This window comes from Dromiciops gliroides, chromosome 3 (assembly GCF_019393635.1).
Source record: "Dromiciops gliroides isolate mDroGli1 chromosome 3, mDroGli1.pri, whole genome shotgun sequence".
Classification (NCBI taxonomy): Eukaryota; Metazoa; Chordata; class Mammalia; order Microbiotheria; family Microbiotheriidae; genus Dromiciops; species Dromiciops gliroides.
In genome coordinates this window covers 254,605,402-254,878,636 of record NC_057863.1, presented here as the reverse complement: position 1 = coordinate 254,878,636, position 273,235 = coordinate 254,605,402, and the positions used below count along the sequence as shown (strand labels likewise).

The following is a 273,235-nucleotide window of genomic DNA, read 5'->3' as shown; positions in this document are numbered from 1 at the left end:
AGTACTTGAATAATCAGGCATCATGGACTTTCTACTACTGTATAAGATAATACACCCTTTTGATTATGTGTATCACCATGGCAAATGTAGAGGCATAGGGGAGCTATGTGTACTGAATCAAGATGTTATTTTTGTTGAATATCCATTCTATGTCCTTTCTAATGTGTCCTTTTAACAATTATCATTTCCCTACATAATTATTGATTGTTTTAATGATATATTCTGTGATAATCTCATTATTTAGGATTTCATTAAGTCTCCATTTGGGTTTGTGTCCTTTTTTGTTTTTGGTAGTTTCTGAAACAATGATTATTTTTATTGTTTTATGGTCAAAAAAGATTTATTTACTACTTCTAGCTTTTTCATGCTTATTTAAAATGTCTCTGTGCCCTAATACATGGTCAATTTTTGAGAAAAGTTCAATATAGTGCTGAGAAATATATTCTTTTGAAGTATCATTTAGAAGACAGTCTTTTAGCTATAGTTTCTATATTAACTTGTTTAGTTTTAAATTTTACCTTTTCAAAATCACTCTTAGATTAATCCACATTTTAAATAATAATTTATTTTTCATTTTTAATATTTTATCTTTTCAAATTAGGTGTAAAAACAATTTTTAACATTTAAACAAATTCTGAGTTTCAAATTCTCTTCCTCCCTCTCTCCCTTCTCTCCTCATTGATAAAGCAAGAAATTTGACTTAGACTCTAAAGGTGGGTCATGCAGAATATATTTCCTATTAGTCATATTGTAAAAGAAAAAAAAAACAGAACACAAACAAACAAAAAATGAAAATAAAAGAAAGTTTGCTTCAATCTATACTCAGACCCCATCAATACTTTCTCTGGAGATGGCCAGTATTTTTTTCATAAGTTCTTCATAATTGTTTTGGATCATTGAGAATAACTAAATCATTGACAGTTGAACATTGTATAATAATGCTGTTACTATGTATATTGTTTTGGTTCTTCTCACATTACTTTGCATCAGTTCATATAAACCATCCTGTTGTGCATCAGTTCATATAAACTATACTGCTCATCATTTCTGATAGCATAATAGTATTCACCACAATTATATTCTGCAACTTGTTCAGCCATTCGTTAATTTATGGGCATCCTCTTAATTTCTAATTCTTTGCCACCACTAAAAGAGCTGTTATAAATATTTATTTACATATAGATCCTTTTCTATTTTTGATCTCTTCGGGATACACATCTAGTAGTAGTATTCTTGGGTCAGAGAGTATGCATGGTTTTATAGCACTTTGAACATAATTACAAATTGTTCTCCAGAATTGTTGGATCAGTTCACAATTACATCAACAGTGCATTAGTGTCTCAATTTTCCCATATCCCCTCCAACATTTCTAATTGTCCTTTTCTGTCACATTAGTGAATATGATAGGTCTGAGGTGGTACATTGCATTTCTCTGATCTACAGTGATTTAGAGCATTTTTTTCATAGAACAATAGGTAGCTTTAATTTTTTCATCTGAAAATTGCCTATTTATAACTTTTCACCATTTATCAATTTGGGAATAGCTTCTATTTTTATAAATTCAACTCAGTTTTCTATATATTTGAGATATAAGGTTTTTATCAGAGAAACTTGTAAGATTTTTCAGTCATCATTACTCTATATTTCTCTCCATCTTATTCCCTTGTTTATCCTTCTTTCTCTCCTTTCACCCTCTCCCTTCTCTTTTTAAATTTTTTTTTGGCAGGACAATGAGGGTTAAGTGACTTGCCCAAGGTCACACAGCTAGTAAGTATCAAGTATCTGAGGCTGGATTTGAACTCAGGTTCTCCTGAATCCAGGGCTGGTGCTCTATCCACTGTGCCACCTAGCTGCCCCTTTATAATTTCTTAAAAGATGATGTCTAAACTCTTTTTTTGATCATGGCCTCCAAGTAGTCCAAGAATTCTTAAATTATTTCTCCTCTGCTGATTTTAACACTAACTGGGAAAAAATAACTAATGGAAATTAGTACAGTTGATTGAAATAAATGTGCTTTTGAAAAAAAAATCTCCTCAATCTATTTTCCAGTTGTTTTTCCAATGTTATCTCACACATTTTCTTCATTTTTTTATTTTTTGGATTTGTTTTAATGTTGGTTAATGTCTCATGGAGTTATTTGCTCCCACTTGCCCAATTCTACTTTTTAGGGAACTCTTTTCTTTTTTTTTTTTTGTCAATCTTAATAGTATTTTATTTTTTCTAGTTACATGTAAAGATAGTTTTCAACATTTGTCTTTATAAGATTTTGAGTTCCAAATTTTTTCTACTTCCCTCCCTTCCGTCCCCCCTTTCTAAACTAGAAAGCACTCTGATATAGGTAATATGTATAAACACAATCTCATTAAACATAATGGTGCATTAGTCATGTTGTGAAAGAAAAGTCAAAACAGCTCTGCAAATATTGACATAATCCTATGATTTGGTTAGTTTTGTTATTGATGTGGTTGATTATGTTGATAGTTTTCCTAATGTTGAATCAGCCCTGAATTCCTGGTATAAATCCCACCTGGTTATCATGAATTATCCTGGTGATAAATTACTATACTCTTCTTGTTAATATTTTATTTAAATTTTTTGCATCAATATTAATTAGGGAAATTGGTCTATAATATTTTTCTCTGTTTTGGCTCTGCCTGGTTTAGGTATCAATACCATATTTATGTCATAAAAGCAATTTTCTTTGTTGTTGTTGTTGTTTGGTGAGACAATTGGGATTAAGTAACTTGCCTAGGGTCACACAGCTAGTAAGTGTCAAGTGTCTGAGGCTGGATTTGAACTCAGGTCCTCCTGAATCTAGGGCTGGTGCTCTATCCACTGCACTACCTAGCTGCCCCTCATAAAAACAATTTAGTATAACACCTTTTCCACCTATTTTTCCAAATAATTTGTATAGTATTGGATTGTTTTTTAAATGTTTGGTAGAATTCACTTGTAAACCCATCTGGCTCTGGCAATTTTTTAAGGGAGTTAATTGATTGTTTGCTCGATTTATTTTTCAAAAATGGAGCTGTTTAAGCTTTTTATGTCCTTTTCTGTTAATCTGGGCAGTTTATATTCTTGTAAATATTCATCCATTTCCTTTAGATTGTCAAATTTATTGGCATATAGTTGGGCAAAATAGCTCCTAACTATTGCTTTAATTTCCACTTCATTGGTGGTAATATAACTTCATGGTGTATGGTACCTTTTAGCAAGATGTAGTTTCCTTCCTTATCTCTTTAAATTAGATCTATTTTTTCTTTTGTTTTGTCAGAGATGAGGATTGCTACCCCTCCTTTTTTCTTCAGTTGAAGCATAATATATTCTGCTCTAACCTTTTACCTACCTTCATTCTGTGTATATCTTTCTGCTTCAAATGTGTTTCTTGTAAACAACTTATTATATAATTCTGGTTTTTGATCCACTCCGCTATATGCTTCTGTTTTATGGGAGAGTTTGTTGCATTTACTTTCACAGTTTTGATTACTGTGTATTTCCCTCCATCCTACTTTCCCTTTTGTTTATACTTTTTTATCTTCTTTCAACCTTTTTCTCCTCACCAGCATTTTGCTTCTGACCTCTGCCTCCCTCAATCTGCCCTCCCTTTTATCATCCACTCTCCCTTTTCTTTCCTCTTTCCCCCCTCTTTTTGCCTTTCATTCTATCAGTGCCCCCCTTTCCCCCTTACCCTTCTGCTTCCCTAAAGGGTAAGTTAATTTCTCTATCCAAATGAGTGTATATGTTATACCCTCTTTGAGCCAAATCTGATGAGAGTAAGGTTGAAGCAATGCTCATCCCTCCCTTCTTTCTTTCTATTGTAATAGGTTTTTTGCACCTCTTCAGATGATGTAATTTATTTCATTCCACCTCCCTTTCTTCTCCCCATATATTCCTTTTTTCACCCCTTAAATTTTTTATATCATCACATCAAAGTCATATTATACCTATACCCTCTCTGTATACGCCTTCTGTCTGCCCAAATAGAGATACATTTCTTAAGATTTATACATATTATCTTCTCATGAAGGGATGTAAACAGCTTAACCTTATTTAATAATGTTTTTCCTATTTACCTTTTTATACTTCTCTTGAGTCTTGTATTTGAAGATCAAATCTTCTGTTCAGTTTTGGTCTTTTAATCAGGAAAGCTTGAAAGTCCCATATTTCATTGAATGTCCATCTTTTGCCCTGAAAGATAATGATCAATTTTGCTGGGTAGTTGGTTCTTGGAGCTTGAAATTCAAGCTCCTTTGCCTTACAGAATATCATATTGCAACCCCTCCAGTCCTTTAATGTTGAAGCTGCCAGATCCTGTGTAATTCTGTCTGTGGTTCCATGATTTTTAAATTGTTTCTTTTTTGCTGCTTGCAGTATTTTCTTCTTCACCTGATAATTCTAGAATTTGACTACCATATTCCTTGGAATTTTCATTTTGGGGCTTCTTTCAGGAAGTGATAAGGGAATTTTTTCAATGACTATTTTATCCTCTGATTCTATGATATCAAGACAATTCTCCTTGATAATTTCCTGGAATATGGTGTCTAGACTTTTTTTTTTTTTTGGTATCATGGCTTTCAGGTAGTCCACCATTTCTTTTTTCTTTCTTTCTTTCTTTCTTTCTTTCTTTCTTTCTTTCTTTCTTTCTTTCTTTCTTTCTTTCTTTCTTTCTTTCTTTTTTGCAGGGCAATGAGGGTTAAGTGACTTGCCTAGGGTCACACAGCTAGTACATGTCAAGTGTCTGAGGCCGGATTTGAACTCAGGTCCTCCTGAATCCAGGGCAGGTGCTTTACGTACTGCGCCACCTAGCTGTCCCTAGTCTACCATTTCTTAAATTACACCTTCTGGATCTATTTTCCAGGTCAGTTGTCTTTTCAATGAGGTATTTCACATTTTCTTCTATTTTTTTCATTCTTTTGATTTTGCTTGATTACTGGTGTCTCATGGAGTCATTAGCTTCCATCTGCCCAATTCTATTTTAAGGCATTATTTTCTTCAGTAAGCTTTTGCACCTCCTTTTCCATTTGACTATTTTCCCCCCATTTGGCCAATTGTATTTTTTAAGAAATTGTTTTCTTCAGTCAATTTTTGTGCCTTTCCCCCCTAAGTTGCTGATTCTTATTTTTTTCATCATTTTCTTGTGTAACTCTCATTTCTTTTCCCATTTTTCTTCTACCTCTCTTATTTGATTTTTAAAATCCTTTTTGAGAAGGCTTTTTGGTCTTGAGACCAATTCATCCTCCCCCTTGAGGCTTCACATGTAGGCATTTTGACAGTTTTGTCCTCATTTGAGTTTGTGTTTTTGTCTTCCCTGTTGTCATAGAAGCTTTAAATGGTAAGGGTCCTTTTCTGTTTCTTACTCATATTGTAGACCATTTTTTGACTTTTAAAGTTGAGGTCTGCTCCTGCCCCTGTTGCAAGTTTCTTTTACTGAGGAATTGGGGCCTGGTCAATGGCTTTCAGCTCTGAGGTCTCTGAGGCTTGTGGATTCCTCACCACTCTGGGCTTGCTCCCTACACTGGGGTGACTTGGCCTAGTCATGCCTGTCCTGTGGGTGGTTCTCTAGCTGGCAGTTTGCCCTCCCATCCAGGGCTGGGGTGGGGTGGGTTTCACAACTGTCTGCTGTGCCACCAGCTTGCTGAGCCATGACAAAGAGGCCTCAGCTACTCATCTGTGCTGTGGCCAAGAGCATCCTGGTGGCTTGCCCAGACCCTCTCCATGCTGCATGGAGCTATGCTGCCTTCTCCTTTCGCCCAAGTGAGAAAGAACTTTCCTTAAGTCTTTTAAATTATCTCAAGTTGGAAGATTGTGTTTCTCTGTCTTTTTGTAGGTTCTGTAGCTCCATAATCCATTCAGAGGCTTGATTTAATGTTGTTTCTGAGAGAAACTTGGGAGAGCTCAGGGAACTTCCTGGCTACTCTCCACCATCTTGACTTCACCAGGAATTATTTTCTTAGTGAACTTTTGTACCTCCTTTTCTGTTTAGCAACTTCTGCTTTTTTTTGTTTGTTTGTTTTTTGTTTTTTTGTGGGGCAACAATGGTTAAGTGACTTGCCCAGGATCACACAGCTAGTAAGTGTCAAGTGTCTGATGCCGGAGTTGAACTCAGGTCCTCCTGAGTCCAGGACTGGTGCTTTATCAACTGCACAACCTAGAATTCTGCCACTTCTGTTTTTTAAAGGAGTTCCTCAGTGAATTTTTGCTTCTCTTTTTCCATTTAGACAATTCTGCTTTTTAAGGCATTCTCTTCAGTGATTTTTTAAACTCTTTTTATCAGTTGGTCTATTCTGTTTTTTAATATGATTTTTTTCTTTAGAATTTTTTGTTGGTGTTCATCCTTTATTCTTGAAGAAGGGCAATGACATCATAAGTGTGATGCCTTGACTTTTGTTTGAATTGGATTTAAGTGAGGCAGAGTTGAGCAAAGGCATCGGCCTTGTTCTCTCCACCAGACTCCTTGGAGTCTTATGTACTAGGGTATATTATCACTCTTCTCACTGTTGCTGTGTTTGTCTTTTTGAAATATTTTTTAAATTAATAAACATTTATATTCCCTTCCTCCTAATTTTCCATTTTAGAAGAAAAAATTAAAAAATAATTTTAACAAATATGCATAGCCAAGCAAATCATACTCCTACATTGTCCATGTTCAAAAATATATAACTCATTCTAGATGAGATATATTTCTGTCAGATGATGTTCCCCAGGCATATAATGTGAATTTAAAAAATACTGTTTGTGCAGTATCATTTCAGTAAATGCTTCTTCTTTGAGGTAATTGTCTTGTTGTTGTTTTTTGATGTAATTTTGTCAATTGACTAACAGAGAAAAATACATTGATGGGGTTTATGAGTGATAATTTCAGGATTGTAAACACATAGAATGTTTTGAATTTGGTATAATCATTCCCCCTGGACCTCCAATTTGTAAGTGTAAGTTTGTGCAGGGTATCCAAGAGGTAGTTATACACTTTTTTTTCTAGTTACATGCAGAGATAGTTTTAATATTTGTTTTTATAAGATTTCTAGTTTCAAATTTTTCTCCCTCCCTCCCCTCTCTACCCCCTCCCCAAGACAACAAGAAATCTGATATAGGCTATATATGTACAATCACACTAAACATATCTCTGCATTAGCCATGCTGTGAAAGAAGAATCAGAGTAAAAGGGAAAAACCTCAGAAAAGGAAAACAAAAAAAAAGTAGAAATAGTTTGGTTCAATCTGCATTTACATTCCACAGTTTTGTTATTGTTTTTTTGATTTGGAGAGCATTTTCAATCATCAGTCCTTTGGAACTATCTTGGACCACTGTATTGCTGAGAAGAGTTAAGTCTATCACAGTTGATTAGCACACAATGTTGTTGATACTATGTACAATGTTCTACTGGTTCTGATCATCTCTCTCAGCATTAGTTCATGTGAGTCCTTCCAGATTTCTCTGAAATCCGCTTGCTTATCATTTCTTCACATTGATTTTTAAAAAAACTTTGTGTTCTAAGTTTTCTTCCTCCCTCCCTCCTCAACCCTCCCTATGGAATCAAGCAATTCAATATAAGTCATACATGTGCAGTTATGCCAAGCATCTTCACAGTAGTCAAGTTATGAAAGAAAATAGTATAAATTTAGAAAGAGGAACTAACAAAGAATATTATACTTCAATCTGTATTCAAATACCATCAGTTCTTCCTGATGGTTTGCATTTTTCATATGTCCTTCTGATATCATCCTGCTCATCATTTCTTTCAGTTACTATTGCTAACTGTATTACCCTCCATCCTATTCCCTCCCTTTGACATTTACTCCATTTTCTATATTCTTTCACCCTATCCCTCCTCAAAAGTGTTTTGCTTTTTACTGCCCCCCTGCCTTGATCTGCCCTCCCTTCCTTCACCTCTCCCCCCCCCATTTTTCCCTTCCCTTCCCACGTTCCCTCAGGGCAAAATATATTACTATACCCACTTGAGTGTTTATGTTACTCCTTCTTTGAACCAATTCTGATGAAAATAAGGCTCACTTACTCCCCCAGTCCTTCTCCATTTCCCCCTCCACTCCATAAGCTTTTTCTTGTTTCTTTTATATGGGCTTTTTTATACTCTTCCATCTCTCCCTTTCCCTTTCTTCCCGTGCATTTCTATTACCCCTTAACTTTATTTTAAAGATGTCTTCATGGGTCTTCTAGGTGATACAATGGACAAAGCATCAGCCCTGGATCCAGGAGGACCCGAACCCAAATCCAGCCCCAGACAGAAGCCACCCCATCCTACCTGTCCCACAGAAAACATGGACAAATGCTTTACAGATATCATCCTTTCATATTCAATTCACACCTGTGCCCTCCGTCTATATCTCTTCCTTTCAGTTGCCCTAATTCTGAGAGCATTCTTATGAGTTGGAAGTATTATCTTCTCAAGTAAGTATATAAACAGTTTTACTTTTTAATGTCCCTCATGATTTATTTTTACTGTTTACCTTTTTATGCTTCTCTAGGGTCTTGTATTTGTTTTGTATTACAATCATTACATCATATTACAATGTATTACAATCCTTTTTCCCCCTTAATGCAACCTCAGTGATGTAGTCTGCTGGCCTCTTTCCAATTTTCTAGATCTGAGGAACTTTGAGTACCTCCATCTCCCTCTCATTGTTCCTCATCATAGCTTTGAATTCCTTTGTGCTCTTTCTCATCAAGGATTCTTTTGGCACTTACACCTAAGTGCATGTGGTTGCCTGTAAAGATTAAATACACAGCAGGATTATAGTTTGGGATAAATTGGAGTGAACTTTAGAGGTTATCAAGTCCAATCTTCTCATTTTGCAGATGAATAGACCTTCAAATCTATATGACTCTTATCCTCTGTCTTTCAGAGTCTCTTCATCTACCTGTTTTGTGTATCCATGTCTGTGTCTCCTCTGTACTGATTCTACCTCTGCCACCTGGTGAATCTATATTTCTTTTTAAAAACCTAGTCTGAGGCCAGTTCTAGAGTGTGAACTCATTATTCCTCAAGAGTCTGTTGCATGATCCTTCCTTACTGTTGCACAACTGTGAAGCTAGGAACTTGAGTCCCTTGAGTCAAGGGAAACAAAGGCCCCATTTTTGGATCCTGATATGAGAAATTCATTCCTTATTTTGGGTATCTAGGAAAAGAGGCTTGTCAAACTACTCTTATTATGTGCATGGATATGTTTCTTTTTTAGTAAATTAGAGTCAAGGTTAAAATAGGGATTAATTAAAAATTTGCAAAATTATGATTTTAGGTTATTGGACTTTTAATGGAAGACAAAATTTCTTTGAAGTCATGTTCCCTCCTGAAAAGAATGCTATCATAATTTGATGGGTATTTAATTTGTTATTCTTAAATAAAATTCGCATCCTATAAAGAGTAATTGATGAAGCATATTCCAGAATGTTTCCTTAATTTGTTTTAGAAATATCTGGAAAATACTCACTAGAATTTCATTTATGACTTTTAATAGTCAGAACATTGTATAAATACTGCTGAGAGATGTAAGTTGTCTAGTAAATTAATGGTTTCTGGTGGCCTTAATGTTAACATAACATTTGGAGGGATGGCTCACCAGGGGTGCAATATTGTGGTTCACAAGATACATGAGAGAAAGACACTTAATGAGTTTTGGCTTCACTGGACATATTGTGTATAATTCTGTTCAAACTGTTACAGGCTTCTTGCCAAATGATGTAAAAGAAATTGCTTAAAAGATTAGGAGTAAAGATGGTTCAGTCTCCTTCTGCATACCCTTGTGATTAGTTTGTCAACAGTAGGAGAAGTTTTGAGTAAAAACAGTAAATAATTATTTTGTGTTAGTTCATTGCAGTAGTGGACTCCTAACAAGATTCATGAAGAAAAAAATGATTAGTGAGTAAATGGCTCCTCTTTGATCATTATAGATGGTTTTTAATAGGTAAAGACTACTCTTGATATTCATTATTTATGCTCTTTCATGTTTTAATAAAGCCAGTAGGAATGTCATTTAGTATATTTCTAAAAATGAGATGAACAGATAACTTACAGATTCAAGTTATCATCCATTTTTTACATATGACATTTAAAAATTATCCACAATGTCATTGAAATGTTTAATATTAATTAATGAGAATTAATTATTACTCAGAAAATGAGAAATGGCAAAAGCAAATATCCTAGTATGGTCTAGCTGTGAAAGCTCATACACTATGGGGTATTTGTGTCATTGCCAAAATTTTGGAGAATATGACTTTTGTGAATAGAGATGGTAAATATTTATAAATTCTGTGCAAAATGAGCAGATATCTCATTCTGTGGAAATTAAGAAAACAACTTATTTATACTTTGCTGATATAGAGCCCATTCTGCCTCTCATTGTAATATTATCTTTTTGTGACCACTACTACATTAAACTCAATTTGTTATTATTCATTTAACACTTAGGATTATAGATATAAAGCTAGAAGGGATTTTATAAATTAACCATACTTTTTTTTTTTACAAATAGAAAAATTGAGTCTTAGAGGGGTAAAATGATGTGCTTATAGTCAAACAAGTAGTTAAGTAAAAAAGGTAGGATTTGATCCCAAATTCTCAGACTCCAAGTATTCTCTCTACTTGACCATATTGACTAGTTTAAACTAATTACAGAGAATAATTGGGGAGACTACAGTTTGAATTCTACAATAATCCAAATAAATGAAGTTTTATTACTTTAAAGAAGTATGGGGGGAGTCAAGATGGCAGAGCAATGACAGTGGCTTGCCTGAGCTCTCCCCAAGACCCCTCCAAATATCTTCAAATAATGCCATAAGACAATTCCTGGAGCAGCAGCACCCACAAAAGGACAGGGGGAAATCATCGTCCGGCCAAAGACAACTTAGAAGGTCCTCAGGATAGGTTTATTTCACTGGGGTGAGAATGGAGTGCAGTCCAGCACAGGCCAAGCCAGTGCAGACCCAGCCTCAGTAAACCAAGAACAGGTCTTGGGAGCCAGCAACAACAACTGCTTCTGGAATTCAGCTCACAAAGGGTAACAATTGGCCAGAAGAATAATACAAGGGCATTTTTGCTAGCACTGAGTCAGGACTTTTGTTTTGCCTATACTCAGATCCAGGTCACAGTTTTGAGTGGTGGTCCCAGGCTGGGGAGGAGCACTAGCACACCAGAGCTTGCAGCTGCAGTGGAACTAGATGCTCCTCATAGTTCCAGGGCAGAAAAGCAGGCTTCTGGTTGCATTTATACCAGAGCACAAGCCAGGAGAATAGTAAATATACCTCTCCTTAAATCATACCACCTTGGAAAGAAATATAGTAACTTTTTGTACTAACTTTTGGTATTTTATGAGGTCTCAATTGCCGTTTCTAATGTCAGACTACTATAGTATAGTGGAAAGAAAAATGAACACAAACCAAAGAAGCCCTGACTTTGAATCCTGCTTCAGATAGTTATTAATTTGCCTCTCTTTCAATTTATTTGTCTGTAAAATGGGCATCGATCTCACAGATGATTAAATAAGATATGTTTAACAATAGCTACTATTACAGCTGGGGACTTGTTCTCTCCACTAAAGGGCCCCTTTCAGCACTGCATCTACCTATATAGATGATAAGGTTCTTTTTCTGGGAATCTTAAAATTACTTAAATATTAGATTAGAATTTTCCCAAAAGTAGGGAATAGGAAGGTATTCAATGTAAAATGTAAATCTGGCATAGGAGAGTTATTAATTTTCTCTAAACAAAAGATACACACACAAGAGACACATGGATTTGCATTAACAAAGACTTAAATAAGCAGCAGTAATAATTTATAACAACATTTGTACTCTCAGGAAGTTGTAGCTTAAAATATCTAACAAAAACATTTTGCTGGTTCAGAATTTCATCTATGATTCGATTCCGCACTGTCTCTTTCAGGCACATATTACTGACAAGACAATCCTAGAGGCTTGGCTCTTGCTGGTGGGTCATTCTTTCTGATGAAAAAAAAAAAAACACCTCTTCCTCTTGGTCATCATCTCTGACTTAGAAACTTAGGGACTTTTGACCTTTTGTACCCATAGACCAACCTCCAAGAGCATACATGTTCATATTAAGATTGGTATTCAGTCACCTCTGCTCAGGGAGGGAAACACAAAGTAGATAAAGCAGTAAGGAGCACATGTTCCTTGGGCTGAACTGACTGTCATGGGAAAGCAATATGCCATTTTTGCTAGGGCAGCGAAAGTATGCCAGCCCCTTTCCCACTTTTACAAATGAAGGAGTCAGAGTCCTGACACAATTGGCAGACACAAAGAGAGAGCCAAAGGGTAATCAATTCCTTTAAATTCAATTGAATTGGCCATTCTCTCTTAGTTGCAGCTTGTACACAGATTCTCACCTTCCTGATCCCATCAGCCACCAAAGGTGGGAGACCAAGGGAGTACCGAGAGTTTGACCCCAAGTGACAAACACTTCATCTTTGAGCCATATGTCCTTTTCTTTTTTCATTCTTTTATTAATCTCTTTGGGAAATAGACCTAGTAGTGTTATTGCTGAGTCAAATAGTTTTTATGGCCTTTTGACCATGGTTGCTAATTACTCTCCAAACAGGTTGAATCAGTTCACAACTCCACCAGCAATACGTTAGTGTCTCAATTTCCACACATCCACTCCAAAATTTGCCATTTTTCTTTTCTGTAATAATAGCCAATCTTGCAGGTAAGGAGTGGCACCTCAGAGGGTTTTTTTTTTTTTGTAAATTTTGCATTTCTTTGACAAGCAAGATGACTTCAGAAAGTCCTGCAAAGACATGTATGAAATGATGTATAGTGAAGGGAGCAGAACCAAGAGAACATTGTCCACAGAGACAGCAATATTGTTTGATGAAGAACTGTGAATGACTTGACTATTCTCAACAACACAATGATCCAAGACAATCCCAAAGGACTATTGATGAAACATACTATCCACCTCCAAAGAAAGAACTGATGTTGATGAAACAGACTGAAGCATGCTATTTTCCACTTTCTTTCATTTTTTCTTTTAATCAAGTTGTGCAAAATGACAACTATGGTTTACATTATAATGTTTTACATTATCACACATGTATAACCCATATCTGATTGCTTGCTGCCTCAGGGAGGGGGGGTAAGGGAGGGAGTGAAGGAGGGATAAAAATTGGAACCCCAAACTATAACTAAAAGTGTTTATTACATTTTTTTTTAAAAAGGGAAGATAAGCATGTGGATTTCAGAAAAACCTGGAAAGACTTACATGAATTGATGCTGAGTGAAATGAGCAAAACCAAGAGAACATATATAGTATCAACAGTGTTGTGTGATAATCAGCTGTGATAGACATAGCTCCTTTCAACAATACAATTATTCAAGACAATGCTAAAACACTCATGATGGAAACTGCATTCCATATCCAGAAAAACAACTATGGTGTAGGAATACAGATTAAAGCATAATATTTTCACTTTTGTTGTTCTTTGTTTTTTTAAAATTTTTTCTTTTTTGTTCTGATTCTTCTCTCACAACATGACCAATGTAGAATTATCTTTAACATGATTGTAGTGTATAAATGTAAGAATCAGATTGATTGCTGGCTTCAGGAGAGGGCAAGGGGATGGAGAAAGATTTGGAACTCAATTTTACAAAAATGAATCTTGAAAACTCTCTTTATATGTAATGGGAAAAAATTTTTAAATACTATTAAAAAAAGAAATTTGTTTTTCTTTTTTTCTACAATTGGTTGTGGGATGGAAAGGGAAGAAAACAAAAAACTGTTATTTTTTAAAAGAGAAATATTACCATTTCAGATTGTTAAGGGCTAAAATTCTAGCTAAACTGTCTAAAATATCTAATGAGTGGTCGCCAATAAATTATAAGCTTTAGCAAGAGTTAGACTTTTAAGCATTTATTAAGGAGAATAAGAATTTGGTAAAGAGAGAGAAAAAGGCCTAGATTTCTATCTATTAAAGGGAGAGCACATTTCTAGCTCCCTTCTCCACCAGAGTCCAGAGGAAAAAAAAACTGAGCGCCAGTCTCTTCCTTCCTCCTCCCACTAGCCCGCGTCACTTCCTGACTCCTGGTCTTGCCCTCAAAGACCTTCCCTTCATGGGCAGAACTCCTCTACAGTAAGTATCCAGCAGGTGGCGTTATTCCAATCGTTACAAGATGAAGTACTTAACCATTCTACTTTGATACAAGAGATCTTCCATGAAGTAGGAGTTATATGTAAATATTTGTAATCTAAAAACTAAATAAAATAAAACTTTTTAAAAGGAAGATTTGAAGAGAAGACTGAAAAGATGCAAGGGAGAGTAAGGTAGAAGGGATACATTTCTCTAAAAAAGAGAACTTTAGTAAATTATGATCATGATTATGATATTGGTCAAATGCACTCTAATTTTCAAACAGTTTCACTGTAGGATACTGGATGAGCATCAAAAGATGTAGCAAAACATCTGCTTATAAAAATACCCAAAATAGAAACAAATTAATAACCAACTTCATCAGAGTTGGTTATTCTCAATTAGAGAATAGTTAAACAAATTATGTGCTTTAATATAATGGAATACCATAATACAATTAAAATCAACATACATGAAAAATATTAAGAAATCTGGAAAGACATTTAGGAAATAATGTGAAGTAAAAAATATTGATCCAATACACACTAACTATAACCATGTTGATGTAAAAGTGAGCAGAAATAAAGGGACAAAGATTCCTGTAAGAGACTTAGCTGGGATGACTAAATGTTGTTATGACATTTTGCATGCTGAAATTTATTTAAATGTGAATAGTTTAAAAGTAGGTATTATTGGTTTAATTGATGTTTCATATTATTTTATGATAAATAATTATAAAAATAAATAATGATACAAGTTAGCATATGCTTAATGCCAAATGAAAGGTACAGGTATATTGTGGGTTTGGTTCTAGACCACTACAACAAAACATATAGCAATAAAGTGAGTTAGATGATTTTTTTGGTTTATCAGTCATGTATATACTGTACTGTAGTATGTTAAGTGTGTAATAGTACTGTGTCTTAAAATATGTGTATGTATGTGTCTGTATATATGTGTATAAATATATAAATATATATATGTATATACATATATACAAACACACACCTATCTTAATTAGAAAATGCTCACCATCATCTGAGTCTTCAATGAGTTGTAATATTTTTGCTGGTGCAGTGTCTTGCCTGAAGGTTGATGGCCACTGACTGAAAAAGGTGGTGGTTGCTGAAGGTTGGGACAGCAATGGCAATTTCTTAAAATAAGAGATCAATGAAGTTGGTTTCATCAGTTGACTCTTCCTTTCATTTAATACTTAGAGTCCGTTGTAATTTTATTAATTGACCTGATTTCAATATTGTTGTGTCTCTGGGAATAGAGATACCTGAGGAGAGGGAGAGAGATGAAGGAGAGCTGCTCAGTAGAGCAGTCAGAACACACACACAATGTTTAAGTTCATGGTCTTATATGGGTGCAGTTCCTGGCATCCCAAAATAATTACAATAGAAACATCAAAGATCATTGACCGCAGATCACCATAACAGGTACCACAACATTTGGACATCATAGGAAAGAATATGAACCAGAAAAAGTTGCAGAAAGTTATCATTTTTATTAAGCCAGTTTAGAGAGAAAACTTGTTCTAGTTATAGAGCCAATAAAAGGAGGTTCGACCCAACCATAGTAGGGTAAGAAGAATGCTTCAATATTAGGAAATATGGACATGCCCAGGCAAGCCCCTTTTGACACCTCCTTTAGACATACTTTATGAATTGGTGAATATGTTAAATTTTCTTGTATTATAGTCATCAATAATGACTTATTACATAGCACTCTTTTCAGACATCCTTATCTCTTGCTACGCTCAGCAATTTAATAGATCAGAAAGAATAGAGATATATTTTGTATTTGATTGTGAAAACTCAGATCATATAATGTATTAACAATAATATTCAAATAGATTTATTTTCAACTTTCTGTTATATAGGATTTACTCTGAAAATTACACTTTTTTCCTTCTTGTGCTTTATGACCTTGACTTTTGAACATTAAATCCAAATATTCTATCATTATCATATAGATTTGTGCTCCTGATATGTAACTAGTAATTAATGTATTATCTACAGCAGAGATGTCACATTCAGGCTCTCTAGCCCTAAGCTGAGGCAGAACTCCCAAGTGTAACAAAATTAATAGAAAATTATATATATATGTATATATATATGTGTGTGTGTGTATATATACATATATACATATATGCACACACACACACACACACACATGCACATATATATTCTTTGCTTTCTAAGTCAATATGGACCTGAAGCCATCTATTTCTTTTTGAGTTTAACACCACTAATCCACTTTATTGTACTTTAGATTTAAAAGAATAGAATCCTTCCTAATTAACCTGCCTTTTTAAATAAGATTATGCTGCAGATTGATATTGACAGTTCATTTTATTTTCTTTATTTGGAGTTTAAGGAAGCCCTTAATCACTTAATGTAAGTTGTCAAAGCATGTTATTCTAGAAAGCCAAAATGCAGACCATAATTACAACCTTTAAAAAAATTCAAGATACTAAATTAGAAAAAATCTAAATGATTACATATTCTATTTAGTAGCTATTGTAAAGTCTAAAATTCTAGCTGTGATGTCTAAAATCTAATGAGTGGTCACCTTAAATTAGAAGCTTTAGCAAGAGTTTAGACTTTTAAGTATTTATTAAAGTACATTAGAAGTTAGTGAAGGGGGCGGCTAGGTGGCACAGTGGATAGAGCACCAGCCCTGGAGTCAGGAGTACCTGAGTTCAAATCCGGCTTCAGACACTTAACACTTACTAGCTGTGTGACCCTGGGCAAGTCACTTAACTCCAATTGCCTCACTTAAAAAAAAAAAAAGAAGTTAGTGAAGAGAGGGGGGGAGAGAGAGGGGGGGGAGGTAAAACAGCCTTCTCCTAAGTATCTCTAAGAGCCAGCCTCTGACCTCCCACCAAGCCAAAGTCCGGTACCGAAAAAGCCCTTCTCCTGCACTGCTCCTCCCAGAAGCCTCCTGTGAAACAGGAAACAGAGCTGTCCACACACAGCTCCAAGTTAATTGGCTGTTAACACTGATTGACAAAACCCATGGTTGTCAGACATCAATTCTGGATGCCAAAGTCACATGGTTTCTTTTCAGGCCAGAGCTCACAATGTCCCTCCCAGCAGACAGTGTCATTCCAATTCTCACACTATTAATTCCATTCAAGAAAAGTAGACAAAATTACTTTTTTTCATGTTATTTGGCATACCTTTATTAATGAAAGAGGGGAAGTTTTCCAATGACAGAATTTGTTATCAAAGAAGAAATATTATAGAAAAATATTATAGGAAAGTATCTTTGGCCATAAGAGAAGAAAGCTTATAGGAATGATAATATTGCCATTTTAAATGATAATTATACTATGAATAAAGGGGTGAAGATGTCCCTGATTAGGAGACTACCAAACTATAGTTGCTACTTTCCATTTAATAATCCTTTAATGTAAGTATTAAAATATTATCACCTTTCTTTGTATCTACTATCACCTCTGAGATGCAACATAATATCCAATAATAGTAAAGCCTAGTCTCAGGTTTATATTATGTCTAATCAAATACTATGTGGTTGTTAACATCCTCTACAAAGTCCTCATTATGGCATGGAGGTTACTCAGTTATCCAAGTAATGTCATTGGCATACACGAAAAGTCCACAATAATACACGGTAAATACCAAAGATGATACAGGCATCTTTACATATAATCATTTTTCTATCTTTCTTTCTTTTTTTTTTTCAGTGGGGCAGTGAGGGTTAAGTGACTTGCCCAAGGTCACACAGCTAGTAAGTGTCAAGTGTCTGAGAGCGAATTTGAACTCAGGTTCTCCTGAATCCAGGGCTGGCACTTTATCCACTGCACCACCTAGATGCCCCCCACCTCCCCACATAATCATTTCTTTGCTTGTTTGCTTTTGCATTTTTGTTAGGTGTTTCTCCTTGTGAAGATATTAAACATCTCTTATTTCAATATATTACTTCTGATTGTCACTCTATAGTCACTCTTGATTATAGAAGAAGAAATATGGTAGTTTAAGGGCTTTAGAAATGAATTTTCCATAGTGATGAAGACTGGAAAATGAGTTTTGTAAAGCTTGTTAGTAGGTGGGTGTGAGAGGGAGAGGGAGAGTTTAGGGGAGATCATCTCCTCTGCTTTTCAGCTACTTGCTTCAATGATGGAAAGTAAGGATTAGATTATAGAGATAATCAAGTAATAACATATTACTTATAATGTAATAATAAATGTAAGGGTTTTTCTAGGCTTTTCATCTGTTTCTGAAGTGTGAAGGAGTTCAGTGATTGAAATGGAAAGGTATCTGGCCATGGTCTGATTGAAGATTGTGTGAGAAAATAATTATTAATAATAGGTTTTTGGGGAGACCCAGTGACCCTTCACCCACTCAGGAACTCTGGCTAGTTTCTCAGAGCCAGTCCCAAAGGTGCATTTGAGATCAGACTAAATCAGTAGAGATTAAAACCACACGTTTTCAAGAGTGCCTTTGTCCTCATAGGGTCTGTCTTTCACTCCATCCTGAGCTCAGTCCAGTACTGCTCATTTTATTACAGATCACCCATAGGTCTTTTCAACTAATGGAACTGAATGATGCTGGTCAATTAGCTTGGAAAGGTGTGTAAGGGCCAACTCTGGTCTGGTCTACAAGAGGCTGACGTTCTTCTGCCTGGGAACCATAGGGAACCATACACGTGTTCCTCTTTCTCTCTCTATCTAGGTAATGTAGGGCTTCTGAATTCTACTTGGGAGCCATGTGTTCACTCTCTACCTGTGGTTCTGGGGGTTTGTAAGCTTATGTTAAATGCGGTCAAGTCTTTACTAACATTTAATATGATTTAATAATAAATGCTTGTCTCCAAAAACTGGTGCAATAGCCTCTAATTTATAAGTATCAATACATTAGAAACTCCAGCTAAATTCTCCAATAACTTAGAACAGAGACGGGCTCCCCACCCCCGATATTTCAAAAGACACAACTGGCAATATTGCTATTTTCTTTGTTGTTCATCCTTCATTCTGGAAGAGGACCAATGGCATCAGGAGGGTGATGTCCTGACTTGCAAGTGAATTGGATTCAGGTGAGGCAGAGTTGTGTGAAGTCATCAGACTCACAGACTCAGAGTCATCAGAGTCCAGTGACAAGACTTAAATCAAAATGACTAGAAATGACCCTCCCTCCTCTCCATATTCCTGTAAGTCTTTAGACGACACTCTGTTAAACCCTAAAGATAGATGAGTATTTTGAGAGTTTGATGCACTTGAGACAAGAAACATTTTCCATACAGACACCAATCAAAAACAGAACATTCAATCCAGAAAGTAGTCTCAGTTTGCTGCTTGAAATAGAGAATAGAGTTGCCTGGATTTAAGAGAGAAATACACTTGTTTTTTTGAAAATTGAGCAGTGGAGAGGAACAGACTCAGGAATTTGAAGTGAATGGCTTGCCCAGTAAAGATGATACTCAGGGAAAGAAGTATGAGGACTCTATGAGTAGCTAATTGTGTATACTGGATGACTAGACTACTAAATCTCCACTTTCCATCTACAGTTCTGTTTGACTTAAACTCTAAGCAACTCGATGCCCCTCCCAGGATAAGCTGTTCACCTAAAAATCTAATCATTATGCCACTAACTCATCTTTGGATACTCAACACCTTCCCCATTCCCTCAGCCTCTTTTCCTCTCTTATTAAAGGGCTGGAGGATAGAGTACTAAACTCCTCCCAAAGCTTTCCTTTATAGAAGTCTAGATCTGAACTGTCCAGTTAATTCTCCATTTTCCATTTGCAGTTCTTGGTTTGAACTCCAGGGAACATGAATCATTTTATGAAGTATGGTGGGGGTAGAGAGAGTAAATATTTATATTGTGCCAACTATGTGCCAGGTACTCCTCTAAATGCTTTATTTTTACAAATAATGTTTCATTTGATCCTCACAACAACTCTTCAATTATTGCTATGCTATTACTATTACAATTTATCATCCCTATCTATTATATAGTTAAGGAAACTAAGGATAATAGAAGAGTTAAGTCATTTAAGCAAGGTCATAAAGCTATTGTCTTAGGCTATATTTAAACTGTGGTCTTTTCAAGCTTTTCTAAAGTCATCAGACATATATGAAATGATGTATTGGGAAGTGAACAGAACTAAAAGAACACTGTACACAGGGAGAACAATATTCTCTGATGAAGAACTGTGAATGTCTTGACTATTCTCAGCAATACAATGATCCAAGGCAATCCCAAGACTATTGATGAAACATACTAGCCACCTCCAAACAAAGAACTGATATTGATGCAACAGACTGAAACATGCTATTTTCACATTCTTACATTTTTTACATTTTTATGACTTAATTTGCTTGTAAAAAGTGGCAAATATGGTGATGTTTTGCATGGTCATACATATATAACCCATATCAGATTGTTTGCCATCTCATGGATGGGAGATGGAGGGAGGAAAGAAGGGATAGAAATCGAAACCAAAAATTATAAATAAAATAAAAAAAACAAAAAGCTTGAAAGCCCCCCCCCAAAAAAAATAAACTGTGGTCTTCCTGATTCCAGATCTAGAGCTCTGTACATTGTGCCACCACCTGTCTGTGTGTACACCTTTCTTGAGGCATCTGGTAGAGCAGTAGATAGAGTATGGGGACTGGTGTCTGGAACTTTTGAGGCAGAGTTAAATTGGAAGTTCATTGCAGTAGTCCAGGAGAGAGGACCTAGGGCTGTATGTCCCATAGGCATCTCAAACTCAATATGCCCCAAACAGAATTTATTGTCTTCTCTCCCACTTATGTTCTTTGCCCCCAAATTCCTTATTGTCATCGAAACTACTACCATCTTTCCTCTCACAACCTTGGTGACATCCTTGACTCCTTAATCTCACATTTCCAATCTACTGCCAAGTTTTGTGGTTTCTACCTTTATAACAGCCCTCTTGTATTATTTTTACACACACAGCTACCAAACTGCTGTGTGAGTAGAAAGACTATAGGAGGAATATTGTAAAAGTTGAAGTACAAGATTTACCAAAGTGGGGAGAAGCTTGTGGAAGGGAGAATATATCATTTAACTTCTGAACTAATGCAACAGCTTCCTTTTGAGCTCCCTGTCTCAAGTCTCTCCTGACTCTTACAAATCCTATACTTAACTGACAAATTAATCTTCCTAAAGCATAGGTCTAACCATGTAATGCCCTCATTACCCTGTTCCCACCTTCCCCCAACAACTCCAATTGCTCCCTGTTACTTCAGAATCAAATATAAAATTTTATATTGGGCTTTTAAAACCCTTCACACTTTTTGTTATTTTATACTTTATATACTTTCCACACACCCTATTCTACAGAAACACTTCTTTTCCTCTTAAATGACATTGCATTTTCTGATATGGTGACTTTTAACTGGCTGTCTTCTATACCTAGACTTCTCTCCTTCTTCCCTTCTACTTCCTTGATGTTCTTCAAAACTCAGCTCAAATCTTTCCTTTTGCAGGATACTTTGAATAGTTCACTTGATAGTTCCTTAGTGCCTCTGAAATTTCTTCTCATTTCTGTATTTCTGGTAGATATACACAATTGCTTGTATATTGTCTCTTCTATTCAATTGTGAAAGCAAGAACCTTATTTTTGCTTTTATTTGTATTATCAGTGCCTAGCATAGTGCCTTGAATATATTTAGCATTTAATAAATACTTTTTTCATTTACTGATTAAATAATAAGTGAGGGCAGTGGGATGGCAAAGGGGAGAAGAAGCCTAGAAAGAGGTTATCTGATTGTCAGTATTTCACAAGTTCCAATGCTGGTAAGCATATATACTTCTAGTGAGACAGCCACTAGTACTATTACAATGTGGAAACAATATATAAAACAAAGTTGTCTGCCATAAGGTAGTCAGATTATTTGAACTTTATCTTAAATTACCTAGTTCATTCAAGATCAGAAGATATGTCTCTGTTGACTGTATATAATTGGTGGACAGGGCCATAGTCATACCATTGGCAAGGCTGATTAAATCTGTGGATCTAATGGATCTGTGTTTTTGGTGTTCTTGTTCCATCTCTGATAAATATCTCTGCAAAATTCCCAAGGATTAGATTTGTAACGATTGGAATAACGCCACCTGCTGGATACTTACTGTAGAAGAGTTCTGCGCATGAAGGGAAGGTCTTTGAGGGCAAGACCAGGAGTCAGGAAGTGACACGGACTAGTGGGAGGAGGAAGGGAGAGACTGGCGCTCAGTCTCGCGCTCTTTCCTGGGGACACTGGCGGAGAAGGGAGCTAAAAATGTGCTCTCCCTTTAATAGATAGAAATCTAGGCCTTTCTCTCTCTCTTTACCAAATTCTTGTTTTCCTTAATAAATGCTTAAAAGCCTAACTCTTGCTAAAGCTTATAATTTATTGGCGACCACTCATTAGATATTTTAGACAGACTAGCTAGAATTTTAACCCTCAACAGATGGCTGACCACGAAGAGGAAAGCTGAACCTCACTTCTGATCTTCTGGTTGGGTAAGAAATTTCCCCTACCCTTTAAACTGCTAAGTACTGGCCTACTGGCGTACTGGCTGTGTTTTCCCTTTAAATTTTTTCGAATGGACCTTTTAAACTCCCTAATTACCCTATTTTTGATTTTAGTCTGTTTAACCAGACAAATGGGAGATAAGATCATGTTAATGCTTTGTTTTTGTGGATTTTCTATTTTTCTTTTTATTTTTGTTAAAAGAGCCAGCAACTTACTCACACAAGGAAATATCTCTCCCTCTCCCAACCATGCTTTTTCAGAGAAACCTGAAGAGATTCCCGCAGCTTTTCCCAGTTCTAACACTAATTGTTGCTCTAATTTTGCATGCCTGGAGGCAATGACCCACCCTCTAGAAGCTTTTAATCCCCTAGCACCTGGAGGCAAAGTGGGGGAAGAGGAATCCAGGCCTGAGTTCAAAATCAAGTCTGATTCAAATTGCTCTGGTCCCTCCCCTCCTCTCCAGACCCCACCCTCTACTCCTCCTATGGCCAAGCCCATTGCTTCCCCTGCCTGGGAAGTCCAGAGATCTGATGCGCATGCTCAACTTTTTCTACCTGCATTTGCAGCTTCAGGCTCAGCCCTTCCCCGGCCTGGCTGTGCTTTTGAGACAATCTTAGTGTGGTAAAATATGAAAGTTTTTAACAGTCGGTTAGGATAACTGAAAGACGCCAGTTTTTCAAGGACCACCCTTTTGGGGAGGAGATGAACAGTCCGCCTGCTGCGCATGTCAGACTGCCTGCCGGGTACAGTCCGCCTGCTGCGCATGTCAGACTGCCTGCCGGGTACAGTCCGCCTGCTGCGCATGTCAGACTGCCTGCCGGGTTTTTTGACTTCCGGGGTGGAGAGAACGGGAGTAGCCTTTTTTGCCGGCTTGGCGGGACTCCGGGCGGCGCGGCACAGACGGTCTGACTCACTCCAAAGGTGGCCTAAATCGGTTTGGTGAGTTTTTATAAGGAATATAGACTAAGCCTAGATTTAAGACGATTTGTACTGTATTTCTGTTTTCCTATCCTTCTAATCAACAACACCTTATATACAATAAAGGCTCTATCTAGAAAACCAGAAGCTTCTTCCATTTACTAGTCTGGGAGATGAATTAAGGGAAGGGTTAAGTAGGGGAGATTTATGATCTAATATCCAATTTTAAATCTCACAGTTTGGCGACCCCGAAGGGACCTTAAGGACCCTCCCACCCTCCCTAGTTTGGCCATAAGCCGGCTAATTCGGTGGATTTTCCAAATACCCCCCCCCCCCCCCCCCCCGCGGACTTTCCCTTTGTCTAGTCTCCCTTAAAGACTTTAAGCCTCTAAAAGTCTTGCTTTAAACAGAAAAGCCAGCCCAGTTTAAAGGGCAAGATGCTCGAATATTCTACCATCCCTTTGATTTTTCTCATCGGAATGTATTGGGACAGCATAACATCCCGACTTAGAGGAATAGTTTACTCAATGGTCCTTCATAACATTATTGGTTTTTTTCCTCATTCAGGCAGCAAAAAGTTTTTTGTATAATAGTATACGTGAGAATCTTTGGGAAAATACGTTTAATATAAGTAGAAATTTTATGCCTGCAATTGAAATACCTTTTAATACCACATCCATAGTTCATACGACTAAGGATTTTATTTTTTTTTGTTGTTTTTTTTTTGTTTTTGTTATTATCATTGTTTTTGTTATTATCATTGTTATGATGTGGGGGAAACTCTCACATATGGAGAGAGACCTCAAAATGGCTGTTTCTACTAGAGATGATCCAAATTCAGAATCAGATCAGCAGAAACTACTCCCTCTGCAGGAAGCTATAGAACATAGTAAGAAGGGAGTGCCAATTCAAGTCAGAAAATATAGCCCCTTTAGACCAAGTGACTTGAGCGCATGGAAATCAATCATCCCTAGTTTTGAGAAAAATCCAAACACTGTAATTTCACAGTTAAGGACTATATTTAATGCATATCAACCCAGTTGGGCTGATGTTACTTGCCTTTTGGAAACTTTACTGTCCCCAACTGAGATTACAGATATTATCTCAGCAGGAAATGCCCTTGTTGCGAAAGGTAAGGCCGATGTGGAATGGCCTCTAAAGGATCCAGAGTGGAATTATAATGATGATAGGGATTTCCAAAGATTAAAAGATGCTAGAGAAACACTTCTGAAGGGAATGGAATCTTGCTCTAGAAAACCGGAAAACTGGCAGAAATTTTTAAGCCTACCTCAGGAGGCTAATGAAAGACCAAACAGATTTTATGATAGACTTTGTGAGGCCGCTAGACAGTACACCAGATTGGATCCAGTAGATTTAAGAGATTCCTGTATCATTCTCAACACATTTGTTTATAATTCACTGCCAGAAATACGCAGATACTTTCTGAAACAATGTCCAGACTGGAGAAATCTCTCAGTAGATAGAATTAAGGAACTTGCAAATTATGTCTTTGACTCACGTGAGGAAGATCCAGATCACCCTAAACAGAGCATTCTGGCACCAGCGATTCCTAGTCAGCCATGTGGACACCGGAACAAGGACACTAAGGTGTGTTGTTACTGTCGTAAGGAGGGGCATGAATTGAGAGAATGTAGGACTTGGAGAAGAAATTCTAATTCTAATTACAGGCGAAATCAAAATAGAAATAGATCTTTTTGGAGGAATACAGAAAGGCAGTACCAGAATAATGGTAACCAAGACCCCCCTCAGAAGAGGACACAGGAATGATGGTGTCTTGGGGAGGAATGGAACATAGATAATGAAAGCCATATATTCCCAGATCCAGATTTTTTGAATGCACTTGTGCCAGTCCATTCACCTCCCCAGAGTAATGAACCACATGTCACCTTAAAAGTGGGGGAGACTTATTATGATTGTCTGCTAGACACAGGAGCCTCTAAATCAGTATTAGTAAGCAAACCAGATGCTGGGTGTAGACCTGTAGGATTTTTGAATGTAGTGGGAGTCTCAGGAAAGAGCCAGAGAGTGGCAAAATTGAATCCTCGCATGGTATCTATGGGGCCCTTAACAGTGGAACATTCATTTTTACTCATGCCTGATGCCCCTGTAAATTTATTAGGTCGTGATCTCCTTTGCAAGCTTAGAGCAACCATATCTTGTGCTCCAGATGGGGCTGTCTCCTTACAATTGCCAGAGGATACTGTTCATTTATTACCAATTTTACTTACAGAAGCTCAAGGAACAGCAGGGGAGGTATCCAAAATCCCCTCTGACATTCCTGAGTCTTTATGGGCCTCATCCCCTAATGAGGTGGGGCTCCTTAAGTCTGCCATGCCTGTTACCTTTAAAGTTAAGGGGGGACCACCCCCCTCCATTCCACAGTATCCATTGTCTAGGGAAGCAATAGAAGGGATCACCCCTATAATTGAGGCTTTGAAAAGCCAGGGTATTATTATTCCATGTCATCACTCTCCATGCAATACTCCCATTTTGCCAGTTAAAAAACCCAAGCCTGGGCCAGATGGTAAACCTGTTTATCGTTTTGTGCAAGACCTTAGAGCGATTAATAATTATGTTATTCCTAGACATTCCATAGTTCCAAACCCGGCTACGATAATTTCATCGATTCCCTATGAATCTACATGTTTCACAGTGGTAGACCTTTGCTCTGCCTTTTTCTCCATACCAGTACATGAGGACTTCCAATATTTATTTGCTTTTACCTGGAAAAATAGACAGTGGACCTGGACTAGACTCCCACAGGGATTTGTAGACAGTCCCACATTATTTTCCCAAATTTTACAGCAGGATCTGGCCTCTATTACCTTTAAGGGCTCCATACTAGTACAATATGTTGATGACTTACTTTTGGCCTCTCCTAATGCTGAAATTTGTCAGGAAGATAGCCGTCACTTACTGCTGGAGCTGCACAAGAGAGGACACAAGGTTTCCAAGACAAAGGTACAATGGTGTTTGCCCCAGGTAGAATATTTAGGATTTATTTTGGCTGCTGGAACTCGCTCTGTCTCTTCTAAGAGAGTCCAGGCCATTCAACAACTCTCTGCCCCCACTACTAAGAGGCAGTTGAGAGCCATTCTGGGAGCAGCTGGGTACTGTAGACAATGGATACCCTCTTTTGGTGAAATTACTAAACCCCTCATAGCTCTTACAAAAAGTTCTGTTCCAGACAGTTTACAGTTGGATCCCCAGCATCTCTCAGCCATAAAAGAATTAAAACGGGCCTTGTTATCAGCACCTGCCCTAGGACTGCCAGATTATAGTAAGCCTTTCACTCTCTTTGTGCATGAACAAAGGGGGGTGGCTTCTGGAGTCCTGACTCAGTCACTGGGGCCTAACCAACGTCCTATAGCCTACTATTCAATTCAGCTGGACCCTGTAGCGGCTGGAGCGCCACCTTGCCTTAGAGCAGTGGCGGCCACAGCGCTTTTGGTAGAAAAAGCCTCTGATTTGGTCCTAGGTAACCCTCTAACTGTGCAATGCCCTCACGAAGTGGAGGCTCTCTTACTACGTCACAGGACACAAGCCTTTTCAGATCAAAGGCTGGCTAAGTATGAAATAACCCTGTTAGGTAATGAGAATATCACTTTAAAACGCTGCACAGTTCTTAATCCAGCAACACTACTCCCTAACTTACCATTCTCGGGGGAACCGTTGCATGACTGTGCTTCTTTAGTTGATATGGCTGAAAAACCCCGTGATGATCTTTTTGATACACCTTTAGAAAATCCTGATCTTGTCCTCTATACAGATGGTTCCTCATTTATGAGAGAGGGAACCCGTTTTACTGGAGCTGCTGTAGTTTCTGATTATGACACCCTCTGGGCAGCTTCTCTGCCTTCCCATTTTAGTGCACAGGCTGCTGAACTTGTGGCTCTTACACAGGCCTGTAATATAGCTAAAGATAAGAGTGCCACCATTTTTACTGACTCGAAATATGGCTTTGGCATATGCCACTTTATTGGTATGATTTGGCGTCAACGAGGCTTTCTAACATCCTCGGGCAAGGCTATTGCCAATGGGGACCTTATCAAGGACCTCTTAGATGCCCTAAAACTGCCTTCTTCCCTAGCCGTTGTACATTGCCCTGCCCACACAGGGAATAGTGATCCTGTTTCAAAGGGAAATGCACGAGCCGATTCTGCAGCCAAGCTTGCTGCATTAGAAGCTCCTGAACATGTATTTAACCTTTCACCTTCTGAGGATATTCCTTCCAACCTAACCTATGACGATTCTGAAGTAGAAAAGTGGAAAAAGAAATTTAAGGCGAAACAGATCAATGGCATCTGGGTGTCTCCGGAAGGTAAGCCATTTCTTCCCCGGAAATTCTACCACCAGGTATGCCTCTCTGTTCACAGAAAAGGCCATTTTGGTACACAAGGCATTGTAGACTCTATTAAGAGAACCTGGATAGCACCAGGTGTGACTAATACAGCATCTCGAATCTGCTCGGGCTGCTCCACATGTCAGTCTTATAATCAGTATGCTTTTAAGGTCAAAGCTTATGGAGGGCGTCCTCTAGCATATACACCTTTTGAGCACTTACAAATTGATTATATTACTATGCCAAAAGCAGGACATTATAAATTTTGCCTTGTTATAGTTGATCAGCTCACTCGGTGGGTGGAGGCCTTTCCCAGCCCCCGAGCCACAGCTGCCTTTGTTGCCAAAATTCTTCTTAAAGAGATAGTACCTCGTTTTGACCCACCAGCCCGCATCAATTCTGACAAAGGCACACATTTCACTGATTCGATTTTATCCCAAATCTACTCTTTCTTGGGAGTGACTCCAAAATTCCACACGCCCTACCATCCACAAAGTTCAGGCCAAGTCGAACGTATGAATAAAGAGCTTAAGAGTATGATTGGCAAATTATGTACTGAAACCCATTTGAAATGGCCTGATGTTCTACCATTGGCATTATTCTATCTACGAAGTAGACCAAGAGGAGAACTTCATATATCTCCTTATGAAATGCTTTTTGGTCACCCTCCTATCCAAGCTAAAACTTTTTCCCCAGTTTATACATCACTGGTGGGAGGTGATACTTCTGTTGCTTCCTATATACAGGAATTACAGACCAGGCTACGTGAACTCCATGAGGCAGGAGCTGTGGTCCAGGCAGGACCATTAGACTTTTCATTGCATAACTTCAACCCAGGAGATAAAATATATGTAAAGAATTTTCAGAAAACCAGTGGAACTCAACCTGCCTGGGAAGGACCTTTTCAGGTATTATTGACAACTCCTACTGCCATTAAAATTGGTGAAAAAGACTCATGGATTCATTGCTCTCATATAAAGCCTGCACCATTCATAGGTGAAGAGATTTCAGATAGACCTGAGGTAGACGCTAAAGAGGTAAAAACCCTAAAGATAGCAACTGTTAAAGAGCAAAGAGAGTTCAGAGGAAAAAGGCAGTTCCCATTTAATAATCCCACTGATCAGTTAAATGCTTTGGGACTCAGTCTTCGTAAAGTATCAGGAGACGGAAATTGCCTTTTTAGGGCTTTAGCAGACCAGCTAGGAGGTCACTGTAGAAATCATCTCAGACACAGACAAGAAGCTGCTTCTTATATGATTAACCATAGACAAGAGTTTGAGTCTTTTATAGTAAATGACTCCCCTTTTGAAGAATATGTTGATGAATTAAAGAAATTTGGAAAGTGGGGAGGAAATGATACAATTGTAGCATTTGCTAAGCAGCATCAGCTGAATGTTGTGGTTCATCAATTAAATCAGCCTTTATTGAAAATCAGTGGCACAGACAAAACTGATGCTAGAGAACTCCACATTTTCTACCATAAAGAACATTATGACAGCATTAGGAAGATCAATGACAATTCAGAAACCCCTGCCACTTTGGCATGCAGAGAATTGGGGAACCAGTTAAAACAATGTGGCATACCCCAAACTCTAGCAGCTTAAATACCTTAAAATTTAACAAGCATTTCCTTCCACAGGCAAAAGCACTGAAGCACATGGCCTAGTTTTCTGGCCCACCTCAATTTCTCCCACCCTTTTCCCTACCCTATACCTATTTTTTTTTTTATCCTTTTTGCTTTTTGTTTTGTTTTGACTTTTGAAAGGCACTGAAAAGACCTGGAATTCACCACACCTTTAAATTCTTTAAGAGCACAAAAGGGTGCTTAGCGAATCTTTTGCCTTTTATTTTTGGTTTTTGGTTTTGCTTTTTTTTTTTTTTTTTTTTTACTTTTGTTTCTTTTGCTTTTCTTTAAAAACCCGATTTTGTAAACTAAGTGACTTTTCAAAGGCATTTTAAGTATATGCTATTGAATATTGAATCTTGCTTATTGAAGTCTTATTTCTTTTTGATGAATTAATCACCACTTTAAGTATCTGCTACTGTTATACTAGAGAATTCATGTATAAGATGATGTGGTCTAATTGCTAAAAGAAGATTATGTAATAATGTCTAAAAGAAGATTATGTAACAATGTCTAATATAATCAGCTATTTACATTCGTTTATTATTTATATGTCATTATACTCTGGGTATGGTTTGGAATTATTGTATATATCACTAATATATTCTCAGTTATGCAGCATAGCACACATTTTTACCATCATATTGTCTTTGGTGAAATTAATGAGATTTCAGAAATATGGAAACTTATCATTTCAGAGACTAACTTGCTGTGAACTCTGATGCAGGCCCTGGAGAGAATATATGTGCAACAAAAGGAGAGACAGGTATACATAAGTCCATGGTTTGCTTATGATGGTGACTATGTAGAGCACAATTACTAGGCACAGTCCAGTATTCATCCTCTCTCCCTCCTAATTTAACCTAATTTAACTGAACTTACTTATCTTTTTATCTCACTCAGTTGAATTCACCTGTGGCCTAGCACAATCACTGGCTGTCTCGGAACCATGAGATATGGTATGATAACCTTTCCATAACATTTTCAGGTGTCATGAACACATACTAAATTTGACTTTGATCCAGACACATGGTGGTAAAAAGTGTTACTGATTGCAAAATGCTATGCTAAGGTTTAGTAAAAAAAAAAAAAATACAGCAATTCAAACAGTTAAAGAAGAAATCCAGCTTTCCAGACCAGAGTCCAGAATCCAGAATCCAGACCAGAGTCCAGAATCCAGTTTTCCAGACCAGAATCCAGTTTCCTCCTGATGATATCTTACCACTTCAAGAAGACAAGAGAACTCAGAGACTTTATATGAACTGTTTTGCTTTATTAGCTTTTACTATCTCCTTTCTGTTATATACTATCTGTAACATGTACTCTCTGCAGAGGCTCTCCCTTTGCAAGACTAATGTCAAAGCGTCGGTTCATGAGGAAAGAAAAAAAATCGCCCCTCTGGACAAAACTTTCCTCTCTTCCTTTTCTGTATTGTTGTTCGCATATTATTAGTCAGCAGAAGTTATTATATTCTTTTTACTGTTCCATCAAGGAAACATTCCATTTCTTGAGGAAGCAAAGGGGGGAAATGTGGTAAAATATGAAAGTTTTTAACAGTCGGTTAGGATAACTGAAAGACGCCAGTTTTTCAAGGACCACCCTTTTGGGGAGGAGATGAACAGTCCGCCTGCTGCGCATGTCAGACTGCCTGCCGGGTACAGTCCGCCTGCTGCGCATGTCAGACTGCCTGCCGGGTACAGTCCGCCTGCTGCGCATGTCAGACTGCCTGCCGGGTTTTTTGACTTCCGGGGTGGAGAGAACGGGAGTAGCCTTTTTTGCCGGCTTGGCGGGACTCCGGGCGGCGCGGCACAGACGGTCTGACTCACTCCAAAGGTGGCCTAAATCGGTTTGGTGAGTTTTTATAAGGAATATAGACTAAGCCTAGATTTAAGACGATTTGTACTGTATTTCTGTTTTCCTATCCTTCTAATCAACAACACCTTATATACAATAAAGGCTCTATCTAGAAAACCAGAAGCTTCTTCCATTTACTAGTCTGGGAGATGAATTAAGGGAAGGGTTAAGTAGGGGAGATTTATGATCTAATATCCAATTTTAAATCTCACATTAGAAAACTCTTTAAATTCCAGATATGCTCGTTTTGTTCATAATTTTGCTAACCTGCTTTTGTCTTTAATTAGTAATCTTATAAAGCATTTGTATGGTGAAAAGACTGACAGACAATATAGAGGGGTTAAAGAAGAAAAACTTAAGCTGAATAAGAATGACAATCAACATAGTTCAAGACTCTGCCTCTTTTGCCATGGAAGGGTATATATTTTACGGAAATGTAGAAGTAAGCAGGAAGGTATTGATATGAGTATTGGGGATTTTAGATATCGGAATCAAAGGTGTTCTGAATTCACTCAGAGTATTAATATCAGTTCAGAGGTTACATAGGATTTCTATGCTATTACATATACATTTTGAAATTAATGGTATGGGTTTATTTTCATAGAGATTTTCATGCTTTTGAGATTGTGTTTTATATTTAGTTTTTAAAACAAGGAGAATATTTGTAAAAGCTTTTTATAGTCATGTGATCAAGTTTATATTTTATAATACTCTTATTAATATTAAGTTCACATTCATTTAGACTTCCTTAGTTTGAATTTCACTGTATTTTATTGTTCCATGTGTATTTTCTTCTATTCATTTGTCTATCTAATTTTGAAACATTGCAAGATGGTTTTGATTTTATTATACAATGTTAATTCTAGGAGTATTGTGCTCCCATATTCTGAGTTATTTGTTTTTGTTATTTTTTCTCAACTGATTATTTGATCAAATTCTTTAAAGCATTTCCCTGGCAAATTGGTTGCCATGGCAAGTGTAAATTGATTCCAGAAGTATTATTTTTGATAAGCATATTCCAAAAAAAAAAAAAAAGAGGGGAACATTTGTAAAAGTTGTCTTTGAGATTGTGTTGTGCTTTAACTTGTATTTAAATATGTTCAGATTTTTCAAAAAAGTAATTGTATACTAAGTTAAAAAAAGGGGTATTATTTGAAATTGTTGCATAATTATATATTGTGTTCTGAGTCAAGATGTATTCGCATTTTTTGCAATCATTTATTATCCTCAATTTTTAAATCCATATGAGACTTGGATTATGGGAACTTATCATTTAAGACATTAATTGCCTTTATTCTGAGTTATCAGATGCCAGTTGGCCAAGATGCCATCCAATCACAAGAGGAATACATGCAAGAGCAGACACTGAACTGTCACATGAGGGGAGACATGCATGAAGTCAAGGTATGGCCGAGGGAACGGCTTTTGACTAATGTTGAGGTTGGATTCTCTTGGTTTAATATTTTATTTTATTTTTCCCCACAATATTGTACAGATGGCTGGAAGTATTGATCCCACCCATCTCACTTCTACACCTGGCTTCTATGCTCCCTCCTATATGCCTGATGCCATGGACATCTCAATCCCATGCATCTGATTAAGTTTGACTCAGTTTCCTCCAATATGTTCGGTGGCATGGACATATATTCCATCCATCTATTTTAAGCCTGGCATACTGTATGGGCAGTACATATTGCTCAAGTGTGGGAATGCTCATATCCCATCATTTCTCTGTTCTTTTATGGTAACCCCCATAATTATCTCAGGTGTCATGATAAATAACAGTGTTGAATTTGGCCTTGACATCTGTTACTAATTATATTAGATTTTAAAATTTCTCATAATGGCATGAGGATAATTAGGCAGATGATGCAAAAAGTGATGAAACAAAGATAAAAATTACTTTTAATAATTAATATTGCAGCAATTGTCTTCTCAATTACCCTCCATAAGGGGGGACTATAGTAATACTATAATTTTAAAGAATGTTTCAATTTTTGTTTTATTATATGTTTCATGTGTAACAACTAAGATTCTGAATTCCCTTAGACATGTTTTTGAGAACTTTCATTGTTTGATTTGATTATTGACAAAGCTATTTTAAAGTTGTGTTAAGCTCAATTTTGTAGGAAATTTTCCTGGCTGATTACCAGCATCCACACATCAACCCCTGAAAAGACTTCCATTCCAGGACTACACCTAGAGGACATCTGAGAAAAGACTTTCAGAGACTTTAAATGAACAGTTTTGATTTGTTGTTTTTGTTGTTTTTTTTTCTCTTTCTGTTATAATATACACCATCTGTAACATGTATTCTCTGCAGAGGCCCTCCCTTTGCAAGACTAATGTCAAAGCGTCGGTTCATGAGGAAAAAAAAAAATCGCCCCTCTGGACAAAACTTTCCTCTCTTCCTTTTCTATATTGTTGTTCACATATTATTAGTTAGCAATAGTTATTATATTCTTTTTACTGTTCCGTCAAGGAAACATTTTGTTTCTTGAGGAACAACAGGGGGGACTGTAATGATTGGAATAACGCCACCTGCTGGATACTTACTGTAGAAGAGTTCTGCGCATGAAGGGAAGGTCTTTGAGGGCAAGACCAGGAGTCAGGAAGTGACGCGGACTAGTGGGAGGAGGAAGGGAGAGACTGGCGCTCAGTCTCGCGCTCTTTCCTGGGGACGCTGGCGGAGAAGGGAGCTAAAAATGTGCTCTCCCTTTAATAGATAGAAATCTAGGCCTTTCTCTCTCTCTTTACCAAATTCTTGTTTTCCTTAATAAATGCTTAAAAGCCTAACTCTTGCTAAAGCTTATAATTTATTGGCGACCACTCATTAGATATTTTAGACAGACTAGCTAGAATTTTAACCCTTAACAGATTATAGAATAGCTTAAGGTATTTCTTATCAGTCCTCAAATTTACTAATGAGGAAGGGGTTATTTAAACTCTGACAATGTTTCCTAATCTAAACTGTGCTACACATGGGGGTGGGGGGAATGCCTAAATTCTTTACCATGGACCATTCAGTCCTTTGTAGCTTCATCATCATAGGATTCAATTGTTTAGGGTTAAGGAGAAAAAAAAAAAGAAGAAGCTGAGGAATGTAAGAAGAAGCACACAGGAATAAAATGGAGGAGGATGAACTGGTCTTTTAGGCTTATACGTTTTAAATAGGGATCACTGATAGTAAAAGTTTTACAAACCAGAAAAAAATATCTTATGGACTAGCAGTTAGTGGATCAATTATCCTAGAACCTCAATTAGGTAATGGGAAAACTTGAGAGGGCTTAAAATCCTAGATTTAGAGCTGGAAGGATCTTTGATATCAGAGACCAACACTTTAATTTTACTGATAAGGAAATTGAGGAAACTCTAGGTTAAGTGACTTGTTTAGAATTACAGAGCTAATAAGTGAATGAGGTAGAATTCAAATACAAGTTTCCTGAATCCAGATCCAGAACTCTATCCAACACTCCTTTCTGCCTCATTAGGACTTTCATAATTAACCATGTTGATCTATACTTGTCTTTGGATTTGGCTTAGTTAAAGTTAATTTCTTAGGTTCCTGTGATCAGCTTCAAGTCAGGTAGTTCCAGAATTTTTCTTGCATTGTAAGTATATTTTAGCATGACTGAAATCAAAGACTTCAGAAGAAGATCATAAATCAGTTTATGATCACAAACCTTAGATTGGACTTAATTAAATAGTATTATCTTTCAGTGATCAAGTTATGGGTTCATTAAACAAGAAATAACATTTCATCTGTGACCTATTCTAAGTATGAACTCTTTTTTCATAGATGAAAGAAAGACTAGTTGACTAACTTCCTCAAATTCCCTGGAATTTCAGAACATATGTTAATCACAAGTGACAGGAATTATATAGGAAACCTGGTAATTCTTAATAGAAATTGTTTGGATGATATCTTATGCTTATTGAAAATTTATGTCATAATATTAGCTCTTGGCATATTTATTTTCTGCAAATAACATATACTTTTAAAATAAAGACCCGTAGGAAAGGTTAAAAATTACGTAGAAGGGGATTAATTCTAATTAGTCTCCTAGATACTATGGATCATAAAATACAACTCAGCCTAACACAAAGATTTAGGATTAAGGGAAAGCATAGTGTTTATTTACTTTGCATTGGAAAACAAGGATATTTTGGCTTTTTCTTCTTAAAAGGAACAAAAGAAAGATGTTTTTTAAATGACAGCCATATTTTACAAAGAATGTATTATTTTAATAGAGAGAACCATTGATCATGTATTTGTGTAACAGTTGGCTCATTACACTTTTAAAATTGGCATGCATTGGAGCACTTAAAATTTATATCTTCATTTGCTTCATTCATTTAGTAGGTCAAATCATCATTACATTTCATTGGCATGGTGGGTTTTAATTTATTTAACATTTTAATCTTTCATCACTTTTTCATGTGAGAGGATTTAGAGTATATTCAGGATTTGTATAAATCTTTGTGCAATAAATTTATTCTTTTAACACTTTTATTCTTTAATCAGAAATTCATTTAAATGGATTCCACTATATATTACATTCACTTCCCATGAAACTTTAAGTCAGGCTATAATTGATGCAAAAGCAATGAAGTATGAAAAGAGATAGGAAATATCTGAAATTGGAAAGAATTCAAAAAGTATGGTATTGTGAGGTCATTACACTCCTCAGATAAGGATTGGGAAGGTAAAATAATAAACCATTTTAATCCAAATCCTTGAATGTTTTAATTCTTTAATTTTTTTACTTAATAATATTATATTTTTTCCAATTATATGTAAAGATAATTTTAAATATTCATTTTTATAAGATCTTGAGTTCCAAATTTTTCTCCTTCTCTTCCTCCTTCCCCTCTCCCCTCCATAAGACAGCAAGAATTCTGATATAGATTATACATGTACAATCATGTTAAACAAATTTCCACATTAGTCATATTGTGGAAGAAAAAGAACAAAAAGGGGAAAACCATAAGAAAGAACCGCCCCCCCACCCCGCCAAATTAAAAAGTGAAAATAGTATGCTTTGATCTGAATTCACACTCCATAGTTCTTTGTCTGGATACAGATGGAATGCTTTAATTCTTGACAAAATCAGAAACATCTGACCACATATATGTCTTTTTAACAAAATTAATTGTGCCAGTGCCTCAATACAGTCCTTACCATAGCTGTATGAAGATACATTCCTTGTCCTTTCCATATATTTTAATTAATAACAGAGACTTCTACCTTCATCAGAGAAATTGATTAAATACCATCCAAGTGATACACTTTAAAATGATACATATAGTAGTAAAAAGAAAAAAAGGACATGGTATGTTATGTCATATTTTCATGGGGCAGATTAAAATCCATGGAAGTACATTAGAGTTGGTGAGAGAAAACAATGAGAGCTTCTTTACTCAGTAAAAAGAGGCAGAGATGCCTGTTTCTTTTGTGTACATTTCTGAAGTAGTATATAACCTTAAGAAAATTCCCTTTCTGTGAAAAGGAACTGATGTTTTTTCAATCCCTGCCACACAAGAGAGTTGGGGAACTCCAAAGATATTTCTAAGATATTTGTAGATTTGTGGGGAAAAAAGTCTTTTTTTTTAAAAAGAGAAACAAAGTGAAAAATGTGTAGGCTAATAATGTCTACTCTTAAAAGTTTGAATAGAATAGGATAACAATTTTAACATACTACTTGCATTCTATTATTTCACATTTATAGAGAATCAGAGGCAAAGAAATGAAGATATTTATTTTGTATGATCAGGAAAAGAAGCAATGTCTGAATTAAGAAGTGCTATTGACATGCATGTTGGGCCATCTAGCTATCGGGACAGACATACCTAAGAAGTAAGGGAATTAAGCCCATTAGGCATGGCTACTGCCTGATCTGCACCAGGGAACAGAGATAACTCCCAAAGTCATGACTACCACTTCACTCAAGCTTTCCCCACCCCTAAAGGGAATTTTCCATAGACAGGTGGTCACCTCATTTGTTGTCCCACCATCCATCCTATATAAAAGCTTTTGCCTTTCTTCTATTTGAGGAGAAATGTGTCTCAGAGAATCATGTCTCTGTGCCATTTTCTCCCCTTGAGGGAAGTCTTTGACTTCCTTCTTGGTCCCTTTTTCTAGCACCTAAATAAAAGAATATTTTATTCTAATTGAATTGTGTGCAAGAGGATGTAATTCTTTAACAAGGAATATTTAAGGACCCCCCCAACACCTATTTCCCTCGTGACACTACTGTGTTCATATAATCTTAAGTAATTCTTTCCCTTTACTACATATGATTAGGGTGAAAACTGACTCCTAGGTTCAGTCATACTTATTTTAATTGTTGACAAGGCATGACAGCCTAGACAATTACCCTGCGCTACCTAAAATAAATGCATTTGTCTAGTGAAGATACATCTCAATTTTTCACTAGATATGAACGGGGACAGAAGACCTCCCTACTTGCAAAAGAAAATCTGTTCAGATTGGCTGAGGCCCTTGGCCATGACCTCTGAGCCCATGTGGAACCACTGAGTAAGCTAGAATCAGAGATGTAAGCCACTGGCAACAGAGAGGAGAGAAAAAGCCACTTCTGAGAAAGAATCCCTGGGAGAAGAGGAGAGTACTTTGGATTTGTCAAAAATCTCTTCCCTGGTCCCTTGATAAGAGGGGATCTTTTGAGCTTCAAAGGATCAGGAAGACTTTGGATTTCCCATCTTCACATCAATTTCCTAATAAAATCACTGGAAGAGAAGTGGCTTGTGACAGTATCTGCAATGGGAATGAAAGACAGACTAGATGAATTGAGTAAAGAATATCCTACATTCTCAAACTGTGGGTTATGACCCCATGGGGTTGCATAACTGAATGTAGGGATTGTGAAAAATTTGGAAACAGTAAAAGGTTATGTATACCTGTTTTACATACCTATACATGGGGTCATGTAAAAATTTCTTGGGCAAAAAGGGGTCACAAGTGGAAAAAGTTTAAGAAGCTTTGCTCTATAAAATGCCTAGCAGGAAAGCTACATTATACTAAAGGGGAACTTGAGGACACCACCAAAAAGACTTCCAGGAGAAGTAAGTTCCCCCCTTTGCCAAAAATGTTGTAAGATTGAGCCCGTTTTCAAAATAGGGTAGAACACACAGAGAGAGTTTGTTGTAGAAAAATAGTTATTTTAATAAGGATACAGATAGAAATAGGAAGAGGAGAAAGGGAATATAAGAGAGGGGCAAGGTCAGGGAGGATTAATTATAAGAAAAATACACTTTAAGCTTGATGAGGTTATAGTAAAGAAAATGTTGGCTGTATTTAGCATGTTATCTGAGAATAGTAGTAGCTGCCCTCTGGGGCACCAGCTTACCAACTTGAACAGAAGTTGGGGAATGCAGCTATTTCTTCTGGTTCTTGTTCTTCATTTATTTTTTTTTCCACAAAGCTAGGCCAATTTACTTTTTGTTCTGTGCAGTTTTCATTTTTGATTTGTTGAAATATAGCTCTGAAAAGATATACTTTAAAAGAAGTCATTGCTTTTTTAAATGGAGCTACTTGATTATGTCTTTAAACCTAAATCACTCTGGCTTTCATTGAATGACCAAAAATAGCCCCAACCCAAACCTCTGTGACTCTTTATTTAGTTTTTGAAGCCTGCTCCAGTCAGAAACTCTAAGGGTCTTCTCTCAGATTGTTATCTTTGTAATAGTAAATTGGGCCATCTTTATTTATACTCTTACCTAACCCTTTGTCATTTACAAACTGAGACCAGGGAAAGACCTTAATTTAGAAAGGCCAAGGTCACCTACAACATCCTGGCTTATCACGAGTCATCTTGACCTTCTTGCTACTAGAATTTGATGACTCTTGAGGAGACAGTGAGGCTGATGACTTTGTGCAGCTCTGCCTTACTTAATTCCAATTTATGCTCAATCAAAACCTTCATGACATTGGAGGTCCTCTTTTCAAGAATGAAGGATAAACAACAGCAACAACAACAAGGAAAAAAAGGAGGGGAAATAACTTGGAATAAATAGGGAGAGTGTACATAGGAAAAAATTATAGAGGGAAATAATTAACTATCATAACTATGAATATGAATGGGTTGAACTCATCTTTCCACTCCCAAAAGGAAGAGGTTAGCAGAATGAATTAGAAAGCAAAATTCAACAATATATTGTTTATAAGAAATACATTTGAAACACCAAAAACTCACAGAGTTAAAATGGTAAAGGAAAATCTATCATACATCTGCTAAATTAAAAAATAAAATCATGGATTCAGCTCACCTCTAATTATCAACTCTATATTTGAGATATATTATAGAAAAAATTATAACTAACAATGCATTTTAAAATATTTTATTTGTATCTGTTGTTTTTTATTCCCTAGATTTTCCCCTTTATTCCTCTCCTTACTTCTCTAAGAGACTCATCTCTTATAACAGAATTTTAAAAAGAAGAAAAAGAGCATGAAGAGAAATAAATTCAGCAAAATCAATGTACCCTCCCACCCCCAAATGAGTATTATATATGGTGTTTAATCCAGACTTCTGTGAAGGAGTTGGGAAAGGTATTTTCTCTTCTCTCTTATTTGAGGACAAAGATTGGTCTTTATAGGCAGTAGTGTGGCCCAGTAGATACAGTGATTGGCCAGGAGGCTGGAAGACTTGATTTCACATCCAGCTCAGACACTTACTATCTGTGGGATTTTAGACACTAAACCTTAGTTTACCTCAGTTTCTTTCTCTGTAAAATGGGGATAATTATAGCACCTACCTTCTAGGGTTGTTGTGAGGACCGAATGAGATAAAAATTATAAAGTGCTTAGAATAGTGACTGGCACATAGTAAATGTTATTATTAATTTCACAATATTCACTTTTGATTATTTTGTGGTTACTTTTCTTTCCTTGTTGTGGCCAGTGTATATTTCCCTCGCAAACTCCTCCCCACCCTTTCATGTGTGTCAAGGTAATGGAATGTGGTAGATGAGGGGATTTAGCAGATACTCAGGGACCCACCTGGAGACTGGTCTAAACTGATTGAATTGTGTGAGAGTGACTGACTGCTGACTGGCTTACTTCCAGTTAACTAGATTGTAAGCACATCTGGCTGGTCCTTAAGAGGGTATTGTTCTCAGAAGCTGAAAAACTTTAAACTTTACGTGGAGACCACCTTCGGGTCCAGTGAACCAATGAATTTGAATGATGCTAACCAATCATCTTGAAGAACCTTCCATTTCTGGGAGGAGGACATGAAGGAGGAAGTGAACGCTGAAGGGGAACTTCTTACTCTTTGGCTGGAGAGATCGGTATGATGGCAAGACTTCACATGGGAGTTTAGGAAGACTAGGATTTCCATGCTATAAGAAATCTGTTCTCAATCTTTCTTTACTATCTTATATCTTTTAATAAACCCTTAAAAGCCTTAACTCTTGGTGAATTTATCAGTGATTTTAGCCAGTTACCTCCCAAAACTGGGGGGGGGAACAGATTAGAACCCACATTTAGACTTTTAAACAACACATGTCTCTTCTGATTACTTTACTTTGCTTCATTTCAGTTCATGTAAGTCTTTCTATGTTTCTCTGTATTTATCATCTTTATAATTTTTCTTATAACAAATATTCCATTACATTCATGTACCATATTTGTTCAGCTATTCCTAGATCTCAAAACAAAGATTTTCATTTCTTTGCTACCAGAAAAAGTAATGCTATAAATATTTTTGATGCATATCAATCCTTTCTTTTCAGTCAATTACTTTCTTGTGGTAAATGGCAAGCAGTGGAATTGCTGGTCACTTTATTTTTATAAATCAAAATTGCTTTCTAGAATGATTGTCCCAATAGACAACTCCAAGAAAAAATACATATTATTGTGCCTCTTTGATTTCACTTTTTTAACATTTAAATTTAAAGTTTTGAGCTCCAAATTCTTCCTGCCTCTCCTTTCCCTTCCCTGTGACATTAAGCAATCAGATAGAGTTTATACTCATACAATTATGTAAAACATTTCCTTATTAGCCATTTTGTACAAGAAGACTCAAATAAAAGAAAAAAAGGAGAAAAGGAAAATGAAAAATAGCAAGCTTCAATATGTATTCAATCAATATCCTTTCTTTCTCTGGTGGGGGAGGGCAGATAGTAAGCATCATCATTAGTCCTTTGGGGTTATCTTGGATAATTTTATTGTTGAGAATAGCTGTCATTCACAGTTGATCACCTTACAATATTGTTGGTACTATATACAACATTCTCCATATTTTGATCACTTCACTATGCATCAGTTCATGTAAAATTTTCCAGGTTTTTCTGAAATCATCCTGTTTATCATTTCTTATAGCACAATAATATTCCATTACACTCATATAGGACAGCTTGTTTAGCCATTCCCTGATTGATGGGCATCTCTTTGATTTCCAAATCTTTTTTTATGAGGCAATTGGCTTTAAGTGACTTGCCCAGGTCACATAGCTAGTAAGTGTCAAGTATCTGAGGCCAGATCTGAACTCGGGTCCTCCTGAATCCAGGGCCAGTGTTCTATCCACTGCACCACCTAGCTGCCCCCTTCTATACTTTTTTTTGTTTTGTTGTTTTTGTGGGGCAATGAGGGTTAAGTGACTTGCCCAGGGTCACACAGCTAATAAATGTCAAGTGTCTGAAGCTGGATTTGAACTCAGATCCTCCTGAACCTAGGGCTGGTGTGTTGTCCACTGTACCACCTAGCTGCCCCTTGATTTCCAATTCTTAGCCACCACAACAATAATTTATATATATATTTACAAATATGTCCTTTCCCCTTTTTTTAGATATCTTTGGGATATTGACCTAGAAGTAGTATTGATGGATCAAAGGGTATGTAGAGTTTTATAACTTTTTGCATATAGTTCCAAATTGTTCTCCACAATGTTTGGACCAGTTTACACCACCACCAACAGTTCAGTAAAATAAGCTTGATCTTTGCTTATAATATACTAGGTTAGTATGGTCATTTACTATAATGTAATTTGTACCTAAGCTATTCCACTGAACAATCACTCTATGTCTTATTTAGTATCAAACTGTTTTTGATAATTACTGCTTTATAATATAGTTTGAGATCTGGTTTTGCTAGGCCACCTTCTTTTACACTTTTTTCATTTATTCCCTTGATATCCCTGAGCTTTTGTTCTTCAGATAAATTTTGTTATTATTTTTTTCTAGCTCTATAAGATAACTTTTTGATAATTTGATTGGTATGGCACCAAATAAATAGATTAATTTAGATAGAATTGTCATTTTTATTATATTACCTTAGTCTACCCATGAGCATTTGGTACTTGCCCAATTGTTTAGATTTTACTTTATTTGCATAAATAGTGTTTTATAATTGTGTTCTTATAGTTCCTGGGTTTGTTTTAGCAGGTAGACTCACAAGTGTTTTATATTGTTTATAGTTATTTTACATGAAATTTCTCTCTCTTGCTACTGGACTTTATTAGTAAAATGATAATTTATGTGGCTTTATGTAATATCCTGTAACTTTGCTAAAGTTGTTAATTATTTCAAGTAGTTTTTTTAGTATTCTCTCTCTCTCTCTCTCTCTCTCAGTGAAATGAGGGTTAAATAACTTGCCCAGGGTCACACAGTTAGTAAGTGTTAAGTGTCTGAGGCTGGATTTGAACTCAGGTCCTCCTGAATCCAGGGCTTACACTAGGCTTCAGAACTTTGCTTGCTTTTGCTTTTGCTTTTTTTTTTTTTTTTTTTTGGTAGGATAGGCTTTCCTTCTGGCTTGTACTGGGTGGGGGGAGGGTGGAGCACTCCCTGTTGGCTTCCCATGGGTGTGGAGTTTTGTTGCTAGCCTGCTTCATGAATGTGGCCTTGCTGCTGGGTTGGTATGAAAATTGGGTCTCTTTTTTGGTAGGTCCCAGGGACAGAGTTTTACTGTTTCAGCTCCAGGATGTGACTTCACTAGTGGTCAGTAAAGGGGTCAAAGCCTTGATGGTGGCTTGTGTTGGGTGTGTGGTCTCTGGTGTGGGGCCTTGCTGTGCTGCACAGACTGCTCACTTGGCAGGAGGTTGCTGTTTTGTCAGAGGGTGGGTATTAGTGATTGATTTCCCCAGGCTTGAAGGCTTACTGCAGCCTTTCTACTATGAGTCTGGCTGCTGCTCTTGCACCTTACTCCTCTCCCACTCCACTGAGAGAGCCCTTTCTTGCCTAGCTGGTAAGCTGTTTTTATGCTCCTAGATCAGTTCTCAGATGGTTTTCTAGTAGTTTGGTGGTAAATTTGGGAGGAATTCAGAAGGTTCATTCCTCATGCCACCATCTTGGTACCAGAAGTTATTGTTCTTCTTTTTCTATAATCCCTTCAACATTGTCTCTTCTTATCTTTGTCATTTTGCTAATTTTCTAAGTGTGAAATATAACTTCAGGGTTGTTTTGATTTGCATCTCTTATCAATGATTTGGAGCATTCTTTCATGTGGTTGTTAATAATTTGTAATTCTTTTTCTAAGAAATTGTGTATATTTAAATAATTTTTGGTTGAGGAATGACTTTTGGTCTTATGTTTCTGTTGGTTTGTATATCTTAGGTAGAATAGCTTTATCAGAAATATTTGATACAATGATTTTTTTCCCATTTGATCACTTACATTCTTATGTTACATTCATCAATTTTCTTACAGCTTTCCAGTGTCATGTATTCAAAATTATCTACTGTATCTTTTGTAATTACCTCTTCCTGTTGGCTTAACAATTCATTTCCTACCCATTATAGTGAAAATATGTCATCTTGTCTTCTGACTTTTTTGTGGTATGATCTTTGACTTAAAGGTGACACATTTTATTGTAAAATGTCATTTGAGATGTTTGTCTAAGCCTAATTTCTATCAGATTGCTTTTCAACTTCCTTAGAAGTACTGATAATATATCTTCACTTTGCATCAGCGGCTCTGTCTGGTTTCAGCTACAAGAACATGATGCTCCTTCCCAGATTAAGCTGACCACTTCTAATCTCATCACCATTCTGGTAGCCCAAGCCTTGACATCAGCTCTGATCTCCTCCCAAAGCACCAATCTCCTCCTAAAGCCTTCCTTTAAAGAGAACAGAAAATGAACTTTCAGCTCACTCCATTTTGCATCTGATTCTACGCCAGGTTTCAGTTCCACAGAACAAGATACCCACTGGAGTTCCTCTGTCCTCTCCAGATCCTCCTGCCTTGTTCTTGCATCTTTTTGAGTGTTGTTTTCCCCCATCAGAAAGTAAGGTCCTTGGGGGAAGAAACTATTTTTATTTTTCTTATTTGCAGCTCCAGTGTTTCATACAGTGCCTGGCACACAGTAATATTTAATGAGTGTTTATTAAATAAAATTTAAATTTATGCTTACATTGATTATTCACACAAATCAGAATAAAGAAAGGTTGTTAATTCACAGATGACATTATACCCTACATATGTATATGTGTATACATGTTTATATGTGTGTGTGTGTGTATAACTTTGGAATTCTTTGCATCATGTTCTGCAGTAGAATCAGGAGGTGAGAAGATATCTTCCCTTACAATACACCTATGCTAAATTGTATAAGAGTACAATGTAGGGGTGGCTAGGTGACGAAGTGGATAAAGCACTGGCCCTGGATTCAGGAGTACCTGAGTTCAAATCCAGCCTCAGACACTTGACACTTACTAGCTGTGTGACCCTGGGCAAGTCACTTAACCCCCATTGCCCCGCCAAAAAAAAAAAAGAGTACAATGTAAAAAGGCAAATTTTGCCATGCAGACATTAGCATGGATGTTCTAAGTGAGGTAATGAAAGGATGGATCCAGAAGTCTCTACCATGTAGACTGAATTAGTTTCTCCCTAAAAGACAGAATTATTCACTTGAACTCAAATCATTAATGAAGCTTCCTGGTTAACCTAGGTCATAAAAATCCATTTCTAAAGGATGGATTGTATCACTTCAGACTTGACAAATATATCACTGTTGTGCCAGTTAATGTATACTCCTCTGGGGGGCGGAGCCAAGATGGCAGAGAGTAGCCAGCAAATGGTGTGAGCTCTCCTTCTATTCCCTCAAAAAGAACATTAAATCAAGCCTCTAAATGAATTCTGAAACTACAAAACTTGCAAAGAGACAGACACAGTCTTCCAACTAGAAATAATTTAGAAGACTTTAGGAAAGGTCGGTCTCACTCGGGCAAAAGGGAGGCTCAGCTCACTGCAGTGCAGTGTGCGGGAGAGGGTGGGCCAAGTCAGCAGGAAGCTGTGGGACACAGCCAAGCAACTGAGGCCCTTGGATCCTGGCACAACAAGCCGGTGGTGCAGCAGAACAGTGGCAAAACCTACCTGCACCAGCTGAGAAGGCAGGTTGCCAGCTGGAGGGATACCCACAGGATAGGTGCCAGAAGACCTACTGATCCCAGTGCGCTCCGACAGGAAGCCCAGGGCCATGTCTACTGATCCCAGCGAGCTCTGACAGGAAGTCCAGGGTGGTGAAAAATCTACAAGCCATAGAGGCCTCAGTGTAGACAGCCAGTGACACAGTTCTTATATCCCAGCACAAGAAGCTTAAAACAGGGACCTTGGTGCCCCAGAGGAGACCTCAACTCTAATAAAAAATAAAATAAGCTGCATTATGAGTAAAAAACAAAAAAGAACTCTCACCATTGAGAGCTTCTGTGTTGACAGGGAAGAGGCAAACACAAATTCAGATGAGGACAATACTCCCAAATTGCCTATATGTGAAGCCTCAAGAGGGAAGATGAATTGATCTCAAGAACAAAAAGCGTTCTGGGAGGAGCTCAAAAAGGATTTTAAAAATCAATTGAGAGAAATGAAAGCAACACAAGAAAATTATGAAAAAAGAATCAGCAGCTTGGAAAAGTAAGCACAAAGATTGACTGAAGAAAACAATTACTTAAAAAATTCATCTGGCCAAATGGAAAAAAAAAAGGTGCATAATCTCATTGAAGAAAACAATGCCTTAAAAATTAAAATTGGACAGTTGGAAGATAAGAAATCCATGAGACACAAGGAATCAGTCAAGCAGAATCGAAAGAATGAAAAAATAGGGGCAGCTAGGTGGCACAGTGCATAAAGCACCGGCCTTGGATTCAGGAGTACCTGAGTTCAAATCCAGCCTCAGACACTTGACACTTGCTAGCTGTGTGACCCTGGGCAAGTCACTTAAAAAAGGAGAAAAAAAAAGAAAAAAAGAATGAAAAAATAGAAGAAAATGTGAAATACCTCATTGGAATGACAACTGATCTGGGAAACAGATCCAGGAGAGACAATTTGAGAATCATTGGGCTGCCTGAAAGCCATGATCAGAAAAAGAGTCTAGACACCATATTCCAGGTAATTATTAAGGAGAACTGCCTTGATATTATAGAATCAGAGGATAAAATCATCATTGAAAGAATCCACCAATCACCTATGAAAGAGACTCCAAAAAAGAAAATCCCAAGGAATATTGTAGCCAAATTCCAGAATTATCAGGTGAAGGAGAAATACTCCAAGCAGCCAGAAAGAAGCAATTTAAGTATCATGGAGCCACAGTCAGGATTGCTCAGGACCTAGCAGCATCAACATTAAAGGATCACAAGGCTTGGAATATGATATTCTGGAAGGTAAAGGAGCTTGGACTGCAGCCAAGAATCTATTACTCAGTAAAACTGAGCATTCTCTTTCAGGGTAAAAGATGGACATTCAATGACACTGGGGACTTTCAAGGTTTCCTGAGGAAAAGATCAGAACTGAATAGAAAATTCGATCTTAACATACAAGACTCAAGATAAGTTTAAAAAGGTTAATAGGGAAAAAAAAAGGTTACTCAATTAGGTTAAACTGTTTACATCCCTACACGGGAAGATGATACTTATAACTCTTGAGATTTGTAAATGTATTTGGGCAGACAGAGGGATTCTACACAGAGGGTATAAATATAAATTGTCTTTGATGTGATGACATAAAGGAAATTAAGAGGTTAAAAAGGGAGCTGATAGGGGCAGCTAGGTGGTGCAGGGGATAGAGCACCAGCCCTGGATTCAGGAGGACCTGAGTTCAAATCTGGCCTCAGACACTTAACACTTACTAGCTGTGTGACCCTGGGCAAGTCACTTAACCCCAATTGCCTCATTAAAAAAAAGGGAGCTTATAGGGAGAAGAGGAAAGGGGAGGTGGAATGGGGTGAATTACATCATATGAAGAGGTGAAAAAACCCCACCTATTACAATAGAGGGAAAGAAGGGAGAGGTGAACATTGTTTCAACCCTACTCTAATTAGATTTGATTCAAAGAGGGAATAATATATACATTCATTTGGATAAAGAAACTTAGCTTATTCTTTAGGGAAATAAAAGGGGAAGGTGAAGTGGGGGCTGATAGAAGGGAAAGGAAAATAATAAATGTTGGAGAAGCTGTGGGAAAATTGGAACACTAATGCATTGTTGGTGGAGCTGTGAACTGATCCAGCCATTCTGGAGAGCAATCTGGAATTATGTCCAAAGGGCTATAAACCTGTGCATACCCTTTGATCCAGCAATACCACTTTTGGGTCCCACATGTACAAAAATAGTTATAGCTGCTCTTTTTGTGGTGGCAAGGAATTAGAAGTTGAGGGGATGCCCATCAATTGAGGAGTGGCTGAACAAGTTGTGGTATATGAATGTGATGGAATTCTATTGTGCTGTAAGAAACAATGAGCAGGAGGAGTTCAGAGAAACCTGGAAGGACTTGCATGAACTGATGATGAGTGAGATGAGCAGAACCAGAAGAACATTGTACACAGTATCATCAACATTGTGTGTTGATCTACTGTGATGGACTAGATTCTTCTCACCAATGCAATGGTACAGAAGAATTCCAGGGGACCCATGATGGAAGGGGATTTCCAAATCCAGAAAAAAAAGAACTGTGGAGTAGATATGTTGATTGAACCATACTATTTCTTTTGCTTTTGGTGCTGTTGTTTTTTTGTTTTGAGGTTTTTCCTCATTGCTCTGATTCTTCTCTTATAACATGACTAATGCAGAAATATATGATGTTATTTTATATATATATATATATATATATATATATATAACCTTTATCAGATTACCTGCTGTCTAGGGGAGGGAGAAGGGAGGGGAGGGAGGGAGAAAAATCTGAAATTGGAAAGCTTGTATAAACAAATGTTGAGACTTTTTTACATGTAACTGGAAAAAATAAAATACTTTTATCAGAAAAAAATGTATACTCTTCTGACCAGTTGTGTTTCTATATGAAGATGAGAGGGTTTCTGAATCTATCTGAACAAGTATTGTATTCTTGCTGCATATTTTTCCTATGTTACATAAACTGGTCACATGGTTAAAAAAAAACTTCCATTCTGTTAAATGCTAGTTGATTTACAAGTATGTCATTTTGTTCAAATTCCAAGTCTGAACAATCAGACTAGCCTGAATTAGGTCTGATCTAGAATATTTATTGTTGATTGTCAGGGTTAGATAGTAATGACCTCATGGCTGACCTTATGTTTGAGGTTGGGGAAGGGCATTACAGAGAATGCAGAGACACAAGTGATAGAATGGCTGTATACCATAGTCTGGCACCCTATGGTCACCCTGGTTGTATATAACACTAAATTATCTTAAGGAGAGAGAGTGGGACACCCCACTGAACTAATGGGATTAGCCCAAAGGGATGCTTAGGTAGTTTGATATGGAACATTATCTCAAGGGGAAGAATGTTCTGGCTATTTTTAACCATTTATAAAAGCTAGATTGTAGAATAAGAAAACTGAAATTAAACTGCTTCTATACATTCAGTAACTAGAGACAAAATTTTTGGTTTCAAGCTTTCGTGATCTTGAAGGAAGATTTATTAATAGACTGAGCAATAGCATAAGTGAAAGAGATGACGCTGTTAGGGGTAAAGACTGACAGACCAAAATAAGGAACTATGTTCTTCTACCTAGAGGTCTTGATGGGAAATAATAAATCTCACTAAGATCAAGAGTATAAGAGAAAAAAATATGAGTGTGAATGGGAATAAAAACTTGGAACTCACCATGACCATTAAAGAGCTTTGAATTTACACTATTACCCCCTACCTCAGAAGATGAATTAATTCATTGTAGAGAGGGAAAGGGAGTGAACTTTTTCCAGTAAGAAACTTGGAAGGCTGCAGAAATCTAAACAAGAAACTGATGAGACACTGGCACAGTAGTTGCTGAGGGTGTTGTCCAACCAGGCAAATGCAATTTTCCTTCGACTTTGGAGCTTCACTAAACCATACAAATCATTATAAATATTACTTTTACAAAGTCAATTAAATCATTTAGAAGCCCCTAGTCCTTAGTCCCTTTTGACGACGCAGATATAGAGAGTTCTGTCCCATTGGCCACACAAAGATGATTTTCCTTTAGCAAGTGATTCCCTTTTTGGGTTGGTAAGGGATTCTCTCTCTCTTTCTCTCCCTCTCTTTCTCTATCTTTCTATCTGTCTATGTATATACACATATATACATATGTAGGCACATATATGCTAAATTAGAGGTAATTTCAGAGGGAAGTCATTAGTATTAAGTGTAACTAGAACAGATATCTTGAAGAAGATGGGTTTTACCTAGGAATAGAAGGAAACCAGAAAGAGGTGGAGAAAATGCGAGAGGAACATAAGGGAGAATAGCACCACTGTATCACAGAATACTTGAATGGAGTTAGGGGTGGGAGGGGAAAACTGGAAAGAAAGAGAGGAGTAATAAAGGGAGTGAAAAAACCAAACAGCAGATTTTGTTTTATTCTTCAGTTAATAGGGATACAGTAGAGTTTATTGCATTGGAGTAACATGGTTAGACCTGCATTTTAAGAACATCACTGGCAGCTAAATGAAGGATACACTAGAATGAGTAGATGGAAGACTATAAGATGAAATAGAATAATATCATAATCATCAAGGCCTGAGATGATGAGCGCCTGTACCAAGGTGGTGTCACTATTAAAGGAGAGGAATCCTGTACCAGAGTTGCAAAATTAGAATTGATAGGATTTGGCAATAAATTGGATATGGAGGGTGAGGGGAGCTTAGGATGAAACCAAGATCTGTTTGGTCCATTTTGAGTTCAACACGAATATGGTACATTCCATTTGAGATATCTAAGAGGCAGTTGAAGATGCAAGGTCAGGAGAGAAGTTAAGGCTTCATAAAAAGATTTGAGAACCATTGGCATAGATGAAATAATTGAATCCAAAGACATTTATGAGATGACCAAGGGCACACTATAGAGGAAGAAAAGAAGACCCAGGACAGATTGCTGGGGTACATTCATCATTAGCAGATGTGACCTTGTTGAAGAGCTGTGAAAGAGGACTTGAGAAATAGTTAGGTAGGAGAAGAGCTAGCACTTTGGGAACTACCTGCTAAAAGAAAATCATCTTTATGTGATCAGTGGAGCAGAACTTTCTGGAAACTTCCATAAAATGTCATTCTCTATTCCTATGGCTGAGACTAGTGTGCAGCAGTTCATTCCTTGGAAGGAGTCCAGCATGCCTTCATCATCGTTACCCAGAGCTACCTGATCTCTCCTTCATGATTCCATAGATTAGTAGACATATCTCAAAGTGGTAACATTTTCTGAGTGCAGTGATGCCCACCAATATATAAATGATGAAATTTTGATGACACTAAACAAGAACATGGTGACAGTGACCCTAGATTTTACAGTGGCATGTATGAGAGTTGCAAGGTGGAAAATAAACCTTTAAAAATATAGAGTAATTATTTTGGGCTAAGCCAAGAAGGCAGAGAGATAGAAACTGATTCAAAGAGCTCTTCTCCATGAATATTTCCTAACAGATCTAGTAAATGTACAATATTGAATCCTCATGGGAAAACACAGAAAAAGTCACAGTGAATTCTTTGTCCAAAATAGATTGGCATAGGGAGATAGACAGAGAAGTTTGTAAACAATGAGGACTGAGTCAGGTCAAGAGTATGCACAGCACAATGGGGTTACTGGGTAGAAAGACCCTGGGTAGTTTATCAAGAAGAAAAAAAAACGAATTTCAAAAGCCATCAGCAGTGGTTAGCTCAGATCTCAAGAGCAAAGCAGAATTTCACTTCCATCATCTATCAGGGTAGGAATTCCTGACTGAAGGGTAGCCTTATAATTCCACCACTCTGAGCTAACAAAGCTTTCTGGTTGGCTGATAGAGGAGTTCAGCAGCTATCTGGTTTTGTTCAGACTTGAATGTGCAGGGCTCAGATCAAGGGGCAAGAATTAAACTTTGCCCTGAATCAAACCACTCTGGTAGCACTGAAAGCTTGCAAGACCTCAGGATATCCCTGACATCTTAGAATAATACTTCCCTCAATATCTCAAGAAAGCAGCAAGACCAGCCCAGATCATCCCTCCAAAAGTGCTGTAGAGCCCAGCCTTAATATCATGTCTGAAGTTAAGAAGTTGGCTGGAATAATCAGCAAGCAACATCAAAATACAACTCTACCATAATAAACTCTTATAGTTAGAGGATTACTGAAGACACAATCACAGGAAAAAATGACTCTAAAACATTATAAGCACTTACTCAGAGAAAACACAACTAGAGCACAAACTAAACTAGCAGTCCTGGAAGAGATGAAGCAGGAGTTAAAAATAGTTTAAAATGTTTTTTATAAACATTAGAGTATAGCTCTAAATGGAGCTTACCTTAAAATGATAAGTAATATTTATCTAAAACCATCAGTGAGCATTATCTATAAAGGGGATAAGGTAGAAGACTTCTCAATACAATCATGGGTGAAGCAAGTATGCCCATTATAACCTCTATTATTTATATTATACTAGAAATGGTACCTATAGCAATAAGAGAAGAAAAATAGAATAGGTAATGAGGAAATAAAACTATGACTCTTTGCAGATGATCTAATACTTACAGAATCCTAGAGAATCAAGTAAAAACTACTTGAGCTTATTAAGAACTTTATCAAATTTTCAGGATAAATAAATAAACCTATATAAGTCATCAGCATTTCTATATATTACCAACAATGTCCAGCAACAACAGATAGAAAGAGAAATTCCATTTAAAATAACTGTAGGGGCGGCTAGGTGGCGCTGTGGATAAAGCACCGGCCCTGGATTCAGAAGTACCTGAATTTAAATCCAGCCTCAGACACTTGACACTTACTAGCTGTGTGACCCTGGGCAAGTCACTTAACCCCCATTGCCCCGCCAAAAAAAAACCCCAAACAAACCAAAAAACAATAAAATAACTGTAGACAAAGTAAAATATGTGGGAGTCTACCTGCCAAGACAAACCCAGGAGCTATATGACCAAAGGGCTATAAAACTGTGCATAGCCTTTGATCTAGCAATACCATAGAAATGAGAGCTGTGGAAGAAAGAAATAGCTTGGCAAAAAAAGCTGCAAACCTTGTCCAAGCAACAAACTCCTTGAAAATTTGAATAGACCAAGTAGAATAGGCACAAAAATATACATTAAAACGGAGTCAAAAGACTGAAAAAATAGAAGAAAATGTAAGGTATCTCACAAAAAACACAACTGTGGAAATCAGAGGTGGAAAAAAAATTAGAATCTTTTGACTATCTGAATGCCATGACCAAAAAAGAGAATGTATACAACATATTTCAAGAAATCTTGGAAGAAAACCTCCCTGATCTCTTACAACCAGAGGGCAAAGTGGAAATGGGAAGAATCTATATGTCACCTCTTGAAAGAAATTTCAAAATAAAAACTCCCAGGAATATCTGAGCCAAAATCTAGAACTTCTAGGTCAAAGAAAAAATATTATAAGCAACCAGAAAGAATTCACTTACTGAGGACCCACAATCAGGATCATACATGATTTAGTCTACATCACTATAAAGAAGTGAGGAAATTGGAATATGGTATTCCAGAACATGAAAGATATAGGCCTACAACCAAGAATAATTTGTTCTGTAAAATTGAATATAATGCTACAGAGGAAAAAAATGGATCTTCAATGAAATAGAAGACTTCCAAACATTCCTGAAAAAAAAATCAAATATGTGTGTGTGTATGTATACATGTACATACACACATACATATTCCCTCTAAGTCCTACCATCATCAGGATTCAGAGGGAGACCAATTAGATAGGTTCTGAGAGTGGTTTTGTTATGTCTTGACGATCCTTAAAAAATGAATGGAAAGAGAGGAGAAGGGGAATACACTGGGGGAAGAGGGAGAAGAGAAAAGGAAATTTAGGGAAAATTATTTCACATAATTAGGGTGCATACATTTATAATTATACAAAAAGGAAAGGGAGTAAGGATTGCCACTGACACTTGAACCTCACTCTCATCTGACCTGGTCAAAAGAAGGAAGAAAAGACATATACACACAAAGTTGGGTACAGTAATACATTTCACTCAAAATTGAAAAAAGGGAGAAAGGGGAAGAGGAAATTAGAGGGAGGCCAGATTAAAGGAGGGATTAGTACCAAGCAAAACAAATTCTAAGGATATGCAAAAATCTTTATATCTCTTTATAAGGTAGTAAAGAATGAGAATAAGAGGTAGTACCCATTGGGTAATTGATAAAGAAGTTGCTGTATATAAACATGATGAAATACCCTTGTGCTGAACTCTTATTAGTATAATGCTCAACCAGGATGCCAGAGGAAAAAATGATAAGACATTCAACCCACCTCCTGGTAGAGAAGTGAAAGACTCAGAATGCACAATGAAACAAATATATTTTTTGGACATGGCAAACTTAGACATTTATTTTGATTCCTTATAAATATGTGTAATGGGGGATGCTGGTGGGTGAGAGTTGAAAAAGTAGATTTTAGCAGATTAAAACAAAATACACATGTGACTTCCCCTTTGAGATCAAGATCAGTGGACAAACTTCCTTCTCCCTGTGTACAGTTGTTTCTGGGTGATATTACATACTTTCTGCTGGGGATTGAGTATACCACCAATTCAGTCATTCAATCCATTAATTAATAAACATTTATTGTTTATTATATGCTATGCACATATGGGACAGCTAGGGGGTGCAGTGGATAGGCCTGGAGTCAGGAAGACTCATAGTTTGTCATTCAATGCCCTTTTTCCTATAAGTCAGTAGTGTCAAACTCAAAGAGAAATAGGGCCACTAAATTATAAATAAGGATAGCAGCAGTCCACATATTGATTTAGAGAACCACATATTTACACAATCTATATTTTATTGCATTTTATTTACTTTGTTAAATATTCCCCAATTACATTTTAATCTGGTTTGGGCTGCTCTTGGGAGTATTACAGGCCATCATGTTGTATTCTGGCTGCTTGACACCCTGCTGTGATAAGGAGTCATCATATTTTTTTTTAATTGGAGGGTGACACAGTTAGACCTGCACTTTAGGAAGCTCATTTTGGCAGCTGAGTGGGGGATGGACTGGCGTGGGGAAAGACATGTGATATGCAGATCAAGCAGCAGACTATTGCAATAGTTTAGGTCTGAATAAGACCTGCAGAAGGATGGTAACAGAATTAGAGGAAAGGGGCATATATGAGAAATGTTATGGAGTCACAATCAAGAGGCCTTGGCAACAGTTTAGAAATGTGAGGGGCAGGGAGAGTGAAGAGTTGAAGATGTCAAACAGCTGAAGCCCACCCCTCAAAATGCAGAGGAGTTCAAGGTGGGTTAAAAGCAGAAAAGTTTTATTAGGAGGAAAATCAGTCACTAGTGCTTAGGTCCCTAGTACAAGGTACAAAGGGGCCCATAGTCCAGGAGAGTTAGAGGAGATTTATGCTTGAGAACCACAAAGGGGAAGTTCAGTGGGATTGGGAAAAAGGATAGACTATCTTTCCCAGTAACAGGTGGCCAGAGAGGCAGGATATTTTGTAGGAATTGTTGATTGTAAAGCTGGTTTGGGCCAGTTCAGGGTTGGGCACAACTCTACAAAATCAGGCAGTGAATACCATCAAAGAAGTCTGGGAGTAAGGCTTTGGTTCACTGCAGGCTCCTGATTGGCTCCTTTCAGCAGTCTTACTCTGTGTCTAGTTGCATCTGCCTGGTAAGGTAACTCATAGAAAACAGACACATTACTCTCAGGAGGTATATCCACAAAGATAATATCTAGGATGGAAATCAGGGGGACTAAGAGGGTGATAGTACCTTCAACAGTAATAGAAAAGTTTGTAAGGGGAAGGGTGTTGAGTGGAAAGATATGATAAGCTCAGTTTTGGCCAGTTTGTTTAAGATGTCTATAGGACATACAGTTCAAGATTACAAAAGACAGTTGGAAATTTTAGCGTTGGAAATTAGGACAGAGGTTAGGGCTGGATAAATAGAATTGAGAATCATCGGAATAGAACTAAATAATATAATTTTACCAAATCAATTAGTATAAAATCATAAGAGAAGAGAGCCCAGGTCAGAATCCTATGAGACACCCATAGTTAATGAGCATGGCCTGGATAAATATCCGGGAAAGGAGATTGTGAAGGAACTTTTCCATCTGTAGGAGAACCAGGAGAGAGACGTGTCACAAAAATATAGGAAAAGAGAGTATTATGGAGGAAAGGGTGATTGACACCATCAAAAACTATAAAGAGGTCAAGAAGAATGAGAATTGATAAAGGGGCATTAAATTTGGCAACTGAGAGATTATCAGGGACTTTGAAGAAAGCAGTGTCAGTTGAATGATGGGGTTAGGAGTCAGACTGTAAGAGAATTAAGAAGAGAGGGAGAAGGGGCAGCTAGGTGGTGCAGTGAATAGAGCACCAGCCCTGGAGTCAGGAGGACCTGAGTTCAAATCTGGCCTCAGACATTTGACACTTACTAGCTGTGTGACCCTGGGCAAGTCACAACCCCAATTGCCTCACCAAAAAAAAGAGGGAGAGGATAAGAGGTGCCCATTGTAGAGTTTAGGTATAAAATGCAATAGAGATAGAGAATGATAGCCCAGATAGATGGATCTAGTGAGAGGTTTTTGAGAATGTGGGATATGGAGACTCATGCCATGTTGAAGTTTACATAGGATGATAGAGTGCAGTTATGCAAAACATTTTCTCATTAGTCAGGTTGTGAAAGAAAATAAACAAAATAACTTTAGAAAGAGGAGCTAACATAAAATTATACTACAATTTGTATTCATATACCATCAGTGAGTATGAAGTAATTACTTTGCCCAAACAAGGATTCCCCCCTTTTTTGTCAGGGCAATGAGGGTTAAGTGACTTGCCCAGGGTCACACAGCTAGTAAGTGTCAAGTGTCTGAGGTTGGATTTGAACTCAGGTCCTCTTGAATCCAGGGCCAGGCTTTATCCACTGCGCCACCTAGGTACCCCCACCCACCCAAATGAGGATTCCCTTAAATAGTGTAGTAGCAATTCTGAGTCTCTGGATAAAGTTGAGAAATAGTTCTTACCAAATTCAAAAAGAAGATGTAGCAGCCCCTCATCAGAGACTGCTAAAAGGGCCAACGTTTTTGTACCACTTCCTCCAACCACCTCTCCTTCCCCAAGGGACTTGCAAGGATACAGAGATCTTACTTAGATGGTGGGTTGGCATACATTGATTGGTAGTACAGGAAGTTTCTGTATCAACCCTAGAGCAAGGGAAGGCCATATAAAAAAGAAAAATAACATCTTAGTTGTCTTACTACACTTGACCCTGATCCATGATGTTTAGTGATTGTGTTGAAAATGTCATCATCTGTGCTCTATGCCTGATATTCCTTGTGTTGTTCCAGTTCATTGTCACCACATTCTATCAGGAAATCCGCTGTGAACTGCCTCTAATATCACCTACCATATGGGACTTAGTCATTCTAAAGTGGGGTTTTAGTTCTCCCGATTACCCTGATACTTCATTAGAGGACTGTAACATTCCTCATCTCCAACCCCTATCCCACCTCTTCCCTTTTGCTGTCTTTCCATTTATGTTTTTCTTTTACCTGCATTAAGCTTCTCCTCCAATGCTCCTTTTAGTCAATAGTCAAAAAGGTATTTATTAAGTACCTAGTACATTGCCAGGCCCTATGCTAAGCATGGGAAATACAAAGAAAGTAAAAAAAAAAGTCTTCTCTCAAGGAGCTCACAGTCGAATAGAATAGACAACACAGAAATAACTGCATAGATAAGACATATACAAGAAAATGGGAGATAATCTTCAGAAGGAAAACTCTAAGATTAAGGAGAATTAGGAAAGTTTTCTTGTAAAAGGTGACACTTTAGCTGAAACTTAAAGTAAGTCAGAGAATTTAGGAAGTGGAGATAAAAAAAAAAGTTCTAGATATGAGGGCAGTCAGTGAAAATACCCAGAGTTGGGAGAGGAACATATGTTCTTGAAGTCATAGTTGTCTATTATTAGCACTAAGGTCATTTTGGTGGGTATAATAATATATTGTGCCCTGAGGGAAAGTGGGAAGGAGAGGAGATGGGGGAGGGGAGAGGCAAAAGAAGGAAGGGCAGATTGGGGGAGGGGGCAGTAAAAAGCAAAATACTTTCAAGGAGGGATGGGGGAAGGAAAATAGAGTAAATATAAAGGGGAGGGAATAAGATGGAAGGTAATACAGTTAGGAATAGTAACTGTGGAAAAAAAAGGTAAGCAGGATGATATCAGAAGGACATATGAAAAATGCAAACCATTAACAGAAGAAGAACTGATCGTATCTGAATACAAATTGAAGTATAATTTTATGTTAGCTCCTCTTTCTAAAGTTATTTTGTTTATTTTCTTTCACAGCCTGACTAATGAGAACATGTTTTGCATAACTGCATGTGTATGACTTATATCGAATTGCATGATTTCATAGGGAGGGTTGAGGAGGGATGAAGGAAGAAAATTTAGAACACAAAGTTTTAAAAAATCAATGTGAAGAGTAATGATGAGCAGGAGGAGTTCAGAGAAATCTGGAAGAACTTACATGAAGTGATGCTGATTGAGTGGAGTAGAACCAGGAGAACATTTTTCAAAGAAACAGCAACATTTCGTGATGAACAATGGTGATAGACTTGTGTGTTGTTTAAAATATAAATTGTGGGTTCTAATCTGCTCCCCCCCTCTTTGGGGGGAAGTTGGCTAAAATCACTGATAAATTCAACAAGAATTTAGGCTTTCAAAGATTTATTAAAATATATATTATAAGTTAATGAAGAGAGAGATTGAGAACAGATTCCTTATAGCATGGAAATCTTAGCTCAGATCTAATTCAGTATAGCCAGAGAGAAAGAAAGCAATTTTCTTTCTAGCAGCCTACGTGAAATCTCTCACCACCACCAAGCCGGTGTCTGAACAACTAAGAGGGTCCTGCCCCGCCCCCCCCCATTCTCTATCTGCTGCCACGCTCATTTCCTGGATGAAAAGAGGCTAATCCTCAACAGCTTCTCCCAGAAGCCTTCTGTGAAACAGGAAGCAGGGCTGTCCACACACACAGCTCGAAGCTAATTGGCTGATAGCTTTGATTGACAGGACTACAGGCAATTCTATAGATGTAACTTCCAGATGCCAAGTCACATGCTTTCTCCTCAGGGTGGAGCTCTGATTCTCACACTTGGCTCTTTTTTAGCAATGCAATGGTCCAAAACAATTTCACAGAACTTCATGAAAGAAAATGTTCTCAACATCCAGAAAAAAAAAAAAGAACTGTGGTTTATGATTTCAAATTGAACCATACTGTTTATACTTTTGGGCTGTTTTTTTTCTTTTCTCCCTTCTTTTTTGACGTTTTTCCCTTGTGCTCTGGTTCTTCTTTCACAATATGACTAATGCAGGAATATGTTTAATGTGATTGCACATATATAGCCTATATCAGATTGCTTTCTGTCTTGGGGAGGAGGGATGGAAGGTGGGGTGGGAAAAATTTGAAACTAAAAATCCTCTGAATGAAAATGTTGAAAACTATCCTTATATGTAACTGGAAAATAATAAAAATACTTTTACAAAAATAAAAACAAAACAACAAAATTATGAGCTATGCCATGCAGGATTACTCAAGATGGATGTCATAGTGGAGAGATCTGACAATAGGTGATCCACTAGAGTAGAAATGTCAAACCACACCAGTACCTTTGCCAAGAAAACACTATGGACAATATTAAAATGGTAAAAGATATGAGACCAGAAGATGAGCCCCTCAGATAGGAAGGTGTCCAACATGCTACTGTGGAAGAGCAGAGGACAACTACAAATAGCTCAAGTACTAATGAATCAGCTGGGTCAAAGGCAAAAGGAAATTCATTTGTGAATGTATCTGGTGATGGAAGGAAAGTCCAGTGTAAAGATAAATATTGCCTAGAAACCTGTAATGTAAAATCTATAAACCAACATCAGCTTGATGAGGTCAAAGAGGAGACAGAAAGATTAAACATTAACATCTGGTTTATCAGTACACTTAAATGAATGTGAATGGGTTAATTTAATTCAGGTGATCATTACATCTACTACTCTGTGTAAGAGTACTTTAGAAGAAATGGATTATCCCCCATAGTTAACAGAACAGTGAAAAAAGCAGTGCTGGGGTACAATATCAAAAATGATTGAATGATATCTTTTTGAATACAAGGCAAACCATTCAACTTCAAAACAATACAAATCTTTGCTCCAACCACTGATGCTAATGAGGCCAAAATTCGTCAGTTCTATGAAGAACTACAACATCTTCTAGAAATAGCACCCCCAAAAGATGTCATATTCATCATATAGGATGGAACTCTGAAGTAGGAAATTAAAAGATAATTGGAATAACAGTTTGGCCTTGGAGTATGAAATGAAGCAGGGTAGACACTAATAGAATTTTGTCAATATAACTTACTGGTCATAACAAACACTCTTTTTTCAATAACTCAAAAGGCATCTCTACACGTGGACATCACCAGATAGTCTATATAGAAATCAGATTGATTATGTACTTTGCTGCCAAAGGTAGAGAAGCTCTATGCAGTCAGTTAGAACAAAACCTATAGCTGACTGTAGCTGTGATCATGAGCTTCTTTTTGCAAAATTACAACTTAACTTAAAAAAAGTAGAGACAACTATCAGACTACATAAGCATGACCTAAATGATATTCCTTATGAATATTAAGTTACAAATAAATTTAAGGAATTGGATCTGGCAGATACAGTGCCTGAAGAACTATGGATAAAAGTTCACAATATTGTACAGAAAGTAGCAACTAAAAAATTCCAAAGAAAACAAGAGTAAGAAAGAAAAATGACTGCTTTTTGAGGTTTTACTAATACCTCAGGAAAGAAGGAAAGTGAAAGATAAAGGAGAAAGGGAAATACACACTCCACTGAATACAGAATTCCAGAAAAATCAAGGAAAGATAAGGTTTTCTTAAATGAACAATGCAAAGCAATAGAAGAAAACAATAGAATGGGATAGACAGAAAATCTCTTCAGAAAAATTGGGAATATCAAGGGAATATTTCATGCAAAATTGGGTATAAAGACAAAATGGTAGAGATTTAACAGAAGTAAAAGAGATTAAGAGGTTCCAAGAATATACAGAGGAAAAAACTACACAAGAAAGATGTTAACATCACTAATAACCAGGATGATATGGTTACTGATCTAAAGCCTGACATCCTGAAGAATGAAGTCAAGGAAGACTCACTAACAATAAGGCTAGTAGACGTTACAGAATTCCAAGTAAACTATTTAAAATTCTAAAAGATGGTACTGTTAAAGTGCTGCATTCAGTATGTTAGCAAATTTGAAAAACTCAAAAAGTGGCCATTGGATTGGAAAAGATCAGTTTATGTCCTAATCCTGAAAAAGGTAATGCCAAAGAATGTTCAAAATGTTCAAATTACTAAACAATTGCACCCATTTCACACACCAGCAAGGTTATGCTTAAGATTCTGCAAGCTAGGCTTCAGTAATATGTAGACTGAGAATCACCAGAAGAGCAGGCAAGTTTTTGAAGAGACAGGGGAACTAGAGACCAAATTTCCAACATTAGCTGTATTATGGAGAATGTAGATGTGTTTCAGAAAAAAATCTACTTCTGATTCATTGACTACACTAAAGCTTTTGGCTATATGAATCACAATAAAATGTGGCAAGTCCTCAAAGAGAGGACAGTACTAGATCATTTACTTGTCTCCTGAGGAACAGCGGTCAAGAAGCAATAGATAGAACCAACCATGGAACAACTTATTGGTTTATGATTGGAAAAGGAGTATGACAAAGCTGTATATTGTCATCTTGTTTATTTAACTAATAATATGCAGAGTATATCATGTGAAATTCTAGGCTGGATGAATCAAAAGCCAAAATTAAGGGGAAAATATCAACAATGTCAGATATGCAGACCATATCACTCTGATGGCAAAAAATAAAGAATTGAGAAACCTTTTGCATAAAAAACAAACAGGGAAAAGAAACCATAAGGGATATTAAAATCTTAAACTGTTTATATTCCTACATGGTGTGATGTTTAAAATCTAAATTGTGGTTGCCTTAAATTAGAAGCTTTAGCACCAGTCCTTGGGCATTAAACATTTATTAAAGCATACAGATATTCCCATGGAGTTCAGAAAGTTAAGAAAAAAGCCTCTTTAGCCTAGAGTTCCAGCCTGGTCTGGCTCTTCCTCAAGTCCTCTGCCACAAGCCTGCTTCAACCACGAACTCTCTCCAGCAAACTGATTGTGGAAGCTTTTTATAGGTCTGGAACAGAGGTGGTCCTTACACACTGCTTCAAGCTGATTGGTTGGCATCATCCAAATCCATTGGTTCTGAAGGTGTTCTCAAGGTGTGATTACAATCCAGTTAACTTGAAGTAGGCTAATCAGCAGTTAATCACTCTCACTTGATTCAATCAGTCTAGATTAATCTCCAGGTGGGTCTTTGAGTATCTGCTAAATCTCATTATTTCATCACAATGGGAAGATGACACTTGTAATTCATAAGAACTTTCTCATTATTAGGGCAGGTGGATAGAGTATATTTAGACAGAGGGCACAGATGTGAGTTGAATATGAAGAGATAATATCTTTAAAAAATAAATTTAAGGGGTGAGAGAGAGGAATGCACTCAGAGAAAGAGAAAGGGAGAGGTGGAATGGGGTAAATTATCTCACGTAAAAGAAACAAAAAAAGTTTATATAGTGGAGGGGAAGATGGGGTAGGTGCTAGGGAGTGAGTGAACCTTACTCTCATCAGAGCTGGCCCAAAAAGGGAATAACATACACACTCAATTGGGTATAGTAATCTATCTTACCCTGCAGTAAAGTAGGAGGGGAAGGGGACAAAGGGGAGGAGCTGATAGAAGGGAGGCAGATTGGGGGAGGGAATAGTCAGAAGCAAAACACATTTGAGGAAGGAAAGGCTGAAAGGAGATAGATAATAGAGTAAATGACATGGGGAGAGAGTAGGATGGAGGTAAATTCAGTTAGCAATAGTAACTGTGAAATGATGAGCAGAATGCTCTCAGAAAAAGTTAGAAAGTCTTACATGAACTGATGCAAAGTGAAATGTGCTATATACAAAGTAATAGCAATATTATAAGATGATAAGCTGTGAATGTCTTGGCTATTCTCAGCAATGAAATGATCCAAGACAACTCTGAAGGACTTATAAAATGTGATCCATCTCCAGAAAAAGAACTGATGGTATCTGAATACAGATTGAAACCTTTTGATGACAGTGAAATAGGAGAGAGTAAGAACTGCTTTGAAGCTTAACATAAACATAAAACCCTATGATCTTGGCAATTGGTCCCATTACATCCTGGCAAATAGAGGGAGAAAAAAATGGACTCAGTGTTAGAGTTTATGTTTTGGGGCTAAAAGTTTAATGTAGATGAGAACTTCAGCCATTAAATTAAGACACTTGCTCCTTGGAGGGAAAACTATGGCAAATCTGAAGAGCACACTGAAAAAACAGGGACATTATCTTGCCAACAAAGGTCCTCATAGTCAAAGCTATGGTTTTTCCAGTAGTAATGTATAGCTGTGAGAATTGGACTATATGGAAAGCTTAGTGCTACATAATTTATGCATTTGAATTGTGGTGGTGGAGAAGACATTTGAGAGTCCCTTGGCCAGCAAGGAGATGAAATCAGTCAAATATTAAATTAATTCACACTATTTATTGGAAAGCCAAATAATGAAGCTAAAGCTTTGGACACATAATGAGAAAATGGGACTCATTGGAAAAGAACATGATTCTGAGAAAGTTTGAGAGCAAAAGGAAAAGGGGATGGAAGAGAATAAGATGGATATGTAGTGTTATGGAAGCAATGAACATAATTGTGGACAGACTTCAGGAGATAATGGAGGATAGAAGGACCTGGCATTATATGGTCCATGGAATCATGATTAGTCAGACATCACTTAATGACTCAACAAGAACAAACTTCAAATTTCCTTTCCTTTATATTTGAAGTTCTTTCTTTTGAAGGATTTATTGTTTCTTAGTAAAATTGTTCAATTTAACCACTATATTTCTTGGAGTTTGAAGCCTCAGAATTTTTTTTTTCTGGAGATGATCTTTGTATTCTCCCCCCCCCCATATACATTTAATTGATTTTTTTTCTGTATTAAAAAGTTTGAGTGTTTTTTTTTTATTATTTCTTGCATTGTGTTTAGGTTTGATGACTATTCTTTTTTGAGATATGTAATCCTTATCTTTATGTATCTTGTCAAGGAGATTATGTTTTGTTTTTATGGAGAGTATGGTTTCTTTTAATTCTATTGAGGTTTTTTTTCCCTTCTTTTCTTCCAGATTACCCTTCACTTTTAAGTATTTTCCTCTCTAATTGGTTACATATCATTTTTGTTTTTTCACTGGTGAGACTTACCACTACATACCCATAGAGCACTGCCACACTTTATCACAATCTGAATAAATTTTTGCTTTTTGGAGTCTGGGTCTCTCATAGTACTGGGAGAAGGGAAAGGTATCAGGTTTTAGAGTTTAGCTCTATTACATACCCAGATGCTCCTTCCCAATTTCCTCCACTAGTGTTGTGCTCTATTGCAATACAGAATAAATTACTCCAAAAACAGCCATAAGACAACCCCTGAAGCAGCAGAACCCACAAAAAAATGAACTGAAATTATTTTCCAGCAAAAGACAGCTTAGAAGCTCAACAAGAGGGAGCCCATGTGCTGGGCTGAAGTGGAATCCAACCATGCAATAGCACTGACACAGATCCAGTCCCAGGCAGGCTACATGAGAGAAACTTACCCCCAAGCCTCTGAATCAGCTGCAGTGCTGGTGCCTTCTGGAACTAAGCTTATGGTCAGGTGAGGGGGCTGAATGGCTGGCCAGGGGGGAAAATACAGGGGTGTCTCTGGGACCTAATGAGGAATTCAGTAGTCCTACCCCAGCGTGGAGCCAGGAAGAAATCTTGAGTGGCAGGAGGCCCAGGTGGAGGAGGGGTGCAGACTTGCCAGAGCTAATAACCACAGTACACAAAGTTTTGCTGCCTGTTTATTTAGCAAGTTGGCCTGAGGTTATCTTCCTATCAGAGAACAGGCTAGGTGAGAAAAACCTTCCCTTCCTTAAACTGAAATACCTGGGGCCCTCTCAAGTTTGGGACAGTGTAGCTTGGAAGTAGGGCCACACTATAAAAGGAAGTAAAAAGTCAAGAAAAAGACAGGCAAGATGAGCAGGCAGAGAAAGTTGGGAACCATAGACATTTTCTTTGATGACGAGGAAGATTGAGGTGCACCATCAGAAGAGGATAGCAACAAAAGCTTCCAAGAAAAATATGAATTGCTCTCAGGCCATAGAGGTGCTCAAAAAGGTCTTTGAAGACAAAGTAAGAGAGGTAGAGGAAAAAATGGAAAGAGAAAGGGGAGTGATGCAGGAAAGTGATGAGAAAAAAGTCAGCAGCTTGAAAAGTCAAATGGAAAAGGAGATACAAAAGCTCTCTGAAGAAAATAATTGCCTAAGAATTAGGATTGAACAAATAGAAGCTAGTGACTTTGTGAGAAACCAAGATACAATAAAGCAAATCCAAATGAATAAAAAAATAGAGGGCAATGTGAAATATCTCCTTGGAAAAACAGCTGACCTGGAAAATAGATCCAGGAAAGATAATTTGAAAATTATTGGACTACCTGAAAACCATGATCATAATAAGAGCTTAGACATCATATTCCAAGAGATTGTTGGAAAATTGCCCTTATATTCTAGAAGCAGGAATCTTCCCATTAGCCCAAACTTAGAACTTCTTTTACTCTTTGATTAGATATTGTCCTGGGTAAATATTTGAAAAAACATTTCCCACACTGGTTGATTTCTAGATGAGGAAGTAGAAAAGGTGGAAACCTTGTTTTTATTCAATAACCCTCATTGCCCCATGGGGAAGAATCATTGGACTATCAGAAAACTATGACTCAAAAAACAAAGAACCTAAAAATTATATTTCAAGAAATTAAAAATAAAATGTCCGTATATCTTTTTTTTGTATCTGTCTATATATCTTAGACATAGAAACTAAAATGAAAATAGAAAAAATTCTTTGGTAGAATCCTGAAAGCTCCAAAATGATAACTCATAGTAATATTATAGCCAAAATTCAGAATTTCCATGTAAAAAAAAAATCAGAAAACTCCAAGTATCCAGAAACAAAGAATTCATGTACAAAGAAACCATAGTAAGTCTCACTAAGATTTAGCTGACACCATCATAAAGAAGTAGAAGCTGAGAAGTTCCAGAAGGCAAAAGATATGGGTTTACAACCAAGAATCACCTACTGCACCAAAACTGGGTCATTTTGTTGATTATACTTCTATAGCAGGAAAAGAAAGAGATCGAGGTTGATAGAGATAGAGATAGCGATAGTGATAGAGCTAGATAGAGATAGAGATGATATATAGATATATAGATATGATGGAGATACAGATGAAATAGACATAGATTATAGAGAGATATGAATCTCTAATGAAATAGAGAACTTCCAAGAATTCCTAGTGAAAAAACAAGACCTATGTGATGATCCAGAAATTCCATCAGAAACTCTATTTGTATCCATGGTTATAAAGTGAGATTAGTAGAGGACCTAAGATTGGTTCTTCCATGTTTTCTTGATTATAAATAAGGAAAAGGGAGGGTATGAGAAATAAGGATGGAAAAAAATTACTGAAATAAAGATTCAATGTTCTTTTTAAAAAAGTAAATACTTCCTCAAATCTACTTATTAACTTCCCTTTACTATGTCTAGAATTTAGTACTCTCTAAAGATTAAGCCTAAATATCTTGCTAGCTGACCACTATTTTTCCAATTCAAATTCAGCAGCTTTTAATCTATTTCAGAACTCATGGTTTCTTATTTCCTGAAGTCACCTAGACAATACTCTGCAGACCCTGAGATACTAAGATGTCGAACATACAGATATTAAGGAAATTACTTCCTTGGAGTAACAACTCCATTCTGCCTCACATTAGAAAGAGAGGGTTTAGAATACAAGGTTTAGAATTTAGAAATATTGTACTAGGCCAAAGTCTGTGCCTCAGGACTGATTTTTTTCTCTTTTGTCTTGAAGTCAGAAATTTTTATATTTATTTACCTTTGGAAATAGAGATAGGTTGGGATATAATGTCCACATCCACCTACATATAAACAAAAATAATTCACTTGAATCACAAGTACTATTTTATCTTTGTACTGGAAAAATAAAATGGTAGCAAGTATTTTAATATTCAGTTTCATTTAAATGCTCATTGCTTATCAAAGCAATTAGGTAAGCTCCTCCTACTTCATTTTGTTGTTTAAAAGTGTCAAGAACATTTTGGTTTTTAATACATAACAGCAAAGGATGGTTAATTAGTTGTACATCCTGGTGAACAAACAGACTTTGTCATGAAAATGTTGGCAACATTTTTCCTTTAAGCAAAGTCATAAAAATACAAGAAAATTGCTCATGCTGGCAGTTTACTATCCTATCTTCATGTCCTTCTGGAAAATAAAGATATGAAAATGAAATAAATGAAGAAAAAAGTTTCAAAATAACTTTTAAAATTTCATAAAAGTTTCAATTTTACCATTGGATAAATAGTTTATGAGTTTCTCCATGTTTTTCTTTTTCTAGATATGATCAGACAATGTAGGTTAGGATGGTTTTTTCCTTGAAAGATTAATAAGTTACCTCTTGAACATGATTGGCTCAGGGGTGTTGCAACTTCCTGGTAGCCTCTGGCCATATTGGTCATCTAAGGGCATTAAAGACCTACCCACATAAAGTCCTTTAAACTTGGCTAATAGCCTAAGACCCTGAATCAATATATCCTGTTGGCCAGACACATTTCCCCATGGAGGCAAGAGAGATTACATTTATCTAAGCTAAGTGCTTCAGTATCCTTATTGAACATTTTTTCCCCTTAGGCTTATTTAAGAAAACCTCTATTTGTTAATTGTCTATGAGTGCTTCAATTCATTCTAACAGCATACCTAAACTATAAGAGGACCAGCTTGAATTAGGACTTCCCATAATACAGACCTACTTGCTTTTTTGTGCACACTGTTCCATCTCCTGCCTTTTTTATATGTCCTTCTTTTATGTGGAATATTCTCTCTTCTTACCTGTACAATCTGACCCCTTTCAAAGCTCAGCTCTGGTACTATTTCCTACTCTAATCCTTTTCTGATTATCCCAACACAAAGTCCTTGAGGACAGACAAGATTTTGTTTTAATCTTTGAATCACAAATTTCTAGCACAGTCTTGTACACAGTAGGGTAGCAATAAATGTCTGTTGAATTTAATTAAATTGAACGTGATTTTCCCATTCCTCAGAGTAGCATTTTTCCATGCTTTTACTATTAATCTTTTTTAATTAGAGCATATTACTTTTCCACACATTTAAACAAGATTATTACTTTCTCCCCTTATATTTGGTTCTGTTAAAGTTGGGCTTCTCAGACTGAATGGAAACAAAAGTTTGAATGATTAGATTCTGCTTGATAATCAATCTTAAGATAAAATGCACTTTTACAAATTGGCACATTTGCAAAATTATGAATGTAAAATAAACTGGCATTGGGGTAGCTAGGTGGCACAGTGGACAAAGCACCGGCCAAGGATTCAGGAGGACCTGAGTTCAAACCTGGCCTCAGACACTTGACACTTACTAGCTGTGTGACCCTGGGCAAGTCACTTAACCCCCATTACCTCTTAGGCAAAAACAAAACTAAAACTAAAACTAAACCTAAACTGGCATGTTGTAAATTACCTAGTACCAAGGTCTAAACCTTTAATGCTTTGATATCTTGCAGCTCTTAGCTGGGTCATTCAAAAGAAAAAGGAAGGAAGGGATGAGAGAAAGAGACAAAAGAAGAAAGAAAGGAAGGAAGCACTTTCATTTGTATAAAAGTTTTTGAACATTTCAACAAAGTTCCTAAAGGTTGTTTGTTCTCTGCTGAGTAAGTGCAGCCAAGGGGCACATTTCCATTTTTCCACCTACATAGCCTTTCTAGTTACTTTTCTTTAATTGCTTTTGTAACCCAGGGCTTTTTTCCCCAATCACTACATCCAGCATGCTTTGCCCCATACCTAAATTCTTCACTCCAATTACTTGGCAAGCTTACACTTATTGAATGTTTTTCCAATATTCACTTTTGCTTGTGTGTGTATATGTGCATGGATGTGTGTGGTTCTCTGCATTTATATTGTTGCAGTCATTGTGTACATTATTTTCTTGGTCTGCCTACATCTTCATGTATCAGTTTATTTACATCTTTTCATGGTTCTCTGTTCCTCACATTCATTATTCTTACAATACAGTAATATTCCCTTACATTCATTTACCACAAGTTGTTTAAGTATTTCCCAATCAATGGGCATGTACCTTATTTCTAATAATTTGTTCTCATAAAAAGGCCTTTGTAAATATTTTTCTGTATATGAGAAATTCTTCTTATCAAGGAGCTCCTTAGAGGGAATGTAATCTGAGACAAAGGGTATTGACATTTTAGTCACTTTATTTGCATAATTTCAAATTGTTTTACAAAATGGTTGTAATGATTCACAGCTCTATCAACTATTCATCAATGTGCTTATTTTTTTGGAATCATTCCAAAGTTTATTCCCATCTATTCCCCTCTTTGCCATTTTTCAATGTGTGCAGTAAAAACCACAAGATTGTTCTGATTAGCATTTCTCTTTTTGTCAGTGATTTGGAAATTCATTTATTTAGTTGTTAATAGTTTGCAATTTCTCTTTTTAAGAATGTTTTATTCACATCCTCTGTCCACTTGTTATTATGTGTTTGTAGGGATATAAGTTCCCCCAAAGAATACTTTAACTATATCCCAAAATTTTAGTATGTTCTTTCCTCATTATCATTTTCTTTCACATAAATTATTCTTTGACCCATTCATTATTTAGGATTTCATTTTAAAATCTACATTTTGGTCTGCATCTTTTGAATATGTTCCTGAACTTATTACTATCTCTTTTGGGTTATAATTTGTAAGGGATGTGTTCCTATTGCTGTCTTTTAAGTTTGTTGCCCTATTATATAGTTGATTTTTTTTTAATTTTTTTTTTTTAGTGAGACAATTGGGGTTAAGTGACTTGCCCAGGGTCACACAGCCAGCAAGTGTTAAGTGTCTGAGGCCAGATCTGAACTCAGGTACTCCTGACTCCAGGGCCTGTGCTCCATCCACTGTGCCACCTAGCTGCCCCTATATAGTTGATTTTTGTAAAAGGTGGAGTATTCCACAGTACAAGGAAAGTTCCCCTCCCTGTCTGGCTCAACAAGCATATTTCTTTGATTTAGTGAGAGAAGCTATACTCAGAAAATTGCTCCTTTATTTCCTGTAACTAATAATATAAATTTGTCCAACTAGTTGCTATTCTTTTTTGTATAACCACCTGGATTTAATGAATAACCATCCTTCTTTTCTTTGTTTCACACAATGATACACTGAATAATGTTCAGCTGATGAATGATGCTGTAAACATTTGTATATAAGGAAGCTCATACCAGTTGGTGGGGCCCTATATAGAGTGCAGGTCCTGGAGTCAGGAAGACTCATCTTCCAGAGTTCAAATACATTCTCAGGTATTTCCTAGTTGTATGACCCTGGACAAGTCACTTAACCCTGTTTTCCTCAGTTCCTTATATGTAAAAATGAGCTGGAGAAGAAAATGGCAAACCACTCCAGTATTTTTGCCAGGAAATATTCAGAAGGGGTCACAAAGAGTCAGAAATGATTGAAATGACTGACCAACAACAATTTATGCCATCTGGGTTCTTTGTAGATGTTAACCTTGATGCCTGGAATTAATTGCTTTTTGTTTTACTCTTATTTGATTTCTTACTGTTATTATGTGACTACAACTTCAGGAGCCCTGAGCGGTGACTATTGACCTTCTTGGATTCTCCCCAAATTCTTTCTAACACAGAATATGAGTATATGAGTTTTTCATAATTAATTTTATTTCTTCAGGTTTTTTTTTTGTAATTTTACTTTGCTATTTTGTTGATTTGATATTGTCTTCTACTTTTAAGTCAAGTTCATAAATGTGTGTTAGGAACAGCCTTTCCCTGGCTTTGTTCCCTTCACAGCATGATAAGACTTTTCTTGAAAGACAAAGCTGCCTGGATACCTTATACTTGACTTCCCTGAAACAGGTTTCTGTTCATATAGGGACTTAAAAAAATCCCAGCTTCAGGTATTCTGTGCCTCTCAGACTTGGTGGGTGCCTGAACCCATGGAAGTTGCCATGCCATGACCTACTGACCAGTTGCATGTCTAAATGGATATGGGGGAGGGGCTGTCTCCAGAGGATCTAAGTGCTATACTGTATCCTTGTTTTTACTAGTAGAGCAAAGTAAACGTCCTCCTTTATTAAATGTTTAATGACTTGAGTGGCTCATTTTATCCCAATATCAAACCTGAACTAAGAGGATGCTGGCATTAGAACTTTACCTACAACATTTGGCATAATCTTGACAGGTTAGGATGAGATGACTTGCATGTTGTCTCACATCATGGTTGAGTTGAGAGACCAACTGCATATGCAGAGGAGGGTGGCCTGATCAGATTGTAGGACACTGCCTGCCTCTTTGTAGTCAGAGCCTTTCTGATCACATATGGGGAATCCTCTTTGTGGTACCTGCAACAGTTTCCCACTCAGGCAAATGGATTAGTTTGATGGGTGCTAAAAGAGGTTGTCCAGGATAGTAAAGAAAGAGCCAAAGCTAATATCTCCTGGTTGTCATTGACTATTTTGCAGAAATTGAACTGCAAGCATAATTTAGTATCTGGAGGCAGACAACTCAATTTTCAGGGACTGGGCAATGAAAGCAGAGAGGGGAATTAACATTGTTGGTGACTGAATAAATGAAGAGATCTTTCTTGATGGGGATAGAAATCAAAAGGCTCAAACTAGGAGTCCATTCTATGGTCTTTCACTCAGAGATTCTGGTTCTTTCTGGGATAGGAGCCATGAAACTGGAGTACAGCAGACTTGGGGCAGATACTGGAGAACTACTAAGATGTGAGAAAGCCCCAGGCTTATTCTATCACTGCTTCCAAAAGGAGGACAGCGACTCTCTGATTTAAGGGATCAGGCTTGGGGCAACTCTCTCCATCAAAGAGCTAGGGTAGTTGTAGAAGTTCAAAGAGAAATCTGAGTGGCTTCTTAAAAGGCATTTTGAAGATGGCTCCTGAAACAATTGAATAAGAAAGCAATTCATGGCCAGGTCTTTGGGGTGCTAGTAAGATTATATAAGGAGAAGTTACTGGGGCAGAACCAAGATGGTGGAGGAAAGACAGTAACCTCTCAGAACTCCCCACACGATTATGCCACAAACCTCTAAATAATGCCATAAGATAATTCCTGGAGCAGCAGAACCCACAAAAGGATGGGGTGAGATAATTTTCCAGCCAAGGATGGCTTAGAAAATCAGCAGGTTAGGCCTGTTGTACCAGGGTGGGAGTGGGGCTCAGTCCCACAGCCCTGCTGACACAGATCCAGCCCCAGGTAGACCACACCAGAGAAAGAGACACCCAGAGCTTCTGAATCAGCTGCAGTGGAAGCATCTTCTAGAACTCAGCTCATAGTCTGGTGAGAGGGCTGAGAAGTTGGCCGGGGTGGGGGTGAATACAATGATCTCTGTTGGTCCTGAGATGGCACTCAGTTGTTTTGCCCATGCAGGGAAACATGAAGCAGTCTTGGCTGGTGGTAGCACAGGTAGGGGAGGGGTGCAGGCTTGCTGGAGCTATCAGCCACAGTGAAACAGAATTTTGTTTCCAGGTTAAAGAGCAAGTGGGCCTGGGGTTATTTACAGACCAGAGCATAGGCTAGGAGAGTGGAGAACCTACCTCTTCTTAAATTGTACCACCTTGGACCTCTGAAGTTTGTGATAATTCATCCTGGAAGCAGTACCCTACTTTAAGAAGGACTTAAAAGTCAAGAAATAGGCTAGGAACATGAACAGACAGAAAAAAATGCAGACCATAGAAAGTTTCTGTGGTGACAAGAAAGGTCAAAATACACCCTCTGAAGAAAATAACAAGGTCAAATCTCCTAGATCCAAAGCTTCCAAGAAAAATATGAATTAGTCTCAGTACATAGGAGTGCTCCAAAAGGACTTTTAAGATAAAGTAAGAGAGATAGGGGAAAACATGGAAAGAGAAAAATTATATAAGGAAATGAAGAACCTGTACAGTAGGGGTCCTTTAGCCCCACCCAAGCCTGAGGTATCTTCTAAAGACTATTCCATTTAGATCATCCAGAGGAGGTTACAGAGGGCAGTGCATAGAGGGAAGGGATGCTACAGGATCAGGATCTGTAAGGCCCCTAATATACCTGGAGTCATGTAAAACTTTCTTAGCTGAAAAGGAGTCATAATTGGAAAAAGTTTAAGAACCCTGCCATACACAAAGAAGTCTTATAAATACTAAACATATATTCACCAAATAGTATAGTTATCTAATTTTTGAAGAAGATAAATGGGTCACAGGAGGAAATAGATAATAAAACTACTAATAGGGTACATTAACTTTCCCCTGGGGGAAGGGAGAGAGGGAGAGATACAATTTAGAACCCAAAACTTTAAAATGTTTATTTAAAAAACAAAAACAACTAATTGGAGATTAAGCAACTCAATCTTAAAAATGCCACTGGTTAAAGAACAAATCATAGAAACAATTAATGATTTTGTTAAGGAGAATGATGATATTGAGACAACATTTCAAAGCCTATAGGATACAACAAAGCAGTGATTAGAGGAAAATTTGTATTTCTAAATGTTTACATCAATAAAGTAGAGAAATAGCAGACCAATGAAGTGGATATGCAATTAGAAAAGCTACAGACCAATTTCATCAATGAATAGGGATGCAAAAATTATAAACAAAATACTAGCTAAAAGATCGCCAACAATTAATTACAAAGATTATACATTAATATCAAGTAGAATTTATACCAGGAATGCAGGTATGGTTTAATGTAAGGAAAATATAATTGATTACATCAATAATAAAAGTTTTAAAAACCATATGATTATATCAGTATGGCAGAAAAAACTTTTGATAAAGTTCAACATGCATTTCTTTAAAAAAACCATTGTAAAGCATTGGTATAAATGGATTTTTCCTTAAATTGATAAAAAGCATTTATCTAAAACTATCAGCAAGTATTATTTGTAATGAGGATAAACTAGAAGCCTTCCTAGTAAGATGAGGTGTGAAACAAGAATGCCCAGTATCACCAATATTATTCAATGTTGTGTTGGAAATCCTAGCAATAATAACAAGAAAAAGAAATAAATAAAATGATTGCTTTTTTGCAAATAATATGATAATATTCTTAAAAAATCTCAGAATCAATGAAAAAGTTAGTTGAAACAATTAATTGTGTTATCAAAGTAGCAGGGTATAAATAAAAACTACATAAATCATTAGCATCCCTTTAAGTCACAAACACAACTCTGCAAGAAGAGATAGTAAAAAAAAAATACCTCATTAAAAATAACTCTAGACAAAAAGAAATAACCTGAGAGTACACCTGCCAAAACAAACCTAGGAACTATATAAACAAAATTATAAAAAGCCTTTTTATACAAATAAAATCAGATTTAAATAATTGGAGAGATGTTAATTGTTCATTGGTAGGCAAGGCCAATATAATTAAAATGACAATTTTACCCAAACTAATTTATATATTCAAAGCTATCCCAATTAAATTACCCAAAATTATTTTACTGAATTAGAAAAAAACAATAACACATGAAGTATGCCAATACCCTTTAGGCACATCATATGTTTAACAATAAGGTTGCAGCTGCTACGAGAACAGCAGAATTTGCAGAGTGGGATTTGTATGGTATCACTACCATGCTGTTCTGGCACAAGACCATATAATTCCCCTCACTAAGGTAAAGGCAGTTATTCCTGACCCAGGTGGCCCTGGCTGTCCCCCACTTGCATAATGAAATTTTCCAATATCAGAAAAAGACATTTGTTTCTACTGATAAAAAAAAAACTGCATCAGTATTCATCTAATGTCCTGTCAAGTATCAAACATTCTGGAAGCCACACCTGTGACACATAACTACTACCCCGGAAAGTGAAGAGTTCTCTTGTTTAGTGATTTTTTTGGATCTTGTCTCCAGGAAGATTTACCTTAAGAATTCTTAAACAACAAAGTGGAACACTTTTGGTGATCCCTGTTTATAGCTAAAGTGAAGCGAAGGAGAAGTTTGTGAAAGTTGAGCAGGTTGAAGAACTGGTAAAGTAGGGTATTTGAGGAAAAAAAAATCTCCATTTTTGTTGTAGTTCCTTAGAAGGAGTTGGGGAATAAACATCTGTGATCCAGACACTAAATTTAGGGAAAAAAGTAGGTTTAGCTGACCCTTGTTGGTTCTACTAGTTCAGCAGAGCTTTGCTGTCATAACTTTTTCCAGTTCACATCTGTAATGGCTTCTTCTTATGCTTTTTTCCCCTACAGAAACTCATTCCACCTCATAATCAGGGGCAAGACCTCAGCAAATTGGGAAGTGCTGAATAAAGTGGCTAGATTGAAGGTAGCTCTCCTCCCTCCCAGGCTTCTAAAGGCAATGTCCCTATGGATGCACCAAATGCTACATATGTAACTGTAACATAAAGGAAGAAAATATAATCAAGACATTCCCCCAAATTATGAAGGGATTTGTTCCTAAAGTTGACTCATAAGTTAGTTGTTTATAACTCAAAATATAATTGGGTTCCAAGGTCAGCCTACAAAAACCTGTTCGATCTGTAATGTTACTGAATTATAATACTGTATAAACTAATCACCATTTTTACCTGGTTGGGGATGGGGAAAAGACTATTTCAGTTTAAAGTATGGGTGCCAGGAAAACATCTTTCTCTCCCCATGCCCATCCTGCATCAGCAGCCGTGGACATCAGCTTCATCAGGGTAAGGAAAGGGATAATCCTGAGCTTGTCCTATAAAAGCTCTTTCTCATTTGATAATGAGCTCTGAATCCATTGGATTATTACAGGGATTTTATTTTACAGTAATCTCCCAAGAAAAGTGAACAAACAACTGGGAAGGCAAGAGAAAGCTACACAAAGCAATTTGTCTTCTTTAAAGAATAAATTTGAGAGAATCCAGGCACATCAATATGAATCTCTTCTGTTTTTCACTGGTAAGTTTTCTCATTTATACTATTCATGTGTTTTAGTTTTTTCCAGTGTTAATGATGGGGAACATAGAAGTTCTTATCTGGTGAAATTATAGACATTAAAGATGCCTAAGGAAATTAATGATCAGAAAGGGAATTTTGGTAAAGGGCTAAAACAAAATCTACTTCCATATAAATAATAACTTGTGTAAGTTATGTACATTCAACTATAATATTTACCAAATTGTCACAGTGGAAATATTTTGGGAGGCAGTGTGATGCACTGAAAAGAGAACTCAATTTGGAGTCAGATCACCGGTGTTATAATACTTACTGGCTCTGCTACTTACCATTCTATAACCTTAAGCAAACAACTTAACTTTTCTGTACCTCAATTTCTGCAGTTGTAAAATGAGGAATAAGATTAATAACTCCTAAAGATACCTTTGAGTTCTAGATAGTAACATTGTGACAATATACCTACATATTTTATGATAAAATTATGTATATATAGAAATATATTTATGACTACATATATTTATTATATTTACATTCACATACATTATATATAGTTATGTATTTATTAGTGTGACCAACATGCATTTGCAAAATGTTCTGTTATTTACCTTATTTGTTTAGTCATTTACTCTTGACAAACCAATCATTCCAGGGACAAGAAGCATCCTGGCCCAGTGAAAAGACCACTTGATTTGGCATCAGAGTTTGGATTCAAATCCTAACTCTGCCACTTATTGCCTGTGTGAAATGAGGCATGTTGCTTAACTTCTCTGGATCCCAGTTTCTTTATCTCTAAAGTTAAGGAGTTGATCTAGATGACCTCTAAAGTCCTGTACAGCTTCAAATCTATGATCCAAAATGTTTCTTCAATGTCTATGTTATTGATTTCTTTAAATGTCAGTAAAGGCAATATTAAACTTCTATGGAGGTGGCTCTCCAACTTAGACTACACTGTAAATGGAAAATAAAATGGAATAGTCTTAAATATATGCTCACTCAAGGCTTAAAACTACTTCTCTAAATTATTTTTCTTTCTTGGATTTTCTCCTTTAGACCAGGGGAGGAGCATCAGTGAAAGTTAATAGGCAGATATAGATGTATAAATACATTGCAACTGAAATCAGCATTTGTGCCCATCTGCTACTGTTATTGATTTCAGAATTAAATTTCAGAAATGATCCTTTGTACATATAAAGATTGATGTAGATACCACATCAATATTTATGCTTATTTATTGCTTTTTCAAGATATTAAAAGATGTCAGTCATTTTGGATGAGAAACAAAATGGTTTGTACAATATTAGAAACAGTTTGCTTGTTCTATGTTCAATTCCAAATAATACTAACATCAGTCAGAGGTAGCTTACTCAAGATGTAATACAGTCAGAGGAAAGCAATTTCAAGCCAAGATAAAGGATTTAATTTCATAGCACCTTTAAAAATAAGACAAATCTGTGCATTTTGAGGGGCTGAAATATCCGATGAGACTTTCTAAATAGGCCTAATTTATTGAATTAAATTCAGTTCAGTTTGACAATCTGTTTAATATGTCTGTCTTGCACAAGGAACTATACTCTATGTTGGGGATGCAAAGTGAACAAAACAGTTTATGCCCTCAAGTAGTTTATATTCTACTGGATTGCCAGCTCTCCTATTTATATGATTTAAAACTAAATTGTTTACATTTCATTATTAAAGTTTTTGAGTTTAGATGAATATAAAAGTAGTTCTTAAGTGTTAATATAAACATATGATAAGAACTATAAAATATTTATTTCTTTGAATTATTTTGCATGAGTATTAGGGTCCATACAAAAGTGTTTCTATAATATTTCAAGTTTTGGTAGAGCATATTGTTAATTTGTGATCCAGTGACAAAGAACACACTATGATGATAATTTAGTGAAAATAACTACTCTGCTCCACAAATAAGGAAGGGAACTTGAGAAAACACTGATTCCAAATTGTACATATATTTGCTAACTTTTCCTATTAGGGCTGAGTGACCATCATGTATCAAAGAAGCCTTACCTTGTATATTTGACATAAATAAAAATATTACTTCTCATTTAAGGTTTTGCCAAAGAAGTTTTTCTAAGAAAATGAGATCTCACACTTTTCTTTCAGAATCGTATGTTATTTTTGGTTGTGTTCAATTGTTCATGTTGCTTCATAATGAATTAATTAGTGCTTTAAAGTTCTGTGATTTCACTGATTTGGGAATCTATTTTATCAATACAGATGACAAATCCCTTATCATAGTCTTGATAAGTCACTCTGTCATAAAAACTCATGACCTTATAGGCAACTTTCTCTAAATTCAGTTTGAATGGTCACAGGACAGCAGATTTACAAACTGTTGCCAAAACTACACTGGAAGTTTTTCCTTTTGGCTGAATTTTCCAGAGTTTGTGCTAAATATGATTAACCATTGAGAACTGAGGGTTAATTCATCTCAAGAAAAATATAATGATTACATTGAAATTAATTAATTGCAATAAATAATTAATTACTTTAATAAGAAAATTTGGAGAGGAAAGTATTTTTTAAATGATGTCTTTTTTCTTGAAGAGCTCAGTAGAATTCTTTCCTGAAAGGGAAATGATCTAGCTTTGAAAAGAGGAATGTTATTATTTTATTTTGACCTTTGAAGCTCTAGAATTTTGTTGATTTCTAAATAGTATGCATCACTACTTAGGCAAAACAGCAAAAGGATTAAACATTGCTTTTAGAGACCTGCTGACAGCTGTCTCAAATCCAGTCATTGGAATGATGTAAATGGCTGACTTGACACAGGCTAGGAATAAAAAACATTTCCCTGAGTTTCAAACAAAGCATAAAGCTATATGTTGCTAGTCTTAATTTTCATTCTGGTCATGTTGAGAACCAACCTCCCCTTGTCTCCCTATCCCCCATAGAAATGTACTTAAAATGATGGTTGGTTCATCCTTCCTAAGGTTAGACTCAGGTCTGAGGAGAACAAGGGATCCCCTTCATTGGATTGCTTTTAGCCCCACTATTGAATGTGGCTTCCATCCAGAGATTGCTTTGACATCTGTCTGAACCCTGTTCTTTGTCGTCACCATGACCTCCAGTCGTTCAGACCCCCAGTTACTTTCCAGGCCATCAACCCTGCACTGACTACACTCTTTTCCTTTCCTTATCTTGATCTCTTGGTGAAAACTATACTACCCACTCCTCTTGTCCCTTGCCCCCTTATCATATTGTTGACTTTAGTATTCGAGCCTCATCTCTGTATTGCTCCAACCAGCTTCTGCTTTACCTTTTACTAACATGCTGCTGAATGAAACTGAAGAAAATCACAAAACTGGGTTGACTGGGTTCCCTGCAAATTCCTGTTACATAATCTCAACCAGACTCTCACTGTGGCAAAGTCATCTTTGTATACTGATTCAGTATCACATTCACCTCAGGGGCATTTCCAAACCTTTTGCTTCCTCTTTAATCATTTGATGCCCCCACCCTCTCAGATAAGAAAAGATGGAGGCCATTTGATGAGATCTCCCTCTTCTCACCCTCTCCTCTGGCCCTATCTCTCCTTCCACCACTATATCCTTCTTCACTTGTCTCACATGAAATAGTCCTCCTTGTCAAGACAAACCCCTTTATATGTACATGCAATGTCATTTCATCCTATCTTCTGTAGCAGTGCCTGAAACATAGTAGGTTCTTAATAAATTTTTATTGATTGATTATTTATTGATTGAGGACAGCTAGGTGGCACAGTAGATAGAATGTCAAGCCTGGAGTCAGGAAAAATCATCTTCCTGAGTTCAAATCTGGCCTCAGACACTTGCTAGCTATGTGACCTTGGGCAAGTCACTTAACCCTGTTTGCCTCAGTTTCCTTACTTGTAAAATGAGCTGGAGAAGGAAATGGTAAACCACTCCATTGTCTTTTCCAAGAAAACCCCAAATGGAGCCATGAAGGGTCAGACATGACTGAAACAACTGGACATTTATTGAGATTGTCCTTCCTATCATACCCATGTTGTCACTGATCTTCAATCTTTCGCGGCCAAATGTTTGCTTCCCTATTGCCTACAAACATAACCATGTCTCTCCCAACCTCAAAATATCTGTACTTGATCTGTCCATACTCATTAGCTATTGACACCTATCTCTCCTCCCTTTTGTGGCCAAACTCATTGAAAAGACTTTCCATAATGATTCCTTTTCTGTATCTGCTGATGAAATTATATGATTTTTGTTACTGACATAATTAACTATAATAGTTTCCTCATATCGAACCAGCCCTGTATTCTTAGTCTAAATACCACCTGGTCACAGTGAATAATCTTTATGTGTATTATTGTAGTTTCCCAGCTAATATATTATTAGGAATTTTTCATCAATATTCATTAATGAAATTGGTCTATAATTTTCTTTCTCTGTTTTTGCCCTTTTTGCTTTAGCTATCAGCACCATAGTCTATTATTCCAAATAATTTATTTAATATTGGAATTAGTTAATCTTTAAAAATTTGGTAGAATTCATTTGTTAATCCTTCTGGACCTGCTGCCTTCTTTTTTTGTTGTTGTTTTAGCAAACTTATTTATGGCTTGTTTAATTAATTTTCCTAAAATAGGTTTATTTAGATATTCTATTTCTCTTCTATTAATCTCTGCAATTTATAATTTTGTAAGTATTCTTCCATTTCACTTACATTGTTAAATTAATTAGTCTGTAATTGGTCAAAATAACTTCTAATAATGCTTCATATGTGGTGCATTCAATCTTTTCATTTTTGATCCTAGTGATTTGGTTTTCTTCTCTCTTTTAAAAAATGATATTAACCAATGGTTTGTCTATTTTGCTTTTTAAATATAAAACCAACTCCTAGTTTTATTTATTAATTTGATGTTTTTCTTATATTCAATTTTATTAATCTCACATTTAATTTTTAGGATTTCCAACTTGGTATTTAATTTGTTCTTTTTCAGTTTTTTTAAAAAATTGCATATATAATTCATTTGTCTGCTCTTTATTTTATTTTGTTTTTTAATTTCATTACTCTTTATTTAGTTTTTTCCCCAAGTTACATGGATAAAGAAATTTTCACATCAATTTTTAAATGTTGTGTTCCAAATTTTCTTCCTCCCTCCCTCCTCACCCCCTTAAGAACTCAAGCAATTCAATACAAGTTATATATGTGAAGTCATACAAAACATTTCCACATTAGTCAAGTTGTGAAAGAAAACAGACAAAAATACTTTAGAAAGGGAACTAACAAAAAAAAATTTCAATCTGTATTCAGCTACCATCAGTTCTTTCTCTGTAGATGGATTGCATTTTTTATAAGTCCTTCTGATAGCATCCTCGTCATCATTTCTTCTAGCACAATAGTGTTCCATCCTAATCTCATCCCCCAATTTGTTCAGTCTTTCCCCAAGTGATGGGAATCACCCCAATTTTGCATTCAACTTTTTAAAAAATCTCTTTTAGGGTACCAAACATAGTGGTGTTGCTAGGTCAAGGAGTATGCAAGGAGTATAGCCCCTTGACCATAGTTCCAAATTGACCTATGAATGTTTGAATCAGTTTACAACTTTAGCAAGAGTCTATTAATGCCTCATTTTCCCCATATCCCCCACATTTGTCATTTTCCTCTGCTGTCCTATCATCCAATCCAATAGGTATGAGGTAGTACCAAGAATCTCTCCAATCAAAAGTTAATTATAACATTTTTATGTGGCTATAGGTGGCTTTGATTATTTCATTTGAAAACTTCATGTCTTTTGGTCATCTATCAGTTGGGGAATGGCTATAATTTTAACAAATTTGACTCAGTTCTCCATGTATTTAAGAACTGAGGCCTATCAGACAAACTTGCTTCAAGTTTTTTTTTCCACAATTACTGTTCCTAACTTTATTTCCCTGCCTCCTATCCCCTCCCTTTGATATTAATTCTATTTTCTATCTTCTTTCACCCTATTTCTCCTCAAAAATGTTTTGCTTCTGAATACTCCCTCCCCTTATCTGCCCTCCCTTCCTTCACCCCTCCCCCCTTTTCCCCTTCCTCTCCCACTTTCCCACAGGTCAAGATATATTACTATACCCAATTGAGTGTGTATGTTATTCCCACTTTGAGCCAATTCTGATGAGAGTAAGGCTCACTCACTCTCCGGCATCTTCCCCATCTTCCCTTCTACTCCTGCTTTTTCTTGCTTCTTTTATTTGAAATACTTTACTCCATTCCAGTTTTCCCTTTTGATTTCTCTCAGTGCATTCCTTTCCCTGCTTAATTTTATTTTTAAAATATATCAACATGGGGCAGTTAGGTAGCACAGTGGACAAAGCACCAGCCCTGGACCCAGAAGGAGCTGAGCCCAATCTGGCCTCAGACACTTGACACTCACCAGCTACATGACCTTAGGTGAGCCACCCAACCCTGACTGCCCCACAAAAGAAATTTAAAAGTGCTTTAAAGATATCATCCCTTCATATTCAACTCATACCTCTGCCCTCTGTCTAAGTATACTTCATTCAGCTGTATTAATAATGAGAAAGTTCCTATGAGTTACAAGTATCATCTTCCCATGTAGGGATGTAAACAGTTTAACCTTTTAATATCCTGCAGGATTTCTTTTTCCTGTTTACTTTTTTATACTTCTCTAGGGTCTTATATTTGAAAGTCAAATTTTCTATTCAGTTCAGGTCTTTTCATCCCAAATGCTTTAAATCCTCTTTTTTCACTTAATCCCCATATTCTTCTGAAAGATTACACTCAGTTTTTCTGCGTAGGTGATTCTAGGTTGTAATCTCAGTTCCTTTGCCTTCTGGAATATCATATTCCATGCCCTCTGATCCATTAATATAGAAGCTGCTAGATCTTGTTTTATCCTGACTGTGGCTCCACAGTACTTGAATTTTCTGGCTGCTTCCAATATTTTCTCTTTGATCTGGGAGCTCTGGAATTTGGCTATAACATTCCTGGACGTTTTCATTTTGGGATCTTTTTTTCAGGAGATTATGGGTGGATTCTTTAAATTTCTATTTTACCTTCTGTTTCTAGAATGTCAGGGCAATTTTCTCTGACAATTTCTTGGAAAATGATGTTTAAGCTCTTTTTTTGATCATGTTTCTCAGGTAGTCCAATTATATTCAGGTTATCTCTGCTGGATCTATTTTCCAGGTCAACCATTTTTCCAAGGAGATATTCCACATTACCTTCTATTCTTTATTCATTTGGATTTGCTTTGTTATGTCTTGATTTCTCATAAAGTCATTAGCTTCCATTTGTTCAATCCTAATTCTTAAGTATTTATTTTCTTCAGAGAGATTTTGTATCTCCTTTTCCATTTGGCTTTTCAAGTTGTTGACTTTTTTCATTACTTTCCTGTATCACTCTCATTTCTCTTTCCATTTTTTCCTCTACCTATTTTACCTTATCTTCAAAGTTCTTTTTTGAGTGCTTCTATGGCATGAGACCAATCCATATTTTTCTTGGAAGTTTTGGATGTAGGAGCTTTGACTCTGTTATCTTCTTCTGAGAGTGTATTTTGATCTTCCTTGTCACCAAAGAAACTTTCTAGGGTCAGCATCTTTTTCTTTTTGCTCATTTTGCCAGCCTATTTCTTGACTTTTAACTCTTCTTAAAGTGGGGAAACTGCTTCCAGTGTGCACCGCCCCAAGCTCCAGGGGGTCCCACTTGGTATGATTTAAGGAGAAGCATGTTCTTCACTTCCCTGGCCTGTGCTCTGGTCTGTAAGTAACCACAGGTCTGCTTGCTCTTTAACCTGGGAAGAGATTTCTGTTTCACTGTGATTGCAAGCTCAGGAGTGCCTGCACACCTCTCCTACCTGGGCTGCCACTCGAGACTGCTTCCTGGTTCTCAGCACAGGCAACACAACAGAGTTCTGCCTCAGTGCCACAAGAGAGCCCTGCAATCTCCCTCCTGCCTATTGCTCAACCCCCTCACCAGACTGTGAGCTGAGTTCCAGAAGTGGCAGCCACTGAAGCCAATTTAGAGGCTCCCTCTGGTGTGGCCTGCCTGTAGGTGGATCTGCACAGTGCAGCCTGGTGCTGCATCTCTGTCGGCATGGCCTGGGTCTGGGCTCCACTCCCACCCTGGGACAATAGACCTTTCCTGCCCTTCTATGTCATTTTTGGCTGGAAAATGATCTTATCCCATCATTTTGTCAGTTCTGCTGTTCCAGGAATTGTCTTATGGCATTATTTGGAGCTATTTTGACAAATAGTGGGGAGAGGACTGGAAAGTTATTGTTTTTTCTCTGCCACCTTGGTTCCATCCCTCTTTATTTTATTGATGCAAGCATTTAGAGATGTGCATTTTTCTCTGATTACATCTTTTGCTACATCCCATAAGTTATGGTATGCTATCTTAATATTATCATTCTCCTTAATAAAATTATTTATTGTTTTTATGACTTGTACTTTAACCCACTCACTCTTTAAGTTTAGGCTCTTTAGTCTCTAGTTTTTAATCTGTGTTTCCATTGTTCTTTATTAAATGTGATGTTTATTGCATTAATATTTGGATGGGGCAACTAGGTGTTGCAGTGGATAGAGCACTGGCCCTGGAGTCAGGAGTACCTGAGTTCAAATCTGGCCTCAGACACTTAACACTTAGTAGCTTTGTGACTCTGGGCAAGTCACTTAACCTCATTTGCCTCACTAAAAAGAAGATTTGGAAAAGATGGTTTAATATTTACACTTTTCTGCATTTAACTATAGAGTTTTTAGGCCCTAATATATGGTCAATTTTTGTAAAAGTTCCATGTACCACTGCGAAAAAGGTATATTTCTTCTCCTCCCATTCAGTTCTCTTCAAATGTCTATCATATATAGCTTATCTAAGATTCCATTCATCTTTTTTAATTGCAATTCTGATAGGGAAAGTTTGAAGTCCTCCACTATTATAACTTTGTTATCTAGTTCCACCTGTAATTCTTTGACCTTTTCCTTGGTGCTACAGAATTTGGTGCATATGTTTAGCATTCATTTTACTACATTATCTATGGAAACTTTTAACTTAATATAATTCCCCTGTCTCTCTTTTAATTTAATCTATTCTAGCTTTAACTTTGAGATAATGATTGCTACCCTTGCCTTTTTGTTGTTGTTACGTTGCTGAAAAATTATAAATTCTGCTCTAGTACATTATTTTTACTCTATGTGTGCCTCTCACTTTCAAATGTTTCTTATAAACAACATATGGTCATGTTCTGATTTTTTAAATCCATTTTTCTTTCCATTTCCATTTTTTTTATTTTCTTCTTCTTCTTCTTCTTCTTCTTCTTCTTCTTCTTCTTCTTCTTCTTCTTCTTCTTCTTTTTGGTGGGGGCAATGAGGGTCAAGTGACTTGCCCAAGGTCACACAGCTAGTAAGTGTCAAGTGTCTGAGGTCAGACCTGAACTCAGGACCTCCTGAATCCAGGGCCAATGCTTCATCCACTTCACCACCCAGCTTCCCCCCCATTGACATTTTATGGGTAAATCATTCCATTCACATTCAATGCTATAATTACTAGTTGTATATTTCCCTCCATCCTATTTTCCTGCGTTTATCCTTCTCTTCCTCTTTTTATCCTATTCTTCCTTAGAACTATAATTTAGTTCTGACCACTTACTCCCTAATCTGCACATCCTTCTAAGAGTCCTTTCCTTATCCAATACCCTTATCCTCCTATTAGTCTGTAAATTAAGATGACTTTTATACCCTACTAAATGTATATTTTATGGAACCTAGTCCCAATGGGAATAAGTTTCCCACACTACCCATGCTCCACCAATTCCTCTCCTCCACTCTAACAGTTTTTCCATCCACATCTCTTTTGTATGAGATTATTTGCTCTATTTTACCTCTCCCTACCTAATTTTATTTTTAAAGATCTTCTCATTATAAGCAACTAAATCCCAAGCCTTCTATCTATGTATACTCTTTCAAACTACCCTGGTAATAATAACTTTGACTCATAGATAACAATTTATCATAAAAGAAGTAATTAGTTTAATCTTATTAAATCCTTCTTGTGTTTCTCCTCACCCTTCTAGGTTAAATTATCTGTTCAGTTTTGGTCTTATTCTCAAGAATACTTGAAAGTCCTTTAGTCAATTTTTTTTCCCTTGCAAGATGACACTCAGCTTTTCTGAGTGGGTTTTTCTTGGTTACAAATCCAGCTCCTTTCCTCTTTGGAATATCATATCACATACCCCTTGATCTTTTAATATAGAAGCTGCTAAATCTTGTCAAGCTGACTGTAGCTCCACAATGTTTCTACCCGATTGCAACCTTTTATACTCAACCTGGGAATTTTGAAACTTAGCTATGATGTTCTTGTGAGTTTTCATTTTAGGATCTCTTTCAGGTGGTGATTGGTGGATTTTTTTTCAATTTTCAATTTTATCCTCTGGTTCTAAAACTTCAGGGCAATTTTCCTTAATTATTTCTTGAAATACAGTGTCCTATACTCTTTTTAAAATCATAACTCTCAGGTGGCCAGCAATTTTTGTTATTTCTCCTTGATCTGTTTTTCAGGTCAGTTGTTTTATAATGAGATATTCTATATTCTCTTCTATTTTTTTCAATTTTCAATTGTTTTTATTATTTTTTCATGTCTTTTTAAATAGAAATTTATTTTCCAAAATATATGTAAAAACAAAATTTTAACATCAATTTTTAAAAAAACTTTGTGTTCCAACTTCTATTCTCCCCTCCATTCCCACCCCCCATCCACAAGAACTCAAGCAATTCCAAATAAGTTATACATGAGTAGTCATGGAAAAATTCCCATATTAGCTAGTTGTGAGAGAAAAAACTTCAATTAAGAAATTGTCAAAGAGGAAAAGAAAAAAAATTTAAAAATATGTTTCCATCTGTTTTCAGATACCATCAGTTCTTTCTCTGCAGATGGGCTGCAATCTTCATAAGTCCTTCAGGGTTATATTGGATCATTGCCTTGCTGAAAATAACCACAGGCTTCCCAGCAGATCATGCCCCACTATTGCTGTTATTTTGTATACAGTACATTTCACTCTGCTTCAGTTCATGTAGGTCTTTCCAGGTTTTTCTGATAGTATTCTGTTCATCACAACCTGTATATAGTACCTTAAGCTTGACAGATAATTTTCTTCACAAAAGCCCAGCAAAGTAGGTATCATACATTTTGCCATTATAATCAACCATCATAACTATTTCCCTCCATCCCACTCCCTTCCCATGACATTTACTCTATCTTCTTTTTACCTATTCCTACTCAAAAGTGTTTTACTTCTGACTATCCTCTCCCTCACTCTGCACTCCCTTTTTTCACCCTTCCTTCCTTGTCCTCTTCCCCTCCTACTTTCCTTCAGGGTTAAATAGATTACTCCTCCCAACTGGGTATGAAAGCTATTCCCTTCATGAGCCCACTCCAATGAGATCAAGGTCCCTGAGCTAATTCTGTGTTCTAAATTTTTCTTCCTCCTTCCCTCCTCAACCCTCCCTATGAGATCAAACAATTTATTATGTCATACTTGTGCAGTAATGCAGAACATCTTCATCCACCTTGAAAGTGTTTTACATTTTACTGCTCTCTCCCCCAATCTGCCCTTTCCTCCTTCCTTTCTTCCCCCATCCCCTTATCTCCCTCCCATCCCTCAGGGCAAACATATATTACTATACCTACTTGAGTATGTATGTTAGTCCTTCTTTGAGCCAATTCTGATAATATTAAGGTTCACTCACTCCCCAACTCTTTCCCCCTCTTCTACTCTCCTCCATAGCTCTTTTCTTGTTTCCTTCATGTGAACTACCTCTCCCCAGACCATCTCTCCCCTTATCCCTTTCCTAGTTTATTCCTCCTACATCTCAACCCTATTTAAATGATGTCATCATGGATTAGTTAGGTGGCACAGTGGACAAAGCACCAGCCCTGGACCCAGGAGGCCTCAAGCCCAAATCCAGCCCCAGACACAAGACACCCCACCCTGTCTGCTCCACAAAGAACAAAACATAAATGCTTTCTTTACAGATATCATCCGTTCATATTCAGTTCAGACCTATGTCTTCTGTGAATTCCTTACTGATATAGTTCTTACGAGTTAGAAGTATTATGTTCCCATGAAGGAATGTAAACAGTTTGATCTTTTAATATCCCTAATGAAGTCTTTTTCCTGTTTATCTTTTTATGCTTCTCCAGAGTCTTGTATTTGAAAGTCAAATTTTCTATTCAGTTCAGGTCTTTTCATCACAAATGCTTGAAAGACCTCTTTCTCATTGAAATCCCATTTTTGCTTCTGAAAGATTATACACAGTTTTTCTGGATATGTGATTTTTGACTATAGTCCCAGTTCCTTTGCCCTCTGGAATATCATGTTTCATACACTCTGGTCCTTTAATGTAGAAGTTGCTAGATCTTGCTTTATCCTTATTGGAGCTCCACAGTATTTGAATTCCTTTTTTCTAGCTGCTTGCAGTATTTTCTCCTTGACCTGGGAGTTCTGGAATTTGGCTGTAGTATTCCTGGAGGTTTTCCTTTTGGGATCTCTTTCAGGAGGTAATCGGTGGATTCTTTCAATTTCTATTTACCTTCTGCTTCTAGAATATCAGGGCAATTTTCCCTCATGATCTCTTGGAGGATTTTGTCTAAGCTTTTGTTTTGGTCATGGTTTTCAGGTAGTTCAATGATTTTCAAATTATCTCTCCTAGATTTATTTTCCAGGTCAGCTGTTTTCCCAAGGAGATATTTCACATTTCCCTCTATTTTTTCATTCAATTGGATTTGCTTTACTATTTCTTGGTTTCTCATAAAATCACTAGCTTCCATTTGTTCAATCCTAATTCTTAGGCAGTTATTTTCATCAGACAGTTTTTTAATCTCCTTTTCCATTTGGCTTTTCAAACTGTTGACTTTTTTCTCATGACTCTCCTGCATCGCTCTCATTTCCCTTTCCATTCTTTCCTCCTTTTCTCTACATCTTCTTTCTATTTCTCCTACTTTCTCTTCAAAGTCCCTTTTGAGAGCTTCCATGGCCTGAGACCAGTTCATATTTTTCTTGGAAGCCTTGGATGTTGGAGCTTTGACCCTGTTATTATCTCCTTCTTCTGAGGTTGTATTGTGGTCTACCTTATCCCCAAACAAGTTTTCAGTGGTCTTCTGCTTTCTCTGCCTACTCATCTCGGCTTACTATTTCTTGGCTTTTAATTCCTCCTTAAAGTGTGGCACTGCTTCCAGGACACACTGTTTGAGCTATAGTGTGGCCTGGGGGATGATTGGGCTTTTTCTCATCCTCCCTGGCCTCACTTTCATTTGATTTTAAACTCTCCACTGGGGGTGTGTGGGGGGACTGTGGGGCTGCTTCTCGGCTGGGCTCCTGTTCTCAGTTTCAGAGGGTCCCAGGTGTTTTGGTTTGGGGGGGGGGCCGGTTTTAATCTCACCTGGCCTGTTCTCAGGTCAAGAGATAGCCCCAGGCCTACTTACTAAGCAACCAACCAACTAGCTTTCTGTAGTGTGGTTCTCAGGTTCTGATGAACCTGCTCCCCTGCTCCCCTCCCTGACCTGGGCCTTCAGCCACTCAGGATTTCTTCCTGATTGCCCACTGGGGTGGGACAGTCGAATTCTTCCCCCCAGTCCACTGGTACCCCTGCACTTACCCGCCCTGGCCAGCCATTCAACCTGACCGCACGCTCAATTTCAGAAGATGCCAGTGCTGCAGCAGATTCTGGGACACTGGGGCAAATTCCTTAGGCAGGTGTCTGGTGTGTTGGCCCGATTGTGGGGTTAGGCTTTATCTGTGGCCCAGCATGGCCCCCTGAAATCTATCTATAGCTGGAGAAAACTATCAGCCTGTATTTTTGTGTGATTTTCTGCCCCAAGGATTCTTTTATTGCTATTTTTGGGATGGTTGTATCAGGAGCTCTGTGCATTTAATGTTCTTCCTCTGCCATCTTGACTCTGCCCAATTTTTTTCATGTCTTATGAAGTCATCAGCTTCCCCTTGCCCAATTATAATTTTTAAGGAAATATCTTCCATAATTTTTTTATCTCTTTTTCCAATTGGTTGACATTTTCATAATTTTCTTGATTTTCTTGAATTAGTCGTTCCCCTTTCCCCCTAATTTTTTCTCACCTCTCCTTTTTGATTTTTAAAGTATTTTTTAAGCTCTTCCAAGAACTTTTTTTGGTTTTGTGACCATTTAAAATTTTTTTCTTTCAAGCTTTACAAGCAATTTTTTTTTATTTCAGTGTCTTCTGAGTTTGAACCCTGATTACCATATCAGTATAGTAACTATCTATGGTTAGGTTCTTTCTCTGTTGCTTGTTTATGGCCTATTTCTTGACTGTTAACTTTATGTGAGGGTTGGGCTCTGCTTCCAGGGTATAGGGGATAATGTCTCATGTTTCAGGTTTTTCATGCCATTGTTTTTTGTTTGTTTGTTTGTTTGTTTGGGTTTGGGGGGGCAATGATGGTTAAATGACTTGTCCAGGGTCATACAGCTAATAAGTGTCAAGTGTCTGAGGCCAGATTTGAACTCAGGTCCTCCTGAATCTAGGGCTGGTGCTTTATCCTCTGCACCACCTAGCTGCCCCATGCCATTGTTTTCTAAGCTCTATCTTGTGAATCTTTGTCTTCATATTTTTCCCCATGTTCTATTATCTAAGTCCAGGTGGGATTACTGCTCCTTTGTCTCACACCTTGGTCCATGGGTGCCCTCAAGTACTCTTCTCTGTCCCTAAGCGACAACCAAGGCCCCTAACTCTGCTGCCACCTCAAGTGTTCTTGCTCTCTCCAGTGCCTTAGGTGGCTACAAACTTGAGTTTTGTCCTCTGTCCTACATCTGAAAGCGCAGAGTCCTCTCTCCTATGAGTGATAACAACCAGCTGGGCCCCACCCCTTTGCCACTGCACTAATTGACATGTGTTAACTCCTCTTTGCCCACAGTCACAGCCTAGGACCTTGTCAGGTCAACAAGCCTGGACTCCAAATCCAGTGTTAGCAGAGGGTCACCCCTATTACCAACCCCCACAATCTTCCATGACCAGCCACCCCACCCTCATATTGTCTATGGGGCAAAAGTTCCCAAAGGAAGGAGGTTTTTTTTTGTTTACTGAGTATATGTGCCCCAGACAGACTGTCACCACAGGAAATTAGATCTTTCCTTACATCCTCTTAAGTTGTCTTAAGCTGGATGACTGCTTTATCAACTTTTAATTTTGCTACTGCCCCAAATTCTACTTTGAGGTGTCATTTTAAGTTATTTGTGTGTGGAGTGGTGCAAGAGCCAGATAATTTCCTGCCTTACTTTGTCAAAATCCCTCAGTCATCATCTCTCATCTGGGCTCCTAAATTTTCCTCATTTTCTCATGTTTCTCCCCACTCCCCCCCCCCCCAAAAAAAAACCTGCCAGAATGATTTTCCTAAAGCTCCAGACTGACCATGTCATTTCCTTAGTCAAGGAATTCCATTAGCTCTCCATTAATTTTAAGGTAAAATATTAAGGCCTCCCTTTTGTATTTAACTTCCTCTACAACCTGGCTCCAGTCTATCTTTACAGTTTTATTTTCCATTACTTCCCTTCTCTCTCTTTACACTTCAGTTAAACTAGCCTTTTTACTATTGCTTATACAAGGCAATACATTTCTCATGTCCCTGCTTTTAAATTATTTGTTCCCAGTGCCTGAAATGAAATCCCTCTCCTTTTTTGATGAAGCTGCTTCCATGGAAGTTTAATGCAACCTGGGATGACATTTAAGGGAATTTGTAATATGGAGCTGGTCAAGACTTTTAAAGGCAGCTACGTGGTACAATGGATAGAGCTCTAGGCCTGGAGTAAGAAAGATTCATCTCCCTGGGTTTAAATTGGCCTTAGACACTTACCAGCTGTATGACCCTGGGTAAGTCACTTAACCCTGTTTGCCTCAGTTTTCTCACCTGTAAAATGAACTGGAAAAGGAAAAGGAAAAGCACTCCAGAAAACTGCCAAGAAAACGTCAAATTGAGTCATGAAGAGTTGGACATGACTGACAAATGATTGAACAAGACTTCTTTTTGTTTGTTTGTTTGTTTTTAATTTATTTTTTAGTGAGGCAATTGGGGTTAAGTGACTTGCCCAGGGTCACACAGCTAGTAAGTGTTATGTGTCTGAGGCCAGATTTGAACTCAGGTACCCCTGACTCCAGGGCCGGTGCTCTATCCACTGTGCCACCTAGCTGCCCCTGAACAAGACTTCTGAAGGTTATCTGGACCTACGGAAATCCCTATTTTGCTTTGAGACAGAGCTAGGTGGTGCAATGGATACTGTACTTGATATAGAGTCAGAAAAACACAAGATCAAATCTGGCCTCAGACACTTGCTAGCTGTGTGACTCTCGGCAAATCACCTATCCCCTGTTTACCTGAGTTTTCTAATCTGTAAAATTGGCATCATAATAGCATTTACGTCCCAGGGTAATTGTGAAGACCAAATGAAGTAACTGTAAAGCATAGTGCCTGGCACATAGTGCTATATAAATGTTATCAATAAATTAATTGATTCGACTAAGTTTGAGGACCCTTTCTATATAAGGTCTTTCCATCTCCACATATCTTCTCCCTCAAAAATCATTATATCGGGAGCAGCTAGGTGGGGTAGTAGATGAAGCACTGGCCCTGGATTCTGGAGGACTTGAGTTCAAATTTGATCTCAGACACTTGACCGTTACTAGCTGTATGACACTAGGCAAGTCACTTAACTCTCATTGCCCCACAAAAATAAAGGCCTCTCAAAAAACATTATATGTCTATTTTGTATATGCATATATATGTTGTATATGTTGTAAATATACATATATTGTATAATATGATAGAATGAAAGCTCCTTTGAGAGTAAGGGGAATTAACTTATGTCTTTGTATCCCTAGAACCCAGTACACATAGTTGGTGCTTAATAAATGCTTGATGATTGATTGGTCTATCAATGAATAGGTATTTATTGAACATGGCTTGGATGGAAGGACAACCTCTAGCAGCATCACTATAGACATCTCCCCTAAGGGAAGGGGAAAGAGTCAATGGTAATAGTTGCTCCATGATATGACAATAAACTTAGGCACAGGAGGTCCAAGTTCTATAAACCATATGCTGTAATATTATGGAAATTTCTCTGGCAATAATGTAGACAGGCTCATTTTCTTGTTTTTTGTTGCTATACCAATTCTATGTAGTATATAAATTTTTTGGAGACATTAATTTTGTTTTGTTGAACTCATATGGATATTGAATTTAACATGAATTCGTAATGAAATAAGGTTTTCCTTTACAGCATTGGAGTTTACACTTTTGATAAGACTTATTCTTACATGATAATTTTAAAAAATCACTTAGACGATATCTGAAAATAGGACAGGAAGATAGTCCAAGGACTGTTCTTATGGTAACTTGGAATTTAGAAAACCATACACACACACACGTATACATATACATACATACACATGTATGTATATGTGTGCATGTCTATACATATACACATGTCTATACATATATGCATACACACATAAATATGCACATATATCTCACCAGTGTATGTATGTATATATGTATACACACATATATAATGTCTGTGGGTAATTTAAGTGTGATATTATCTATATGTAGGATGAACTAATAAAGTACTTTATATTTTGTGAATACTTTTGTTTTAGGAAGGCTCTATGGACAGTTTATATGAACCAGTGCCAGAGCAACACAATAATAAAGAAAATGCCTACCCATCTACCAATACCTATGAGAAAAGTGGAAAGTCAAAAAGATCTACAATGGTGAGTCAAGCCATGACTTTATTTTACCCCTGTGTATTATATGCCCACACTCATAGAGCACTGACTCTGGAATGAGAGACCTTGCAATAAAATCTTGTCTTTAATATTTTATAGATTTAGAATTGGAAGAGAACTTGGAGTTAATTTAGTCCAGTTCTTTGATTTTTTTTTTCTGGTTAGTAAACTGAATCCCAGACAGGTAGAGAGACTTACCCAAGTTAAGTAATAGAACTGGGATTGAAACCAATGATAACTGATTTGAAATTGATCCCTCCTTCAGCTACACTGTATTTCCTCTAATAATGGTGCATTTGGCAGGGACTTGAGTAATTGGTACTATAAGTTTTCTAGTGACTTAATGACTAAAACTTTGGAAGAGCTTACCTTAAACTTGGGACATATACTATGTATACGGATAATTAAATAGATAGAAGGAAAACACATAGAAAAATGTGTTGGGAGGAGCATTAACAGCTGAGAGATCAGGAAAAGACTCTTGTAAGAGATGACACTTACAAAGAATCTTGAAGGGAACTAGAGATGCCAAGAAGCAGAGTGGAAGGGAGAGAATTCCAGTCACAATGGAGAACTTGTGCAAAAAGATGGAGCAGGAGGAGGAATGTCATGCAGGAAAACTGCAAGGAAGGCAATTTATCTAAAATACGGAATGTGAACAGTGTGAAAGCATTCTAGAAAGGCAGGTTGAAGCCATGTCATGAGAAGTTGGAATTGCTAGTAGAGGAGGCTGTCTTTTTTTCCCCTTCTAGTCAAGTAAGCTCTATCAAATAAACTTCAAGTCACCATCATCCACAAAATACTAGACTATAGATAAACTATAGTTATGACATTCTCCTGACCATGTCCAAACAAGAAATAGTGCTCTTGATGAAGTTTTATTGGTACTATATAATCACTTCTTCCTTTTCTAGATGGTTGCTAATCAATCTATTCTAGATTATTCCCAGAAATCCAAGTCAAGGTTCATTGGTCTTTAGTTCATAGACTCTATTATTTCTACTCCCTCTCCCTTTTTGTACTTCTCCAGTTCTGAAGTACCTCTTCAATTCTCCGTAAACTTTTAAATATCAGCTCAGCATTCATCTCTACCAGTTCTTTCAGGGCCCTAGAAAGTATTTCATGTGGGCCAGGAAACCTAAGGGAAACTATGTGTTCTCTTACTCTCACCTTATTTTTCTTGGGTATCAATTCTCTGTTAAGCCATATTTATTGTCTTTTCGAGTGCAAGGGAAACAAGTAAGAAAGGAATCATCATTTCATTCACCTAAATTAGTGGTCCTAACCCCCTTTTCATTCTTCTCTTTCTCTCAATATATATTTTAAAAGAAAACTTTTAGTTTTGCTATCCTTAGCTTTCCTTTTCAGCCTCAACTCATTCTGAGAATTAGGACACTTGGCACTCATTTTTTCTAAGACCATGACACATTCTTAAAGTCATCTTCTGTTACTTGCTCTTTCTAGGTTTGCTAGTGAATTTCCTAGATACCACATAGTGGTTTGTCTCTTCAGATAATTCTCATTCTTCCTTCTCATCGAAATGCTTTACCTTTGTGTCTTCAGAAATTCACTAATGAGTTTCCCTTCTCTCCTAGGCTAACTTCTCTTTGTAGAATGTTATTGCTAGTCCATTTAAATCTTTTGAGATATGATTTAATAAAACTTCAGGTTTATGTAAGGCATTGCCAAATTGTCCTTTATTTTGTAACAAACTCTAAGAGGGAACCATTGGTCACTACCCTGTGATAGCAACTATATACTAACCCCCTCCCCCATGCAAGTTAGGTTAGGGGCTCTTCCCCACCCCACACCCTTCTTAAAGAGTATTGAAACAGTCCTTGAGATTTGATTGGCTCAGGGGACTAAGACTAGGGACATTGACATAATTTTCTAGTCACTTGGATCTGAAACAGTACATCCTGAGTTTTTAGACCATAGACCAGCAAGAGCATGAACATGACTTGCTGTGCTCAACATCTTTTTCTTGCTATGACTTATCAAACTTCTTTTATGTTAACTATTAGAAGGATTACAAATGTCTCATCTCATTCCAGTTTTAGACTAAAACTACCAGCAGACCGACTAGAGTCATGTCCAGCCCATTATATAACCTGACAACAAATCACTGCCTACCAGTAGAAACCAGATCATAGGATCATAGACTGAGAGATGGAAGGAGCCTTTAAGTTCCAGTATGGTAACTTTCTTTGTTGATCATGTCACCTTTTAAAATATGACAATATCAATGCTAAAAGACAAGAAGTTTTTAGCTACTCTGGGTTTTTGGCAGAGAAAAAGAGAGAGGAGTTCTGTGGAATAAGTTAATCATTGAACTCTACCACTACTCTTATATCATTTCTCTGTGTCAGTCTGTGATCTGTATCCTGGACTACTCTTCTATAGTATTCTCTCTATCTAGTCATCTGATGATAAAAATATTGTTTCTCCCTAAATTAATCTTTGACGAAATGCTTTACACCATGTTTTTCCTCTTTGGTTCCTGAATTTCTGTACATGAATATATTTCCTTTATATACAATGGTAACCCACCCCATACTTCTTTTATTTTTTCTTGTTTCTTTTGCATAAAAATACCAGTCCAGAACCATATTCCATTCATGGTTTCATCCTACTATGTCTCAGTGATAACTATGAGGTCAAATTTCTCTGCTTTTTTCTTGGCTCTTTTTTTCCCTCTTGTGTACTTTGGGTATCTTAACTACTATTGTTAACTACATTGTAGGTGTTGTCTATTATATCTAATTCTGTGGATATATATAGGCTTTGTCTATCTCTATCTCTTTCTCTATATCTAAACCCTATACCACCCCCATGCTCTTAGTTTAAAACCCCTTTGGTTATATTTTCAAGAAAAGAGCTAAATACATACTTGATTTTATTAGGTTTCTGACAAAGAATTGGTTACCCTTTTGTGTAAGTCATGGCTCAGAAATACAAATCCTATTTGTTTAATCAATTTCACATACACATACATGTATATATTTGTATGTGTATGTATGTATGTGTGTGTATATATATATATACACATACACACTTTGTCAAAATGATGGCAGCAGGTCAAATGTATATGTGTGTATATTTATATATAGTAAATAATTGTTATATATATAATTTTTATATTTTAATAAATCAAATATATATGCATATATGCAAAGGAGATATAGATAGATAGATGACAGATGGATAAATGGATGGATGGATGGATGGATGGATGGATGGATGGATGGATGGATGGATGGATGGATGGATGGATAGCCTTTAGGGGAAATACATATATACATACATACATACATACATACATATATATGTATGTATGTATGTATGTATATATATGTGTGTGTGTGTGTGTGTGTGTGTATCCTTTGAAAAAAAGGAAGGGATAGGTAGCAGTTGCTCCCATATCCTTACATGCACTTATTCTTTCCTCTCCAGATACCCTTTGTACATATATGGGTTGAGATCAACTTACAATGATTATTCTCAACAGTAGAAAAAAATGCTTGTTAGTAGGGGGTTGAGGGGAGGGGTGGATAAGAATTTCCTCAATAGTACCCATGATCCATGTGTCTCTTTTTACAGCTATAGACATTGCTCCATCTTAAAGACTTCTGTTAAAAATACCATAACCTGTAAAGGGATTGACTTTCCAGTTAACTCCTTTATTATCAAGTAACATAAAAATTTTGTTGACACCTATCCTATATTAGGCCAATAGTACATGTTGGTTAAACCTCTTGGCAAGGAAAGTTTTTAATTCTGTGTCTAAGGAGCCATTTTAATTGGTGCAAAGTTAGCTATCTACTGAATGGATGAGTACCCTGTCTTTACCAGCTTAGTGAACTTTTTCAGATCTTTGTGTCCACATTCCTAATTGATTCTAATAATAGAAATTAGCCTTTTTTCTTCACTACTTCCCTCCAACGAGTCTAAGCAGAGTAAGAATGTCTTTATGTCTTTTCCTACACAGACAAAGGACTATCACAGGTAAAGAAAACAAGGTGCAGTGATAAATCTCTTGAACTGGAGTCAGGGGACATGTGTTCATATCCTGCATCTGAAAAATGCTAGCTATTTGACCTTCAGAAAGTCAGTTTAGCTTTCTTAGTCCTAAGTTTTCACAGCTCCAAGATAGGAAATATTACTGTAGTTCTCTGTGTGTCTGTAATGTGCCTTTGCAATCCAAATGGTATAGCCACCAAAGAACTTTGGACAAGGTCAGATCATTTATAGAGGTATAACTGGTATCAGATGGCTTCTGAGAACCTTTTAAACAATCATGTATTTTGTTAACTTCAAAGTGTTGTAATCAAACTTCTGAAAAAAAAATCCACGTTGAAAATGCTACCTTAGACCTATACGTCATTAATGGTACTAGGAGTAAGGACGGTAGATGTCAAAGGTTTTCCCTGAGCATAGCTGACTGCCAAAAGCTGGCATTTTCTTCCTAACTTCCCTACATCTGTTAAGGCAATGATCATCTTACCCAGCTTCAAAAACTCTTCCCATCTCTGTCTATGGAATATTTCAAACCTCAATTCAGGTGACACCTTTCCATGGAACTCCACCTGATTCCCACAGACAGAAATCTTGAATCTATTATGCCACTGCTCGATAGATTGTCTTATAAACTCCATCATTTTAAACATGGATTACCCCGTGGTTCTTTAAGTACCTCTCACCTTCTGTTAAGTTTTAACATCCTTCAGCATAGAAATTATTGGATTTCATACGAGCAATTTAAATTAGTAATCAAGCATTTAAGTACCTGCTATGTGCTGAACAGTGTAAATACTTTATGTATATTTGCATATATGAATTAAATTAAATTAATTATTGGACATTACTTTTTATACTGTTCTAATTCCATGGTGGTCTTCTTAGTAAATAGTTTCCACCCTCAAAAAAAGAAATGGATTTAGAAGTGTCATCAACTCATCATCATGAGAAAAGCAAGGCTCTGTACAGTCATGTTCACTTTTTCTCTCAGAATAAAAACCCTATAGAGTTCCATAAGTAGTCAAAAGCATGTGACAGTATAAGTGCATGAAAATCATTACATAGTGGGTTACAAAATCCATAAAGAAAGGAGCTATTTTGGATTATTACATAATATGAACTCAGAATATCTGTTGGTGGGTTGAATGAATGGGGGGGCATAAATACTACAACTAAGTAGCACAGAAAGAGAATAGGACTGGGAGGCAGGAAACCTGGGGTTCTGGAACTAGGTCTGCCACCATCTAGCTATATCACTGTGGTTATCCCTTTCTTTCTTTTTTTCGGAGCAATGAGGGTTAAATGACTTGTCCAGGGTCACACAGCTAGTAAGTGTCAAGTGTCTGAGGTTGGATTTGAACTCAGGTCCTCCTGAATCCAATGCTGGTACTTTATCCTCTCCACCACCTAGCTGCCCCCTATCACTTTCCTTTTTAAGGCTGTAGTTTTCTCATCCGTATAATGAAGGATTGAAATGGATAATTATTAATGTTACTTCTAGCTCTATGATTCTTTTAGGTAATTGGTGAGAATTTCTCAATTTATTTCTTATGTCACTAATCACTAATACAGTAGTTCATGTGTGTTTTAATTTCAGGAATAACTTTGCCATATGATATTGGATACAATAAGCATGTGTTCTCTCAGAAAGGTTATGGAAAATGAAATATCATTTTAAAGCAAAAACAAATAAAATCAAAAGAAATTCAAGCTATCTTAAGATATTACACTTCCATCTATATTTTCCCCTTAGCAATAATTATTTGTCTTATTCTCTAGTTGATTTCCCTATACTAACCTTTCTCTTAATATTTGAAGTCTCCCTATCTGATTTGTTTATACTGAGGATGTGGATTTAAGGCTTCTTATGAGCCATTTCAAAGACTGAGAATTTTCAATAGCTAAATGACATACTGGAGCTATCTTCATCACTAAGTATGGCTGTTAACAAAGAAGCAAGGGGGTGATGGAGCAGGATGTTTCTCCTTATCAATCCCCCTTGAGATTCCAAGTGGAGCTGGATGCTTAGAAAAAGAGACAATACCCAGAAGAACATAGTTACCGATTAAGTCTAATAATTAGAATTATCTTATAATGGAATGGGTTGTTTTAAGCGGTTATGATTTCCCTATCATTGGAAGTATTTAAGCAGAGATTGAACTCTATCTTTAATAAATATTTTTACTCAAAGTTTTGAATTCTAAATTTTATCCCTCCTTCCCTCCTTCTCTCCTTCCATCCCTCCCCTCTCCCTGAGGTGGTAAGCAATCAGATATGGGTTATTCATGTGCAATTATGTAAAACATTATAAGAAAATTAATACAAGAAAAAATGAAAGAGAGTTAAAGATAGCATGTTTCAGTATGTGTTCAATCAATATCAGTTTTTTTCTTTGGAGGTGGATAGTATGTTTCATTATTAGTTCTTTGGGATTTTCTTGGATCATTGTATTGCTGAGAATAGTTAAATCATTCACAGTCCTTCATCAAACAGTATTGCTGTCACTGTGCACAACTTTCTCTTGGTTCTGCTCTTGGCACTTCACTATACATCAATTCATACAATTTTTCCAGGCCTTTCTGAAGTCATCCTTGTCATTTCTTATGGCACAAATATTATTCCATTACAATAATTTACCATAACTTGTTTAGCCCAACTGATGGGCATTCCTTTGATTTCCAATTCTTAGCCACCACAAAAAGAGCTGCTATAAATATGTTTGTACAAAAAGGTCTTTTTCTCTTTTTGGGGGATGTCTTCAGAATATAAACCTAGCAGTGGTATTGCTGGATCAAAGGATATGTAAGACTGAACTCTATCTTGATTATGTTATAGATAGGTTCCATAATTTGGGGTTGGTGAGGTTATCTCTGAGTTCCCTTCCAGCCCTTAGATTCCAAGATTTCCATTAGTTAGACAAGATCAACTGCCAATAACCATACTATTTACCACCTGCTTTGACTTTTTAATTTAAAAGAAAATCCTCTTAGTTCAGTAATGTGAAAAGCTTGTGGATTTTAGGCTTTTAATATTCTAATCTTAATGAAAACTCACCCACATGACAGAGTACAGGAACAGAGACTTGGCATCTGGCATCTAGAATTTTTTCCTTTGTGAGATAGGTTTTTCTTTTTTAAATTTCTGATTCTTTGTTCTATTCATTATAGTCTTTTATAGTACTCCATTCAAAGTATTATGAAAATACCAGTTTCTTCAAATTACCCTTATTCACTTTTTCAATAACATAGACGTCACACATTCTTTATTATTACGTATCACACTATAACAATTTTAAAGCATCCTTAAATATTTTTCAAAATAATTCAAAAAAATAAGTCAAGTGGCAGCTAAGTGGCACAGTGGATAAAGCACTGGCCCTGGATTCTGGAGGACCTGAGTTCAAATCTGGCCTCAGACACTTGACACTTACTAGCTGTGTGACCCTGGAAAAGTCACTTAACCCTCATTGCTTCAAAAATAAAAGTCAAAATATGTCATTAGCTATAATGTCTGGTTAGTGTTAAATGCTGTGATTGGGATGTGGTTTTAGCAATAACCAATGCAATAATGACCCTGGTTCCTGATATATCAGACCAAATTCATCTTAGGGTTCCCAGTTCATAATAATGCCTATGTTTTATTTTTTACCACACCCACCTGTCTTTTGGTATGTTTAGAATTTGGTTCATCTCTCTCTCCACTAAAGGCCTCAGCTTCCTTGCAAACTTTCATGCTAAAAAGACACCCAATATAGGATAGATTTTATTTAACCCAATAACAAAACTTACAGAATGGATTTATTCCTAATCCATTTCAATGTTAGTAAAATTCTTCCCAGTTAAGAGGGCATCATGCAAATCTTTAATATGATGGGTCTTTACTCATGAGGTCTACATGATTTACAATATAGCCAAATGATAAATCAAGATGACTTCTCAGTCTATATGGTATCCTGCAGTTTAAATCATTTGAAGGTATAAGATGTGGAACCTTAGGTTTCCTCTCTAGTGACAAGCTGTATGTCACTACCTGCTTTTCCTATATGGGATGGCTGTGCCTTCCTTTTTCTGTCTGAGTGCTAGATTGCTAGGCTCAGCATCATTTTAAAGTCTAGGGTTGGTAATGAAAATGTTGCTGGAACTTCATGTATCACTGCTGCTTCCTTTTAATGGCCAGATAGAACATTCTGAAAAGAGTATATCTGAGCAACTAGTAGTTGCTGACTTTCCACTATTTTCAGAGAGTGAATGCCTCTCTTCTCTCCCTTTCTTTCTGTCTAAGCAGGCAAATTTGGATTCCAAAATTTTCCAGTTCTCTAAAGTTTACTTGTCCTTTATTTTATTAGAGTTAATTCTGCCTCAGTAAATGTATGATCATTCATATTTTTGATCTTTGTACTTCTTTGTTATAAAAGGAAGTCAGAGAAAAGTGAGGGAGGGTGGCAGGGCAGATGATAGCAAAACATAAAGACAAAATTGAAGTGCTTGCTTCATTGGGATTCTATCTCAACTGGAAGTCCCTGAGTCATATGAATTTTATAGTTTAAATATTTTTTCAATTAATAAGCATTTATTTTTAAAATTTTTATTGATTGATGGATTTTAGTTTTTAACATTTGTTTAGATAAGATTTCCAATTTCAAATATTTCTCCCTCCCTCCCCTCCCTCCCCTCCCTCCCCTCCCTCCCCTCCACAGAAGGTAATCTGATATAGGTTATATATATATATATATATATACACACACACACACACACATACACACATACATATATGTGTATGTATGTGTATATATGTATATGTACATACATATATATATATAATAACATTAAACATATTTCTGCATTAGTCATGTTATAAGAGAAGAATCAGAGCAAAAAAGAAAAACCTCAAAAAAGAAAAACAACAGCACCAAAAACAAAAGAAATAGTCTGGTCCAATCAGCATCCATATTCCACAGTTCCTTTTTTTTTCTGGATTTGGAGAGCCTTTTCCATCATGAGTCCTTTGGAACTTTCTTGTACCATTGGATTGGTGAGAAGAATCTCGTCTATCACAGTTGATCAACACATAATGTTGATGATACTGTGTACAATGTTCTTCTGGTTCTGCTTAAATCACTCATCATCAGTTCATACAGGTCCTTCCAGGTCTCTCTGAACTCCTCCTACTCATCGTTTCTTACAGAACAATAGAATTCCATTACATTCATATACCACAACTTGTTTAGCCATTCCCCAAATGATGGGCATCCCCTCAGTTTCCAATTCCTTTCCACCACAAAAAGAGCAGCTATAAATATTTTTGTACATGTGGGTCCTTTTCCCTTTTCCATGATCTCTTTGGAAAAAAGACCCCAAAGTGTTATTGCTAGGTCAAAGGGTATACACAGCTTTATGGCTATAAATTATTATTATATAATTATATATATATATTGTTAAAAATTATTATGTATTATTATATATTATGCCTTTGGGCATAATTCCAAATTGCTCTCCAGAATGGTTGGATCAGTTCACAGCTCCACCAACAATGCATTAGTGTTCCAATTTTTCCACAGCTTCTCCAACATTTATTATTTTCCTTTTTTGTCATTTTGGCCAATCTGATAGGTGTCAGGTGGTACCTCAGAGCTGTTTTAATTTGCATTTCTCTAATCAATAGTGATTTAGAGCATTTTTTCATATGGCAAAAGATAGCTTTGATTACTTCATCAGAAAACTGCCTGTTCATATCCTTTGACCATGTCTCAATTGGGGAATGACTTGGATTCTTATAAATTTGATATATTTCCCTATATCTTTTAGAAATGAGGCCTTTATCAGAAGTACTGGCCATAAAAATTGTTTCTCAGCTTTCTGCCTCCCTTCTAATTTTGGATGCATTGCTTCTGTTTGTACAAAACCTTTTTGATTTAATGTAATCAAAATCATCCATTTTGCATTTCATAATATTCTCTATCCATTATTTGGTCATAAAATGTTCTCCTTTCCAAAGATCAGAAAGGTAGACTATTCCTTCTCCTAATTAACCTATGATATCACCTCTTATGTCTAAATCATGTACCCATTTTGACCTTATTTTAGTATAAGGTATAAGATGTTGGTCTATGCCTAATTTCTGCCATACTATCTCCAGTTTTCCCAGCAGTTTTTGTCAAATGCTGAATTCCTATCCCAGAAGCTAGAGTCTTTGGGTTTATCAAACACTGCATTACTAATGTCATTTACTATTGTGTATGCTGTGCCTAGCCTATTCCATTTATCCTCCACTCTATTTGTTAGTCAGTACCAGATAGTTTTGATGGCTGCCACTTTATAGTAGAGCTTCAGATTTGGTACAGCTAACCGACCTTCCTGTGCATTTTTTTTTCATTTTTTTCCTAGATATTGTTGATTTTTTGTTTTGCCAGATGAATGTTGTTATTATTTTTTCTAGCTCTATAAAATAATTTTTAGGTAGTCTGATTGGTGTGGCACTGAATAAGTAAATTAATTTAGGCAGTATTGTCATTTTTACTATATTAGCTCTGCATATCCATGAGCAATTGATATCTTTCCACTTATTTAGATCTGATTTGATTTGTGTGAAGAGTGTTTGTAATTGTGTTCATAGAGTTCCTGGGTTTGTCTTGGCAAATAGACTCCCAAGTATTTTATATTATCTGCTGTTACTTTAAATGGAATTTCTCTTTCTATCTCTTGCTGCTGGACTTTGTTGGTCATGTATAGAAATGCTGATGATCTATGTGGATTTATTTTATATCCTGCTACTTTGCTAAAGTTGTTAATTGTTTCAAGGAATTTTTGAGTTCATTCTCTAGGATTCTTTATGTATACCTTCATACCATCTGCAGAGTGATAGTTTTGTTTCCTCTTTGTCTATTCTAATTCCTTTAATTCCCGTTTCTTCTCTGATCGCTAAAGCTAACATTTCTAGTATAATACTAAATAATAGGGGTGATAATGGACAACCCTGTTTCACCCCTGATCTTACTGGGAAGGGCTCTTATTTATCTCCATTGCATATAATGCTTACTGATGGTTTTAGGTAGATACTGTTTATTATTTTAAGGAAAGCTCCCCCTATTCCTAAACTCTCTAGTGTTTTTTATTAGGAATGGTTGCTGTATTTTGTCAAAAGCTTTCTCTGCATCTATTGAGATAATCATATGATTTTGGTTAGTTTTCTTATTGAAGTGTTTGATTATGTTGATAGTTTTCCTAATGTTGAACCAGCCCTGCATTCCTGGTATAAATCCCACCTGGTCATAGTGCATTATCCTGGTGATCACTTGCTGTAATCTTCTTGGTAATATCTTCTTTAAGATTTTAGCATCAATATTCATTAGGGAAATTGGTCTATAATTTTCTTTCTCTGTTTTTGCTTTCCCTTTTTTTGGTATCATCACCATATTTGTGTCATAAAACGAATTTGGTAGAACTCCTTCTTCACCTATTTTTCCAAATAATTTGTATATTATTGGAATTAATTGTTCTTTAAATGTTTGGTAAAATTCAGCTGTAAACCCATCTGGCCCTGGGGATTTTTTCTTAGGGAGTTCATTAATGGCTTGTTCAATTTCTTTTTCTAATATGGGTTTATTTAAGGATTTTATTTCCTCTTCAGTTAACCTGGGCAGTTTGTATTTTTATAAATATTCTTCCATTTCATTTAGATTGTCAAATTTATTGGCATACAGTTGGGCAAAATAATTCCTAATTATTGATTTAATTTCCACTTCATTGGTGGTAACATCACCCTTTTAATTTTTGATACTGGTAATTTGGTTTTCTTCTTTCTTTTTTAAATCAAATTAACCAATATTTTATCTATTTTATTGTTTTTTCATAAAACCAGCTCTTAGTTTTATTGATTAATTCTATAGTTTTCTTGCTTTCAATCTTATTAATTTCTCATTTAATTTTAAGGATCTCTAGTTTAGTATCTAATTGGGGATTTCTAATTTGTTCTTTTTCTAGCTTTTTAAGTTGCATGCCCAATTCATTGATCTCCTCTTTCTCTTTTTTATTCATGAAAGCAGTTAGAGCTATAAATTTTCCCCTAAGCACTGCTTTGGCTGCATCCCATAGATTTTGGTATGTTGTCTCATTATTGTCATTCTCTTGGATAAAGTTATTGATTGTTTCTATGATTTGTTGTTTGACCCACTCATTCTTTAGAATGAAATTATTTAGTGTCCAATTGATTTTCAGTCTACTTTTCCATGGCTCATTCTTAGATGTAATTTTTATTGCATCATTATCTGAGAAGGATGCATTTACTTTATCTACCTTTCTACATTTGACTATGATGTTTTTGAGCCCTGATACATGGTCAATTTTTGAAAATGTGCCATGTTCTGCTGAGAAAAAGGTATATTCCTTTCTATCCCCATTCAATTTTCTCCAGACATCTATCATGTCTAACTCTTCTAGAAATCTATTCACCTCTTTGGTGGAGCCAAGATGGCGGAGAGGCATCAGCAAGCTGCCTGAGCTCTCCTTCTGTTCCCTCAAAAAGAACATTAAATCAAGCCTCTGGATGGATTCTGAAACTACAGAACCTGCAAAGAGACTGAGAGACACAGTCTTCCAACCAGAGATAATTTAGAAGACTTCAGGAAAGGTTGGTCTGACTCGGGCAAAAGGTAGGTGCAGTGCAGGGCAGCAGCCTAGAGCAGAGGGGGTTGGAGCAAGTCAGCAGGAAGCTGCGGGCCACAGCTGAACAACTGAGGCTCCTGGATCCTGGCTCAAAAATCTGGTGGCCTAGTAGGACAGTGGAAAAACCTACCTGCACCAGCCAAGAGGGCAAGTTGCCAGCTGGAGGACCACAAACAGGATAGGCGCGACTAGGCCCACTGATCCTAGCACGTTCAGACAGGAAGTGCAGGGTGGGAGAACTGCACACACCATAAAGGCCTCAGTGTAAAAAGCCGGTCACATAGCACCTATACCCCTGCACAAGAAGCCCAAAACAGGGACCCTGGTGCCCCCAGAGCAGACCTCAACTTAAAAAATAAATAAATAAGCTGCAATAATGAGTAAGAAGGAAAACAGAGCCCTCTCCATTGAGAGCTTCTGTATCAACAGGGAAGAGGCAAACACAAACTCAGATGAGGATGGTACCCTCAAATTGCCTACATGTGAAGCCTCAAGAGGGAAGGTGAATTGGACTCAGTAACAAAAAGCCTTCCTGGAAGAGCTCAAAAAGGATTTTAAAAATCAATTGAGAGAGATAGAAGAAAAATGGGGAGAGAAATGAAAGCAAAACAAGAAAACTCTGAAAAAAGAATCAGCAGCTTGGAAAAGGAAGCACAAAGATTGACTGCAGAGAACAATTCCTTAAAAAATTCATCTGGTCAAATGGAAAAAAAAGGTGCATAATCTCACTGAAGAAAACAATGCCTTAAAAATTAAAATTGGAAGATAAGGAATCCATGAGACACCAGGAATCAGTCAAGCAGAATCAAAAGAATGAAAAAATAGAAGAAAATGTGAAATACCTCATTAGAAAGACAACTGATCTGGAAAACAGATCCAGGAGAGACAATTTGAGAATCATTGGACTGCCTGAAAGCCATGATCAGAAAAAGAATATAGACACCATATTCCAGGAAATTATTAAGGAAAACTGCCCTGATATTACAGAATCAGAGGATAAAATCATCATTGAAAGAATCCACTGATCACCTCCTGAAAGGGACCCCAAAAGGAAAACCCCAAGGAATATTGTAGCCAAATTCCAGAATTATCAGGTGAAAAAGAAAATACTCCAAGCAGCCAGAAAGAAGCAATTTAAATATCATGGAGCCACAGTCAGGATTGCTCAGGACCTGTCAGCTTCAACATTAAAGGACCGCAAGGCTTGGAATATGATATTCCGGAAGGCAAAGGAGCTTGGATTGCAGCCAAGAATCTATTACCCAGAAAAACTCATCATTCTCTTTCAGGGGAAAAGATGTACATTCAATGACATTGGGGACTTTCAATGTTTCCTGACGAAAAGACCAGAACTGAATAGAAAATTCAATCTTAACATACAAGACTCAAGAGAAGTTTAAAAAGGTAAACAGAGGGGAAAAAAGTTACTCAATTACATTAAACTGTTTACATCCCTACATGGGAAGATAATACTCATAACTCTTAAGAATTGTAAATGTATTTGGGCAGAGAGAAGGACTTTACACAGAGGGTATAAATATAAATTTTCTATGATGTGATGATACAAAGAAAATTAAGGGGCTAAAAAGGGAGTCTATGGGGAGAAGAGTAAAGGAGAGGTAGAATGGGGTGAATTACATCATATGAAGAGGTGAAAAAAACAGCTATTACAATAGAGGGAAGGAAAGGAGGGGTGAACATTGTTTCAACCCTACTCTCATTAGGTTTGATTCAAAGAAGTAATAACATAAACGTTCATTAGGATAAAGAAACTTAGCTCATTCTTTAGGGAAGTAAAAGGGGAAGGGGAAGGGGGGGATGGATAGAAGGGAGGAAAAAAGCAAGGGAGAAAAAGGTAAAGAAAAGGGAGGGGGTGATAAAAAGGGAGGGCAGATTGGGGGAGGCAGGGGTAAGAAGCAAAACGTCAGCGAGGAGGAATAGGGTGAAAGAATGGGGAAAAAGTACAAATGGGGTAAATAGAATGGAGGGGAATAGACGGTTAGTAATAATAACTGTGAATGTGAATGGGATGAACTCTGGTATAAAATGGAAGTGAATTGCAGAGTGGATTAAAATCCAGAATCCCACAATATGCTGTTTACAAGAAACAATTTGAAGAAGAGAGATACACACAGAGTAAAGGTAAAAGGATGGAGCAGAATATATTATGCTTCAGCTAAAGTAAAAAAAGCAGGGGTAGCAATCCTTATCTCAGACAAAGCACAGTCAAAAATAGATCTCATTAAAAGTGATAAGGAAGGAAACTACATCTTGCTAAAAGGTACTATAGATAATGAAGTAATATCAATAGTAAAAATGTATTCGCCAAGTGGTATAGCATCCAAATTCTTAGAGGAGAAGTTAAATGAGTTACAAGAGGAATTAGACAGTAATACTATACTAGTGGGGAATCTGTATCTCTCCCTCTCAGAATGAGATAAATCTAGCCGAAAAAATAAATAAGTGAAAGAGGCCAATTTTAATTTTAAGGCATTGTTTTCTTCAGTGAGATTATGCACCTTTTTTTTCCATTTGGCCAGATGAATTTTTTAAAGAATTGTTTTCTTCAGTCAATCTTTGTGCTTCCTTTTCCAAGCTGCTGATTCTTTTTTCATAATTTTCTTGTGTTGCTTTCATTTCTCTCCACATTTCTCTCAATTGATTTTTTGTTTGTTTGTTTTTGTTTTGCGGGGCAATGGGGGTTAAGTGACTTGTCCAGGGTCACACAGCTAGTAAGTGTCAAGTGTCTGAGGCCGGATTTGAACTCAGGTACTCCTGAATCCAGGGCCAGTGCTTTATCCACTGCGCCACTTAGCCACCCCCCTCAATTGATTTTTAAAATCCTTTTTGAGCTCTTCCAAGAAGACCTTTTTGTTCTTGAGACCAATTCATCTTCCCTCTTGAGGCTTCACATGTAGGCAATTTGGGAGTATTGTCCTCATCTGAGTTTGTGTTTGCCTCTTCCCTGTTGATACAGAAGCTCTCAATGGCGAGAGCTATTTTTTGTTTCTTACTTATACTGCAGCTTTTTTCTTTTTTAAAGTTGAGGTCTGATCTGGGGGCACGAGAGTCCAAGTTTCCAGCTTCTTGTGCTGGGGTATAGGGGTTGTGTCACTGGCTTTCTACACTGAGGCCACTATGGCTTGTGGATTTCTCCCTGCTCTGGCCCTGCTAGCTGCATGCTGGGATCATTAGGCCTTTTCGCGCCTGTCCTATGGGTGGCCATCCAACTGGCAACCTGCCCTCCTGGGTGGTGCAGATGGGTTTCGCCACTGTCTTGCTGCACCACCAGCTTGTTGAGCCAGGATCCAAGGGCCTCAGTTGCTCATCTGTGGTCCACAGCTTCCTTCTGACTTGCCCCAACTCCCTCTGTGTTGTGTAGCCACAGTGTGTTGCGCCGCCATAGTGTGTTGTGCCTCCCTTTTTCCCCAGTGAGACAGACCTTTCCTGAAGTCTTCTAAATTATCTCTGGTTGGAAGACTGTGTCTCTCTCTCTCTTTGCAGGTTCTGTAGTTTCAGAATCTATCTAGAGGCTTGATTAAATGTTATTTTTGAGGGAACAGGAGAGCTCAAGCAATTTGCTGGCTACTCTCCGCTATCTTGTCTTCACTTCCAGCATTTATTTTTTATCCTTTTACTTCCTCCCCATTGTTATATTTGATAAACTTTCCCAAAATACAGAGAGATAAAAAACATACAAATATAGCTTCCCTTTTTCCCACTAGGCCAATACCATAAGCTTATGTGGCTATGCCATGCATTTGGGCCACCATATCAATCATGTTGCTTTCCTACATTGTTCCTTTCCATGAATGCCCACAAAGATCCTCCTGCAAAGGGTAGACATAAGGGTGGTTAATAGAGAGTACAGCCTGCTGATGGGAAGAGAAATGCAATAGATTGGGGAAAGATCATCACCTACACTCCAAGGGTTAGTGTCACCTAAGGGGATATTACTAACTTTCTCTTCACTTTATTTAGGCAACCTTTACAGACACTCTGGTACAAGCTGCTATATGGCTGTGGAATTAATACATTGGAATTTTATCTGATAAAAATCTGTGCTAAATGTTTAGATTAATCTGATACACTGCAGCATGGGTTCTGGGCATATTTTGTATTCAGGTGTAATTTTAAAACAAATGCTGTGATTCTTGACATTCTTCTTATGAAGACCACATTATGTAGCTTTCTATTTGGAGCAGTTATGGAAGTCTGAACTTTAGGTCTCCATCTAAATAATGGAAAATTAATTGATGACCTATCAGTTGCAAGAACAAGAAAGGCCAAGATGAATTAACAGACATCTAGACTTCTCCTTTATCACTTTAATATTTTTATCAGAAAATTTATGAATCTTATAACAAGAAACTCAGAGCAACATGTCAATCAATAGGGGAGATAATGTATTATAAGAATGCTTTTGTGTGGGGAGATGGGGGGAATTTAGATTTTTTAGGCACAGTATGAAGGGTAGTAAATTAAAAATACAAGATGAAAATTTGGTAGACAAGTTTCTATTACTCATTTTAATATTTTCAAGGAGCAAAAATAATGTGGGGTTAGTTTCTTTGATTCCAGTATTTTATTAAACTTTCATATCTCATAAAGATTAATCCCCTTGCCCTCCCCCCACTATGAATGGACATTTCCCAGTATAAATATATCAGGAAACTTTATACAGTCTCATGTTACCTCATACTTTGAGGTACTTGGAGGAGAATTTATACCTAAAAAACACAATCTCATCCTACCAATTTAATATAAATTTTGAAGGATAAAATCTTATTCAATTATTTTCTTTTCTTTTTTTTTGTAGGGCAATGAGGGTTAAGTGACTTGCCCAGGGTCACACAGCTAGTAAGTGTCAAGTGTCTGAGGCTGGATTTGAACTCAGGTCTTCCTGAATCCAAGGCCAGTGCTTTATCCACTGTGCCACCTAGCTGCCCCCTCAATTCTTTTCTTACAGTCAAAAAATCTGCTAAATTGCAGTAAGAGCAAACCAGAAATGTTTACCATATATTTAAAATTCCTTTAGTTTTTTTCTTTTTCTTTTCCTTTCTTTTCCTTTTTATTCTTTTTCTTTTTTCTTTTATTTTCTTTTAATTTTCTTTTTTAGTTTTTATTCTAATAAAATACATATCATAGAAATAAAAGCTCCATAAGATCTTTAGTGATCTTAGAGAAAATTCTCAAAAGTGGAGAGATGCAAAATTTAAAGTGGGTAAAAATAATAATCCTTTGGGTTTGATTAAGTCAAGTAATTATATCTTTATGGCAAGTATATATAACTATACTTCTTAGATGATACAGTATTGATTATTGTTGCCATTTTTTATAAAGGAGTTGAAACATTTGAAGAGGTTTGAGCTACTGGAAACTAATCAGAATGCTTTGATTTGAAAATTTCTCAATTTAACAGACAGAACTTATTTAAAATAAGAGTTAACTGACTCAGGAGTGCCAGGTTTTGGTATGCCAATGTCACATTTAAGTCCTTTGTATGTGGTTATGAGGTGGAGATAGTAGAGGCTTAATTCAGTACAAAGACAGAATTGATGTTGAATGCCCTCTGTCCCTCTCTAAGAGAAGCTACTATTACTAGGAAGGGACGAGGTCATTCCATGAGGAGCATGAGTAGATCTTAGGCTCTTCACAATGGTTTTAGCATCAAGCAATGGAAAGATAGAGAATTTGGAATCAGAGAACCTGGGTTTATAATTCACTTCCAGTATTTGCTCCCTTTGTAACCTGAGACAATTCCCTTTATCTCTCTGGTTCCCCATTTTCTCATGGGTATAATGACAGACTTGAATTACATGAATATTAATGTCCCTTCTAACTCTAGGTCTATAATCTTAGGGAAGCAAGATAGTTTGGGTGACTGGTAGGGTGATAGAAAGAAATTTATCCTTTTTATGCACATTTCTCTACAAATAGAATCCCCATTCATAGTCTGACTAACAAGTAGTCAATCCCCTTAAAATGTTTCTTAAACAATATATTTGAGTTCTAATTCTCCTCTACCATTTTACTGCTAGTTGCTAGGCAAGATCATAAAATTGAAAATATCAGCACTATAGCATGACACTTAGGAAATACATATTGAACCCTAAATATTATTTTTTTGAATGGGGGGCTGAACTACTAACTGAAGTGCCAATACAAAGGCAAATTTAACCATTGTATTTCTCAGGACATCGAAAGAGGAGGGGAGGATTAAGGAAGGTCCAGAGTGGATATAGGGAAGATAGAGGTGAGATGATATACAATACTTTTCCTGAAACTCATTTTGCCCCATAAAGATTTTGAAGACTTGATCTAACATAAACATCTTCACCAAAAAAAAAAAAAAAGGTTTCTAATGGATGTGCTGACAGTAACAATTTGAAGCTGAGTAGTATGACTGGCACTACCATCATTATAGTTTAACATAAAGACTATCTTATAGAAACTTTATTCTCAGCATTTATTTTTGCATCCTGTTCTTGTTTGTTCTTCTCTGGCAGCATTCAGTTGATGGCTCAAACCATTTGTAGCATATTGAAAAGGATATAAAATATGCAGTAATACAGACTCTGGGCTAATATATTTTCAAAAATGTTTCATGCCTCATTTCTCACATAAATTCTTAGGTTGCATTCAGCCTTCAAAGAGTCATTCATATTCATGATACAAAAGAGAGATAACATTTATTACTCTCAGTGTTGATGATATTAAGCACTGTCAAGCTTCCCCATCAGAGATTGCATCAAGCTCCAGTTCCAGCCCTTTTGGGGGAATATTTGTGACTTGAGGAGTTCATTTAAACAAAGGCCAGTAGTATCTTTTCCTCAATTAATGAATCTCTGAAGTGCCCTTATCTTTCTCTTCACTCTCCTCTTCTTCCTCTGTCCACATGAGGAGTCATACCCTTTTGTGTGGGTGCTCTGTTCAAAGGAATATGGATTTGATCACTTATACTTCACAAAATATCTTGTGCTTTGGGGCCTAAATTGTTTTTCTTCCCCATTTATTTATTGTATCATTTTTCCCAAAAAATCCCTGCAACAATTAACTTTTTTCTCCTGTAGATTTCATTTATGATTTCTTGAAATATATCTTTGATAAACCAGGCTTTGATAAAGCCTATTGGGATTTGAATGGAACCAATTGACTATGCCTTTAAATGCAGATCCCTCTGGCCAATCATTGACTGGCCAATAATAGTTCCCAGACCAAGTCTCACTTGCTCATTTCTTTGGGTTTTGATGGCTCAGAGTGAGTGTAAATAGCAATTCTTTTGAGAAGAATCAAAGTAGGCCATCTTTTGCTTCAATTCTTACCTAGCCTCAGACAAATTGAAACCAGGGAAAGAGCTTATCTTAAAAAGGCCAGGGTCTCCCACTACACCTAGGGTCAACACCAGTGAGCCTGACCTATGTCTTCCCAATGGACTCCAATGACTCTAGAGGATAGATTAAGCTGATGGCTTTGCACTGTTCTGCCTCACTTAAATCCAATTCACTTGCAAGTCAAGATACTACCCTGCTGGTGTCATTGGTACTCTTTAAGAACAACAGATGAGCAACAACAATCCCTTCTTTTTCTCTAACCATAATTTTGAACTGTTGCACCTTGTCCACTAAAACAAACTTAGTCTGCTGAAAGTTTTCTTTTTGTTTGATTGTGAATACAAAACCTGTAACATTTATTTCATAAGCTTTGGGATCAGCAGCATCTATTAGTTATACAGCCACTAAATGGCTGGATTGGATTGCCAACTATAAAGTCCTAGAATACCTTCAGTACACCAACCTTGAAGCAAGGGTTACCCTGAGAAGGAAGTGTGTGGCAGAGGAATGAAGGTGTCATGACCCAAGAAATGACAATTTGATGATGTAAAGTGAGTTTACTTCATCTGATAAGGGTTAGAAGTAGGAGAGAGAGCAGCAGAAGCACTTTCAAAATACAATGATATACAATTTCAAATGTGCAACATAACTTCCAAAGACCAGCCAACAATAATGGCAGGCAGAACAACTTAGCAAGTGGTAATCATAAAGGAAGCTGCTCTTTCTGAACAAAAGAAATGAATAGACATTGAAAATAAAAGACAGAGGAGCCAAGAATGCCAGATTCTTCAAATAAAAGTTGCCCTCACAAAATATGTGACTGTTTTAGTGTATGCTATAGAAATTTCAAGAACATTTTGCCCTGGTATTTGGCTCCTACTTTTCAAAGCACTTTCACATCTAGTATCTCATTGTCTCTTTATATACTAAATACATGAAATGGGTCAAGTACAATATGTTTTCCATTTTACAGTTAAGGTAACAGGCTTGGAGAAGATGAATGATGTTCTTGAGTTCATACTGTTAATTTGTGGAAGCAGGATAAGTACGTATTCCTAGAAAAGTTTTGTGTTTGTGATTTTTCTGTTTGTTTTTACTCATTGTGAATATTTCCATTGTGTAGTGTATGGAAAGGATGTATTTATGCCAGGCAAATCAAATCTTCACTATTGTGACCACTACCACCTTAACTAACCTGTCTCTTCAGAGAGCCTAAGACCAATAGCATAAGAAATGTGGTAATATCAATACTTCTAGCCTAACTCCCTTCATCCCAACCTTCTCATCATCCTAGGAAGCAATCCTTGTTGAGATGTAACCTGGTAACTATTACTCTAGCTACTACAGCCACACAAACCCCAGGAAAGAAAGTACTTGCACCAAAGTCCTTAGCTCCATTAAATGGTAAAATGTCACCAACTGCCATGATTTGACAGTGGAAATGACATTAAAGAAGAAGTATCACCTTTTGATTTGTCCATGCACTGTAAGGACTATGGGACATTTCTATACAAATCACAGATGAAACCTTCTACATGTTTTATCCTTTCTTTTCTTTTCTTTTCTTTTTTTTTTAGTGAGGCAATTGGGGTTAAGTGACTTGCCCAGGGTCACACAGCTAGTAAGCGTTAAGTGTCTGAGGCCAGATTTGAACTCAGGTACTCCTGACTCCAGGGCCAGTGCTCTATCCACTGTACCATCTAGCTGCCCCTGTTTTATCCTTTCTTGCTATTAGAATATGCAGTTCTTGAGAGCAGAAACTGTCATACTTCTCTATTTGTATTCTTATCACTTAGCACAGTACTAGAACAAAGTAAACACTTAATGAAATTTTCATTGATGTATTCATGTTGTTTTTTTAATATCCAAATGAATATTCTCCTTATTGCCTTTTCCACTGTCTTTGAATATGAAAAACATTTTTGTATAGAGACCACTACAACTTTGTCTTTTCCAAAAGACATCATAGATAATACTTTAGTGAAAGATTTCAAATCACTTTATAATAAAAGAATATTCTCCATTTTAAAATGTAATTAGGCACTGAAAAGTAAGGAGCAGAGATGAGTTGAATACTGACTTGAGCATATATTCCCAGGCAATATGATGTGGTAGAAAGATTACTATAGCTAGAGTTAGGAAATGTGGGTTCAAATTCCAGCTCTGACACTTGATAGTATTGTAAGTGTAGGCAAATAACTTAATTTCTCTGAATCTCAGATTTCACTATAAAATGAGGCCAACACACCTCAGTTTGGTTCATTAACCTATCTGTTACATCCTCTTTTTTTTTTTTAACATAACTTAATCTTTTCCCTTTCATCATTTCCATTGTCTTCTACCTAAATGGGCTATGTTGGCACTGAAGCTATACCAGATATAAATGTTAGTTATAGTATATTTATTTATTTTATCCACCAAAGAATCTATGAAAAGGACAAAAAGATTCTCCTGAATAAATATAAGAACCACAAAGTATTCAAATATCGATTTATGGGGGCAGAGCCAAGATGGTGGAAGAAAGACATTAAATACACAGAGCTCCTGACACAATTACCCCCAAAACAGCAATAAACTAACCCCTGGAGCAGCAAAACCCACAAAAGACAGGCTGAAATTATTTTCCAGCCAAAGACAGCTTAGAGGGGGCCATGCTGGGCTGTAAGAAGAGTCTGACCCCACGATCATGCCAACAGAGTCCCTAGGCAGGCTGCACCAGAGAAACTTACCCCCAAGCCACCTAATCAGCTGCAGTACCAGGATCTTCTGGAACTAAGCTTATAGTTGGGTGAGAGGGCTGAATGGCTGGCCAGGGGGGAAAATACAGGGGTGTCTGCAGAGTGTAACGAGGAATTTCAGCTATCCCACCCCAGCAGGGAAACAGGAAGAAATCTTGACATGTGGGAGGCTCAGGGGCTCAGGCTGGTCAGAGCTAAGAACCACAGCACACAAAGTTTTGCTGGCTGGTTAATTAACAATTTGGCTTGAGGTTATCTTCTGATTAGAAAACAGGTCAGGTGAGAGAAAAACCTGCCCTCCCTCAAACCAAACTACCTGTGACACTATGAAGCTTGAAACAGTGTAGCTTGAAAGTAGGGCCCCACTGTAAGAGGGAGGTAAAATTCAAGTAAAAGACAGCAAGATGAGCAAGCAAAGAAAGTTGAGAACTATAGAAAGTTTCTTCTGTGACAAGGAAGATCGAGGTGCAACCTCAGAAGAGGATTATAACCTCAGGGCCCCTACATCCAAAGCTTCCAAGAAAAATATGAATTGGTCTCAGGCCATGGAAGTGCTCAAAAGGGACTTTTGAAGAGAAAGTAGGAGAGATAGAAGGAAGATTTAGAGAGGTGGAGGAAAGAATGGAAAGAGAAATGAGAGCAATGCAGGAGAGCTATGAGAAAGAAGTCAACAGCTTAAAAAGCCAAATGCAAAAGGAGATAAAAAAGCTGTCTGATAAAAATTATTGCCTAAGAACTAGGATTGAACAAATGGAAGCTAGTGACTTTATGAGAAACCAAGACACAGTAAAGCAAATCCAAATGAATAAAAAAATAGAGGTCAATATGAAATGTCTCCTTGGAAAAACAGATGACCTGAAAAACAGATCCAGGAGAAATAACTTTAAAATCACTGGACTACCTAAAAACCATGACCAAAATAAGACTTTAGACAGCACCTTCTAAGATGTTGTCAGGGAAAATTGCCCTGATATTCTAGAAGCAGAAGCTTACATAGAAATTGAAAGAATCTACCAATCACCTCCTGAAAGAGATCCCCAAAGGAAAACCTCCAGAAATATTATAGCCAAATTCCAGAGCTCACAGATCAAGGAGAAAATATTGCAAGCAGCTAGAAAAAAAGAATTCAAATACTGTGGAGCTACAATAATGATAAAACAGAAACTAGCAGCATCTACATTAAAGGACCAGAGAGCAAGGAATATAATATTCCAGAAGGCAAAGGACCTGGGACTACAGCCAAAAATCACATACCCAGCAAAACTGAGTATAATCTTTCATGGTGGAAAATAGGACTTCAATGAAAAAGAGGACTTCTAGGCATTTGTGATGAAAAGACCTGAGCTGAATAGAAAATTTGGCTTTCAAATACAAGGCCCCAGAGAAGCATAAAAAGGTAAGCAGGAAAAAGAAATCATGAGGAATATTAAAAGTTTAAATGCTTTACATTCCTACATGGAAAGATAATACTTCTAACTCATAAGAACTTTCTCCATATTAGGGAAGCTGAAAGGAACACACATAGAGGAAACAGTTCTGAACTGAATATGAAGGGATGATATTTGTAAAGCATTTACTTTTTGTTTATCTTTGTTTTTGTGAGAAAGGCAGGGTGGGGTGTCTTATGTCTAAGGCTGGATTTGGGCTCAGGGTCTCCTGCATCTAGGGCTGGTGGTTTTCCACTGTGCCACCTGGTTAACCCATGATGACATCTTTAAAATAAAGTTAAGGGGTAAGAGGAATGCACTGGAAGAAAGGGAAAGGGAGCGGTAGACTGGGTAAAAGTAGTTCGCATAAAAGAAACAAGAAAAAGCTCATGGAGTGGAAGGCAAGATGGGGAAGTAGTGGTGAAGTGATTGAATGTTAGTATCATCAGAATTGGCTCAAAGAGGGAATAACATGCATATTCAAGTGGGTATAGTAATATATTTTGCCCTGAGGGAAAATGTGAGGGGAAGTAGATAAGGGGGGCAGGAGAAGAGGAGAAGGAAGGAAGGGGAGATGGGGGGAGGGAGCAGTAAAAAGCAAAACACTTTCGAGGAAGGTGAAAATGTTCTGGATAACTTCATATGTATGACTTATATTGAATTGGTTGATTTCATAGGGAGGGTTGAGGAAGGAGGGAGGAAGAAAATTTAGAACACAGAATTAGCTCAAAGACCTTAATCACATCAGAGTTGGCTCAAGGAGGGAATAACATACACACCCAATTGGGAGGAATAATCTATCTAACCCTGCAGGAAAGTAGGTGGGGAAGAGGATAAGGAGAGAAGGGTAAAAGAAGGGAGGGCAGAGCAGGGGAGGGGGCAATCAGAAGCAAAACACTTTTGAGGAGGAATAGGGTAAAAGAAGACAGAAAATAGAGTACATATCATGGGAAGGGAATAGGATGGAGGGAAACTGTTTTGATGATTGATTATAATGGCAAAATGTATGGTACCTACTTTGCTGGGCTATTGTCAAGAAAATTCTTTGTCAAGTTTAAGGTACTACATAAAAGTTATAATGAACAGGATGCTATCAGAAAAACCTGGAAAGACCTACATGAACTGAAGCAGAGTGAAATGTACTGTATACAAAATAATAGCAATAGTGGAAGATGATCTGCTGGGAAGGATGTGGTTATTTTCAGCAATGCAATGACCCAGTATAACTCTGAAGGACTTATGAAAATTGCAATCCATCTACATAGAAAGAACTGATGGTATCTGAAAACAGATTGAAGCATATTTTTTGACAGTTCCTTAATCTGAAGTTTTGTTTTTATCTATTTTCTTTCACAACCTAGCTAATATGGAGATGTTTTCCATGACTACTCATGTACAACTTAAAAAAAAATTCAAATATCCCATTACTTTCATTTCTGAAAGGCAAAGAGTTAAGGGATTATTCAAAATAATCAATAAAAGTGCTAGAGATCTTAATACATGGAGGCAAATTTGACCTCATGGCTCCAAGATTACACAGAATTAGGGTCATATGCCTAGAATACATCAATAGAAATACATAATATTTTATTCAAAAGGAAAAATACATTTAAAGTAATGGCGAATTAGTAGTATATAGCAATATTGAATGCATTTTCTCTTCAATAAATATAGGAAAACATCTTTCAAAGCACATTTTTTTAAAGTTCCTTTCTTTTATAAATTTTCTTTATAACAACATAGTTTGCAACAAGGAAGAAGTTGCTCCTTATATTGCCCATCTCTGTATTTTTCATAGATTTTTAATAATGCTTCATGGGTCATAAATTAAAGCATCTGCCTTTTCTCTTACTCCATAGAAAGAAATGCTTTACCTCTTGCTATTTTCTCAATTGGTAACATAAATTGCTTTTCTCAACATTCCTTTTGAGTTCTTACCTGCCTCTTAAAGTTCTAGTAACAGTATCTCTGGTTTGTAAAAGATACATTCAATTAGGAGTTATGCTGGTAAACATTGAATCCTACTTCAAAGTCATAAGCAACTGGAATATATTTCTGACAAAATTATAATTATGAATATAGCAACCGCTAGCAATTATGCAGGAAAAGTAGTGTAAAGGCTATAAGATCAGAAAAGGAGATAGGTCTATCATGTAGCAAGAGTGAGGGACAAAATAAATGGACAGATTACATAATCTTCCGATATATAGAGGTCTATAAAGTGATGTAAACTCAAATAGAAATAGATCCCTGTGGGATACATATTGGTTTAGGAAAAGACAAATTAGCATCCTTTATGATGCATTATGTTTATTTATTTTGTTAAAATTTTCCAAATAAATTTTAATCTTATTTCTCAGCATTTAGGAGTTTTGTGGGCCTTGAGTTTGATATCTTTGTTCTAGACAAAGACTCAATCAAAACATATCGGGTTACTCTCCCGTAGAAGATTCCTGGGAGGACAGAAAAGAACTTCATAAAATGAAAAGCTCTAAATTGGTTGCAATCTGCACCTTGAAAGGGAATACTCACATTGATGAATTCATAGTTCTCTTAAAGTAGCAAAGAAGTTTTGACTATTATAGTTTTATTGCAATAGAAATAATTTTATCTTGAATTAAGAACCTTTTTTCTTAGGGTATTTCTAATGATTTCCATTTTGGAATTATCACCATTAAAAATAAGACTCTCATACCCTCTTTCCACCCCTCACCCAAATGCTATTGAATTTTATGAATAAAATATTAGTTCTGCTTTAAAACTTTTTTCTAAAATTTGTCATCTTCCTCTAATTTAAGAGAATCCTTTACTGATTTTGAATGTGAATAGCACCTCTGTATTAGAATGCAGGGGTTTTATCCGTTCACTTCTTTTCCTTCTTGACCACCCCTAAATAGTCTGCAGGGTGTTTCCTCACTTCTGTTGTAAAGTTTATTATGCATTGCCTAGGCAGAATAAAAATCAGATACAAACTTATTCAATAACAAGGCATATCGTTGTACAGCCAATAGGCAAAAACTGAATGTTCTAGTTTTAGTTGCTGTCCTGGACAACAGTTTCTGGAACAATATGAACTTAGTTACATAACTTCATTTCATGTTTCTCTCTCTGAACTGTTATCCAAATCGTCTGAATCTGTGGCACTCATTAATTTGGACAAAGAATGTCACTTTGTTTGAGTTAGAGAAAATGTTCAAAGCAAGCACATTCTCCTAAGTCACTTTCCAGAGATGATTAATATGTTATTAACATAGAGCATCCTGTAATAGTTTTCTTCTCAGAAGCAACTTTTGTCTATATGGACTGAAAGCTGTAGTATATTTAATAAATTAAGGGAATGTAACTTTTTCATATTGCTCCTGTATTCTTTGAAAAAGATCACTATTGTATATTCTTATCATTTCTAATTTCCCCTGAACTTTCACTAAGTGACTTTCACCTGTAACTCCAAGAAGAAATTCATATATTTCCATAACTAACACTGCTACCAAATCACCATCTTGCCCTCTCCTACATCCTTCCCCAACCAGTACAAGCACTCATTTAAAACAAATATGGATACAACCTATATCAGACTGCTTTCCATCTTGGGGAGGAGGGAGGGAAGAGAAGGTGGGAGAAAAAAAAAATTGGAACTAAAAATCCTGTGTAAAAAAATGTTGAAAACTATCCTTATATGTAACTGGAAAATAATAAAATACTTTAAAAAAGAGATAAAGCATAAAAAAATAAAACAAATATGGAGTTAGGCAAAACAAATCAATACATTGATCCATCACTATTCCAAATAGTAGAAGGTACATTTCATCTTCAGTTTTTTCAATTAATAATTGATTGCTGGTTTGATCGAATTTCTCTGGTCTTTTAGAGCTTGTTGGGAGATACCATTTTTATTGTGGTTATTTTCTAAGTTGTTCTCCCTGTTCTAATTTCACTCTGAATGAGCTTATAAATGTTTCCATATTTATCTAAATTCTTGACAGCACTCTTCACATAAGTAGGAGATTATATTCAGGGATCTGGATTTCTATTATGTGAAGTTTTATTTTCTTTTAAATTACTAATACATACAATATGTAACTTAGAAAGCTGTCTTGTCTGTGGTTTTTCTGTCCTTCAATCTGTTTTACTCTTTTTTTTTTTCAGAATCTTATCCCTAACCACCTTCTTTATCCCACTTTCCCCATTGGAAAGAAAAACAAAAAAATTTATAATAAACAATCAAACAAAACAAATCCTCACATTAGTCATGTCCAAAAATGCATGTCCCATTCTGCATCTTGAGTATACCATTTCTCTGTTAGGAGGTTAGTATCTTTCTTTCTTTCTTTCTTTCTTTCTTTCTTTCTTTCTTTCTTTCTTTCTTTCTTTCTTTGTGGGACAATGAGGGCTAAGTGACTTGCCCAGGGTAACACAGCTAGTAAGTGTCAAGTGTCTGAGGCTGAATTTGAACTCAGGTCCTCCTGAATCCAGGGCCAGTGCTCTATCCACTGAGCCACCTAGCTGCTCCCTAGTATCTTCCTTCATCATTGGTCCTGTGGTCTTTGGTTCTTATGGTCATTGTATAAATTGGAGTTCTCAAGTCTTTCAAAGCTGTTTTTCTTTATGTTATTTTGTTGTATATTTTTTTCCTTCTGATTCTGCTTAATTTATTCTGTATGAGTTCATATAAGCTTTCCATGATTCTTTTAAAATATCACTTTTATCCTTTCTTAAAGCACAATATTTCATTATATTCATATACTACCATTTCTTATATTTGTTTTTTCTAGTTCTTTGCCACTACAGAAAGAAATACTCTAAATATTTTTACATATTGGTTTAGTCTTGCTTTTAGTTTTTTGGTGTATATGTAGGCCTAATATATATGTATGTATTTATATCTACATCTATATATATGCTTATATGAATATATAGGCTTAGTACTGGTATTTCTGGGTTAAAGAATATGCAGTTTGGTGATTTGGGGCCATAGTTCTGTACCTTCCATAATGACTATATTAATTCACAGTGCCACCAATATTGCATTTATGTACCTCTTTTCCTGCAGATCCTCCAGTGGTTGTCATTACGTCTTTTTTCATCTTTACTTTTCTGATAGGTGTGAGATGAAAACTCAGAGTTCCTTAAATTTTCATGTCTTTAATGATTAGTTATTTGGGGTGTTTTAATATGATTATTGGTAGCTTTGATATCTTCCTTTGAAATTTGCCTATTCATAGCCTTTAACCATTTATTAATTAGGAAACACTTCTTATGCTTGTAAGTTTGAATCTGTTTCTTATATATCTTAGAAATAAGACCTTTATAAGAGAAAGTTGCTGGAAAAAACTTTTTCCTAGTTAACTGTTTTCCTTCAAATTATTTATTTATTTATTTTTGGTGAGGCAATTGAGGTTAAGTAACTTGCCCAGGGCCACACAGCTAGTAAGTGTTAAGTGTCTGAGGCCAGATTTGAACTCAGGTCCTCCTGAATTCAGGCCTGGTGCTCTATCCACTGTGCCACCTAGCTGCCCCTTTCCTTCAAATTTTAATTGTATCCCTTTTATTTTGGCAAAAAAATACCCAGCATTTTATCAAATCAAAATAGACAATTTTATCTTTTCAGATTTATTTAATAACCCTTGTTTTGTGGTGAACCCTTCTCATATCCAAAGATATGAAAGATAATATTTTCCTTCCTCATTTAATTTATTTATGAGGTGGAACTTTTGTATCTAAGCAATGTAGCAATATGTTGTAAGAAGTTGATATATGCCTAATTTGATACATACCTGATATGGCAGACTGATTCCCTATTTTCCCAGCAGTTTTTGCCAGATAATGAGCCTTTACCTCAGTAGCTGGGTTTTATCAGACAATCTTATTAGGTTCATTTGCGTAGGTTCTGAAATTAATCTGTTATTAATCTAATAAGGAAATGTTTCACATGATTGTACATGTAAAGCCTATGTCAAATTACTTACCTTCTCAATGAGGAGGAAGGGGAAGAAAGGAGGGAGAGAATTTAAAATTCAAATTGTAAAAAAAAAATGAATGTTCAAAATTGTTTTTACAGGTACCTGATTTTTTTATTTTAAAACTTAATAGAGGGGCAGCTAGGTGGCGCAGTGGATAGAGCACCGGCCCTGGATTCAGGAGGACCTGAGTTCAAATCCGGACTCAGATGCTTAACACGTACTAGCTGTGTGACCCTGGGCAAGTCACTTAACCCCAATTGCCTCACCAAAAAACAAAAACCAAAAAAACAACTTAATAAAGACTTTTGTGACACCAGTATAAAATTGTTTGTGCAGCATGGGGTTGGAGAAATAGAGGGAATGTAGCATAATGGATAGACAGTTGAACATGAAGCCAAATGAACCTGGATTTATGATCTATTTCTGTCATATTGGTTGTGTGATATGGGGAGAGTCATTTAGCCTCTCTGTACTCTAGGCAACTCTATAAGTCTGTGTTTCAGATTAGGTGTCAAACTGCATTGGATTTGATTTTTTTTTCATCTGTGAGTTCCCTAAACTGTGGAATCATGGGTCCTTATGTCCCCATCCTTTCCTGGAATAATGGATCCCACTATATCATCTTTCTCTTTCCTTGACATTAATCAAATTATGTTTCACAACGCAAACATCATGTTGTGTTTGTCACTATTGGCTATTTGAAAGCCACACTGTGAAAATTTCACATATGTATTCTCAACAAACTTTATATATGACTTTTTGTGATGAAAATATTGCATATTTTCTTAGAACTGTCTTTTTCTCACCTTAGGTTACAGAATTAGATGATAACCAAGTAGAATCAATGGGCACATTACAAAGACTATGGAAGTTGGTTGGAACCAAGAAGGCCAGTGTGCATAGTTTGGATGAATTCAATCATACATCAACGCCTCTCAGTAAGAGCTAGCTTGATATTCTAAGTAATATTTAGTACAATAATTTAAAACTAAAAGCAGTTACTTTGTGTTTGTTTCCTTCAATATTTTGCTATCAACCTTTATACTTGCAATGAATCAAATTATAATTTTGTGTACAAACATAGTACATATGTATGTTTGTATGTATGTATGTATGTATGTATGTATCTGTGTGTGTGTATGAAAGGGACCATGTTATAGGTGAGAGAAGTGGCCTCAGAGCAGGAAGACCTGGATTCAAGTCAGACATCTGACACATACTGGCTGTATGACCCTGGGCAAATCCCTTAACTTCTAGGTATCTTATACAAGTCTCTAAGACAATAAGCTATATTGGTAGAGCATTTTTATACTACTATGTGTGTCAGCCTAAATCCAAGTTTAGCTTCAATCATTTTTTAGAGTCAAGACTTGTATTCAAGGCCTACTTCTGATCTATTGTTCCTATGAGATCCTCAATACAATGACTTTTTCTGAAATTACTCTGTATTTTCTTAGAATTATGTTCTTATTCCTCTCTGGTCACAAAATTAGTTTATAACCGAGGGAAATCAATGGGCACATTACCTCTGTCCTTCAAGCAACTCTTTTTAAATTACAAATTGCAAAACCAATTGCCAAACTGCACTGACAGAAAGGATTTTCTCAAATGGAGCTCCCTGAACAAATAAATTTATAGTATTGGAATGAGAAAAAATAGACATATACATACATGTATACATTAAACACTCATATGTATGTATATGTGTGTATGCTTGATCACTGAGAAATGTATAAAATCTTATACTCAAAAGAAAATTAATTATATCTTTTGATATTGTGTGTGGGGGTTATATTCTACTATTTTTGTGACTGGATAGCTACTTAAAGTTTCTGTTAATTCATTATCCTATAATTGGGCACCATTCAGTTTATTATTATCTAGTTTTATGCAAACAGATATACACTTAAATATGGAAAAATCTAATTTTTGTAAAATAAACTATGATTTATAAAGAAGTCATACATACATATATACATATATATGCTATCAAAAATTTTGTTGCCTTTGATAAGGACCTCTTCAATATATACAAAGTCTAATAGAACTGCCTTTTCCATCTTTCCATCTTTCCATCAAGGTAACCTCTATACTACAATGAGGCACTCGAGTAGGATTATGAGGAAGGTTTACTGTGGCATCCAGAAGAGTTCATGTGAATTATAATTCATTGAAAGATATAGGGTTGAGGACTAAAGTAATGATGGTCCCAGTGCCATCTAGTCAAACCATATCTTTTTTTAAAAAAATATTTATTTATTTATTTTTTGCAGGGCAATGGGGGTTAAGTGACTTGCCCAGGGTCACACAGCCAGTAAGTGTCAAGTGTCTGAGGCCGGATTTGAACTCAGGAACTCCTGAATCCAGGGGGATTGCCACATAGCTGCCCCCTTAAACATTATATTTCAATCCCAGTGGTACAGAATGTCAAGAAAGACAAAGTGGAGAATATTTAGAATGGAAAAAGCAGGTAATGCAGTACCTGAAAATCATTCTATATGAAGACAGGTTAAAGACATTGGGGGTATTTTCCTGGCGAAAAGGTGACTTGGTGAGGAGGGGGAAGGCTAGGATAACTGTCTTCAAATATATTTAAAAAGTCATATAGAAGAATCATTCTAATTATTTGGTCTCAAGGTAGGACAGAATATGGAGCAATGAATGCAAACATTGCATGAACATAAATGAGGCATATGAAGAGGAATATTTATATTCATTACATGAATAAAATGCTAATATTTAAAAATGGACAAAAAGATGATTATTCCCTCATCAAACAGTCTTCAAACAAAGATTCTATAGCTGCTTTTTGTAGAAATTGGTCAAGTATGGTTTGGACTTAAAGGCTTCTTGAGTTCTCTTCAAACTCTAGGACTGTATGATTCTGTTTCACAGAATTTCTACTACTTCTTTGTTTTTGTTTTTTTTTTGGGAGGGGGGTCAGGGTAATAAAGATTAAGTGACTTGCCCAGGGTCACACAGCTAGTAAGTGTCAAGTGTCTGAGGCCGAATTTGAACTCAGGTCCTTCTGAATCCAGGGCCTGTGCTTTATCTACTGTGCCACCTAGCTACAAAAATCCCCTCCTTGGGAATGCACTACCTTCTTGCAGCTATCTCATGAAATCTCTTGCTTCCTTTAAAACACTGGGCAGCAGATACTTGCTACTTGAGACTCTCTTTTCTAATTCCTCCAGTACCTACTGCCATGTTCCTCCCCCTAACCCCAAAGATCATAGAGATAATAAACTCTTTTAAGGAAAAAATGTTATTTGATTTTTGTCCTTGTATGACCAATGCCTAGTCCAGTGATTTGCACCAGTAGGAATTTAGTATATGTGTATTGGATTGAATTGAGTCCTGTCCTAGAAACTAGACCTAGAAAGCCACTTATAAATGTATAAAATTTTAATATGATCAATCCCAACAACATCTAACCTGTACTCAAAAGAAGGTTTAATACAGTATTAGGTGTGATAGGGATGTTTTCATCCCACTATTTTGAGATTGTGTGTTTCCTTCAAGTTTATTTCAATTTACTATCCTATATTTGGCCAGCATTCAGTGGAGGCATATCTATACAATAGATGCAATAGATATTATCTTTTTAAAACTGTGAAAAGTTTTCTATAAATTTAAAAAATGTACCAGGTAGGTCTTGATTTTTAAAAATATACTTGTGAATTGATTGGTTGATCATTTCCACACCTGAACTTTTTGTGAGAATCAAAGCTAATGTATTTAAAGTATTTTGTTAACTTTAAAGTTATATGTAAATGCTGAACATTATTATTATGATGTTTTTGGCATGTTATGTTTTTTATCTAAAATGGAATTCACCTTTTTATGCTTTTATAAGTTTATAATCATGAATATGATAAAAATAAACTGATAGATTTGGTTCATTTTCAGAGAAATCTTTTGATTATTTAGATTCACCCCAAGACAGTAATCACTCAGAAGAGGAAGATGACACTTTGATTTCATGCATGAAACTAATGAAGAGCCAAGAAAAGAAAGTTTATAAAGATAACACAATGAAAAATGAAGAGACTGAACGTAGAATGGATTTTGTTTCTCCTTCCCTGGAAAGATTCCATACTTCTAGAGCAAGCTATTTAGAAGACATTTCACCCCACTCTGGAAATGAATTTGAAGTATGGAATGACTGGAAGACATTTACTGATAATCAACTCTGGCCGTGTGATTTTCTTATTTCTCAAACTGGAAGATGGGGAAGCTATACTTGTTCTGCCCACCACTCAATACTCACTTCTTCCCTCATAGATATGGATCTGCCACATTCATGGGTAAGTGGTATCTTCTGATTTTTTCCATAAAATATAGTATAAATGGGGAAAAGTGCTATTTGATCTTTATAATTAAAGAAGCAAATCACCAAAATTCCACTTAATTTTCATCAAATGTAAAGTTATTCTAGCTAAATGCTATTTTTCCAGCAAAAACCCCCAACAACTATATTTGGTAACTTTTTGGGTATGGACATATTAATTATTTATGGACAAGAAAATTCCATGGTGTTTTCAGAAAATATTCATGACTATTTCAGGGCAACATATTAACATATCGAACGTTATACCTATGTGATGTTAAATATATTCTGTAGAAAATGAAGTTCTCTGAAGCACTGTAGGCAATATGCTATAATGAAAAGAAACCAGTATTAAAGGTAGAAGGTGTCAAGCCCCAACTGTACAATTTTCTAATTGTATGACCATAGGTAAGTTACTATTTAGCCTCACTTTCTTTGTGAATGAAATAGAATCTATAATATCTACCCTATCTTTTGTAATCAATTCAATGAACATTTATTGCATAAAACAACTGGCAAGTTCAATGCTCTCTGATAGACAGTAGGAGAAATACATGTTAGTTAAAGTTCTTACTCTTAAGGAATATATAATTAATTAACACAAATAATGACAATGCAAAATAAAATATAAGTACTTTAGAGAGGTACTAATACATGAGAAAGAGTAAAGCTGTTATTTTCCTCAGCATGTTTTTATGCCTTTTATCAAACTCTTATTTTTTTTATATATTTTTCCTTGATTTAACTTCTTATTCAAGTTTTAGTCTACTACTCTTATTTGATTTTAAAAATAATTTTGGGAGGCAGCTAGGTGGTGCAGTGGATAGAGCACTGGCCCTGGAGTCAGGAGGACCTGAGTTCAAATCTGGCCTCAGACGCTTAACACTTACTAGCTGTGTGACCCTGGGCAAGTCACTTAACCCCAGTTGCCTCACCAAAAAAAAAAAATAAAAATAATTTTGGCACTTCCAGAAATTATTGTTGGGCTTGTGTTCATTGCACATTTGTTTTTGAGGCTTGCCTTATAGCTCTTTTAACAACAATGTCTTTTTACAACATCTTCTTGTGTCTTGATCTTCTCTTTCACCATACTAGCTTTTTATAAGATTCTTTTTTATTGTCCCTTGCTCATTTTTTTTAGCCTATTTGTTGACTTTGAATTTTATTTTAAAGTTGGACTCTGTTCCTACTCTTGGGGTTGGAGAGGTGCACTGTCCCAAAATTTAGGGTGGGTTTTTTTGTTTTTGTTCTTTTCTTTTTTGCATTGCTGTTTTCATAGCTAGTTTGGGGAGTTTGGAAGTTTTCAGTGTTTCCAAGGTTGGGTGATCCTTTAAAAGATGCCATCACTGCTCTCATGGTATACACTCAAGGTAACATGTCTGAATTATGTAAGATGATGAGGAAAGAGCAAGAGGAAGCTCTTATTGAATGGCCTCAAATATTTCACTGAAGTATGAGAGGCCTTACTTTATTTTTCATGAAGTACGAGAACACTCAGCTAAGTGTTCTGGGAGAGGAGGTACGCTAATGAAAAGATCTGGAATAGCTGATATGTTGAGTGGGCTAGAGAATAGGTTAGGCAAGTATCAAAGCATTTCCTTGCTGAATTGATAGCCAAAATTAGATTATGTAACTTAAATTTGTAATGGACCCATTCAGCACAGTTCCATGATTTTTACCACTTCTGTTCATCAGCACATTAATAACAGTGAAGGAGGCAGATGGTGAGAGAAATGCAAAGCTGGAGGTTGGTAAGGTATGCTTAGTGATAGGATAAACAGACAAAGGACTTGAGGGTAAAGTGTAGTTTAGAATAGGACAGATATTATCCAGCAAAACATAGGGTCATTGCAGATTTTTTATCAAAAGCTATCTCTTGGAGGCAGCTAGGTAGTACAGTGGATAAAGCATTTAACCCTCATTGCCCTGACCCCCCCCCCCCCGCAAAAAAAAATTCTCTCATATTTTTGCCTAAGAAAATCAGCCTAGAAGCAATATAAAGGATGGATTAGAAAGAAGACAATTCAAGCAAGAACAATAGCCTCCTATTAATCAGTACCTGCATTGTCTATAACTATAAGAATAGAGAAAAGGAAAATATGAGAAATATTATTGAGGCAGAATGTTTGTAAATGCAGGTCAATTATATCAGAGGTTTGTGAGAATACTACAATTATACTTTGTTAAATAAATTAAATAATAATAGTTTGTGTTTATATATGGCTAATGGATACTTTACACCTGTTATCTAATTTGAGTCTCATAATAACCCTCTGAAGTCATATCAGTATTGTTATCCCAGTTTAAGATAAAGACACTAAGGCTCAGAAAGTTTAAGTAACCTGACCAATAAATCTATGTTGAATGTATAAAGGTGCAAGAAGTGAAGGGTTTTTTTCTGTTAATCTAAAAAAGAACAATGGCAGAAACATTTATATAGACATGAAAATATTATGTGTATATATTATATGTATGTATATATATGCATACACACATACATCCATATATGTCACTTTTCCTTTAATAAAAAGGGCCCATGAAAAGGAAGAATTCTGTTATGTTATTCATTATAAATGCATAATTTTTTCTATTAGAAGAATCATACCAAATTTTGCTTTATCCACTTATATATGAATATACTTTATGTGTATAAAGATTAAATGCTTAATGCCAGTTTATATATTTCTTTTTATTTAGACATATTCCTACTAAATCATATGATTAAATAATTATGTAAACAATTTTATACCCAAAGAAGGTCAAAATATCACTTAGGTTTTGAAACAATAATATTCAGCGTTTTTAGAAATAAAACCTCAGTGGATTTGATGGGGGAGATTCAGGAATGTGTTAGAGTTATATTGGTTTGATAAACTTAATGAGATCACTTGCTCTTGAGAATTGAGATACTCATCCAAGAAGTTGGATGAGTGCAAAACATTTTTTATATTCTATCCATATATTCAGAATTAATGACATATGGGAAAAGATCAACTTTCATTTTAGCAGAGCTAGTATTTTTGCTTTAGCAATTGTAGAGTTATAATTTAGGTTTTAACTTTCTTTGCATAGAAAGTACAGCAGGCAGAGATTACCCTGTGGGGAAAGATATGTTTCTGCCATTGATATCTCCTATTGCCAATGACAAGTATTTGTGGGTAATACTTAGGTATATACTTCAACAGGTTTGAAATCCTGAGGCAGTCCTAGAACTTTTTTGTTCAATTCTGTAATGAATCAGATTTTTTAAGGCAACAATGGAATCTTTAGCTGCTGAAGTGAATCTAGTTTTATTGAGGTTTGGTCCTTCATTGAATTAATTGGTGTCCTCATCAGCTAAGGATTCCACAGTACATATTTTGATATTACTTGAAATAATGCTGCTCCATCAGGGGCATGGTGAACTCTTATTGAGCCTGAGTGGTTTTCTGGTAAGACATACCAAAGTAATTAGTCTTTTAATGTTAGCTATTTACAGTTCAATCAATGGGAGATGCATTGCATGGGATTCTTTCTTGTATATACAAGTGTGCTGGGGTTTTTTTTTTGTTCAGTAGCTTTACTTGAGTTCATAACATTTCATTCCTTATTTTCAGAATTAGCTTTAGTTTTCCCTGTGCATTTATACATTATAATGCTAGAACTGGACCAGTTTGTGCAGTTGATATCCACATGGAGTGCCAAAAAGATGTATGTATGCAGGCATGCAGGCATGTGTGTATGTACATAGATGCATGTGTGTATGTATCCATGTATATATTATGTACTGTGTGTTGTAATTATACTTGTTTCTTTCTGTGGACATACATGATACATACATGCATCATTTCTTATGTCAAAATAATATTCCATCACATACATATACCACAATGGGCTTCTGGTTTATTTCCATTTTCCCCCTAATTGTGATTCTTTTCTTTCATATAAGCAGAAGGGAATTGGAAGAGAATTCAGATATATCCCAGAGAAAGGGAAATAGAACTTTAAGGAAACAAAAAGTAAATCTTGAAACAAAACAGTTAGATACAATCTGTAAAAACACAAAATAGTGTTTAGATTTACATATTAACAAGCTACAAAAAGGAAACATGACAATAGAATTGATAGGTTTCATGTATAAGAAAAAGTGGAGAGACCAGCCACAATAATGGAGTAATAAGGAAAGTACTGCCCTATTTCCTTCAAAATTACACTAACAAAATCTCAGATGGTCATCAGATTCAATAGTGATCTGCAATTGAAGGAGGAACCACAGAGAGTCATCCTTCTAGAAACTAAGGGGTACACCTCAATTCATGAAATAGTTAAATTGTGGTATATAAACTACTTATATGGTATAAGAAATGAAGAAAAAAACTTTTAAAGAGAACTAGGAAGACTTATATGATCTGATGCAGAGTTAAGTTATCAGAACCAAAAGAACAATTTATCTTATACTATTACTATTTTGCAAATAACAGTTCTGAGAGACTTAAGAAATATTATCAACTTAATGATCAACCATGAGTCTTGTTTTAATTGACTATGCTTATATGACACAATGGTCTTTCTTTCTTTCCTTCCTACCTTTTTCTTTTCCTTCCTTTCTTCTTTCCTTCCTTCTTTCCTTTTTCCTTTCTTGTAAATAAGAGAAAATGATATAGAAAAAAATGTGTTTTATAATTGGGGTAAAAGATAATAGAAGAAAAGCCAGAAAGAATCACAGTGAAATAGGATAGCTGTGAGAATAACATGTTGAATTTGTTGTATATGTAATTCTTACTACCCAGACCCCCCCCCCCCATACTACCTGAAGGAAAGATATGCTACATCTTATCTTTCTTCCATGCTTCCTTGACACCTTTAAGGGGATTGGAGGTTTCTAAACTCTCTATCAGTGGATCCATCTCCCTGCAATAGTATTGCCAAGTCTAGGGTATGGTTCTCCACCCCACATCCATTTATCTACTTAACAGTCATATTAGTTTTTACAAAGAAACACTTAATTTCAAAAATATAATAACAAATATATAAAAGATCATATAAACACATCATATGAAAAGGAAAAATTACCTTTTAGATATATGTAGTGGGGAAGAGTTCACAATCTAATAAGGATAAAGAGCATCACATAAATGGACAGTTTTGATTATGTAAAATTGAAACTTTTATACAAATCTAATGAAACTAAGATGAGAAAGGAAATAGTTAACTGGGGTAATATTTTTTGGTAGGTTTCTCTGACAAAATTCTTCTTTCAAAGATCTATAACAAATTGATTCAAATGTATGAAAATGAGGAACATTCTCTAATTGACAAATGTTTAAAGGGTATGAACTGGCAACTCTTGAGGGAAGAAATCTAAGTTATCTATAGCAATTTAACAATCCTCCAAATCTCTAATAAAGAGAGAAATTAAAAATAAGGCAACTCTTAAGTTTTGCCCCATATCCAATAGATTAGCAAAGATAATAAAAAATGGAAAATGAAAATTTTGGAGGATCTAGCGGAAAGCAGGCATATTAATGCACTATTGGAGGAGCTATGAATTAATCTGGTAATCTAGAAAATAATTTGGAACTGTGATATATAAAAAGTTCAAAAGACACAGTTTCTAGGTAGTTAATCATTTTATTAATTATTGCTAGCAGATAATTACTAAAAGGGGTCAGTGGCACTCTCAAATGCCAAAAATGGACCATGGAAGCTTATATGCCCTTGGAAGAGTAGATGTTCCAAGCAGATGGCTATCAACTCTGATTGGTTAACAATTAATGAAAATGAATATTATAATGAGAAGTGAACATATTCTAATGAGGGGCTAGGGGACATAACTGATTATGTCACTCTTACTCTCAGATCACTTCCAGCCTTGGGCAATCTAGACAAAGGATCTACCCTCCATCCCCAAGCCTGAATACAATACAATGGGTCAAAATTCAACCAGAATAGATTTTCTTGTTTTTCTAGTTGGGTGGGGCAACAACTCCACTTAAATAAGAAGGACTAGGAAGTGTAAACTTTTGGGCAAGGTCAGAGATTTCCTTGAAAGACTAGACTTTCAGTGAGGAAATAGGAAACAGGAAAATACCCAGTATCTCCCCAATAGTTGGTTACTTAATAATCAGATATAGCCTAAAAGTTCCCGAATTCTGTATATTTTTTGACCCTGTGCTTTCACTGATATTTCTTTACCATAATGAGATAAAAGAGAGACTAAAAGGTGCTTTATGTACCCTTTCCCCTCAAAAAATTTTTTTGTAAACCTTTTATTTTGGAGGTAAAGAACTAGAATACTCTTTTGCTGTCAAAAATGAAGAAATGGTTTCAGAGAAACCTGGGAAGGCTACAAACTGATTCAGAGTAAAATGAGCAGAATACAGGGAAAATTTTATGGTAGCCAATTAATATTATCAAAATAAATGACTTTGAAAGACAATAATTTTAAGAGAAAGAAAAGGGAGAGCAAAGGCACTACCTACAGAGATGTTACTGTGTACAAGAACAAAAGAGATGGGGATAATGGGCCTAGGATTTTCAGAAATGGAAAAATTAAAGTGACTTTAAAAGATTAACTGTGGATAATAGGGGAATTATTTAGAGAAATGTTTCAAGTGCACACCAAGATATAGAGAGGGCGAAGGATACAGATCAATGAAAATGTCAATGAATATCAAAACAAATAATTTAGCCATAAATATCACAGTTCCTGAAATGAGGATTATGATCAAACTATTGAAAGGAGGGAGTGCTTTGAGATACAATGATAAGTTATATAAGTTCTGATAAGTTTTATAATACTTCTGACAATGACCTGATGCTCTGTATTGAACGTGGCATAGAATTAAAGTGAGCAATACAAAGAAAGATGCAAGGGAGAATCTTTAGTACAAGTTTTAAAAGAAAAGTGGGATTCTAAATTAGAAGCCATACACACTAAATTAGAGGTCATACATACTACACACTATACATATTATACATACTATACAGTGATTATAAGGTGTTTGTTTCTTTTCTCCCCAGGAATTCTGCTGTAAAGTTTGGTTAGAATAACAGAGAGCACTATATAATTGCCCAACAAAGGATTCAAAAGTAATTAAATTCTAGTGAATTTAAGTGCAAGTATTGAAACCAGTAAAAGGAAGGCAGAATGTTTATAATGCTTGAATTTAATTTTTTTAATCGAAGTGGCACTGAATATATCTTTATAGCCATACAAATACCCAATATTCCAACTATGCTACAAATAGAAGGAAAGACATTATATGTAGCCATCATCTCACACTTGATAAGTTGGTGAAGAAAGTAATGAAAATGACTGAGTGTGACAAGTTTTCCAAGTTGCTACTCACTGTCCCTCTCATAAGGAAATATATTACATTGAGAGGAGGGAAATTTAATTGTAAAAACTGCAGGTAGCATGCAGATGGTGTCGCTGTAGAGGAATGGGGGACAGAATATATGTAAAAACAATATTCAGTCTGCAGTGGCTTTAGGTGGCTTTTGAGGCAACAGAAATGAAAGGCATGTCAGTTCCTAAGAACCCTTCATTCAGCCAAGAGTTAAGGAAAGTCTAATGTTTTGACATACTTGCCTTAGACCTTCCTCTGCATGTCTTCTGGTTTTGTACCAGAAGCCTAGTTTAGTTTAAACATTTGTCCGTCATTTGTTTACTTCTTAACATGAGGATTTTCATCTGTGGCTCAGCATATCAATAGGTCCTTGGTCATCACCCTTTTAGGATTATTGTATATAGACTTTTTTTTTTTAGTTTTTAGTTTTTTGGGTTTTTTTTTTTTAGTGAGGCAATTGGGGTTAAGTGACTTGCCCAGGGTCACACAGCTAGTAAGTGTGTGTTAAGTGTCTGAGGCCGGATTTGAACTCAGGTACTCCTGACTCCAGGGCCGGTGCTCTATCCACTGCACCACCTAGCTGCCCCGTACATAGACTTTTACTCCTCTCCTGTAACACCCTGAAATTAACTCAGGTCTTAAAAGGTAGTTGTTTCCACCACCCTGGCTATCAGGGGCACAATAGAGCAAAGAAGCTAACACTGCAAAGTCCAGAATCTTATGAAACCTCAGAACCAGGGCTACAAAAGGATTTCCAAGGCTTAAGAAAAAAAAACATCTCACAAAAATAAGCAAGCAAGAATGATTGCCATATTTTGGTGATGGTCTCACACATGTATGTAAGGGGTTATCTAAAAATGGCTAATGGTGAAGCATGATCACTATCTCTGTAATCTTGCACACCCCTCTTTGAGGGTTTTTTGTTTGTTTTTGCTAGGCAATGAGGGTTAAGTGACTTGCCCAGGGTCACACAGCTAGTAAATGTCAAGTGTCTGAGACTGAATTTGAAGTCAGGTCCTCCTGAATCCAGGCCTGGTGCATTATCCACTGCACCACTGAACTGCCCCTCTCACCTCTCTTTGAAGAAGATTTTGATATCTGCCTGGAGGGGCAAAGAAGAAGAATGGGTCATAAGGTTAGCCACATGGTTCTCCTCTGCAAAAGGGAGTTACTGGGTTAGAATTATATTTGTCTTCCCCTTAAGTACTGATAGTCTAGGACAATATTATTTTAGGTTCAAGCTTATATCCACACACTTGACTATTTTACACTAAATGCTATTTCTGTTTTGTTTTGTTTTTTGGGAGGCAATTGGGGTTAAGTGACTTGCCCAGGGTCACACAGATAGTAAGTGTTAAGTGTCTGAGGTCGGATTTGAACTCAGGTCCTCCTGACTCCAGGGCCGATGCTCTATCCACTGCGCCACCTAGCTGCCCCTAAATGCTAGTTTTACAAAAGGCTATCACAAATAGCAAATACTGAGTAAACTCACCGATCCGAGCATGAAACAAACAGAAATTGGTTATGTAGATTAAAATATGCCAGACAATACACAGTGTAAACAAACTCACCTACTGTGACTGAGGGATCTCAGTTTAACCAAAAGAAAATGACTCAATCTTGCACAAGGGAAATTTTCCCAAAGCCTCTAGGGATGATGAAATGAAGAAATTAGGTATATGTTGAAGAATCAGTTTCCCCCCTATGTGACTGCCTTCTCTGACAAAAGTCTGGAAATATGTGTCATTTCTCCAAGCAATGAAGCAAAAATGTCTCTCTTCTCAGAAACCCTTACACCAATTCTACCTTCTCGCAGAAGCATGTGGCATTGCACCACCACTCTCTCCACAAATTATGTAAATACTCTAGGAAATAATCCTAGGGTATATTTATATGTCCAGCCCCAATCTTTTTTTTTTTTTTTTTTTTAGTGAGGCAATTGGGGTTAAGTGACTTGCCCAGGGTCACACAGCTAGTAAGTGTTAAGTGTCTGAGGCCGGATTTGAAATCAGGTACTCCTGACTCCAGGGCTGGTGCTCTATCCACTGTGCCACCTGGCCACCCCCAGCCCCAGCCCCAATCTTCATCCCCTCTTTACTTTAAACTACAATCCTGTCCTATCAACCACTAGTTTTCCTCCTAGCAACTCAATATGTCTAACATGAAATGGATTATCCTCCCACATATACCTATTCTCCATTTTTTTCTCTTACTATTGAGTGCCCTGTTATACTCACAGTCACCTAATCTCAGTCATCATTGAATCTTCTTCCTTTCTCATCCTGCACATACAATAAGTTGCCAAGTCCTGTTGATTATATCTTCACAATGTCTTTTGTATCTGTTCTCTTCTACTGACTCATACAGATACTACACTAATTCAAGTTCTTATAATATCTCTCACCTGTGTTAGTCCAATACTCTCCTAGATGGTCTCTCTCTAACCAACCACTTCTTCTATATCCAATGCATCTTACATACATCTACCAAAATCTTCTTAATGCACAGTTCTGACAAGGTCATTGCCCAGGTCAAAAGCCTTTAGTGGATCCCCACTCCCCCTTGGATAAAATATAAACACATATATTTAGTACTTTGTATATTTTTACCACTATTTACTTTTTCACTTTTACTCTATGAAAGCTCTGTTCAGTAAGTACTCCCTGCCCACATCATACAAACATTATTATTTCTATTTTACAGATGAGAAAACTAGATAAATTCATACAATTTATAAGTGAACAAACTAAATCAAACTCAGCTCTTTTGATCCTAAGCTTAATACAGAAAGGGAAAGGAACTGAAAAGGGTAAAATAGAGACAACTAAGTGGTGCAGAGGATAGAGCCCTGGTCCTGGAATTAGAAAGATCTGAGTTCAAATTTAGCCTCAGAAGCTTATTAGCTGTGTGCCTTAGTTTCCTCAACTGTAAAATGTGGGAAATAATAGCATCTGTCTTCCATGGTTGTATGAAGATAAAATGATATAAGATTTGTAAAGTACTTTAAAATGCTATTATAATACTATTATTAGAAGTAGGAAAACTGTTACCTCTTGAATATTCAGCATATTTTATGTATTTTTGAAGGAAAAGGAACAAAATATGTAAATATATGTTTTATACTAATCTGTGATTATCAAATGAGATAATTTATATGTATACTTTGAAAAAGCATAAAATATCATGTGAATATAAGAAGTAATCACTATCCCACATTTTTTGGATAAACATAGCTCTCATCTCAAAATTAGACTTTTATTAATAGAAAAAAATTCAGGAAAAGGAAGAGCAAATGGAAATCAGACCAATTGTGAAGTCATCCATGTCTTTGTTTACATTTAATTCTTCCCTCCTTGTGGGGGATGTCAAGAATTTATGCCTTATTCTCCATGGAACAAGTATGAAAATAGTTTAGGGTTTTTTCCTCCCCTTTCAGAAAATGGTTGTCTCAACCTTAAATGAAACCTAAAAGCTAAAGCTTGGATTGAAAACTTTAAAATGTTTTCAATTGCAAGACAAGTTATTAATAATTAGATATTAGATATAGAGCAATTCAGAGTTCTAAAAAACCTAGGTTCTGGTACCAACTCTGTCACTAAAAAATGGAAATACAAGTCATCTAAAACTATCACCCCTCTCCTCCACTTCATAGATTTCAAAATACAAAGAACATTAGAAAAAGGGGCAGCTAGATGGCACAGTGTGCTAGGCCGGTAGTTTGGAAGACCTGAGCTCAAATAAGCTCTGTGACTTTGGGCAAGTCACTTAACCTCTCTATGCCTTGGTTTCCTCAACTGTAAATGAGGATAATAACAGCATCTACCTCGTAGGGTTGTTGTGAAGATCAAATGAGATAATATTTATAAAATGTTTATCACAGTGCTGGCACATAAGTAGATGCTCAATAAAGGCTTGTTTCCTTCCTTACTCCAAGATGTAATAATATAATTTCTTCATTTCACAGTTAGATGACTTCCCCAAAGTCACACAGGTGGCAGAGCAGGGATATAAACTTGACTCTTCTTATGCCAGGTGAAATCTATCATGCACCATGTTTCTTTTTCAGTAAAATAAAGAGGGGAGGGGTGTGCAGTCATTCATACTTTGGAGATGTGGTGGTGCTGTGTTCCTGTCTGTATAAAGTGACATGTCTACAAAATGTTTGTTTTACATCCCTTCAAAGCACATTCTGTTCAGTTTAGCATTGGTTTTCTCAACTCTCTTGCTCTCATTTTCTTCATGAACTCATTTTTCAGTATATAGTTGTTTCTCACCAACAACACTTCCTCTCTCCTTGCCACTTCCTCTCTCTCTCTCACCTTCTCAGGATGCAAAAAATGATGACTCAAGCCGTCTAAGACAAAACTAGAAATTATATAAGAACAGCCTCTCTTATGGCACATCCAACACTTCCTGGTCTCACACAGAATCAGTTCTTCCTAGACCAGAATGTCTGCTTTTGTACTCCTCAGATCAAGTGAGAGACTAGAGTGAAGAGAGGATATCAGAAGGGATTAAGGATATCCTATTCCAGGAAAGGATTTTGGGGGTCCCTGAATAACATTTTATTTATACTTCTCTTATCAATACAGAAAGGGTTATTTTGAGTTTATTTTGTAAAATCCTTTTTTTGGAGTTTATTTGTATATCCTTCTCCATTCCAGCTCCCACTACCCTACTCCCCAGAAAATTTTCAACCAAATCAACAGTTAAATACTTACTGGGGTTTGCTACAGTGAGGGGCCTAGGATTCAATATTCTTTTTTCTTGGTGGCTCTTAAATATGACTCTTTTAGCCAATGAACTAAGTAAAGACTATTAGCAAGTTGCTCAATTTCTCCAGGCCTCAGTTTCCTCATTTATAAAATGAGGAGTTTAAACTAGATGATGTCTAAAGTCACTTCTATTTCTAATTGTAGAAATGATGACATAAATTCCAGGATTGCTACCTATCACTTCCTCCAGGATCAAACATATAACCCTTTGTTTGGTCTTTAAAGCCCTTCAAGTTACAAAGGGCTTTCCTTCCCAGTCTTTGTACATTTTACACTCCAATATATTCCTCAATCCAGTGACACTGGCTTCCTTACTGTTCCTCTAACAAAACACCCCATCTCTCAACCCTGGACATATTTACTGGCCATCCCCCATGACTGGAATATTATCCCTTCTTATTTCTGCCTCCTTATTTCTTTGGCCTCCATCAAGCTCTAGCTAAAATCCTGCCCCTTTAAGGAAGCTTTTCCCAAATCCTCTTAATGCTGGTGACTTCTCTCCCTTGATTATCACTAATTTTTCCTGACTGTGGCTTGTTCATAGTTGTGTACAAGTTATCTCCTCCATTAAACTATGAGCTATTTGAGGGCATGGATTGCTTTTTGTCTTTTCTTCAGCACTTTACATAGTGCATGACACATTGCATATATTTAACTGATTGACTTGAAGTGAGGAATAAATATTTGTTAAGTTGAATTGCGTTGAATAAAATGCAAATTTATGAGTCTGTTTCAGGTCCCTAGTGAAGTAGGCATGTCTAGTGTATTTTGAAGGAAGCCATTCTTCCTCTATATATGTCATCTAAATTATGTGCTCCAGAAGTCACATAAACAGTACAACTACCTTGGAAAATGAGAGATTGTGATGATTGAAGGTATATCTAATATTCTGCAAGCAAGTTCATTTACTAAGCAAAAATGTCTAAGAAAAAGCAAATGGGAAAATAAGTCTATAGCACTACTATTTTCCACTTATTACTGAGGTCTTTTTCCTTTAATTTCCTCTTTGACATCTCAGGAAAGGAGAATTAAATGCGACAAGCTTGTATAAGAAAGGAGAAGATTTTTTTCTTCATTTTACATAATGATGCTTATGTGGCCTTGAGCATTGTGGTCTAAACAATGAACATGACTTGGGGTGGGGTCAAACACACTTATCTAATAGTTCTTCAATGTACTCTCAAATTCCCTGTGTTCTAAATACAATACAATGATATATCAAGGACCTGTGATTTTTGTCTACTGTAGATCCCATAGACAAAGAGCTAGTAATAACTATCATAGGTGGGATCCTGTCCAGGATTCTCCACCTCCCCTTCTGTCTCTCTCTTTCTCTGTGTCTGTCTGTCTCTTCTCCCCTTCTTTCCCTACTCATCACCTCCTCAGGTACTCTGAGTTAAAGTCTCAAAGAGGGCGTTAATTCAGAATTAATTTCTTTCTGTGTCATAAAGAAGTCAAATACTGAGGAATCACAGTTAGAGTCGTCCAAAATTTGGTAGCCACCACTGTAAAGGATCTAGGATGACATCCAAGAATATCTTACCCAGAAGAACTGAGTATAATCCCGGGGGAGGGAGGTACAGGGAGAAAATATATTGTTTTGTTTTGTGGGGCAATGAGGGTTAAGTGACTTGCCCAGGGTCACACAGCTAGTAAGTGTCAAGTGTCTGAGGTCAGATTTGAACTCAGGTCCTCCTGAATCCAAGGCAGGTGCTTTATCCAATGCACCACCTAGCTGCCTCAGGAAAATGTATTGTTAAAACAATAGAGGATTTCCAAACATTCCTGATGAGAATTCCAAAGCTGAGTAGAAAAGTTAACATGTAAACACAGGATTCAAGAGAAGCATAGTTAAACACAACTGAACAGTCATAAGGGTCTAAACAAGGTTAAACTGCTTATATTCTTTTATGGGGAGATGGTATATGAAGCCACTCAGAACTCCCTGTCCTAGAAGCAGTCTAATGAAACAGGATTGGGGAGTGATTTTGTTATGTTTTGATCCTCTCAAAAAAAAAAGAAAAGAAAGGTTTTAATCCTGAGTTGTGGGTAATGTTGCCTTAGGCCGCAGGTCCTTCTTCCTGTTGCTTTCTGAATTCTGTGTGGGGACTCTAAGCCATGGTCATGGAAAGTCTGGAAAGTATTCTTGCTCCCTTAGGTGCCCCCTGGGGTATGTGCTCACTCCTCTTCCCCTAAAGTCACAGCCAGGGATCACAGGTGGTCAGCCCTGCAAGGGAGGCCTGACTTCCAGAAACAGCAGAGGGTCCTGCAATCTTCCCTCTCTCAGGGGATCTGCTGTTCCTTAGATGAAAGTTTGTGAGGTGAAAGTCCCAGAGGTGAAATGTCTTGAGGCCTAGTTTACTTCCCCCAGGACCCAGGGGTGTTTACACCTCACTCAGACCACTTTCCACTCCTGGAATCTTCTCTGAATTTCTCTCAAGATGTCTTAGGAGGACAACTGCTTTACCCATTTATTTTTGCTGCCCTACATTCAGTTTGTGTTGATTTTCTGTCTATTCATGCAAAGCTTTTTAAATTGTGGTTTGTGACCCTATGCAAGGTGGTGTAACTGAATGTGGAGGTTGCAAAAAATTTGGCAACAGTAAAATGTTATGTATACCTATTTTATATGCCTATATACCTGGGGTCACACAAAAATTTCTCAGGTGAAAAGAGATCACGAGTGGAAAATTTTAAGCCCTGTGTTAGTGGAGGAAATCTGGAAAGCCTGGAAATTTCTGACCTACTCAGAGTTATTAAAAGATCTATGCCCTTTGATCCAGCAATACCACTACTAGATTTCCAAAGATGATTAGTGGGAAAGGAAAAGAGCCTATATGTACTAGAATATTTATAGTAGCTCTCTTTGTGGTGGCGAAGAACTGTAAATTTCAGGAAAGCCCATCAACTGGGGAATGGCTGAATAAATTGTGGTCTATGATTGTGATGGAATACTATTGTGCTATAAGAAATGATGAGTTCAATGATTTTAGAAAAACATGGAAAGATTTGCATGAAATAAAGAAGAGCAAAATGAGCAGAACCAAGTGAACGATGTATACAGTAATAGCAATATTGTTTTGCGGGAGGTAGGTGGCACAGTGGATAGAGCACCAGCCCTGGATTCAGGAGGACCGGAGTTCAAATCTGGATTCAGACACTTGACGCTTACTAGCTGTGTGACCCTGGGCAAGTCACTTAACCCTCATTGCCCTGAAAAAAAAAAGAAAAGAAAAAAGAACAACTTGGAGTGAAAAAGTTATTTTTTCTTTCCATTATAAATACCCAAACTCACTATAAAGGACATAGGAAGAAAGATATTATCTGATTCCAGAGAAAGAACTGATAAATAAAAAATTTATAGACTAATTTACATAGGTTAACATATACATACATATATGCACATATATCCACACATATATATGTATACATGCACACATGCATGCATGCACAAGCATATGCACACACCCCCATTTGTGTCTAATGGTAGCCAACTCCAGGAGGGAGGTGAGAGGGGGAGAAGAGAAGAAGAAACAAACAAAAACGTGCAGGATTATTTTGTTGCATATTTAAAAGGAATAGCAAGTTGTGCATAGTAGATTTGCAGTTTCATATACAATCATCCTTTTTATTTTACTATGTTGTAGAAATGCTTGTTTTATACCTTAAATTAAAATTAAAAAAAAAAGAATGGAAAGGTAGAAATGGAATACAGTTAGGCAAGGAGGAAATGGGATTTAGGCAAAGGGAGAGAATAAGAGGGAAGGTAAATTAAGGGAGGGATTAATCAAAACAAACAAACTTTAAAAAAGCTTCAGGGAAAAAAAAGAGGAAGAAAAGTATAAGAGAATGGGATGGAAGGATATACACAATTAGCAAGCTTAAATATAAATGAGAATGGGATGTTCACCCATAAACCAGAAGAGGATAGCAAAAAAAAAAAATTAGAAAGCAAAAGCTAACCAATATATATTTTACAAAAAAAAAAAAAAACAACATACTCAGGACAGCTAGATGGTGCAGTGGATAGAGCACCAGCCCTGGATTCAGGAGTACCTGAGTTCAAATCTGGCCTCAGACACTTAACACACACTTACTAGCTGTGTGACCTTGGGCAAGTCACTTAATCCCAATTGCCTCACCAAAAAAAACCAAACCAAACCAAACCAAAAAACCATACTTGAACCAGAAAGACACACACAATTTTATTTTAATAAAACTTATTTTAATAAGAGACTGGAGCAGAGTCAATTATGCTTTAGCTGAAGTAAAGGGAAGGGGGTGGCAATCATCTCAGACAAAGAAACAACAAATATAGCCCTAATTAAAAGAAATAATCAGAGAAATTACATTTTTCCCATTATAGGAATAATTAAGGGCCTTATATACCTAAAATTGTTATAGTTATTTTGAATGGATTTAGGATTTCATTCATGCATAAACCTACTTGTAAGGAACTTCCAATGCCAATACAAATTGATACCTCAATAACTTGCATTCTTCAAGAGTTAATTATTAATATCATTGCATATCATTAAGCTAAGGGTTCCCTTGATGGTCCATAAACCACACAGATTATACTTGATTGGTATATTTGTCACTGTGATAAAAATTCCTTTATAATCTTTAGTCTTATGAGTGCGGATGTTAAATACTTTCTCTAGAGCAAAACTATGTAATTACTTTGTGGGTCCAACTTTGCTAGTACCTTCAGACCAAGGCCAAAAGTTCCAAGACTCCTGGTATCCCAATAAATTTTGGAACACATCAGACTCAACAGCTGGTAAAGATTTGAAGGGTGCCCTCTAGTCCAGGAGGCCACTTAGCCCCCAGGATTAAATATGGTTCATATAAGTCCAGATGCATGGTGGGAGAGGACTAGATAATGAAATCACAGAGCTCTAGACATTAAGCTCAACTGTCCTATAGAGAAAGGTATGCTTTCCAAACCACTTCTCCACTCCATTCTGCAGCAGATAATAGGAATGTTTCTTTCTTAGATGCAGACCTGTCTTAGAAAGCTTCCTTAAGGTTTCTCTTAGTTCTGGCCAGTGACCCTGCTGTGGCCAGAGTATAAAAGGTAGAATGAAGTCAAGGAAAGGGATAATCAAGAAAATACAATGAGCTTTCAAGAATAAGACAAAGAAGGAATCCTTGAAAAGATCTATTCCAATATTCCTTCTCCCTCTGCCCCGACAATGCCCATTGGCCGGATGGATATGCTAATCAACATTACCTAATTAAAAGTCACTCTTTTGTCCCTCTGGGTTACATATGTACAGTAGTTACTATTTTCACAAATACTAACTTTGAACCATGTATAGGTCATTAGTATTGATCTTTGTGAAGATAATTGATGGATATGAATATGGATATGGATCCACACACAAATATATACACAAATGTACATAGATGTATATATATATATATATATATATATCTGTGTATATATGTGTATGTGTGTATGTATCCTCAATAAAAATTGAGAGCAGATTTTCTTCATGGTGATTGAAATAAATTCATAAATTTTCTCTTTAGGATGTAGTATTCTTTCCTCCATACCTAGAGATTTAATGGGTGGAACGATATTCTGAATGATTAGGCAAAATTCTTGCACAGTCACCAACAAAAAGTGGTTGGCTTCTAGAACATGTTTGTTGTTATTACAAAATGGATTCAGTAGGACGATGGAATGATTGATGAAACACTCCCCCCCCCCCACCCCCCATAGACTGTGACAAGGGAGCAACGGAAAAACTGGAATTCTTTTTGTGGTTAAAGATGCCACAACTTCAAAAACATATTTGACTTTCAGAGATGAGTCACTTCCTCTTAAAAAGTCTACAAGAAGTGCAGATCATTTATTTGTGGCATGACCATAATATTTTGAGTGTACTGAAATCTCCCACTGAGATCTGGGTATAGTAGATTAAATTATTCTAACACAATGATAAATAGATCCCTAAGTGCCATAACAGGAATTCAGTAGTTGTACCAGCTAATGGTATAATTTCCAGTTAAAGCAATATTCTTTGGTCTTGGTTGCCATGTTCTCCAAAGAATGTGTGCTATTTTTCATGAGCTACTTTATCACATTTGCAGAGTCAACATCATTCCAGGTTCAATGGATTTGAATAGGGGAACTGGAGAATAGAGTTCTAGGATCTTTTCCTGGTTATATGGATTTCAATTAACTGACCAGGATTTTTCAAGGAGATTTCTTATTTGATAACTACATTTTTAGACTTTAATAATGTCCACACATGGGGCAGCTAGGTGGTGCAGTGGATAAAGTACTGGCCCTGGACTCAGGAGGGCCTGAGTTCAAATTCGGCCTCAGACACAACACTTACTAGATATGTGACCCTGGGCAAGTCATTTAACCCCAATTGCCTTACCCTCCCCCCAAAAAAACCCCAACAACAACAACAAAAAACAATGTCCATACATAGTTAATTAAGATGGTAATTAAGAATTAAGTATATTTTCAAGCCCTGAAGTAAAAGAATTTGTTAAGGAAATTCATTATTGGTAAAGTGTAGCCACATGGCAAGTGAATCCTACACTATACTATTTTATTTGATTAGTAGCCTTTGATGAGTTTTTTATTTGATGGGTTGTAGTAACCTAAAACCTTATACTCCATTTCCTTTCCATTTTGGTGGTAAAGCATGACAAAATATTCTAATCTGTGTAAACTTTTTTACAGGCTAAATTTCTCTTGGGAAACAGATGGAGGATTTTCAGATTGATAAAGAATGTGGCTATTGTGATGTGAGGGATCAGAAGAGAACAGTAAGAATGTCAGATCTGGGAGGCAACATATACCTTGTTTAGTTCAAACAGGTTAATTTATAGATGAGGAGAATGAAGACAACAGCTGTTAAGTGACAACAATTTAGTGGCAGAAATTACATTTGAACCATGCTCTCAAGTCGAACATTATTCCTACTATATACCACATATTATATACTATATACCATGACAATAATAGCTAAGGTTTACGTAGCACATTAAGGTTTAAAAAGCATTTTACATGGATTTTATTATGTAATCCTCACATTAACTTTGTGTGGGAAGTATTTGAGATATTCTTATCCCTTTTTTACAGCTGGAGCGTCTGAGGCTCAAATAAATTAAGTATTTAAAAGTCACACAGCTATAATAAGTGTTAAAGGGAAGACGTGAACCCAACACTTGCCTAACTCCAACTCCAGTGTTTGTTCTACTATATCAAGCTGTCATGCCAAAGGGCCTTATTTCCCTAATAATTCTCTTGCCTGCTTATTTAATTATGTTACTTTGAATTTCATTGTTTTAGTAATCACTTGCATTCTGTGTTTTCCAGGTCAAAGTTTCTCTCTAGCAGAGAAAACCAAAGCAAAATTAGAGTGGAACAGATATGCCTTCTCACCACTGTTCATTATCATCATTTAGTTAAGCCTTAACAGTGGTTCTGGCCATTCGCTGATATTCCCCTGTTCCCCAATATGGCTTTAAAAAACCACTCACTATAAAGAAACAAAGGAAGACATTTTTGTTGTTCTTAAAATTTATTGCTAGCCTTAATTTCATTCTCTGCCTTCATGTTTCTGATACTATCTTTCAAAAAAGTATTTTATTATTTTCCAGTTACATGTAGAGATAGTTTTCAACATTTGTTTTTATAAGATTTCTAGTTTCAAATTTTTCTCCCTCCCTATCCTCCCTCCTTCCTCCCCAAGACAGGAAGCAATTTGATATAGGTTATATATGTACAATCACATTAAATATATTTCTGGATTAGTCATGCTGTGAAAGAAGAATCAGAGCAAAAAGGAAAACGTCAAAAAAGAAATAGTATGGTTCAATCTGTATCCAGATTCTATAGTTCTTTTTTTCTGGATTTGGAGAGCATTTTCCATCATGAGTCCTTTGGAACTATCTTGGACCATTGTATTGCTGAGAAGAGTCAAGTATATCACAGTTGATCAACACACAATGTTGTTGATACTGTGCCCAATGTTCTCCTGGTTCTGCTCATTTCACTCAGCATCTGATACCATCTTTATGGAATATAGCCACACATCTATATTCTTCCTTCATTTCCTTCCCTTGTTTCCAGATTCTGGATATATAATTTAAAAATGTAAGCTAGGTGACACAGTGGATAGAATGCTGGGCCTAGTGTCAGGAAGACTCATCTTCCTGACTTCAAATCTGGCCTCAGGCACTTACTAACCGTGTGACACTACACAAGTCACTTAATCCTGTTTGCCTCAGTTTCCTCATCTGTAAAATGAGCTGGAGAAGGAAATGACAAACCACTTCAGTACTTTTGCGACCCCAAACGGGGTCACAATGAGTTAGACATGACTAAAAACAACAGAAGAGCAACAACATGAATTCTTTATGCATCCATAACAATGTTTTATACTTCCTCTCCCCTTTACTCCCCGTCATGATTCTTTCTCTTCATGTCTTCAAAATTTCATTCATGAGAGCTTTCCATTCCTCTTGAGTTGAATTATTTTATGGCATCCTTTTTCTGGAATCTATTTTAAAAAGACTCTCCATGATCTCTATATTAAAATTAGATTTCTTCTTCTTGAACTGGTGTGGTCAATTCTCTCCAAGGCTCACATCATTTGTGCTTTAGCAATGAATTCCTTTTTATTTGTGAGAATCAGGTCCATAAAAGAACTCCTCATTGGTTCATTCATGAAATTATCATTATTATAAGCCAAGAAGACACTAAATCTCTTCTTTTTAGAAGAAAGGGAATCTCCATCAGATTTCTTATTAACTAAAGCCCCTTACTATTACTATATCATGCATCCATCACAGTTTTTTTTTTATCTGTGTCCTAAACTCCTTATCTATTTCTATTTTCTGGCCAAACTCAAATAGAAGGAACAACTAAACCATATATAAATATTCCAACAGGCTGCATATTGACTTTGAAAACCACACATTAACATTATCTATGTTCTATTGTATTTTTATTTATTTATATTCCAATTACATTTTTTGGGGTGAGGCAATTGGGGTTAAGTGACTTGCCCAGGGTCACACAGCTAGTTAGTGTCAAGTATCTGAAGCCAGATTTGAACTCAGGTCCTCCTGAATCCAGGGGTGGTGCTTTATCCACTGTGCCATCTAGCTGTCCCCAAATAAGTGTATCTTGATGTGTATTATTACCTCACCTCTTTACTTATGCTATTCCTTTGGAAAAGGACTAAATTATTGGAGTAGCCTTCTGGTAGGTCTCTTTGGTTTAAATCTCTTCTCATTATATTCCCTCATTCAATGAGCTTGCAAAGCAATGTTCTTAAAATATATGTTTGACCACATCACTGCCCTATTCAATAAATTCCAGTGGCTCCTTATTACCAGTAGGATCAAAAGTAAAGTATTTCATTTGTCATTAAAATATCTTTATAACCTTTGTCTTTATGAACCTTTACCATTGCCCTCTTATAATAACTTTACTACCACTTATTTTTTGATTAAGTGATTCTGGTCTCCATGTTGTCCCCTGCATAAAACATTTCATTTTTCAACTCTGTTTTTTACTGGGTATCCCATATGCCTGAAATTTGATCTTTCCTTATTGTTACCTCCTGGCTTCTGTAGCTTCCTCCAAGCCTCAGCTAAAGGCTGAGAAAGTCTTTCCCAAACCCTCTTAATGCTCATGTCTTTCCTTTGAGATTATCTCAATCTATCCTGCATATATCTTATTTATATGCAACTGCTTGTTGTTTCCCTCATTAGAATTTGAGTTTCTTGAGACCAGGCATTTGTTGTGTGTGTGTGTGTGTGTGTGTGTGTGTGTTTATTTGTATTCTCAGCACTCAGCATGGGTTTCTGGCATATAGTAAGTTTAAAGAATTTCTTGTTGATTTGATTTGATTAGTTTATACATTTGCACAGTCATGTTCTACTGGGTGTAAAGGATACATATGAAGTAAAATTTATTCCTTTACACTGAGATCTTGAGTTCAATTCATCGATGACTCTTTCTATGTATGTTTGTGTTTGTGTGTGCAAGCATATGCCCATGTATAGGTATCTGAGGCCATGGGCTTTATTGTTGGATCTTTTCTTGAATTCTTTCTACTGTGAATTTCTATGCATCTCTTTTTGTTAATGGTATCTGATTTGGTACATGATATGTAAATGTGTGCATTGTCATTTTTCTATCCCCCTTTCCAGTTGAAAACCCTTTGATTAATTTTGCAAAACTTCTGGAAATATAGTCTTACTAGATCTTATTAAGTTCACTTTATCTTGGCCAAGAGTCCCTCATTCCTTTATTTTAAGAAACTCAGAATCTTTCTTTGATACCATTGAGACTTAACCAGTTTTCTTTTTTTCTTTTCTTTGTATCCCTCATGCTTAGCACAGTACCTAGCACATAGTGTACAATTACTAAATACTGACTGATTGATCCTTGAGGTAATATAGAGCTACTGAAGTCTACTAAGTAATGCAGTGATATGGTCATATATGTACTTTGGACACATCACTATAATAGTTAACTAGATTAGAATGGAATGTTACTTGGGGCAAGGGAACCAACCAGTGTCTATTGCAATGGTCCAGGAATGAGGTGATACAAGTCCAAGTCTATACCATATGGAAACTTTCAGAGGAGAGAAAAGGTTTGCTATCATCATATATATGTATATATGTGTGTGTGTGTGTGTATAGGTGTATATATATGTATATGTGTGTATATACACATACATATATATAGTATGTAACATTACTATATTAATCATTTTGTATAAGAAAACTCAAACAAAAGAAAAAAATGAAAGAAATAAAATTCAAAACAGCATGCTTCACTCTGTGTTTAATCAATATCAGTCCTTTCTTTTGAAGTGGATAGTATGCTTTATCATTAGTCTTTGGGGATTGTCTTGGATCACTGTATTGCTGAAAATAGTTAAGTCATTCACAATTCTTCATCAAACAATATTGCATGACAGTGACTTTTGCAAACCTTTTCATTCCTCCTCAAACCTCCCATAACATCCCCTTCCCCTCTATCGCAGCTAAGAATTTTGTCTCATATTTTATTGACAAAATTGAGGCTATTCACCAAGAGTTCCCTCTTTATCTCAACTTATTTGGTGTATATATATATGTGTGTGTGTGTGTGTGTGTGTGTATACACACACATATATATGTTTAATATAATTGCACATGTATAACCTTTGTCTGATTGCTTACCACCTCAGGGATAGGAGAGTGGAATGAGGGGTGGAATTATAGAATTTGGAGCTGAAAACTTTAAATAAAAATGTTTATTATTATTTTTAAAAGTTACTGTCATGACTAGAGTAGTGAGTCAATTAGGAATGTGTAAAAAGTTTGCCTTGCTGCAGTGAGGGCCCAGGTAAAATTACATAACACACTTGTAGTGGACCCATTTAACATAGCATTGCTATTTTCTCATACTCTATTCACTGATGTGTCAATAGGAGCATAGGTAGTAGAGAGTGGGAAAAGTACAAAGTTAGGGCTTAGCAATGCATAGTCAGTGATAAATTTAGAGAGAAAGGGACTTTAGTAGAGAACAGAAGTGTCAAATAAAGACCTGTAAGCTACAATGCTGCCACAACACTCCCAAGTGTAATGTAACCAAATTAAAAATGCAATTAGGAAATAGTTAACAAAATAAATAAAAATATGCTAGAACATAGATAATGTTAATATGTGGTTTCCTAAATCAATATGCAGCCCCTGGTCATACTTACATACAGCTTAGTTGTCCCAATTTTTATTTGAGTTTGATACCACTGGTATAGAGGATAGTGTAGAGTTGAATCCATTCACTAAAAGATGGGGATTTTAAAGAGAGGGAAATGCAGTAAGTGGAAGGTCAACAGCCTGGGAAAGAACTGAAGGGTGGAGTGATTCAAGGTCATCATAAGAATAAAGAACAGGGCTCATAAGGAAGAAATAGAATCATTAAAGATTAAAAATCAGCTAAAAGAATTGAAAAATTCCTTTCACAACCTCTGGAAAGTTCTTCTATCCTCTCTCCACGCTCTGCTTCTTACTTTTTGTACATTACCATCATGCCCCCTCCTTTCCACTGCTTTCCTTTCCAGAGTTCAGAAACATATTTATGAATAGCTGAGGTGAAATGCAATGATCGTGGGAAATGCAATGATCGTGGGAAATTTTGCATTTTATCAATAATCTCTTTATTGCCAAATCTAATGGCTTTTTAAAAAGTGAGGCAATTGGGGTTAAGTGACTTGCCCAGGGTCACACAGCTAGTAAGTGTTAAGTGTCTGAGGCCAGATTTGAACTCAGGTATTCCTGACTCCAGGGATGGTGCTCTAGTCACTGCACCACCCAGCTGCCCTAAGTCTAATGGCTTTTTAAAAATTCTTATCCTTCTTGATTTCACTGCAGGCTTTGACACTATCTTCTTTTTGATATTTTCTTCTTTCTAGGTTTACATGACTCTATTGTACCATGTATTGCCTCTTATCTGATTGCTCCTTCTCAGTTGCCCAGGAAAAGAATTGGACAATAGGATGATGATAAAGTTATAGAAATATAGATTAGGATTAAATTATCTTTTGGAATAAAAACTATAGTTTGGATTATGATCTGCACCATTACAGGGAGGAACTGCAATGTGAAGACACCAGAATCATCAAATTATCTGGGTTGAATGCCCCAAAATGGCTTCTAGAATCAGATATAAAGTATAAATATTAGAGAAAGGGGCTAAATTTCACTCCCTATATGTAGTCCTTTATGTAGTCCTCGTATCATGATAATTTTTAAGTAGTAGTATTTGATTCAGCCCCTTGCAAAAATATATTAAGACATCAAGTCAGTCAACAGGCATAGCATTTACTATGCCCCAGACACCTTGATAAGCACTAGAGATACAAAGAAGAGCAAAAAGAAACATAGTCTCTTGCCCTTACATCTTAACAGAGGAAGATAGCATATAAAAGGAAATTGAAAATCAAGGAACAAAGTCGGGGGGAGAAGGGGATGGAAGGTTTTTCCTGAGTGAGAAGACCAAGAAGGAACCCACAGGGTGAGAAGGCAGTTGAGTAGCAGTGGCAAAGTCTGGAGGGTAGGAAACAGAGCCAGGAGAAGAATGAAGGATGGTTTGAAACTTTCCTCAAAGTGGAAATTCTTGTGTAAACTCAATGGGAGAAGGGAGTTTAAGGGCTGAGGGGACTTCCATGATGGGAAGGCAGCTGAAGTGTGGGGGTCAAATCTGTGAAACCAGAAGCAAATCTGGGAAAGAAAGCATAAAAAGTTAGCATCCTTATAAATGTCTTTGTAGGTAAATCAAATTCATGGATGCCAAATGGTGAAACAAAACAATGACCAACAATTTTTACACTCAAGTGATTTAAAAATGTGAACACTTGGTTTCTATAATCTAATTTCCCTGAAAATTCCACAACACTGAGAAATTCCTGTTGGTAGCAATTAGACGACTTGATGGCTTTATTTACTGTAAATTAATTTGGTTCATCTGAGATAGTGGAAGAGTCTCTATTACTTAAAACCCAAATGAGTTTGAATTAAATCAAAATATCTGCAGTACCAATTCATTTACTGCCAACAGGTTGTCGATTTGAGCAATTGCCTGGCCTTTGTATCTCAGTAAATTGTCACAGTAGTATTTTTACCAGTCACAGAAATAAAATTTTGCCAAAAGTGCAGTTAGTTTTCTTGTAGTGTTATCTGTACTATTCCAGGGAAATTAATCAAGCTATTCTCTTCAGGCTATGCTTTCCCTCAACCAGGCTTAGAAGGTAGTGCAAAAATTAGCTGCACATTTTTAGGCAGACAAATCAATCAACAAAAATTTATTGTATTCAATTTATACACAACGTATGACTCCTTGGTCATTCAGTTAATAAACATTTATTAAGCACCTCCTGTGTCCGGCACTGTACAAAGTAATGGAGCACAAAGAAAGGCAGAAGATAATCTGTGCCCTCAAGAATCTAAACCCATAATCTACAGGGAGAGACAACATGTAAATAACTGTGTACAAACTGTACACAGGAGAAATGGGGGGGGGGGATGAGAAGAAAGGCACTAGAATTAAGGGGGATTGGGAAAGGCTTCTTGTAGAAAACCGCATTTTAACTGGATCTTGAAGGATACCAGAAGGCAGAGATAAGGAAAGAGATCATTTCCAGAATGGGAGACAGCCAGTGGAAAATGTCCAGACTTGGAAGAGGGAGAATAGTGTTTGAGCTATAGCAAGGACGCCTCTTTCATTGGATCAAAGAGTACAATGGGCAGGAGTGCTTTAAGGAGCCTGGAAAGGTGAGGGAGGATAGGTTATGGAGGGTTTTGAATGACAAACAGGATGTTATATCTGATCCCAAAGGTAATAGGTAGCCTCTGGATTTTATTAAATAGGGCAGTAACATGGTCAGACCTGTGCTTTAGGAATATTGGTGGATGGATAAAATGCAATGACCTATTAAATACTTTATGAAAAGGATTAGCTACTGCATTTGCATATGAATGATGACTTCTCAGCTCAGAAATTATCTTCATCTACCCCAGGTTTCAATAAAGCCTTAACTTTAAATGAGTGTGACAAACCACTTACATCAACAAAATAGAAGTCCTCCCTTGTATAAATTGTACTATCACAAATAATTAAGGACTACTTAAAGTAGGATTTGTATCATTTTTCTACTTTAGATTGACTAATGCATTCTTTTGAAGAAATAGTACTAACAATAAAACTTTTTGTTGTTGTTGTTGTTGAGGCAATTGGGGTTAAGTGATTTGCCCAGGGTCTCATAGCTAGTAAGTGTTAAGTGTCTGAGGCTGGATTTGAACTCATGTCCTCCTGACTCCAGGGCTGGTGCTCTATCCACTGTACTACCTAGCTGCCCCAACAATAAAACTTTCTTTATAAATTCCATGAAAGAAATTGCTTGAGTATTCTCAGACCAACCTCCCAGTGAAGGAATTTTATAAGTGGATTACATTTGAAAGATCATTTATTCCAATTCCCTCATTTGATAGACAAGGCAATGAAGATCAAGAAAAAAATGTAGTGATATGACAAAGCTTATACAGCTAATAAGTCTCAGAGATGGAACTAGAAATTAGGTTACAGGATTTCTGTCCCAATACTCCTATTACTGGGCAACAGGTATTGTGCTACCTCTTTAGAGTGCCTTTGGCTCACAGCTTTTACTCTTTGTTCTTTGCATTGCTAGTATACTGCATGAAACAAAGAAAAGCAAGACCAGCTCTTAGATTGCTTCCATTTAATTTTATTTTTTAAGATATCACATCATGGTCAACTCACTCCCATGTTCTTGGCCTATGTATACTCTTTCTAACCCTCCTGTTAATGATAAAGTTCTTAAAAGTTACAAGTATCATCTTCCCATGTGGGTATATAAACATGCTAACATTATTGGGAATGAGGACATGCCCATGAATTGTAGAATGGTTGAACAAGTCATGTATGATTGTGATAGAATATTATTGTGCTACAAGAAATAACATGCAAAATACTTTCAAGAAAACCTGGAAAGACTTACCTGAACTGATGCAAAGTGAAGCTAGCACACCCAAAGCATTGCATAGAGTAGCACCAATATTGTATGATGATCAACTGTGAATGACTTAGCTAATCTCAGAAATAGAGTGATATAAGACAATGATGAAAAATTGCTACCGACCTCTAGAGAAAGAACTGATGGAGTATGAATACAGATCAAAGAATACCTTTTTGTTTCTTTTCTTTTGTTTTGTTTTTGTATTTGTTCTTTTTGGTCTAAAAAGTAAAATTAAGGGGTGAGAAAGAGGGATATGTTAGAAGAAAGGGGAAGGGAGAGCTAGAATGGGGGTAAATTATCTCACATAAAAGAGCCAAAAAAGAGCTTTACAGTAGAGGGGAAAATGGAGTGGCATGACAATGTCTGAACTTTAATATCTTCAGAATTGGCTCAGATAGGAAATATTACTACTATCAAAAAAGGGTGCTATAAATATTTTTGTCTATATAGGTCCTTTCCTCATGTTTTTTCAACTCTTTTGGGATCATGTCTTATGTTACTGGATCAAAGGGTATGCAAAATTTAGTAACATTTGGAGAATAGTTACAAACTGCTTTTCAGAATGGCTGGGCTAATTAAAAGTTGCACCAATAATTCATCAATGTGATTTTCCATGCACCGCCCCCCCTTACTCCAGCATTTGTTTGTTATTTTTGTCAATCTGATGAGTATCAAGTAGAACTTCAGCATTGTTTTAATTTTTTTCTATTTTTCAAAGAATTGAAGCATTTTTTCATATAGCTATTGATATTTTAGATTTTTTTCCTTGGGAAGTATCTTTTTTATATCCTTTAACCACATAATAATCGAGGGAATGCTGTTTATATGTAAATTATCTCATTCTTTATGTTGGAAATGAGACCTTTATCAGTGGAATTTGTTGCAAAGATTTTTTTCCCTATTTCCCTTCTAATTTAGAGGAAATTGGTTTGGTTTGTACCAACACTTTTAAATTTTACATAATAAAAAGTATTTATTTTATCTATGTGATCTTCTCCATCCCACATTTGGTCAAGAATGCCTCCCTTATGCAATGAACTGAAAGATAACTTCTTCCTCGTTATTTTAATTTTTTTATGTCACTCTCAATGTTCCATTTATCTATCACTATTTAAGTATTGATTAGGAATTGCTTTTGATTTATGCTGTGAGATGTTAGTCTATACCTAATTTCTGCCAGAACACTTCCCAGTTTTCCCAATAGTATTAAGTATCCCCAATTATTAAGAAGATATATACATATGATGAAATCCAGGAATCAGACTGGTGAAGCATGGTTTGGAACATTTGGATGGAAATCAAAAGAAGCAGAGAGAGAGAGAGAGAGAGAGAAGTACTACTGCCATCAGAGAATAATGTAGACCAATTTCTCAGAAAGAGGAACTATATTAGGAGTTTTGGAAACAAATCAGCTGCCTGCTGTGAAATTTGATTCAGGGATGAAGATTTAAATTATCTGTATCTACAAGAATTCTCATTCCTCCAAAGCAGAGTTGCTAAAAACCTCTTTGTTTACCTTGTCATTTTATTCTTCAGAAGGTAGAGAAATTAGTAAGAACTTCTAATATGGAGCTAATTCTCACTTGAAAAGGGGAACTAGATGATATGTAAATGAAGAAAACAGTGGGAATTTGTTATAGAGGAGATAAAATTCAAGTATAGCTTACATGCATACTATATTTGAAAGAAATTATTCCAAAGGATTCAGAGAAAGAATACATAGGATTCTATTGCCTAAAAATCTTACAGATAAATTCAGCTGAAGAGGAATAGGAAATTCTTCAGAATGAAATTGAGAAGACATACAGAGAAGTCTAATGAAGAGGAAACAAAAAGTTGGAAAGAGGAAAAGTGAAAGTCTAAACATTTATGTGAATCAGTGGGAAACACATCAACCATCTTAGAACTTTAACAGGTATATACAAAAGATTAAAAACAAGGGCAGGAAACTGAAGAATAATATGAGTGTGGCAAGATTCTCTAAGAATAGGATCAGGAGTGCTAAAACTTAGAATGAATTGATGTTGATAAGGAAAGCTAAAGACAACAAAAATTTATTTTTAAGCTACTGTATATTGGGAAAAGCATATTAGGGAAAAGAGGACAATCAAAGAAGGAATGGGAACTCTCCTCTGGGTGAATCAATAAATCAATGAAGTTCTGACTATGGTACAGGAAATGTGCTTGGTTCTTGGGAAATAAAGACAAAAGGGAAGCAGTCCTTACTCTTAAGGTGCTTACATGCTATCTGGGAGACTAGTACAAGTCTTATCTTATAAGTGTGACTATGTGTGTATGTGTGTGTCTGTGTATGTACATAACATGTATTTAAAAGAAAATTGTCATTGAGAGTGACTAGGATTTGGGGAAAGGGGTGTTGAATCTTGTCAAGAGCTACAGGAATTTATAGCATCAGATGAGATGCTTATCAAACTCATTAATAACACAAGGCTAGGAGGGAAAGATAATGCCTTGGATACAAAACACGAATCTAAAAATATCTTGACTGACATCAAAAGATGAAATTGTGTATGGATAAATGATAATCTAATTACGTGTCTTCCCAAGTAGAAGATGGGAGAGCCCTGGCTAAAGACAAGCTCATCTGAAAAAGATCTGAAATGTGAGCATAATGACTCAGTATAGAATCAATATTGGGATGTTGCAAATCAGAGAAGCTGACATAATCTTTAACTGCCTTACTCTGCCCCCATCAGTCCAAATCTGAAGTACTGTTCTGGACTGAATATGCTCAAGAATGGCTGATATGATAGTGAAACGCCTTGAGTTCATGCCATATGGGTAGTAGTGGAAAGAATTTGAGATTTTTGGCCTGGAAAAGTGATGATTAGAGCTAGAATTGTTCTGCTTTGTCCTATAAGGAGAAATGGTTTGAAGTTGCAGAGGCATATTTCAGCTTGACTTAAGGGAAAACTTCCCACAGTGAGAGTAATTCCAAAGTGGAATAGGCTTCCTCTTTAAGCAAAATCTGGATGACCTAATGCTGGATAATGCATAGAGGGATTTCTTATTGAAGAAAAGACTAGAGACTCTGAGGTTCCTTCCAGTTGGATACCCTTGTAATTCTGATTCTAATGATGTCTAAAGTCCCTTCATAATCCATAATTTTATGATTCTAAGTTGTATACGCCAAGGACATTTGAACATACTATTGGATTTATGTTACCATCTTTATTTCTGCAATTATTTTTATATGTTGGTATGTGTGTTGTCTGTGTAAGTTATGCCTTTGTCCACAGGGGGTTATGTAGCTGCAGCTCACAGTGAATCATGACTGAAATCTTATCTACTCAATTATCTTCAAGAGATAATTTGACTCTTGCATGGTAGAGAGTTCAGTCTTTTCAGTCAAATCCCACTCTTTGGGATCCCTTTTGGGGTTTTCTTAGCAAAGATAATGGAGTAGTTTGCCATTTCCTTCTCCAACTCGTTTTTTACATATGAGGAAAACAAGGTTAAGTGATTTACCCAGGGTCATACAGCTAGGAAATGACCGAGATTAGATTTGAAGTCAGGAAGGTGTCTTCCTCACTTCAAGCCCAGCACTCTATCCACTGTACCATCTAGCTGACCTAGCTGCTACTTTCAAACTATGGTCTCCAAGTTGATATAAAGAAGCACCTTCATATCCACAAGAGGTTTTAGCAGGCACACCACTTAGGGGAGAGCATTATTGTTAGGGAAGAATCTGTGTGTGAGTCACAATTGTGGTGACTAATAAGAGGGAGTGTATTGTAGGACTGAACACTATGAGCTCTTGGAAGTCAGTACACACGAGACCTTTTGATAAAGCTTTATGCCAGTCGTTATGGATAGGGTCAAATGAAAACCTCTAGAATTATATGAACCATCTTTTGTAGTTAATATCAAATGTTATCAGGTTTGATATGGGGACAGGAGGAGAGATGAAAGAATCCAGAGTATTTCATTATGTTGACTGGGGCAGTTAAGACCATGCTGACTGAGACCTTAGAATAAACCATTTGAGGGACAGGAGATAGGAAATTAATCCCACAAAAATCCAGGATTCAAACCAGTTAGTAAATTTTTGAATAATGTAGAGGATGGAAGAACCCAGATGATTCTAAACACAGCTCAGAATAAGTTACTGATGTTGAATTCCCCATACTCTAGAAAGGAATCCCAAATTCTTATTGGGCTTTGGAGTGCTGAAAAACTCATGTTCTGCACTTGGTTCTTGTGAAGATACCCATTTGCCAGCAAATCAGCTTATTTTGAGAGAGCCTAGAACAGACTACAGCCCTGAAAGACCTAAGGTAGATCCTCTAGAAGTCTTTCCCCTTAGTTCCTTATGAAGATATGGTACCCATGGTTTTTGGTGGTCTCTATCCTCAGAGATAAGACTGAATGGCACCTTTGACAGGCAGCTGGTGGGTAACCACACAAAGTAACCATTAGGGAGCCTACAGCTTCCTGGAGTAGCTACTTTCTGTTTGTTATTGTTCAGTTTCATGAAGTCATACGAGTTTTCTTGGTAAAGATACTGAAGTGGTTTGCTATTTAATTCTCCAGTGGATTAAGGAAAACAGAGGACAAGTGACTTGCCTAGGATCATACAGCTAGTGAGTATATGGTACTGGATTTGAACTCATGTCTTCCTGACTCTAGACCTAGTACTCTATCCACTGTGCCACCTAACTGTCTCTACCTCCTCTCTATACCACTTTTGAAAAGTGGTTATTTCCTTGCTACTGAGCATTGGTTTCTACAGAGCAGATGACACAAGGTCATACATGGACTCTCCCCTTTTGGAACAGGACAAATGGAGGAATTTTGCTGATGACTCGCACTACATACAATTGTTCATAGATCATTCCAGTGTCTATCAGTGATATTCTAGATGTTTGGCCAAAGTAAATATGTATATTCATAATCTTATGAGAACCTTCCACCATCTCAAGGCAAGAGATTTACCCTTGTTGCATTGGGCTCATTGTAAGGAACATATGAGTTCAAATCCAATCTCAGACACTAACTAGTTATGTGACCCGGGCAAATCACTTAATCCCTGTTTGGTTTCCTCATTTATAAAACAGGTATAATAATAGCACCTACTTTCAAGGGTTGTAGTGGGTCTCCAAATGCAAAATGGTAGCAATGATCCAGAGCAGAACTAGCAATGTAAGAACGCAGTTTTCTTCTCCTAAAGTAATATGCTACCATCTTGCATCTATCACATGAACAAGACTGTTGATATCCAAGACTTGGTCTTATCAAGTAGTAGTCCCTTTTGAAAATTGCAATGGTGTAAAACTTGGAGTAGCCCATTGGTGGTTTGATAAAGGGAGTATAAATTGTTTTGGATAAACTCATTGTAGTTCAAAGGACTAGGGGGAGGATTCCCAGTTTTGATAAAAACTTCTGGAAAAACTAGAATATGCCTTGCAGAAAATATGTTTCCTCTATTATCTTATGCAGTATACTATAATTAACTAAAATTCAACCTAAATATGAAAGGTCATATTATTTCCATGAAAAGTCCTAGAGGAGCCCAATTCTCTCATAAACAATCCAATAAAGTTGTTTTTTAAGCACACGAAAAGGAACAATAATAAAGACAAACAAATAGAAATGACTATAAATTCCTTGTTCTGGTCTGTGACTATATGAGAAGTCTACCAGAAGTCTACTGATAGTCTGAATGAACAAAATCTAGGGAGGATGCTAAAGTGACCAGACAGCCAACTCGAGGACTACATCAAAACACAGAGCCAGCATAATACTCAAACAGTACAGCTCCTAGGTAGCTTGCACCAGAACCATGTCAGGAAGCAAGATTAGCGCTACGCTTGGGAAGCACTTGTCATCTTGTAGGCGATCTAGAAGAATCAATAACATCCACTGGGGGCCTGTCAAAACCACTGGAAGTGATAAAAACAGCTCTTAGTTAAAGATTTTATTAGAAGAAAAAAAAAGGAAAATCCCTAAAACTCAACAAAAACCCTTGGTCAAGTCACAAGGAGACCAAGCCAGAAGTCAGGGAATCCTGAAGGGTTTGGGGCCCAATCCCAAAAAAGTGTGTGCAGAATGGCAAAGGATTACTGAGAAGATGGGACCGTTAGGCCTTACTGTTGTTGTTTGTCTTTCATTCTCAAAGAGGATCGATGACATCAGGAAGGTGATGTCTTGACGTACAAGTGACTTGGCTTTATGTGAGGCAGAGCTGTGCAAAGGGACCAGCCTTACTCTCTCCTGCCTGACTATACCATGCAAGAATATAAGAAGTAGAATTTATGCAGATTTATGGGTAAACAAAAGAAAACAAGAACCATGTTGAAGAAATATTGTGAGTTGAGAAAAGCCTAAGAGGTAAGCCCATAATAAAGGAGAGAGTCTATAACTTCATGACTTGATCACAAAGACTATAAAAAATGCCTGGAATAAATGAAACAGAAGTTCAAAAAGAATTAAAATAACAACTCATACAGGGAGGAGGGTTTAAAAAACAAGATAATACTGTACTTAAAACAGAAAGTGGAAAACCTTACCAAAGTAGTGGACACTCTGAAAAAATAGAATGGGGCAACCAGAACTCAATTACTTCATGGAACAACAAGAAATATTATATCAAAATCAAAATATTTTAAATGCAAAAAAGCTATCTATTATCATTGAACTACCTAAAAACTATGAGGGAATAAGAAATTTGAATATAATATTTCCAGAAATTATAAAAGAAAACGGCCTATATCTGTTATAACCAGGGGACTAAATAAAAATGTAAGCATCTACTAGTCACCTACTAAAAGATAACTCAAGTTGAAAACACCCAGAATGTCATAGCAACAATCTAAAGATTCTGGAGCAGCTAGATGGAGCAGTGGATAAAGCACCAGCCCTGGATTCAGGAGGACCTCAGTTCAAATCTGGCCTCAGACACTTGACACTTACTAGCTTTGTGACCCTGGGCAAGTCACTTAACCCTCATTGCCCTGCCCCCCCCAAATCTAAAGATTCCATACTGCAAGTTGCCATGGGGGCATGGGGTGTGAGGAAGAAGTTCAAATATCAAGAAACCAAAGTCAAAATCACACAAGACTATGCTGCAGCTACTTTCAAGGAGAACAAAAAATATTGTAAAATATTATTACAAAGAGCAAAAGATTAAAGGCTAACAACCAAGAATAACATCTAGAAAAAGAGCATAATCTTAAAGGGCAAAAAATGGAACATTAACATAAAAATAATTTTTCAAATATATTGAATGAATGACCAGAGTTGTAGATATAATCTTACAAATGCAAAGACAGAAGACAAAAGTTAGCGAGGAGGGGAAATCCTTGGCTTACTCTCTTATTTTATATTTACATTTTAAATAACATATCAAATGAAATGTTTGTTATTATCATAATCATTGAAAAGAGCACTGGACTTAGAAGAACTGTGTTTTGGTCCCAGCTCTACCATTTGTTATTAAGTAAATTTGCAAAAATCATTTAACCTATGTAAGCCTCAGGTCCTTTCTGATTGAAGGACACAATATTTTATTTTCTGACATTTCTAGGGTTTCATAACTTAATTGATTCAATAACAGGATTCTTCCAGAATTAAGTTGATTAAATTCATTTTTTTATTCATCAAAAATTTTTTTTTTCCTTCAACTCAAATGCTTTATTTATTTATTTGAAAGGAACAGCATGGGAACAACATATTTCATTTCATCCCTTGTGTTTGAAAGGTTCTTCATTTCCACCTTTGCCTCTTCAATTAAATAATAATTGATCAATTGCCTACCATAATAGGCACTAGTGAGTCAGGTACTCTGCCAGGCACAAAGACAAAAACAAATCAGTCTGATCTTAGGGAGCTTAAATTTGTAGAGGGTGAGGATGGGTGAGTCAATCAGTCAAATCATCTCACCCCATCAAAAGTAGCAACAAGATGGAAATTCTTATACCTTTGTCAGATTAAAGCACTTTCACTGAACCAATCTGAGATATAAACTGGGGTGTAACCAAAGCTTAGCCATCTCTATTGAATCATTAATCAATCAATGGCTTTAGGCTTGGAGAGAAAAGCCCATGATCAATATCAAAGTCCTTGAAAGCCATTGGATAAAATGCAGTGACAATGCATAGAAAACATATTCATATTGATTGAGGAAACTTGGTCAATCCCTGTGGGTTTTCTATAAAGCAGTAAGTAAATTCAGCATCCAGAGACAGAAGGGTCGGGCAGTGGATGGGAGAGCATTGTCTCCGCCAAACCCCAGAGAGGTTCTTTTGGAAATGAGGAGATAATGTAGCCATAGTTTCTGATATGAGATCCTATCCCTCCCTCAACCAGAGGAGGACCTTGGGAACTAGAGAAGATCAGAATATTTTGCTCTTTCTAGTGGCTTCCTTTCTAGAGGTCTTTATGGGTTACCTGACACAACATCTACATTGAAAGTTAAAGCCAAACTATGCACTGAGTAAATGCAACTTCAAGACTCTACGAGGACCCCAGCAGAAAAGCATTCTTATGTTTAAGTGGAACTTCACAAGTATCCCAGAAAGTAAGGAAAACTCCACCACCCTCATTCTTACACATTCTGCTGACAGAAAACATGTGTGTAAATGAGTAAATAAAAATAAATACAAAATAATTTGAAAGAACAAAGGTACACTAAAGACTTTGGGAAGACCTATTGTAGGAGGTAGAACTTGAGCTCAGTTCTGAAGAGTTTTAGGGATTCAAAGAGTCAGAAGTGAGGAGGGAGAAAATTCCAAGTCTAAGGGCAGGGAGAAGGAAAAGAGCATGCATTTATTAAGTGCCTACTTTGTGCCAGGCACTGTTATGAACACTTTACAGGTATTATCTCATTTGATCCTCAAGCAGCTAAGGAAGGTACATGCTGTTATTATCTTCATTTTGTAGTTGAGAAAATTGAGACAGAGGCTGTGACATACTCAAGGTTGTATAACTACTAAATTTCTAAGGGCCATATTTGAACTCAGGTTATCCTTAACCATCTAGCTGTCCTTTGCAAAGATATTAAGCCTAGAGGTAGCAAAGAAAAAGGAATAAGGCACTTTGGCCTGTGAGATTAAAATTGGATATTAGATCATAAATCTACCCTACTTAACCTTTCCCTTAATTTATCTCCCAGACTAGTAAATGGAAGAAGCTTCTGGTTTTCTAGATAGAGCTTTTATTGTATGGTAGTCACAAGGTGATGTTGATTAGAAGGATAGGAAAGTAGAAATATGATACAAATCGTCTTAAGTCTAGGCTTAGTCTATATTCCGTATAAAACTCACCCAAACCCAAGGCCACCTTTGGGGAGAGAGACCGAGTCAAGTGCGTGCTGTTAACCGAGAGCCAGGCCGAGTCAAACTCCAGTCCGTGTCTGTCTGTGCAGCGCAGCCAGGAGACCAGCGGAGCAGGAAAAAAGGCCCCACTTCCGTTCTCTCCTTGCCTTTTAAGCTCGCACCCAGGAAGTCGAGTGCTCAGCAGGCAATCTGGCGTGCGTCGCAGGCGGACTGGTGTGCGTAGCTCATGCTTTGGTCTCCTCCCCAAAAGGGTGGTCCTAAAAAAAACCTGGCGTCTCTCCATTATCTAACTGACTGTTAAAACTTTTTACCACATTCCCCCCTTTTGTTCCTCAAGAAACAAAATATTTCCTTGACGGAACAGTAAAAAGAATATAATAACTATTGCTAACTAATAATATGTGAAAAACAATATAGAAAAGGAAGAGAGGAAAGTTTTGTCTAGAGGGGCGATTTTTTTGTCCTCATGAACCAATGCTTTGACATTAGTCTTGCAAAGGGAGAGCCTCTGCAGAGAGTACATGTTACAGATAGTGTATATTGTAACAGAAAGGAGATAGTAAAAACTAACAAAACATATACAGTCTCTGAGTTCTCTTGTCTTCTTGAAGTGGTAAGATGTCATCAGGAGGAAACTGGATTCTGTACTCTGGTCTGGATTCTGGTCTGGAAAAACTGGATTCTGGACTCTGGTCTGGAAAGCTGGATTCTCTTCTTTAACTGTTTGAATTGCTGTATTTTTACTAAACCTTAGCATTGCATTGTCAATGATCAAATTAATAAATTCCATTACATTCCCTCCTTAGACTTCTAATAGAGGGTTGAGGTAGTTATGCAATCTGTAACACTTTTTACCACTGGCCAAAGTTTAGGGTACATAGAGTCAATTAATAGGAAGAATATGTAATAAGCTCATAAAGGTAGGCTGGAGTTAGGTGATGGAGTTTGAATTTTATCTTAGAAGTGATAGAGGTAACCACTGAAGCTTCTTGTGAAGGCATGGAATAAAGTCATAGTTCTGCTTTGGGTATATCATTTTGGAAATTGTGGGGGAAAGTGGGGAGAGGAAAAGTAATAGTTAAGATGAAAGGTGATAAAGGCTTGAAGTATGGTAATTTAATTATGTAAGAAGAGAAAGGAATAGAAGAAATGTTAGGGAGATAGAATCTGTATAACTTGGTTCCTGATTGGATATGGGTAGACCTAAGTGAGAGGGAAGAATAAATTATTACTCCTAGGGTGAAGGCATTACTTTCAAGAGAAATAGGAAAGTTTTAGACATGTTGAGTTTGAGATGCCTATGGGACATCAAGGAAAAGATGTCCCCCAATCTGATGGAGATGTAGGACTGAAGTTCAGTTGAGAGAAGAGAACTAGAATGCCTTCAGGTTTCGCTCTATTGTTACCTCTTACTCCGGCCTTTTCCTTTGATCCCTCCAATTGGTAGTGGTATCCCCATCCTCTCACTAACCTATTGAAATCACTTTATTTATTTTATATGCACTGTATAAATAAAGGCAATAAGACATGTTCAAATCTTATCTCTGACACAAATTTTCTGTGTAATGTTGAGCAAGCCATTTAACCTCTGAGTGTCCCCAGAAACTCTCCTAAGACTGAGAGTTTCTGCTCTGTTTTAGTGCTAGTAAATTCCCATAAGAAACAAACGTATATGCAAAGAAACAAAGTCAAATTCTACTGAGAGAAAAAAAATTACATAGACAAATAATAGACACATACTCAGACAAAGATATGGCTATACCTGTATACATTTATATATGCACATACACATTCATTCATAGAATATCCCCCAAAGTCTTAGTGCATCAATGATTTCATATCTCTGTGTTTTTATATCTATCCACCTATCTATCTATTTAGCAGACAGGTGGCACAGTGGAAAGAACACTGAGCCTGGAGTCAGGAAGACCTGAGTTCAAATGTAGACTTAGATACTCACTAGCTGTGTGACACTGAGCAAGTCACTTAACCTCTTTTTGCCTCACTTTCCTCATCTGTAAAATGGGCATAATACACATAATACTTCCCAGGGTTATTTTAAGGATGAACTGAGATAATAAAGTGCTTAATAGAGTTCCTGGAACATAGTAAGCCCTACACAAATTTTAGCCATTTGTTGTTATTATTATCTATTGATCTTACTATATATTATCTCCTCATCCCCCCACCCCCAATTGAAGGTAGAAGCTGTATCATTCTTGTCATTGTATCCCCGACTTAGTACAAGTACCTGACACAAAGCAGGAGTTTAATCAATGATTATTGAATTGAACTGAGATCTCCACATGACACAGCAACATATAGCACAGAGGACAAAAACCATTGGACTAATCATAATGTGTTTAAAGATAATCCATAATTTAAAATATTTAGATGTTTATAACTAAAGTTTTTAAAAGGCAAAAAATGGTATTTCCCTTTTAATTTAACTTCCCCTAACTATTAACTGGAGGTGGACAAGGTATTCAAATCTAACTGGAGCATATGACAAAAGCAGCGATAGCTACAACCACTAATGACATATGTGCTTTCTTTGGTAATCAGGGGCTGATCTTAGTACTGGGAAGTGTTGTCACACAGTGACCACATCCTTGAACAAAGTGTGTGTGTGTGTGTGTGTGTGTGTGTGTGTATGCATATGTTTCTGTGTCTATATTTGTATGTATATATATACACATGTATGTAAGTGTTTATGTATGTTTGAGTAGAAGTAGATAATTTATTTTCTTCATGCCACTGTGCATCTAAAATTATCAGGTAAAAAAAATTAGAAGATAAAATGTCACCAGCCAGGAATTCCAAGATGTGATAGTGTTATCATAGTACTTCTTGAAGTATAACTGTATCTAAGTAATGTTTCACTTCCTTGCTGCTATTGATATTGAGAAGCCACTGAATAATTCCTATGTGTAATGAGAACTTTGATACCAATTATTAACTTTAATCACAGTATGAGTGTGAGTTCCTTCAGTGAAATTAAAGAAGTCAGCTTTGTCTTTTGCTCCTGATTAGTGCAAATGAACACTATAAACAAAGCTTTTATAAAAGAGGCTAGAAGTATTACATGACAGGTAACTTAAATATTCTGTTATTCCATTTCCAGAAATTGGATTTATAAGTTTTAGAAACTGCAGTTTGGGGCATGTTTCTGGGAAGCTGGGACCCATTCTGTGTCCTATACTCCATGTGACAATAGTTCCTCATGAATTAGGTAAGGCAAGATAATATTTCTAGATTCACAAGTGTATACCCAGATAAAAGATTCTCATTTGCAGGTTTCCCTTAAATTTGAAGGCCTATGTAATGACTACTTCCCTATGAAGCACAAATAAAGTGGGACAACTAGAACTTTCTTCCAGGGCACTAAAATTTAGAAGGTGAAAAATATATAACACACTACTTTTGCAGTATAGAAGCTATTATTCTAATCCCCTCTCTTGCTCAACTAAATTTGTCTTAATTCCTCTTCTATTATTTTCATATTGAGAGCTCAAAAGCTGTTTTGAGAGAATTATTTATGCTACTTAATCAGGTATGAAACCTAATCATGGCTCTTATTTTTCTAAGGGAATGTCACATATTGGAATTTTTTGAGTTAATTGTAATAAAAGTATGCACAGTTAACATGTTAAATTATAACTATCTTGTGGTAGAGCTAGGTTTGAAGAACCAAGATTATGTATGGTATGTATAATAACAACATAAGATATTGCTGCATATTAATGCTATATGGCATATATATTATCATAGCGACATGATATTTATTATAGTTAATATTTGTCCCTCCAAACCCAACTACACCCACATACACGTGCAAAATAATGCCTGTTTTATGGGGGCTTGTCCCCCTATCCTTTTTAAAATGAGCAAGTTTCTTGTACAACCTTTGAACTTAAATGTAGTCTGAAACTCTTACAACCAAATGTGGTCAATCTTAAGTTTGCCATTCATTTTTCTGATGATTGAATAAGAAAAGGAAAAAAGACTATATTTTCTTGTCTAAGAAAAACTATTCTGGGGAAAGGAAACTTTTTTTATAACTCTTTGCCAATATTATATTAATTATATCCCCCCCCAAAAAAAAAACCACACAGCCTTTGTTGTCAATAAAAACAGGAAATAATGCCTATTGGTTAGGATGCCCTGATTTCCTCCAGTTTTTATGTGGAAAAAGTATGAAGAAAGCAGATCAAGCTAAAAGTATATTAATGATTGAGAGATAGATTTTTTTTTTTGGTGAGGCAATTGGGGTTAAATGACTTGCCTAGGGTCACATAGCTAGCAAGTGTTAAGTGTCTGATTCTGGATTTGAACTCAGGTCCTCCTGAATCTAGGGCTGGTGCACTGCACCACCCAGCTGCCCTGAGATAGTAGATTTTAAAAGTCATTTTAAAGAAATATTCTATGTAAAAATGTGCAAATAATGAAATATTTTAGCATTGTGCAATTATGGCCCAAATTCTCATCCAGTAAGAGGATGGAGATTTGAAAGGGACCTCAAAGGGTACCTAGTCCCATTACACATTTTTTGCATATGAGGAAAATAAAGCCAAGGGATATTAAGTGACTTGACAGATTATATAGCTAATAAGTCTTATATTTGATATTCAAATTCTTTTTTGGACCCAGACATGATGAACAAATTTGGTTCTGAGGAATCTAGACCACTGAATAGAAAAGTTAAGGTGTTATCCTTGAACCCCTTGCCTCTAACTATTTTCATCCAGTAGCTACAGAGAAAATTACTTAATGCTTAGATTTTGGCTAATGTATTGGGTGACCTTCAAAAGTCGAAATAGAAAAGTAATGAATGTACTGTGTAGATGAGGTTATATAGGACTATCATTTATTTCCTTTAAACAAAATAAATGCTTAACACAAGATTCCTGAGAGAAAAGAAGCAATAATACCACAACTAGTCATGTTGTACTCTCTTGAGAGGCATGATGCAGTTTGTGGATCTTCTAAATAAGTATTTTACATTTTCACACTGTCCAACCAATACCTTTCAGTTTCATGTCTTTTTGCAACAAAAATATAAAACATGCATACACATACATAGACAAAGACAAACAGAAAGACAGACAGATAGATAGTGTGATGAATAATGGGATTTAGCAGACACTCAAAGACCCACCTGGAGATTAATCAAGACTGATTGAATCAAGTGAGAGTAATTGACTGCTGATTAAGCCTACTTCAAGTTAATTGGATTGTAATCACACCTGGCTATCCCTTAAGAAGGTATTGTTCTCATAAACTAGACTGTGAACTCAACTTGAGAACACCTTCAAAGACAATGGATTTGGATGACGCCAACCAATCACCTTGAAGCAGTGTGTAAGGACCGCCTCTGTTCCAGATCTATAAAAAAGCTTCCACAAACAGCTTGCTGGGGAATGCTGATTAAAACAGGCTGGGGAAGGAGTTCCTGATTAAGACAGGCTTGTGGAGGAGGACTTCAGGAAGAACCCAACCAAGCTGGAACTCTGGGCTAGGTAGGATGCCCAAAGACTGGTACTGAAGCCTTTTAATTTTTGGCGACCACAATTTAGATTTTAAACATCACAACAGATAGTATGGTATTGTGACTTTTTAGTACCAGCAATGGAGCAACCTCCTTTACTTTCCAGAATCATTCAGTGACTAATGTTTGCTTAGCTCCATACCCACCCCAATTTGCCTTTCCCTAGATACAACCCTACTCAAGGACAATACGGCTTATTGGATTAGTTATATGCAACTTACCTCCAAATTATTGATTGAATGGATAATCATATGTTTGGTAAAATTATATTAGTTTATTGCAAACTGAAACAAAATGGATTAATTGCATGGAAATAGAAAGTTAATTATTTGATGAATAATGTGATTTATTCTCATCCAATGTGATTTCTTCCATCTGTAAAGTGGGGTAATAGAGAAAATCAAAGTAATCTCACCCTATTTTAAGTAATAAGATGCCCAATCAATTAATCAATCAACCCCACCATAGGATTTATTTAGACTAAGTATAAAAATTCCCTGGAACTGGAGTGGCTTTGCACAAGAATATTGTTTACATAGGATAAGAAAACTTGACCACAGAACAGGGGCCATGAATAAAATATCAAGCTAGTTAGAACAAGAGTGCTTTGAGAATTTAGTGTAAATATGATATTCCAATGAAACCCTTAAGGAGGAACTATCTGATGGTTGAAGGGGAGAGAACAGAAAGAGGAGTGAGGGAAAGGCTTTGGCTTCAGCCTTAGTCAATGTGAACATGAGTCAGGAGTTCAGTCTGGAGAGGAATGAAATCATGATTAGCCTGAGCTTCCTTCTTAAAATGAAGGGTCTGAGAGGAAACACCCCATCCATGAGAGAGGCTATTAGGATAGAAGATATTTCCAAAATACTCCTTATTTGGGGGTATTGTGGGCTTCCAAGATAAAGAGGTTTCCATGGCATGGCAGACAAAGTCTTGTGGATATAGACTCATGTCTTCTACAAAGAGCCTAACAAAACAAAACAATAAATAAACAATAAAACTTTGCTGTACCTTAGAAATTCTTGAGCAACATATGAATGGTAAAAAAAGTATTTCCAGGAAAATGAATTAATGAATTAATGAGTAGTTGAATAAATAAATAAATAAAAGGAAGATAATTTTTTTAGTTAAAAAAAATTAAGCATTTCCAGCAACCAAGAGCTTAGCTCTTTATGACATGTACTCTCTAAACTTGAGCCCACCTTCCCCTTGGACTCTATGTATTTGTGGGAGAGTTTGTCACAGCTTTTTGTTTTGTACCAATTGTTATTATGGCTAGGTAGTACAGTGGATAGTGTACCATCCTGGAGTCAGGAAGACCTAAGTTCAAATCCAACATCAGACATTTATTAATTGTGAGACCTTGGGCAACTTCTATTTGCCACAGTTTCCTCATCTAAAAATGGGGATAATAATAGCACCTACTTCCAAGGATTATTGTGAGGATCAAAAGAGGTATTTGTTAAGTGCTTAACACAGCACATGGCACAAAGAAGGTGCTACATAAATGCTGGCTACCACTTTTATAACAACTATTTAAATAGGTTTTTTAAAAAATTATTTATTTTTAACATTCTTTTAAAAAATATTGTGTTCCAAATTCTCTCTCTTTCCATCCCTTCTCCCATTCATTGGGAAGACAATATGATATCAATTATACATGTGAAATTATACAAAACATATTTCCATATTATCCATGTTGCAAAAGAGCAGCAAAAATAAAGAAAATGAAAAGATTATACTCTTTGAGTTAAAAAGTACTCTCTGGGAATGGAGACCATTTTTCATCATGAGTTCAGAACCTTCTAGATTATTGTATTGATAAAAGTAGCTAAATCTTCCATGTTGATATTACTGTTACTATGTACAATGATCTTCTGGTTCTGTTTACTTCATTCTGCATCAATTCAAATAAGTCTCAGTTTTTTTCTGAAACCATCCTGCTTATTATTTCTTAGAGCATCCATCAGTCATGATAACAATACCATCATAATCCACCACATGTCCAGCCATTCTCCAATCGATACTCATCCCTACAATTTCCAATTCTTTGCTACCACAAAAAAGAGTTGCTACATACATATACATGTAGGTCCTTTTTTCCTTTTTCTTTGATCTGTTTGTTATACAGACTTAGTAATGGTATTATTGGATCAAATGATTAGACCAATTCACAACTCTACCAACACTGCATTAGTGTCCCAATTTTTCTACACCCCCTCAACATTTGTCACTTCCCTTTCCTGTCATATTAACCAATCTAATAGGTATGAGGTGGTATCTCAGAGTTGTTTTAATTTGCATTTCAATAATCAATAGTGATTTAGAGCATTTTATATGACTATAGATAGCTTCTATTTCTTCTTTCAAAAAATGCCTGTTCATATCCTTTTACCATTTATTACTTGAGGAATGACTCTTATTTTTATAATTTTTAACCAGTTCCCTAGATATTTGAGAAATGAGACCTTTATCAGAGTAACTTTCATTAACCCTTGCCCATGTTTAGTATTCTGTATACTTTCAACTATTTAAACTAAAAGCTGCTGGACAACTAAAGTAATTCTCAACTTATAATATTGAGTGGAAATATACTGATGAAGGAATCAAGATGATAATAATAAAGGACTCCTTAGTGGTACCCCTATCATTATAACAGAGTTGTATAGCACTGCTCAGGGACTCAATTGCAAGAGGGGGAGTTGAGATGAGGATTCTCTGAGCTTATATGTGCATTGGGACTAGAACTCAATCTTTGACTGATTTAACACAAGTTATTTAACACAACTTATCTCACAACCTATTGTGAGATTTAAAATTGAATATAGGAGCATTAAACTCCCCCTTTTAACTTTTCCCTTATATATCTCCCAGACCACTAAGAAAAAGAAGCCTCTGAGGTTTAATCAGTGAGGGATTAGTTTTTATATTTGGGAGTTAATTAGACAACAAAAGGTGACACCAATTAGGGAAATAGGAAAGTAGAAATGCAAATGAATAATCTTAGATCTAAGTTTAGTCTATATTCCTTTATAAAACTCACCAAATCCCAAACTGCCTGCCAGGCCGAGAACCACCACTGAACACCAAATGTGTGTGCTGCCATGGCTAAGCTGAAAAGCCAGAGGAAGACTATTAACCCATTTTTGTTGTTATTTAGTTTTTTTAGTGACATCTAACTCTTTGTGACCTGTTTGGGGTTTTCTTGGCAAAGATACTAAAGTGGTTTGCCATTTCCTTCTCCAATTCATTTTAAAGATGAAGAAGCTAAAGCAAATAGGGTTAAATGGCATTTCCAGTTAGGGGGTGTCTGCAGCCAGATTTGAACTCAGGAAAATGTGTCTTCTTGACTCCAGGCTCAACACTCTATCTGCTGTACCCCCTAGATGTTTAATAAGATGACCAAATTCTTGTTTCCTTCTTTATGACAGTGTCAGAGTATTTTATCCTTTGATTATTATTTAATTATATGTTTTAGGCACTCCTAATCTTTTAAGTAATCTTGTTTTTGCTTCTTTCTCAACTAGGCTAATATAAATTATTTTTTTGGTGGGGCAATGAGGGTTAAGTGACTTGCCCAGGGTCACACAGCTAGTAAGTGTCAAGTGTTTGAGGCTGGATTTGAACTCAGGTCCTCCTGAATCCAGAGCCAGTGCTTTATCTACTGCGCCACCAGCTGCACCCATCACCCATATTAATTACTTATGGATCAATTTCTTGAGGTATGATTCAAAGCATTTTGTTTTACAGTTTCTGTAATAGTTCTTTGTGATGACTTAATAGAAGGAAACGTATTTTAAAATGTGACCACCTTCTAACATAGCAGAGTTGAAGAGAGTGTAAAAATAAGGCAAGTTGAGAATTTGATCCACTATCCCACTTTCAAGAAACTTTGGTCTAAAAATCTTTTCATTCATTAGACAGAAAGAAGCAAATACTTTGAAATCGGGTAAAAACAATATGAACATAATTGAAACATCAATTTCTATTCTTCATATCAATGTGTGGTTTAAAAGCAAGCAACTGTCTAAGATAAAAAACTAGTTTGGAATTCAAGAGACCTACTTTAAATTCTGGCTCTATTTCCTACTACTTGTATAACCTTGGAAAAGTCACTAGATCTTTCTGGGACTTGTCTATATAAAGAGGGTACTGGACTAAATGATTTCTAAGGTACCTGGCTCTCAAAAGTTCAACTCATCAGAGTTATAATGCTCTTTTTCATCACATTTCACTATCCTTCCTAAGTATATTAAATTCTTCTTGGTTTTCTTTGCTTCTCCATAAAGCAATACTTCTCTACCTTAAATTAAGCAAAAATTTTTGTTAAAATATGATGACTTAGAAATATTAACTAACATGTTTGAAAAACTCTAGCCTTAATTCATTTTATATTATAGAATAATAAGAAAGTCATGTTAAAAACAAAACATAGAAGCCTAATGCACTACTCGTTTCACAATTTTCCTGTTTCAAAAAGTTTCTTAAGCAACAATACATATCTGTGGTTTAAGCATGATAAAGAGTCAGGAGCTTTCAAAGTATTTACCTAATTCCATCCATTTCACTAATTCACCTTAACTTTTAGACTTATTGACTGACTTTGGCAAGTCATTCAATACCTAGGTTTCTCACTTTTAGAAGATAGTAGGTGGGGGCAGTTGGGTGGTGCAGTGGATAGAGCACCGGCCCTGGAGTCAGGAGTATCTGAGTTCAAATCCGGCCTCAGACACTTAACACTTATTAGCTGTGTGACCCTGGGCAAGTCACTTAACCCCAATTGCCTCACTAAAAAAAACAAAACAAACAAAAAACCCCAGAAGATATTAGGTGATTAATAGTAATATTTGCTATCTAGTTACCTCAGATTTTCCATGGTAAAGAGCTTAAATTTGTTAGGATATAACATAACCTTGGAGCTCTATTTTGATTTCCAGAAAGTATTTTTATTAAGTAAAAGGACGGGGAAAATGAACTCTCAAATCTTATTTGAAAAGTCAGTTTTATTTGGGATGTTTAATACTTCCTTAATGTGGTAAAAAGTCCCAAAGTCATTGCCTAAAGATGAAAATTCTGCATGTGTGGTATAGTGTGAGTGTGTGTGCATATACAGTATGGCTTATCAGCTACTTCAGAATGGTATATTCTTGGATTATAGGAGTATAGCTTTATAGAGGGAAGGAATTGAATACAACCTCCACATTTCACATGTAAGTAAATGAGACTTAGAAAGATTATTTGCATTCCTAGCATCTAAAGCAGGATTTGAACTTAGTTCTTCCAGACTTTAAATCCACTGCTCCACGGCACTTGCTCTCTCTCTCTGTCTCTCTCTGTCTCTCTGTCTCTCTCTCCATAGCTGCCTCTAAGTATTACTCATGGTCATTAAAATAAGTCTGTGAAATATACAAAACAAAAAATAGTTTAACTTGGATGTTGTTTCATGGCATACAAATATGCTTCAGTTAAAAAAAAAATTCCTGAAAGATATTCTCTATCAACACAATGCAGAAATCACAATTTTATTTAGATTTCATAATCAAAAACTTTTAAAAGAATGAGAAATTAGTTGTTAAAATTTACAATGCCTAAGAAGACAAAAATGAAAGTTAGCACTGGCCATATTCCAATTCTTAGATATTCTACACAGTATAAACAAAAAATATTTGAAGCAGTATGCTTTCAGTAAAGAGGAAATTGCCCAACCTCAGGTTTTTCTGTTAACCCTCAATTTCTTTGTAACAGCTACAAAAATATGCCCATCATTTATATAAAAATTAATTCATTATTTGATTTAGAAGGTATTTAATTTACCAACTACCTTGCAAAGTGGGCTCCTTCAAACTCATCACAGATATTAATACCTTTTGTTTTAATTCAATCAGATTCCTCACCTAAACAGGGGACTAAAGAATGGGGAAAAGTATATGGAAAATGTGTTCAAGTTATTTCCTATCAGGAATAGAGATCTCCAAAGTGGTGGTCGTGCACACCTAGGAGGCTTTATGTACACACCAAGGAGGATATTATCAATTAATAGAAAAGTGGGAAAAAAAGTATCATAGTGGCCTACCCTCTCCAACAAGTCACACCTCTGTTTCCCCCCATTGCTCCCCCGTTCTGCTCCCTTCCTCCACTATGTCTCAAACCTTCTGAGCTGGACTGGTCTTTCAGGGTGGTTACAATTTTATCTCTACCCAGGAAAGCACAGCTAGAGCTACATAGGTGCACCTCCCTCTTCACACACATACACAAATCCAACATACCCCACCCCCTAGACCCAGATCCCTTCATGGCTATGCAACAGCTCTCAGAAGCAGTGACATATGAATATGCCTAGTAAGAGATCCTACATCCCTTTTTCAGTTGGGGAGAGACGGAATGAGTCACAGAGAATGAAAGGTCATGGTTTGGTTGGGACTGTCTTGCAGATCTTGTTAAATTATTTCCCCCACTCCCCCCCCCCCCCGCAAAAAAAATTCATTTGTCCTTCCAAACTTCCTTCTTTCTGTTGAGGACAGCACCATTTCTCCAGTCATCCAGGTTCACAACCCCAGCTTCACTTTTAATTTCTCTCCTTCAACCCATACAATCTAGTCAGGGGCCAAATCTTTTCTACTTCCATAGCATCTCTTGTAGTTATCCCTTTCTGTTTACTCATGCAGGCACCACTCCTCATCTCCCTCCTCTCTCCTCAATTACTGCAATAATAATATCCAGTACTGATATAACACTTTAAAGTTTACAAAAGCTTTACATATGTTATCACATTTGATCCTCACAACTCGCTGAGGTAGATACCATTATTAACCCCAATTTGTAGATGAGAAAACTAAGGCTAGGAGAGGTTTGGCGACTTGCCTGGGGTCATATAGATAACTAAGTATCTAAGGAAGGATTTGAATTTAAGTCTTCCTGACTCCAAGCCAATATTCTATTTACTGCACCACAATAACCTCTCAATTATTTTCCCTACCTCAAGTCACTACCCTCTCCAATCCATCTTCCATACAGCTGCCAAAATGGTTTTCCTAAAAGTCTGATCATGTGCCTTTCCTATTCAAAATCCAGTCTGTCCCTATTGATTCTGAGATCAAATATTACTTTACCACCATCTTATCCTCTTAAAATTTCTATCTTATATAAATCTTATAATATACATAATTATTAAAATAGTCATATGCCTATATGGTTTGCAAATAAATAAGCACATATTGTGGATAGCTGCTCAGAAAGATTTTGCTGGTAAGGTTGCACAATAAAGTAAATTTAGAAATCACTGGTCTAGAAAGGCAATAGCCAAGATAAGTGTCCTTGACTTTGAACATTTTAAGAATTTCCCAACAAGCTTTTGGGCTTTTCCTAAGAATTCATTATTGATATAAACAGAGAACGTCAGGTCTTTTGAAATCTTCCTTTGGAGAAGCATGTAAAACCTCATTTATTAGGAAGACCAGGAGGATGAGCTGTTCTTGTTATTTTTAGTTTTGATCAACAGAGTTTAAACTTAATGGGTGGGGGGAACAAATACTACGAAATATTTTGTGCCAACTTTTGACAATTAACCTTTTTTCATTAGTTCAATTTTCCATCCTATTACATAGAAAGTATCAAATCTAATGAAATATTTGATTTCTGAAAACAAACATTATCATTGTGGTTAAATAATAGTCTCACTTATTTTTGTTCCACGTAATGAACGTTTTGGTGCCTTGGTGGAATGGTTACAATAATTAAAATAACCGATTTCTGTAGGCTTAGTTTAAATTTTAGCTTGGATTTCATGAGAATACAATTCTTTTCAGTTGATTAAAATTAAGATAATGCACCTCTTGTTTCTCAAGTACATTAGGATTTTGGTAAAATTTAACTGGGGTACTTTAAAATTTATAATTAAATATAATAATTACTTCCTTTTTAGATTGGTTTCACAATAGCAATTCCCCAAATATTTGTAGATGTTTATTTGTTTTGTGGTAGAACCTCTCCCATTAGCCACCAAAGAGTTTTCAATATGTTTATTTTGTAATTTAATATGAATGAGAATTGATCTTATTTTAAGGACTTCACTATTTCTTTTAAGCCAAATGGAGACATACTGTGTATCAGGAGTAGCTAGAAAACTTTAGGGATAGGAAAATAAAGTTACCAAAGAGTTACCGTAAGAAAAAAAAAATCTTAAACCAGATAGATGATGAAGTCATATCCTGACTCAAAAGAGGAAGCAGCATCTAACTGGGGCTGAAGCTTTGCTGATGCTGTGTCCTATACATACTGTACTGTTCCATGGGACACTTGCTTCTCTAGTATCTCAAAACCCACACACTTAAGAGTAAGTCGGAATTTAAAATGTTGAAGAGAAAACCTTCAAATGTTTCAGAAAAAGAGAAACAACAAAGACCAAAGGTAAGTTAATGATACACAATTAAAAGGAGAGAAAGCTACTAAAAAGATTAGCTACTAAGGTGTGTGTCTTTTAAAGCTTTCTTTTTTATTTGTCAATAATAAAAACAAGTGAGGCATAGGGTTGAATGTTTAATGGCAAATATGGATGAATGAAATTGCAAGGTCTGAAGACAAATACCATTTCGAAACTGCTGCTGCTTCTCTGCCCATTTTCCCCCTTTAGGATTATTTGGCTAATCAGGACTGTAACTGATACTTAAGTCGAGATTTTTGGCCTCAAAGAAATTGATTAGGTGTTTTCTGTTCAAGATGTTATGTTAGGAAACTACTATGCATATTTTTCATGACAATGAGTTTGATAATGCCTCTTCATGAGAATAGAAAATTCTCCCTTCTAAACAGCATACCCCTTCATAATTAATTTAATAATGATAAAGAAATAGAAACATTTTATATAAAATGTTTTTCTACCATATTCAGGAAAAATATGGTTATTTATTATAGGGATTAGAATGTAGAGCAAGTATTTTGCATAATTACTTGAACAAACTGACATTATTAATGCAGCAAATTATACCATATTATCTTTGCTTTTGGCATAACAAAATATTACATGTCACTTCAAGTAAAGACTATCTTTTTTTTCTTGTTAATAAGCAATTTTAAGTATAACAAGAATTATGATTCTATATAGAAAACCCCAATTATATTTGTAAATATTGGCATAAAGTAAGCAATTTTATTGTCTGCAGCAAGAAAACTTTCTACTATTATTGAAATTTTAATTTGATATTTGTATTGAATGACTTGTAAATAGATTGATGGTGAGATCAGATCTCTTTCAAATAAATTATATTAAAACATATATTGTAATTGTTTAAGAGCTCTTCTGTAAGAAAATTGGTAAGACTTCTTAGAGAATTTAACAGAGTATAGCTTGCTATTTAATACTTGACAACTTAATAGTTATAGTCTATAGTGAAAGTTCTTTGAAGGCACTTGGATAAGTAATGTGTAGTAGTAATTGTTCTTCCAAATATGAAAACCCTAAAGAAAAAAAGCAGGTATGCTAACATTGGTATAACTAACATTGTTGATGGATTGATAGCAAGATCACATTTTTCTCTTCAAATGTTTAGTGCAAGCAAGATGCTTCCTTTCTTTTGAATCTAACAGGAAATAGCAAAAGACTTGTGGTGTGAAATATGTATGCAATACATCAAAGAAAATAACCAAAAAAAAGTTTCATTTGGAGCCCTAAAGTTAGAATTTTATCATTTTTCACATTTTATCATATTATTTTAGGTTATTAATCTACTTGATATAGTTATTTGATGTTTGAGCTGATTGCAAAATGATGCTCTTGTTATTTGGTGACTTGGACTATTTTAATTTATGAGAAGTATTTTTTTCATGTAGATTCTTCATTTCATATAAAGGAATATGACATTTAAAAATAATATGCATACAAAACCATATACCATAGGTTAAAATGTACATGGACATTTATAGAATTTTACATTTGGCATCCCTGAAAATTTTCTTTATAGAAGGTAATTCTGGGATTCCTATCCATATGTATATATAGATAATACTTATATCTAATTATGTATATCTGTATAAACACATATGCAGATATTTTTCTTTTATGTTCTCCAACACATTCATTCTTTTAAAGATATATTTAAAGGTACATTTAATTTGTACCGATTTTACTAGAGGTTCATTTTTGGTTTGTTTGTTTCTTAAAATAATTTTCTTATTGATATCTTCTTTTTACATCACATGATTGGGAAAGTATAGCTGTTCTTTCCATTTGCCTTGTTGTAGGCATTATATACATTGTTCTCTTGGTCTGGCTAATGTCAGTCAGCTACAGTTCATTTCTATTTTTCTATGCTTCTATGTGTTGATCATATTCATAATTTTTAACAGCATAGTAGTGTTTTATTACATTCATGTACTATAACTTGTTTAATGATTCCCCAATCATTAAGTATCTGCTTTGTTTCCAATTCTTTGCTATAACAAAAATGTTACTACTGTAAATATTTTAGTGCATATTCTTTTTTACTTTTAATTTATGGAATAAACATAGTATAACAAAAAGATGAATGCATATGAAACTATAAATCTACTATGTGCAACTTGCTATTCCTTTTGAATATACAACAAAATTAGCATGGAAATTTCTTTTTTTTCTCCCCCCCTCCAGAAATGGCCACCATTAGAAACAAATAGGCATATATATGTGTGCATAGATTTGTTTATGCACCTGCATGTTCATATGCATGTGCATGTGTATATATGTATTTATACATACATATGTATATATATAAACATATATGTGAAATTATGTTATACATAAGTCTATTCATCAGTTCTTTCTCTGAATGAAGATTTTATCCTTCTTTATATGTCCTTTATAGTTAATTTGGGTATTTATGAGAGTTGAAATAACTTATTCACTCAAAGTCATTCTTAAAGCAATATTGCTGTTACTATATACAATATTCTCTTGGATTTTCTGATTTCACTCTTCATTATTTTATGCAAGCCTTTCCATGTTTTTCTAAAACAAGTGAGATCACCATTACTTATAGCACAGAAAAAAATAGTTGTACTAAATCACAGTGCAATAATGCACTAGTGTGTCTCATCCATCTTAGTCCTGTCTTTTGTTATCTTTGACAATTTGCAAGGCAAAACTTTAGGGATATTTTTGTTTATATTTCTATTATTAGTAGTAATTTGTAGTATTATTTCATATGGTTTCATATATTACAATTCTTTGGAAAAGTGTAACTTCATATCTTTGATCATATCTATTAGCCAATGACTTTTGGTTATACATATACATACTCATACCCATACCCACACACTCACAGATGTATATATCTATATGTATATACACACATATGTACACATATGCTCATATCTGTGTGTGGTGTGTGTTTGTATATATGTATGTGTGTATACACATATATGTGTGTATATGTATATATTTGTGTGTGTATACACACATACCACCGACACAGATGTATACACAAACATCTATGTGTTTGTGTGTGTGTGCATGTGTGTGTGTGTGTGTGTGTGTGTGTGAGAGAGAGAGAGAGAGAGAGAGAGAGAGAGAGAGAGAGAGAGAGAGAGAGAGAGAGAGAGAGAGAAACACAGTCAAATATAGAGGAGGAGAACCAGGAGAGAATAGTGTCACAAAAACCTAGGGAGAAGAGAATGTCAAGGAAAAGAGAGTGGTTGACAAAAGCTACATTAGTAACTTTCTAGAGAGCAATTTAAGTGAAATAATGAACTAGGAAGTCAGATAGTAGAAAGATAAGATTAAAGTCAGAGGAAATGAAATGGAGGCACCTGTTATAGATGATGTCTTGAGGAATTTAGTCACAAATGGGAGAAGAGAGATAGGATGATAACCAGGGTGGGGGGTGGTTAGAGCAAAAAAGAATTATTTTTTATGGATGGTGGAAACAAGGAAATATTTTAGGCACTAGGGAAATAGTCAGGAGATAGGGAGAAATTTAAAAAAATAATAAGTGAAAGAGTAAGGATGATAGAGGAGGCAATTTCACAAAGAAGACTGGATGTAATGAGATCACTTGCACACAAGGAGGGATTTGTTTCAGCAAGGATCATTTCATTATATGAGACATGGGTGAAGAAGGAAATAGTTGTAAAATGCATCTGGGTAATGTGAGATGAGAAACCAGGGAGAAGAGGGAGCTTTCAGAAAATGGCCTGATTTTTATTTGGGGGAAAACATGAAGCAAGGTTTACAGCTGAGGAGTTTGGGGAGGGGAGGCATTAGAGATTGGAGAAGGGATGACTGCTTTGAAAGAACTGCTATGAACAGTAGAATAGTGAGTTAACTTGTTCAGTTATTTCAGTCATATCTGATTCATCATGAGCACATTTGACATTTTCTTAGCAAAGATACTGAAGTGGTTTGCCATTTTCTTCTGCAACTCATTTTACAGATGAGGAACTAAGGCAAACAGAGTTAAGTGACTTGCTCAGGGTCACACAGGTAGTAAGTGTCTGTGGCCTGATTTGAACTCAGGAAGATAAACCTGAAGATGACTTCAGGTCTGGCACTCCATTAACTATTCCATCTATCTGCCTAATGAGTTAACAAAAATGAAGGTCCAATTGAGATTATGCAACATAAATTTGTAGTGGACCCAGTTGACAAAGTTTTGTGATTTTTCTCTGTCTTCATTCAGTAATACATGTATAAGAGTAAAGGCAGAAGGTGGTAGAAGTAATCTAAATCTGAGGCTTGGCAGGGTAAGATGGGTAATAGGATAAAGGGAAAAGAGATTCAGGAGAAGAGTAAAATATAGAGTTGAATTAATTCACCAAGAAGTTCAGAGAGGGAAAGAATGAGAGTGTAGTATGTTCATGGGTAATAGGCTGGGAAGGAAGGAAATGGTCTCAGGATTGGAAGTCACAGTAGATGAAGAAAAAGAGTTGGGATTTCAAGGCAGAGGGAAAGGTAGAATGTTAATAGATTTTAATAGGATGAGAATTGTGAATTGATGAGCTTCAATGGTGATCTTCTAAGTAAATCGTAAACTCCACAGTATAATGATCTATGTGTGACTAATTGTTGGGTAGAGACGGTTATGTAAAATAAACAATTGAAGAATGTTTGAGTGAGTATCAGTATATATGTTGAAGACCTCTGTTAAGAGGACAGGAGGTGGGGGCGGCTAGGTGGCGCAGTGGATAAAGCACCGGCCCTGGATTCAGGAGTACCTGAGTTCAAATCTGGCCTCAGACACTTGACACTTACTAGCTGTGTGACCCTGGGCAAGTCACTTAAACCCCATTGCCCCGCAAAAAAAAAAAAAAAAAAAGAGGACAGGAGTTGGGGAGAGAGACTGTAAGCCAGCCAGCGAACTCATTGAGGAAAGAAGGTGGGACAGCTAGGTGGCACAGTGGATAGAGCACCGGCCCTGGATTCAGGAGTACCTGAGTTCAAATCTGGCCTCAGACACTTAACACTTACTAGCTGTGTGATCCTGGGCAAGTCACTTAACCCCAATTGCCCCGCAAAAAAAAAGAAGAAAGAAGGTGGAAACAACCCTGGAGTTTGTTAGACAGCTACTAGAATTTTGATTGTGTGGTACATATGGGTTGGGTAAATCTCAAAGGAGATGATACTGAGTGGTGGTGGGAGAAGGAGAACATAAAAGTGGCAATAGGGGCCATGGAATATTCCAACTTTCTTACCTAGACCAGGGTTTCCCAAACTTTTTCCACTCATTACTCCTTTTTACCCAAGAAATTTTTACATAACCCCAGGTATATAGGTATATAAAATAGGTATCCATAATTTTTAACCATAGCCAAAACTGACCCACAGTTTAAGAAGCTTGGACCTAGATAAGTCAGTCTGAGGGCTTCATGTGATCAGAGCCATCTATTTTACATTCTATAATTGTCTCTGTCCTTTGTTTGCCTAAGAATCTATCTTCTAGGTAAACTTTTATTTTGATGACATATATTTAAAGTTTTTGCACAAACAAAACCAATGCAGCCAAAATTAGAAGAAAATTAAAAGAATTGAGAAAAAAACTTTGCAGAGAGCTTCTTTGATAAAAGTCACATAGAAATTTGACATATGTATATATGTGTGTGTTTGTGTATACAAACCTATAGCCATTCAAAACTATTTGAAATCACTAATAATTAGAGAAATGTAGATTAAAGCAACTCTGAGGTCCCATCTCATACCCATAAGATTGATTAAGATGACAACAAAAGGAAAAGAAAAAATTATGGAGGGACTGTGGGAAAATAGGGTCACTAATACAATGTTGATGAAGCTCTGAACTAGTCAAAGAATTCTGATAAACAATTTGGAACTATTATCCCAAAGCTATTAAATTGTTCATGCCCTTTGATCCATCAATCCTGCAACCAGGTCTATACCCTTAAAAGATGAAATAAATAGGAAAACAATGAACATGTAAAAAAATCTTTATAGGAGCCCTTTTTGTGGTGGCAAAAAAATGGAAATTGAAGATATGCTCATCATTTCCAAAATTCTTGAACATGTTATGGTAGATGAATGTGATTGAATATTATTGTTCTGTACAAAATTATAAAAATGGAAGGTTTGAGAAAAAAATTTAGGAATATGTGTATGAACTGATGCAAGGTGAAGTGAGAACCAGAGAAATTTGTATAATAATAGAAATATTGTGAAGATAATCAACTTGAGAGACTTAACAACTTTACCCCACACATGTACCAACCACAATTCCAAAGAAATCATGATGAAACATGCTATCCACCTTGAGATAGAGAGTAAGTAAACTCAAGGTATAAATATATGCATATTTTCTTTTCTTATCTTCTCTTTTCTTTCTTTCTTTTTTTTTTTTTGGACATGGCCAATGCAGGTATTTGTTTTGCATGATTATGCATATTTGTAATGGGGTTTGTTATTCTTATCATCTCAATTGGTAGGAAGAGGGGAAGAATTTGGAACTGAAAATAAAATAAACATTGAATTAAAAAAAATACCAATCCAAAAAGTGCTGTCTATCTGGGGGTGTTTGTTTTGTAGTCTTCAATGCCACTGAAGGTATTATTTCAAACAATATCTTTGTTTCTTCACTAAGATTTTCTAAGCAAACCATATCATCAGCAAATAATGATAATCTCCTCTTTTCTTATCTTGGTGGATTAATTTCTCTGTCTTATCTTTTGGGGGAGAGTGGACATCCTTGCTTTACTCCTATATTTATTAGAAAAGCATGTAGCATACATGTAATTAGGGAAAATAAAAATACTAAATAAATAATTTTTTAAAAATGTGAAAAAAAAAGCATGTAGCATATCCCTATTATATATGATGCTTGCTTTTGGTATTTGATGCTTTTTGTTCCTCTCTGCCTATATTTTGTAAAAAATTTTTAGCATAAATAAGTGTTATACTTTGGCAAAAGACATTTTCACCATCTATTGGGCTCTGTTTATGTTTGTAATAAAATATAATAATTATGTTGCTTCCATTCCTAATGCTATCCTTGCATTGCTAGTAGAAATTCAGCTTTGTAATGATGAATGATTTCCTGGATGAATTGCCATGTATATTTGCCATGATCTTATTTAGATTTTAATTGATATACATTAATAATGTTGATCTCTAGTTCTTCTGTGTTTCATCCTTCCCTGGTTTATAAAATAGGATTACATTTATCTCAAAAAAAGAATCTGGTGGGGTGCTTTCTTAATTTTTGAGAATAATTTTTGTGGAATGTATAATAATTGTCCTAAAAGTTTAAATTGTCCTTTTAAAGTGATAGAATCTGTCCATCAGGAACAGGATTTTTTTCCCCTTGGTAGTTTCTTTTTTTAAAATTAGAATTTTATGGGGGCAGCTAAGTGGCGCAGTGGATAAAGCACTGGCCCTGGATTCAGGAGTACCTGAATTCAAATCCCGCCTCAGACACTTGACACTTACTAGCTGTGTGACCTTGGGCAAGTCACCTAACCCCCATTGCCCCACCAAAAAAACCCAAAAAACAAATAAAATTAGAATTTTATTTTTTCCTCAAATTACATGTAAAAACAATTTTAATGTTTATTTTTATAACTTTTCATTTCAAATTCTCTTCCTTCCTTCCTCCCAACTCCTCCCTACCAAGAACTCAAGCAATTCAATATAAGTTATACATGTGTAGTCATGCAAAACATTTCCACATTAGTCAGGTTGTGAAAGAAAACGGACCAAAAATAAAAAGGAATTTTTTAAAATTATGCTTCAATCTGTATTAAAAAAACATCAGTTCTTTCTCTGGAGAAAGATTGCATTTTTCATAATTCCTTCAGAGTTCTCTTGGATCATTGTATTGTTGAAAATAGCTAAGTCATCCACAGCTGATCATCTTACAATATTGCTGTTACTTTGTATAAAGTACATTTCACTTTTCATCAGCACGTGTAAGTCTGTCCAGGTTTTTCTGATAGCACAATATTGTTTCATCATAATCTCATCCCACAATTTGTTCAATTTTGATTTCAACTTTTTGTTTTTCATCTCTTTTTGTATACCCAACTAGTTGTAGTATTACTAGGTCAAAGAGTACAAATGGCTTTATAGTCCTTTGGACATAGTTCTAAATTGCTCTACAGAATGCTTAAATCAGTTTATAATTTAACATGACTGTATTATGGCTCATTCTCCCCATAATTCCCTACAACATTTGTCATTTTCCTCTGCTGTCCTGTTATCCAATCCAATAGGTGTGAGTACCCCAGAATTGTTTTGACCTGCATCTCTCTAATCAATAGTGAATTAGACCATTTTCCCCATATAACTATAGGCAACTGATTATTTCATTTGAAATCTGCATATCTTTTGATCATCTATAAATTGGAGAATGGCTCAAATTTTAATAAATTTGACTCAGTTCTCTATGTATTTGAGAAATGATGCCTGCCACACAAGCTTGTTTCAAATTTTTTTTCAGTTACTACTGTTATTTGTATTTCCTTCCATCCTATTCCCTCCCCATGACATTTACTCTATTTTCTATCTTCTTTCACCCTATCCCTCCTCAAAAGTGTTTCGCTTCTGACTGCCTCCTCTCCCAATCTGCTCTCCCTTCTATCACCCCCTGCCCCATTCACTTCCCCTCCTACTTTCCTGCAGGGTAAGATAGATTATTATACTAAATTGAATATGTATGTTGTTCCCTCTTTCTGAAGAGAGTAAAGTTCACTCACTCCCCAGTTCTTCCCATCTTCCTCTCCACTATATAAGCTCTTTCTTCTTTCTTTTATGGGAGCTACTTTACTCCATTACACCTCTCTCTTTCCCTTTCTCCCAGTGTATTCCTCTCACCCTTTAATTTTATTTATTTAGAAATATCATCCATTCATATTCAACTCACACCTATGCCCTCTGTCTACATATACTCCATCCAGTTGCCCTAATAATGAAAAAGTCCTTATGAGTTATAAGTATCATCTTCCCATGTAGGAATATAAACAGTTTAATCTTTTAATATCCCTTATGATTTCCTTTTCATGTTTCCTTTTTTATGCTTCTCTAGGGTATTGTATTTGAAAGTTAATTTTTCTATTCAGCTCAGGTCTTTTCAATAAGAATTCTCGAAAGCCCTCTCTTTCATTGAATTCCCATTTCCCCCCTAAAAGATTATACTCGTTTTTCTGAGTAGGTGATTCTTGGTTGTAATCCCAGGTCCTTTGCCCTCTGGAATATCATATTCCTAGCCCTCTGATCCTTTAATGTAGAAGCTGCTAGATCTTGTGTTATCCTGACTATGGTTCCACAATACTTGAATTGTTTCTTTCTGGCTGCTTGCAATATTTTCTCTGGAATTTGGCTATAATATTCCTGGAAATTTTCATTTTGGGATCTCTTTAAGGAGATGATCAGTGGATTCTTTAAATTCTTATTTTACCTTCTGGTTCTAGAATATCAGGGCAATTTTCCCCTGACAATTTCTTGAAAGATGATGTCTAGGCTCTTTTTTTTGATCATGGCTTTCAGGTAATCCAATAATTTTCAGATTATCTCTCCCGGATCTATTTTCCAAGTCAGTTGTTTTTCCAATGAGATATTTCACATTGCCTTCTATTTTTTCATTATTTTGGTTTTGCTTTATTGTTTCTTGATTTCTCAGGAGTTATTTTCTTCAGAGAGATTTTGTTCTTCCTTTTCCATTTGGCCAATTTGGCTTTTCAAGGCATTTTTTCCTCATTGGCCTTTTGTACCTCTTTTACCATTTGGCCCAGTCTGTTTTTTAAGGTGTTATTTTATTCAGTATTTTTTTTTTGTGTTTCCTTTATCAAGCTGTTGCCTTTTTTCATGATTTTCTTGGATCACTCTCATTTCTCTTTCCATTTTTTCTTCTACCTCTCTTATTTTATTTTCAAAGTCCTTTTTGAGCCCTTCTATGGCTTGAGACCAATTCATATTTTTCTTGGAAACATTGGATGTAGGAGCTTTCACTTTGTTTTCTTCTTCTGAGGGTGTATTTTGACACCATAGAAACTTTCTAGGGTTAGCATTTTTTTCTGTTTGCTCATGTTACTGCCCTATTTCTTGACTTTTCACTCTTTGTTAAAGTGGGGCATTGCTTCCAGGGTGAAGGGTGCACTGTCTCAAGCTGAAGGGGGTTTGAGCAGCTGCTTTCAGAGATAGTTCTAGGAATTTGTAAGTCCTTAGCTCTCCCAAGGTGGTATGATATAAAGAGAGGTATGTCTTCTACTCTTCTGGCTTGTGCTCTGGTCTTCACAGGCCTGCTTTTCTGCCCTGGGCCTATGAAGCCAGCTCCGCTATGGCTGCAAGTTATTTCATGCTTGTGATTCTCCCCTACCTAGGACCACCACTCAAGAGTATGACCTAGAATTCGAGTATGGGTATAACAACAGAGTCCTACCTCACTGCTAGTAAAGAGACCCCTGTAATCTCCTTCTGGAGTTGTTTAACCCCCTTACTATCTGTGGACTAAGTTTCACTGCTGATTCAAAGGCTCCTAATCCCTGCTTCTGGTTTGCTGTGGCTGTGGCTGGGTCTGGGCTGGGGTTGGATCTGAACTGGCATGGCCTGTACTGGGCTATGCTCCACTCTCACCCCAGTATAATACACCTTTCATGCCAACCTTCTAAGTTGTTTTTGGCTGGAAAATGATTTCAACCTGTCCTTTCTGGGGTGCTGCTGCTCCAGAAATTGTTTTATGGAATTATTTGAAGGTATTTGGAGAGGTTTTGGGGAGAGCTCAGGCAAGTCACTGCCTTTCCTCTGCCATCTTGGCTCTGTCTCTGGTAGTTTCTTTACAGATGGTTTTCTGTTAATTTGGGTCTTTTGTTATTTTGAAAGTCTTCCTCTTCTTTTTGTGTGTTCTCAGTTTGGAATGCATATAACTGTGCATAATAAGTTCTGATCATTCTTTTTATTTCTTTTGATTTGGTTATGATTTTTTCCTTGGTGCCTTTGGGATTTTTTGCTTTTGTTATTTTGTCAATTTGTTTTTCTTCCCTCTTTTTTATATTTCTTTCCTTTTTTGGTGAGGCAATTGGGGTTAAGTGACTTTCCCAGGGTCACACAGCTAGTGTCAAGTGTCTGAGGTCAGATTTGAACTCAGGTCCTCCTGAATCCAGAGCTGATGCTTTTTCCACTGTGCCACCTAGCTGCCCCTCTAAGAAAAATTTTTTTTTAAATCTACAGATTATAGCCATTGTAAAGTTTCTATCTCCATAAAGGGATTATCTTGATTTATCTTCATGACATTTCTGTAAAGTAGGGCAGGCATGTGCTATACTCTTTTGAAAAAGTAACAAAGAAATTAGAATTCAGTGAGGTTAAGTGTCTTGCCCAAAATGATACAAGTTTGATCCTGTGTAAGATCTATATGAATGAGGTCTAACTTGTAGCCTCATAAAATTTCCATTATATGCAGCTGAAAGATTAATATAATGACATCCTTTTGTTTAAGTTGTTTAAAATACTTAAAGAATGTCAAGGGGAAAATAAAAGCATTGCCCTTTTATAATCAATATTGACTTTAAAAACTCACTTTTTAAGGGAAATGAGATAATAATAATTAGCACTTTAAAGTTTCCAAAGCACTTTACAAATATTGTCTTATTTTCCCCTCACACAAAATATCCACTGAGTCACATAGCTGCCTCCAGTGGGCTGTTAGTGGGCATCTAAATAATATTTATTTTTATTTATACTATTTCATATGTAATTCTAATTTGGCTTGTTCAGTGTAAGTAGGATGAAAAAAAATTATATCATCAGTTTGGAAGGAAAATTAGCGAAGAAAACATTGGCTTTGTATCTTCAGACAAGTTCCAAAGAGTTGTGCGACCCAAGAAATTTCATCATTATAGCAAATAAATAAAGATTGTTTAAGGATGCTGAAATTAAAATTGATTTATTAATTAGTTAAATGTGGGCCATATATGGCAATCCATCCATTTTATATGTAGTCCGCAATGGCCCCACATATGACTTTTGTTAATTTTATTTTTCATATTTTCTTCCTTTCTGTCTCTTTTTTGGTTAATTATTTTTGCAGGAAAGTTGTTAGATCTTTGTCTTTTATGTGTCACAAATCCATTCATTTGACATTCAAACAATTTTTATTAAGCATCTTTTATATACAAATACTTGTACTAGCCAATGTATATGTGTATGTGTATATTTATGTGTGGAAGGGTAGGTAAAGGTAAAAACAATACATAATCCGTGACCTTAAGAAGTTTTTAAGCTTATAAAGAGATATGAATTATATAAAAATTTTCAATGTAGGAAGAAATGGAGGTAATAGTCAGTCTACTTTCAGAGAGAGACCAACAATGTATTCTAAAGATAATTACTAAGAAATTAAGGTACGTGTACTTAGAATCTCAATATCTCAAAAATTTTCCATAAGTCATGACTCAGAAATTATTTAAGGCACAAAATCATTATAAAAGTTAACAGAGGTGAGGAACTGTGGTTGCAGCGGAAAGATCACTGGACTTACAGTCAAAATGAACAGGTTTCTGAGCCTCATGTCTGACAGTTACTAGCTGTCAACCGTGTTGACTTGGGTCCACTACAAATTTATACTACATGCCAATTGGGTCCTCACTACTTCAAGGCAAAACTTTTACACTTCCCTACATGACCCACTGTTCCACTCACCACAGCAGCTCTTCCAAATCTTTTTATTCTTCCTTAAACTTCCTGCAGTCCCCCACCCCCACCCCCACCCCATCCCCACCCTCTTAGCTAATAGCCTTGACTCATGTTTTACTGGAAAAAAGTTGTCAACATTTTCCAAGAGCTTCTACTTCTCCCTTCCTCTTCAACTCATATCACTCAAATGCCCTCCCCCATTATCTCCTCCTTTACAACCTTGTCTTACATGAAGACATGCCCCGTTTTTATCAAAGCAAATTCTTCTACAGCTAAAGCAGTTGGTGGTGCAATGGATAGAGATTTGAGACTGGAGTCAGTAAGACCTAAGTTCAAATCTGACCTCAGACACTCATTAGCTGTGCGACCCTGGGCAAGTTAACTTAACTTTAGTTTGCTTTAGTTTCCTCAACTGTAAATTGGAGATAATGACAACTCTCTCTCAGGTTGTTGCAGTGATCAAATAAGGTAATATTGGTAAAAGAGCCTAGTAAAATGCTTTGCACATGTTAGGCTATATATATGGGTGTGGGTGTGGGTGTGGGTGTGTGTACTTATACATAGACATGTATGTATATACATATACATGCATACACACACAAACACATATATAATATATATGTTTATCCCCTCTCCCCTCTATATGCATAAGTGATCCCAGTCCATCCCATCTTTTCCATGTGTGCCCCCTCTATCATAGCTACTTTCACTTTTCTTCAGTATCTCCTATCTACTGTTTGCTTCCCTACTGCCTAAAAAATATGCCCGTGTCTTACCATCCTCAAAAATTCTTCCCTTGATCTGTACATCCCAACTAGCCAGCAGACTTTATCTTTCTGCCTTTTGTTGCTGAACTCCAAGGACTCATCTTAATTCTCTGCAATATGGTTTCTGACCTCATCATTCAACTGAAACATCTCTCAAAAGTTACCAATGATCTCTTTTTTTGTTTGTTTGTTTGTTTTTTTTGTTTTTTTTAGTGAGGCAATTGGGGTTAAGTGACTTGCCCAGGGTCACACAGCTAGTAAGTGTTAAGTGTCTGAGGCCGGATTTGAACTCAGGTACTCCTGACTCCAGGGCCGGTGCTCTATCCACTGCGCCATCTAGCTGCCCCTACCAATGATCTCTTAACCATTACATTTAATGTTTTTTCTCAATCCTCATCCTTTTTAACATCTCCACAGCTTCTGAAATTGTTTCTCTATCTCTTCTCCTTGATACTCTTTCTCTTTCTTTTTGTGACCTCTCCTTGTTCTTCTCCATGTTAGATCTTCTCCCAACTCCTTCTATATCTCTATTGCTATATGTTCATCCAGATCACACCTGCTAATCATGGCTGTCCAACAGGGTTTTTTTCCAGGCCCTTTTCTTTTCCCTCTATACTATTTCACTTGGTGAACTCATCAGCTCCCAAAGTTTCAATTATCACCTCTATGCTGATGATTCTCAAATCTACTTATCCTTCCCTAAACTCTATACTGACCTGCTGTCTTGCATTTCCCAGTGCCTATTAGGCATCTTAAACTGAATGTGTTATAGACATCTGAAATTCAATATGTCCAAAACTGAACTCAAAATTCTACTCAGTCACCCATCCCCATTTAGTAAAAACCCACCTCCAGGACCAAATTTAAAAGCCCTTCAAAACCTGGCCCTTATTCTACGTGTGTGTGTGTGGTGTGTGTATGTGTGTGTGTGTGTGTGTATGTATATGTATTATATATATAATATTTATATAATATATATACATACCACACATACACATACATGCCACAAATATGCACAAATTCATCTAATACTATATATATAAGTATATATGCAAAGGCTGCCTTTGGGGTTGATTATCTTATGTTTCACCTGCTAAGTTATATTAACATAATAAGCTGAGAGTCTAAATGGGATTTTCTTTAGGAGATCTACAAAGTAATAAGAAGCTGGAATTTGACAGAGTATGGTCAGCCCCAGGCAATTCATTGACCTGGGAATGGAGACCATGTCAGGATCAGATCAGTCAGTTCTTAGTAAATTGTATTTGTCATTTCCTATTCTTTGTGAAGATAAATTCTGGAATTCTGTCACTGACCGCCCCCCCCCCCCTCCCAAAGCACTAGGAATCCAATACCTTGCTGAAGTTTACAAGGAAGTTGATTTTTATACACATTTATTAACTTTTTTTTAATTAAAAAAAAAAGCATTTTGCGGATTGAGAATAGATAATACAGAAAGAATAGCAACTAGGGTATATTCAGTAGCTACTACAGGGACATAGGTTGCAATAAGTTTTAAATTAATCTAAGTTGTGTCAAAGAACACAGGATTCTCAGCTCATGTCTCATGTCTTGGGAAAGTGGCACACTCTCTTGTTGTCTGCTTCTTTTTCTGTGTTACTGGGAGGTCCATTTGGGGATCCACTTCATTCAGTTTTGTGGCAGAGGGGTTGGCCAGCAAAACTTGGTAGGGCCCTTTCCACCTGGTCCGAGTTTTCTGGATATCAAAGCAAGGTAGCCAGATCAGGATTGAATCCCTGGAAAATGAATGAGAAACAAGAAAAGGTGATAAAGAGTCTTGGTGAGTCTAATGCAGAAGGACAGAAGGGAGACCTTGGTGGTGAGGGAGTTGCTGGAGGGAGAAAGAAGGGGTATAGGATGCCTAGTGATGATTTCAAAGGGTAAAAGAAAAACATTTACCCAAAGGGGGTTGCCCAAGGTTCAGAAGAACTAAGGGAAGGGCTTTTGGCCATAGTAGATGCAAATCATCCCACAAATTCAGCAGGCTGAACCTTAATCATTCTATTGATATGAACAGAGAATTGGAGGGTGGTAAACACAGTGTAAGTGTTGAAGCACTGGCCAGGCAGCTAACAATTGGGGAGACAATGGAACTAGTAAAATGAGTTACCCCTGTCACTGTGAATTCCTTTAGGAATTCCCCAGGTGGGAAAAATCCTTTCTAATAAAGCATTTGACTACAGTGGTTGCCATGGCTTGCCTGCAAGGCAAAACCTCTACCCAATGGGAAAACATGCAAAGCATAACTGATGCAAACTTATAACTAGAGGAGGATGGAAGGTGAATAAATCAATCTTCCAGGACTTGAAAGGTGGCCTCAGGGAGAGGGAATTTCCTGGGACACGGGAGGTCTTAGGGGCTTGCTAACTTTCTAATTGGGACAGATTTAACATTGTAGATAAATGTCATGTGCAGCTCATCTCATTTTTCCCCACCAATACTTGGGGTCCATACAAAGTAGCTTGCCAGGGCTCCAATGACTTCAAGAGTGTAGGCATTCCATCACAGGATGACAGAGAGTTTGGGAGGGACTAGGCATCCATTTGGCCCATACCAGAGTCCAGAGTTTCTATCCTTTTATATCCTTCCTGTCTTAGCCTGTCTTGGATGGGACGGGACATGGTCTCGTGGAGAGCAGCAAGCTCTCCTGGTGTTTGTATAGTAGAGACTTTTCTAATTCCTCCAAGACTGAGACTAGTGGATGACATCAGATGTCCTAAAAACTTAACCTGAGAACAAGATACTTGATGGCCTTTTAAAATCATTTGTCATTGGTGCATAAAGCAGCAATGAAAGTTAGTCTCATTAGCCATCTTCACTTAAAAGTACAATATGCTTTTGGTACCACTTTTTACATTTTCATTAGAAATTAATCATAATGGTAATCATACCTTTCAGGGAAGAAAGGAACAAAATAAGATAAATATACCATTTTAAGGTTAGCTCTGATATGTCACACTTGGCATGAAAATGCAGTTTGCCTAAAAAATACCATAATACTAACAGAAAAACATTTAAAAAGTAGATGAATGCTATGAAAAAGTAGATGAGAGTTTGTAATCCTGGCAATGAAACAAAATAATATTAAGGAAAGAAAAAGTTAAAATCTTATAAGTGTTCTTTAAGAAAAACACCAGATAGTAATAAAACTAATTCCAGTTGAATATCCTTTTATGAAATAAAACTATTATGAAACAAAACTTAATACCTATCGATGAAAAGGTATCAAATATACAAAGCATCATAATATTTGAATGATAGGGGCACGAAACTTGAAATACCTGTGAAGATTACCAAAAAAAAAAAAAAGACAATGTAAACTTCATTTTAACAACCACATTATTAAAGCATGTAATACTTCTATAGTATGGAATTGGTCTGACTTAAATTAAGAAGCTTTTTAGCAGACTACTGAGGGAAAAAAAATATAAAACACAGTACCATGGCTAAGTGGAGCAAGTTTCTCTGGTCTATTGGGGAAACCTCCAGGTTTCAGATGTAAAGTTTTCTTTTTCTTGCTATTTACACCAAGAAGCCTTATGATTTTGTCCAGGATTTTACATTCATTATGCCTAGGGGGTATCCAGAGAGAATGCGTTGAACCCAGCTGTTCTTAAACTTTAAGATCACTTCTTTGTGAATTCACCATAAAAACATTATAAATATCACATTCTTAAACAAGCAGTTTCAACTACCTTGCCATCAGTCTTTTAAACGTTGAATCTGTAACAATTTATAACCCCAAAGAAAAACCAGTCTATAATTATCAAATAATTCACATCACAGATTGGTAAACTGAAGTACTTGTTTTTAAGATCATGCAATTAACAAATTTCCAGAACCATGAAATTTTTGAACACTTTGTCTTAATGCAAATATCACCATAAATCCAGACTTTAAAAAAATCTTATTAGAAGATGTTTTACTTAAAATAAGACTAGAATAAATTCAATTACAATTGGATCTATATTCCCAAATGGGTCTAAAGCCCATCTACTATTAGCATTTTCAATATGAGACCATTATTATCAATAAACTCATTTTTACATGGTGATTAAAAACTCTGGTGATTAAGAAGCCAGACAGTTCCCCAGATTTTAAACTGAACTGATCTTACCAACTTGAAATTCTTATTATTGGAGATCAATTCCCAATTAAAAATTTTAAGAAATTTCTTAAAAGCAGGAAACAAAAATTCAAGCTGTAGTCACCCCTTTAACTGCCTTTCTTTGTTAAATCACTCTTCTTACAATTCTGCTTTGAGTGGCAGAGAGAATTGCATAACTCCAGCACAAGATAAGGGACTTAGCTTGGACTGCAAGGAGGAAGAAGAAAAAAAAAACCTTGCTTTTTTTTTCAGGAATACACATGCATACACACTACAGAACATTTTAACAAGGGACAGACACAAAACCAGAAAACTATATTGGTAAAGATTCTTGAAATAATTTGGCAAGCACAAATCAAAGCCCCATTAATGGGAGGCAGACTAATTGGTCTTTTTAGTGAGGGGGTGCCTCTTGTCAAAGAAGGGGAGAAGCCTTGGGCTAGCAGAATGAAAGATTAAGCCACAAAAAATCAATTTTTATCTGTGGTCAAAGGAAGAACCATTTTGGGGCCAACAGTTTTGTGGGTCAGACAGTAAAATTTTGACAATTTTCCAAGTACTTGCAGAAAGTTATCTATACTTGAAAAACATATAACCAGAAATGGTTCATTCTAGTGGACAAGCTGATGTAGACCAAAATTATCCATGGGTTTTGCCAGATCCCTGATCAAAGAGCTTTAGGAACTCAAGTGAAAAGAATATGAGTTCTGCCTTGAAAGACTCACACTTTTCCATGCCAAGCCTCCAAGTCTGAGTCTGGACTGGAACACAATGGATTCTGGCACCAAGTGTCCCAAAGTAAAACATGGGTTCAGTTTGAGAAAAGACTCTTCAGATCCCAGATGAGCCCTCAATTGTGTCAACGTGAAATTTATTAAAACAATCAACATAACAAAATTAAGGTCTTTAATCAGGGCAGAAGAATTATAATTCCTGATACTACCATAGCAGATGCTAGAAGTATCCAAAGGGTGGAACTGAAAACAGTTTGTATGGAGCTAAAATTCTAGCTATACTGTCTAAATATCTAATGAGTGGTTGTCAATGAATTATAAGCATTAGCAAGAGTTTAGACTTTAAGTATTTATTAAAGGAGCATTAGCATCTAATGATCAGAGAGAAAGATAAAAATCTAACTATTTCTAAGAGACCCATCATCTGACCTGCCATGGTGAGGTCAGGAACAAAAGCACCCAACGTTTCCTTCTTCCTCCCAGAAGCCTCCTGTGAAACTGGGAAACATCCCATCCACACACGCACACACAGCTCCAAGCTAATTGGCTGGTACCCACGAGCAAACGTCACTTCCTGACGCCAAGGAACTGACACATGGCCTTGCCCTCAGATGCCTTCTCCTCATGGCGCAGCTTTCCTACAGTAAATCTCCAGCAGGTGGCATCACTCCAATCGTTACAAGTTTATATGTGGTACAAATAACAACAACAAAAAACCGATCTGTGAAAAGGCTGCCTTTGGGGTTGATTACCTTGCATTTCACTGGTTAAGGTATTTTATATAATAAACTGAGAATAATGAGATTATCTTTTGGATATTACAAAGTAATCAGAGGCTTGAATTTGACAAAGTATGGTCAGTTTCAGGCAATTCATTGGCCTAGGAATGGAAACCAAGTGAGGAGCAGACAGTTCTAAGTAAATTGTGTTTGTCATCTGCTAGAGGCCTCTAATCTTTAGAAAAAAGCATTATCAAAGAATAGCTTCACTTAGTAACTTTTGTAACCTACTCCATTGTATTCATTTACCTTGCTTCCATTTAATTCTATTTTTGCTAATTTTCAATACTTTTGGATTTATTTTTATACGTGGGTTTTATCTGTAATTTTGAAATTACTTATGTATTTGTATCTTGAGACATTTATGAGGAAATACACAGTTCTTTTGTTCTGAGATAATAACTAATCAATCTGTTCCTTAACCAATGAATAACTTTATGGGAAAAGAAATGTGTGATTAGTACCCATTTCTCTTTTATAATTGTTGAGAGAGCCAGGATTTTTTTTTGCAATAGAATTGTACATATTGCTTTGTAAAGCATCTTAAAATTCATGTAAGATTAATTATATAATAACATAATATGATAGGATATGATATGAAATGACATGATATATCATAACACAACACAACACAATATTTCTTTCTGTAATCCCTTGACAATTCAACACTCAGCCTCAAAACACATCCAGGGAAACAGATTTCATTGTTTTTTTTATAGCAACTTCTCTTTGCTAAATAGCTCTAATTGATAGAAAGTCCTTATTTTGATTCATATAAATATTTTGTATCCACTTCGGCACCTTGTACACTAAAAATTTATGATTTATTAAATGCAGGAATTATTGAATAAGTAGTCAGAATGATTTTTAAAAAATCAACTGGTATTGATCATTACTTTACAAATGAAGAAAATGAGGTCTCTATGAGGCTAGGTGATTTCCAGAAGTCACATAGTAGGAGTGAGTGGCACAGCAAGACTAGAAACCAAGACTTGTAAATAATAGTTGTATTTTAGCTACTATTTCATAAACTTAGGTTGGCATAAGTCATAATATACACATATATAGCATCTTTCTTGATGGCTTGTGTAACAAGTTTGTAACATTTTAAATGTTTAACTAAACTGAAATCATTTATGGCATAATATAAAATTTTAGTATTAACTTTAAATATAAAACTAAAGTATACAATAATTCATGTTATATTGTTATATGAAATGGATATTTTCCAGAAAAAGAAGTAATTTAGAAAATTAAAATAGAAAATATAATGAGAATATAGCTGGTGTATCTATGCTCTATTGTAAAGAATTCTCTATGCTAATAAAATTGCTTTGAGTTTTTTCTTTGGCTATTAGAAGTTCAGCAAATGTTGTTATTTAAAAATTATTCTATGGCAGTTCTAGAAATAGGTCATTTTTACCTTGATTTTAACTTGAACTGAATATAATAATAAATGAGGCACCATTAGTGTCTGATTTTTCACTAGAGATGACTGAAGTGTCATTGGTTTATATTTGCATTTGATCTCAGCAATGATAAGAGGTGATGAGTTGGTAGTGAGCTGTTTTCATTACACTACCCATTGTGCAAATTTATGCTTATAGCCCAGGATGATGCATAGTTGCAGCATTAAAACTTTTATCTGAATTTCTTTTTGTAATAAAATTATCAACATACAATTTAACTCACAACTCACCAGGAAAAAGTGATCACATCTGTCATGCATTTTCTTCAACGTTTATTTTTCTATGAACTTAATCTGGTGTATTTTAAAGTGTATAAATGGGAGAACTGTTTTTATTTAATCATTATTATTCTATTGATGCTTGATAGTGACTACCCTGTCACAATATTTTTTTCCTTACTTTGTTCCTTCCTTTCCTTCTTCCTTCTCTCTCTCCCTTCCTATTTTGACCTACTCGATTCCAAAGTATAGCACTTTGCAAATTCAATACACTGCACAACAAGGAAATGATATATAAAAGATGACAGAGGCTCTCTCAAAGCAAGAGAGAGAATAAATACTATCATGCTACTGAGATGAGCTGATTACTATAATTGGGCCATGAATTTGGCTCTCAAGTTTCTGAGAGGTAAAGCAAAAAGAAAATCATGTTGGGCTACAGAGGTTTCATGATTTAACAAAGAAAACACACAGATTTGTTGGAAAGTGGCAAACTCCAACATGAGTTCATTTCTTTAAAAATTTGAAATCCAAAAACCTTTGAATTATTTTTCCTTTTAAGAACAATGTTCTCTCTACAAAACCCACTTGAACACATTGTACAAAGTGACTGAGGTATAGTAGAAGGAGGAGGATTAGAAATCCGGAGATCAAAGTTCTAGTTCCAACTCTGCCATTACTGAAATTCAGTCACTTAGCAAAAAGAGGCCACACTGATGGAGGTGTTGGACTCCTATAATTTTATTTGATTTTCCGGAAGTAAGGAAATGTTTGTATTATTTTCCTCCTTTGGGCAGAGAGGTGAGAGACCAGAAATGCAGAAAGTCCTGACCAAGATACTTTGTTCATCAGTTTTATTTAGCTGTGGGGGGAGGGAAGAAATCAACAACCATTTTAAAAGACAAAGCATGTGTTACAAGCATATACACATATAATGTTAGTTTGTTATTATTTCTAGATCATTTAATCCTTTATCTTAAACTGCTGTCGAAATTTTCAGGCTTTTTCTTTCTGAGTGACAGTTTTCTTGTTATTCAGTTGTTTCAGTTATGTCCAACACTTCAGGGACACCATTTAAAGTCTTCTGTCAAAGCTGCTGTAGGAGTTTGCCATTTTCTTCTCCAAACTAATTTCATAGATGAGGAAACTGAGACAAACAGGGTTAAGTGACTTGCTCAGGGTCACACAGCTAGTAATCATCTGAGTTCAGATTCAGACTCAAGTCTTCCTAACTCCAGGTCCAGCACACTATCCACTGTGCCACTTAGCTATCCCCTGAGTGACAAACACATACCCTCATAAGAACTCATGATGATAAATTCATAGTGAACAGTCTCAGAGAATTTTTTTACTAAAATAGCTGGCTGGCCAAAGGAACTAAATAATGGATAGATGTATAATGGATAATGCACAGGAGCTTTTTCTTTCATATGTTTCTTTTTTTTTTCTTTTGCAGGGCAATGAGGGTTAAGTGACTTGCTCAGAGTCACACAGCTAGTAAGTGTCAAGTGTCCAAGACTGGATTTAAACTCAGGTCCTCCTGAATCCAGGGCCGGTGCTTTATCCACTGTGCCACCTAGGTGCCCTCATATATTTTTTTATAATTTTCATTACAAGGAATTAAGGTCCATGGAAATTTTTAGACATTTAATTTTCACTAAAATTACAACAATGACAAAGGCCACTGTTTCTGTTGTGACACTAAATATTCCTGAATTTTGAGTGCTATTTCATCATTGTCTTGAGTAGAATTTATACACACCAGTTCAGGGGAGAAAAAAAATCTTTAAGCTTTAAGAGTGATACTTTTGGGGGCAGCTAGGTGGCGCAATGGATAGAGCACCAGTCCTGGAGTCAGGAAGACCTGAGTTCAAATCCGACCTCAGACACTTGATGCTTACTAGCTGTGTGACCCTGGGCAAGTCACTTAACCCCAATTGCCTCACCAAAAAAAAAAAGAAAAGTAAAGAAAGAAAGAAAGAATTAATTAGAGGAGATAGAGAGCAGATAATAGGGTAGCAGGAAGCAATATAGTGAGCACTGTGCCCTACCCTTCCCTGCAAGAAATACCTTCCCCTTTAATGCACCAGACTGAATTCTGATGGGAAAATCAAAGAAAAAAATCACAGTGGGTCATTTTCTTTTCTACCCTATGTTAGCACAGTGAGACAAACAGGGAGGACTGGGGATAAGGGTCTTGCAGGAGTGCTTAGCCTGTGGAGCTCTCTGGTCATCAATGAGAGATTGCACATCTCAGGCAATAGTAGGTACCAAGCCCATACTGGGCCAACCCTAGAAACATACCAGAAACATTACATTCAAAATCCAGGACTTGCAGAACAAAGAAAAAAATCTTTTAAGCTGCCAGAAACAATTTGAATACCAAGGAACCATAATCAGGCTCACACATGATTTAGCAGCTACCACTACAAAAGAGTGGGAAGTTTGGAATTATTATTCATCCTTCACTTTCTATAACTTTTTTTTCATCCTTCATTTTCAAAGAGGACCAATGAATCTATTATGTGATGGGTGATGTCTTGACTTGCACATAAATTAGATTTAAGTGAGGCAGAGTTTTGCAAAATTGTCAGGGTCATTCTTTCCCAAAGCCATCAAAGTCCAGTGGCAAGACAAAAGTCAAGATGATTGGTCAAAGCCTAGGATGAAATGGGTGGCTTTGATGTTTTAGGTGTCCAAGCTCTAAGCACTCTACAAGTCCTGCTTCAAATGTCTTCATGGCTGTTGGAACAAACTGCTTTCATCCACCCATTCCACCAGGAGAAGTCTTCATATGTTTGGGTAGATATCTCCCTACTTCACTGGTGGGTTTGAGGCCTGTCACTTGCTCTGTCAGTTTAGCTATCTGCCAAGACAGTTTTACTAGGGTGTGGTTGATCCACAATGTTACAGTTTCTTGGAGCCACAAATGAGAGTTGGGTGAAAGGTAGATATCAAAGGTGGATGAGCAGCCCTGAAAATGGCTTGCAAGCCCTCATACCAGAAATCCTAGTCCTCCGTGAGCACCCCCTACACCCTGAAAAGTTTGGAATATGATATTCCAGGAAACAAAGGTAACATTCAGAAAAATCTAATATGATACTATGTGGGGAAAATGGATCTTCAATGAAATAGAATATGGAAAAATAATCAGGATAAAAGAACAGAGCTTCATAGAAATTTTGAAGTTCTCATAACTAAAAAATATATAAAAAATTAAACATGAATGAAAAATCATAAGGAGCTCTATAAGAATAAACTATTTGCATTCAGAAATGATAAATGTGCCACCTCTGAACTGTATCATCATCAGGGGCCCACAGAGGGAATCTAATTAGACAAAATATAGGAGTAGTTCTGTTTTACACTAATGGTTTTAAGAGAAGAATTGATGGAAGTTGAGGGAGTGCCCATCAATTGGGGAATGGCTGGACAAGTTGTGGTATATGAATACAATGGAATACTATTGTGCTATAAGAAACAATGAGCAGGAGGAGTTCAGAGAAACCTGGAGGGTCTTGCGTGGGCTGATGATGAGTGAGATGAGCAGAACTAGAAGAACATTGTACACAGTATCATCAACATTGAGTGTTGATCTACTGTGATGGACTATATTCTTCTCACCAATGCAATGGCACAGAAGAGTTCCAGGGAACTCATGATGGAAGAGGATCTCCAAATCCAGGAAAAAAAAAAAAAGAACTGTGGAGTATAGATGCTAAATGAACCATACTATTTCTTTTGTTTTTGATGCTGTTGTTGTTTTTCTATTTTGAGGTTTTCCATCATTGCTCTGATTTTTTTTCTCTTATAACATTACTAATGCAGAAATAGGATTAATGTTATTATGTGTGTGTGTGTATGTATATATATACATACATATATATATATACACACATATATATATACATACACACACACACACACACACACATATATATATAACCTATATCAGATTACCTGCTGTCTAGGGGAGGGGAGAGGGAAGGGAGTGAGGGAGAAAAATCTGAAGTTGTAAAGCTTGTATAAACAAAGGTTGAGAACTATCTTTACATGTAACGGAAAAAAAATAAAATACTTTATTAATTTAAAAAAAAAAGAATGAAGGACAAACCCACCACCAACAACAACAACAAAAAAGAGAAGAATTGAAAGAGGGGGAGAGGTATTCCACTGGGCTGGGGGAAAGGTAAAAGTAGATTAGGAAATATTACCTCATAATCAGGGTGTACAAATAGACATTTACACAAACAAGGAGGACAAGCAGCTGACACTTGAACCCTTCTCTCTTCTGAATTGATTAAAGGGAAAAACACATAGAGTTGAATACAGAAATATATTTCACATAGCAAGGAAACAGGAAGTAAAGGAGAATAGGGAATTAAAGGAGGTTAGATCATGGGAGGGATTCGTGTTAAGCAAAACAAATATTTTCTTACTCTAAGGATGTACAAAAATATGTATAGATCTTTCTCAGATGGCAAAATATGAAAATGAGGGGGTGCCAATCAATTGGGGAATGGCTGAAATAACTATGGTTTTAAAATGTTGTGTTTTGGAGCAGCTAGGTGGCACAGTGGATAAAGAACCGACCCTGGATTCAGGAGGACCTGAGTACAAATCTGGCCTCAGACACTTGACACTTACTAGCTGTGTGGCCCTGGGCAAGTCACTTAACCCCCATTGACCCACAAAAAAAATGTTGTGTTTTAAGAGATGATGAAGGAGATGGTTTTAGAGAAACATGGGCAGATTTTATGAACTGATACAGAGTGGAGTCAATTGAACCAGGAGAACAATTTAAACAATGATAACAATATAGCGAAGACAGATTTGAAAGAACTGGGAACTCTAATCAGTAGAATAACCAATCAAGATTCCAAAAGTCTAATGAAGCTACACACCTCCTAATAGAGAGATAAAGGATTTGGTATATAACCAGACCTATATTTTTTCAGACATGGCTGATGTGATTTGGCTACATATGGGAGGGTTTAGGGTTCAATGGAGGAGGTTTGGGGTGGAAGGGAGAGAAGATAAATTTTTGTTGGTTGAAAAAAATAGATATAATTTCAAAAGAATTAATTAATAAGAGTAAAAGAGGTTTTTAAGCTGATCAATATAGTAGATAAAGTGATATTTGTTTAGGTGGGTCCATAAGTCTCGCAAAGTACTATCTCTTCCATTATTCAAACTGTTTGAAAAAATACACCTCCTCCATGAAGACCTGCTAATTGGAAGAAAGGTGATGAAAGTTCCTATGCTATCACCTCGCACAACACTTACTTGTTTCACTGCTAAAATAATCTAAGCACTGTGTCACTCCTACTCTCAGAAATCATCAGTGATTTCCTTTTTCCACAAGGATAAAATATGGACTCTTCAGACTGGCATTTAAAGTCCTTTATAGTATATGGGTTCAATCCATTTCCAAACTTTAGAATATTTCCCTTTATGTCATAACCAAATTGGACTGCTAGTTTTTCTCTGAACTCCATATACTATTCCCTCCCTGCATTCTGCTCCCTCAGAAAGCTAGATGGCGTTGTAGGTAGAACTTTGCCTTGGAGACAGGAAGAACTGAGTTCAAATCCAGCCTCAAATACATTCCAGCTATGTAACCCTGGTCAAGACATTTAATCTCTATCTGCCTCAGTTTTTTCAACTGGTAAAATAGGAATAATAATAATAATAATAATAATAATAATAATAATAATAATAATAATAGTACCTAATTCACAGATTGTTGTAAGGTTCAAATGATATAATATGTATATAATAATGATATAAAGTGCCTACCACTGTACCTGGAAGATAACAGGAACTTAATAAATGCCTGTTTGCTTCCTTCTTGTATTCACAAACACTATCCACAATCATTCCTTCTCATCCTCTACCATTCAGCATTCTTTTCTCTTTCTCAGGCTCAGCTCAATTGACAAACTGAAGCCTTTTCTTAATTCCCTCAATTCCTAATGCTCTTTCCCTTATCAATATTACTTTGTACTTAACTTATTTCTGTATATTTTAATCCCCCTCAGTTTAGGTTAAATGTAAACCCTGAAGTCAGTTAGTTTCATTTTTGTCTTTGTATTCCCAATTCTGAGGCCCATGCTTGCACAGAGAGGATGTTTAATAAATGCTCATTGATGAATGGAACGAACTAGCGATTTTGAATTTTTTCCTCTGTATTACTTCTGAATACGTACCCCCTTGATTCATTTCACTGTCTCTGTCTCTTCAATCTAGGGCCTTCATACTTTTCCATAGTTCCTCATGGAATAGCAGCATCTGCCACAGGTTAGATCTGAAGGAGGACCTCAGATGGTCTCATCATGTGCCTCCCTCAATAGTCCTCTCACTAATACTTTGCCTGGATTCACTGTTTAATGGTTAGCATATACTCACCTCCTTATAAACCCCAATTCAAGAGATTCTGAACCTCAAGCTGCTGATGTATAAGCCTTAAAGACTCATCATCTTTATCTCTTCAACTCCTGTCCTCATTCTAAGGGTCATTGGCACACATATAAATGCTTCCTCAAATGCACTAGGCAGCTAGATGGCACAGTAGATTTTAAAAAGCTAATCCCTATAATCAAGAAGACTCCTCTTCCTGAGTTCGAATCTAGACTCAGTCACTTACTAGCTTATGACCCTGGGCAAGTCACTTCACCCTGTTTACCTCAATTTCTCATCTGTAAAATGAACTCAAGAAGAAAATGTGAAGGAAAGAAGTGTCATCAGAAGGTAGTTAGGTCACAGTGAATACCAGATGATGGAAGGTGTACAGAAAATGTTTAAAATGAAAGGAAATTTGTTCATTATGAAGTAGACATTGGAGAAGGCCCAGTGAAAGGGGTGAATAAATCCATAGTGGGGCCATTGGTAGGGGTGGGTAGAGGAGGATAGGAATAAGGAAGCAAGCCCTTTGGTATGATCTAAGATGTGAACATCTCTGTGTGTTGTGGAGTTGGAAGAGAGGGGTAGGTCATCAGAAATGAATAGATTGAGGAACTGGAAAATTTAGTACATTTGCTTCCAACTTTCAGTTGGTTTATCAGTTGTGACTAACTTTCCGTGACCCTATTTGGGGTTTTCTCAGCACAGATACTAGAGTGGTTTGCTATTTCCTTCTCCAGCTCATTTTACAGATAAGGAAACTGAGGTAAATAGGGTTAAGTGACTTGACCAGAGTTATATAGCTAGTATTTGAGGTATGAATTTGAACTCAGGTCTACTTAATGCTAGGGTCCAGTACTCTATTTATATGTCTATCTATCCAGTACTCTAGTATACCACCCTAGCTGCTCCATAATACTTAGAAAATATCCATATTGATTTAACTCAACTTTAACTTTTATGTTCTATAGTAAAAAGACTCAGCTTTTGCAATTTTGATTTCATTAAAAAGTTGATAATATCAATTGTGTATCCAGTTCTGTGAAAAACCTAAGATATTGTAAGATATTTCCATTTATACTTTCATGTATCTTGACAGTGTGATATAGTTTGCCACATGGGCCAGAAGACAGTTTAATTGAACAAAACACCTCTAGTTATTGATGCCCCAAAGAAGAGAGTACTCCTCACTCAATTTTAGAATCAAAATCAAGAGCTCTGTGTAATGACAAAGAATATCTACTTTTATTTAAGAATCCCTGTGGACTTCTCTGCACAGTGAATTCAGCCAGTGGCAGATACTACTGTAAATATGATAATCCAATTTAGACCTTGTAGACATTCTTAGAAATTAGAGGCCAGTGAACACATTTATCTTTCCCTGTGCTTCTTTTCATTTTTAAAAAATATGGTCCCCAAAACTATTCTCCAAGTCTTAGAACAATTTAAGTGAATGACAAGAGATATCTGTACCTCCACTCAAAAAGCTAGTATCAAATCTCTGTACCTTCCCTATGAGAAGGAGGGAGTGAAATCACAACTGCTGGTTGTTAGTGGTAGATATGACAAGAGGTTTCATGGCGTAAGGTTACTTGCTTCAATGGACCTCTATTGGCTTTATCACCACTTCCTCAGAGATATCTCCAATTTAATATATAGATATATACTTTATTTGTGTGTGTGTGTGTGTGTGTGTGTGTAGTGTGTGTTGTGTGTGTGTGTAAAAAGTCCTCTACTTTCAGGTGATCACAGTTTCATGGGGAGGAACAAGTAGAAACAAACTATATACAAACAAGAGAAATATAATAGGTAACGAGAGGCTAAACAGATAAACATACCAAGTGTTACCTTGATATCTAGAAAATTAAAAAGGCCCTATAGTCTGTTTATTTTATCTTCTTTTGTGGGTTTATGTGAGGACATTGAAAAGAATCAAACAGTAAGAAAAGGCTTGAATGGGTTTACAGTGCCAGTATAGTAAAAACTTATTTACATAGCACATATTGAAAGAATTTACCATGGAACCATTTTTTATTTTTATATTTAACCAATTCAATTATTTCTAAAAGTAATATAATGCAATCAATTATCATCCAATTGCAAGGAATCAACAGATCCATTTGAACCCAAGAAGAATCTAATGCTCTGACCAAGTCCAGTAAATCGAAACATCCATCGATTTGAATCCAATAAGATAATGCCTGTAAAGAAAACTTGCACTATTCATAATAAAAAAAAAGTTGTAAGTCCTAAATTTCTCCTCCAAATAACCTAACAAAAGATTTATTTTTATTATTCTTACTCATTCTTTCCTTGTTTAGGATTACAAATTGTATATTTCCCCATAAACATGTCTAATCTTAGTGGGAAAGAAAAAAAAAAGAGGTTAAATCCCTAAGTCTAGTAGCACTGGGTGCTGCTGAGATGGGAATGTTTCTAAGCTCTATGATATTAACTGCAGTACTCAACCTCTCTGGTGACATAAAGCATGCAAAAAGGGACTTTCTGTCAGTTTTATTATTTCTAAAAAGGTTCCCCTTGAAGCAGAAGAGTGACCTTGCTTTGCTGAGCTGACATGTGCCATTGAATTAATAGCTGAGCTTTGCTGGAAGGAAGCTTCCAGAAACATTACAACTCCAGAGCCCGAGCTTTCAGTGACTATTAATCAGGGACACCAAAATCATGCATCAAGCAGACTCATTTAAAAGTAATAAAAACTACCTTTTTAAAAAAACTTTTTTAAAAAAAGAATTAGCTTATTGTTTGTCCATCTATTTGATGTTCACAGGGTATCACTGTATGACCTAAAAACATGCCTTCAGGAGAACTTTGGAAAGGTTTTTGCAAGCATGGGGACATTCTGAGTTCTAACAGAAATGACTGAAATGCTTTTGCCATACTAATTGTCAGGAAATTTTATTAAATAGAACTGATTTGGGGGGAAGGTTTCATTTTCTTCCCTTTTATTTAATATGTTTCCAAGCAATGGTTAGTAATGAAATGTCACAGTCTTCTTTGACATATTTTCTTTCCCTTAATGGTTTAACTGGATGGTTGTCATGAGGACAAAAAATTATTCAGTATCTTGTGCATAGTATACAATGAATTGAGGGTCTACAATTCCCATGAGGCCCCAAGTTTGGATTCCTAGATAGTATGATGAATCAATCTATGGGAAATAGTTGTAGGCGTCATGGAAAGTACATTAAATTTGGAATTAGAAGATGGAAAATCGGAACTCTAGTAATTAGTCTTCCAGGAACTAATATAATTTATGCCAAAGCTCTTTATTCTTTTAGACTCAGTTTTCTCATCTGTGAAATGTGGATGGAACTGAGTAGTGGAGTCAGAGGACTTACCATTTGAATTCTGAATCATACGTACTACAATATATGTGTGACCCCAGACAAGTCACCTTTAACCTCTATGGACATCAAATTCCTCATCTTTAAAGTGAGGGGGGTCAGATTAAATAACTTTTTTTAATTTTTTTTTATTTTGGGGGGGGCAAATGAGGGCTAAGTGACTTGTCCAGGGTCACACAGCTAGTAAGTGTCAAGTGTCTGGGGCTGACTATGAACTCAGGTCCTCCTGAATCCAGGGCCAGTGCTCTATCCACTGCCCCACCTAGCTGCCCCAGATAAATAACTTTCAATATTTCTTCCAGCTCTAAATCTCTAGAACTAAAGTCTAAATTCTATAAGCTAGACACAACAGGATTGTTAGGAGTCTAATTCGAATATATATATTATATATATGCAGACTTCTTTACCCTTTGTTATGTGCCTGGCCCTCAGTTGGAATTTATTAAATGTTTATTGACCTTTATAGATATAAAGTGCTATATAGGGGCAGCTAGGTGGCGCAGTGGATGATAGAGCACCGGCCCTGGAGTCAGGAGCTACCCTGAGTTCACATCCCGGCCTCAGGACACTTAACACTTACTAAGCTGTGTGACCCTGGGCAAGTCACTTAACCCAATTGCCTCACTAAAAAAAAAATAAAATAAAGTGCTATATAAATATAAGCTACTGCTAATATTTCAGTAACCTTGCCCCCTTTAGGCTCTTGAAGCTGTATTAATCAGTTCTTTAAAAGCACTGACTTATACCTTAGCCGTTTCCCATGCAGTTTCTTTCAAGATTTTCTTTCTGTTATCAGTGAGGAAGAAAAAATAAGAGGACTATATTGAAATATTAGGAGATGTTGCCTCCATTCACATTAAGAATAGTTTCATGCCAAACAAACAACAAAATAAGACTAGTTCCATGCTAATTTGATCATCTTTTTTTTTTTTTTTAAGCAGGCATAGTTCAGTTTATTCATAGTTTATAAAAAAACCTCTTATGTGTTGCCACAGCAGCTGCCCTGGGTCCTCTGGACAGACACCCAAATGTGAGTCTTCACAAGATGGTCAGTAAAATTCCTGAAAGGGAGACTTAGTAAACACAGTCTCCTTCCACAGGTCTGGGGTTAGGTAGCTGTATGTTTTGGAGATGGCATCAAAGGTAGCTTTAGCTAAAGCTACTATCATGTTCTTATGCAGTAATTTTTCTCCTTTTAATATATGTACATGCACATGCATGTGCATTAAGTTGCTTATAGTTAGTTCTACTCTGGCTCCCTCCAAACACATCATTCAAATTAATTATTGGCAAGAGGAAGGAAGTAGGTACCTGCAAAAGTAAAAAAAAAGATCAAGTTTGTAATTATGATTGCTACAATGATTTTAAATCAATGTAATGACATGAAGATTGGTACAAAGGAAGAATATTGTAGCATATATAAGAATACATGTTAGGCTAAGAAGTTGAATCAGAGAGGCTAGACATTTAATATTCAATTCAATTCAATATTTATTAAATTTTTTCTTTGAACAAGCACTGTTAGGCTTTCCGGATACATACGACAAAAACTCCCCCAACCTGTCCCTACCTTCAGAGAGTTTTTTTTCTTGAATATATTATCAAAGTATACTTTATGTGCACTGGAGTTATGTGGACACAGTTAAATTATTATTAGAATATTATTATTGTTATAATATTTATTATACATTTTAACAGTGGGTCTCCCTATCTTACCTGGGCTGGAAGTGTAGCAGTCACTCATGGACAACTTATTGCTAATTGGCACAGATGTTTTGACCTTCTCTATTTCTAACCTGGGCCACTCCTCCTCAGGCAGCTTGGTGGTCCCTCTGCTCCTGGGGGCTCATTTATTAATGACAGACTTAGCAAAGTCACACAATTAATTTTAGCTTTACTGGAATGCAGAAAAATCCAAACATTCTTAGCCCCTCTGGGAGTGGGATGACAAGGTGTGGGCCACTGTGCCTGGCTAGAATATGAATACTTAATGGATCAGAGGACTATGCACATAACAGAAATCATGGCTTCATTATTCAATGAGTACCTGCTGGACTCCCAATTCGTATATTACACTGACAGAAACAAGAACAAAAGCAAAATTAACAAACCCTCATGGTCTCTACCTACCAGCAATTTTAGACCCTCTGATTTCTCCCCCCCAACCGATCACTGCATACTTATTTTGCATATATCCTATATATACTTCCTGTGAACTTATTGTTATCTGTCCAATAGAAGGTAAGGTCCTTGTCAGTGAGGGGTGTTTTCACTCATTTGTGTGTATCCTCAACACCTGGCCCAGGGTTTGGCACATGGCAGGTGCCTAATAAATGTTTGTTGGTTGAATCTCTAGAAATAAGGTGTACCCAAATGAAGTGAAGTAACAGTTCAAAGTAGTATATAATTAAGTGTCCACATAGTATTAATATGAGGTAATGCTGAATTCGATAGACATCTTTACTAACTGCAAAGCACCAGGAACTTGTCAGAGAATAATAAAATCACATAGATACCTGGTCTACAGGAACTTCGTGAGGGAGGAGGAACTGATATGTACCCCCATACCTTGTAGGATGTGACCAGGAACAACAAGAAAGATTTGTGCAATGACATACAGTTATATTCTAGGTGAGAGTTCACTTTTAGCTGAGAGGTATTTGTAAAGAACTGATGGGCAAAAGGTGATTACTGAAACTCGCCACAAAGAAAGATCTTGAAAGGCAGAGAGATATAAGGAGAAAACACAGTTTCAATTATAGGAGATTTAAATGCATGGTGATTTACAGGTAGACTAAGAGGTTCTATATCAAATGTGGGAATAGCTAGTAGATCCCGTTAGGTTATAATATAATGTACATGAATAAATAAATGATGAAATAAGTTTATGAAAGGATCTCTGTACTAGACTAAGGAGTTTGTATTTACTCCTTAGGCACCATAGGGCTTTGTGAAACCAAAGAATTGACAAAACTGTATTTTTTGGAAGATTATTTTTGGCAGATACTTAAGGAATAGAATATAGAAATGAGACACTGGAGGCTGAAGGCGGTACAGGTAATGGAGACCCTGAACTAAAGTTGATGTCAGGGTGTATGGCGAGAAGAGAGCTGAGAGAGAGAGAGAGAGAGAGAGAGACCCTGAGGAGAGAGAGAGAGAGAGGAGAGAGAGAGAGGAGAAATGTAGAGGCAGAAAAAAGAGAACTTGGTAAATTATTTATGGGCAAAAGGATGAGGTTGATTAAATTTTTAGGGGATTTGTTGGAGCTTTTGAGGATATGCAAGAGAAGTGTTCAAAAGAAGTGTTCAAGCTCTCTTATCCCTCTTCACCATTTTGTAGTAATGCTCTCTAAATGAGTGGTTATGTGGCAAGTCAGAGGCCACATAATTAGAACAAAGGACAGACGTCCACACTCAGAATGTACATAAGTTAGCAATATTAACTTGGAGTATATTTTGTATAGTAATTTGAAACCTCTTATAAATATTAGAGGCTGAAATACAAGCACTATATGTTGTCTCCTTTGAGAACTTCAAAATCGAATATATTTTATTTTGGTTCAGCAGATCAGATCTTATTTTATGGGACACAACAGCACAAAAATGACTTTACAGTGCCCTCTTCATACTCAGAAACTGTTACATCTCTGATGGTGTCAATGATGTTTCGACAATTTTCTTTACTTCCCACAAGTTATACAGCAGTGATTGGCGGAGACACAAGGTTTATCTCCTCTTTTATTTGATTTCAAATTTACACTTTGGGAAGTTTAAATATTATAAATGGTAGAAAGGTGGGAAGGAGAAAAGGAAACAAGATGAAGAGGATCTGACTCACCTCATGGCTCATTATTAGACCAGATCTTGTAGTTTTTGTCTTTTATTTTTTGTTTTTTTGTGGGCAATGGGGGTTAATGACTTCCCCAGGGTCACCACAGCTTATAAGTGTCAAGTGTCTAAGGCCGGATTTGACTCCCGTCCTCCTAAATCCAGGGCTGGTGCTATTATCCACTGTGCACCTGATCTTATAGTCTTTGCTGAGGTCTTTTGAAACTTTTGTGTGCTACAAATTTCTCATACTTTCAGATCCTATTCCTTGCACAGATGGTCATAATTATATACTTATAGTTTGTTGGATAGTTAGCCTAAAGGAGCCTCAAAAACTCATGAACCAAAAAAAAAAAAAAAAGGACCAAATTTCTATTCATGGTTTGAATTTGACCAACCCCATAACTCTTCCAAGCAAACTTTAAGCGTCTAAAACATACTATATAGGTATATTCAGGGGGCTAAACCCTACTTTGAAGACATCAAATATTATTGGAAAAAGGGTATGCAAGAGAAACTAGTAAACTAGAAGAATGGAAGTTTTTAAGAAAAGACATGAGTTCTGTCTTGGAATACTTTTGAATCTCTGAGGAATTCTAGCAGGACAAAAAGGTTTAGGTGAAGAAAAAAAGTAAGGCATAAGTGTGAGGTCAGAACTCAGAAAGATCATTGGGGTTCTCTTTGCAGTTTTGCTTCTCAAGTGATATACCCTCGATGTAGCACCCCACAAGGCTGCAGCTGGTGACAAGTCCAGATTAGGTAGAATTTAGAAACGTGGATGAAAGAGGAAAAAAGGGCATCCCTGGTAGAGAGAACAACATGAATGACATATTAGAATGAAGAAGAAACCTGACCTAATTAGGGACAAGAGAGGATATTGTCCTAGTTGAAAGTAACATGGTTAATGGTTTGAAAAGTAATGAAATAAAAGGTATAGAAAAACTCAAATGGATAAATACTGAGAAATTTAAATGTCTTTCTGCATGCAATTTTTGAACAGGAGAGTCACATGATGATATATATATATATGTATGTATACATAATATTTTACATGTATAAACTATGTATAAATCAAAATAGAAACATTAGCCTTCTGGAAGTAGTATAATAAAATAAATTAGAAAAGAGAAAATGGAAGAAACTATAAGAACACACGAGTTGGGGCAGCTCGAAGGCACAGTGGATAGAGCACTGGCCCTGAATTCAAGAGGACCTGAGTTCAAATTTGGTCCCAGACACTTGACACTTACTAGCTGTGTGACCCTGGGCAGTCACTTAATCCCCAATTGGCCTTAAACATCCAGGGCCATCTCCAGTGATCCTGATGTATATCTTGCCACTGGACCCAGATGGCTCTAGAAGAGAAAGTAAGGTTGTTGACCTTGCATAGCCTTCTCTCATTAAATCCATTATGACAAGTCATGACCATCACCTCCTAATGTCATGGTCTTCTTCAAGAAGAAAGGACAAGGGGCAGCTAGGTGGCACAGTGGATAGAGCACTGGCCTAGAGTCAGCAGGACCTGAATTCAAATCCTGCCTCAGAACTTAACACTTACTAGCTGTGTGACCCTGGGCAAGTCATTTAACTGCATTGCCTCACCAAAAAAAACAAAGAACACAAGTGTTGTATTTCTGATAAAGGCCTCATTTCTCAAATATATAGAGAACTGAGTCACATTTATAAAAACACAGGTTGTTCTCCAATTGATAAATGGTCAAAAAATATGTACAGGACACTTTTCAGATGAAGAAATCAGATCTATAGCTATATGAAAATGTGCTAGATCACTATTGATCAGAGAAAAACAAATTAAAACAACTCTGATGTATCACCTCATACCTATCAGAGTGTCAAATATAACAAGAAGGTAAATATTAGATATTGGAGGAGATGTGGGAAAACTGGGACACTAATCCACTGTTGGTGGAGTTGTGAAAAGATCCAACCATTCTAGAGAGCAGTTTGGAACTATGCCCAGAGGGCTATAAAAACTGTACATACCCTTTGATCAGCAATACCACTGCTAGGTTGATATCCCAAAGATATCCCCCAAAAGAGAAAAAGACCTATTTGTACAAAAATATTTATAGCAGCTCTTTTTGTGGTAGCTCAGGTTTATAAATCAAAGGAATGCCCATCAATTGGGGAATGGCCACAAGCTATAGCATATGATGGTGATGGAATTACTATTGTGCTATAATAAATGACAAGCAGGATGGTTTCAGAAAGGTCTGGAATGACTTGCATGAACTGATGTATAGTGAAGTGAGGTGAACCAGGAGAATGTTGTGCACAGTGACAGCAATATTGTTTGAACTGTGAATGACAACTGTTTTCAGCAATACAATGATCCAAGACAAATCCAAAGGACTAATGATAAAGCATACTTTCCACATTCAAAGAAAGAACTGATATTGAGTGAACACAGACTGAAGTATGCTATTTTTTGCTTTCTTTCATTTTTTTCTTTTATTCAAGTTTTCTTATACAAAATGACTAACATGTTAATATTTTACATAATTGCACATGTATGATGACCTATAACTTCTTACTGCCTCAGGGGGAGGAAGGGAAAGAGGGATAAAAATTAGAATTAAAACTACAATTAAAAATGTCTATTATTTATTTTTTTAAAAGAGCACAAGTTGTGCTTTCTCCAATACTGACATCTAAAGGCAAGGACTTCAAAAGAGAAACAAAAAAGAAAACAGAATCATCGTTTGGGTTTTACTAAAAAGAACTTAATATCTTCATTTATATTATTTTTCTAACCACAATCATTTTTAGCTTCCAAGTATCATCTTCAATATTACAATATTGGGGTGATGTTCTATGGGAACAGTTGCATGCATTGTTCAAAGAAAAAAATTGCACAGGTGACTCAGACATCTCCAAGTTTTGAAATATATTGACAAAATGCGGTCTTAGCTACCCCGAACTAAATTCTCATAACTTTTAAATACTACACACAAAACACTGATCATCATAAACTTTTTAAGTTCAAAATTTTGCTTCAGAATAATACTCATGCATCACTGAATAGTATTCAAATCTTAAACCTTAATATGCATGACATCCTTTGTTCAAAAATATTCTAGGATCTAATTCTTCTAATTTAAGAACAGACATCTTTTAAACGGTGTGAACAAATTCAGCAAACTATTAAAAAATGTGTTAGGATTGCCTCAGTGTTAAATGATTACACCATTTCGTGGTATGGATGGTGGAAGGTAAGCAGAATGGCTATTTCTGAAGAAAAGACAGCCTGTGAGACTTTTTCTTCTATAGCAACTTTTACCATGGCAACAAATTCAATACAACCCACAAGTAAGAAGTCATGCCTTAATTACCTGGCCCCTTAACTCATGCTGGGCTAAGGAATGCATAAGCTATGAAAATCTCTAACGGAAGTCCTGATTCTGTTCTTACTGTGGTGCGGGGAGTGGAACAGTATGACACAACAGTGACATTTGCCCTACTTAAAATTGTATCAGAGTTTCCATTCTAAAAGCCTACTTTTCTAAAGCTTGTGTTTCACCTAAAAGCATTTTGTGGCTGTTGAAAGTAGACTGACCAAAGAATGTTCGTTACCTAACAAAATAAAATAAGAGCTCAGACGAATGTTTGTTGTTTGTTCACATGATGAATATCTACTAAAACAGAATGCAATCAAATTTATATATCTAATCCTAACTTCTCTCCAAAACACTGATCTCATATCTCATAACTTGTAAATTTTGAAACAGACATATTGCTCATTTCCAATCCCCCAGACTTGCAATCTAGGTGTCACCCTTCGTTCCTCATTCTCTCTCACTTTTCATATCCAATTTGTTCCCAAGGCCTGTTTATTTTGCCTTCATAGTCTCTCTCACATATGCCCCCATCTCTCTTCTGACACTGACACCAGCCTTGAACAGGTCCCCATCATTTCTCACCTAAGACTACTACAATAGCCTGGAAGTTGATTTCCCTTGCCACAACTATCACCCCACTCTGGTCCATCATGAATTCAGCTCTCAAAGGTATTTTCCTAAAGTACATGTTTGATCATGTCATTCCCCAGTTCATTAAGGCCTTCTCCACCTTGTCAGCTTCATTAAATTTGAAAACTCCTTGCCAACCATCAAGTGAAGTTTAATTTCATTTTCTTGACACGCAAGACCCTCCATAATATGATGCCCTACCTTTCTACCCTCTGACTCCTTCCCTCCATGTACAGTTTACCAAAGATGATGGTAGGGCCTATTAAAGGTTTTTTGTTAGTTTTAGTTTTTTAGTTTTTTTGTTTATCTGTTTGTTTTTAAGACTAGGCCATATGATAAGGCTACTTGAAGTTAGGTACTATGTCCTATTTCTTAGCAGTAACTCCAGCACCTAGCACAGTTAATTTCAAAAATAGGCACTTAGTGATTTGGGGTTGAATTAGATTAAATATATTTGTATTAATTTCAGTTAGAGGTGATATCACAACTGAAAATCCATTAAAAATTCATGAATTTTGCTTTGGTAAATTTTCTTTAGAAAAAGCTAAAAGTTTGCTCAATAATGCTTTTGTTTCAGGCAGAATTACTAACACACATTTGCTAATCTAATATCTGTATATGAAATGCAAGATTTGTAAAGCCAAAATATGCCTTCATTTATTTTGGACTGTAATCCTAGAAATAGACTTTGGTTAACTTAATTTGCATTGAATATGAAGTTCAACAGGCACACAATTCTAAAAATGTGTCCATTGTTCTTAGTCTATACATAGACTTAAGCCAAAAGAGATGCAAATAATGCTTTGCATTATGAAAGGAGTGGATACATAGTAATTTTTGGACTATAAACTTGTATTTAAAAATAATTGTAATATCTTACAAAAACTGAGATTTGCTTTAATTGTTTTTTTAACTAGAAATGTCTTTCATATTACGATCCCAGATTAGGCATCCAGCAATCTGTAATATGATGATTGATAAGCCAAAAGTAATAGCCCTTTTCTTTCATAGCCCATGGCTCCTAAATCTGCTTTTTCTTTATAGATATAACGTGGTTGAATGCATTTTAAAGGGTGGTAACTATTGATTACTTAATGGAAGATGTTACTATGAGAAATGCTGAAGTAGCCTTATTTAGTGCTCTCTTGTGCATTATATAGGATGGTAGAAAAATCCTGTAACCCTTATTAATATTTATTAGATGTGAAGCAGTATATTACAAAACTGCCCTTCAAGGATCCGAAAAAGGAATAACTGATTTCCTTACTCTCACATTGTTTGTGAACACAGTAAACAAGATCTGCTCTAACATGCTTTCAGAGTTGACAGCATAAGGAAAACCTTGAAATGCCTTCATTCCTATTTACCAACTTAAAGTGATTAAATGTTATAGAAAGTCATATTTAGGTTAAAAAGCACCACATGAGAATATTTAGTATTTTCTAGTGCTTCCCTCCATTTTAACCCCTTTCTTTTTCTCTCACTCTAAGCCAAAGGACATATTTGGGAGGGATATCAAGTCAGTGACAGTTGGTGGTGGTGGTGTTGTCATTTCAGTCATGTCTGACTCTCTGTGGCCCCATTTGGGTTTTCTTGGCAAGATACTGGAGTATTTTGCTGTTTCCTTATCCAACTCATTTTACAGATGAGGAAACTGAGGCAAAGATGGTAAAGTGATAGTAAGTGTCTGAGGCTGGATTTGAACTCAGGTCCTCCTGACTACAGGGCTGGCACTGTATCCGCAGCTCCATCCAGTTAATTCTGTCTAAAATAACTATAATCTTTGTGGCTGTATATTTCATCACACATTGGTCCTAGATGAGAAATCAAAATATTCCTTGCTTTTCATTGCCACTTCCAGACCTTCCCTTTGACATCATCAAAAAGTAGCCTGTTCTCCTTTGAAATTAGCTTCATTACAATTTTCACCTTATTCAAATTAGGGTAACTGTTGTATATACAGATGCTCAGGTTCTTTTCCCCAACTTTCTCATGTAATTCAGCACCTAGATCACCCATCTCCTCCCCAATTCCTGCCCTTATTCTAGTTGACTTCAACATCTATATTAATGTTCCCTTTAACCCCTTGCTGCCCCCACTTGTTCAGGTCTCTTCAAATCCATGAACTACTGCACTCCTCCTCAGCTACACAGTGACACACAAGTCAACAAGTCACATATCTCAACATTACCAGCAAGTGTTCCACTTCTATAATCCAAACTTCTGTTGTTCATCTATCTGACTGAAAATTCTCATAATTCAATCACTCTCTATGCCTCACCCTACCAAAACTTATTCTTCATCCTCATAAAGACCTCTACTTCTTCCATCCGTAGTTATTCTCAGAACATTATCCTTCCTCTGACTTCACGCTCCTCTCTAAGTTCAACCCTATAGTAAACCAATTCAGCTCTATGCTGCATTTATTGCTGGAACCCTGGGGCCCCTTGTCCTATCACTACTCATTTCTTGTCAAACCTTGGCTCCAGATTATTCTGCTTCTCAAGTACTGCTGAACAGAGTAGAAAAAACATATAATGATGCTGACTAGGCACAGAGTCAGCAACAAATTCATGGTGGTCAACTTAAAATGGCTTGATACTCTGTATCATTCCCCACGGAAGCTATTCCAAAACATCTTTCCTCAAGCCTCCACACTGCCCCACCCCTTCCACATATCTCTCAGCTGAGTACCTTACCTATTATGTTGCTGAGAAAATGAAGGCCATTCATTATGATCTCTCTCTCTCTCTTTCTCCTCTTCATCCCCCAAAAACCCCACAAAACTTTTGACACACTCCTCAATTCTCTTCTCCTTCCACAATCTCTAAAAAAGAAGTGGCCCTTCTTATTTTCTCCAGCATATTGCAACCTCAACCTCTCCTCTCTAGAATCTCCAAGTTCTCCATCTGCTAGTTTCTTTCCTACTGCCTTCAAACATGTCCAAGCCTCCTCCATCTTCTCAAGATATCATGCTATGTCTCTCCTCACTTTATCAGCCAAACTCCCAGAAAAAGCTATGTGCACTCACTGTCACTCCAGACTTTGTAATCTGGTTTCTTCCTACCTCATCATTGAAATGAAAATTCTTTCTCCAAAGTTACTGTTATTCTTTTAATTGCCAAGTCTTGTGATCTTTTTCTCTTCTTGACTTAATGACCTGTTACATTTGACCTTATTAACTGTAGTTACCCTCCTAGATACTCTTTTTTTTTCAGGGAGAGAAGCTTTAAGCAAACAACACAGGGAGGAGGCAAGAGTGATCTCTGTTTAAATTCTCATCTCTTCAGCTGGTTCATTCTACATAGCATGCCTCCTAATTGTGCTTATTCCCCCTAAAACTCTAGCCTGTCTTCTATTTATATATACTTTCTACCCATTTCCTGCCATCTGAGGAAGGGAGGAAACACAAATAAGGGGAAAAAGCACTATTTCCTTCTATGAAGGTATCCTATCTGACCTCTTCCTCCCTAGAAGATAAGGGAGAAATTGCCATTCCATCTAGCTCCCTCTGTCTATCTACTGGCCTGGCCTGTTACTACCTGGCTGGGGAAAAGGGAAATATGATTTTGTTGTGCTCCCTTTGCTGGGGCTCTTGACCTGGATTGGCCTTCTTGCTTAGAAAGGAGAGAATTGTCATTCTATTAGCTTCCCACACTGATCCTCTCACCTGAGCTGCATAACACCCTGAGAGGACTCTAACCTTAGGAAAAACCTATAGGGATGTAGATAACCTTTCTGAACTCATTCATTAAGGCTTAACAAACTCCTACCCAGTGATACCATCCCTACCTCAATAATTCTGAACCCTAGGCAGTCATTTTTCAATCGCCATCAGTCTGAGTATAGAGCTACCCACCACTTCTATTGTGCTCTCTGGAATGCCAGGTCCACAGGTAACAAACTTGCTTTCTTTTTAAGTCTTTCCTTTCCCCACTCCCACATTCTGCCTCTCACTGAGATTTAGCTTCCTCCTAATGACAAAGCTTCCCTGGCCACCTTTTCCATTAGTAGTTAACTTTTCATTCATTTTTCTCTAACTCACTGTTCAAGGTGGGGTAGTTGGAATAGTCCTCGTTACCCACTGCAACCTTCTCTATGACCCTCACTCAGTAACCACTTCTTTTTCTGAGGTTCATGCTATATTTACTATCCAATCAAATTCTGTGGTAGCTAGTATCAATAGACCCTCCAGGACACTCCTCTTCTTTCCTCAATGAATTCAGTGCCAGGCTCATGGTCTTTCTCTCCTCCCAACCCCATACCATCATACAGTCATACAGTACCATACTCCCCCAAACATGCTAATCTCCATGTTCTAAATTTATTCATTTCACATTACCTTATGATACCCTTGATCCTGATCATCACCCACAAATGCACTTATTCCATGTTCATTAACTCTGAATTTCCTTATCTGGTCAGTCTCTTGTCATTCTATTCTCCCTCTATCTTGCAACACAAACCTAATTCTCTGTCCCTTAAAATGGCTTCCACCCTCCCTTAATCCTCAATTATTCTGCAGGCAATGACCCCTGTGCTGACTACACACTTCTTTCTTCACCCATGTATTCTTCCATTCTCTAACTTCTCATGATTCCCTCGCCATACTTTCAGCTGAGAAACTTGCTTCATATTTCATTAAAGAATTGAGGCTTGGGGCAGTTAGGTGGCACAATGGATAAAGCACCAGCCCTGGATTCACAAGGACCTAAGTTCAAATCCGACATCAGGCACTTGACACTTACTAGCTGTGTGACCTTGGGCAAGTCACTTAACCCTCTTTGTCCCACCCCAAATAAATAAATAATTGAGCTATTTGCTGATAGTCAATATTTTCTCCCTCCCCCACTTTATCCTGGTTCTCATTCTACCTCTCTTACCATTCCTTCCTAATATCTTTTGATGGATCTTCATCTAGGTTACAACCACTGTAGGGTTCTGTCCAGGTCCTCTTCTCTTTATAAATTTATTTCACTTGGTGATCTTAAACAGCTCCCACTGATTCCACTGAGTTAACATCTTTATGCTGATGATTCGCAAATTTACTTATCAAGATTATCTAGTAACCTCCAAACTCTAATTTCCCAACTGCTTATCAGATACTAGATGTCTTGTATACATCATATACTCATCACATCCCAAACTGAACTCTTTGTATTTCCCTGCTAATTTTTTTTGTCTTCCTTATTCCTTATCACTGTTGAGAGTAACATCATCCTCTCAGTAATCCAGGCTCAAAAACCTACTTCTCATTTGCATCTCCTTACCTCGCTCAGCCTTCCTACCCAATCCCTAGCCACTATGTGTAGATTTTACATTCACAACATCTCTCTCATATACCCCTTTGTCTCCTCTTACGTTACTGCTCCCCTGCTTATGGAAGCCTTTATTGCCCATAATGCCTAGAATATTGTTATGTGCTGTTGGTTGATTTCCCTGCTTCAAGTCTCTCCACGGCCAAAGTGATATTTCTAAAGCTCAGGTCCTAGCATGTCACCCCCATATTCAATAAATGTTAATGATGCCCTACTATCATCAGAATCAAATATAATCCCTCCATTTATTAAATTACATTATTTTAGTATTTTATTTAGTATTAAATACTAAATATTATTAATAATTAAATACTATTATTAATAATGACAATTAAATATTAATAACTACCTTTATAACCTGGCACCCTTCTACCTCTTTCAGTAGTCTCACTCTTTACTACCCCTGTGTATTCTGATCCAGTCACACTGGCCTCCTTCCAGTGCCTCAGACATGACACTTCATCTCTAAATTCCAGACATTTTCACTGACTCTTCTCCATGCCTGAAATTCTCTTCCTCCTCATCTCTACCTCATTGATATCCTAGTTTCCTTCAATTCTCAACTAAAATCCAGCTTTCCACAAGAAGACTTTCCTGATTCCCCTACATACTAGCAGCTACTCTGTTGTTTACTTCCCATTTATCCTGTGTGTACAGATTGTTTGTACATATTTGTTTTCATTTCTCCTCCTTTAGATTCCAAGTTCCTTGGGAATAGGGACTGTCTTTTGCCTTTCTTTGTGTCCCCAATGCCTGGGATATAGTAGACACTTAAAACATGTTTGTTAGGTGACTGGTTCCTAAGTTTCTGTAATTTGAAATATCTTCACTATGCAAATGACTCACAGATCTATATTTGCACAACCAGTTTCTCCCCTGAGCCCTAGTTCTCATCATCAATTGCCTATTGGGCATTTCAAACTGAATGTCCCAAATATGTATTAAACTCAACATGCCCCAAACAGAACTCATTACTATTCTAACACTCACCCCTCTTCCAGACTTCCCTATTTTTCTCAAAGGCACTTCCATTCTTCGAGTCTCTCAAGTTTGTAATTTTAGCATTATCCTCAATTCTTCACTCTCTTCCACCTCACATGCTAATCTGTTGCCAAATCTTGACATTTCTACCTCCATAGACTTTCTCTCATTCGATCCTTTCACATAGCCACCACTTGAATTCAGAATCTTATCCCCTTCACTCACATTATTGCAGGCAGTTTCCTAATTGGTTATTCTGACTTGTCTCTCCTCACTTCAATCTATTTTTGTATGCTGCTACCAAAGTTATCTTCCTTCACACAGATCTGATGATTTTAATAAACTTATTCCTCAATAAACTCCAATAATGCCCTGTTGCCTTTAGGATAAAACGTCGTCTCTTCTGTTTAGTTTTTAGATCCTTCATTAGTTGATCCTCATCTATTTTTTCAGCCTTATTGCATAAAACTCTCCCTACAACACTCTGTGATCCAGGCAAACTGGTCTTTCTGTTCCTCGGGCATAGCACAGCACCTCCCATCTCTCTGCACTGTTCCTTTGCATTGGTCATCACCTATGCCTGCAATGGCATCTCTCCTCACTTCCACATGAAATAACCCCTGTCTTCCTTCAAGATAGAGTTCACATACCACCTTATATACATGAAGCCTTTCCTAACCCCAACTCCTATTCCTTCCCTTTTGATCTTGTATTTTACTACTTAGTATTTATTTGTGTTTATCTTCTTCATATATAAATACACAATATATACACATATAGAATATATACTGCACACAAACATATATACATATCTTTACTTATGTATATACACATATACATATGTATTTTATATGGACTATATCTACATACATACACACTATATACACATATGTATATACACATATATACACAAATGCATCTGTGTGTGTGTCTGTGTGCATAGAAGGGATAGTCTCTAAGTTTCATTCTAGATGTGGATCTATTATCTATATCTTAATTCTATGATTTTAGGATCTTATGATGATGATTTAAAAACAACATATATATTTATACACACATGCATACATGTGTGTACATACATAGGTACATGTATGTATGCCTACATACGTATATACATGCACATATATTCATGTGTATATATGTGGGGTATACATTTGCATGCACATATACACATGTATGCACACATATATGCATATGCATAGCTACACACCTGCATATATGTATATGTGTGCATATATGTATATCCCTGTGATAGGAAGTGAAACCAAAGACCCCCATTGTTTAATGTGGAATAATACATGCATATGGGTTAAATATTTAAAGAAAAGTTAGTTTATTCATTGGCTTTAGACAACTGCCACATTTCGCTCTGATTCACCCTGAGATTAGTATTAGGTAATGTTATTGTTGAGTTACTCTCACGAATTACTTGGACACATGTGGATAGTTACCATTCTTTGGTTGCTGTAATGGTAGAGTTGGTCATTAATTTCCAAATAATATAAGGGATTAGGGTAATTATATGGCATGGACTCTTGGAGAATTAAGCAGTCTTTTAAAAATCTATTCTCCAGTTGCCAAAACATCTTCATATTAAAAACATCCTCTCTGATAAATGTGGACAGAATTAACAAAATGTATTACTGAAATCTGAATCCCTGGACTCTAAAAAAATATGAGAATACTGAATTTATTTGTCTATTAATTCTCTCACAAAGATTCAACTCCACCTATTGGGCAGTTAGAATAAATTACCTGAGTTTTACTAAGATAACTAAAGGTTTTAATATTAAACTCATTTTTTTTAAGAAAGTTTATTCATTGTAGGGAAGTTGGTCAGCCTCTATGATGTTAGTATCAGTCAAATCTACTTCAGCTAACACTTTCTAGTAGGCCAATTGTCCGTACTCTTTTTTTTTTTTTTGTGAGACAATTGGGGTTAAGTGACTTGCCTAGGGTCACACACAGCTAGTAAGTGTCAAAGTGTCTGAGGTCGGATTTGAACTCAGGTCCTCCTGAATCCAGAGCCGGTGCTCTATCCACTGAGCCACCTAGCTGCCCCCTTAATATTAAACTGATAAATAATTTTGCTGATGATATTTATTAAGTGATAGTAATGTTTATAATTTTAAAAAATTATATTCATTGGAGGGAATAAAGCCTCTTAGTATTTGCAAAAGACAAACTTCCTGATTATAATCTACCTTTTTATATAATTTTCCAAATTAAGAAATTTACAGCTGATAAGTTTATTTCTGTTCCTTTCTCATTTATAGCGCAGCAGCAGCTTTGGGAATTTTGACCGTTTTCGGAACAATTCCATATCCAAACCAGAACATTCAAATGAAGTAAGTATGATTCATTATTTCAGGTAATTCATGATCTTCTTAATATGTACCATAAGCACAAATTACAACTCCTTTGCAGTCTCATTATATGCTTTAAAAATATTTTTTTTTTTGCTCATGCCATTTTGTAAACCCTCCTTAAAAGATCTACCAAGCATAATAAGAATTCTTTGGTTCTATGAACATTTTGTGGAAACCATTGCAGCAATCAGGCTGTTATTATCTTTTCATTCCAATTCATAAACAGCTCAGTTACTTTTCCAATCATGCATGTTTCTGCCTGGTGAATATGCTTGCCACAAAATAACTTCTTTAATTTATTGTGATTGTTATACAAACACATAATCAAAAATTTAAAAGCCTAAGATATAACCTGGCAGCTTTTGCAAAATACAATAATTTTAATTACCTAAATATATATTGATTGTCTATGCATAGTGCAAGGCACTTTGCCAGATAATGGGATATAAATACTGCAAAATTATACTAGGAATTTTTGGATCTGAGGCAAAGAACACAAATTATACCCAGAGCAAGCAACATAAAAAGTTCACTCAGATAGAGGAGTAGAGGGGAGGAGTAGAGAAGGGATAGACACTGCCCCTTGGTGAGAAAGAGACATACCAGAACACTAGTTCCTCTTGGTGAAAGCAATGGGAAAGCACTCTTGGCTTGGCCAAACCAGGAGAAAAATGCTGGCTCCTAACTTCCTATTCCAAATAATCATTCTTTATAACTGCATAGTAAGTTCAATGGTTTCTTCTCACTTAGAAGGGTATCCCTGTAACAGAGAGACAGATCCTTTGGGTCAAGAAGCTGAAAGAATCCTTGAAGCAAACTCTCATAAAGCCCTCAAAAATCATGAGAAAATATGACTATTAAAATTGGAAAGAACTTTGAAGACCATCTTGTCCAAACTCCTTTCTTTATATAGAGATGCAGAGTTACTTTTAGAGCAGAGACTAGAACTCAAGGCTCCTGATTCTTAATTCTGGATCTCTTTTAGCCAGTTTGTCTGAAATCTGATCATCTGAGATATGGCCTAGCCTCATTTGTCTTTCAAATGAAGACCTCTCTGAACACTGATATGATGAATCAAGTGAAGTGAATGAATAGTAAGGGGAACCTCTTAGTCCTTGGTACACTCTGACCCCAAATTCACCCTTCCTGAGGAGGATAATCCAACTATGCCTGCCCCAGGCTTGGGTGGGGTGCAACATGTGTGGGAGATGGTAGATACATCCATTCTCTTTCAAACACAGGCACACACACACATACAATCTGCTCACTGAAACATCTCCTCTTCCCTAGACCATGCTGGAGCTCAGGTACTAGACTCTGCTTTCTCCCACTCTTGACCCAAACTTGACTCAGAGGATGAGAGAGCTACAATAGAGAAACTCTCTTCACAATTCTCTAAGTGATCCTACACAACGCTCTAGTCCTCTAACAATTCTGCTATGCTATCATGATCTACTATCGCCTTTTTCCTTTAGAGGGATACAGTTGCCATCCATGTCTTAATTTCCCAATCTAAAATAAAGCCCCATCATCCCACCCAATTTCCAGCTCTAAGACATCGTCTCTGCCCTCAAAGGAATTCATGATACATTTGTGGACACAGGACATGGATGTAAAAAGATAACTTACAAGTTGGTATATAAGTGCCAAATAAAAGGTACAAACAATAAAGGCCACAAATTCAAAAGAGGCAGGACTATTGATAAAAACATAATTAATGAGTAAGGAGAGCTTTACTAGTACTAAAATTGAGTGTAGCCAGTCTGAAGTTTGACAAGTCCAGAATTTTATATAAAACCTAGACTTTTGATATAACATACCCAGAAAATGCCTTTGAAGATTAAGCTAGTGAAAATTAGAAGTAGGAATACTTTAATGTTTTAATATAGCTGCTTTCTGATATTTTATTAGCTATCAAATAATTTTCTAATGAGGAAATATAAAATTGAAGAATAAAAAATTGAATTCTCAAGTATGAAATTGTCTAAGAGGCATAGTTGAACCTGGAGTCATGAAGACCTGAATCCAAATCTGGCTTCTGACATTTACTAGATTTGTGACCCTGGGCAAGTCACTTAGCCCTTCTCTGTCTCAGTTTCTTTATCTATAAAAATGGTTTAATAAGAGCACTTACTCTGAAGGGTTGTCACGAGTATAAAATGAGATAATTTTTTTTAAATTGTAAACCTTAAAACTCTACATAAATGCTAAATATTATTGTTATTATTATTCACCCAGGACTTTCTGAAGAGTCTATGAATATTTTCCATTAGAATAACTTCAGAGTATAATCAAGAATATAAAAAAAGTAAGAGATATTAGTTTACCTTGTTAGATTTTATTGACTCCTCTATAACATTCAGCACAGCCAGTTTACGGTAAATCATAAGGAAAACCATAGTATCTCTCAATAATTCTGTTAATTATCATTTTGTAATTTCCTCTTGTCATTCTCTAAATGTCTCTGTAAAGAGAAGATCCCTGTTACTGCAGCTATTCAAATAAGGAGAAGTAGCCATCTGTCAGGGTAAAATTAATTCTTTTTAAAATTTTTTTTAAGTGAGGCAATTGGGGTTAAGTGACTTGCCCAGGGTCACACAGCTAGTAAGTGTCAAGGGTCTGAGCCCAAATTTGAACTCAGGTCCTCTTGAATCCAGGACTGGTGCTTTATCCACTGTGCCACCTAGCTGCCCCAGTAAAATTAATTCTTAAATTGGGAGGGATGCTAAACTCCAATCTCTAACATCCCTTCCACCTCCAAGATTCATTTCCATGGAACTACATCTGACGTTACACATTTGTTGAGTTACCCTCTGCTAGTGCCATGGAGCAATGGCAATGATTTGTGAGAGTATTTTTTTAGCAGAATTTCACTTTTTAATCAATGAATGCCAAGACTATCTTGAGCTATGTGAGAAGGAGCCATTTATCTTTAATATCCTTTCATAATGAACATCAGTTTTCCAGTCTCACTCTAGGAATATCTCCCATTCCTCACATACATACACATGTGTAAACTCCCTGGAATTTAATTTATCTATCTAAAAAGCATGAAAGTTTGCAATGACCAGTCCAAGAATTAATTAACTTCAATCTATGAATATAAGGTCATTTCAAGTGACACTCAAACCATTGAGTTAATATTTAAAGCTCTAATTTTTGAGATTGTTGTCCAGTAAACTATGGTTGGGCTACTTAAAAATATATTCCTATTGCTTGAAATTTTGTAGACTGTAAAAATATATATACAAATATGCATAATGCTAAATTTCTAGGTATTCCTTTAAGATCAAGGTTCGTTGCCTTATAATTTTTGTATTTACCAATAATTCTGTTTAGAAATGTGAAGAGGAAAGGATAAATGGAGGTAAAGAGCAAGAATCAACTAAAACTCCAAATAATGGTGGAAGTCTAGGCAAAAAAATGAGGGCTATTTCCTGGACCATGAAGAAAAAAATTGGCAAGAAGTACATCAAAGCCCTTTCTGAGGACAAGGTAAGCACAGAGCCTGTGAAACAACAGTTTGACTATTGAAATTTTCAATGGACTTTTTTTAATATCAGTTGATAATAAAATACTAATAATAGCATGTACAGTACTTTGTGCTTCATAAAGTACCTTCACCTCCAATTTCTCATTATGGTCTCCAGGAGACTGGAGAACTACTATTACCCTTATCAGGGTAATTAAGGCAGAGGAAATCTAAGTGGCTTGCCTAAAAGCTCACAGTAAAGGAGTGAGTAAAACAGGTGTTTCTTGATTACTAGTGAAAGTGTTCATCCCAGTTAGAAAGCTGTTCAACCTAGATTATAAATTCACTTAATAATAATAACCCATAATTCTGTAATGCACCCAGCTTTACAAAGAACTTTGTTAATAATAGCTTTGTAGTATAAGTATTATTAGTCCATTTTGTAAATTTTAAAAACTGAGACTCAAGGAGGTGATATATCTTGCCTTTGGCTATACTGCTAGCAAGTTTCAGAGAAAGATTTTAAATCCCAGTGTTCTGATTCCAAATTCAGTGCTCAGATTTTATTCTTTGTTCTTCTACTTGTCTAGAAGAATGGTTGTTCCTGCCTTTATGAGATAGATTGATTGCCTTGCCTATCATGCCAACACAAACTCTCTGGGCCTAGCATGGACAAGTGTAGCTACGCAAAGAAGATGGGGCAATAGAGAAACTTGCACACTTTTAACGTTATTACAGGGTTTCCAAAAAGCTTTGGTGCAGCTTAAGCTTTAATAGCTTGATAACTTTAAGCTTTAATAGTTTAAAACTGTACCAAGGCTTTTGGGATACACTGTAGTCTCTGTGATACATGTGCCAAGCTCCCTGAGCATAATTTTTTTATGTCCATTAAGAGCTGAGAGCTATTTTGCCGACCTGGTACTTAACAGTGTCTTTCAATCAGAAGACTATATAGCTGTAATCAACCCATATAAAAGTAGAATGGGTAAAGGCACTAAGCCATTGTTCAAAGAATATGTTCAAATTGTCTATATAAAATATACATGTGTGTATTCTATAAGATGAAACTATATCTGGATAGATGTCACAAATTTAACATATATTATGCAAGTTGCATAAGACTGGAAAGTACTTGAGATAATTTCAAGAAAAAGGAAACATATTTTGAAATAACTCACCTCGCTTAATTTCAATTATGCAAGATTTGATTTTCCCTGAAGTAGATCAGAGATTCTAAGGAGCAAGTCTGGGATAAAATTTTTAAAGAGTTTTAGATAAACAGTATTTCTTAATTGAAAATAACTCTGAGATGAAATAATTAGGAAAAGATTGAACTTTTTTTTTAATTCCCAAATAATAGATTGTGTTAGCAAATAGATGAAATAGCAAAAATGAAGTAGCATAAGCAGCTCAATCAAATGTGGTTTCATCAAAGATATCCCTGTTGATTCATTTTACCTTTCTAATTAAATGCATTTGACAACATGTCAGTGCTAAATTGCACCTGTGCATCACCATGATTTAAGTAGAATTTTTTCCAATAGTTATATCTAAAAGCTTTTTTTTTCCCCAAATGCACTCTAAATTTTTCTTCTAGGAAAAGAAATTAATTAAACAATTAATGATGGTCATATTCTTTGCTGTTGTTATTATATTCTTAAATATATTAATACTAAAATATTACTTATTTCATGCATGGTGTGTGTACGTGTGTGTGTGTGTGTGTGTGTGTGTGAGAGAGAGAGAGAGAGAGAGAGAGAGAGAGAGAGAGAGAAGAGAGAAAGTATGTGTATCCCATAGAAATGCTTTTCTCTCCATTAACACTGTGATATTTGAAAACAAAGGATGAAGAAGATGAAGAGGATGCCCACTCCTATAGAAACAGTGATCCAGGATTTGCAGCCTACACTGAGAAATTTCCTCTCAAATCCAGCGACTCCATGGACAGTATCTACAGTGGTCAAAGTTCATCCAGTAAGTTTAAAAGAAAAAATAAGAATTACTGAACATGATAACCTTGAGAGGTTAATTTTAATGGCCTTACTTATGTGGGAGTAATTTTATTTATCTAATTAGCTGTGAAAATAACAGATATTTGGTAATAAAAACAGATATTTCGTAATTAAAAAAATTAAAATAGCAAAAAATTAAAATGTGTTGACTCTATATTGTCTCTGCTGTTAAAAATTACACCTGATAGATTATCAAGAATTTGTGTTGTTTCAAAAACTTATAATGTTATGATGAGAACCAATTTGTCTTGAATGTTAATGTTCAAAAAAAGTTTTGCTGCATAAGTAAGTTTTAATCTCTACATCCAAAATAAAGTAGAAAATGGAAGCAATTATCTTGAACTGTGGCTTTCTCTTCATTATTCACCCATAGCACTCCAACTCTGCACTTTTTAATTGTCTGTCCCCCTACCTGAAATGCATTCCCTCCTCCCCTCTTCCTCATAGTATCCCTCTCTTCCTTTAAAGATTCAACTCAGGCATATCCCCATGTTCTGTCCTTTCTACTTTCACAATATCTCTCATAAATGTCCCTTTCTTTTCACTTACACACTTGTCACCCTAGGACAGACCTTCATCACCTCGTATCTCCACTATTGCCTTCTTGTTAGCCTCCCTTCTTCAAGACTCTCTACTCCAGGTTATTTGCACTCAATTGCCAAAGTGATTTTCCCTAAAGTACAGTTTTGGTTTGACTATGTCACCCAAATACTCAATAAACTATAGCATCAAATATAAAACTCTCTCTGTGGCTTTTAAAGTCTTTCATAACCTGGCCCTCACTTTTCCAATCTTGATATGCTTTGCTCCTCTCTAAGATCCAGTAATATTGACCTTGCTAGTCTTTGAACAGGATACTCTGTCTAAAAACTCCTTGCCTTTTCATTGGATGTCTCCTTACCTAGAATCCATGCTCTCCTCATATCTGCATCCTAGCTTCCCAGACTTTATTAAGACTCAGTTTAAATCCCATCTTCTGGAGATCCCATCTTCTGGACAAAGTTTTTCCTCTTCCTCCCACTTATACATTTACACTAAACAACCCTGTACATAGCTATTCATGTGTTATTCTAACCATTAATAATATCTTTTTTTCAGCACAGGGATAATAAATGCCTTTATTTGTATTCTCAGTGCTTAGCACAGTACCTGGTATGTAGAAAATGCTTAACAAATATTGGTTGACTTTATATGTAAAGCTGTTTTTCATCTCCCTGCCCCCCAAAATTCTGCTGACTTTCATCCCTAACTGCCTTGTATTTAACTACTTTGTATTTATTCCCTTTATATTAATCCAATATAGACTGATATATAAATATGGACAAAACTGCAGGAGGTTGTAACAGGAGACATAACTTACTTAAAGGATTTTAAGTCTTTGCATGAAACTTGAAGTGATTGGATGTTGTAGATCAGTTGGGGATAAACTGATTGACTATTGTGACTTAAAATCATCCTTTTGTGTTCAGCCTATAAAAGGAACTCTTGATCTTAGGTTGAGTCTTTGTTGGAAGAAAAAAAAAATAAGCACAAGTTAAAGACTAGAGAGTGATTTTTTTGTCCCTAGATGACTGTGTCAATACAGAGAGAACAACATCCACAGTTGATTTATTGCAGCCCAAACCAATAAAATAATTGTAAAGTAATCCCCATTACATAAAATGGATAAAAGTCCCAAACAAAGGCTGATCACCCTGTAAACTCACCAAACTGATCAAGGGAATCCCAGAACAATAATCCTTCACACATAAGTGAGTAAATCTTTGGGTTAGTTGTTGCAAGAAAAAAAAAAGGTAAGGGATGAGTGGAAGAAATATAAATTGTTAACAGTTGATCTGCCAATCAGTAGTTAGCAGATAGGTTTATTGGTCAGGGAAAACTGTCATGAGAAGTTTGTGGGTGATTTTTTGGTATGATCCTTTTTACCAAGATGATGGTTAAGAATATTTATAGCACTACATATGAAGTATCATCTCTGATTTTATCAGGTGGAATCACAAGCTGTTCAGATGGAACAAGTAATAGAGATAGCTTTCGATTGGATGATGAAGTCCCATATACAGGGCCATTCTGTGGCCGAGCCAGAGTACATACAGATTTCACACCAAGTCCTTATGACACTGACTCACTCAAAATTAAGGTAAGTGAAATGTTAGCATCTTCCTGTTGCAGAACGTTATAATAATATAATAATAATGTTTATGTCTACCCAATTTAGTTTGACACAGTAATGCCAGGTTCTTTGGATGCAGCAGAACTGACTGGTCAGAGTAAAAACCTAAGTAAAATGTACTATGGGGATTAGTCTTTCCAAGCCCAAGAAGGGGTTTTCCAGATATTTTGGAGAGCTCTTATTATTAACAATCCTCTAGTATTATTTATTGATAACATTTGTAAGTGATACATGATGTAAGGGGTCTTCAGGAAGATGGGAATTGACTGACTTTCTGGTCATTGAAGGGCCCTTCTAACTGCTTGGGAATATCTAGTTCCTACTGCTTTTTTGGGGGAGGGGGGAGCAATGAGGATTAAGTGACTTGTTCAGGGTCACACATGTCAAATGTCTGAGGCTAGATTTGAACTCAAGTCCTCCTGAATACAGGGCCAGTGCTTTATCCACTGCACCACCTAGCTGCTCCTCCTACAGCTAATTCTAAACTTTTAAAGAGGTTAAAGGAGAAAAAAAGTAAGGAAATACGTAGCACAGTACCTTGCACATGATAGCTTCAATATTTGATCAATTCCTTCATTAGTTGATGAAGATGAAGATTTCAAACAGAAATTGAAACTGAAAACAGCCCTGGAAGGATAAGGAGCAAGAAAGAATAACAGGGAAACTGGGGAAAATGTCACTAAGCAAAACTAGACTTGCCTTAGCTCCTCCTGCTGGTTTTCAGTTGACTGCTATGAGGGAGACAAGAGGTCCTGCCTCAGAAATGCCTTTTGTTTTGCATTAATTATTCTGGTGTTCCTTCTGATAGTTTTAGACTAAATATTTATCACACAGGTCAGTAGCATACTTCTTCCTCTTGCCATTATGTATTTCCTCAATTCATTTTTGCCTCATCCTATTTAAGTATAAGCCTGTAACAGATCAAATTGTTAAAGAATCCTTATGGATTCTAATAGAGATGGTCCTCCCTATCCATGGACACAGCCCTTAGTAATACATAGACAAATCACCCTTGTTACCTGGGGCATATTGAGTGAGTTGGGGTTTAGAGAGGGAAGTGAGTTGAATAGAGACATCAGATACTCTGAAGACAGTTACACTGTCACTGATATCAAGTGGGAGGCAACAATGTGTACAGTCAGTTCTGCTATAACAAGATGTGTGCTCTTAAAAAAATCACCATGCTATGCTAAATCACACAATAAAAACCACAGGTATTATGAGAAAAAGGGGACTAGGGGCACAAAACTAAAAACTTGTATCAGTGAAACATAAAAAAAATAAAAACCTAATAAAAATGGTGGCATAGTTATATACATGTTTAATGGTTAAGAAATACATAAATACTACAACAAATAATGGTAGCATCCACAACCTTAGACTACTGTTTGGCCTGCACCCCCCCTTCCCATCACTCTAACTAGAAAAAGTCAAAGGTCACAGGCAAGAGGACAGCCTCAGTGGACCACAATTTGGGACACAGAAAAGGCAGTGGTAGAAGGGGAAGAAGTAGAAGGTAAAAGGTAGAAAGGGCTGGAATGCACGGATATAGGCCAACATTTCTCTGCCCACATCTCCTACTGTACCTGAAGACAGACAATAAATATTGCACTTTGCCCTTAAAAGTGCCTGAAGTTTGCTTGGGGAAGTGGGGGTCAGAAGAGATGTAGGTTCTCCTCAATATTTAAAGCTTTCAGGGGCAGCTAGGTGGCATAGTGGATAAAGCACTGGCCCTGGATTCAGGAGAACCTGAGTTCAAACCCGACCTCAGACACCTGACACTTACTAGCTGTGTGACCCTGGGCAAGTCATTTAACCTTCATTGTGCTGTGCCTCCCCCCCCCCCAAAAAAAATTAGTTTTCCTTTTGCATGTACTGCTTGATATTTTTGAACCAGGATGCTTAGCCATGCTGGGATGTTGAATAAATGGGTTTTTTTTAATATAGAAAATTTCACAAATGTAAAAGAATAGCAAAGCACAACCTTATAAGGTAACAATATAGTAAACTGAATCACATGGTAGATGTCTGAAGTGCACTTGTGCATTTTGTGCATTCCTACTCAGATCAATTCACCTCGGTCCAGCTCTTTACATTTTTATTGTTCCTCACAGATGAAATCATTCACAAGCAAATGCAAAATGCACAAATGGTACCCAGATATATCTAGCACATTGGAACAAATTCATGTTTGCAAAACAAGTATTTTAGCAGAACTCACTATACATAAAGCCCACCTGCCCCAAGGCCAGAAAGATCTGCATTAAAGGTCCACCTCTGACACACTGTATTAACATTTTTAAGCTCTCAGTGCTTTAGGCAATGATCTAAGATTAAGTTGCAGAAGCATCACTGACCTATACCAATAAAGGGAGTTTCATCACCCAGTACTTTCCTAGAGGAATGAAATTGTAAATCTGACTTCTACTCTTCTCCTTTAAAAATGTCTCAGCTAAGGCATATAGTAAAGTCTATAGGAGCACAGTCTAAGTTAAATTTGTCTCTATTTTTACAATGCAACCTGTTCCCTTTACAAATTTTAAAAATCTATTTCGATGGAGTGTGCCACACCTATTAATCAGTTCTAACTATGTCAATTAGATTCCAAGATTAGAGCTTTAAGAGGTTTTTTCCCCTCTCTCATGTTCAGATTGGGACAGTTGGCAACATTTCATCATTTAATATTTACCACTTCAAATTGGTCTTCACGGAAGTGTTTCTAAAGCCATATGCATTAAATTAAGCATTGAGTAATATGGCTGATACTTAATACTCATCATTTTATTAATAGATTTTATTCATTCCATGCAAATATTCTATTGTCATATGGTGAATTGAAAGTATTTAGATGGTTTGAAATTTTCTTTTCCAGTTAGGAGAGATTGAACTAGGGGAACTGGAAACATTAGCAAAACAACATATTCCACTCTCACCACTGAAAACACATATTGTTAAGATCAACTTGGAGGGAAGAAGGTGAAATTTTCCTTTGAGGGGAAAGCCATTACTAGAGTGTGAGGAACCTCATATAAAACATCAGGTGTGCTGCTATTTATGCAAAGAGATAAACATTATACATCAGAAGGTTATCAGTAATAATAATAACTTACATATATAATACCTTTAAGGTTTATAAAGCACTTCCATATGTCATCTCATTTGAGCTTCACAATAGCACTGTGAGATAGTTACTAGAGGTATTATTGTTATATTAAAGATGAGAAAACTGAGAGTCAAGAGATTCAGTGAATAGTCCAAGATCACAGGAAGATGTGCTGGAATGATTTTATTTTTCTGCAATATTGCTACTGACTCACATTATAGGTTATCAATGGGCCCTAAGCCCTTCTGCATCATAGGTTTTATAGGAATCTGATTTTCAAATTAAAAAAAAAATTCAATGGTGCAGCTAGGTGGCGGAGTGGATAGAGCACCGGCCCTGGACTCAGGAGTACCTGAGTTCAAATCCATCCTCAGACCCTAGACACTTACTAGCTGTGTGACCCTAGGCACTTAACCCCAATTGCCTCACTTAAAAAAAATTCAAAAAAATTGTCTCCAGTGTTTTACTTTATAAAAGAAAAGGCACTTGATATTAGCTACCTCTTAATGTATGCACTGTACCTACATTTGCTACACACACACACACACACACACACACACATACAACCCCATATGCATATTCACATTCAAGATCTTTGTTAGTTGTTATCATAAATATTCTTATAGTAAAACTTTTTTCATAGGTCTTGTGGTGGTGGTGGGGACCCTACTATGTTTATTGAATGATATAACCTTTACTATGATCACCTCCCAGAAATTTCCCTTTAGGCTGTCTTCCTTCACTCTTGGGTTCCTTCAGATTTCATTGTTACTGCCTCAGTTTCAATTCTTTATTAAAATAAACTCTGACCCATAGCATCAGAGTTGTTTAATCTGATGTGAAGATTTCTTTACTTCTAGAAAGGAGACATTATAGACATTATTTGCAAAACACCAATGGGTATGTGGACAGGAATGCTGAATAAAAAAGTGGGCAATTTCAAATTCATTTATGTGGATATAATCTTGGAAGAGGAAGCAACACCAAAGAAGATGAAAGTGCCCCAAAAGAATAAGAGGGCCAAACCACAAACTGTGCAGGAATTCCTAGAGAGGATTCTTCTCCAGGTCAGTGAATACATTTTCATTTGATTTTCTTTGCTTGTGGATTCTGTGGGGGTTTCATATCCATGAGCAACTGCTGACTCTAAGTTAAATCAGGTGATTCAGTTTCCAATTACTTACTGTCAGTCTATAATATCTGTAATTTACAAAAAACACCCTTTTCATTTTTGGTTTCCTAGTGATTATATTGCCATGAAAATTCTATTCGTGCCAATTCAGATCCTTACTTATAGAAGCATTATAAATTCAAACTCTAAAGACTGATTCAATTTGGCAGCTATATATCTCTAACTTGAGATATCATATGCTAAAGTAAACATCTGTTTTCCATAAGTGGCCCTTGCTGTGCTATTTCGGGGATAAATACTGATAGAAGACCAAATGATTCTAGAGGAACTGCTGAACATCATAACTATACTTAGGATAAAAGGCTGAGAGAATAGATAAAGGTAAATGTACTTAAGAATAAATGTTATTTCTAGATCAGGTTAACATTTACAAAACACTCTCTCTCTATATGTATGTGTGTATATAAATGTATGTATATATATGTATATATATATATATATATACACACACACACGCCCATAACACACATATATGTATATAATATGCTTGATTTCAATTTGTCTCTGATGTATGTCTATGAGGTAGATATTTCTTTGATGGAGCTATGATCCCTATAAAATGGGTATTTTTTCCAATGGTGTAGGTCTCAACTGATACACTTCTCATCCTTTGCAACTCTTCACTATGTCTTACATTAAATTCTCCAAAGACAGTCCACCTAATATGAAGGGGACCTTCCCTAGGTCTCAACTCTATATGGAAACAATTGCTATCTCTTCTGTTATCCATTGATTTCTCTAAACTTGTTAATTCCCAAATTCTTGCTGCCTGGCACCTCCATTTAACAATATTTTATACTAAATATAGTCATCTCTGTCTTCTATATGTTAAACTTAGAAATATCAGATGTAATTAATGTTCGACAATAGCAATCACAACTTGGGGTCTGCCTTTTGCAATTTTTTACCCCAGAAATAAGTCAATCTAATTTCTTTCTTTTGTATTCATCTGTTTTCTATCTTCAACTTTTCATATATGCTAAATTTATATAATATGTTCCCTAAAAAGGCAACTATCACTGAATTGAGTAAACTTTAATATTTTGTAATTTATTGAGTAAAAAGTTATCAAAATTATAATAAATATATGAAAAATGCTGCTCTTAGAATGTTAAAGCTGGCTGAGACCTTAAAAATTATCCATTCTAATCACTTCATTTTCCAAAGGAAGAGTCTACAAGGAGGTGATTTGCTTTAGACCACACAGACAGTTAATACCATTCCCTACATTCTGACTCAGGTTTATCTCTTAGTCCTCTTTCAGTATTCTTTCTGTTATAATAAACTTGCCTATTAAAATACAAATAGAAATAAAATGAAGAGAGTAAATTTCAGACTTAGTTCTCTAAATGAAGAAAAACTCTTCAAATAGATAAACTCAAATTGATGTACAAATGTAAAAATCCTCTATGATTAATCTTCTACTGAAATTATCCCTTCAAGCTGATCAAGCATACAGTAATAAATAAAACTTTTTAATATTAGATCTCGTAAGTGTTTACTGTTTGAATGAAAATGGCAGGCATAGTTACAAACAGATTTAACAATGAAGCATAAAAACTGTAAAATATTTTTTACATAACATCTTTTCACTCTTTTTCTAATCTCTTGAATTTTGAGCTCCCTCTTTTTAAATAAACAAGTTTGTGTACCAGAACTTATTTATAATCATGATTCTTAGTCTAGATTTTCAGGTGCCATTAATGTCTCTTAAAACAAAGTTCTAATAATCTGAGAGAAATCTTAAGTTGTCTTATTTCATTCAAATCCAAGTTCAAAGTTTACACGTCATTATTAAAAGCAGCCAGCCTTACCCCAAATCTCTATGATGTTTTGCTTTATATTTATAGGATTTATATATACCATATATTTTCTATATTCTTTGCAATATATAATTATTTCTGATATCTACTTGGCATCTATCATTTCTGCTATTTCCTTACTGTCCACAAAACACTTCTCATGTCATAGAAGTGCAGGGAACAGTTATAAAATCTCATTTGGCAAAAGAAAACAATAGATCTGAGTTCTTCAGCCTAGGATTTGTATTATTGGCTATATACAATCCTTGCCCTAAAAGAGCTATATGCCAAGTGAGGCAATTGAATCTGTCAAGGGGGAGAAGTGGTGGTTCTTAGGTATTCCTTGATAAAGAATCCATTCTCACACATAGTCCAATTAGAATTAAAGTGGTCTTTTATTTGGCACTAGAAAAAGTGACCAAGTGGGAATTCAAAGACTTCACCCCTCAGGAAGGAGGGCTTTGAAACATTCTCCTCCCCCTAGAACAGAGAGAAGGAAAAATCTTTTTTAGAGGGTAGATGGGGTGACCACCTGAAAATGGAAAGTTCCTTTTGGGGGGAGGGGTGGGGAAGATTAGATGCTTGTCATAGTCCTGAGAATCGAGGGGAAATTTTTTTCAAATGATGGTCATGATTTTTGGGGTTATCTCTGTCTCCTAGCTCTGGTCAGGTAGTAGCCATGCCTAATTGACTTTCCTGCTATAGAATTGTATTTCCCCTTATTCCTTTGGTATGTCTGTCCTGATATCTAGTTGGTCAATCTAAACTTTAATAGTCCCTTGATTCCCCAATATGTCTGTTCTGTTATCTGGTCACCTTTGGTTTTGCTTGTCAAAGAAGAAATTTCTGATTTTTCCTAAGCCTCACGTCAAGTCTATCCCTTGGAATCTTATATGGGTCACAAAATGAGTTGTTTTTTATCTCAAATCTCTTATGAAAGACAATCTACAAATGGAACATTCACATTAAAAGGATGAAAGAAAAATAGACTTCTTCCTTACTGATACCTTCAGGTCTTGATTTGGCTTTGGAAAATGAAGCCACATGAGACCACAAGCAGAGCTATAACTAAGAATCCCAGGCACATAATAGGTGCTTAATAAATATTCATTAAATTGAACTGAAAAATCAATTTCATGGAAAGCCTGGTAGAGAACAGTATTATAGGCACCTAGGAAGACTTCAGAAGCAGTCATATAGCACATTCCATCTTCTTCCTCTAACTTCCACTGCTTACTCACCCTCTCCTGGAGTTAGCCTTCTCCCACTAGCCCTCTAGGGGTAGGGACTGGCAAAACACTTTGAGGTTCTGGGATGAGTTAGGGAGGAAAAACATTCCTTTGAATATCACCTTTATGGCTCTTATCCAAACCCAAGAAATCATTTTTTATACAGCCTATAATCAGATTACTCATGTTCTAGGGACATTAAGAGGTGTGACACTTTATAACTGAGGCATGTACATATGGATACAAAAGCATGCACACTTAGGTAATTTTTTTTTTGGTCTAGGAATATACTTCAACACTTTTGTTAAATGGTTATGAGACCCTAGAAGATTTAAAAGATCTAACAGAAAGTCATTTGATTGAACTGAACATTGAAAACCCAGAAGACAGGATGAGGTTGCTATCAGCAGCTGAAAATCTACTTGATGATGAAAGTAAGTTACCATCATTTTATTTAGCTGAAAAGAAGATAACCATTTCAAGGTAAAGGGGGAAGTCATTGCACGCAAAGTCATAACTATCTTCACAAAAATCTTACACATTAATCTTTCCCCTAAGATCTGAACAGGCAAAGGCATTTCATAGCAAAAATAGCTAACTACGTTTCTTTTCTGATTGTGTTTTAGTATTACTTATTCGTTATACCCTAAAACTTATTGATGGCCATTATCCTTCCATCTGGCCCAAAAATAATAATTCACTATTTTCATGTTTCATATTTAAAAAGCAATACAGAAAGTCATTATATATTTCTTTCCTTTTCATCCAGTCTTCCAGCTTACTACCTGTGTGAGTCACTTCAACTCTCTGCGTCAATTTCCTTATGTATAAAAAGAGGAATTTGAACTACATATATAATAGAATACAATGGGGAAAATGAACAATTTTATTCAATTACACCTCAGATTTCATTCTTCATATTGTCTGTGGGGGTCTGTGAATATAGTTATATTTCTGTTCCCAAAGTGTTCTCCTTATATAACACAGAAAATATCAAAAGAATGAAAGGAAATTTTGAAAACAGTTTCCTGAGCAAAAGATCTGGGGTTGCATCCAAGAACAATTTAACCAGCAAAGTTGATTATTATCCTGAATGGAAAAAAAAAAAATAGATAGTTGACAAACTAAAAGACTCAGTTATTTGTAACAAAAAGACAAGAACTCAATGGAAAATTCAATATAAAAGATCCAGAAGAAATATAAGAAAAACATTAAAGATTAATAATAAGGTATTCATTAAGGTCAAACTGTTTAATTATTATATATGTAAATTTATCAGTAGCTTTTAAACTGTCATCATTATTAAGGTAGTTTGAAAGAGAGGTTAAGGCCGAGTTGTGTATAATGGGTAAGAAAAATTGAGTAGGAAAAGGTAAAATAAAGGAATACTTACATTATAAAAAGGGTGTGAAAGGAAGAACTAATACAGAGGAAGCAGGTGGGGGTGGAGGGCTGGTAATGTTGGAACCTTACTCTTGTCTGGGTTGCAAAGGAAACAATGTATATATCTGGAAGGGGACAGAAGTCTTCTGCACATACAGAGAGGTAAGAAAACTAGGGGACAGAGTAGAGGAGGGACTTTTAGAGGGGTCTGTAGATTGAGATTTGGGAGGGTGGGGGAAGAACATGGAGAAGAGACTTTTAGAGAGGTGTGTGGATTGGTATTGGAAGGGTGGGGGAGAGGGCAGGGAGGACATTTGGTTGGATGACAAGTTGGAGGGTGGGGGAGAAGATAAGGTAATTGGGATAGGGTAAAAAGAGAAGCTGAGAAAGAAAATGATGAGTAAAAATAAGATGGAGGGAGACTCAGATAGCAATTATAAGTTTGAATGTAAATGGGATGTTTATAGCAGCTCTCTGTGGTTGGGCAAACAACTGGAAATTGCAGGGATCCCCATTAATTGGGGAATGCCTGTGCAAGTTGTATTGTATGGTTGTGATGGATGTTCTATAAGAATTGATGAGCTCAATGATTTTAGAAAGGCATGGAAAGACACGCAAAATGGGGAACTGCAAAGTGAGAGTATTCAAAAGAACATTGTATACACTAACAGAACAACTTTGAGTAGCTAAGTCATTATGAATATCATAAATACCCCAGGTAAAAATAAAGGACATATGAAGAAAGATGCTATCTATTTCCAGAGAAAACTGATAAATAAAAGTATGTATAGAATAATTGTACACATACACATATATCTATTTGTGTTTAATGATAGCCATTTGGATGGGGTGGGGGTATAGGAAAAAAAGAAATTTACATGATAACTTTATTATATACTTAAAAGGAAAAGCAAATTGTACATGATAGATCTTTAGTTTCATGTGAAGTTATTTTTTTATTATACTGTTTATTCCATAAATTTAAAATAAATTAAAATAATACAGTTTATGAAAAAAGAAAACAGTTTCCTGCTACTTTGGGAAATTTTTCAAATGTTGATCTGTCATTTCACACCTAAAGGATCTATGCAACAAAATTGAAATTTTGCTATAACTTGATTGATACTGGTGTATAAATAAGTATAAATGGGTCTTCCCTTTTAACTTGCCCAACACTGTTTCACAAATATGGCCTATGCTTAGACTACTTCCATGCTTTTGTTCATTTTCCCCTGGACTTTATTTCTTTCCTTCTTAACCTGCTAAATTTTCATCTATCCTTTAAAGTCAAACTAGAAAGCCACCTTCTCCACAAAACCTTCCATTATAATCCTACTAGTTGGTAATGAACTTCTACCTTAAACCTTACATAATGCTTTATGTTGAATTTATGTAACACATCCCATGTAATAGTTCATTTTATAACTTTCTATGCTGGTGTCTTCATTTTCCTAAATTCTTCAGTGGCAGGGACTATTTTCTAAACTTTTTATCTCCCTCAGCATCTGAGTGTTTTTCACACAGTAATAGTTTAATAAATATATGTTAAATTGGATTAATTGCTATAACAGTTAAATGTACTACTATAGCATGGACCTCTTGAAGCTCTGTAATGATAACTCTCCTGTGCAAAGCAATATATTCTATATAATCATTTTTCTTCCTACTACTTCCTTCATTTTACACCTGGTTTCTATTTTGACTTTTTAATAAGGATTCTGTTTCTTAAAAACAACAAAAATATATCTCCTTCCAAAATATATTGGCTTTCTATGTTTGAAAATAGGAAATTCCAACTTAGTTGATTTCATAAAGCCCTATGTAATTGCTCTTAAAAGGCAGTAAAGACAAACTTTACACTTATTATTAAATATATGCCACACACATGAATCTGTATATGAATATACAAATACACATACAGCCAAACTTGAGGAGAAAAAAATGCAAAAAATCTAATGTAATTACTGTTTGTTGTTAACATGAGCCAAAGGGGACAGCTAGGTGATGCAGTCAATAAAGCATTGGCCCTGGGATTCAGGAGGACCTGAGTTCAAATCCAGCCTCAGACACTTGACACTAACTAGCTGTGTGACCCTGGGCAAGTCACTTAACCTTCATTGCCCCACCAAAAAAGAAAAAGAAAAGAAAAATATATGAGCCAAAGAACTAATATTTCTTTGATACTTAGTCTAATCAGTTAATATGAAGTTATTAGAAAATACATGTCAAAAAGATGTATGTTATATATTAGGCCATTCTGACTAAATACCATTTGTCATTAAAAAAAATGTGCTTTGCTTAAGAAATAAAGGCTTTCATTTGCTGATAAGATGGTGAGTTCTGATCATTTTGCTCTGTGCAAAAGTAACTTATTTTATCTGTTACTTACTCTATGTATATCTTCTACTACCAAATATACTCATCAGAGCTGCCTCAAGGAGGGACTAACACACACACCCAACTGGATGGAGTAATCTATTTAATCTGGGCAGCAAATGAGCCTAACACTCATCAGAATTGGCTCAAAGACCTCAATCTCATTAGAATTGGCTCGAGGAGGGAATAATGTACACACTCAATTGGGTGGAGTAATCTCTCTAACCCTGCAGGAAAATAGGAGGGGAAGGGGATAAAGAGAGAGGGGCAAAAGAAGGAATGGCAGAGTGGGGGAGGGGACGGACAGAAGCAAATCCCTTTTGAAGAGTGATAGGATGAAAGAAGATGGATAATAGAATAAATATCTTGGGGAAGGGAGTAGGATGGAAGGGAAACAGTTAATAATAGTAATCATGAAAAAGAGAAAAGGGGGGGAAATTGTACAAAAAATATTTATAGCAACTCTTGGTGGAGGCTAAGAATTGAGAATCAAGGGAATGTCCACCAATTGAGGAATGATGGAAAAAGCTGTGCTATATGATTGTAGCAGAATGGTCTTGTGCTTCAGGAAAAGACAAACAGGATGATCCCTGAAAAACCTGGAAAGACTAATGAACATTGATGTATAGTGAAGTGAGCAGAGCTGAAAGGACATTGTGCATAGTGACAGCAGTATTGTTCAGTGCACAATTGTGAATGACTTAACTACTCTTAGCAATGCAATGATCCAAGACAATCCCAAGGAACTAATGAGGAAGCTTACTATGCACCCCCATAGAAAGAACTGATAAAAAGAACACTTGTGGACTGTACATATATAGCCTGGTTGCAATATTGTGGAGGGGGGAGGAAAGGGAGGGAGGGAGGGAGGGAGGGAGAAAAATTTGGAACTCTAAATCTTATGAAAATGAATGTTGAAAACTACCCTTACATGTAACTGGAAAAAATAAAATAAATGTTTGTTCCTAAATTTAAAAAAAAAAGGTCAAGAAAACTCAAGCCAAATACAATGGACAATGTTGTTTATAAATGGTTAAAATAAAGTATCCAATCTTCAAAAAAATTTAAAAAATTTAAACATTTAAACATTTTTTTAAAAAGATTAAATATACACCTTCAGTGTGACTTTAGTGATAAGGGCCTTGAATATATGGCTGTATAATACTGAGGAGCCATTTTTAAAGCTAAAATCAAAAGTTTAAAAAAAGAATTTGGGGAAGCATGGCCCAAGATTTTGTTCATCTATTTTATCCGACATTTGAGTAATATTACTATTTAGTGAACAACCTTCTTTTATTGTTGGTTGGTCTTAAGAACATCTTTAGTTCATTTCAAATAAACTTGAATAGACTTTTTTGAGCCTTGATGATAATAGTTAAAGCTTTAGGAAAAGACAGAAAAATATTTCCTTAGTCATTGATGCAGCTAAGATGACCAGTAAGGAGGATGGGGTGTTGTGGTAGGAGATTATGAGGAGTGTGTGTGTGTGTGTGTGTGTGTGTGTGTATGTACAGTAGGATAAAGAAAAATTTGAGACTCAAAATAATTCATTTTTATCCCCCTACCTATCCTTACCAAAATAATTAACACTCTCCCTCACTTTGACCTTGAGGATGTAAACAAGATGAACACTTTGAGAGTTGGGGTGTTCATTGCTTGACAGATAGTACAGATGATTATATATTAATTGATAAGATCATTTAGCATAGTGTTAGAACTGATTGCAGAGTTTAGCTGGAAGAGAAGACCTCTGGCAACTTCCCTGGAGAAAGGACTAACAATGTGAAATCCATAATTTTTGCATTTGTATTGAATGAATATTAACAAACTTTATCCGTTGGCCATGTCATCAAGGAGGGTAGGCAAGCTTAAGAGAGAATTTGCTTATTGAATGATGCTCAAAGTTCATTGTAGAATAGACAGTGTCTGGTTTGTTTTATACTGTTCACTGATCTTAGTGTTTCATTTAAACTGGTGGATCATTTACTTGATTTACTAGGACTAAATGCATTTCATAAATATTCTTGTTATGTTAAAATTAGGGCTGTTTTCAGGCAGTGTAGTCTAGCAGAATAAGAGCTTTACTTGGAGTCAGGAGACTTAGGTTTAAGTTCTAATTTTGCCATTTACTGGTTATCTGACCACAGATAAACCAATCACTTAATCAGCATTAAAGCATTAGGTCACTCTGTGGATGGCTTGCCAGGCTCCGAGTGAGAAAGACTTATCTTCATGAGTTCAAATCTGTCGTCAGACATTTACTAGCTGTTTGACCCTAAGTAAGTCACTTAACCCTGTTTGCCTCAGTTTCCTTATCTGTAAAATGAGCTGTAGAAGGACATGGCAAATCACTCCAGTATTGTTGCCAAGAAAACCCCAAATGGGATCATGAAAAGTCAGACATGACTGAACAGCAACATTTTCCAGTCATAATGCTGAGCATTAGGGATACAAAGAAAATGCCAGAAGAGACCTTGACTCTCAGGAGCTTCCTTTCTAATGGGGAAGGCCACATGTGCATTAATAGGCATATGCAAGATAAATACAAGTTGTGTAACCCAGGCTTCTCTGGGCATGCCCAGTTCTCCTTACACGGAGCCTGCTGTGTCCTCTACAACGTGGTTAGGGTAAACTTCCCTGATTGGTTGAGCCATTTGCTCTCTTTCTGGGCACTCTCTCTCATCAGTTCAGTTGATGGCATTCAGTCTTTGGGATCTAGGATCACCATCATCTGTTTACAGCCAATAAGAGTGACTGAGCCTAATGGAGAGGGAATGGCTCCAATTCTCTAGTTTTAGAAATGCAGGAAGGCAATTAAAGGGAGGCTACCTCCCCTTCCCCACACAGAGTGTGGTAGGGAATGCAGTGTGATCAAAAGGCCCCTCAATGGTGTGTCCAGATTAGGAGAACTGGGCATGCCCAGAGAAGCCCACATGACACAGGATACAAAGTTACCTTAGAGGGATAGGCACCAACTTTTGGATAACCAAGAAGGGCCTCCTACAGAAAGGGTATTTGAGTTAAGTCAAGACTCTAAACTAGGGATTCTAAGAAGCAGAGATGAGGGGAGAAGGGGTGGATTCTAAAAATGGAAGACAGCTAACACAAAGTCACAAGGACCAGAGATGGAATGTGAGGAAAAGCCAGTGGGCCAATATGGCTGAACTAGAGTGTAGGGAGCAGAGTAATATGAAAGAAGACTGGAAAGATTGTGAAGATCTTTTAAAAACAAATTTTATTTGATCCTCAAGGTGACAGAACCACTGGAATAAGGGTATGGCATGGTTAGACCTTGAATTTAGAAAAAAATCACTTTGGCAAACTGTTAGGAAGATGAATAGGGAAAGGAAGGGACTCAAGGCAGGGCAACTTTACCTCTCTGACCATACCCTCTGGTGACCCAGCCTGCCATTGTTAATAAGGTTTGGGGAAGTATGTGTACATATATCCATGCATACGTGCATATGTACACATGTATGTGGGTATATGCATACCCCCAGAACCCTACTAATACTGGCAGGCTGAGTTAAAATAGGATATTTATGATTTTCCACTCAGGATTCTATGGGTAAACTCTGAAGGCTTGGAAGGAGTGGGGTTGTTTTTATTATAATCTCCATTGGCCTGCTTCCTTCAAATATGTGTGTATGTATATGTATATTTGTTTGTATGTTTGCATTTATATACTCATACATTATAAACATATATATAGTATACATATATGTAGTGAGTATGTATATATATCTTATAACCTTTAGCCTTCTTTAAAGGTTACACAATTTAATTGTACATATGTAATCTATATCAGATTGCTTGCTGTCTTGAGGAAGGGCAGGGGAAGGGCATGAGAGAGAAAAATTTGCAACTCAAAATCTTATAAAAACAAATGTTGAGGGGGCAGCTAGGTGGCACAGTGGATAAAGCACTGGCCCTGTATTCAGGAGGATATGAGTTCAAATCTGGCCTCAGACACTTGACACTTACTAGCTATGTGACCCAGAGCAAGTCACTTAATCTTCATTGCCCAGCCAAAAAAAAAAAGGTTGAAAACTAAAATAATAATAATAACGAAGGCTATACAATTTGACAATCTAATGGTAGATCTTAAGCATGCAGGTTGATAACTGTAGTTAACATTTCAGAGACTAAGGTCTCAGGCCTGATACATTTGAATCAGAGCAATAAAAATGCCTACATTTTTATAGTACAGATACATTTTTAATAAATCACATTATAATTGTACTCAAATTATTTCCATTTGGAAACCATTTCCTTGACTAGATTTAAAGTCTAAATTTTTAGTTTTAAATGCCTAACATAATGCTTTATATAAAACAAGTATTCAATAAATATTTTCTTAATTAATTCCAGACCTTTAGAAGATATTAGAAAAATGTTAGATTTTTAAAAAATCTTAGTAGATTTTTAAAAAAATATAGCTCTTTATTAAATACATTATTAAAAAGGAAAATTTTAAATATATATACATAACTAGGGGGTCTTTGAATTCAATTGGTTAAATTTGCTTACATGAGGGGCAGCTAGGTGGCACAGTGGATAGAGCACCTGCCCTGGATTCAGGAGAACCTGAGTTCAAATCTGGCCTCAGACACTTAACACTTACTAGCTGTGTGACCCTGGGTAAGTCACTTAACCCCAATTGCCTCACCAAAAAAAAAATTGCCTATATTGATCATGTATATGATCTTGTTATATAAATGTGAGTTGTTATTGTTAGTAAAGAATGGTGTAAAGAAAATAAAATTTAAAAAATTTAAATGTAAATAAATAAATAATGAGAAAAAATGGTATTCAGCACAGGTAGCCAGAATGGGAAAAAAAGATGGAGAAAACTTTGGATAGAGTAATGTAAAGCTATCACTTTCCCTGGAAAAATCTCCCAAAGCACATGTCTTAAAATTGATAGTGACATGCATATCTATCAAGTACAGGACACTACTGTGAAGGAAAGACTTTGAGAAAGGAAAATCAAAATTTGACCTGCAAAATATGACATAATAATGTCACATTCAATTTACCTTTTCCTAGTGTGTAAATTTCTTTTCATTCTCTACATTATATTTTAAAGGCAAAGAAAACAAACTTTCCTAGGATTGTTCAATTCTGAGTGTTAATTGTAAGAAACATATTCAATTCTCTAATTCTATCAGCTATTATTAAATAAATTCCTGCTGTTCCAAAAGTTATTATATTATATATACTTTAAAGCTGAAAAATTGACAATGAAGTCATTCTCAAGGCTCTCTATTCATCTGGGTTGTACATTTCAAACTACAAATACCTTTTTCTGGTGATATGCTGAGACATTTGGATAAGCAATTAGTCACAGTATATATAATTTGCTTTCCCTGGATTAGTGCTATATTTGGAGTCAAGAAGACCTAGATTCAAATTTGGTCTCTAGCACTAACTATATGGGTGTGGTCAAGTCATTTCATCTTTTTGCATCTCAATCTCCTCATCTGTGAAATAAAAACAACAATAATACTTGTAGTAACTGGTTTATAAAGTTGTTAAGCTCAAATGAGATGATACATCTAAAACTCTTCAGTGACATTTATTTACATATTGTTTTAATGTTTTGCAATAATGAAAAACATAAGCCAAAATCATCTTCATATAGTTTGTACTATATTCTGGACTATAAATGTTTAAATAAAGACAAAAACCTGTCCTTTTGATAGAAGAACCTCGTCTTGATAGTTTGATCTCAAACTCTTTTTGGCATTAATTACATGTATTGTTTGCTTCCTGCAATTTCCTTTTTTTTTTTTTGAATAGTGATAAAGTAATAATAACTCTAAATAATGATCAGCCCAACCTTGAATTCCACCAAAACTCAACTTTGTCTAATTCTTGTCTTCTACTTACAGCGTTAGAAGAAGAAAGTGAACCTGCATCCCCATCTTTCAAGCCAGGCATCACTTTTAACAATTCACAGTTCAATGACTGTCCAAGAGATTCTGGTTGTTACATCTCATCAGAAAGTTCAGATAATAGCAAAGAAGATCTGGAGTCTGAAAAACTGTCCAACATGGTAGAGAAAATTACTATCACAGAGTCAAATGATTGAGCCTATGTTTCTCAGCATTATAAGCAGATCTAAAGATGAAACTAATAATCAAGATGGAAATGTAGTAGTGAACTGTAACAGTTTTTATATTTAATAATTCTTGATGATACACAGATTTATTTTAATGTTTCAAAATTTTGATAAAAATGTCATTATTAAATGATTTGTAGATCATGGTTGGAAGAACAAATTAAGAGAAAATATGTTTTTAAAACACTTTCTAAATCAAAAAAGTTATTGTCCTTCATGCATTCCCAATTGTTGTAAATAGTGTATTTATTATTTTAAAAGCTAGATGTTAATAGCTCTTCATTTCTTTCTCTTCATGTCCCTGATTTACATGACACTTATCTTTAGAAGCATTTTACAGGTTCATCATCTTGATATTTGTCCCTTAAGAAAAAAGCAGTACTACCTCCATGCCTACCAGTTACAAGTTTGTGTATGCAATTATAGTGATGAATAGCTATGCCACAGATAACTGCCTATAAACTTAACTATAAATCTCTTGTCAATATCCCTCCTTTCCCTAGCCCTACCTCAAGCAAGTTGTGAAAGCATTTTAACAGGCATGGTTTATATATATATATATATATATATATATATATATATATATATATATATATATATATATATATATATATATATATATATGTGTGTGTGTGTGTGTGTGTGTGTGTGTGTGTATACATACATATATATATGTGTGTGTGTGTGTGTGTGTGTATACATATATATATATATATATATATATATAAATTTCATGATTTTTCATGGTTAAATATTTACCAGTTTAAAAAAAACACAAAAAGAGGTTTTACAAGCATAACCATTAATAAAATTACTTCTAATGTAAATACCATTTATTTTGTCCTAAAATATTTACCTTGTATACCTCTTGTCTCAATATTGTCTTAATGTTGATAATAAATAGAACTTTGTGGTGATTATACTTTCCAGGCTGTGTTCTTTATAAAAGATTCTATAATGTTTTAAAACATGCAGAGAGATGTTTTATAGTAATATGGATATGAAATCAGTTTATTGATTTTATAACATGCATACTAGATTCTACTTTTGTATATAAGCTACTGTGATTATACTTTAAGAAGTACCACAAATTGCCTACAACATGTAGTAGAAAGTAAATGTTAAATAGAAACAAGTAAGACCTTTAAAAAGGTCTGCATGCTGCATCTATGTTGAGAGGGAAGAAGAGAAATAAGTCCTCAGAGATTCTGGAAAATATTGTTTCACTAGTACTTATTGGTGACCTATTTGAGAATAAATAGGACTAGTCTATCATGAAGACTTTTGTGGAAGGGTGTATATGGGACACATAGCATCTTTTCCCCATGCAGAAACTGATCTAGCCATCCTGAAAGGACAAAAAGCAGAGTAGGGAAAAGTTACATTCACTATTGTATTTTCCTTCAATTTTGTTACTCTTCCTCTTGCTTCAATTTTTATTCCACCCCAGTACCGACCAGACAATCAGAATTAAATTCAATAAACATTTATTATATGCCTATTGTAACTGTATGCAAGACACTGGAGTATGAAAAAAATGAACTAATTCTTGCCATGAAATGGATTATATTTTCACATTTTTATTGTGAATTTAATAAAAAAATAATAAAATAAGTCTGCATGTGCAAAATGGAACAGAAAAATAGGATTGTTCATGAAACTACAAATTTATTCTATATAAATTTACTTTATTTTAAAATATGTAGGGATCGGGGGCGGCTAGGTGGCGCAGTGGATAAAGCACCGGCCCTGGATTCAGGGGTACCTGAGTTCAAATCTGACCTCAGACACTTGACACTTACTAGCTGTGTGACCCTGGGCAAGTCACTTAACCCCCATTGCCCTGCAAACAAACAAACAAACAAAAATATGTAGGGATCCAAGATAGTGAAGTAGAGAAGTACTCAGCCAAGCTCTCCCAACCTTCCCCTCCAAACAACTTTAAAATAATTCTTCAACTCAAATTACAGAGTGGCAATGCTAAAAAAGGTCTTTTTTCCAGCACAATACCACAGGGTAAGTAAGAAATAGACATCTGTGAAATGGAAGAGTAGGCTGGCCTAGAGCCAACATGGATAAAACACTAGTGGTGGGAACAGGTGGTGATGACAGAAGCAGTAGCAGTTTAGGGAGGTCTTAAGTCAGAGATGGTAAGAAGACCTGCCAACTGATCAGAAAGAGATTACAAGAAACCAGCAACTGTGTGGCAACTCCATTGCCTATACTCTCTTCTGGGTCACAGTTAAAGGGAAAGGTGGAACATTTTCAGTGAAGAGGGAGTAGAAGTTCTGACAGGGTAGTATCACTTCTGGCCCTAAGGGAGGAGGAGCCCTGAGGATCTGTGTAGATCACAATACCTTCCTGTGTAAGGACAAGAGTGCAGACCAAGAGATCAGTGAACATACCTCTCCCCATATCATACCATATTAGAAGAACCAAAACCTTCTAATCCCAGAACTAGCTCTGAAGATAGCAGTGGAAAAAAGCCTGAAGCTTGAGACAGGGACCTGTTTCTCCCCACCCCCCCCTTCCCACTTACCAGGAATTATCATACCCACACACCAGGAATGGAGCCCAACATTAACATAAAATTCCAAATCAGGAAATAGGGTGGGAAAATGAGAGGTTGACAACAACAACAACAAAAAATGTAACCATATAAAGCTATTATGGTGATGGAAGGTCAAGACACAAGCTCAGAAGACTCTGAGGTCAAAACAGCTATAAGCAGGGGCAGCTGGATAGAGCACTGGCCCTGGATTCAGGAGGACCTGAGTTCAAATCCGACCTCAAACACTTAACAATTACTAGCTGTGTGACCCTAGGCAAGTCACTTAACCCCAATTGCTTCACCAAGCCCCTCCCCCACCCCAAAAAAACCCAGCTACAAGCAAAGTCTCAAGGGGAAAAAATGTGAATTGTACATAAGTCCAACAAGAATTTCTGGAAGAGCTAAAACATGAGTTTCAAATTCAAGAGTGGTAGAGGGAAAATTAGGTAAAGAAATGAAAGTAAAGGAAGAAAATTATGAGAAGACAATTAACACCTTAGTAAAAGAGGCACAAAAATACTAAAAAAAAAAAAAAAAAAACCTTAAGAAACAGAATTGTCCAGAGAAAGAGGTTAAAAAAAAATCATTGATAAAAATAACTCTTTAAAAAGCAGAATTGGACAAATGGAAAAAGAAGTACAAAAGCTCACTGAAGAATGAAATGGAGGACTTTGAAGCATGCTTATGAAAAAAGCAGAGATGAATAGAAAATTTGACTTTCAAAAACCAAACTTAAGAAGAACATAAAAAAGCAAACATGAAAAAATAATCATAAGGGACTCAATAAAGTTAAATTGTGTACCTTGATATAATGCAAAATGATACATGTATCTTCTAAGAATTTTTAATCATTATTAGGACAGTTAGAAATATTCTATCTAGAAAGAGGAGGTGAGAGTAATTAGATTCTGTTGGGATGATGTGAAAAAAACAGATAAGTGAGAAAAATGGATTCTCTGAGAGAAAGGAGAAGAAAGAAGAAGGAGGAAAGTTTTCTCACTTAAAAAAAGGCATGCAAGGAAGAGCTTTTACAATAGAGGGAAAATGCTGGCAGGTTATAGACATTTCTTGAACATCACTCATATCTAAATATGTTCAAAAGGGGGAAATATATAATATATATATAGTGTGTGTATGTATGTATGTATATGGAGAGAGAGAGACAGACAGACAGACTGAATTGGTAATGGAAATCTATCTTACTCAAAGGGAAGTAGGAAGAACAGGGGATGGGAAGTGGTGATAAAAGGGAGAATGGATAAAAAGAATGGTCAGAAGCAAAACAGACTTTAGAAGGACAGGATAAAAAGAGAGAGGGGATAAATAGAAGAAAATAGAATAGAGGGAAATGCACAATTAGGAACCATAACTATGAATGGGAATGGGATGAACTTACCCATAAAATGGAAGCAGATAGAATGGAATAAAGCCAGAACCCATAAATGTATTGTTTATAAGAAACACACTTGAAAGAGAGGGACACACAGAAAGTTAAAATAACATGGGGGAAGGCAGAATCTATTCAGCTTCAGTTGAACTTTTTTAAAAAAGCAATCATAGGGGCAGCTAGTTGATGCAGTGGATAGAGCACTGGCCCTTGATTCAGGAGGACCTGAGTTCAAATCAGGCCTCAGACATTTGACATTTACCAGCTGTGTGACCCTGGGCAAGTCACTTAACCCCAATTGCCTCACCAAAAAAAAAAAAAAGCAATCATAATTTCAGACAATGCAAAAGCAAAAAAAACCCAAAACAAAACAAATAGACCTAATTAAAAGGGACAAGTAGGAAGACTATATCTTGCTAAAGAAAACCATAGACAATGAAATGCTATCAATGTTAAACATATATGTACCAAATGACATATAATCCAAAATCTTATAGAAGTTAAATGACTTACAGGAAGAAATAGACAGTAAAAGTATACTGGTGAGGGCCCTCAACTTTCCCATCTAAAAGCTAGATAAATCTAATCATAAAATAAATAAGAAGTGAAGGAGATGAATAGAATTTTAGAAAAGTTAGATATGATAGACATCTGTAGAAAATCGAATAGGAATAGAAATGTACCACTTGTACATGGTACATTTACAAAAGTTGAGCATGTATTAAGGCATGAAAACTTCACAACTAAATGCAGAACATCATACATATTAAATGCACCCTTTTCAGACCACAATGTAATAAATTTTCATTTCATAAAAGGCCATCAAAGCATAGAATAAAATCTAATTGGAAACTAAATAACCTAATCCTAAAGAATGAGTGAGTCAAAGAACAAATCATAGAAATAATCAATAATTTCTTTAAAGAGAATGACGAGACAATATACCAGAATTTATGGGATGCAGTCAAAACAGTATGTAAGGGAAAATTTATATCTCCAAATGCTTACATCACTAAAATAGAAAAGGAACAAATCAATAAATTGGGTATGTAACAAAAAAAAAACCTAGAAAAAGAACAAATTTAAAATCCCCAAATTAAACACCAAATTGGAAATCCTGAAAATCAAAGAAGAGGTTAATAAAATATAAATTAAGAAAAGTGTTGAACTAATGAATTAAACTAAGAGCTGTTTTGTTAAATACAATAGATAAACCATTTTTTTAAAAGAAAGAAGAAAACTAAATTACAAGCATTAAAATGAAAAGGGTGAATTCAACATCAATAAAGATGAAATTAAAGCAATTATTAGGAACCATTTTGCTCAATTATATGCCAATAAATCTAACAATTTAAGTGAAAAGGGGGAATATTTATAAAAATATAAATTGCCTGGAAATTACAGAAAAGGAAAAAGAATATTTAAATAATCCTATCTTAGAAAAAGAAATTGAACAAACCACTAATGAGCTCCCAAAGAAAAAATTACCAGGACCAGATGGATTCACAAGTGAATTCTACTAATACTTAATAATTGATTATAATATTATATAAACTATTTAGAAAAATAGCAAAGAAACAGTTCTACCAAATTAATTTTATGATACAAAGATTATTCTAATTCCTAAACCAGGAAGAGCAAAAACAGAGAAAGAAAACTATAAAACAATTTCCCTAATGAATATTAATGCAAAATTTTAAATAAATTACTAGCAAGGAGATTATAGCAATATAGCATAAAGATCATACACTATGACTAGGTCAGATTTGTATCAGGAATTTATAACTGGTTGTCATGATTGAAATAATGATAAACTGAGGCAATAGCATTACAAGCATAATTAATTTATAAGCAAGGCTACTGATGGGCAATAAATGAGATCTCAGGCTCCTCAGGAACCAAGGACACTCTTGACAGTCTAGACAGTTCTTTTATAGTCATAAAAGAGGAACAACAAAAGGGCAAAGAAAGTTACAAATATGCATCATTCCTTGCTGCAAGATCTGTCGTAACCTGGGTCTGATCAGGTTACAAAAACCATGACTGAGGTGCAAAATCTGTAGCAACATGGACATTATTGAGTCATGATTAGAAGAATCATGCTGTTTGCACAACCTTGGAAGACATCACCTTGAGTTTCATGGAACAACTTGACATCAGCATTTCATAGAATAGGCTTGATCTTTTTCTTGCGCATGTTTCACTGAAAAATGGATGGTGGGTGAATTTATGGGAATAGAGTAGGGCAACTGAAGGGCAATTAAAAACTACATGAACAAGGAATATAAATTCACACTGAGGGCAAATTAACAATATATATGGGCTTGATTAAGCCTTTAAAAAATAAAGGGGATTATGAATTTTCAATTTTATGATTCCTTCTTTGATCCTTTGAGGAACTGTGTTCCCTCAATGAATAAAATACAGCCTTCCTTAAGGGAAGGCTGTCATGATGGTTTAAAACCATCAGGCCTAAGCTTAAAATTTCTAATATGAAAGGAATCATATAGACCAAAGTAAGAGTTACAGAATTAGAAAAGCTAGGTAAAATGCAACTTTGGAAAACAATCTAGTATGACAATTCATCAATTTCCGTAATCACTAGGAACTAGTTTAAGGAAAACTTTAGTGCTACAAGTAATAAAACAGTTAATACTGTCAGAGGGTGATTATGAGGCCTACAATAAGGAGAGCATATTTAACCAAAGAAGTGAATATCCCACCCTTAACCCCCAAGCCAGGAGAACATCAAAGATGAAGGTTCCCAAAAGTTATCATTACTCAGTGTTACATGTGTTTCATTAGCTATGTGTTGAGCATCAGATATAATATATTGGAACTGATGAATATTTGTGACAGTTTCTGTTAAAAATATATATAAGGGGCAGCTAGATGGCGAAGTGGTTAAAGCACTGGCCCTGGACTCAGGAGTACCTGAGTTCAAATCCGGCCTCAGACACTTGACACTTACTAGCTGTGTGACCCTGGGCAAGTCACTTAACCCCCATTGCCTGCCAAAAAAAAAAAAAAATATATATATATATATATATATATATATATATATATATATATGAACACAATTGCTTAATGACAACACAGGCTCCACCTTGGACAACAGTGAGAACATCTACCATGACTTGTATTTGGAGGACTGTTTCTAGGAAGACATTATCACTGGATGTTTCTGAAAAGACCTGGCTTGTGTCTTGAGCTAGCTTTTCAACCTCTGAAGAAATATTTCTAAGAAATTTCATTCAGTGTATTTTGCTTAAATCTGCCAGTAATAAGACTCAGTAGAATTTAGTACAATCTCTGAGCTCCTGACCTAGAAAATGAGCCTTTATGTCTCTTAAAATTATCAAATATAGACTTAACAATAGGAAAATAATTTCAATTTAATGTTTATATATATGTATATGTACACATATGTGTGTGTGTGCGTATATATATATATATATATATATATATATATATATATATATATATATATATATATATTTGTGTGTGTGTGTGTGTGTGTGTGAGGCAATTGGAGTTAAGTGACTTGCCCAGGGTTACACAACTAGTAAGTGTCAAGTGTCTGATGCCGGATTTGATCTCAGGTCCTCCTGAATCCAGGACGGGTACTTTATCCACTGTGCCACCTAGCTACCCCATATATATATATATATATATATATATATATATATATATATATATATATATAAATTCTTAATCCACTTTTGAGAACTTCTTGCTAAAACTTACTCAAGGCATGTAAATCTTATAAGCCAATCACACATACACACACACACACACATGCCTAGTTTTTAGAGAAAACAGTCAGATCCTGTCACTTTATCAGAATTTTCTACTCTATTTAATTAGACAACTTTTCTTGGGAAACTTGAAAACCTCTTAGGACACTGTTCTGATCTGTCCAATTTCTCCCTTAGGAGCACATTATCCCTATATCATTCTGAAAGAAGGAGATACTTTAAGAGTTTAATCCTAGAAACATGAATATATAACCATTAGCAAAAGGGTGGCAAAACTAGAGACTCGTCAAATTAAGATTAAAAACAGGATGATCTTTCATACTTGCATCCTGTTATAGTAACTCAGATGTTTTAGTATGAATCTATTCATTAATAGATATAATATTACAAAAACTTTCATCTGCCCTGATATTAGAGATATGATATGAAAGGAAAAAGGAGGGACACAGTTATGACAAGACTGTCTCCTCAAGGGCACAGACTGACCTGACACAAAACCATAACAAGGAGAAAAAAACTCCCTTACCTTTGTTTGATTTCAGGCATGAGTCATATCAGTGAATCAGATAGTAACATTTCATAGTTTTCATAAGTTGTAAGCCAGACTCAATATTAATCAGGTGGGAAATTTTCCTGTTCAGAACGGAAATAGCATAAATGGGAAAGTGAGACAAGAGGATTTTCCTTTGCCTATGCAAGGTTGATCCTCAACTTTTCCCTGATGCTAGATATTGAACTGTTGCAGTTCTTTGACCACACCCCATTTGGGCAGTAAATGGTGTTCACCTTCAATGCTGGGCTGTTGACTTTATGACAATTCAGACAACAATACCTGAAATCAAATTCAGAATCAAACTCAAAACTCAGAATAATATAAAATTGAAGTCCCATGAGATTTTTACCTCAAATAACAAATTTTTACTAATCACAGTTATGGGCTAGGTTATTATTCTGCTTCTCACGTCGCATAAATAAGGCTGCTTCATTTATAAATTAATAATCACTGTCCGGAGCTTTATACATATAGTGAACATTAGTTCAAACATACAGTGAAAAGTTGGTTCAAAAATCTAACTTCAATATATGCTAATTATAAAAAATATAATTTCATGATTTTCCAAATTATCTTAGGTGCAATTCATTCATTTATTCAAAATTAACTTGTAAATTTTTCCTCTTTGGCTGGGAGAAGTCCTAGTTCCTCAAAACATGGCACTTTGGAATTATACAACATACTGTCAGTAGGGCTGATGATGTCTTATGAGCCAAGCCAAGTAGGAAGCCAAAAGGAACCTTACAGAGAAGGATCTTATAAGAGAATTTTGCTACTCTTTTCTTCCAACAGTGAATCGCTATTATTGTTATCTAATTTAAAACAAAATATACTCCATTAAATATTTAGCAATTTTAAACATTTTCACCATATTTGTTTAATAGTCAAATTTTAATCTAAATGTGTGAATTTTACAGGGAAGTTATTTTTGTAACAGTATGTTGCACAATAGAAGAAAATTTCACATATATAATATCATGTATTTAAAATATGAAAACTTATCAGTTAGGTGACTTTAATTCAATGGACTGCATTTCTAAATTATAGAAAATAGTTTTTGGCATTCTATGTTGCTTGCATTCAAGAACAATATAGAGTACTTTCAATTTCTTAATATTTTTATATAGTGCTTTTCACATGCCATGCTATTTCTGATGTTTTTTCCAGCTTCTAAAGCTTAGTTTAAAGAGTTTCAGAATTCTGAATTCTGTTGTCGAGGAAACTAGAAAGCAATTTGGTAGAAACTAGGTAGAGACCAACATTTCACACTATATACTGAGATAAGGTCAAAATGGGCTTGTGATTTATATATAAAGGGTGATATAAGCAAAGTAGCGGAGTACAGACATTTTTACCTTTAAGATTTATGGATAAGGGAAGAATTTATGACCAAACAAGATATAAAGAGCATTAAAAGATGTAAAGCAGATAATTTTAATTACATTATATTTAGAAGATTTTGCCCAACCAGAACAATATAGCAGAGATTAGAAGGAAAGTAGGAAATTGGGAAAAATTTTTAGAGTAAGTGTTATATAGTAAGGACTCATTTCTCAAATATAGAGGGAGTTGAGTCAAATTAATAAGAATATGAGTCATTCCCCAATTGATAAATGATCAAAGGTTATGAACAGTAAGTTTTCAGAAGAAATCATATCTATCTATCATCTATCTGTAATCATATGATAAAATGTTCTAAATCACTATTGATTAGAGAAATGCAAATTTAAACAACTCTGAGATGCCATTTCACATCTAGTGGATTGACTAATATGATAGAAAAAAAACGACAAATGTTAGGTGGAAGTTGGAAAAAATGTGGACACCATTGTTGGAATTATGAACTGATTCAACCATTCTGGAGAACAATTTGAAACTGCACCCAAAGGGCTATAAAACTGCACACCTGTTGACCCAGAAATGCCACTATGAGTTCTATATCACAAAGAGGTCAAAGGAAAAGGAAAAGTACTTATATGTACAAAAATATTGATAGCAACTCTTTTTGTGGTGACAAAGAATTTGAAATTGAGGAGATACCCATCAACTGAGGAATGGCTGGACAAGTTGTGGTATATAATTATAATGCAAAACTGTTGGCTATAAGAAATAATGTGCAAGATGCTTTCAGAAAAAAATGGGAAGATTTACATGAACTAATACAAAATGAAGTGATCAGAGCTAGGAAAACAATGAATACAATAACAGCAGTATTGAACTATGAATGACTTAGCTATTCTCAGCAATACAATGATCCAACACAATTCCAAAGAACTCATGATGAAAAATGCTATCCACTTCCAATAAAAGAACTGATAGAGTATAAATGCATATTAAAGCATAAATTTTTACCTTTTTTGTCTCCATTTTATTTGTCAACATGGTTAATATAGAAATCTTTTGCATGACTGAACATATATAATCTATACCAAATTGATTTATCAAGGAGAAGGGATGGAAGGGAGGGGGGAAAAGAATTTGGAACTCAATTTAAAAAAAAAGATTGTTTAAAAATTTACATGTAATTGAAAAAATAAAATACAAAATTAAATGTTAGATGAGGACATGTATATGGCAGGGAAGGCAGTATTTGCTGATTTGCTTTGTTGGGTGGTAGGTGTAGAAATAGGGAAGGAACAATAGTTGTATTGCATTTTCATTTAAAAGAAAATATGCAAATAGCTGAATCATGTGAGATAGCCTCCCTACCCTCATCCTGTTGTAGCAAATGACAACTAGGAGAGAATGTGTATGAGTAAGTAGAGCCTGTGCTAATGTGGTTTAGAGCTGAGCTATAAAGCTTTGTACTTGCTTGGAGAACTCTCTGCTGGTGGCCAGCAGTAAGAGGCAGTCAAACTACTTCAGTGTCTTTAGAAGTGGCAGTGCTAATTACCACCTTTCCAGTTGCTGATAATTTGTCTGAATTAATTCCTTGATGGTTATCATACTTCAATTCCATCCATCTTTCTTCATTCTTTTTTTGTGTTCTTTTTTTGTTTTACTATTATATGGTATCGTTTATTTATCTTTTAATAAATGTTTTTATTTAAAGTTTTTACTTTCAAGTTCTAGCCCTCCTTCCCTCCCTTCCCTCCCTTCCCTCCCCCCTCCTTGAAGTGGTAAGCAATCAGATATAGGCTATACATATGTAATTATGTGAAATATTACCATATTAGTAATTTTGTATAAGAAAACTTGAATAAAAGAAAAAATGAAAGAATGTGAAAAACTGCATACTTTAGTCTGTGTTCAATCAATATCAGTTCTTTCTTTGGAGGCGGATATAGTATGCTTCATTATTAGGCCTTTGGGATTGTCTTGGATCACTATTACTGAGAATAGTTAAGTCATTCACAATTCTTCATCAAACAATATTGCTGTCACTGTGCACAACATTCTCCAGGTTCTGCTCACTTCACTATACATCAGTTCATATAAGTCTTTTCAGGCCTTTCTGAAATCATCCTGCTTGTCATTTCTTATAGCACATTAATATTCTATCACCATCCTATACCACAGTGTAAGGGGGTAAAATCCTAGCTAGTCTGTCTAAAATATCTAATGAGTGGTTGCCAATAAATTATAAGCTTTAGCAAGAGTTTAGACTTTTAAGCAAATTTTTTTAGTGAAGCATTTGAGGTTAAGTGACTTGCCCAGGGTCACACAGCTAGTAAGTGTTAAGTGTCTGAAGCCGGATTTGAACTCAGGTACTCCTGACTCCAGGGCCAGTGCTCTATCCACTGTGCCACCTAGCTGCCCCTTTTTAAGCATTTATTAAGGAAAATAAGAATTTGGTGAAAAGAGAGAGAAAGGCCTAGATTCATCTATCTATCAAAGGGAGAGCACATTTTTAGCTCCACTCTCCACCAGAGTGCTGACAAAGAAGAGCGAGAGAGCCAGCTTCACCCCCTCTTCCTCCCACAATCAATACTTCTTGCTTCTCCTTGCCAGTTCATTGCTTTTGTCTACCATCACTCAATAATTTCTCCTCTGAAGTTTGTCCATTCCATTTTTATCATCCAACTGAGATTATGGTTACTGTTATCTACAAAATCTCTAAGACACTCTCCTCCCTTCCCCTATGAGCTCCATGTTTAGCTCACAGTCTTTCTCTCCTACATTATAAAATATATGGACTCCAAACAGAGATTTTACATTTAATCCCAAAGGCAATGCAGAGCCACTGAAGTTCATTGAGTAGGGAGATGAGTACATTTTAGAAAAAAAATCACTTTGGCAGTTGGAGGAAGGATGGACTCCTAAAAAGTAGGAGAGCAACCTGAAAGCTTTTTCAATAGTAGAACAGTGGGAAAGAGCCTGCCCCAGGATTGTGGCAATATCAGAGGAGCTAGGGGGAAGTAGTACAAAATAATGCAAAGGTGAAAAAGATAGGGGCGGACTACATATTGGGTATGAAGAATGAGAGGGAGTGGAGTTGAAGGTCATACTTAGGTTGTGAGCCTGAGGGAGTAGGAGGATGGTGATGGTGATGTGGTCAGATCTGTGCTTTAGGAAGATCGCTTTAACACTTAAGTGGAGGATAGACTAGAGTGGTGAGTCATGTGGCTATATCAAAAACACAGGATTGAGGTGATGAGGGCTTGCACCAGGGTGGTAGCAGTGTCAGAGGGAAAAAGGCACATGTGAGAAATGTTATGAAGATAAAATCAACAGACCTTGGCAACAAATTGGATATAGAAGGAGAGGGCCACTAGAGGAAGCTGGTATGAGGTTATCAATTGTTTTTCAGAGCCTTGATCAAATATCTAAATAACAATGTATTGAAACAAAGAGAAAGCACTGAAACCAAAGATTTTAAATTATTCTAAACTGACTATATCCACCAAACCTGTGAGATCTAAGGACTTGTAAAAAATCTGATAGCAGATACACATCAATCAAATATTTATTACTCCTACTTCACACCTACTGTATTATAGGCATTGTAGCAGGGCCAGGGAAATATAAATACAAAGAATAAGGAAATCCTTATTTACAATGAGTTGACATTCTAATGGGTAAGTTGAGTACATACAAAATATGTATGCAGCATAAATTTAAAGTGAATACATACAAATATGTGCAAAGTAGTTAAATACAAGGTAGTTTGAAGACAGCACTAAAAGTGGGGGGAATCAGGAAAGGCTTCATGCATAAGGTGATTTTGTGTTGTACATTAAAGAAAGGGCTAGACTCAGTAAGGTAAGAGTAGGAAGGGACTATATTCCAGGTATATGGACTATCTGATGTGAAGGCATAGAGTTAGAAAATTGAGTGTTGTGTTGGAGAACCAAGAAGAAGGGAAACTTGACTGCATTACAGAATGAAGGAGTGGGAGTAATGCACATTGAATCTGTGTTGATGGCGAATTGTCTTTAAAGGCTTTATATGCAGTGGATAGAGCACCGGCCCTGGAGTACCTGAGTTCAAATCGGGCCTCAGACACTTAACACTTACTAGCTATGTGACCCTGGGCAAATCACTTAACCCCAATTGCCTCACTAAAAAAAAAAAAAAAAAAAAGGGCTTTATATGGAGCTATTCTATAGATAATCAAGTTACCTAGAGACTTGATACAGAGTACCTTTCCATTGGTATGCTGACTTCTGTGTCCCATAAACACCAAGATTTCTCAATAAAATTCTGTCTCCATGCTTGGTAATGAACTTGGGCATCAAAATTGTGTTGTTGTTAGAGATTTTCTAAACAGGGATTGTTGCTAATTGTTAAGATTCTTTAAGTGTATCTCTTAGCTGAGGTGTGTACTGGTTGTGAGCATTCACATTATTTCAATCCTCTAATACATAGCTTCTTAAAATATGGGTTACTGCTCGATATGGGGTCACATAACAGAATGTGGGGGGTCACAAAAAATTGGCAACAGTAAAAGTTTATGTATACCTATTTTACATAGCTATATAACCAGGGTTGCATAAAAATTTCTCTGGCAAAAAGGGGTCATGAGTGGGAAAAGTTTAAGAAGTCCTGCTCTAATATATGTCAATGGACAGGTATGGTTCTTGCCAAATGTATGTTATAAAGTTTGTGGCAACGTTACTGGTAGAATTGTATTTGTGTACTGAAAATGTCACTTGTTTCCAATGAGATTTTTGTTCTGATCTCAAGTCCTTCACATCTTCAAAAGAATGTCAGTAAAATGTTGCAGTTATTGGGTAACCTGTGAATGGTAAGGTATAGCACTAGATTTCTTGATACCTGAAAAAATGCATTTTTTTAGTATCTTGCCCTCAAGAATCTCTGCTTTGGTAAAAATGGATAATGGCAGAGAATACATACATGCTAAGAAATATTCCTTCCAAAATGATCTAGCAACTATTAAAACTTTCTTATCGTTGGTGAAGTATATTTGCAAATACCTGGTGAAATGATCAGTCATTACTAAGATATAATATGCCATTACTATTTTCTTTCCAAGATGAAGAGCCAATAAAGACATGTTTCCAATTTGGCTAGTGCTCATATATTTCATGCATACAATATGACTTAGTAATGCACACATTTTGTAAAAGTCTCACCCTTCTTTGTGACATATGTTGCAAAAGAGTGCTAGTAAAATCTGTCTCTTATGATCTCCAGGATCTTTTCTTGAACCACATTACACAAAGTCATTATATTTTGATTTCACATCCATGAAGCAGTATGTATTAGTTAGCATCTTGGTTCCTCCCCAATGTAGTAAAAACATGACATTTTGCAGGTAGGGGTATGTGAATATAGGTTCTGTAATGACTGCACTAACCAATTAAATATATTAGAGTTTCCCTTTTTCACAGAGAAACCAGACAATGGAGTAGCACAACAACTAGACAATCAGGAGGCCTTCTGATGTCCAGAGCTGCTTAACATACCGGTGATCCTTTGTGATATAAAATTTAGCTGAATTCAGAGATGCCTGCAATGACTAAAACTAGTCTTGACTAGTTTAGAGAGAAAAGCAGACATCTTGACTTATCTAAAAAGCAGCAATCCTCTTGCTTTCTGATTTATTGTGTTTATAGATACCTTCTCCCTAGACCCCCCACACTTCCCTCTTTAATTCCTAATTTATTGTTTCTCCCTTACCCCCATGCTTCACCATAAATACCTCAAATAAGTATAAATACCTCACCCTTTTCCCACTCCCCTTTGAGCAGATGAGAACATTTTCTCACTGCTCCAGCTTGCAAGCTTTTCATCTCAGGCAATAAATGCAGTTATAATCTTTGTAAATTGTGATAAGAGTCTGGCTTATTCCAGGTCCTGCTTTTGGACTTGGGGTTTCTTCCATTTTAGCAGTTCACAGGGGGTTTTATTTTAAGAGGTATAAAGGTACAGGTAAAGGGAGACTTAACTATGTGGCAAGTATCAGGGGACTTTCAAACAACACGGATTGGAAGGGAGGACTAGGAACAATGGGTCACTGAGTTGACGTAATTTTCAAAAATCTTCAAATGGTTTTGGAGGTTTTAAAGCAATTTGACATATATCAACTATTCTGCTTCTGGGTCTCTACATGTATAGAAAGGGATTCAATCAGTTTGGCAAAAACAACATACTTTTTAACAAATTTATAATAGCCACTAGATTTTTTAAAATTTCTTGGATCTCACAGGTTCTACAGATTTAGTCAGTTTAAGATCATTTTAAGCCTTCTCTGGTTTCAGTGCTCACACTTTGCTTCAATATACTGTGATATATATTTGACCAAGGCCCTGAAAAATAATTGATAACTTCAGACTGGCATTCTAATACTTTCATTAATCTTTCCTTATGATTTTCCAATGGATTTCCAAAGATAATGAGGTCATCTAAAGATATCAATACTTCTAGATCAGTGAATAATTTTTCCATCCACCACTGGAAAGCCTTTAAGATGCCTTGGGGTTTACACTTAGAATGGTAAAAATATAGCTTCACACTTGCTTTCTTCTGCCATAGGAGTATGACTGTATTAAGAATGAGAACCTCTGGCTGTCTAGAAGATAGTCTAGAGCAAACTTTCTAAACTGTGGGTCATGACCCCAGATAGGGTCACGTAACTGAATGTGTGTGTGGGGGGGGGGTCACAAAAATCCAGCAACAGTAAAGGGTTACATATACCTGTTTTATATACCTATATGCCCAGGGTCATGTAGAAATTTCTCAGGTGAAAAGGGGTCACAAGTGGAAAAGTTTAAGAAGCCCTACTGACACCTGGCATGGCATACTGTTCCACTTTAGGTCTTTTTTTCAGTCTGACAGTTTACTCATTTTCCTATCTCTCCATTTTTCTTCTGCCATCACCACTACAGGAGATGCTTATGACACCACTACAGGAGATGCTTATGAGTTGTTAGATTCAGCAACAATGACAATGACAGAAATTCTTTCAGATATTTTCTGAGGTCTCCCATCAAAATCTTCCTAGATCATTCACAGAAAGTTGAGATGGATTCTGAAAGTTGCTCCTCAGCCACATATCACACATTATTCATGGAGGGAGAATGCATGTCTTTTTTTAGGAGCTTCTGCCTCAAGAACTGTTTCATTCTTTCTGTATTGGGGTGACTTCAAAGTCAAAGTCAAATTTTTCAGGATCTTCTGATTTTGTAAAGTCTGTACTTTCATAATATTCATTAACAATATTTGTTTCTATCCTTCTTTATACCTTAGCATAGACTGTACAGATAGTTAAAATATGCAGACTGTACCCCAGATGGTTTGTTGTATCTCTCCAGTATCTCAGAAAGTTCAGAATTGGTTCCAATCAGTGTTAACATTCCAGTGAAGGCTGCTAAATCTAGCATTTCCTGTCTTGTTGATAGAAACAACTTTTTTTAAAGTAAATTTTATTGATATTTTATTTCTTGCATCACCATAGTTATGCCAAGTCCTTTTTCCCCTCCCAGAGAGTAACCCAGCATAACCAATAGTATTTTTAGAGAGAAAAAATAATAATAATACAACTGATTGATATATCGAAAATGTCCAAAAACATGTGCAATGAGTAACAACTGTGGACTCTCTTTGAGTCCTGTCTGATCTTTATGTTGTTACATTTACTTTTTTTTTGGTGTATCATTGTTCTTTCCATTTAAATTGTTTTAGTTACCATGTATATTGTTTTCTTGGCTCTGCTTACTTCACTCTACATCAGTTCCTATGGATCTTTTCATGCTTCTCTATATTCATCACACATACCATTTCTTAAGCTCAGTAATATTTCATGAAATTCATATACTACAATTTATTTAGCCATTCTGCAGTTGATGAGCATCTACTTTGTCTTCAAGTGTCTGGCCAGATTTGAACTCAGATCCTTCTGAATCCAGGGCAGGTGTTTTATCCACTGAACCACCTAGCAGCCCCTCCTCTAGGTTCTTTTTTTTTTTTAGAATTTTATTTTTCCAAATTACATGTAAAAACAAATTTTGACATCAATTTTTTAAAACTTTGTGTTCCAACTTCTCTTCCTCTCTCCCTCCACCTCAGCAAGAACTCAAGCAATTCAATATAAGTTATACATGAGTAGTCATGCAAAACATCTCCACATTAGCCAGGTTGTGAAGGAAAACAGACAAAAACAAAGCTTCAGATTAAGGAACTATCAAAAAAAATTATGCTTCAATCTGTTTTCAGATACCATCAGTTCTTTCTCTGTAGATTAATTGTAATTTTCATAAGTCTTTCAGAGTTATCTTGGATCATTGCATTGCTGAAAATAACCAAGTCATTCACAGCATTTTATCTTACACTATGGCTGTTATGTTGTATACAGTACATTTCACTCTGCATTAGTTCATGTAGGTCTTTCCAGGTTTTTCTGATAGCATCCTGTTCATTTTTTTCCAATAAAGTAACTAACAAACAATTATGTTTCAATCTGTATTAACATGCCATCAGTTCTCTCTGTGTAGATGGATTGCATTTTTGATAAGACGTTCAGAGTTGTCTTGGATCACTGGATTACTGAAAATAACCAAGTCATTCACAACAGAACTCCTCTAAGTTCTTAAAGGTAAGGAGTAATATCTGTCTTTTTCAAGGAAAAATAGACTTCCTCTCCCAAGTTCTCTTAAGTCTGAATAAGAAGACCTCTCTTTGTGCTACCTGTTGCAAAGGTAGAATCAACTTCTCCATCTAATACCTCCACCTCTATGGAAGAAAGGAGAGGTAGAAATTGGATGAGATGAACAGGTAATAAAGGGGCTAAATTGGAGATTGGGAAGAGTGAGGGGGTCATGGAATTGGCATCTGTGTTTTTGGCTCACCATCCTATAGGTTAGCTCAAAAGTTTCTCTGGATTTTTTTTTTATAGATGACATTGACAAGAAAAAAAGTTAGACAGGAAAACCAGAAATAACTCAAAAAGTACCTACCATTCCTCTGATTCTCTATGTGTATACAGGATGTACCTAAAGTCTTAGTGTAGTTTTAATCTATTAAGCTACAAATACTTAAATCTTCACTAAGATTTTTTGGTCATCTCATATAAACAAATGCATTCATGTATATGTGTGTTTACATTTAGATGTACATATATTACATGTGCATACATGTATTTGTGTGTTTTTATAGATTGTTTTGATAAAAAAAGTTTGACAGGAAAAGAAGAAACAAATCAAAAAGTACCCACCATGCTCTGCTTCTTTCTGTGCATATACAGTTTACCTAAATAAAGTCTTAATGCAGTTTTAACCCTTTAAGCTATTAAAGGCTTAAAACAACATTAAGATTTTTGTGACACCTTGTATAAACAAATACATAAACAGATACATATAGGTACATGTACCTATGTGTATTTACATATACTTATATGTTGAATATGTGAGCATATATATGTGTATGTATATGTGTGTATTTCTAGTCCCATCTCTCTCACCCCAAGAAGTTCAACAGAAACTAAGAGAAACATTTAAATATGAAAAACAAACAGGTATATGAGGGAGTCACTGGATCTTTTTGTCATACAAGTTGTTACACAGCCAAAATTTTCAATAAAGATTTATTAAGTGCTTATTGTGTGTCAGGCACCATGCTAAGCTATGAGGACACAAAAAGAGGCAAGACAGCCTCTGCCCTCAAGAAGCTTACAGTCTAGTGGGGGAGACAACATTCAAGCAAATATATACAAAGCAAGTTATACACATGATAAATAGGAAATAACTAAAAGGGGAAAGGAACTGAAATTGAGAGGGGCTAGGGAAGGTTTCCCATAGGAGGTGAAATTTTAGTTGGGACTTAAAGAAAGCCAGGAAACTGAGTAATCAGAGCAAAGGAGAGCTTTCCAGATAGAGTGGGAAGCCAGAGAAAGTGCTCCAGGGTGGAGAGATAAAGAACTTTAAATCCAGGCTCAGTCCTGTAGTGTCAGATCTACGGTTATCATATTGAAGCCTTTTGCAACATCCTGTGACAGGTCAAATGGATGTCCCTTTTTTAAAAAAATTAAGAACAAAAAAACAAAATGAGATGAGATCTCCTAGCTTTCACCTGGGGTGTAGGATTGTGAAGTGAGAAATTTAGATAAACCCCCTTTTTGCCAACTGATTATTTGATAGGGCCTAATAAAAACAAGTACTGCATTTTTCAATACTTCTACCTACTCCTTCAGTAATTTCTGGTGGTACCCAAACAAAAACTGTTAACAGTATGTGTGTATTCAGGATATGGAATAAATACTATCTCAATTTCAGTTTATAGTAATCCAATTCGACAAGATCACCAGAAAAAAATATCTCTCAAAGCAAAAACCACCTCAATTACCCAGAAATCGTGAGAATGAAGCCATATCCCCAAATGAAACTGGGTTTTCAAAGTAAAGGGCTATATGTTTCTGGCCATGGTAAAACTAGCAAAGACCACAAGATTCAGTGCTGTCTATTCCCTGAGCTGGCCATCACTGCAACACCGTGAAATAAACTCACCAAATATTTCATTCTTTCAGGTACAGAAATGTACAGGTAGATTCTTCCCTTTCTAAAAGATTTATGCACAAAAAGAATCTGAAGTACCCCCTAAAAGAGAAAAATACCTATTTGTACATAAATATTTGAAGCAACTGTATTTATGACTGAGAATTGGAAATCAAAGGAATGCCCATCAATTGGGGAATGGCTAAAAAAGTTGTGTTACATGTTGGTGATGTAATATTATTGTCCTGTAAGAAATGACAAGCAGGATAATTTCAGAAAGGCCTGGAAGGACTTATATGAACTGATGTAAAATGAGCAAAACAAGGAGAATTTTTTAATAAAATTATTTTATTAGTTTCCAGTTACATGTAAGAATAGTTTTCAACATTTGTTTTCATAGGATTTTTAGTTCCAAATTTTTCTCCCACCCTCCTTTTCTTCCCTCCTCCCAAAGACAGAAAGCAATCTGATATTGTTTATATATGTACAATCACATAAAACATATTTCTGCATTAGTCATATTATGAAAGAAGAATCAGAACACAAGGGAAAAACTTCAAAAAAGAAGGGGAAAAAAACAGCCCAATAGTAGAAACAGTATGGTTCAATCTGCATTCATAATCCACAGTTCTTTTTTTCTGGATGTTGAAAACATTTTCCATCATGAGTTCTTTGAAATATCCTTGGATCACTGCATTGGTGAGAAGAGCTAAGTCCATCAAAATTGTTCATCATACAATGTTACTGTTACTGTGCACAATGTTCTCCTGCTTCTGCTCCTCTCAGTCAACATCAGTTCTCATTGTTTCTTACAGCACAATAGTATTCCATTACATTCATATACCACAACTTGTTTAGCCATTCCTGAATTGATGGGCATTCCCTTGATTTCCAATTCTTCTCCACCACAAAGAGAGCTGGGATAAATATTGTTGTACATGTGGGTCCTTTTCCCTCTTCTATGATCTCTTTGTGATACAGACCTAGCAGTGGTACCACTGGGTAAAAGGATATGAACAGTCCCATAGTCCTTTGGGCATAGTTCCAAATTGCTCTCCAGAATGGTTAGTTCAGTTCTCAACTCCACCAACATGCATTAGTATTCCAATTTTTCCACAGCTTCTCCAATATTTATTATTTTCCTTTTTTGTCATATTAGCCAATATGATAGTTGTGAGGTGGTACCTCAGAGTTATTTTAATTTGCATTTCTCTAATCAATAGTGATTTAGAGCACTTTTTCATGTAGCAATAGATAACTTTGATTTCTTCATCAGAAAACTGCCTATTCATATCCTTTGACCATTTCTCAATTGGGGAATGACTTACATTCTTCTTCTTCTTCTTCTTCTTCTTCTTCTTCTTCTTCTTCTTTTATTTTTTTTTCAAGGCAATGAGGGTTAAGTGACTTGCCCAGGGTCACACAGCTAGTAAGTGTCAAGTGTCTGAAGCCAGCTTTGGACCCAGGTCCTTCTGAATCCAGGGCCTGTGTTTTATACACTGTGCCACCTAGATGCCCCAGGACTTACATTCTTATAAATTTTATTTAGTTCCCTATATATTTTAGAAATGAGGCCTTTATCAAAAATAATGGCTATAAAAATTGTTTCCCAGCTTTCTTCTTCCCTTCTAATTTTGGCTGTATTACTTCTGTACAAAACATTTTTAACTTAATATAATCAAAGTCATCCATCTTGCATTTCATAATATTCTCTATCTCTTGTTTGAACACAAATTGGTTTCCTCTCCATAGATCTAAGAGGTAAACTATTCCTTCCTCTCCTAATTTATCTATGGTATCACCCTTTATGTCTAAATCTTGTACCCATTTTGACCTTATTTTGGTATATGGTGTAAGATGTTGTTCCATGCCTAGTTTCTGCCATATTATCTTCCAGTTTTCCTAGCAGTTTTTGTCAAATACTGAGTTCCTATCCCAGAAGCTGGAGTCTTTGGGTTTATAAAACAGTAGATTACTATAGTCATTTACTACTGTGTCTCCTGTGCCTAATGTATTCCACTGATCTACCACTCTATTTCTTAGCCAGTACCTAATAGTTCTGATGACTGCTGCTTTATAGTATAGTTTCAAATTTGGTACAGCTA

At 36.1% G+C, this 273,235-nt stretch overlaps 1 protein-coding gene across 2 annotated transcripts; it reads left to right on the top strand.

Moving 5' to 3' along the window:
- Positions 1-75,871: 75,871 nt before the first annotated feature.
- Positions 75,872-251,554, top strand: SAMSN1 (SAM domain, SH3 domain and nuclear localization signals 1). 2 transcript variants are annotated; one of them, XM_043996076.1, is made up of 11 exons: positions 75,872-75,920; positions 93,558-93,674; positions 124,637-124,763; positions 127,735-128,132; positions 226,032-226,103; positions 229,464-229,619; positions 231,441-231,570; positions 233,597-233,748; positions 237,745-237,951; positions 241,391-241,541; positions 250,761-251,554. In XM_043996076.1, the coding sequence occupies exons 1-11, from the start codon at positions 75,897-75,899 to the stop codon at positions 250,958-250,960; spliced, it is 1,734 nt and encodes a 577-aa protein (XP_043852011.1). In that variant the 5' UTR covers positions 75,872-75,896; the 3' UTR covers positions 250,961-251,554. The 2 variants fall into 2 exon arrangements, with proteins under 2 accessions (XP_043852011.1, XP_043852012.1); XM_043996077.1 differs by lacking the exons at positions 75,872-75,920; positions 93,558-93,674; positions 124,637-124,763; positions 127,735-128,132 and adding an exon at positions 178,965-179,083.
- The last annotated feature ends 21,681 nt before the right edge of the window (positions 251,555-273,235 follow it).

What these genes read in the sequence shown, in the direction of transcription:
- SAMSN1 (XM_043996076.1), top strand. Translation starts at nt 75,897, where the DNA reads ATGAATCTCTTCTGTTTTTCACTG. An exon ending in CAGTGGTCAAAGTTCATCCA is followed by an intron (nt 231,571 to 233,596) that starts GTAAGTTTAAAA and finishes TGATTTTATCAG; the next exon opens with GTGGAATCACAAGCTGTTCA. An exon ending in CTGACTCACTCAAAATTAAG is followed by an intron (nt 233,749 to 237,744) that starts GTAAGTGAAATG and finishes CTTTACTTCTAG; the next exon opens with AAAGGAGACATTATAGACAT.